The 288,358-nt window shown below is 37.9% G+C and overlaps 3 protein-coding genes and 1 long non-coding RNA gene across 8 annotated transcripts; 3 read left to right on the top strand and 1 right to left on the bottom strand.

Moving 5' to 3' along the window:
• Positions 1–135,039: 135,039 nt before the first annotated feature.
• Positions 135,040–210,965, bottom strand: ANGPTL5 (angiopoietin like 5). 2 transcript variants are annotated; one of them, XM_072968917.1, is made up of 9 exons: positions 210,947–210,965; positions 149,319–149,516; positions 147,499–147,643; positions 145,669–145,772; positions 144,709–144,802; positions 142,657–142,757; positions 140,845–140,965; positions 138,582–138,767; positions 135,040–135,615 (listed from the first exon to the last, which is right to left on the bottom strand). In XM_072968917.1, exons 2-9 carry the CDS (start codon positions 149,412–149,414, stop codon positions 135,296–135,298), a joined length of 1,167 nt encoding a protein of 388 aa, XP_072825018.1. In that variant the 5' UTR covers positions 149,415–149,516; positions 210,947–210,965; the 3' UTR covers positions 135,040–135,295. The 2 variants fall into 2 exon arrangements, with proteins under 2 accessions (XP_072825018.1, XP_072825017.1); XM_072968916.1 differs by lacking the exon at positions 210,947–210,965 and adding an exon at positions 154,544–154,678.
• CEP126 (centrosomal protein 126) lies at positions 154,166–212,937 on the top strand. 4 transcript variants are annotated; one of them, XM_072968915.1, is made up of 9 exons: positions 154,166–154,545; positions 160,896–161,015; positions 172,240–172,385; positions 175,340–175,451; positions 191,907–192,105; positions 195,721–197,875; positions 198,481–198,690; positions 205,993–206,012; positions 212,115–212,937. In XM_072968915.1, coding segments are annotated over exons 1-8 (3,072 nt in total). In that variant the 5' UTR covers positions 154,166–154,417; the 3' UTR covers positions 205,995–206,012; positions 212,115–212,937. The 4 variants fall into 4 exon arrangements, with proteins under 4 accessions (XP_072825016.1, XP_072825014.1, XP_072825015.1 ...); XM_072968913.1 differs by lacking the exon at positions 205,993–206,012 and adding an exon at positions 205,891–205,955 and having other exon boundaries at positions 154,167–154,545; XM_072968914.1 differs by lacking the exon at positions 205,993–206,012 and having other exon boundaries at positions 154,167–154,545.
• A 1,013-nt stretch (positions 212,938–213,950) lies between these two features.
• On the top strand, positions 213,951–241,583 carry LOC140698918 (uncharacterized). The gene is made up of 4 exons (XR_012076926.1): positions 213,951–214,000; positions 216,925–217,030; positions 238,474–238,579; positions 241,460–241,583. It is a non-coding gene; the product is annotated as an uncharacterized lncRNA (long non-coding RNA).
• Positions 241,584–250,662: 9,079 nt separating this feature from the next.
• Positions 250,663–273,937, top strand: CFAP300 (cilia and flagella associated protein 300). The gene is made up of 7 exons (XM_006206703.4): positions 250,663–250,819; positions 251,040–251,121; positions 260,095–260,170; positions 265,877–266,043; positions 269,443–269,615; positions 272,317–272,383; positions 273,269–273,937. The coding sequence occupies exons 1-7, from the start codon at positions 250,710–250,712 to the stop codon at positions 273,395–273,397; spliced, it is 804 nt and encodes a 267-aa protein (XP_006206765.2). The 5' UTR covers positions 250,663–250,709; the 3' UTR covers positions 273,398–273,937.
• Positions 273,938–288,358: the final 14,421 nt, after the last annotated feature.

The following is a 288,358-nucleotide window of genomic DNA, read 5'->3' as shown; positions in this document are numbered from 1 at the left end:
TCTCCCTTGGGGGGCTGTTAAGTAACCAGCATTGCTCTGTATTCCCATTCCTCGGATTACAACCTGTATGTGATTTTGCTTCCCACTTCGTGTTGGCTCTTCTGCCTTTCATGAAACAAGTTCCACTTCAGTTTTTTTTTTTTTAATAATTTTTGGTGTGGTCCAACCTGTCAGTTCTTTTTTCTTTATTCCTTTTTATTATTTTTAGTTTTTTGGTGAAGGGGAGGTAATTAGGTTTGTTTGTCTGTTTATTTTAAGTCGGGGTTGAACCCCGGACCCTCTGCAAAGCACGCACTCTACCACTGAGCTGTACCCTCCTCCCCCTCCCCCCAGTTCTGTTTTGATATTCGGATCATAAGGTGGCCCACAGCAATGAGTGATTATTTTAATGATACCTTCCTGGTCAGGGTCTGCAGACATGCTCTGGCCTCCTAGTTATTCTGTTGCAGATCTTCTGGCTTATGAGTCTGTACTATTGAGTTAATGGAGTCATTAATGTACAGTCATTTCTAATTTATACATAATGAAAAATGAGGTGCAGAATGCGAACGTGTGAAAGCCACAAGCTGGCAAAGCTGGTTTCTAGTCCATTTGTGTGTGGAACAAAGGAGGGGCCCCTTTCCAGTACCTATCACTTCTTCCATCCATGTCCAAGCCCCCCTTGCTCTGGGCATGTGTGTGGTGGCCTTCCTGTGCTGCCTTAGTAGTGGGCCTGTGTCCTTCCAGGGTGAGTGATGATGGGATGTTCATTTCTGGCCACAGCTCCTGTTAATTCAGAGGTAAGAAGCTTCAGGATGAATTCTTGGGAAAATTTCCAAATGCTTGCTGATGAGTGGTAAACATTCTGTTACGTGGCACAGCTAACTTCTGCCATCATGTCCTGTCTCCGCTGAAAACTACTTTGTAAACTGCCTTTCTGTGCTAAGTGACTCTACCACTCAATGGCTGTGTTACCCCGAGAAAGTGATTTAAACCCCCTTTCGTTTCTTCATCTGTGAATACTGGATAATCAAGGTCATTATATCAAGGGCTTAGTGAAATGTAAATGAGATTGAGTAGGGAAAGCTCTTGGCCTGGTTACAAAAGCACCAGTATGGGGTATAGCAGGAGTGACCGAAGTTATGGTAATCTTGGTGGAAAACACCAAAATATTATTATTACAAATACTTTTATACAAATGATCTGACTGTATCTTTATCTCCGTCTCACAACTAAGGAGGCAGAAATTTGTGAAACTTAGAACGACCTGTTCAAGCCCAGGTCAATAAGTGCCAGAGATGTCTGACTTCTCTACAACAGATACGCAGAGCTGACACCTAATAACATATTATCGGCTTAGCACTGCCGTAGCCCTAGCACTGTGCTGGCCACTGTATATCACCTTGACTCTCACAATCCTGCTCTAAAGGAGATATTTACTCATCATCATTTGCATATTAAAAAACTGGGGATTAGAAAGGGTGAATAGTTGGCCTCCAATAATATCTTAAGAAATGGTGATGATCAGTGCTTGAACCCAAAGCCGGTGCTCACTTCAAGGGGCCTCACCATTTCTCATTAACATGGCTTGCCCCCCGTTTCCTTGTCTGTAAATGTTAGGGAATACCTGCATTGTGGTATTGTGTGAGGAGGAGATGAGAGAATATAAAATAAAGTACTTAAAATGAGGCCGGACACTTAATGGACGACAGAATGTTAGTTTTCTTCTTCATCTGAGGAAATAGTGACCCAGAGAGAGAAGACAGGTGCAGAGCTGCTGGCCTCATCTCTGTGTGGCACCTGCAGGCAGCTCAGTGACATTAGAGTTGGACTGTCCTTGTGTCAGAAGGACTGTCACTCTGTGAACTCTGGACATAGATCAGCAGTTACAAAGGGAGGCAGCGACACAGCAGGGACTTCGTAAGAAAGGTTCCGATTAGAATGATGTAACTCTAAACTTCTCAAAACTTTTGTACTAAGTTGTTGCTCCTATTCTGTTACTTTTTGTCTTGGAAATGCTATGAAACTCTTCCACCAGTGAAAGTTAACTTTTAAAGACCAACTATATATATATATATATATATATATATATATATATATATATATATATATATATATATATATATATAACTGAATCCCTATGTAGTACACCAGAAATTAACACACTGTAAATTGACTCTGCTTCAATTAAATAAATAGATAAATAAAGACCAGCTGTTTATCACCTTTTCTAAATAGCAAAATGTTCTATCAAGAGGGAGAACAGTGTTTCTTCTCTTTTGAGGACAGGTCTGAGCATCACTAAGAGAGAAAGAACGCAGAGAATGAAGCTGAGCCCTCGTCAGATCTCAGTTAATTTCTCTATAGTTGTTAGCACAAAGCGTTGGAATCTAAAGCTAATTCCCCTGAAAAAAATCTTTCCTTTGAAGTATACTAACTTTGTCAGTCCAGTGCTAACATTGCTCCTGTTAATATTGAGTTACTTTCCCAGGAATTTCATGTGATGTGTCACTGTCTAAGAAATGATAAATAAGAGGGTTAATGCAGCATCAAGAGTCCTGAATGCTGGTGCAGGTAACTAAAAATTGGTATATCAGTCTAATTTTATTAAATTCTTACACCATGAATGGGTATCTGATTCAGAATTTTATTTTCCAGTTTAGGAAATACTGAGTAGAGTAACATTTGTATGGTCTTAAATGAATGTTAAAAAGAAACGGATTATATCTTTCAAGTGTTTATTAAGCAACTACTTAATAAACTGTAAATCACTATGCAAAGTTATGTGCATACAGACATTAAAAAAATGCAGTCCCAGCCTTTGAGAGCCTGATGATTTAGTTGTGTGTGAGACAGACCAGAAAATAAACTAATCATTGCATGGTAAGATGTGAGAAGCTGTTCAGAGAGCTGGGAAGATGCGTCTGGGAGACACATAACTTAAAAAAAGCTTAGGCATGACTAGGAGGGACACTTCGCTGTACACCGGAAATTGACACATTGTAATTGACTATATTTCAATTTAAAAAGAAGTTAAAATAAAAAATGAATTTAAAATTGTATAGAATGAAAAAATAAAATAAAACCACTCTTTAAAAAAAAAACTTAGGAACAAGGGGACATGGAGGTCTTTCTAGAAAAACTGATGTTGCGCTAACTTTGAAATATGGAACAGCTTTTATCAAGCCAAAAAAAATAAAAAATATATACTAGACAGGGAGGAGGGTGTGCAAGGACATACGGAGGCAGTAGTGTGGGCAGCATCAATCACTGAGTAAAACGATTCCACCTGGGATCAGGACCAGATGAGAAGTGTCTTATAGCTTGGGCGAAGACAGAGAATTTAAGTTATTGGAAGTCTTAATGAGGTCCCAGTCCATTACTGTGTCAGTGAGCTTCATGACTTTCATGAAATAAGAATGGGGTCAGTGGATGAAATGACGTGGCAAGGAATGCAATTGGAACAAAGAGGGTCAAGGAACTTTGATGATGGCCTGTTCTGTGGCCTATCAGGTGGACACTGAGGTCCCCCAGGACACTGGAAGTTCTTAGAGGTGCAGAGAAAGACTGTGGTCCTGGTGTCAAGACTGCTTCTAGGAGCCAGCACTGCACAGCTAAGTCCACTGGAACTAGTGAAAATCCATCATCTTGATCCTCAGCTGGTTCTGCTTAGAAAGCCTCCTGTCTTTTCTAGTTAGAGCTCACTCTCGGCTCCTTTACAACTACTTCCAACTTTCAAAATCCAACCTGTCCCTTACTGTGCAGGCTTCCTCCTCACTGTCAGCGGATTCCCGTACCTTCTGCTTTAGAGGGCCAATGTGAGGTCCGCCAGCAGTAAACACTCCGATTCCCTTCCCCCATCTCAAAACTTGTCCACATCTTCACTCTCCTCTTTGTGCCTCAATTTCCTCAGCTATAAGCATGAAGTCATACCTACGCACATCTGACGACCCTTTTGTGGGGAAGAGTAAATACCAGGTACCACTGACGCCGGTGTGCCGGGCGGCGCTCAGTACTTGCTAGTTACCAGCGTCGCTGTCATTATGGCTGCTGTCCAAGCCTGATCACAACCCCTCCCCTCATAGCCCCATCCCAGGCAGCCTCCGGGGGATCTCGCTTTATCATTTATCTTGTCTCTCTCCTGTGCTTACTGCCTTTTCCTCTCTGGTAATTTTTCCCTCTCAGCAGAGATCAATTCTCTCACATCGGAAAAAACCTTCTTCCCCTGCTTTGATTCCTGTCCCCAAGTCACCCCCTGCATTTTCCCTCTGCTCTAGACCAAGCTCCCCGGAAGCTCTTCAGAACCTGCAGTGTCCACTTCCTTCCTTAATTTGAAACCACTACATTCTGGCCTCTTCCCTGCAGAAACTGCTTTTCCAAAGTCACTTATAATGAGCCAGATACCAAACTTAATGGGTGCTTTTCGGTTCTTACTGTATTTGAACCCTCAGGAACATCAACACTGTCAGAAATTCCTTCCATATTGTAAACTGACTATAATTCCATTAAAAATGGGAGAAAAAATTCCTTCCTTTTAGACATTTTCTCTTTTTCCCTCCCTCCTCATCACTCTCCTCTTTCCTTCCTTCTTGGCTGATTCTCTTCTTTCATAAACCTAAATCCCCCCCCCTGTTTAGCATGATATTGGGTATATGTTTAGTACTCATATATGAGGAATTAATAAAATGGCCTTGATAATGATAACATATTGAGCAAAACTGAATTTCTTTGGGTAGTAAGTGTATTTTAGTGTTTAAGAATGATTATGTCTGAGCTATGGACATACTCAGGGCAGAAAGCTGCCTCTATCAGTGCAGAAATGAGGCTACCCTCCAAACTGTGTTTTCTTAATAGGATAAAAGTCAGTTAGCCAGTGCCCAGCTAACAATATTTAAAATTATCCAGGTTTTATTTGTGCTCTATCTTTAGTAGGAAGAGACACATTTTAACGGAGCAAGTTCATTTAGTGTAAAGAAGTCTGTTTATCATCTGGCTTTATTTTTACTGCAGCATAAAATAAGAGTGTTGATTAAAAAAAATTCCTGGGTGCTTTGCAGTTACAAATATTTGGATCTGGTTAGGTGAAGCTTCAACGTACCCTTTTATAAAGCTGGTGCCTCGAATGGGGAAAAGGGCCACTTCCGGTTTCCCAGCTGGCCGTGGACCGGGATAAGCCGCACCTATTTAGGGCATCTCAAGTCCCTGATTAGCATTCATGGGACTTGCAATTGTAGCACAGTAAATATCTCATTGAAAACGTTCTGTGCTGCTTTTCTCATCACAGTCTTTGTATATACAAGCACAGAATCAGATGCGAGGACAAAGACAGCCAGTCAGCTTCTCTGTGGCTTATTACAACCGTCCTTCAAACAGTAGAATCTGTATTTCTGGTTCCACTCTATTCACGGAACTATAAATGGACTTACCACATCTGCTCCATCTGTCGATGTATTCTTTAACTTATTCACTCATTCATGTTTTCACATATGCTTTGAATGGACGAGGCTGTATCATTTTTACCGTCACACAGAGCTGGTGCTAGTGAATCCTCATTACAGCATCCCCAGGGATGTCACATGACAGCAAATCTGTTCAAAGGGTGAGCCAACTCTTTTAGGCCTGACCTTTCTATTCCAAGTGACACTAATTTATGTCCTCAATGCTTATCACCTAGACTAGTGTAATCATGTCCTGATGAGCGCCACAGCTTGGGCTCCCTGGAAAACAGGCGCTGAGATGGAGTTTAGGATGCAGGATATTTACTAAGAATTGCCTTCCGGATCTATACCTGTGGGAGGGAGGAGAAGGAAGCGGGAGTGGACAGAGAGAGAAGTCAAGCTCCAGTCAGGTCCAAGGACAGCCTAAGCCCAGCCTCGACCCAACGGGAAGCTCAGAAGCCAGGATGACCCTTCCGAGCTGCCCCCAGTCGGGGCAAAGTGTCCAGGCTTTTACTGTCCTGCGTAAAGTAGTCACTTGATGTGAGTTGCTCGTGCAAGGGCCCTGAGCTTGGCCAAGGCGGCCGAGCCACAGCAAACCTGACAGCTGGGACCCTCTATGAACTTTTCCCCCCACAGCATTCCCCTCATTTTGGGGGCCACAGCCCATCGTTCACCACAGCTAGCTGCCTCCCTTCACCCTCTACCCACTGTAATTTGCATATTACCCCCAGATTCCCCAGATTAATCTCCCAACAGGCCAGGCTTAGTCATGACACCCCATTGCTCAAAAACCCTCTCGGGCCTCTATCTAGCTAACAAACACGGTGAAATTAAATTTGTCTAGTTCTCCATTATTTCCCCCCAAAGCTCCTCTCTAAGTTTCATCCACAGCACTCACTTATGCATCCTGCATTTAGCCAAACCACCAGCCGTAAGCCAGCCCAGGCCCCTGCTGTGGCCAGACGACGAGTGTGTAAGGACAGTGGTGGACAATCTGCAAAGCCATTTTCATGAGAGATCATTGTTCCTGCCCCAGCCCCTATTCCTACCTTTGTTTCTAGTGTTTCCTCCCTGGACTCCCTTCTCCCCAGTTTCTAAATGTATAAATCCTACTGCTCTTCAAGGCCCAGCTCATTCCACTACTTCTTCCGTGTAATTCCTCATGTAGGGAATGTCCAAGTGACTTTTCTGAACCATGATGTTCAATATTAAGTTTTATGTGACTTGGTCTGCTGCGGTGTGTCTCTCCTTTGCCCTCACAACTGCTGGCTGCCTCGTGTGGGTGATGCTTCCGAGACATCCCAGAGAGGTGACCACGCCCAGTGTCTCTAACATCTCAGAGACAGAGGACGGAGTGGTTGTTGAAGGGAAGACTGGAATAGGACCCAGTGTTCTTAAAAACGTAAAACTGGAGTGAAATGAACCATGAAAACTTAAATCCTTGACAAACTGCATATGTTTGGCAAGACACACTACTCCCTCAACACAAGGAATATAGGTTGTAGATGTTTAAAATTTAATATTAAACCACAGAGCCCATGAATTCAGAAGCTCTGAGAACTGCATGCACCATTTGGAGTTGAGTTGAATGTATAAAATGGGCGGGGTGGATGAGGTGGTTCTCAAGGGTCCTTCGGGAACTACAATTGGGGGACCTACATCGCACTTTATATGTGCAGGGTCACTGTGCTGATGTTCGTGTTTCTGAGCTCTTTGACAGCACAGGCTTGTCACTGTTTGTCTTTCCATCACTGAAAGAACATACCTTTGCACATAGGGGATATTCCGTTGAGTGTTCAGTAAATGTTTTTGAAAGCAACCTCCCATCACAAGTCAGTTCACCATGAAGAAAACTCAACTAGGAATACTGTTTCAGGTGATGAATTTAATTAGAGAAATAAAGTGTTTCCAATGAGTAAGCTTTAAAGACATCTCGGGACATCTTGGTATGTGCTCTTTTCATTTTCTCAGTCTCTTGGCAGTTGTCAATGGAAAGGGCCAAATGTTACAGCATCGAGTTATATACCCAAATGCAGCGAAGTCCCCGGAGTCTGGAGTGAGCTTTCCTTAGTTTCTTTAGCACGTTGGGAGGAGTCATCATTAAGTGACATAACAAATGCAAATAAGTTACCCCAATGTATGGATAAATTTGATAAATGCCAACTATTTACTATTATCATAATATTTGTGTCCAGAGGTTTGACCTTAAATGTCACATTTCAAACCCAATGACTTGTAAAAGCTCAAGCATATAACAGATTCAAGTGGAGTTGTTTGTGCAAAAGGAGTTATAAGGGATGCTGAAGTCTTATACACTCAGCTCCCCTGTGAGTTCCACAGCCCTGGACCCTACCTCCTTCCAATTAATGTAGCTGAAAATCAATATTTTATTTGATGATCGTTATAGTCCCTTCTGGTTCCAGTTTCAAGGCTCTGCAATTCAAATCCCCAATGAATCTGGAACCCAAAGCTGCGGGCTAGGTAAATTCCATTTTAATCAAAGGCTAGACAGCGTTCCACAAGGCTGCCAGGCTGCCGCAGCACTGAACTCATGCCCTCTAGAAATGCAAGAGACAAATTATTTTAAAACTGAGAACAATCCAGGTTTTCTAAGATGGTCACATAGTGAAGGCTCTTTTTTTTGTGTTTTGTTTTACACTAAACAGATGTTATCGATCAGGGTCTTGGGAGATAGTATACCCAAAAAGGAAGAGATGATTTAAGAGGCTGCAGGCAAGTTACAGAAACTCACAAGCAGTGGTGAAGAATCCTGGGTCTAGAAATCACAGGAAGCTTCTGCCTTTATTTTGCTTGAAGGGGTAAGGAGAGGTAGCTTTGAAGAGATCTCAGCAAAATTTATAGTTGTGGGAGATGTGTCACGTGACAGTAACCATGGCTTTAGATAAAGGAATGTGGCCACTACAATACCCTGAAAATAAACAACCCCCTCTCTCTCTATTCCCACTTACCAATATCTGGCCAATGAAAGTGACCTGCAAAGTCCCACCAGAATCTAGAGAATGAAGGAATACGAGTGTTCCATTTAAAGGAGTCAGTCCTCTAAGGTACATATTCCAGTGACAAAGGTGGAGAGTGGACTTGGAAAAGCAAACAGAACAATCCAGAACAGCAGACAATCCTATATTTATACCATCTCTTAAGGTAGTAGGTACATATTGAGGACAGAGTACTAGGCAAATCCAGGAAGACTGAGTGAAAAGGCACCAGGAGAAAATGCAATAGGAAGTCATTATCTTAAATTGTAAAGAGGATTATGAAAACAATTGAGAAAAATGTTGGAGCAACAATATTATGAGGGCTTAAAAGAAGACACAAGCAATAAAGATGGAGAATAAAATGGGAAAGGAGTTTAAGTATCGCAGGTCATGATATAGACATAGTTGGGTCAGGCAAAGGCCCTCATTGTGCAGATGTCATTACTGAAAGAAGAATCAAGTGATAATTGGGGCCTAGTGTCATCTTGCCTCTTTATTATGCCATCTTCACTCTTCGTGAGAAATGTCCAAGGTCTTAAATTATGGTGTGACTCTAGGAATTAAAAATAGGGGGTGACTATGAGAAATATAATGAGAAGGAAAGTGACAGAATTTCAAAACCATAAAAGGAAGAATGTGAAACATACAAAGCATAGTTCATAAATATATTCCATTTTTCCTGCTATCTGAGATAAGCATTTTCATTTAGGATGTTAAGCTGTTTATCTCATGGAACCAGGAGGGAAGGTCATCTTGCTGTTATTATAGGCTCATAACTGCTGTCCACAGTTACATACAATAGAGTCTCTTTGCAACAGTCTGAAGCTAGGGCAATTTCTGTCGTTCAAGGAGTAGAAATCATGGCTTCCTTCTTTCTTCAGTAAAAAAGAGTTTAAAATTTTGGCTCAAAATTCTGAATATAGGAGCTGGGGGGTATACCTCACTGGTGGAGCATGTGCTCAGTGTGCACAAGGTCCTGGGTTCAATCTCCAGTGCCTCTGTTAAGAGCAAGAAAATTCAAATACAAATGATTTTTTTTAGCATATGTAATTACTATTTTAAAGCAATATGTGGCATTACTAAGTGTTGAAATCATCCAAAATAAATGTGGCTCTAAAGGAAAAATGTATTATGGCCTTTGTTGAACACAGTTTCTTCTGTAGTCAACAATTTCCTTATTCTCTCATTCAATGCATATTTCCTTTTTATTTAGTCTGATTATCAATGAATTATAATTTACATGCAGTAAAATGCACAACTCTTAATTGTATAGTTCAATGAATTTTTCTTATGTGAATATTCATGTGAATACCACTCCAATTTAAAAAAATTACATAGGACATTAAATGCAATTTATCAGACAAGAAGACAGTCTTCACATCCTTGGTCTAATTATTTATCTCATGAAGACAGAGGGAAAACTATAAACTCAAAGAAATTAGAAAGGAGAAAATGATAAAACAAGAATTGAATGAAATAGAAAACAAATGAACATCAATGAAGCCAAAAGTTTTTTCCTTTAAAAAGACTAGTAAAATTTATAAACCCTTTAGCAGGGAAGAAAAGAATGTCTTTATGACCTTGGGGATAGACAAATATTTCTTAGAGGACAGAAAAAGAATTAACTTTAAAGGAAATTTTGATCTATTAAACTCCATTTTAATAGCTTGAGATCATCAAAAAGAAGAAAATATTTTAGAAGTGAAAATACATGTCATGTACATATAGACACACATGTGTACACATATATATGTATGTATATATAGTCAAGAGTGGTCTTGTCTGTGCAAGGAATGACCATCCTTCCTCCAGCCTGACTGAAGACCAACCCAGGAATGCACAGGCTCCCCGTCTTAATCAGAGGCAAGAGAGGACCCAGCCCTAAAGCATTACAGTGCTGTGTTTAAGCCAGAGAGAAGGGGCCAGCCAGTAAGTCCGTGAAAGACTCATTACAGAAGGTGTAGGACATGAAGGCTGGACCTTGTGACTGGTTTCGTCGCTGACTGGTTTCCTCCACTGAATGACCCAACTTGCTTTTGGACACTGACATGCCCAGCATTCCACACATACTTCTAATTCCATACCTTGCTCCATTCATCACCTCAGGCTTAAATGTCCAACCAAGAAACAAACTGAATTTGTGATAATTTTTTGGGCTTGATTTCTGATTGCTGCTGCCTTCTCAACTTCTCCATATTGAATCCAGATTTTATCAATTTACTATAACCTTCCGGCATGTCTCATTGCTTCTGTAATCTTACCCCTTGCTAAAAGTATTCCCACACATTGAATATAAAATTAAGAGGACATGAGTATTTATTTTAGTGGTTTTATTCGGGACCTAAGATGCTGACACTGAGCATCTATTAAGTACCTATGAAGCTGATACTAGCTTAGAAGGTTGATTGCTTTGAAAAAAATTAGGTTAGCATTCCCTTTATTAATACTTACTTTTAAGATAAGGTATTTGAGTTATGTATTATTCAAAATATTCTGCTTTAATTTGTTTATATTCTGAGAAGTATTTTTACAGCTCCTATTTCCAAACATATAGTCAGGCAATTTTTAAAAATAATCTCTGTATACATTGTGAAACCTTTGAAGATCTATTTTGGCATAGGAATTTAGATTGCGCAAGTTAGTTTTTGGCTCAGATTTGATTATGCCCATGGTTTAAATGCGTTTCCAAATTTATAATAACACTTGAACTGTAATGATGCTACAGTGGTGTATATTACAGGGTTTGTTTCAGAGGTGGCACTTGATCAGCATTATTGACATCTTTAACTACAACACAAATTTGTGTCCATTATCCACCTTACCTTCCTCCCCCTCCAGTACTGCCACCTAAAAATTAAGTCCTATTCTCAGGTAAAATGATGAGTATTGTGGGCAACTTCTAACATGGCTTCTAATGATTCACACCCTTGGTTGCTCCCCTCTCCTTGAGTATGGGCAGGACTTTGTGACTTGTTTCCAGTGAATACAGTATAATAAACGTGATGGTGTGTCAGGTCCGGGATTCAGTTATAAAAAGCCTCTGACCCTCATCGTGGGCACTCTTTTATGCAGACTTGCTCTCTCTTGAGTCTCTCACTCTGGAGAAAGCTTGTGAGCACACTCAAGCAGCCTAAGGAGAGGTTCATGTGGCAAGAAACTGGCCAACAGCCTTGGGGAACTGAGGCCCCCTGACAACCACATCAGTGATTTAGAGGTGAGTCCTTCAGCTCCAGTCAAGTCTTGAAATGACTGTAACCCTGATCAACAGCTTCACCATGACTTCGTGAGAGAATGTGAGCCAGAGACATTCAGTTAAGTCACACCAATATTTCTGACCATCAGAAACTATGAGATAAACTTATATATACCTGACACTGAATGTTTTTTAATCAAAGTTTCCAACAACAACAACGAAAAACTGTAGACCTAGATGTCTCAATTGTATTAAACATGTAAGGAAAAATAAAATTAATCTTATACAAACTATTTCAGACAGCAGGATGAGTCCACACTGCTCAACTGGTTATATGGGACCAATATGTCCTGATAACAAAATTCGCCAGATACAAAGCAAAAGAACAGAACAATATTTACCATGAACAATGAATGGAATGTACATATATTCATTGTCACATGTTCACATGTAACTGAAGAATTGTGCTGTATGCTGGAAATTGACACAACATTGTAAACTGACTATAACACAATAAAATTAAAAAATAAAATTAAAATTAAAAAAATAAATGGAGAAAAATCCTTAACAAAACATTAGCAAATGAAACCAAATCATGTTTTAAAAAACTAAATCATTATGACTGAGTAAGGTTATTCCCTATGAATGCAAAGTGAGCTTAACATAAAAGTCTCAATCAGTGTTATTAACCATATTAACAGTATGAAGGAGAATTATAGGATCTTGTCAAGAGACTCAGAAAAAACATTTAACAAAATTGAACACTTCACACTATCCTCTCCTGGGTTTTATGACTCTACTCCAGTTTATTCTCATATCTGCTGGTTATTTTTTCTTTATCTCCTTCATAAACTCCTCCTCTGTTCTCTCTACATGTTCACAGGTCTCCAGTCTAGGCGATCTTTTCCTCTCCACTGCCTCTTTAGGTAATATCATTGTTTCCATTGCTTTCATTTTTCCATCACATTTACAACTCTTACTCAGTCCTCTCCTCTGCATTCCAGACTTATATACACAACTGCCTGGTTGTATATTCTTTGGGAAATCTCACACTTAATAAGTTCAAGCTGACCTCAAGTCATACCTACTCTCACTTCGCCACAAAACGTATGCCTCCTCTGGTCCCTTTCTTCACAGTAAGTGTCACTGTAACCCACCCAAACTGTTTGAACCAATGGTCCTGCTGGATTCCTCCTTCTTACTCTCCGTTCTCCTCCCCCAGTTTATCAACAAGGGCTATAATTTTTTTTTAGGTTTCTACATCATTTAATCATACTAGTGATTTTTTTAACATTTTTAATTGATTTATAATAATTTTACAATGTTGTGTCAAATTCCAGTGTAGAGAACAATTTTTAAGTTATATTTATTTATTTTTAATGGAGGGGTTGAACGCAGGACCTTATGCGTGCTCAATCACACATTCTACCATTGAGCTATACCCTCCCCTCAATTTCTAATTTAATTTTACTTTTGTCAGAGAACACTCCCTGTAAGAGTCAATCTTTTTTAACTAACTGAAAAAATTTTATGATCCAACATATAATCTACCCTGAGATACATTTTATGTGTGCTTGGAAGGATGTGTATGCTTCAGTTGTTCCATAACTGCCAATTGGTCTAAAAAAGTCAGTTGGTCGAGATAGTTGATTATGTTGTTAGATACATTCTATGTTCTTGCTATTTTATTATCCAGTTCTCCTATTAATTAGGCAGAGAGGGATGGTAAAATCCCCCACCGTGATTTTGGATTTGCTATACTTTCTTCTAGTTCTGTCGGCTTTGCTTCATATATTTTGAAGCTCCTGTGCATGTGTGTATGTGTATGTGTATATATATATATGTAGTATATATATGTGTGTAGTGTATATATACGTGTATGTATATACAATTGTGTCCCCTGTTGAAATTTTTTCCTTTATTGTTATGATAGGAGAATCCTATCTTACTGTATAGCACAGGGAACTATATTCAATACCTTGTAATGGCCTATAATGAAAAAAATATGAAAAGGAATATATATATATATGTGTATAAATGAATCACTATGTTGTACACTAGAAATTAATACAACATTGTAAATTGAAAATATACTTCAATAAAATTAAAAAAAAATATATATATATATATATAAGTAGCAGATCTAGGGTACAGCCACTGCTGCTGAGGCTGAGGCTGAGGCATGAATTGACATGGAATGAGTCACTTCCATCTTCAAGACTGAGATTCACACATCATTAGAGTGAGTGTCTCTGGCCCACTCGATGGCAGGGAAGTTCATGGTGTATTTCAAGCCAGGGTCGGCAAGCAGGAAATCATCTGCTGGGATGTCAGCCCCGTGGAGAGACAAGTTGGGAAGCTGCCTGTTGAGGTGTTGCTGAAACTCATTGGAAAGCCACTTTCTCAGTGTCACACGTTCAACTGGCTGCCTCATGCTGCCAGAACCAGGATTTTTCAAAAGTTAAAAGCACGCCATTACCAGGAGGAGAAGCTCCTACCTCCTGCAGTGACCCATGCAGTGCCTTCTACTAACAGAGCTTACCATTGTGCTGGCAAAAGAGAAATGTTTATAGACTCGAGCTCCAACATCATACAGCAGGGCAAAGAAAGGTAGAATTGGGGCTAAGAAAGAAACAGCAAATACATCACTTCCAGTCTGAACATAGCTATAACAGCTGCTTTAAAATTCTTGCCTGCTAGTTTCAACACCTATGTTATCTTAGGGTTTTTTTACCAAGACTTCCAACATGGCCAGACTCAAATTCTAAACTCTGTCTCCTCTGTGAGGGTAGCAATTGAAATTTCGTTCTGCCTTTCCTCTGTGGCTTTCTGTTGGGCGCCTGAACATCTGCCCCCATGTCAGGGGAATTTGAGGGGAATTTATACACAGATTTTAAGGTTCTTCCTTCTGTGATTTCCTTCTTGCCAGGATTTCCCCTATGCTCCCCAATTCCCAGCCCCTTGGGTGGCCCTCAACTCTGTCCTTGGATATTTCAAATTTATAACATAGCAACCTTCTGCTCACTTCCAGCTGCTCTGTTCCTCTCAGACTAGAGCCCCTTAGAGAAAAAGCCTGATTAAAACATATCCCATTCAGTGAAGTTTTCCTCTTTTAAGGGTGATATCCTTTACAATTTCTTTCCTGTTTTTTGTTATTCTCAAATTCCTGAGATAAGCATCTCTGGCACCACTGGAACAAGATGATTTCTAAGGTACATTCTTACTCTAAGGGCTTTGGATCCAACTTCAAGAAGTAAGTAGATTGTAACATACGGAAGTGAATCTCTGTGTTTACTGAAAGAATTGTAAATTGTCATTTTGGTACAATGTGTATTGTATTTCAGTACATACTGACTGCAGTTCCAGGCAGAATATTAATTATCCAGAAGTATAATAAAATGGAGAAATAGAATAAATGTGCCCATACAATAATTTGCCTGATTTCTTCTTTTAGAATCAGCAAGGAATACGATATCTTCATCATAAATAACTCTTTGGTCAATAGCACATCCTTATAACATGTGTCTGTATATAAAAGGAGATCAGCACAATGTAAGAATTTGTTTTGCTCTTGAACTTGCATAATCTTCCTCTTCAGAAACGGACAAATGCTTCTGCCATGGGCGAATCGTTCTTCTACCACAAGCCATTGAACATGGAAGGCCTCCTGGGCAAAGCACTGGGACACACAGCACAGCTGGCAAAAGAGAAGTAATTGGGGGAAAATTCATAGCTCGGTGACAAGCAGACACCTTCAGTGGCCTGTTTCTTTTTTCTCCTAATAGCTTGTCTGAAGTTTCTTTTCCCTGTGACTCTAAGCTGCACATGGCTGCATCTCACTCAGATGGACCTCTGATAAATCCAGTCTAAGGTAGTAATTAATCCAGTTGCCAAAAAAAGTGTTAGTAAGAAGAGAAGCAACTCCCTGCGATGGTGAAATCCTTCAGCCTTCACCTGCAGAAGGGAGATGCTTAGAGACAGCCTGTCTGTGGTCCTTTTTCTATTGCTTTTCTTTTTTTATGGTAAAAGAAAAATCTTACATACTGCAAGAAGAAAGCCGGAAAACACATGAAGAGCAAGTTTTTAAAGATGACCTTTAACCTTACCACCTACAGGTCGTGATTATAAACATTATGCTGTTTAAACTTATACACACACTCACACACACACACACACAGTTTCCTCTTTACCCAAATACACATCATCACTGATTTTAGTGGCAGCATGTTTAATGGATACATTAAACATTATGTTATTAACCTTCCAGGGATAAGTATTTTTTAAGATCCCAGCATATATTTAAAATTTTTTGCTTCATTTTTTATGTTTTTAATCGAGGTATAATTGACAACATTGCAATATATTTAAAGTGTACAACATAACGATTGGCTATACGTTGTGAAATCATCCTATAACAAAGTTAATTACCATATTTAAGACCTCATATAGGTAATCTTTTTTTTTTTGATGAGAATGCTTAAGATTTACTCTCTCAGGCAAATTTTTAATAGGCAATACTACACTGTTATTAACTATGGTCACCATACTAATTATTAGATCCTCAGAACTGATTCATTTTATAAAACCTTTGACCAATATGTCCTTATGTCGATCACTCTCCAAACCCTAGCAACCACCATTCTACTCTCTGTTCCTATGAGTTTGACTTAAAAAAAAATAAATTCCACGTGCAAGTGATACCACACAGGGTTTTTCTTTCTCTGCTTGCTTATTTCACTTGGCATAAAGCCCTCCAGTTTTATCCACCGACTGGCAGGACTTCCTTCCTTTTGAAGCCTTTCATTGTATATGTACCACATTTTCTTTATCCACTCATTTGTCAACACGCAGTTAGGTTGTTTCCATATCTTGGCTATTTTGAATAATTTCCAGCATATATTTTAATTCTTCGGAGGCCCTTCTTAAACTATCTAAACCTAAGTCACTCACTCATTCCCTGCAATGCACTTTCCACTACTTGATGTTTCAGTGTTTGTCCATTCACTTCCCTACTCATTGTCTGTGTCTTTTTCTAGATTACAAATGACGTGAGATTAAGGACATTCTTTTATTCAGCCCTGTCTCCCAATACCATGAACAATGTTTTATACAAAGAAAGGTTTTATAAATATTAGTAGTGTGAATGAAAACTGAGACCGTGATGTCCTAACTGTTTTGAGTGGAGAGGGTGAGATTATTGGCCAGTATATTTACAACTTCATTTAGAAACAAACCTTCATACCGGTCAGCATGGGTCAGACGTTATGGCAGAGCGATGAACTTGGAGAGCGGGATAAGTTAAAACAATCATCTAGCAAAACTTGGAACACTTATAGGATCTCCAGCAACAGTGGGGGAAGAGGAAGAAGAAAGGAGATTTCAGGCGACAGTGGCAAATAAAAAGGTGGCAGCAGAAACCCCAGGCAGCGCAGCAGAATTCTGATTTCCCTTCCCTTTGTCCTGACAATCACAACCTCAGCAACTGTATTCCGGGGGACTCAAGGCCCTGAACAGCCCCCAAGATATTTCACCACCGATTGAGAATCCCGCCCAAGTTACTTTTGACATTGACGAAGTTGGGTCCCAAGACCATTGCCTGAGACCTAAATGGCCTTAGACGTGCACTAAAATGTTCTCTGAGAAGAAAAGAGCATGAACTGAGTATGTGAGGGAAGTTGGCATCAGTAAGGTCAAAGAATATTCTCCTAAAATATAGTACCCATTATACCCAGTTCAAATATTCACCAAGTTCCTATCATGCACCTCGGCTAGTATTGCCAGCTGTTCAACCTCTGGCATGGCCTGGGTGACCGCCGTAGGGGTGGCAGACTGAGGCTGCAAGTGGATAAAATGTGAACTAGACCTAATGAGTTATGGCAGGCACTGGGGTCAGCCCCAGCTACAGGTGACAGAACAGCCTGGGGGCAGAGTACATGACCTGTCCAAACAAGGACATGGCATCAAAGACACGAAAGGGCACATTTCACTGTGTCCTGAAATGAAGCCAGCACACAGTGATGGGGATCCCAGAGCAGGCAATAAGTCACCCAGTGGAAAGGAGACAGGCACTGGGCCAGGGCTTGAAGCTTTGAGATCCAAGAGGTAAGATGAAGGGTGGAATTAGTCAAAACAAGGCACAGCCCAAGTACTGTTGATGGATTCAAGGCACACGTTACCATTGCAGGAACTCTGGCAAGGATGTGAAAATCATATGGAACGTTCCATGGTGAAGACTCCTGGACCAGCACAGAAAGGGATCAATGCATGTTCTCCGTTTAGGGGTGGCTGAATGCAGGCCCAGGTGCATGGCTTCCATACTTGTGGAGTATTGGACAGTGAGGATCAACAGTTTGTCAGGGTAAGCTTATGAGAAGCTCTCAGCTGAAGCACGGCAGAAAGAGCAAGTTACTACCTGATAGCTAGTCTTCCTTCCTTCTTTAGTAAAAGAACCCTGTTTTAACTGGGGCAACAATATCGCCAATTAAAACTACATATTTCAGCTTCCCTCTCAGCTCTGAGTAACCAAGCCATATGTCAGCTATGTGTAAGGTTTATCCAAACTGATGGACTGTCCTGTGGGATATCCAGGAAGGCCAGACGGGCTTCTTCAGCTGGGCTGAACATTTTTCTGTCTGCTCTTCCTCCTTTATGTTGGTGACGGCTGTAAGTATTAAAAACCATATTCAACCACGAGGTGACCTTAAGACTAGAAGCTGTGACTGGAGGCATATTAAGAATTGCACAGGACTGGGCATATATCCAGAAGGAACTTTTCAAAACTATACATGCACTCCAATGTTCACAGAAGCACTATATACAATAGCCAAGACATGGAAGCAACCTAAATGTCCATCCACAGATGACTGGATAAAGAAGTTGTGGTATATTTATACAATGGAATACTACTCAGCCATAGAAAAGAATAAAATAATGCCATTTACAGCAACATGGATGGACGTGGAGATTGTCATAAGCCAGAAAGAAAAATATCATATGATGTCACTTTTATGCGGAATCTAAAAAAAAGACAAATGAACTTATTTACAAAACAGAAACAGACTTACAGACGTAGAAAACAAATGTATGGTTACCAGCAGGGAAAGAGGGTAGGAAGGAGTAATTGGGAGTTCTAGATTTGCAGATACCAACTATGATGTATAAAATAGACAAACAAGTTTATATGATATAGCGCAGGGAACTATATTCAATATCTTGTAGTAACCTATGATGAAAAAGAATATGAAAAGGAATAAATGTATGTATATGTATGACTGAACTATTATGATGTGCACCATAAATTGACACAACATTGTAAACTGACTATACTTCAATTAAAAAAAAAAAAAAGAATTGCACAAGACAAAGAGAGCATATAGCTCCGGATGAGCAGAAGGAACTACCATACCAGTCATGACATGCCTTCCTCTGGATTTAGCTTCTTTTTTTACATGAGAGAGAAATAATGTTCTATTTTGTATTGGTCACTATTAACTCAGCTTTTCCATTATATGCAGCTTTCCCTAATCTCAGTCAATACAGACAGGTTAAGGAGTGGGGTGAGCAAACTCTATAGTGGTCCTTATAATCCTCACCTCCTAGTCTCATGACCCCATACAACTGCCTCCCTTTGAGTGTGGGCAAGCCTGTCACTTGCTTCTATCTTTTTTTTTTAAGTAAAAAAAATTTTTTTTTATTGAAGTCTAGTCAAAATTCACAATGTTCTATCAGTTTCTAGTGTACAGCATAATGTTTCAGTCATACACATACATACATATATTTATTTTCTTATTCTCTTTCATTATAAGTTACTATAAGATATTAAATATAATTCCCTGTGCTATGCAGAGGAAACTTATTTATCTGTTTTATATATAGTAGTTAGTATCTGCAAATCTCTAACTCCCAATTTATCACTTCCCACTCTCTTCCCCTCCAGCAGAAAATGGCAAAGGTGAAGGGGTGTCACTTTTATGTTTATGTCACTTTATTAGACTGTCTTGTTAGTAGATTTATTCTGGAGCCTCTGTTTCACTAGCTAATTTTGAAGAAGGGCCATGTTGGAAGGCTCACCTGGCAAGGAGCTGAGGGTGGTCCCGAGGATCTGAAAGTGATCAACATTTAACAGCCAGCAACAAGCCAGGGTCCTCAGTCCTACAACCAAAAGGAAACGAATTCTGCCAACAACCTGAGTAAGCCTGGAAGCAAATTCTTCCCCAGTTAGCCTCCAGATGTGAACATAGCCCAGCTAACACTTTGGTTGAAGTGTTTTGCAATCCTAAGCAGAGAATCCCATAAAGCTGTCCCCAGACTTCAGACCTACAGACACTGTGAGATAATAAATGTGTGTTGTTGAAGCCCCTGAGTTTGTGGTAATTTGCCATGAGCAGGAAATTGCTAACACAAGGAATCCAGATTTAATTTGTGGTTCTCAAAGTTCTCGGTCACGGTAGTTCACTGTAGCCTACAAATTTCTCATTCCATTATTCTGTAGAGTGTGTGTATTTGAAGTTCACAGCTACTTGGCTGTATCTTAAATGTGAAAAATGAAAGCAGAAGTATGATGTTTACTTCCAAGAAATCTGTGAAATGCATGCTTATTAATGCCTCCATTTGCACCTTCACCAAAGGCAGGCAGGACAGTGGCTAGGGCCCAGTCAGGCTCCTTGAGAACAACAGCTGAGTGAGGGCCTCTTTTTATTTGTACAACGTGCCACGCAAATGCATTACTGGACAAAAAGTGGGTGTTTTGAATGAATGCACTATTTATATTTAAAAGAAAGAAGTAGAAAAGAAAATATCACAGCTTCACATCTCCCCAGAGATATGATGAACATTAAGTAAACATTGAGATTCTCAGACAAAAAGGTGCCACAGAACTTTAAAACATTATTATTAATTAGCATAGCTGTAAAATTTCAGGTTCCAAGGAAAGAGAAGTCTTGGAAGCAATTATGAAAGTCATTGTGTAATATTTAGATTAAATAAACACTTGTCTTAAGAAAAAGAAAACATTAAATATATCTTTTGATTTTCTAAATATGAGTAATCCAATTTGCTAGTCCTCGCCTGTCCCTTAGTGGTATTGAACAAATTGCAGATGACTTCATAAATATAGCAGATAGCTCCTAACAATGTCACACCCATCAAACGCATTATATTATATCAAACATAATTGCTCTCTATGTCATAATGACCCGATAACATAAATGCTATAAAAAGAGTCAGAAGCAAAGGAGGTGCATTCACTTTCTTTCGAGTTAATAAACAATGAATAAATTGTAGACAATAAAGCAGTTTTTCCCATACGTTTTACTTTTGGGGCTTGAAGCATGGACGAAAATGATAAGCATATGTTTTTAATTTTTTTAAGATATACAAGTTCTAAGTATGTCAATTACCCCCATTAATGCCAAATAAAGACAAAATATGTGAAAAAGTTGTCAGTTTAATACTTACAACTAAAATAAACCTTTTGAAATGAAACTTAATTACCTGAGTTTAAAATAGTTTTTTCAACTAGAAATTTTATCTACTATAAACTTGCCTCAAACATGTGATATCCAGCAGCCTTTGCCTCTTGCTCCACTCCCCATCCCACCAAAAGCAGCAAGTAACTAGGAAAATTAATATGTTGATCCTTAACTATTCCGTATGTGATTCTTTGGAAATAACCCATTGGAATGGAAAAAATCCTTTGGCCAGCAACTGTAAATCTTAATACTGTCCTATAAGCCTTGTGGTTATTAGGAAATTCCTACATATTCTTAACCACCCATCTTAGTTATTAGTAATGGTCTGTTAATCTTTTGTATCTTTGAAGGACATCATGTAGTGAGAAGTGGAGGGGAAATAACTTGGCAGACGGAATCAGGTGTTGTTTGCCTCATACCAACATACCAATGGGCTAGAAGAGTAAAATTACAAAAATTAAATTTCCACGTGCTTCTGAATTTCTAACAAATTAGAATCCCACGTATTTTGTGCCAAATTACTCCTTTTTCCTGAGCTTGAGTATTTGCTCACTTTTAAGTCTGATCGTTCATATTAAGTAATTGTCTACATTAATGATAATAGTTAATGGTCAAGTTGTAACTGATAAAGGGTCCTTTTAAAAGATCATGCTGACTCTTTCAGGAGAAGTAGAATGGCTTAGGAGTTCTAAAGTGGAAAAAAACAAACAAAATAAATGAAAACAGGTCAAAAAAGAATTCAGGAATGCAGTTCAAGGAATGTGTCCTTATGAGAGAGAAGGGGAGGTTAGCTAAGTAGAAGCTGGTCATCAAAGAGGTATTCAGGTTACATGCTTATTACACAGATTATCCTGAAAGTTATGCACTCTCCATGAAAACTTTGGCTGAAAATACACATAACTTTATTTGTATATTATTTGGTAATTTATAAGAGGCTTTCACATTCATTAATTTGAATTTAACCTCATTATGAGCCTGTGAAGCTGACATTAATCATTCCCATCAGAAGGAAGGAGTTCATGGTCACAGACACATAAGTGTCTCCAAAGGGATTTAAACCCAAGTGTTCTTTAAAAAAAATGGGTACATTTGAAACAACAAATGCTGGAGAGGATGTGTAGAAAAGGGAACTACACTGTTGGTAGATATGTAATTTGGTATAATTTGGAACCTGTATGGAGATTCTTTAAAAAACTAAAAATAGAGTTACCATATAATCCAGCAATCCATCCTGGGCATATATCCAGAGAAAACTCTAATTCAAAAAGATACATGCACCCCAATGTTTATAGCAGCAGTATTTACAATAACCAAGACAAGGAAGCAACCTAAACGTCCATCAACAGATGACTGGATAAAGAAGTTGTGGTATGTATATACAATGGAATACTACTCAGCCGTAGAAAATAATAAAATAATACCATTTGCAACAAAGTGGATGGATCTACAGATTATCATAGTAAGTGAAGTCAGACAACGACAAATATCATATATCTCTTGTATCTGGAATCTGAAAAAAATGATACAAATGAACTATTTACAAAACAGAAACAGACTCACAGACATAGAAAACAAATTAATGGTTACCAAAGGGGAAAGGGGAGGGGGCAGGAGGGATAAATTAGGAGTTTGAGATTAGCAGATACAAACTACTATACACAAAATAAATAAACAATAAGTTTCTAGTGTATAGCACAGGGAACTACATTCAATATCTTATAATAACCTATAATGAAAAAGAATGTGAAAAGAATATAAAAATATACATGTATAACTGAATCACTATGCTGTACACCAGAAATTAACACAACATTGTAAATCAACTATTCTTCAATTAAAGAAAAAATAATATAAAAAGTGGGTGCATTTTATCATGTGTAAATGATATCTCAATAGAGTTGATTTTAAAATACAAGATCCATGGAGTACTTTTTATTTCATGGAGTATTTGTAATGTCATCTTGTTTATTGTTCCAAGGGTGCCCTCTAACATTGCATTTTTTTATTCACATGTCTGGTAGATCCTTTCTCCACAAAATCTCTTCCCTGAAGAGACTGCGTTACTCATCTTTGTATCTCCCATAACATCTAACACAGAACATGGTCACTGTAGATACGCTGTACCAATGCTTTTAGCAAAGGGCCTAAGGGCCCAGAAAAAAATATGCATCTGTGTTGTGTGGGTATGGGTGTGCACATGAGTGCATACACATAAAGTCAGTGTGATAGCAAAATATAGTCCAAACAAAACTCAACAAAGGCACCCGGCACTACGACCCACCTCTTTAGTAGACTCATGATTGCTTGGAAAATTCAGAGCATCACAGTTTGGAAGAAAACGTCTCATAGACTAAACATGGGAATCGTAAATAACTAGCATATCCTAATCCACTTGTTCTTGAGCAGTCCTTCTCCAAGCTTAACTGAAGTCTTGTTAAGATGCAGGTGTAGGTGTAGGGCAGGTCCTGAGAGCCTGCATTTCTAACAAGCTCCAGGCAGTGCCAACATTGCTGATCCATGTAAATCACAGTTTCACTAGCAAAGTTTTAGACTAGTTACAATGCTCTTTCCATTACACTACACCCTTCTCACTCCCCTTCCATGGCTATGGACATTAGTACCAAATATTTTATGACTTATGCATGTCTATTTTGTGTTTTCTCATATATAAATATAGTACTCTTCAGTAAAGCATCTGGTAAAGTTTTGTTGAATAAATAAACTATATTGTAAGAATCTGAAGGGCATAATCTGTGTCATAAGAGTCTTTGATTTCCCAAAACAGAAACAGACTTACAGACATACTGAATAATCTTACGGTTACTAGTGGTAAAGGGGGTGGAAAGGGATAAATTGGGAGTTCCAGATTTGCAAATATTAACTACTATATATAAAAATAGATAAGAAAGCAAATTTCATCTGTATAGCACAGGGAATTATATTCAGTATCTTGTAGTAACCTATAATGAAAAAGAATATGAAAAAGAATAAGTGTATATGTATCTGTAAGACTGAAACATTTTGCTGTATACCAGAAATTGACAGATTATAACTGACTATACCTTAGGGAAAAAAAGTCTTTGATTTCCCAAACAGCTAGAAACATAGAATATATTGAATCTGAAAACTGAAAGAAAAAATTTTAATATTAAAAAATGAAATACAAATTAAACCAATTGTTTGGCTACCCAGAGAACAGAAGTGGGCTCTATCCTGCACCACAGTGGAAAAGTAAGCTGGAATTCAGGGAAACAGGAAAAGTCCTGGACTGAAAAGAAGCTGGGGTTCGAGGCAGAGTCAAAAAGAACAGAAGGCACCTCTAAGTCAAACTCAAGATTCAAGGGGCACATGAAGCTGAAACACTCTCTCTCTCTCCTTAGCCACCTGCTATAGTTTGTCACCTTTATCATCCCAGACAGCTGTAGTAAAGCAGGGAAACAGTATGTGACCATCATGGTTTCCACCAGGACACCATGCCTGGTACAACAGAAGCTGCATGGCCAAGTGAGGCACCCAAGCATAACACAGTTTCCTGATCCCTGGACTCTTCACGCAGGGTTCCTGACACCACCTCAAGATTCTCAGAATAATTTTTTGCCTGCCTGAGACAAATTTTCCATTCAGGCACAAAGACAAAATTTACCCTGCTGTTTATTCAGCAAATTAAATAGTGAAAGGGACAAGATAGACTCTACATTTTCCACCAGTTTGGGTTGAATTTAAGAGCACTGCCCTGAAAGCACGTTGGGTTAATCACAATGAGAACAAACAAGAGATGAAGGATGGAACTGTGCTGTCATGGTCACAGGTCCAGGAGGAGGCTTCATGTCCTAGCGAAATCAGGTAGCCAGGTCGCACTGCCATCATGTCCCACCATAGGGTGTAGAGAACGGGAAAGAAAGCCCACAGCTCTTGCCTCTTGGTCCACTGAGCTAACACTAACCAGAAGTTTGACTTTTAAAAATGTTTTTAGTAGCTAATAATTTTTAAATTTATGATCCAGTATTTCTACTTAGAGTGGAAAACTTAACAGTTTAAAATGAATGACAAGACAAATTAGCCTTAGAAAGATATGTTGCCTAAAATGGAGAAATGCTGAAAATGTCTATGCTGTATCCTTGTGTAATCTATGAGGTGCATTGTACAGAATGATTTTTTCCTTTCTCTTAGGTCAGAAAAAATCTTGAAAACAAAGCAATGGTAAGTAGTTTTTTGACAAGACAGTATTAAAAAAAATTAACTGAGTTAATGTTTTTGGACAAACTCATCTATTCTTTGCAGTGCTCCCAAGTTCCTACTTGAAATATTTATAAATTTATCAACTTGGATTTAAAATTAAGCTTCTATTCTCATACAAATATATGAAAAATGTAAATGTTCAGACAAAGAAGTATGACTTTCCTAGAGTGGATTGTTTCCCATCCATTTAAGGTATCAGCAAGATAACTAAATAAATTTTAAGAGGACTAAATTTTGTCATTTTAAGAGGCAGTATGACCATTCAAGTCACTAGTTTCTTTGTCACTATGAAATACAGTAATTATTCAACATGTTGTAACTTGTTTTGAAGAGAATATATCATTTTGGAGGAAAAGACCATTTTGCTGAAGTTTCTTAACCTGACACCAATGTTGACCATCTCCAAAACATATTTCAACAAAATATACTGATGGAAATTCAAGAAAACAGAAAATAAGACAAATTTAGACTCAAGTAGATTTAATTTATCAATATCTTTATTAAGAAACAGTAGGGGAAATTAACTAAGGATAGCACCTTTTCTAGTTTCTAATTATTTGAAATAGCAATGTTAGTTTAAAGAGATTTCACTGTATGCAACATTTTATGAATAATATGTGATGTTTGAAGACAACTCTTGTGGAAATAGCTTTATTTGAATTGTCTCCTTATATAAAAAAGAGAACAAAGTATGAGGTTTTATTTGATTTTCTTCTTAAAGGATGTTGTCCTTTTCAATCTATTTTAATTAAAATAGGTACTTCTGAATTCCCTTATGCAATACTCTGCTAAATATTATCAGGAATTCATAAAAACGTATTTGATATGTCGTTGATATCAAGATAACTGCCTAGAAGGGAAGTAAGATGAACACAGTAAACTACCAAATCCATGAAGTTGATTCAATAATTAATATGGAAAACAAGGAGAGATACTAGCGTGGGCTGGCTTACTCAAAAATAGCTTCCTTTTATATTAGTACTCAAATCACTAAATTTTTCTACCTCTGATCTATTCTTTTTATAGATATGAATAATATATTAAACTTCTTAAATTAATTTTATCTTTCAGATCTAAAGCTATTCTACCTTCAAAGATCATCAAACAGCATAGAGTGATTCTTCTGTAAAGTCACTACTTAGTGCCTTTAATCCTCTGATAAATATGCCATACTGCTTTGGAGATCTAAGACTTATGGAACTACAGATGCTTCTCCAGCTGTTACTTTTCTAATTTATTAATTCAACTTCCGTATGACAAAGGAAATTGTGTGCTATCCATCTGTTTTAATTTACTGGTTTCTCTTACTTTTGACTTGCTGCTGGGAAGAGCAATAAAAGAAGAGTCTATGGAAGAAACTTACATCCTCCTGGGTACCACACTTGGCACAGGGCATCTTCAGTCTCCTGACTCACCTCCCACCTGTACCTCAATTGCTATTCTTACATTATATTACCTTCCTCCCTCTCCTTCCTTCTTTCCTTCACTCCTTTCTTTCCCCCTTCTTTTCTCTCCTTCTTTCCTTCACTCTTTTTTCACTCCTCCCTCTCTGCGAGCCTCCTTTTCTTCCTTCTTTCCTTTCTCCCAAATCAATACACAGCTGAGCACTTTCAGAAACTTGCCTTCTGGAAATGGAAAGGCAGCAAAAATGTCTTGGAAAAGCACTGGATTTGAAAATTGCAAGTAGCTGTGATTGAGATGCTATCATTTACCAGCTGTGTCCATCTGACCTGGTCCTTTGTTTCCTCATCTATAAAATAAAAAGAATGAAAGATTTTATAGGCTTGATATAAATATCAAATGATAAAACATACCTGAAAACATTCATGAAATTTCAAAATCTTATGTAAATTAAGAAATTAATATAAATTACATACTCCCCCAAAGCAGATATAAATTGGCTCTGGATGATTATGATTGTTTAGGATGCCACATTTGCCTAACAAAAATGTCTGGAGTTGTCACTCAAAGTTTATTTTTAAATGAGAGCTGGAGAGGAAAATACCTTTTTGAGATTCATAACTAAACTTAATTTTTGTTAGCAATGTTGTCCAGAAAGGGCAACCTATCACATAACATATTAGTAGTGGCTTTTTATCAATTCAGAATAAAAAGCAAGAATTTGAAGGACTAAAATGGAAACAGGTGAGTGTTGATGGAAGAGTGGGAAGGATGGAAAACACAAAAGAAAGAAAATAAACCAAGGAGAGAATCTGAGCACCATGAGGAGACTCAAGATTAAGGAAAGCTGGGAAGGAAAGGGAGGGTCCCAAAGACTCAGGCTTTGATTACATGTTACCCCTCACAACATATGGTCATTTTTTGGTTCATTTATCTGTCTCTCTAATTAAAATGTAAGCAGCTTGCTTACAAGAATTATATTTTCTAACCTTGGGTTACTGTATATAATTGGTAAGGAACAACTGAATAGATCAGTGAAAAGTCTGTTTCAATTTTCATGAGACCAGGTCCAGATCAAGATGAGAGTAGTGTCTCCCACAGACACATCAAAACTGCAACTGCATATAAAACAACTATCTCTGAGAATGACCCATCACTATCTGCAACTGACATGATACTGTTTATAAAAATTCTAAAAACACCATCAAAATCCATTAGAACTCATCAATAAATTCATTGAAGTCATAGGACACAAACTAGGTATACCAGAAATCTGTTGCATTTCTATCTACTAATAACAAACTATCAGAAAGAAAAACTGACAATCCCATTCACAATTGCATTAATAGAATAAAATATCTATGAATGTGTTTAACCAAGGAGGTGAAATATCTCTACATTGAAAACTATATATCATTGCTGAAATAAACTGAAGAAAACACAAGCAAATGGAAAGATATAGCATGCTTATGGATTAGAAGAATTAATATTGTTAAAAGGACCATATGAACCAAGGCAATCTACAGATTCAATGCAAACCATCTCAAAATGCCAATGATACTTTCACATAACTAGAACAAATAATTTTAAAGTTTGTATGGAAAAATGGAAGACCCCAAATAGCCAAAACAATCTTGATTAAGAAGAACAAAGCTGAAGAGAAAGAAAGAGGCTGGAGGAATAACTCTCCCAGACTTCAGACAATAGTATACAGCTACAGTCGTCAAGACAGCATGGTGTTGGTACAAAAACAGATATATAGACCAATGGAACAGAATAGACAGCCCAGAAATGAAGCCACAAACTTTTGGTCAACTCATCTTCGACAAAGGAGGCAAGAATATACAATGGAATAAAGACAGTCTCTTCAGCAAATGGTGTTGGGAAAACTAGACAGCAGCATGTAAAGCAATGAAGCTAGAACACTCCCTTACACCATACACAAAAATCAACTCAGGATGGATCAAAGACTTAAACATAAGACAAGATAAAATAAACCTCCTAGAAGAAAATATAGGCAAAACATTATGACATACATCTTAAAAATGTCCTCCTAGAACAGTCTACTCAAGCAATAGAAATAAAAGCAAGAATAAACAAATGGGACCTAGTGAAACTTAGAAGCTTCTGCACAGCAAAGGAAACCATAAGTAAAACAAAAAGACAACCTACGGAATGGGAGAAGATTTTTGCAAAGGAAACCAACAAAGGCTTGATCTCCAGAATATATAAGCAGCTCATATGACTTAATAAGAAACAGCTAAACAACCCAATCCAAAAATGAGCAGAAGACCTAAACAAGCAATTCTCCAAGGAAGACATACAAATGATCAATAGGCACATGAAAAAACACTCAATATCACTAATTATCAGAGAAATTCAAATAAAAACTACAATGAGGTATCACCTCACAGCTGTCAGAATGGCCGTCATTCAAAAGTCCACAAATGACAAATGCTGGAGAGGCTGTGGAGAAAGGGGAACCCTCCTACACTGCTGGCGGGAATGCAGTTTGGTGCAGCCACTGTGGAAAACAGTATGGAGATTCCTCAACAGACTAGGAATAGACTTATCATATGACCCAGGAATCCCACTCCTGGGCATATATCCAGAAGGAACCCTACTTCAGGATGACATCTACACCCGAATGTTCATAGCAGCACTTTTTACAATAGCCAAGACATGGAAACAGCATAAATGTCCATCAATGGATGACTGGATAAAGAAGAAGTGGTATATTTATACAATTACACAATTTATACAATGGAATATTACTCAGCCATAAAAACCTACAATGTAACGCCATTTGCAGCAACATGGATGTACCTGGAGAATGTCATTCTAAATGAAGTAAGCCAGAAAGAGAGGAATATGAGTATATGTGGAATTAAAAAAAAAAGCATAAATACTAAACAGAAATAGACTCATAGGCATAGAATACAAACTTGTGGTTGCCAAGGGGGCAAAGGGTGGGAAGGGGTAGACGGGATTTCAAAATTGTAGAATAGAAAAACAAGATTATACTGTATAGCACAGGGAAATATACACAAGATCTTATGGCAGCTCACAGAGAAAAAAATGTGACAATGAATATATATATGTTCATGTATGACTGAAAAATTGTGCTCTACACTGGAATTTGACACAACATTGTAAAATGATTATAAATCAATAAAAAAATTTAAAAAAAAAAGAAGAAGAACAAAGCTGGAGGTACCACATTCCCTGGTTTCAAACTATACTACTAAGCTATAGTAATCAAAACTGTACAGTACTGACCCCAAAATTAGACCAACAGATTAGAATAGAGAGCCCAGAAATAAACTCACACTTACATGGTCAATTAATTTACAATAAAAAATCCAAGAATATAGTGGGGAAAAGATGGTCTCTTCAATAAATAGGGCCAGGAAAACTGGACAGCTGCAAACAAAAGAATAAAACTGGACTACATTCTTATGCTGTATACAAAAATAAACTCAAAATAGATTACATATGTAAATGTGAGACCTGAAACCATAAAACTTCTAGTATAGAAGTAGAACATTTTACAATGTTGTGTCAAATTCCAGTGTAGAGCACAACCTTCTAGTATAGACAGTACACTCTTTGACACCAGTCTTAGCTAAATTTTTTTGGTTCTGTCTTCCTCAGGCAAGGGTAACAAAAGCAAAAATAAACAAATGAGACTACATCAAACCAAAAAGCTTTTGCACAGCAAAGGAAGCCACCAAAAAAACCAAAAGGCATCCTAAATGGGAGAAGGTATTAGTAAATGATATATCTGATAAAGAGTTACTATCCAAAATATATAAAGAAATTACACAACTCAGTATCAAAAAACCCAAAAAACTTGATTAAAAGATGGACAGAGAAACTGAATAGATATTTCTCCAAAGAAGACATACAGATGGTCCAACAAACGTATGAAAAGTTGCTCAGTATCACTAATTATCAGGGAAATGTAAATCAAAACCACAATGAGATATCACCTCACACCTGTCAGAATGGCTATCTTCAAAAAGACCACAAATAACAAGTGTTGATAAGGACATGAAGAAAATGGAACCCTCATGCACCATTGGTGGGAATGTAAATTGGTGCAGCCACTATGGAAAACAGTATAGTGATTCTCCCCAAAATTAAAAGTAGAATATCCATGTGATCTAGCAATTCCACTCCTGGATATTTATCTCAAGAAAATGAAAAACACTAATTCAAAAAGATATATGCACGCCTATATTCATTGTAGCATTATTTACAATAACCAAGAAAAGGGGGCAACCTAAGGGTTCATCAATAGATGACTGGAAAAAGAAGATTTGGTATATGTATACAATGGAACACTACTCAGCCATAAAAAAGGTGAAATTTGCAACATCAGTGGACCTAAAGAGTATTATGTTAAGTGAAGTAAGTCAGATGGAAAAAGATAAATGCTGTATAATTCTATGTATATATGAAATCTAAGCAAACAAACAAAAAAGAGCAAACAAAACAAGACTCACAGATACAGAGAACAAATTGGGGGTCGCCTGAGGGGAGCACGGGGGTAGGTTGGGAAAAATACATAAGGAGATCAAGAAGTACAAAGTTTCAGTTATAAAATAAATAAGTCATGCAGATGTAATTTACAGCATAGAGAATATAGTCCATAATATTGTAATAAATTTGTATTGTGACAGAGGGTTACTAGACTAGTCATGGTGATCAATTCATAAAGTATTTAATTGTCAAATCTCTCTGTTGTCAACTTAAACTAATATAATATTGTATGTTAGCTATACTTCAATTTAAAATTAAAAGGGAAAAAATTAATACAAGTGCTTTAAAAAAATTATCCTGAGATCTGTTCCTCCGTCCACGTGTCCATTATTCCACCCTTCTGCCTTGTCACCTTCAAACCTTCAGGCACTTCTTGAGTAAATACTGAGGGGAGGCACTGCAGTGAGTGTTGTCAATTAAGGGGAAAAAGAAGGAAGTCTTATATAAATCTGAAATTTCCAAATATCAGATAATACCATTTTATTTAAGTTTTATTAAATTATTAATATGGGTTACATTGAGGAATTGTCCCTGGGCAAAATTGAAGCCATTACATGAAAGATAATTTGCTCCAATAAGTAGAATGATTGTAGACATTGTATTAAACATATTTTGAGAGACTGACAGTTTTTGTTTTTCAGTTAACTGTTTCAATGGCATCCATCTCAGGGATTTCTGAAAGTTTCTAACCTAAAATGGACAAGGTTAGATTACTTCATGAGGCCTTGGATGCATGTGGCTTCTACTTTTCTTACTTGATAGAAGAGACAGTTGATATGTTTAGTTACTTAACACAAGCTCTTTAGATGGTTGTTTGTTAAGTGTGGTTAGCAGCCCTTCACAGTGAAATTTATTTCCAGTGACTATTATAGATGGGGAAAAAAAAAATGCCTGCAGCTTGGGCAAATGCCAACAGGGTATCTTTCCTGAGGACAGCAATGAATGACTCTGGCCCTGAGTCAGCTTAACTGGTATGCCTGGGAAAATGCTGGAGCAAATCATGATAAAATCAATTTGAAAACGTTTCTGAAAAAGCATGGCTCTGTGAAGAACAAAGCCGGGAAAATTAATCTCATATGCCAGAGTTCAGAGTGACATAGGCTTGGCAGATTGAAAAGATATGTTGGAGTTTATAAGCTTTTGATCCTTCCTGCATGAAACCACCAACCCCCAGGAAAAATCATGGAGGTGAGCCAAGAAAACAGAGGTGTATCTTCCTATTCAGGGATCCATGAAATCATGCTGGGCACTCATCTAAAACCACACGTGGGACATCCAGCAACAGGGAAAATCTGTCCCAGTCGGCCTTGACGCTCCGTTGTTTACGTAGGAAGCACCAGATTAGAAAGCAACCACCTTAAATTTTAAAATTCTCCCTTGACCCCACTTCCTCCTCTAGCTTTATTTTATGATCTCATTTATGTAAAATTCCTTGAAAGAGTTATCCATAACCACTGTCTCCAACATTTTCTTCCATTGCAGGATCAGCTACATAATTTGCTGTTCTCTGTGCAAAGTGAAAATGTGAGATCCCTTGTTCAAAATTAAGAATTTCCAGACAGTGACAGCAGATCATTAATCCAAATGGGGATCTCTTCTAAGAGTGGGGTCTTGTGGGACGGACTGTACAGATCTTATACCCATGAAGCTGGCCCTGCTCCATCTTCTGATCCTACTCCAATCAGGCTGTCTCCCTTCACATTCCCACTGATGCAGTTCTTGTCAATGTCAGCAATGATGTCCATTAGGTTGAATCTAACAGTCAACTCTCATCTTCACCTTCCTGAATCAAGGAGTGGAATTTAACAGAGAAATCACTCCTTTCTTCTTGAAGAACTGCCATCGCCTGGTTCCAGAACACATTTCTGTGCTCTGTCTACTTCACTGGTTGCTGCTTCCTTTAGCCTTATCTTCTCATTCCTCCATATGAGGGGTTAACTATCGGTCCCCAAGGGTATCCACGCCCTAACAGTGGGAAACGGACTATGTTACCTTACACGTTTGAAAGGTATTATTCAATTACGAATCTTGAGCTACAGAAATTATCCTGGATTATCCAAGCAGGTCCGAAGTAATCTTATAAAGGGGAACAGGAGGATCAGAGTCAGTAGTAAGTGATGAGATGATGGAAGCAAAACGCTGGAGTAACGTAAGGAAAGGGCGTGAGCCAAGGAAAGCAGATGGCCTGTAGAAGCTACTAAAGGCAAGGAAACTGACTCTCCCTGAAGCTTCCAAAGGAAGTTCATTCTTAAATCCTGATAAGAGCTTGGTTTTAGACTGCTGACCTCCAGAACTATAAAAGAAGAAATTAGTGTTGTTCTGAGCCACTAATTTTGCAGTAATTTGTCATAGCAGTAACGGTAAACTAATACACTCCTCATCAGTCCAGCCTCTAGATATTGTTCTGCCCCAGGGCCCATCCCTGGAGCTTCTTGACTTTTCTATCTACATCTATTCCTTAACAACTTGTTCATTATTCCATGTGGTAGGCACGATTCTAAGACAGCCCGCAAGATTGCTACCACTGGTGTGCATGCCCTGTGTATTCCTCTACCCTTGACTCTTTTGAGGATCTGTGGGTTTATAGTTTACATATTCCGTTTTATTCAGAACTTATGGATATGATGGAATTTTACTCCCATTGTTATATTACTTTATACGGCAAAGATAAAGGCATTTTTCTGTAAGTAGGGCCCTTAATCAGTTGATTTTTTTCAACCAATCAAAAAGGATATTATCCTTAGTGAGCCATTTATAAAAACGTCCAGTTCTTTCTTGAAGTGGGAGATTAGAAGTAAGAGATTTTACTGCTGTTACTGCTGATCCTGACACCTTAAGTTCCCATAATTTGGAAGGGCTCATGAGGACAACATAGCAAAGACCATCAGGGCAGCCCTCGGCGTTGAGAGCGGTCCCCGGCTAATAACGAGCCAAAAGAAAGGACCTCAGTCATACAACTACAATCAAGTCAATTCTGCTGACAACCTTCCTGAGCTTGGAAACACATCCTCCCTAGTCACACTTCCAGATTAGAATGAAGCCAAGCCAATCCCATGAGTATCAGCCACATGAGACCCTGAGCAAAGGAAGAAGCTAAATATGTTGCTGTTTAACCTGTTGAATTTGTGGTAGTTGTTACACAGCAATAGAAAATTAACACATTACATTTTAGTTTCTTTATTGCCTTATTAGACACTCCTCTTTCTTACAGTGGTTGCTGTCGGGGTAATAGCGTATACCTTTAAATTATCAGCCTACTTTCAAGTGATATTATACTATTTTATCTATAACACAGAAACCTTACAGCAGTTTACCCCCACTTCACCAATTCTGACCTTTGTGCTATTGTCATCTTAATTCTACGTGTTACAAATCTACAATACCATAGCTATTATTTTGCTTTAAACAGTCAAATATCTTTAAACTTATTTTTTAATTAAATGAAAGGTCTCTTTTATTTATTCATATACATACCATTCTGTGTATAGAACCAGATTAGCATCTGGCATCATTTTAATTTGTCTGAAGGACATTCTTGCAGTGCATGGCTGCTGCTGTTAAATTCTTACACTTTTTGTGTGTCTGAAAAAGTCTTTATTTCACTTTCTTTTTTTTTAAAGCTATTTTTGCTATGGATAGAATTCTAAGTTGATGGGTTTTTTTCCAAAACCCTCAGACTTTAAAGATACTGATCCACTGTGTTCTTGCCGGCTTGGTTTCTGACGAGAAGTCAGCTGTCATTCTTACCTTTGTTCCTCCTTTCATAATGTGTCTTTTTTTGCCCAGCTGTTTTTAAGAGGGTCTTTTAATTACCACCTTTGAGCAGTTTATTATGATAAGTTAGTATCTTCGTGTCATTTTCTTTGTGTTTCCAGTGTTTGTGGTTTGTTGAGTTTTGAGGATCTATGTGTTTACAGTTCACATCAATTTTGAAAATTTTCAGCCCTTATTTCTTCCATTGTTTTTCTATTGCCACTTTCCAAATTCTTCTCTCCTGGGGCTCTCTAGTTATAAGTATCTTAAGCATCTTAAAGTTATCCCACAGTTTCCTGGTGCTCTCCTCATCTATTTTTAATTTTTTTTCTTTCTCTTTTCTTACTTAATTTGAGATTATTTCTATCTCTATGCTTTGAAGTTCACTAATCTTTTCTTTTGAATTCTCTGATGTGCTATTAATTCCACCCAGCATATTATTCTTCTCAGATACTGTGTGTATTATCTCTATAAGTTTTATTTTGGTCTTCTGGGGAGGTATATTCTGTCTTTTATTAACATGTTCATGCTTTGCTCTACCTTTTTTGATATAGTGAGTGTTTTTGTAATAGCTCTTTTAATGTCTTTGTCTAAAATTCTATCATTTACAGCATTTCTGGGTCTATTTTTATTGAGTTCATTTCTTATCATTATGGATTATGTTTTCCTGCTTCTCTGAATAACCAATAATTTTTACTGAATGGCAGACCTTGTGAATGTTACATTATTAAGTGTGAAATGTCTTTATTTCTTAAAATATTTTTTGTGTTCTTGTGGTACCTGGTAAAATTATTTGGAAATAAAAATGTCAAGATTTCCATTAAGCTTGTTAGGTGGAACCATAAGAGACTTAAGTCTAAGGACTATTTGGATCTTATTGAGGTAAAATGCTCACTGAGTATTTAACCCAATTCCAGACATATTATGGGGTTTCTCCAGTCTGGCTACTGGGAACATGAATTACTCCAACCTTGTGTGAGCTTCAGGAGTTTTTCACCTGCTTCTTTCTGTGGTTCTTATGTCGGCTTCAGATAGTTGCCTCATATGTAGTGATCAGCACATAGCTGAGGATTGAGAGAAACCTACAGAGCTCCAGGGATCTCTGTCTCTCCAGATCTTTCCTCTCTGGTATCTTGTCCTGAATATTCCAGCCACCTTGGTCTCGCTGAATTCTGAACTGTCTTTACAACTTAGAGAGACAATATGCTCTCTTTGGGCTCCTCCTTCCTACACTGTGGCTTTTGAAACTCCCTCCAGACAGTAAACTGAGTCAATCATAAAATTTATTTCAACTGTTTCCCTTCTCTCAGGGATCACTGTCTCTTGCTATCAATTGTCCAATGTCTAAAAACCATTATTTCATATATTTTAATTGTTTAAAGCAGGAGGACAAAGCCAATCTCTGTTACTCCATCGTGTCCAGAAGCAGAAGTCTGTATTTAGGTCAATTTTGAAAAAGGAGAACAAGATGGGCAACTGGCTTTACCACATACCTAGCTTTCTAATGAAACTGCAGTAATGTTAGAAATGTTAGAAAAGAATTAGGTAAATAATAATATAAAACAAATTAAAACCGTACCCAATGTTTAGTATGCAATTTGGGTATTTATAGTACACATATATTAATGTGCTTTACATATATTAATTTATTTAATCCTCACATACATTTCTTAGGTTTGCTCTAATTCACACAAGTCCTAGTTGAAATCCAGGCATTCTGGCTCCAGAATGCCCTTTACCATTAAGCTACACCATCTTTTCCTACTAAAATCAATAGATGTATGAAACTACACAGAAAGACCAGAAATATACCCAAGCATTATGTAGCATCGTATAAGAGTGGCTTTTAAATTACTGAGTCATACATTTTTCACCTTTTGTCTAATAAAAATATAAGGCCCCTCTCTTCCTCAAAAAAGAAAATTGAAAATAGAAGTACCATACAATCCACCAACCACACTTCTAGGTATTTATTCAGAAGAATTGAAATCAAGATCTTGATGTAATAGTTGCATTCTCATGTTCATTTCAGCATTATTTACGATAGCCAAGATGGGGAAACAATGCAAACATCCACTGATGGATGAATGCCTAAAGAAAATGTGGTATACATATATAACTAAATATTATTCAGCCTTTAAAACAAGTAAATCCTGCAAAATGTCATGAACCTCAAGGACGTTATGCTAGTGGTAAGATAAATCTGTCATAGAAGGACAAATACTGTATGATTCTGCTTATTTGAGGTACCTCGAGCACTCAGACAGAAGACTGTAGCATGCTGGTAACCAGGGGCCTGGGGACAGGGCGATTGGGAGTTACGATTCAATGAGCATAAAGTTTTGTTTTGCAAGATGATGAAGTCACAGAGATCTGCTGTACAGCCCTGTGTCTATAGTTAACGATACAGCAAATTTTGTTAAGAGGGTAAATTTCATGTTAGGCGTTCTTACCATAATTAAAGAAGATAAGCCCCTCTCCTATACAATCTTATCTCTATCAACAGTGTGTTTGCTCCTTTCATCTCAAACTTTTTCAACATGCCTTCTGAGAGCCTGAGTCTAAAACAACTCCTAGATCGTTATTCCTCATACCTGAATGAACATTGCCTTTATGCTATTTTGAAACTTCTGTCTTCTGTATCATTGCCACCTGCTCCAATTCTGGTTACTATGTGCATCCCCCTGTTTTAGAAGATACTATTTTAACTCTCAAAAGCAGGAGCCATGTCTTTGTATCCACAGCGCCACATGTAGATGCTCACAAGTGTGTGTGGAATGATTGGATCAGTGACTCAAAACACTTAATTCTTCTAAAAGTGAGGAATACTACTATATACACTGAAAAGCTGCTAGTAGCTTAGGACAGTGTTATGTTTATCTTCTGAACTGGGTATGGACAACACAAAGAAGTATTTTAGGACACAAACATATGGAAGGCAATCACCTTTAGGTGTCTTGGCCCCAGATCATGAATTGTTGATTCATTGACAAACTACAATATACATTTGAATAAAGTTTTTCGTTCTACACCCTGCATGTCACACAGAGAAAGGATTGCACATGTTGAGAGTTCACAAATAAAATTACAGCTGTTCCAAGTAGCACACATGCATACTCAGAAGGGAGTAGTTTTTTAGTATTCATATTTCTAAGTATACATTTCTATACTCTAAGATGATAGCAGGGAATTGGTGAAAGTGTTTAGGTATTACTTTGTCCTTATTCTGAGAGTTAAGTAATATTACACATGCTAATTTCATATGACTTTTGGAGTTCTGCAGGTGCTCTGGTTGGCTGGGTGGGTCCGTGGATGTGAGTTTTGGTGTGTTTGTGGGACAGGGTGAGCTACAAGCATCCTTCTACTCTGCCATCTTGGCCCTGTCCTCTCATATGACTTTTGAGGATTAAATGAGAAAATATTTCCAAAGCTCTGTAGAGACTACTTTTTTTTTCTTTTGCATTGTCCTAAATATTTTTTCCAGTTTTATTAAGTAGAATTATTATGGTTTGACTGCACATACACATTATATTGCATGTAAATACATATATACAGTATATTGCACATTTTTTTTAGTTTACATATATGTACTAATTATTGTTTCTAAGAACAGATTAGGTCTTTAGCTTTTTAAACTTATATAGTTATCAAAGGAATAAAGCCAACTACAAAATAAGAATCAACAGAATGTGGTAGTCCAATCATAAAGAGCAGTCAAATATGCTTACACATATTCAAGAAATGAAAATAATAATTAAATCAATTTGTTAACATTTTATAGATGAGAAAATCTAGGCTTAGAGAAGAACCACGACCTGTCCAAGATGACATAGATCACACAGAAATAGCACAGTTGGGACTAGAGCCCAGATCTGACACTTGATCTGTGCTGTATTGCCACTTAGCTATGCCCAGTCCCCCCAGCAAGACAAAAAGAATCAGCCCACCCACCAGGAGGCCAGCACAAGCCCCAGGACCCCGAGGGCCGCATTCCAGCCTCCTCAGAATCCAGGTCTGCCCACCAGCAGACCAGCAGCCTTTGCACAGGTCAGGGCCTGACGGACAACTGGGCCAGGGGCCAGTCCCACCTACCCACAGTTGTTGGCTTACACCACAGCACACACATTTATTACAGTATTACACACACCACAAAATTATACGATCATCTCAATAGATGCAGAAAAAGCTTTTAACAAAATTCAAATTTTATTTATGATAAAAACTAGCAACAGAGTAGGTATAGAGGAAACATCCTTCAACATAATGAGGGCCATATATGACAAGCCCGTAGCTAACATCATACTCAATGCTGAAAAGCTGAAAGTATCTTCTCTAAGATCAGGAATAAGACAAGAATGCTTACTATGACCACTTTTATCCAACATAGTATTAGAAGTCCTAGTCACAGCAATCAGACAAGAAAAAGAAATAAAGTAATCCAACCAGAAAGGAAGAAGTAAAACTGTCACTTTGCAGATGACATAATACCATATAGAAAGAATAAAAGCAAAAGAAAACAAATGTTGCCTAATTAAACTTAAAATCTTTTGCACAGCAAAGAAAACCATCAACAAAACAAAAAGACAATCTATGGAGTGGGAGAAAATATGTGCAAATGATGTAACTGACAAAGGGTTAACATCCAAAATATACTAACAGCTCATACAGTTCAATATCAAAATAAACCCAAACAACCCAATCAAAAAATGGGCAGAAGACCTGAAGATATATGTTTCCAAAGAAGACATATAGATGGCTACCAGGCACATGAACAGATGTTCAACATCACTAATTATTAGAGAAATGCAAATCAGGACAGTGAGGTATCACCTCACACTTGTCAGAATGGCTATCATCAAAGTCTACAAATTAGAGTTTTTGTCTTTTCTCGATGTGTGCCTTAAGTATTTTAGACCATTCCCTTAAAGGTAACACAACAGATGCTACCCTAAATACAAGAAGCCAAATACATTAAGTACATCAATATGAAATTGAGTAAAAGTATGAACTGGTAAAAAAAAATATTACACAATGGACAGAGGACCTGAATAGACATTTTTCCAAAGAAGACACACAGATGGTCAAGAGGCACATGAAAAGATGCTCAACATCACTAATCATCAGGGAAATGCAAACAAAAACCAACTATATTGAGATATCATCTCACGCCCGTCAGAATGGTTATTATCAAAAAAAAATAATAATAACAAGTGCTGGTGAGGACGTGGAGAAAAGGAAACCCTAGTGCACTGCTGGTGGGAGTGTAAATTGGTGCAGTCACTGTGGAAAACACTATGAAAATTTCTCAAAAAATTAAAAGTAAAATTTCCATACAGTCCAACAATTTGACTTCTGGGTATTTATCTGAAGAAAAAAAAAACATTAATTTGAGGGGGATTAGGAGGTACAAACTTCCAGTCACAAAATAAATGAGTTGCAAGGATGAAATATACAGAGCACATGGAATGTAGTCAATCATACTGTAATAAACGTGTGTGGTGACAGACAGTGAACCAGACTTCTCAAGGTGATCATTTTGTAATGTATAGAAATAACAAGGCACTATGTTGTACACCTGGAACTCACATAATGTTGTACATCAATTATATTTCAATCAAAAATAGACAATATCGGGGAGGCTATAGCGCTCATGGTAGAGCACATGCTTAGCATGCACGAGGTTCTGAGTTCAATCCCCAGTACCTCCATAATAAGTAAACAAATTAAAGAAATAAATCTAGTTGCTCGCCTAAAAAATCAATTAAAAAGTAAAAAAAAAAAATTAAATTAAAAACAGACAATAGGAATGCTGGAGCTAGGTCGTGGTTTCAGGGCTGTCCTCTGAGGAGCCTGGTGGAGCATGGCGGCAGGCTATCTTTGCACGGCTCTGCACTCCAGTCCAAAGTTAAGGCAGCACCTGAGACCTGAGGTTGAATTAAGAGATGATCATTAAGAGAAACTGAGACAGAGACTCAGGCAGAAGAGCAACCAAGTTGTTGGTGTGAAAGGGCTCAGCGGAGAAAGGAAACAGGGCTAAAGCTGGAGAAATCAGACAAGAGTGGACGTTCCAGTCACAACTCTGGAGGCCAAACCTGAATGACCTCCTGGGCCTTGAGACCATGGCTTCGTGTTACAGGAAGTGAGGAGGTGGCTGCCCAGGACCAGCAACAGCTCAGATCAGCTGCTCCCTCACACAGGAGCCCTTAGGGAAAATCCTTCCTCTTTACAGTCTTGAGATTCTCACACTCCCAGACAGGAAAAGTGAAAAGTCAGATTTCTTTTCTGTGTTTGGCTGTCCTAGAGTGAAAAGGTAAGAATTATAGCCTGAGAAAGGACGGGAAGTAATACTCTTGAGATATATTTACTAGAAAAGTTTAAATGAACAGTGAACTCACCACTCAAGTTATACAGCTATTAAACTTGGAATTCCAGCCCTAAATCTACCCTCATAACTCATCACGTATCCTTCCATCCAAAGAACTTGAACTCAGAAAGGATGAATTCAAATATTTCAAAGAGAACCATCAAATTCATTTTCAATGGTAAGTTGGAATGGGATTTTATCGTATAGCTAACACAATCCCAATTTGGGTATTACTGGCCTAAAATCAACTTTAATTCAAAACTTTGTTTTAAACTAGGTCAGATGGGGTTCCATGATGGTGGCGCTGGTCTCTGTCTGCTTCAGATTTTGTGACGAGTTGCACATATTTTACGTCTAGTGCATCAGACTATCACCCTGTCACATAATTTACAGTTTCCTCTGTCAGAACAACAATGGCACCATCTTTGTGCCAGACAGGTTATGTAATCATTAATATTTTATTTTATAAATAAAAATTTGCTAATACTCTCATGCAATAAACACTCCCATGCTCGGTAGAAAGAAGACAAAATGCCTTGTTGTATGGTAGAATTGAAAAAGCTTTAATGCTGTGTTTCTCAAGCAAAATCTCTGCCAGCCAAGCAATGAATAAAATTTGTAGAATTTAAAGTGAATTTTACCCAGGAAGGGGAGATGATAGGATTAAGGAGGCAGAAGGGTGAAAACTAAATTCAGAACTTAGTAAGGCCAGAATTCTGGGGACATTTTTAGTTTTTCCTGTTGTGGTAGCTGTTCTTACTGAATAATGTCAACAACCCAAAAGATAGTTAGACTTGTATCTACTTTAAAGATGAAAAAAAAAAAACGGAACCTCATCAAAGTTAAGTGATTTAATCAAGGTCGCTTGACTCTCCAAGGTTTATCCAGGACTTGAATCCAGATCTGCCTGACTCCATGGCCAGGCTTGCTCCGTGCATAACAACATGGCAGGCATTCCTGGTTGTCTACCCAGCATCCATTCTCTTTTGCTCCTTCTTAATAAAACCCAGATGTTGTTAAGGTGTCTGCGCACCCCACATCGGCATGTAGTTCAGAAGCAGACTCCACCCCTCACTTAACCGGGCGCTTGATTGAAAGATCATGCCATTGTCCTTGCAATGACTAGTGCAGGGGGAATGCAGCTCAGTTCTGGTCAATAACATATTAGGGAAGATCTGTTGGTGGGAGGGCAAGTGATGGGAAATGCTTTGGGGGGAAACTTTCCTTTCTTTAAAGTGAACCAAACAGGAAAACATTCTCTTCATATCTGGGATATCTTTTTGTCTGGAAATGCTGCCTGGAGCTCCTACCAGCAACTTCATACCAGCCGGAGGAAAAAGCCTCTGCCAAATAGGGCAGAGAAGAGGAACAAAAGAACTTCAGAGCTGATCGACTGAGTAATTCTAGAATCTGCTCTACCCTGGAATTCCACTCAGGAGAGAACACGTGTTTGTATTTAATCCAGTTTAAATTCTGGTTTCTGTTCATTGAAACCTAAAGCATCCAAATGATAGAACTGGATGCCAAGATTACATGCAGCAAGACTTGGCTGACTTACTCCTTGCAGAATTCAAGTATAACAGAAGGTCCCAAAATGAAGTAAAGTCATCCAACTAGGGCAGACAAAGGAGTCAAAGTGGCCAGGACTTGTCACCAGGACTTCTAAGGCAGAAGGTTTAGGAAATCAGGGGCCAGCTGGTACAAAGACAAGCACATTTGTGGGAATGAAACCTGGGACTCACAGCAATGCAACCTGGCTGGTTTAAGAAGCTGAAGTTGGGCCCTGTAACAGACACAGAGAACAGGTGGTCCAGCCGCATCAAGCTGAGGTCATTTACAAGGCAAGCAGAAAGGAACTGCCTGGCAAGAGCCAAGTTAATTAAATCCATCTCCTAAGAATTTCTTCTGGGCAGTTTCTTTTCCATCTAAAAGAAAAATTTGAAAATTAATTACTCCCACAATCACTCTCAATTCATTGGCTTAGGGATTTAAATTTGTTGTTAATGTGCTAAAACATTTTATGTTTAATATTTAAAACAATTAATTAGCATCAGTTTTAATGTATCTAATAACTCAATGAAGAGTCTAAGAATACAAGCTATTTAAGTTCTTAACACAACATTTGTACTTATCAGAGAGGGGTGGGGAGAGAGAGATTGAGAGAAGAGAAAAATGCGGAGAAATAATCTCAGTCAGTTCTTGTCATTAGTCACATTCTTTATTTTCACCTATTATATATAACAAAGAAACTCATTTCAGCATCTTATGATTCACTGCATTTTATTTGTTAGAAATAATGAAAATGCCTCTAAAAGAACCATATATACAAAAGTACTAAAATAGCTTCCCTGAAGGAATTGAAGACAGTCACCAGTAACGTGTAGAATTACACAAACTAATGAACACCGAATTACCAACTATCTTCTTCTATATTCTGGGTTTTATTTCCCGATGGGGTTAACTATGAAAACAAGCTACAGTATCAATAGATCTAAGAATGGGAGGATGTTGCACCATGACTTTAAAAAGTCATCTGACCAAATGTGATTCCCTATATATTTTCCCCTATATTTTTAAAGACATATGAATCAGCATATCTTACGTAAACATTGTATTTATATTTCATCAGTTATTGGAAACTTCAGAAGTAGGGGGTGTTCCATCTGATAACGAAGATAAAGTAAGAAAATTTTTACGTTCGCTTTTCCAATAATCTCTGATGAAATAAAGAATAAAATTTCAAGTTAAAAGCAAAAGAGGGGAAAAGATCAATTTTTTAAATGAATAAAAGGGTGGTGGGGGGAAAGAGCTGCTCTAAGGATATGATTTTTACACAATTATGCTGACCATTGTGCTAGATATTGTTCTTCACCTACGTGTTTCAAAAAATTAGAATTCCTTTTAATAAGACATGTTGACTCAGAAGCAATGGAAGGTGTGGTGACTCTGTAGTGTGTCAAGTTAGCTGAATTGGAACCATGTTTCCCAGAATTCTTTTCTTTGTATCATTCCAGGGCAAGATGGGCTTCAAGAGAAATTTACATGAGATTTGAAAGGCGGAAGTGAAACAGCAGTTATTCGATGCTCTGAAAGTTGCTCTAGGACCAGACAGTTGCAGATCAGACAGCTCATCTGCTGCCTCACTTTGTTGACATAGGCACAGCTCCTCCAGATCCCACCAGATTTTCTTTTCCAGTTTCGAGGATATGTGGTCTCCCAAAGCGATAAGGAATACACTGGTGAGAAGCTCGGGGTGGCTCTTCTCTATAGGCTGGGGGCTAATGAGGATCGGAGCTCACTAACAGCAATGGGGATCTTAGGAACCAAGACAGCAATAGCCAAAGGATGACACTTAATAACCCTAACACTTAATGATAATGGTGAGTGTAATCATCCCAGTGAGCGGCAAAGCTGGAGGTGGCAGGGGTGGCTGAGCTACAGAGAGTCATAGATGTGGATAATAAGAATACAGTATTCCTCTGGGCAAAATAAGCAGCCAGGAAGGGCACTACTCAATCTGTAGAATCAAAATAAATTACCAGAATGCTGAGGGAAGTTGTCACAGTAAGAGGTCACGGGGCATGGCTTCTAGACCTGAGCCATTTTTAAGACCCAGAAGCTACTGACTGAAAGAGAGGCTGCGTCTCCAGGAGGAAGAACCCATTAATACTTTGGCAAGTGTAGAGTCACGTTCATCTCAGATCTTCTCTGGGGTGTCTACAGCCATTTACTTGGGTAACTGCATTTTGAGAAGACTGTTGGAAATAGGGCTCAAGTTGACACTGATACCCACTGTTAGAGTGACAGCATGAGATCAGATAATAAAACAGAGTCTTCTGGGTCCATGGACCCATATGGTGATCATTGTCCTGGTCACCAAATATATGATGAATTATAGTCATACTTGGCAATTGGCACAAACCCCACTATAGGGCAAGAACTACTATACAGGGGAAAAAAAACAACTGGAAGCTTCTAAAACTATTACCTCTCCTGAGCCAAGGTAATAAACCACCTGGAAGTGAAGCAATGACATTCTAGGTGCTATTTTAAAGACTTAAAAGATGCATGGGAGCTGATACCCAGTATATCTCTGCTTAGCATGCCTGCAAGCTTATAAGTGCAAGAGAGTTTACACCTCCAGGACTGAGTGGAAGCTTAGATCATTAATGTCAACATTAGATCATTAATGTTAACTCTCCTTTTCTAATAGACACACTTAAGCTATAAATTTCCTTCCATTGCGGATCAAGTATTCAAACTTAGGACAGTTCCAACAGCAAAGAATGAAACATTTGTCATTAGAAATATTGATAAGTCACTTTTATGCTGAGATGATAATAATTACATGACACTCCATTTTCAGGGTCCATTTCTGTAAATATTTACTGACTGCCCACCATGTACCAGCATTACAGTAGGTACTAGGTCCACAATGATAAACTATATAAACTTGATTAAACTTTCAATCTAGGGGAAAGCAGAGAAAAATAGTAAAGAATACGACCTGAAAGCAGACAGTTATAATCCAGCAGAATGTGCCATGGAGGAGGTCCCAGGGAGCACATGACCCAGGGTTGGATGGAGTAAGGAATGGATGGTGAAGGGATCAGAGGAAAGGTAAGGAGTAGATATTCCAGGAAAGAAGACAAAAAAACAGTTTCAAGCAGAAACAGATCTCTACATGGGTAAAGATCCAGAGGTAGGAAAAAGAGATGTGGTTGCCAGGAACACTTAGAGGCAACTATTTTCCTGTCCTCAAGTTACCAAGAGTAGCTTTCTACTAAAGGAGCATTTGTGATTTGTATGTTTCTCATAAGGGAAGAAGAGAGCTTCATCTGATGAGTGACTGTGGGAGAAGAGGATGAGCACACAAAGCTAGTTTTTAGCTGTTTGTGCTCTTTCTCTTCCTCTCTATTTCTCCTTGCATATCATCCTCCTTTCAGGAAGAGGCGGTCTGCCTGACTCCTGTGGTGAACAGGTTCAATCTCAGGCTAGCTCTTTAGAAGTGGATTCAAAATCTTGCCTCTCTCTAGAAAGTGTACCTGCTGTGCTGGCCCAGCTCCCCCTCGGGCTGGTGGTCCCTAAAGACCACGACTTGTAGGGAGAAGGTTTTACAAAGGCTAACTGGGGTTTTAAAGACACAGTGTCTAATGTAGTTTTTCCAAAATTAAAGCAAGTACTTTAATCTGTCTCATAGCTCTCTGTATTTTCTCAACTGAGCCTTCACAAAGGTAAAAGGGAGTTGGAACTTGGTTATTCATGACTCCTCAAAGGCCCGACAGGTATTAGAATTGGTAGAGTAGGAGAGGTTTGAGGGAGAGGGTTTTGAGAAATGGCATTGCCAAAGCCAGAAGGAAACTTGCCTACACAGTGCTGAGAGCACCACTGTTGTACACCAAGAGAAATCTCTTTAGTCACAGAGTCCTGGCCCTTCATAATGTCATTCCTCAGTTTCACTGACATTTAAGTTTTCAAATCCCCCAAGGCCAACTGATGCTAACGTTTTTTCCATTTTTTTCAAGGTTCCCATCCCCACCCCTTGCACAACTCTCTTTTCAGTATTCTCAAATCCTTCATATTTTGAGCAGTGGATAGTGTGTTTAAACCAATCAATAGCAAAATGTGATCAAAATGGAGACCCAGCCTTATCCTTCCACAAAGATCAACAAGTAGAAAGCTATCAATGAACAAAAGCAGCCTGGGAGAGCTCTGAAGTCCACTGAAGAAATTTCAGTGATGCAGTGAAGCAAAAACCTGAGAACAAACAAAAAAGAAGAGAAGGCAGACAGCTTCATTTTGCCTGCATCTGCCCATCACCCAGGCTGGCATTGCTCAGCACCAAAAGGGAACTCCCCACGTAGAAAGAGTTCTCCTTGCCAGGAAAGAAAGAGTGGGATGAGCTACCAACTTCCCCAGACTTTCAGAGCACCATTACAAAGGCCTTTTTTTAAGTTTCACTGCAGATGAGCAAAGGCGAAACATATAGAGAAAGCTAGGAGCAAGGAAGAAAGTGGGAGCTACCAATAGTAGCCACACAGGAAGAGCAAACATGGTTCACAGTGGCCTGCACTGCAGACAAACCCAGCAGCTTTCACCACTGAAAAGCCCAATGCACAGAACAATCACTGCAGACTCACGGCAGTGGAAGTCCTAACTAGAACAATCAGGTCAGAAACAGAGATAAAAGGCATCCAAATAGAAAAGAAAGAAGACAGACGGTCCCTGTTTGCAGATGACCTGATCTTAAGACATAATGAAAACTTCAAGACTTTGATGAAAGAAATTGAAAAACACCAATAATGGAAAGATATCTCATGTTTGGATATCAGAAGAATTAATATTATTAAAATATCCATACTGCCTGAAACCATGTATAGAGTCAATAATCTCTATCAAAATTCCAGTGGCATTTTTCACAGAAATAGAACAAATAATCCTCAAATTTGTGAACCACAAAAGACTCTGAAGAGCAGAAGTAATTCTATGAAAAATAGAAGAAAGCTTAAGGTATTCACACGTCCTGATTTCAAACCATACTACAAAACTATAGTAATCAAAACAGTATGCTATTGATTAGAAGAACTGACATATAGAACCATGCAATGGAACTGAGTCCAGAAATAAATCCTTGTGTTTACAGTCAACTAATATTTGGCAATGAAGCCAAGCATACTCAATGGGGGAAAGATAGTTTCTTTAATAAATGGTGCTGAGAAAATTGGATAACCAATGCAGAAAAATAAAACTGGACCCCTACCTGACACCACTCACAAAACTTAACTCATAATGAACAAAAGATTTGAACATAAGACCTGAAACCATAAAACTCCTAGAAGAAAACAGGAGGAAAGCTCTTAGATGTTGGCTTTGACAATGATTCTTTGTATATGACACCAAAAGCACAAACAATGAAAGAAAAAATCAACAAGTGGGACTATATCAAACTAAAACACTTCTACATGGCAAAAAAAAAAAAAAAAAACAACCCCAAAACCAAAATGAAAAGGCAAACTACATAATGGAAGAAAATATTTGCAAATCATATATCTGATAAGAGATTAATATTCAAGATATATAAAAAATTCATATGACTCAATTACATAAAAACAAACAGCCTGATTAGATAATGGGCAGAGGAACAGAATAGATTTTTTTTTTAAAGAAGACATCCAAATGGCCAACAGGTAAATGAAAATGTACTGAGCATCACTAATTATCAGGAAAGTACAAATAAAATCCACAGCGAGATAACAACTTACTCCTGCTAGAATGGGTATCACCAAGAGGACAGAAGGGAATAAGTATTGGCAAGGATGTGGAGAAAAGGAAAGCCTTGTGCTTCAGTAGCTCTGACGGAGCATTTCTTCCCCTGGTCTGCTCAACTTGTATGAGTTGTAAGCATTATTTTCCTGTATGTAGTAACAGCATATGTATCAAAAGTTTATTAGGAAATATTTCCTTAATTTATATGAGACACAATGAAGTAATCTCACCTCTTGGGAAATTTAATGGGTAAAAAATTTTAATTTTGTTTCATCAAGACTCCATGGCTCTGAGAAATTTACTAAAAACTGATTTTGTCTGCTGCCAGCTAAATTACTTTTGGAGAGCTATTTTAACTTATTGTGTCTTAGTTTTACTCATGGGTAAGACTGGAATAATATTACTTTCTCTCAGTGTTTTGTGAGGATTAAATAAAATGTCTGCGGAAAGTCTAGCGTGGTACCTGGCAAACCAAGCATTGTACAGCTAACGCCCTAAGACTGGCGTTGAGGAGAACAGAACAGCTGTGAGGGAGTTCCAATAGGACTTACAAATTAAATGGATACAGATTGTGAGTTCAAAAAGATTCCCACAATTGTAGGTTTTGGTTTGAACGGGGTAACTGTACGGATGGTGGGATAATTCACCAGGGTAGAAGAGAGCTAGGTTTTCAAGACATTTAAGCTGAAGATCCTCAGTCATTCAGGTGAATGTTACATAAACAGATCCTGAGCTCAAGAGAGACGTCTGAGCTGGGTATGCGGCTGCAGGCATCCTTGGTGTGTAGGTGTGACCAGTGAAGTCACGCATGTAGATGAGTAAGGGCTGCAGGCTGAGGAGGGAGGCTGGGGGAATGTGACATTTAAAAGGTGAAAGAAAAAAGAGCAGCTTGAAATGCTAGCTCCTCCTTTGGACTCTTGCCCTGGAAAAAAATAATACGTAGAAGGAAGGACTCAGAAGTAAGATTTTTATCCTTACTAAGCTTAGAACTAAAAGATGCTTTGGGATAAAACCACCTATTTGCCTGACTTTCTGTATCCTGGGGTGGGGGGGGGGGTGGCTAGGGCAACAGAACATACCGTATTCGGGAGAGGCAGAAACAAAAAACTAACCAACCAAAAGAGCTAGAAAGCCCGACACACTGACTCACTCCCCTCTGCTGTACACTTGGGCTTTGCTCTACACCTGGGTACTGCGAGCAAGGCAGAGCTGAGTTTACTCTATGCAAAACCTTTCTAAAGGTGAGATTCTGTAAACAGTGAAGGCGGTGAGCCCCTCGTGCCTGGATAGAGAAATCAATTAGAGACTGAAACTCCTTTCTTAGGGAGTGTTGTGAAGGCACTGTGTGATGGTTGTTACATGTCAACTTGACTGAGCTCAGAGACAGAAGGTAAAACCTTGTCCCAGTGTATCTGTGAGAGTGTTTCCAGAAGATATTGGCATTTGAATCAATACTCTTAGCAGAGAAAATCTGCCCTCATCAATATGGGTGGGTATCAACCAATCATTTGAGGGTCCAGATAGAACAAAAAGGTGGTGGAGGAAGGGTAAATTCGCCTTCTCGGCTTGGGCTGGAACGTCAGTGTTCCTCCCACTGGCGTTCCTCGTGCCTTTGGACTTAGACTGGGACTTACGCCATCGGCCCTCTTGGTTTTCAGGTCTCAGGCTTTCAGGCTTGGATGAGGCGTCCATCACCAGGTTCCCTGGTTTGCTTGCAGAAAACAGATCATAGAACTTCACCTCCATAACCATGTGAGCTTATGTATGTTGTATCTGTCGAATTTGTTTATAAGAATAATAACATCCAATCACATACATACACAGTGCCAAAAGTTTCTTTAAAACATATGGATGAGGATTTGCACTGCCAGAAATACATCACTAATATTTTAAGGCAATTACTCAATGTGCCATATTCTATAATTAGCAGAAACTGACAATAAAATTCATGTTTGTATTCACTCTAGTATACAACTTTCCTTAAAAAGTGAAGAAAAGGCTTAGGAATAATTTATACATACAATAATATGCAATCAGGTAAACAATTTTAGTGATTTCATAATATGAAATCCTGTGAAATCACTAAAAATGTATATCTTGAAAAATATTCAATGTGAGAAATACCCATAGTGGAAATTAATGATTTTTAAAAAATGCAAACAAGGGGGGTGGGAGGTATAGCTCAGTGACAGAGCAAGTGATTGGCGAGCATGAGGTCCTGGGTTCCATCCCCAGTGCCTCCGTGAAGGGGGAAAATACATGAATAAATACATAAATAAAAATGCACACACACAAAAATACAAAAAAAAATGCTATGTCCCGTATGAGCCCAAGTCCATGAATAAAAATGCACGTGACCACAAAAAGACTGGAAGGGACTCTATCAAATTTTTAATAATGATATAATCACAGAGTAGCAAATTTATTTCTCTTCCTTAACGTTTTTGAAATCGTGTTATTTTACTACCAGAAAAATTTAAAGAAGCACTTTTAATCATTATTTAGGCACTATAATTACAATATTTAATAAAGGCTCTCCTGATGAACTCTCCATTGCCTCACTCTCTCAGCATCCTCATCCTCGCACATGCCTAGAACTCCCAGTTAGCACGCTGCTCTCCAGGACACTCCAGTATCCATGTTCCCAACTGTTAAGTAATATTTACAAGAATCCATTAGTGCTGTCCAAGCCTGTGCATGCCGGTTACACTGATTACAGTTATTTTGCAATTCAATTAACTAGTATGTAAATAGATGAGATAGGAGCAGAGAAACAGAGAGCTGTTGTTTCTAAGAACCAAGTTGAAGATTCTGTAAAGATTCCATTAAGTCCAGTCAACTGAAGGAAAGAAAGAGCGAAGGGAGGGAGGGAGGAAGGAAAGGAAGGCGGGAAGGAAGGAAAGAAGAAAGGAAAGGAAATCACATAAATGTGTGGGGCTAACAGTTTAAAAGAATGGGGAGGGAGAATGATACAAATCTGGATTCAGCACTCAGATAATTTTGCAAGTGTATTTAAGTCTCCAAAATTAAAGAAATTGACATTGGAAAGAGTAAATGCTGCCCTGGTGACCCGTCTTATGCAAGAATAACTGTGAGCTGTGCAATCAATGGGCCCATATCAAGAGATACGACCTGAGTCCTATATCAAAAGATTGGTGCAAAATGCACAGTTAGGGTTTTAATTTGAAATGAAATATTTAAAATCTAAACTCCACCCAAGTTTTTCACCAATAGTGATAGAGTAATAATAGGACTGCAACCACGTCGTGTTACAGTGAAAGTTTTAAGTTTGACCTGCATTACAAACACAGGATGGGATCTTGTGATCTGGGTTGTAATCCTAATTCAGTCACCAACCTGCTGTGGACTTTTGAACACTGAGCACGTCTCTTAATCTTTTGACTTTAATTTTCTTATTTGTAAATGAGAAAATGGACTCCCAAGTCATTTGCACTTTTCATAACAATGCTATTATTTGTAAATAAACATTTATAAAGTAACCACTAGACTTACAACAGTAGAAAAGCAATGTATTTCAATGAGATATTAAATAAAATATCCAATTAAAACTATTCTTTTCCAGAGAAAATAGGAAAAAGGGAGTATAAATTTAGCTATATATACCACAATTTTTCTACAAAAGAGGGAAGCAGAAGATCACACATTATAAACTTGAAAAAATACCATAAATTCATATATCCAATATTTAATATCATTGCTAAGTTTTTGGGAAATGTACCTCCTTCTCTAAACCTAATCTGATGTGAAGCTATCTTTTGGTTAAAGAATTTAACACAGCTGAACTCCAAATCCAGATCTGTTACTAAATTGCTTGGTATCTTAGAAAAGTCTTTCCAGTCATAACTTGCCAAGAAAACATCTTTCTTTTTTTCATTTACCCACCACACAACCCTGCCCTACGGTGTATGAAAAATTAAAGAGCTTACAGGAATACGTTCCATAAATTAAAAGTGAATCATTACAAACCTGGCAAGGAAGCCATCATTCTGTGTTGAACTCCCTGTTCATAGGCACACTGACCACAAGTGGCCCAGAGGACTGCAATTAAAATTCCTCATTTGTTTGAAAGGTCTCTACATCCTGCTGACTTTCATATTCACAAGAGAGGATGAAAAACATCTACCCTAAATTAGTTCAAATGTCCTGGGAAAAACTGCCCCAAATATCCTGATCACCAAGTCATTTTTATATTAAAAAAAAATCAAAAGGAAGTCAGTCAACCAGTTGATTAGTAACTCTAATAAGAGTTAAATTTAGACTTTAAACTGAAGAGGTGCAGAAAAACACACTGCAAGTAAAATCAATTCCAAATGTTTTTGGAAAGTTCAGCTTCTTAAAGTCCACATTCTTAAAGTAGAAATCAAAGAAAGTACTGCATCCAAGGGGGCACAAAATGATCCATGTGTCAATTTAACACATAATCTTTGACTTCTCATATAGCATGTGTCTCTTTAATAATTGTCTTTCTACTCTGTGTCTTGAGAGATGGCAGCTACATTGGAAAGAACTTGGGGACTCAAAGTGAAGACCTGACTCAAGTTCCTTATTTCTGGGTTGTGTTACTTTGGATAAGTCACTTAACCTATCAGAATTCCAACTGCTTATCAAGAAAATTGGTTTTACAACATCTAGTTTGCCTGCATTATAGCATGGTTAGAGAAATCATATGAAACAATGTATGTAAAAGTGCTTTGCAAACTTTCAATTCTACCCATCGTTTTTTGTACTTAAACATTAATTCAGCTATGTATAATTTGTGTTTACTGCTTATTTCCATTAAAAGATTGTAACTTCCACAACATCTTATACATCTTACTATCTTTCAGAGAAGAAATTAGTTCCTTCTTATTTATGTACTCACTTGCTTGTTTATTTATTTATGTTCATTATTAATATGATGAATACCGTGACTCCACCATCCAATAGGAGAACTGGAACATAAGCAATTACACCATCTTCCTCCTCCCGACCCCATCCCTCTGCCCCTCCCCACTCAAACTCCCCACTTTCCTGAACTGGTGATACTCAATCTTTCTTTTCATTCTTAATATCATTTTATCATGTATGTGTTTCTTAAGACTATATTGTTGAGGTTACTTTTAATTTTTTCAAAGTGTATCCTGCTATATGCAAGCTTCTGGAACTTGCTCAAAAATCTACAGGACTCATTTTGAAGCTACAATAATTAAAACAGAGAAATTGACCCCTAGGATGGAATAGAAAGCTTTCATCAGATCTATGTAAAAATAAAATTTAGTTTCTTCATTTGTAAAATAAGAATTTTTAGCCAGATGATCTCTGTGCGCCCAACAAATAAAATGACTAGCCCAGGGTTACACAAATACTGAGTTCATGAGGTTCTTGCTTTACATTAGCAATTGTTTTTATTCTAAAAATACACCTGTCTTTCAAAGTCTGTTTTGTGGTCGTGGTAGTGGTTGTTTTAACGTCTTTATTGAGGTGCAATTTACATATTATAAAATTCACCCATTGTGAATGTACAGTTCAATAATCTTTTAGTAAATTCTTAGAATTGTGCGATCCACCACAGTGCAACTTTAGAACATTTCACTGCCCCTTCCTACCCCAACCAAAACTCTTTTTTGCCCCTTTGTGGTCAATACCCACTCCCACTCTTAGGTAACTACTGATTTGCTGTCTCTAGTAGACGTGACTTTTCTGGAAATATGAGATAAATGGAATCACATAACATATAATCTTTTGTGTCTGGCTTTTTGGCTTTTTCACTTGGCATAGTATTTTCGAGGGTCTTCCATTGGGCAGCATGTATCTTTTTTATTGCTAAGTATCTACGTCATTTAATGGACATACCACATTCCACTCACCAGTTGATAGACATTTGGGTGTTTCCAGTTTAGGGCTATGGTGGATAATACTGCTATAGATATTGGCATGTGAATCTTTTTGGGGACATATGTTTTCATTCTTTTGCACAGATACCCAGCCGTAGAATTGCCAAACCGTATGGTAAAGTTATTTTAACTTTTAAAAAAACTGCCAAACTGTTTTCAAAAGTAGATGTACCATTGCATTCTCCTAGAATTGTACAAAGTTGTCAGTGTTGTCAGTTTTGATTGCTGTCATTCTAGACAATGTGAAGTTGTACCTCATGGTGGTGATAATTTTCATTTCCCCAATGACTTATAATGTTGGACATCTTATCATGAGCATATTTAGTCATTTATGTATCTTCCTTGTAAAATGCCTGCTCAAATCTTTTGCCAATTTTAAAAATTCTGATTGATTTACTTGGGTTTTTTTCCTTACTATTTAATTGCAATAGTTCTTTATATATTATGGATACAACTCCTTTATTAACTATATGATTTGCAAATATATTCCACCCAGTTTTTAGCTTGTTGTTTCAATTTGTTTTGATGGTATCTCTTAAAGAGCAAAACGTTTTCATTTGATGAGATCCAGCTTGTCAATTGTTTGCTTTCCATGAATGATGCTCTTAGTGTCATACCCAAGAAACCTCTGCTTATCCCAAGGTCACAAAGAGCTTCTCCTATATTTTCTTCTAGAAGTTTTATTGTTTTCACTTTTACATTTGGGTGTATGATTAATTTTGAGTTAATTTTTGTACATGGTATGAAGTAAGGGTCGAAGCTATCTTTCTTTTTACCACATGGATATCTGATGGTTCCAGCAACATTTGTTGAGAAGACTATCCTCTTACAATTGAATTTTCTTGGCAGCTATGCTGAAAATCAATTGTCTATAAGTGTAAATGCTTATTTCTGGACTTTCTGTTTCATCCTATTAATATAAATGTCCATCCTGATGTGAATACCCCAAGTCTGATGACTATAGTTGTACAGTAAGTGTAAATTGTCCAACTTTTTATTTCTCTATATTGTTTTGGTTAATCTAGGGTCTTCAAATTTCCATAGAACTTTTAGGATCATCTTGTCAAAAAAATCCTATTTTTTTGTATCTGCCTTAATTTCTCTCAGCCAAGTTTTATAGCTTTCAGTATACAGAAGTTTCACTGCTTTTGTTCAATTTATTCCCAAATAATTTATTCTTTTTGATGCTATTGTGTTTGAAATTGCTCTCTCAATGTCCTTTTAGATCATTCATTACTAGTACATAGAAATGCAATTTATTTTTGTACCTTAATCTTGTATCTCCAAAGTCTATTTTGATGCATTGCTTGATTCTGTTCAAGTTAGTGAAATTCAATTGTATCTCATTATTTTCCTATTTGTCTCACTGACATTAGTTTTTGCTTCATATTTTTGTCATACACTTACACTTCATTTTATTAGAACCAACTAAATTAATATAATTCCATGCAATTGTATAATACAATATATTATAATTTTAGACAAAGGTGTGATTCTTAGCTTTTTTATTTGAGTGTTCTCCAAGATGTTCATTTATATAAATTTCAATTTATACAAACTGAAATTATGTGGGAAAAGGCACCAGATTTTATTTCTGTTCTTTGATATCATTACAAAATAAATAAGTGCCTATTACATTGTCAAAACACATGTGATTTTCATTTAATAACGTGTGCATTTGTTTTGAGAATCTAATTGTCTGTTTTTCCACTAGTGTTTAAAATAAATTGATGTACAACTTATAAGATTGGTTTAATTTAGAGGTTATATTCAGACTTACCACGGTCAGTCAACATGTATAAATTTGGCACAAGGTACTGAATAATATTTCTAGTTCAGCATTTCCCAAACTGTGTTTGGTAGAATGTTTTTTGTTATGAATAAAGAACTCCTTAAACAAATAAGCTTAGAAAATCACAGGATGGCAAAGTTAAATGGCTTTTGTTTCTGAGGGACTTCTCAAAGCATTTAATTTGCTAATATACCATGATTCTCAAGAGGAAAATATATTTCTTCTTGCCACTTACAACTTCAAAATTCAGTACAACTTTTCAGCAAAAATCAGCCACACTTTAGAGGCCACAATTTTCAATTTTGTGTCTCCAGCCCCATAAAACCACTCAAATAGTGATTAATTTCTCTGCACATAGTATCAGTCCTCTTCCCACATGCAGTCCAGCTTCTTGCCCTGTACCACAAATCAGTGTAAACCCTTAGCATCTCCAGAACATCAGCCAGCTCAGATGGTTCTCTCCACTCGAATCTGTGGTTCATAACATTGAATAGAAAACAAAGTGAGTGATTTGAATTAGATTAACTTTGAATTCTCAATTCTGGTTCATACCCAAAGAAATAAGGTGATCACCTTCTTACATCATTTGGCATTTACTTGTAATGTTGAACAATCACATACACTTTATCCCAGTAATTCTAATTATAGGTATATGTCTGAAGGAACTTCTACTACATGGGGAAGAGACATGTCCAAGAATGTTGATAGCACCACTTTTCTTATCAGCAAAAAGGTAAAAAAAAAAAAAAGCAAGCAAACAAACAAAGCAAAAAAAAGCCCCAAAAGTTCATTGACAGGAGAAGAAATAAATTGTGGTTTATTTGCACAATGGAATATTATACAGTAGTAAAAAATGAACTACAGCTGCATGCAAAAACATAGATGAATCTTAGGAGCATACTGTTAAAGAAAGAAGCACATTTCTGAAGAATTCAAACAGTATGATATCAATCTTGTAGTAACTTATGGTGAAAAGAATATGGAAATGAATTCATGTATGTTCATGTATGACTGAAGCATTATGCTGTGCACCAGAAACTGACACAACATTGTAAACTGACTACACTTCAATAAAATACGTATATACATATAGCATGATATCATGTTTTACAAAGCTCAAAAACAAGTAAAGCAAAACAATATATTCCTCAGACACATATATGAATGTAATAAGAATATATAGAATAACAATGATGGAATGATAAACCAAAATGTCAGAACAGTCATTATCTATGGGGGGGGGTGGGAAACAGGGACTAAATGAGGGGAGGAAGATAAAAGTAGGAAAGAGTTATTGGTAATGATCTAGGAGCTAATTTGGATCGTGGGTTGTGATTAGTCATTGTATCAGTCTTTATTTTGTGTGTATGTTCTAGAATGTATCAAATATTATATTTAAAAGAAGAAAAATAAATGATTTTTAACGGTGGTCAAAACTGATGAAATACTATGAATGATCCAATAAATAGTGTTCCCCTCTAACATTTCAAGCAAAGTAGTAGTCTTCCCTTTCACTTATTCATTTATTTACTCTCCACTTACCAAGGCAATACAAGTCAAGCACTATGCAAGTTACCAGGGTTTCAGAGGTAAATAAGACAGTCAGTATCCTTGAAGAATTTGCAATCTGGTGGAAGAACTTTAACAACATGATGACAATTCTCCAATAGGAAGGATAAGTAAAATGTAAAATAAAAAAGAGCTTCTACCATATGATAAGTGCTTAAAACTGTTAACTCTGATTCTCATCATTACTACCACTATAGTTATTTGAGCTGGGAAAAATGGCTCTGAAGACACTTGATATTCTTCAGAGCTATATTTTCTTCCTTACTAACTCGATGTGTGCACAATAATGGATTTTTCTGTTTCATGTGGCGCCTCTGAGTAAGCAGAATTTGAAAGGTAAGGGAACAAAGCAACCAAATCCTATTTACTCTAAGCTCTGCGACCACACTGCCTGTTCTTTTAATATTTACTCTCTTTATAAATGTTTGCGCTTCACTTTAGTTTAATAATTCTAAGAATGCAATTTCCTCCCACAGTTGTAGTTATCTTTAGAAAATCAAAACTAGGAATAGTTTATGGACCAAAGAGGAGAACTAAAAAGCAACAACACACTGTAAGAGACTTTTTACTCTGCTTAATGAGTCAAATGGCTTTGAAACCCAGCAGCCCACCTCTGAAAGCATTTGGGTGAAGCACAATGCCTTGTCAGATGAAGTGGCTCATACACACATCACCTGATGTTCATCAGTCTGAGATAAAATCAGAAGCAAATACAATCCATTAACTCAAGAGTATTAAAGTGAAAAAGAAAGTCACTTTATCAGATAAAGCTACACATTTTTGTGAATAATCACTATCATTGTATAGACAAACATAAAAGTGACTTATGGAATCTTCATTCATGTCTAAAATGGTTTTATTCAGGTCTCAGTAGACAATACACAGAGTCACGTAAAACCAAGGGCTTAGATGCTAGATGTGCTACATAAGTTTCAAATCGAATCCTCAGCCTTCTGAGTCGCACCACTGGAAATTCCAAAAATATTTCCACCGGATGGGTAATTAGAAAAGGGAAATAAACACACGCCTTGGCTTAGTTTCCCCCCATGCGCAGGGCCCTGTGGGCACTCTCCACGCTGGGCCATCTGTTGTTTCATGACGGGGCGTTAATAGACAGTTGAAACGAGTGACAATTGAAAACAATGAAATTTCATTGCAGGGAGCAACTTGCTATTCAAAGCTCCCTCACAAAGTAAAGTTCTAATCAAACTATGGGTGCTCTATGCTCCTTTTTATTGGAGTCAAGGGGTAAGGAAGGGCTCTTGTTTAATCATTCTCATCTTCGGCTTTACTTGCTACAAGCAGCCAAAACAAAAGTGAAATGATCCCCCTAGTGGTAAAGTAGGTCAATAGCAACGCACGGGTCAAGGCGGACAGGCTAAAGTTGCTTGATTTGGATTTGGAAAAAGAAAACATTCAACATAAATGCAAAACGGCAGCAGACTCATAGACGTGGAATACGGGCTTGTGGTTGCCGGGGAGGAGGTGGGTAGGAAGGGACGGACTAGGAGTTAGAAATTTGTAGATACTGACAAGCATATGTAGAATGGATAAACGTATAAATGTATAGCACAGGGAAATATATACAAGATCTTGTGGTAGTTCACAGCGAAAAAAAATGCAACCATGAATATATGTATGTTCACGTATAACTGAAAAATTGCGCTCTAACTGGAAATTGACACATTGCAAACTGACTATATATAACTCAATTTTAAAAAAAATCACTACACACACACACACACACACACACACACACACACACACAAAAGAAAACATTCAGGAAATGTGAATTGAACCGGTAGGGTATTCATGCTAGTAACTGTAGTTGCCAGATAAAATCTAGCTGTCCAGGTAAATTTGAAATATTGAATTTCTTTTTCAGTATAAGTATGACTCATACAATATTTGGGATATACTTATACTAAAATATCAGTTGTTACTTAACTGATAAATTCACATTTAACTGGGCAGCCTGCATTTTATCCACCAAATCTGGCAACCCTGCTAGTAGCAGATTCCAATAATTACAGTCTCACAGCACTCAAAGTAGAAATCCTGTGATCACCACACAGTAAATGACAACCTACTCACTGGAAAATGGTACAATACACGATATGCAATGAATATGGCCACCCTGACATGGTCAAAACTCATGGGATATTAGAATTAATTCATTTAGAAGATATACTGGAACTTTGAAGGTTTTGAAGCCTATAGCATTAGCTTGCATATTGAAATGTCTCATCATTTCTATTGCAAACACATTCAGATGACTTCTCTTTCTGTTCAAAAATTATATTTTGCAAAAGTAACAGAGAAATACCTATGCATTATTCTTAGCAGCTAGAAAATACAGACAAGCTAGGAAAAAAAAAAAACATGGAGAATGCCCATATTTTCACCAACTTAGAGAAATACTGATTTATATCAGGTAACTTTTCAACATATAGCTATACGCAAATGCCTTTAATTACTTCCTCTTTCATTAACATATTCATTCTTTTATGCTCTATGCCCAGTACTTTTTTAAAGCATCAGGCATAGAGCTGTAAACAAAAGCCCACCTACCTGGAACTTACCTTCCAGCGGAAGGAGACAGAAAGCAAATAAACAGATAAAACTCTAATACATCAGAGAGTAAGTGAATCAGAGAAAAATAAAGCCAAGTGAGGGAAACAGAGTGTGTTGAGAGATGGGGTAAGAAATGGCATTTGCATTGGGGTGATAAGGGAAGACCTCCCTGAGAAGGTGACATTTGAGCAGAGAACTGAAAAATATGAGGAAGCAATCATGTAGGCGAGAAAGTATGAAGTTCCTGAGACTGTGAATTCTGGTTGCAGTCCATGGGCAGCAGGAGGTCAGTGTCCTCAGAGTCACGTGGTTGAAGGGGAAAGTGGTAGGATTGTGGCCAGAGAGTCAGCGTTGGAAGCAGTCCCTAAAATGACTTGGGATTTTACACAAAAAGAAATAGGCAACTGAAAGGCTTTAAAGTCTGCGTAGAACCCCAGCACTCGGGTTCAATGTCGTCAGGCTGGCTTCCACGGAGGAGAGTCTGCAGCCTGCCAGGGAACCAGGCAGAGCTGTCAGGAGGGACTGCCACCGTCCAGACAAAGAGGACAGGCACCGGGATCAAGCGGACACTGGTGGCAGAGAGGGTCACGAGCAGCGGTTGGATATGAACATATTTGGAAGGCAGAGTTAACAAGAAAGAGGAAAGAAAACACTATCCCTGCCCTCAAAGGTCTTTCTTTAGGAATAACTGATACTTCTCTGAAATGTGTGTGCCAAAATGAGCCAAAGTTCTACATGCCCGGTGTCACCAGTCCTCTCTCAACAACCCCGTGAGGAAACCGATGCAAAGAGAAGCTAAGCTGTTTGCTGAGGGTCATATAACGAGTAAAAGAGCAGTCAGATTTGACTGAACACAAACAGTGAACCACCCACACACCACAGATAGATTCAAAGAAATAGATGCTGTAGGCTCCAACCACATGGCGCTTGGGAAAGCTTTCAGATCACCAAATGAGATACAGTTAATCATCATCGTAGGCACTGTGTGATTGGGAGCCAAACCAGCGGTCTGCATTTAAGTGCTTTGTGAGCCCAGAAAAGAAGGTAAAGTGTGTGATTTAGAGTGCTTGGAAAAGAAGTCATGGGGGAGGATAATACAAGCTGAGCCTAGTAGGAAAGGCAGTATTTGGACCAGGTGGAGAAGAGAAGGGGGATATAAAGCAACGACAAAAATAGATCTTATTTAGAAATGAGATGGTAGGACATGATTTCTAGGACAGAGCTGACCGAATTGACCTTGGCTGAAACTGAGGGAATTGGAAGTAGTGCCACGCTATGGAAAACCTGTGCTACCTTCACTGATTTTGTCTGATGAGCTTTTTTTAAGCAGAAGTGAAATATACACCAGTATTGGAAAATAAAGCAAACAAGCTGTTAATTTTCACACAGAGCCAAAAGAAAAAAACACCTTTTGCTAATTTGTATCTGAGTACATATTATTTGACAACCACCTCTCCCCGTGGGAAATTATAGTTTTGCTTATTGACAGGTCATAGGTGATTCTGTGGTCGTGGTGACGATGTGTCAAAACGTACACACAAGAGCTCCGATGTCTAACCAAGGAAGTGTCATAATTTGTCTATAAAAGCATCAAGCTTCCTGCCAAGCCCCATTCTGGCATATGGCTGGGGGTGGGATGGGGGCAGAGCATTCAAATGCCAATTAGAGGTGAATCATTCTTTTCTGGTCCAAAATGGTCTTTTTATTTATTTATTTTCTTTAATTTACAAGTCCCTTTCAGGAAATATTCAGCTAATTCAAAGTTCAAACCTTCTTTCCATCAGGACTGCCATTCCTCTCTCAAAAAGACTGCCTTCCTCCTTGACAAGGCAGTTCCTGGGAACAGAGAAAAGCACGTGAATGCCCAGGGAGCTGGAGTGGTGGGCGCTCCGATCCATCTCTGGTTGAGGTCCAGATGGAGGGGGGGGTGTAGGATACAAGGCAGCAACTTAATCGTGCCAGGTCTGTAGCTTCTGTCCTCACTGCATCTGCTTCGAGAATGTTCAGCTTATGTAACTCATGGTCTATACCTTCAGCATATCAGGCAGTTCTTACCCTTCACCTCCAAGCCTCCCACCTTTGCTTCTGCAGGGGCATCAGATCCTCTGGGTCCCTTCTGCTATCTCTGTCAGCTGGCCACACGGTGGCCTCTGTTAGATGACTAGCGTGGTCCTAGCCACGGCAATGCCATTGGTTCCGCACAAGAATACATATGAAATTCTGCATCTCCCTCCAGGCTGCCCAGCAAAGACAGTGTTTAAGAAGAGAAGGAATCTCCAGCACCCTCTCTGCCCAAACATACACAATTATCATTAGCATTTCCAACATGTGGTTTCTCCATGTTGGCCCTGAGGCTCCCTGTGAAATAGTCTCCTTCCGGAGAGCCTAACCAGAAATGAGGGTTCAAGCTCTCTCTGCTTTTATTTCCCCTTCAATCCATCTGAGATTTCTCCCATTCTTCAGTGACCACCTCTAAGTTCTCTTTCTTTAAACAGCTTTAGTGTGGGATAATTCACCTGCCGTAAAACCTACACATCGTAAGTGTACAGATCAATGCATTTTAGTGCATTTATACAGCTATACAACCATCACCATAATGCAGTTTTAGAACACTTGCATCATCCTCAAATGTTCTCTCATACCAGTAGGTAGTCAATCCTGTTTCCCAAGTGGGTTCCAGCAACCACTGGTCTGCTTTCTGTGCTGAAAGGACTTCCACCTCTAGTGTGATGCATGAGGTAATTAAGACCAACTATTCTACTGAGGACAAGTAAAAATCAACATTATGTGCATAATGTATGACAAAGAGATGAATGGTAATTTATATGAAAATTACTACATCAAAATCTAGGGACATGTGGGAACACAACAAGGCAAGAAAATTTGCAGAACTGCTTTTGCACTAAGGGCATTTGTCCACATGAAGAGATGGAGAGCTGTGAACAGAACAGGGTTTTAGTGGCTTTTTTTAAATGAGGGCAGCTAAAGCAAAAGCCAGTGCCTACTTAAGGAGGAAAGCTGAGACATCACCACCCACAATTTAAGCCGGGGCCCTAAGCGAAACAGCAAGCTGGAAGCAAGCTAACACTTTTCCCGATTTGCAGCCCAAGCATTACAGGAAGCTTAATTGTCGAACCTGGAAAACCAGACATACAAAATCACCAACATACGAGGAGGAAAGACAAAAAACAGGAGAAACAAGAAAACGGAGACAGATTCATAAGCACTTCCTCTACTGGAATTATCATACATACTGCAAAACTATGCTAAGTAAGTTTAAAGAAATATTTTAAATCTTGAAAATATCTGAAAGGAATTGGAAACTAGACAAAAGTGATGAGACGAATTTTGAAAAGAACCAACTAGCTCTTCTTGAGCAGAAAAATGCAGTTTTAACTGAAATTTAAACCCATCCTCTACATTTTCTCCAGTAGTTCTGGCAACCTTTCACAAATCCTTATCCTTTCTTTCTCCCCACTATTCTATCCCTTAATCTTCCCCCAGCCTTACTAACCTATGCAATCTGAAAGCCAAAGGGTCAAAGGATTTGTATCTCATTGATAAATTGTTCTGAAAATAGCTTCTTATTCAGTGGTTTGTTAATGCCCTTCCTAGAAATTTATATCCAAACTCTTTACTGGAAGGAAATAAAATAATCTGTCTCAAAACTGGGCAGGAAGTCTGCATTCATGAGGATGCTTTCTGTTGCATGTCATGAAAATCCATCTTGAGCTCGCTTACACATGTAAGAAAATCATCCTAGCAACGCTGTGTTCTCATCAGGTCCAAGTACAGAACTGTTCCATGACTTCAGAGTAAAACTTGAAAAACGGACTCCAATATTACTTCTTCTCTCAGTCTGCCCTCCCCCTCCCATATTTGTTCCTCTCAGCTTCTTGGCTTCACTTCCAGCCAAGAGAGTAAATGATCTCATATTCACATAGTTCAGATCTATCATCCCTGTTCTCTGTGGTCAGAGGGCAAGATTTTCACTATTCCCAGAAGGAAGGGAATTGTTGAGACCGTGCTGATTAAATCCATACAAGCTTCATCTGTAGGTTGTGTGTGTCTGACAAATTGTATAGATAAAACTTGTTATGAAGTTTTCTATCTGTGTCTGTGTTATAGTTCACAATAAAAAGTTTGAAAATATCAAAAGAACAAATCAATTCCACAATATATAAAGACATTTTATAAGAAAACTTTAAAGATAAAAGTAAGCAAGGAATCATAATAGGAACATCACACTAAAAAGAAAAAATAGCCAATAGACAGACAAAATATGCTCACTTTTACTAGTAATCAAAATACACAGTTTTGAAAGAGGGTGTTTTTCCATCATCCAACTAGTAAAAATCACGGAGATTGATTATAACCAGGGTTGATAAAGATAAGAAGAAGCTGACATTCAAATAATGGTTGGTAGAGTATAAACTAATATAGCCATATTGGTGAACGATTTGGCAGCACTGATTAAAAGTGATTATTAAAATTTTTTCAAGTATATGCCCTTTGATCCAGCAATTCAAATTCATGTATCCATTTCCACAGTGTCATATTTTTAATTTATGAACGAAAACGTATGACTAAGGATTTTCACTATTATTATTTATGATAAAAAAAAAGAAACCTGCTATTAATCTGGCCGTAGCGAAATAAATTCTGTGATACCATACTGTGATGCTATGCTTCACTAATTCAAAACAATTGCTATACATTTATATGCATCAGCATGAAAAGATCAAGAAATCATACTGTTAGGTGTAAAACATCAATTGCCAGAGAATGGCTTTCTATTTTTATTGAAAACCAAAACTACATTAAGATAAGACAAGCAGAAAGAAGGGACCCTTGAAACAAGAGTTACAATCGTTTGACAGCAAGGTAAATGACGGGGTGCTGGGGCAGGTATAAGAATTAGAAATAGCTCTGTGGGCCAGGGGCAGTAAAAAGTCCAAAGTCTGGAGGAAGTCAATGGTTTACCACCATCAAGAATATGTTGAAGGCCTACGAGCCCAGGTAATGCGATTAAGTGCCTGGAATTCAGAAAGTCCCGTGTATCTGAAACTGCATTGGAGGCAGGAACACAGAAATGGAAAGGCAAATCTTGTACAGAAATTTGCAAAAGTTATTCTAAGTAGGGGAATTAAGAATGCATTTGTGCTCTGATTCTTAGGAAGGAGAGGGCTCGTTCATGAGCTGCTCATATTAAAAAAAAAGAACCTTTAATCTAAGTATATTCATAACAAAACAGTGCAACTCAGCTACATGGAATAAATGCATACTGTGTTTGCTATCTCTGTGACCTCTCAAGTGAGACTAAACTCTGAATTTTTGGCTTCCTCCTTGCTGACCACAGTTGTGCCTGGAAACAAAAAGTTCTACAAAGCAAATGCCTCACATTCTAAACTTTGAGAAATGTGCTGACTCAAAACACACTGATTTCAAAGGATACATCCTCAGCAACCAGATGAAACAGTCATGGAAATGCCAACAAAAACTGAGGCAATAAATCGTACTTGAAATTGAGGAAGAAGGAGTGGAGTTCCCACACCCCCAAAATTCTTCCATTTAATCACCATGGCTTTGTCCTATGCTAGCTGACTTAATTGTCAGTTCCAACTCATCCACGTCAATAATTTATCAACCTACGGAACTGAATCTGAGATATACGAATGTAAAATATATCAAGATAAAAAAGATTAAAAGGCCACAATAAAATAGTAATTGTATTTTGTCTCCATTGCATTTTGGTGCAAATGTACAGCAAAAATAAAATGCTCCTGCATTTTAATTAAAGTAATAAATTATTTCTGCTCATGTATAGATAAGGCAATAAACCATCACGGATGCTCATAATACATTTAAGTGGATCTTTAAATCCATATAATTAGCTATCTTTCTTCTATTTTCTTTTTCACTCACATCTCCTGCCATTGAAACATTGAGGCAAGGCACTTTTTGAAGCTATAGAGTGAAGAAAAAGTTTCTTTGGCATCCTCCCTCCTCCCACTTCTCTTTAATGAAAATTAAAAATCTGCCTGATGCAATTGAGAAGCATTCCTTATAAAAATTATTATATTGGTAGATATTATACAAACATGTAAGTGCAGAAGTGAATGTGATGTGTAGCATGACAAATGTTATGTTACAGAAAAAATACAGACAAAAACAAGCTCACTCAGTATCTGAAAGGGTCACTATTTATTTTGGTTTTTGTTTTAAACCACTTTATTATGTTTTGATTGACATATAGAGAGCTTTGCATAGTTAATGTACACAACTTGATGAGTTTGGGAGTAAGTATATACCCATGAAATCATCACCACCATCAACACCAGAAGCATGTACATCACCTCCCAAAATTTCTTCCCTTCCCCATGGTGATGGTGATGGTGGTGATGATGATGATAATGATAGCGATGATGATGATGATAATGATGGTGATGACGGTGATAATGATGATAATGATGATGGTGATGATGGTGATGATGATAATGATGGTGATGATGATGGTGATGATGGTGATAATGATGATGGTGATGATGATGGTGATAATGATGATAATGACAGTGATGATAATGATGATGTGATGATGATGATAATGATGGTGATGATGTTGGTGATAATGATGATGGTGATGATGGTGATGTTGACGTTGATGATGATGATGGAAATGTGAAGAACACAACATGAGATCTACCCTCTTTAGCAAATTTTAAGTATAATACAGTGTTGTTAGCTAGAGGTACTATGCTGTATAGTAAATTTCCAGATCTTATTTATTTTGCACAATTGGAACTTTGTACTCTTTACCATTTCCTCCCCATTTTCCCCTCCACCCAAACTTGGCACCCACCTTTCTATTCTCTGCTTCTTTGAGTCTGACTGTATTTGATTCCACATGTCACTCTTCATATTCTGTGCTGTTTCCTTCATCTTGTCTATAGTTTACACAGATAAAACAGAAGTTTTCTATATATTTTGATATATTTATATATTTGTATAATTTTTTATTCTTGAAAAATATGCCACAAGCATTGTATTCTTTTAATTAAATAGGTGGCACAATATTCCATCATACAGATATATCATATAATTTGATGATTACTTTCCTGTTGGATTCAATTACATCAATGATATTACAAATAATGCTGAAATGAAAGCATTTTGACTAAATCTTGTGTATATTTCTGATTATTTCTTGAACACAACCTCCTAAAAGTGAAATAACTGGATTAAAGGTATGAATATTTTTAAGGTTTCTGACACTTACCATGATCTTATACTACAGAAAACATGTACTAATGTAAGCTACCCAAGCAGTTCATAGAATGCAAACTTAGTTCACCCTCCTGGCACTGGGCATTATAATTTTTTAAACTTTATGGCAATTCAATAATCAAAATATGATTATTTTATAATAATCAAATAAAATATTTTATAATAATCAAAATAGATTATTTTAAATATTATGACTTCAATTATTAGTAAATTAGAATTATATTTTTGAACACTTTTATAAAAAGGTATTCAAAGACATTTTTCTTTATCTTTAAGTATACATTACATATTTGCCTTAGCTTTCTTTTTGCTGAGGTATAGTCAATTTACAATGATGTGTCAATTTCTGGTGTACAGCATAATATTTCAGTCATACATATACGTACATATATTCCTTTTCATATTCTTTTTATTAGAGTTTACTACAAGACATTGAATACAGTTCTCTGTGCTATATAGAAGAAACTTGTTGTTTATCTATTTTATAGTCATTAGTGTCTGTAAACCTCAAACTCCCAATTTATCCCTTCCCACCCTCTTTCCCCAAGAAACCATAAGTTTGTTTTCTATGTCTATGAGTCTGTTTCTGTTTTGTAAATAAGTTCATTTGTGCCTTTTTTTAGATTCCACGTATAAGTGATATCATATGGTATTTTTCTTTCTCTTCCTCATTCTGGCTTATTTCACTTAGAATGATGATCTCCAGGTCCATCCATGTTGCTGCAAATGGCATTATTTTATTCTTTTTTGTGGCTGAGTAGTATTCCATTGTATAAATATACCATAACTTCTTTATCCAGTCATCTGTTGATGGACATTTAGGTTGCTTCCATGTCTTGGCTAATGTATGTAGTGCTGCTATGAACACTGGGGTGCGTGTGTCTTTTCACATTAGAGTTCCGTCTGGATACATGCTCAGGAGTGGGATTGGTGGGTCATACGGCAAGTCTATTTTCAGTTTTTTGAGGAATCCCCATACTGTTTTCCACAGTGGCTGCACCAAACTACATTCCCACCAACAGTGTTGCAGGGTTCCCTTTTCTCCACATCCTCTCCAGCATTTGTCATTTTTGGACTTTCAAATGATGGCCATTCTGACAGGTGTGATTCATAGTTTTGATGTGAATTTCTCTGATAATTAGCTATATTGATCTTTTTTCTTTTGCATGTCTTCATTGGAGAATTGCTTGTTTAGGTCTTCTGCCCATTTTTCTTATTTCCCTTAGTAATTTGTTCTTTTCTAATTGGTGGCTCATATTTTGATGGAACATAGTGCTTTTTATGAACAGAAATATTTAATTTTTTATAGTTAGTACACTCTTTTTTATGTTTTCTATTATCTAAAAGAGGTCCTCTCATACCACATCAAATTAATATGCATTACTATGCTATTTGGGTTATTTTAAACATACATTAATACAAATGAAAATCTGAAACCTGTAAGGAATTTATTGGGGTCAAAGACTATGGCCAACAACTATTACTTAGGCAAAACCTAGATATTTTAAATGTAACATTTTATTTTCTTTTTAAACAAAAATGGTCACTTATTTTGAACATCACATTGTCTAAAATCCCCAAAACACTCTTTAGAAGACACAATCATATTCTATTTCAGAAATTACAGCAAAGTTATCTAAGAGCTCTTGAAAATTTCAGTTATCTCGAATTCAGCCACATTGAACTCACTGTGTTTTGTCCTTACCAATTACGATTGCCATTTTGTAAGAAGAAACAACTACAGTCAAGTTAATACGAGGGATGTTTTATTTTCTGATGCTACCTGGATATTGACAATGTGAAATGAGGTATCAATAGGAAAATGTATTGCACTGATACTAGCAAAGGAGCCCTGAAAAGAAACATGCTAGAGAAGCAAAAGGCTGAAGCAAAATACAGAAAGTTATTTTCATTTAGCAGAAGTTGAGGTCCATATATGTGCTCTAATTAGACATCTGCTCTCTCCTCATTCTTTATTTTCCTAAGAAATTATCAACACTTTGATATGAGGGACAAAATACTGATGGCCTCCTCTGCTACAATACAATTTTCTGTCCTGGATAAATTATGACAGTTATGCTTTTAAATATAATGTATTGAAATCATAAGAAAGTAAGTGAAATCTCTAAAGGTCAGAGAGAAAAACAAAACAAAAAGGCAAGTCTGCATTTCCCTGGGCCAGTGACAACATTAGAATCAGCTCTGTGGCCTAAACACTTCAACCTCCAAACCTGAGCCTTCCAAATACGGCCAGGACCCCACAGGGGGAAAGTCTCTCTCTAGTCAGTGGTAACCCTGGCTACTGGTTGTAGCAAACGACTTGCATGGACATTTCGCTGTGCTGTGTGGGCTTCACCTCTCACTGCCTCTGGCTTAGCCTTCAGCCCTTAAAAATTTTTTCTAATGAAACTGAGACTATTCATCCTGGATCAGAAGGTTCTGTTTGTGTCTCTCAAATTCAATCTCATCTTAATGTCTTCCTTATCTTTCAAAATACAGTCTATTTTACCACCAAAGCCTTGTGAACTTCTTTTGCTGAGACAGCTGGCTTTGGGATATACTTTTGAATCAACTGAGCTCCTTGGATACTTTTCTTCTTTTTTCATCAAACATTTTTTTTTCACTTACTTCGTATGCTGTCAACTTCATTACAGTACACCACACAGGACTCTGGTTCACCATGTAAGCTAGTTGCTTTAAGAATAAAAAGCCAAGGTTACACAGCTTATCAAAGATCAGAAACCTGTGATAATTCTTTATACTTCAGAGAGTTCATTTTTATAAATTGAGTATTTATTGAGCCCCTAAAATGAAGTGGCATATTCAAAACTGTAGAATCATTCAGATGAAAACTGAACTAGTCAATCATTAAAAATATGTCTTCAAGAATAGATAAACAAGATTACACTGTATAGCACAGGGAAATATACACAAAATGTTATGATAACTCACAGAGAAAAAAATGTGACAATGAGTGTGTATATGTCCATGAATGACTGAAAAATTGTGCTGAACACTGGAATTTGACACAACATTGTAAAATGATTATAAATCAATAAAAATGTTAAAAAATATATGTCTTCATAAACTAAAACATCTGGATGGCTGATGCTAATTAACAATTTTGTTCTGAGTGTTGAGTATCACGTAAAAGTAGCTAGACTTCATATTTACATTCACTTTATCTTTTTTGCAAGAGAAAGCCGTGTAGTGGTCTATAATTCAGTTTGTATAAGCTCTTTTAATCAGCTTCTACTTAACTGGTGCACTGGACTAGTCAGACTTTGCTTCCCTGCTTTAGAACTTACCGACGCCAGATGCAGTAGCAGGCAACCCCGTCGTGTGTCAGCTCTTCTGTCTCACTCAGGTTGGATGCCAAACAAGAATAAGTCGTGTAGCTTCCCAAAACTGGCTCCACTATTTGTATGTATTATGTAATTAATATATTCTTTGATTAAATAGTATGTAAATGGAAGAAATGTTAACGTGAAAAAATTGTTTCTCTGAACAACTCATTGACTGCTTTGGAAAAACTCAATAAAATCAAGTATAAAATTGCTATTGATTTAGTTGTGGGAAAGACAACTTAGAAGAAAGGTAGGGAACCAAATCATAAAGATCTAGGAAAACGTTGCCTTCAAAGTACATTGCAGAGTCATTAAATGCTTACTGTACTTATAAAAAACCAGAAATAGGAGATAGTGAATGTTGCATTCTGGGTAGAATTTATGGAAGAAATTGAATAGTGAGCGCCAGTCGCCAAATCCATTGGACCTGGAAGAGGCTGGCAATCTTCTCATCACCTTCTTTCATACCAGTAAACTGAAATTAATTTACCATCCTGGGGCCATGTCGCTTATTAGGGGACAATGTTAGGCAATCCTGCCGCTATAATTCTGTTTGAAGAATACTGACACACGTAGGGAGAAAAGGAGAAATAAGAGGCCAAAGCTAGCTTTTCTTTTTCCTTCTTTTTTTGTTTTTGAGAACCCAGTGAAGTGTCATACATGGTTAATTTTTTTGTATCTCTAACCCCATGTAACACTCACAAGAATGCTAACATAGAAGTATTATTCGCATTTAACTAGTGATTGTTTTTAAGGCCAAGAGAAGATACATACATAGCCAAGGACCCTTGGCTGAGAAGTGGCAGGGTCTGGATTCACCTCATGTCCTTCTGACTCCAGAGCCTGGCTCTCTCTGCCCCCTGATTTCGTTAGCAATCAAATACTAACTCTTACTATATATGACCAATTTAGAGGAAATTTTATTTCTTTCAAACTCAATCCTTGAGTGTGATATAATGAATTTTAGGTAAGTCCATTGTTTCAAAAAGTTTATAAGAAAGTGCTTATAAATAAATTCTATACATATATAAATAATACATTTACTTTAAAAGATTTAAAGTAAAAATATTTTAATGTCAACAAAACAGTGACTTTTATAGCTAAAAACTTTCCCAATATCCCATTCTAATAAAAAGTTTTGCTTAATTCTCTATGCTGTAATATTGAATGTATAAGTTTACTATATTTTCTCAGACTTTACCCTCAAAAAAAGTATACATCTTCAAAATATCCCCTCTTCCTCTACCTGACCAAAGAAGCACCTGCTCTAGAACTCACGCTTTGTCTCTAGTTAAATCTGTCAACATTGACCTTAAATTTCCCCATGAACTTCAGTCCTTGCTTTGACATTTTTCCCACTATACTAACATGGATTGGTTGATTTCATTCACACACTCATTATCCCATTAAAGCATTCATTCAACAAATATTAACTGAGTTCTTATTATGTGTCTATCACTGTTCTAGACATTCATGATGCTGTGATTAAATAAGTCACAGTCTCTGCTTCCTTGGACAGTGTACTAGTCTGTATTGTCCAGCCCCTTTGCAACAAGACAGAGGGTGGGACGAAAATACCAATGAAATAGGGACAGAATAAATGTAAGCTATATTCAAGCCTGGCATCATAAACCTCTCAGTGGTCCTCCACATGCCCCTTCTTCTTCATCCCCTGGCTGGAAACAGGGATGCAATGAAAGACTCTGAAATCCTAGGGGATGATGTAGAAACCAGGTAGAAAGAACCTGAATTCCTAAAACACATGGAAGACCACTCATCCAACAACTGTGACATAAGTGACAAATGAACATATATTCTGATGGTGCAGCCACTGTGGAAAACAGTACGGAGGTACCTTTGAAAAATTAAAAATAGAACTACTATATGATATAACAATTCTACTTCAGGGTATGTATCCCAAAGGGTAATAAGACTGAAATACATTTTCCAATTCAATCTGGTTCCTCCTGGGTCCCTGAACAAAGCTGATTTCTAGAGATGGAAAAACCTAAGCATAGACTTTCTAAATTGTCAACTTGGACTTTGACATGTTTCATTTTATTATTTCTCAACCAAAAGTTGGCATACTTTCTTTAGAATAATGATCCCCATTCCTTTGATCTGTTTATTAATGAAATACAACCGCATTCCTCTGGATGAAGTTACAGTCTGAGTCTCTGAAATTTAAGCAGTGATTAAAGATAATGTGAATAACTACAGTTGGTTCCAACTGGAAACCAAAGAGTAGAGAATGACCCTGGAATCAAGAGAGAGAAATCCCAGAGGTTAGTGAGCCCCCTGGATCCAGCCTATGGCCTTGAATGCAGATGATGAAGTCTCAGCAAGCTAGGATAGCACTGTGTAGGTCTAGAACAATCGATTTAAGTAAAAGTGTGCTAATCTCTGCACATGTACATTATATACATCTACTCCAAGTTATATTTATTGATATGGAGCTTTCATGTCAAAGGACATATACTTTGTTCAAAATGTTGTCAAAATGCCTTTAAGAACAGTTAATCCAATTTAAACTCCAACAAATAGCATACAAAGGAGTAGTTTCATAGAAACTACTAAGTATCTTGAATTTATCCCCACCTTTGACATGATACTGAGTGCGATACTATCTCATTTTAACTTTTTTCTAATGATTTTGATTAGTTTTATAGCCCAATTATTCATTTGCGTTCTGTGCGTGTGAATTTGAGAGGCCTCTGTGTAATAAGCTATCAATACATAAATATTTTCTAAAATTTGTCTTTTAAATTTCTTTATATTATGGTCTATAAAATATATACAGTAAGATTTACCTCTATTCATTTTAAAACAATTTTTCAAATATCATGTGTTTGAAACTGGGTTTTCTTTTTAATGACTAAGTTTAAAAGTCCTTCTCATCTCTATATCAGAAAGATATACTTCAGTTTTCTTCTAAATTTTAATAGTATTTTTTCACATTTGACATCTTAATATATATTTATTTTAATATAGAGATATTATATATTTTTGAAATATTATTTAATTGTTTTCAAAATGTTGGTTGGCTCCTTTTTTCTCCCAGTTGCTCACAATGTATTATTTAATAAAGTCAAACATATGCACATGAGGAATCTTCTTAAATTACTCCACTGTCCGATTCATCTCTAAATCCTTATGTTAATATCACATTGTTTAGTTGAATAGCTGATGTATAAAGTACTTTCACATTTAAATCCATTTACAAAATTCTATTAGCTGTCCCTATTTACTTTTCCTTCAGATGAACGTCAAAATTCTATTAGCTATTTTTATGTATTTATTCTTCAAGAGAAATTTAAAATTACTACCAAGTTCCAAAAGTATTCTTATGAGATTATAATAAGCATTGTATCATAAGTTAATTTCAATATTGATTTTTATAATATCTACCCTTTCCATTCAGGAATGTGGTATGCAGCATAACTCAGTCACTTTTATTTTTTATGACCCACAGTATATTTTTTCAAATACATCTCTCTAATATTAAGGAATATAATATAGAAAGCAAATAGGTGTGTATAAATAAATGTATACACATTACACCACATGCACACACCTACATAATGATAAATTTTTGCCCTGGCACATGAGACATCTTTCCATACTACTTGCTAGTCATTACTGTTATGTTGGAAATCTATTATCTTGTGGATATTTATTTACTACCAGTTATCTTGTGTATATCTATTTACTACCAGATCCCAATAGAAGGGATCATGGCCAAAAAACATGGCCTACTCAAGCAGATAATTGTAGGAACTTCAGAAAGTCTATGGACAGTGGTCTGAGCAGGGTTAGAAATCCACTAAGAGGAAGCACCACAGACCAGCAGCAATGGGAGCCGTTACCTTGACTGGCCTGCAGGGGCGAGGGAAGGGCACCATACTGTTTCCAGAGCCCAGTGGGCATTGCAGCTGTGGAAGAGGACCTCCTGAACAAATCCATGGCCTGACAGGGAATCAATAGTAAATCAACACCATGCTTTCATTCTACTCCTATACATTGCTCTACACCTGCTGCCACCCAGTTGCTGAACCCACCCAAAAGACAAGAGCAGAGGATCTCAGGTGATGTAGTTTGAAGAACCCAACCTCCCTACTGAGAAGAAAAGGACAGAGAAGGGCTCTCAAGAGCCACAAAGGTAAGAGGAATAGACAAGCTTGACTTCTTAACAGAACTGAAACCTATGCATCTGTAAAAAGAATGAAAGATTTACAAATGTTGACAAGGATAATTACTAAAATTACTGAGTGAGTCAAAAGGAGGTTAAAAAATACAAGTTCAATATGATTCAAGTCATTATGAAACACAAAAAGCAACAATATATATTCTATGTACATAAACCTACTTATTAAAAATAATACCAAAAAGTAAAAACATGGAAAGAAAAAATATATATTAATTTGAATTACCGCTGGGAAGGGAGAAAATAAATCCTATGAGAATGAAAAGACTTTCACTTTTATTTTATTAAATTAAAAAAGAGATTTGATACTTTCTAAAATCTGGGTAGGTACATGAATATCTTCTTTTTGCTTTTCTGTATGTTCGAAGTATTTCATAATTTACAATAAAATTAAAAATTGGTGTGAGAAAGAGAGAGGGAAAGGGTAGGCCAGTCTGTTAGACAAGGCAGCTGCGTGTTTCTCACTGGTACAAATCAAGGTCTCTAAGTCAGGATGCACAGACAAATGGGAGGGGATTTTTCCAGCAGCCTCTGCTCGATGCGCCAAGCCCGTGTGTATCCTTCTCAGTCCAGTGCCATCTCCTTCAGAATCAGTAAGACTTGCAACCAGATTCTGGCATTAGATTTTCCCTAAGCCTTAGTTTAAAGTGGTCTTACCAATTTTTCTCCTTTCCTATGATATGATTTCAAGAAAAAAGTCTGAGATAACCTACATTGGCTGCTTGCTGTTAATGCTGGTAGGTATCACTGGAGCTCATGAGAATGAATCTGTGTGAATGAATCCGTTAGTGTGAAGGTTCTTAAGACATTGTATTGTAATTTATCGGTTTTCTTTTCTCTTCCTTAATAGCCTACAAGTTCCTCTAGGGATGAAACCATTTTTTCTCTGTGTTATTTATCTTTGTGTCTTCAGCACCTGTCAAAGTGCCTGACATCAAGTAAACAAACACCTGTGTTCAAGATGGAGTGAAAATTTAAAAGTGGAGAACATATTGTGCAAAATCAAAATAAGACTATCTATATGGGGAAAGAATTTTGAGAAAAGCTTATCTTTTAATGAAACACGCATTACAAGTTAGGACAATTTTGACAATACATTTATTTCCGTAAATGGTTTGATTATAAGATGTAAGTATTATTCCATAATGCATGCGTGTATGGAGTTTATAATCTGTGATATGTTTAAGATAAACCATACTATGTCCACTGACCTACTCTTTCCCACAGAAGGCCTTCTAGCTCTTGTCTCCTTGCTCTTGTTTTAGTTTCTTTACTTTCCTGAATTTCCAAAGTGATCCCTCTCTCAACACACAGGCAGTTTGGCTTCCCTTCAACAGTTCTTCCCACTGCAGTCAGTCATCATTCCAACGTACAGGTTTATTCCTGTCACACCCAGGGCAAAAGCAGGTACGCGTGCAAACACGCATGCCCTTCGTGACACACTTAACACCATTTAATGGCTGCCCTTTGGTTGTGAGATAAACACCAAACTTACTAGCATGATCAGAAAGACCTCACATGGCCTGCCCTTTCCCTACTCCCTAGTCACATTTGACCCCGTCACCCCAGCCCTAAACCAGTATGACTGATGTCTTTATAAGAAGAGGAAACTTAGACACAGACATGTACAGAAGGAAGACTATGTGAAGACAATGGAGAAGGTGGCCACATACAAGCCAAGGAGAGAGGCCAGGAACAGACCCTTCCCTCACAGCCTCAGAAGGAGCCCTGCCAACAGCCTGATCTCAGATTTATAGCCTCCAGAACTGTGAGAAAGTCAGTTTCTAATGTTTAAACCCCGCCGGTCTGTGTAATTTGTTACGGCGGTCCTAGCAGACTGGCAGCCTGCCTTCCTGCCCTTTCAGTTCACCAGCATTTAGCACAGAGAATTTTGTACCAATGACACTCCATCAGTGTTTCTTACAGTGAAATGAGTTAATCACCATGTTATGGTGCATGCCTTCCCAATTAGAATGTAAATAACTTTGGCTTTGGAATCAGAACCGAGTTCAAATTCTATCAGCTTACTAGCTAAGTGACTTTGGGAAAGAAAACAAATCTTGGGTTAGGGGTGGAGGCAATAATAATCCATCTCATGGGAGGAGTCTGATAATTAAATGAGATACTGAATGCAAAGTATTCAACATAGTACCTGAAAAATAGTAAGCACTCAATCACTATTAACCATTATTGCTCCTATAATTACTATATTATTTGTGTAACAAAAATCCGATGAGGCGGAATGGCAAAATATGTAGAAGTATGTTTCAGTGATCCAGTGTAGGGTAGATAACTTTAAATACATTGTACGTTTTCCTCAGTATCTTGATTATCGGTGGACTGAAGAACATAGTAAGTTCCCCTAAAGAAGAGTATCTCTCTTCGCTGTGTACTGAATACTTTATGAGACTATTTCTGGGTTTTGGCTCTCACAACCCAGATTCGTTACAGAGACATGTCCCCAGGGTGATACAAGCCCCAGGGCCCAGGCAGTCCCCTACATTGACAGGCGATTAAGTTTCAGCTTCAGAGGGAGGGCTGTCCAGGGACAGGCCCTGAAAAGACCAGGGCTGTCTCGGACAGCAGGCAGCGTGGGACAGGGCTGAGCTGGGGAAAAGCAGACTGAAGCGGCTGAACAATACTGTTATTTCTTTCTAGAAAAAGACATTTCTCACCCCTGCTAGTGTTTGGATGTAAAACTTTATGTTAAATGAAAGCAGTGAAATGTGTCCATTAGGGTGAGAATATCCCATGTAAAGACACTGTAGGCTGTATGTTTTACACACACACACACACACACACACACAGGATGAATCAGTGCCCCTCATCTCTTAGACTATAACAGGGGAGATGCAGACTACTTCAAGTAACAGGTGAAATTTGTACACCTTACTTAAGCACAGAGTAACGGAGGGGAAGTGAGGGACAAGGGAGGGCCAACTGTAAACTGAGGCAAGAGTGAGACCCACATCCTCATCTGTCTCCTGAGACAAACTGAGACTGAAATGTCCAGTTTAAGAAGCACTAACTGTTTTCTTAGCAAATTTCAAGGGTACAATATAGTATTGTCAACTGTGATCACCAGGCTGTCCCTTAGATCTCCAGACCTCACTCATCTTGTGTAACTGAAACTTGGTACCCTTTTACCTCTGATCAACATCCCCTTGTCCCCTCCCCACCCCACTACTGGCAGCCCCCATCCTACTCTCTGCTCCTATGAGTCTGACTATTTTACACTCCACATACATGTGAAGTCATCTCAATAAAAGTGTTAAGAAAAGGAAAAAAAAAAGGAAGCACAATCTGATTATGCATCTCAGGGAAAGCAGACATTGGTAACTGATTAACTCTTTTCCTTTACTTTTTAAGGAGAGACTAGGATGCTTCTGTGTTCCTAGGTGTCCACCTGGTCCTAACAGGCCAAATTTGCTTATCAAGAAAACACTCTACCTAAATGTCCATCAACAGATGACTGGATAAAGAAGATGTGGTATATTTATACAATGGAATACTATTCAGCCATAAAAATGACAACATAATGCCATTTGCAGCAACATGGATGTCCCTGGAGAATGTCATTCTAAGTGAAGTAAGCCAGAAAGAGAAAGAAAAATACCATGTGAGATCACTCATGTGTGGAATCTTAAAAAAAAAAAGAACATAAATACAAAACAGAAACAGACTCATAGACATAGAGTGCTTGTGGTTGCCAAGGAGGAGGTGGGTGGGAAGGGATAGACTGGGATTTCAAAATTCGTAGACACTGACAGGCACATGTAGAATAGATAAACAAGATTATACTGTACAGCACAGGGAAATATATACAAGATCTTGTGGTAGCTCAAAGTGAAAAAAATGTGACAATGAATATATGTAAGTTCATATATAACTGAAAAATTGTGTTCTACACTGGAATTCGAAAAAACATTGCAAAATGACTATAACTCAATTTAAAAAATGTTAAAAAAAAAAGAGAGAGAGAGAAAACACTCCAAATTCCATTTGGATAATATCAATGGTCATGCTGCTCTCACAACATCCCTAGAGGGGTGTGATCCACTTGAAATACTACAAATCAAAGTTATTCTCACTCTTCGAAATAAAACATCTCCCTATCTCGAGCTAGTCATCCAGGCTGTACAGTCTACAGGAAATCTGCAGAGGCTCCCAAGACAAATATCTGAATGCCTGACGCCCTTTCCCACCCATCAGGATAAAACACCCGCTCCAGTGAGCATGGCATAGCCCAGGTTACTTTACTCTCTCAGGATTGCTAGATCCTTTTCTATCCCCAAATTACCTCCATGATTTTTATCCCCAACTAAGACACCTCCCCATCCATCTCGATAAGCCATGAGGCATTTACCCCAAGATAAAGCACCATCACCTTTTCCAAGATAAAGCACCATCACCTTTTCCTCCATATTTTAAGCCATGCTCCTTCTCCAAAACTTGGACGATTACACAGATGGAGAAGAGACATCTTCAGGGAATTTTCTACTGTTAAGTGTATTACTTTCTACTAGTTATATTCAGAGAACAGTCCTCTGTGATTAAAAATAAATGAAATACGGCTAATGTTTTAAAGACAGACACAGATTTACATCTGCATAGGTGTGCTGTTTGATAAAGATGTGTGTTCATTTTCTTTTAATAACTGCATGTTCTATGACAGATTTCTGAGAAAATACTGGATTACAAACTCCAGGTGGATCACAGGCCCACTAATGATATCAGAGTGTAAACCAGTCATAACTCTTCCTTTAAACTTTGAGCAATCACAGTAACCGTCACATCAGATGCTGAAAGAAAAACATTTTTCTACAGAAGCGAAGACCATGTATGGGAATGTTTGATACTGCTGTTTAGTAAACACAGACACTAGAGAAGAGTCAGCCATAAACTGAGAACCTTCAGTATGAGGGAGTGGGTGGAAACAACAGCAAACGGTGGAAGGTTTTCACGACCTAAGCGTAGAGAGCTTGTACGTGTTGTGTCTATTACCACAGATATTTCTACAAGCCATTGAGGCAATGCTCTGCTTCCTTTTCTGAAAATGAACACTGACTTGTGGATTATTATTTAACCACTCAGTTCATAGGCGCTATATTTGTGCATTTCAGTTAAGGTACTTCCTTTAATCATATTTTTAAAATTGCTTACTAAATTAAAAATTATATTCGTCAAGTGTAACGCATACTGTTGCTATTCTGCATTTCAGCCCCACAACCCACCTCGGATTCCAGCTGCTGTTGGGATGAAGGTTGTCCACGCAATCTGCCAACATCCCACCTTAAGCATGTGCATTTCATCTCCACTTTTCTAAATCAAGGCTTTTCCAAGCCATGGAGTTTGCTCAGCCTTGTTAAAGCACAGCCCAGGAGTACGGGGGAGGTAAAGCCCAGAGGCACACTCAATCGGTGGGACAGGGGAGCGGGCAGAGAAGTGCCCCAACCTCCCTTGCTTTAGATGGACAGTCGCAGGAGGTATTCTGTCTTTCTCAGAGGTTCTTGCAAACTTGTGCCTGCCTCAGCGTCAATGACTCATCACAATATTGGCTCCTCCTCTTTCCTGAGCTCCTTCACTACTGCTTCCTGGGCTCCCCGCCCCCATTAAAGTATCTGCTCCCACTTTGTAATCTCAGGCTCTGCTCGAGGGAGAACCCAAGCAAAAGACATCAAATATCTTAAAATCCAGTGAAATCTAGACAGTAGAAATTTGGGTATTGAAACAAAGTCAGTGAGAGCAACATGGAAAAGTATTATCCAATCATTAAACAAATATCTATTTAGCACTTACTAGTGCCAAGCACTGTTCCAGGCACTGGGGACACTGCTCCAGAAACTGGCTATTAAAAACAGCCATGTACTGAGTCAATATTTACGAAGCACTTAGGACTGGGCCTAACACACATGAAGTGGTAGGTGTCTATCAAACAAATCAAAAATAAATGTATGAAACCCTAAGGGTCAGCTGATTATATCTCAAAGTTTAAATCGTCTCTCAGCTTTTCAACAAACTCTGATGGCTTTTTATTAAATTTTTTATTTTGAGATAATTATATATTTAATGCAGTCGTAACTAACAGAAAGATCCCAAGTACCTTTTAACCGAGTAGCTTAATTTTAAATCTAGGGCAAAATAATTCAAATCAAGTGCATGCTCTCTCTCTCTTTTTTTTTTTTTTTCATTTTTCCTGGAATGCAGAGTCTGTGCTTTTATTTTTATAACAATTTTCATAACAAAGTTAACCATTTTAAAGTGTTCAGTGCCATTTAGTGCATTCAGAATATTGTACAACTACTGTCCTCATACCAAGTTCCAAAACATCTCATTAACCTGAAAGAAAAAAGATCATAGCCAGTAAGCAGGCATTCTCATTTCTTCCTCCTCTCAGCCCCTGGCAACCACCAGTCTGCTTTCCAATTCTATGAATTTACCTACACTTTACATTTTATATAAATGGAACCATGCTTTAGATTTGTGTCTGGCCCCTTTCGCTTAGCATAATGTTTTTGAGAGTCATCCACATTACAGCAATGTATACGTACTTCATTCTTTTTTATGGCTAAATAATAACCCCTTGTATGTATACACCACATTTGGTTATCCATTAATCTGTTAATGGACATTTTGGCTGTTTCCACTTTGGGGATGTTGAGAATGCTACTGCTGTGAAAACTCTTATATAAGAATTTATTTGAGTGCCTCTCTTCAGTCTTCCTTTGGTGGGGGAGGATATACTTAAGAGTGCAATTGCTAGCTCAGATGGTAATTCTATGTTTAACCTTTTGAGGGGCCACCAAACTATTTTCCACAGTTGCTGCATCATTTTATATTCCTACTAGCAGTCTGCAAAGATTCCAATTTATCCACATCCTTGTCAACGCCTGTTAATTTTTTACTTTGTGTAGTATCACTTTGACCATCCTGTGAGTGTGAAGTGGTATCTCACTATGGACTCGATTTGCATCTCCCTAATGACCAACGCAGTTACGCATCTTTTCATGTTTGTTGGCCGTTCACATTGCTTCTTTATAGACACATCTATTCATCTCCTTTGCCCATTTTTAATCAGATTGTTTATCTTTTTGCTGTTGTTGTAAGAGCTCTTTATATAACTCTAGATAATAGATCCCTATCAGATGAGACTTACAAATATTTTCTCACACTCTGTTATGTTGTCTTTTCACTTTCTCGATAATGTTCCTTGATGCACAAAGGTTTTTAATTTTGCTGATGTCCAATTTATCTTTTTTATTTTATTGTTTATGCTTTTGGAACATCAAGCAATCTGTTGCCAAATCCACAATCATGAAGACTCACCTCTATAAATTCTTCAAGGGTTTTATGGTATTAGCTGTTACATTTAGGCCGTTGATCAATTTTGAGCGAATTCTGTATTTAGTGTGAGGTAGGGGTGCAGCTTCATTCTTTACCATGTGGCTACCTAGTTGCCCTGGTATCACTTGTTGGGAAGACTGACCATTCCCTTTATAAAGGTTATGTCACCTTTGTTGAAAGTCAATTAACCATTTATGTGAATATTTATTTCTGGACTCTGTAACCTGTTTCATTGATCTTTGTGTCGGTATCACACTGTTTTTTTTTTAAGTACAATCAGTCACAATGTGTCAATTCTTGATGGACAACACAAAATCCCAGTCATGCATATACATACATATATTTGTTTTCATACTATTTTTCATTAGAGATTATCATAAGATATTGAATATAGTTCCCTGTGCTATAGAGAAAAAATTTGTTGGGTTTTCATCTATTTATATATATAGTGGCTAACATGTGCAAATATATGCCATAAAAAGAATGAAATATTGCCATTTGTGACGGCATGGCTGGACCTAGAGAGTATTATGCTAAATGAAATAAATCAGACAGAGAAATACAAATACTGTATGATTTCACTCATATGTTGACTCTAAAACACAAATAAACATGAACAAACATAACTGAACAGAAACAGAATCATAGATACAGAGAACAAACATGTGGATGCCAGAGAGGAGGGAGGTCTGGGGGAGTGGGGACGAGAGAAATAGGTGAGGGAGATTAACAGGAGCAAACTTTCAGTTTCAAAATAAGAGTCACGGATATGAAATGTACACTGTGGGGAATATAGTCAATAATTATGCAATATTTTTGTTTATCTTTTCAAAAAACCTAAATTTCTTATGGTAATTGTTTTGTAATGTATAGAAATATCGAATCACTATGGTGTGTACCTGAAACTAACATCATGTTCTAGGTCAATTAGACTTCAGAAACCAACTCACAGAAAAAGAGATCAGACTTATGACTATAAAGAGCAGGGTGTGGGGAGAATGAATTGGATAAAGGTTATGAGATAAATAAGTGCAAGGCATGTAATGTATAACATTATAAAGATAATTAACACTGTTGTACATTATATATAAAAGTTGTTAAGAGAGTAAATCATAAGAGTTCTCATCACGAGAAAAAAATTTTTTTTCTTTATTTGATGTTGTAACTACATGACATGACGGATGCTCACTAAACCTATAGTGGAAATCTCTTCATGATGTAAGTCAAATCATTATGTTGTACACCTCAAATTTACACAGTGCTGTATGTCAAGTGTATCTCAGTTTATTAAAACACACACACACAATCGGGGTTCACAGTGATGGTTGGAAGACACTTTTCCCACTTTAATTTGATAGGACATCTACCGGCTGCGCATCTTTGACAGCCATGAGTGAAAGCAGCAGCTTCTGTGTTCTATGTGCCCACCTCCCCTCTCACCAGCTGAATTCTTCTACTTACCCTTCTGGAATCTGACCCAAGTCAAGGTCAGCCATCTTGATGAAGCTTGTGAAACACACCCATGTACACTCATCTCTCAACTTCTAGAGGAATTATTTCTAAAATTTATTTTTGTTTTTAGTAAAATAACAAATACCTAAAACACTTAAATGATAGTATGACAGTACTTTTTAAAGATCGAAAGTCATCTCTTGGGGTGTAGGTTCTCTTTTGGGGACAAAAATGATCCGCAATTGTGGCTCTGCTTGTGCAACTCTGTGAATATACTCAAAACGTTGAATTGTACACTTAACATGTGTCCATCATGTGGCATGTGAATTATATCTCAATAAAGCAGTTTATAAAAATAAAAATGAAGTTATTTTTCTAAAATAAGTGAATAAATAGTATTTAAATGATTGAACATCATTGATGGCAAAAAAAAAAATACCTATTTAAACTTTTGTACCTATGTCATGCTAGACATGTGGGATGCATTCAAAGACACAGTAACAACATCTTCCCTGTCAGACAGGCCCACAGAGCACTATTTTAGTCATGAGTCTACATATCCTTAAAAGTTTTCCAACTTCCACTATTTTCTAAAAATAAAATGAATCTCAAAATGATGATGACTGAATCAAAGCAAAACAGCAGCAACTTCATTACAACGCAAGTTCATGTTACATATGTATTTTTTCCTCCATGCCAGCCAATTAAAATTCCAGGCATCTATGACTCACATACCTGCATCTGAGAAAACAACTCATTTCCAGTCTTTTTTTCAAATGGGTGAAATATTTCCAAAATATGTAACAAAACATACAAAAACCTATATACCAAAAATATGATATTTAGAGAAACATCTTTGGGTTTTTGTTCTGTTCTTGAGTCATCTACAATGAATAACGTGTCAAATTGTCCTTTTTCACCTGAGCAAGCTGTTGGGGGTAACAGTGATACAGGGGTTGGTAGCAATGTTCCCTAATATGCAGGAGGTACTGGCCAGGGGAATAAATGTACACAATGCACATAATAATAAAATATGGGATGTGATTTAAATGGGTAAAAATTTTCACTTTAAAAAAGCACTTCGTGTCTTTTTTTTTTTTTAAACAAAACAAGGAAAAGAAGCAATTAGGACACCTTCAAAGCAAGAGTCACAGAGGTAATGAAATGCCACATGGCAGGTTCTTAGCTTGTTATCAAGGGTTTTCCAAACTAAAGAGATGAGAACATGTTAGCTAAATTAAGAAATTAAAGTTATTCACACTTTGAAGAATGGAATCAAAAGCCCCATCAATCTATGCTTTGGAACAAAATTTCTGAGTGCTCATATACCTTTAAATTTCACATTTTTTTAATCTGACAGTTTGAATTCACATGAAAAACACTAATCATGTTTTAGAGATACTGACAAATTAGTCTAATTTTTCCACTTATGCCATTGTATATTTATAGTATTTTTTCCTCCTTTTTAAGAGAATTCTGTTGTAGTAAAGACAGTTTGAATTGAAAAACATTTTAACAAAACTTCTTAATAAATTAATACTTTAACAGGAAAATAACATATACATAGTAATATATTTAATTGGTGTTTTGAATGAAGATATGTCTGGTTTTCTGGCAAGCTGAAAGTCTAGAATTCTTGACATTGTAGTTTGCATTTACATGGTGCCTCCTGTGATTTTTTTTTTTAATGCGTGGAAGTCCCTTACCCCTACAGTTATCTGGCAACAACTACTGATGACTTCTGGAAACCAAGAGTTAGGAAGGGACCGCATGGTAAAGGATCGAGCATTGGCTGTTTCTGGCAATAACAAAGGGAGTAAAAACATCTAGCAACAAAAGGCTTGTGGCTGAACCTACAAGAAAAAAAATCTTTTTTCCACAAAATTTCCTACTCACCAATTATTATTTTTGTTATAAAGAGCAAGGAAGGAAAACAGTTAATGAGCCCTGACTGTCATAGAAAGGTCATCTCCAATCCAGGTCACGGTGAGTGACCTCTGTATTGAGATGGCAGCGGGAAAGGGGGAAGCTGGCAGGACAGTCTCACTGGAGGGCATGTGGCCTTTAAAATGACTAACCCAGTGGGGCCTGAATCAGTTGACCCTCAAAACAAAGCACAAAACTGAACATTTCAGGTCAAGAAATTGCCAGAAGCTTGAGAACCAGATGCCTTTTAACTCTTCACACTTGCTTCTCTGAATAAAACGTTCACAGAAGGGCCAAGTAGAAAACAAAAATGAATTGACATCTGGGGGTATAAAGATTATAGGAGGGATCATAATAAAGTTAATGGTTCTTGTCACATTTCAGATTGGATGACAGCGCTACATCCTTGGCCTTGGAGCCAATGCTTAAACATCTACTTGCATTCATTGTAGCAAATCAGGGACGCCGAGTATGATGAATTGCCAATTTGCAAATTTACTGAATTGCGCCAACATTCAAAAATATGCAAATAGGTGAGAGTTCCCAGAGCTAAGAGGACAGATTCTTTGAAAAATAATAAGGGAAAAGTGAAAAATAAGATTGAAATGACCATGGTAGACAGTTGGAAATTGCAGATGGAAAAATGAGAGGGAAAAATTTACAAGTGTATGATAAGAATTACAGTATCACTGAGACAAGGCGTGGTGTCTAAACATTTCAGTAGCCCCTATCACACAACCAGCCTATTTATGACTTGATATTAATTAAATTTAAAACATTCAAATTCTCATTTAGTTCCTTTTTCCGTATCCAGATTTTTGCTGTCTTTATCCATCCCAATATGATTATATTTGATATATATCAGTCTGCTTTTAAATAACTGGTAAACTCCTAAAATAGCACACATCACTTGCCATGTAGTTGATCACATCTGATTCTTAGCGACAAGAAATACATTTAATATGGCACAAGTCAGTCAATCAGCAACCTATTATTCTTGAGGTCCTGTTCACCATTTTACAGAAAATTATAACTATTATCTATTCAGGAGGTCTGGATGCATCTGAGTACTTATAAGTGCTTTTACTAGATATAAAAACAAAATATGTTTCCACTCTTCCTTTATTCTGAGTTTGCGGTTTTTAATCACAAACATTTTTATGAGAATCACACAGGTGTTCAGTGACACTGGTTCTACCTCTTTTCCCAAATTGTCAATTTCTCCCTTTTTTGTTGGTTATTTTCTCTAAACACAGAATGCTCAAGAATCTAACATTTTAAAACACCTACATGCACCCACACGCACACGCACACGCACACGCACGTGCGTGCATACACACCTCTCTTTACCTTATCCCCAAATCTATCTACCCCTATGGCTGCTCAGCTTCCCGGAAGAATGCTTGGTACATTTGTCTAAATCCATTGACTTCTGTCACTCACCTTCCATTCACCCCTCCAGTCAATCTAAGCTGACTTTTACCCCCACTTCTACTAGTTACTTCCTAGTTTTCAAATCCTAAAAACACTTTATGATACTTTCTTTGAATTCTTGTCTTAGCAATCTTTTAACAAATCATCAGAATCAGAATAAGAAGGAGGAAGAAGGTAAGCAAGACCAGCCTCCACCTGATCCCACAGGAAGCTCTGAAACATACACTGTCCTGCAGAATCTGTTCTACCCTGAAGCCAAGGATCGGAGATTCTGCACATCACCTCAAAAGGCATGTGAGTAACTACCAAGACCTGCAGGTAAGTCCCTTCCAACTGTCCAAGGGCAAAAATCCAAAGTGAAAGCAAATCCAGGAAATCTGCTGAGGGTACCAAGACCATCTGCTACTACTTTCTTCCCACTGACACGTTAACTATCTCTTCTTTCTTGAATCCTGCTCCTTGGCTTCTTTGACTCTCTTGGTTTATTTCCTACTTCTCAGCATCTAGGTCTTTCTTCCTATTACTGTTCTTTAACCGTCATTATGTGTTCAGATGTGTCCACGCTGCATTCTTCTTAGATGATCTCATTAGCACGCATGGCTCCAAATACCACCATGATGCTGGTGGCGCCTGTCTTAGGTCAGGTTCCCTAGCAACAGCCTGAAACCAGGAGCCTTGTTAAAATTATGTGTTGAAGGTGTGTCCTCGGGAGAAGGGAGGTAAGAGAAGCAAGAGAAGGTGGAGAAAATAACCAAGCAAGAATGTGGTCTTGTCTAAGAACCAGCTTCAGCTTGATCCCATGGAGAAGCTCTGAAGTACAAGCAGCACCATAGACTTGACCTCACCTTAAGGAAAGATGTGCCCCTTCGAATCTTCACGTCTGTCAATCACTGGTTTCCATCTGCCTGGGGCAGTGCAGTGCAGGGATGGGGGACACAGGGTTGGGGAAACTTCCCTGTAACTAAACCCTTCCGGTGTCTGAGCTCAACACACAGGCATTGGGGAGGCCAAGGAGAGAGGCCAGTAGCTACCTCCTGAGTCATTTCATCCACTTGATGGTTTAATTCTTCCGAATTGTAATTTTTCTGGTGGTCATTAACTTACAATACAAATATCCTCACACTTTATGTTCACTCCTGTACGCTCATTACTATATCTCTTCCCAAGTATTCTCTGTCCTTCATTTTCCAGGTTTGTTCCTTTCAGGCCCCTGGCAAGCCTGTGAAGCTATTCGGCACTGCCCGTGAATCCATGCGTACCCTCGCCTTGTGCCAATTTCCTCTCCACACACAACTCTGCCAGCTGGGGGGATTTCTCCACACTACTGTTTTCCGGGGCCTACCTTGAGTGGGGCTGTAGTGAATCGGTTGTCCATTCTCAGCCAACCTCTCTGTGATCAGGTGTACCCTTTCCTTCCTTCATCATCTGGCCATAGGTACCCTCCCCATACCCTCCATGCATAAATTTAGGCTAAACAGAAGAGTCAGTAATAGTGGTATGTGATGCGTATTTGGACCAATTGCTCATGTAGTTCACTTGTGCCTTCTGCGCAAGCTCTGTGAGGTACCACTCCCATGGTACCATGGATAGCTTCTCATTTACCTTACTTTATGACTTAGTGTATCTGGCAGCAGCCAAATCAAGATGGGCAGTTCTGGACTCATGGTCACTTAGGCGCCACGTGAGACGCTCAGGCTCTCTTGGAGCCCAGTAACATGCCAAGAACTGTCTGACTGGTGTGCAGCAGCTGTAAAGTGTATAGGGCTTGTTCTTACTCCAGAACTGGATGGGTCTGTACTGTGCTGCTTCTGTTTGGTCTTGCCAGAAACTCCCAACATCATCTTTCATCACCAATCCAGAACATGGGATGTACTGACTTGTATGGTGTCCTTTCTTGATCTGGATCTGAGTCCCTCTCAAAAATGAGACATCTTCAATTTCACCACATAAATGGAGCTTTAAAGCAACCCTTAGAGTATGTGGACTACAAAACCCAAGCTTTATGCTTCTTACTTAGAAGTAGAAAGTACAAGGTGCAATAATTATCTCATATTCTGGACAGGATTCAAAGGTGCAGCCCAGACCACCAGATCCCTGAAGACTTCACTGATGTGGCATGCCCCCAAATTTCTGTAGTTTTTTTTCCTATCTTCTGGAGCACAAGCGCTTTACCAAAGCATCCAGAACACTTGCCAGTTCTTGCTTGTCAGATTCCATTAAAATAATATCATCCACGTAGGGGAACAGTGGCCCTCTGCAGAATTTCCAGGTAATCCAGGTCCCTTTAAACTAAATTATGACACACAGTGGAAGAATTAATGGAGTCTTGAAGTACGACTTTGAATGTATGCTGTTGATCTTCTCTAAGAATACAATCTGTTTCTGATCTTCCTTCATAATCGGTAAGTAAAAGAATGTATTTACCAAATCAATAGTCACACACCATGTAGATGAAGCAGTGTTAATCAGCTCTAGCAACGATACCGCATCCAGCATAGCAACTGGGTTAGGTGTCCTGCTTGATTGGGTTTATGGTAGCCCATCACCAAAGGAGTGGCAAATAAAACCTAAACCAATCCGACAGGTTGTTCATTGTCCCAGATTGAGGCAAAAGGGCCAGGCCGTTAGATTCCCCTCATCAGCTAATCATTGGCAGGATCTTATCTCCTGGGCAAGGTAGTATAACCCTGATCGAGATAGTTCCCTGAGGCCAAGGGACACAGCTCTGTGTCAATAGGAACCAAATATCCCCGGCATTTAGGGGAAATTATGCCTGAAGGGCATCCAGGTGAAGCATGATAGTGTCTATTTCACATTCTTGCCTTGCCTTTGATGGTAAAATGTTGCCACCTGGCCTCAGCGATCCCAGGATCCAATAATCTACAGCACTACTACGGATCCAAGTCCCGAAGAGCATCTCCAAGCTCTCAGTGGTGCTGGTGCCCCCTTACCAGTGTATTCCTTCTTGCCTGCTAAATGAAGTATGCCAAGGAATGGCTTTTGGCTTCTTGTACAGACCACCCATTCCAGCATTCCCACATTTCTTATTTGTTTAAGATTGAAGTTCTAGCATCTCTGCTTTATTCAATGAGGGGTATTTTTCTCTAAGCTTTCAAATAGAATTGAAATGCCAGCAGCATATAAGCACCATCTCCTATGACTACATAGTGTCATAGGAAAATGCCTTCATGTTGACAGTTTTTTCCCAGGCCAGCTTTATATTCCACCCTCTTGGTCTAGCACCCTCAAGATTTCCTCCCTGTCACAAGCTCATATTTCTTGGCAGTATGTGTAAGGCAGGTCCTGCACCTCCCTTGACATACACTATTTATCTTCGCTTAGCAGGCCAATACTTTCCCAGTTGGACTATGCAAATATTTTGACCTCAAATATGAAATAGTGTCCCAGAAAGAAGATGGAGGCAGATCCTAAAAAGAGAAAGCAGTGTCTAAGAGAGAACTGGCTCCCTTGAGTGTTTTGCATCGTCTTCAAGCAAGGGGCAGGGGATCTTATGGTGCTTAGTAACAGTCACCCATTTCCACAGAGTTTATATTACTATCTCTCACGTACCTCTCAATATTGAGACACTGCACTATTAGCGCTTCCTCTTCCACATGTAACCCACCCCAGAATACCATGGATAGAGCTCTTAGTAACTGTACTGCTGGCACATACCAAGAAATGCCAAGAGTCTATTTCCCACCAGCGACAGTGCCCTCTTTGCCATGTAGCTGGTAAGGAGTCTAATTCCAGACTCCACGCCTACAGTCTACTTCCTAGCTCAACACAAAATCTTTGTTCAAATTATTTATTGGGGTACATGTTGGAAAATTGACAAGAGTAACAGGTTTAGTGTTTTACATTTAAACTGTCTAAGACATAACTCTTAGGGCTCCCCACCTTGGTCACAGTCTGCGTGTGCTTCCTGATTTTGCTTTCCAAAAATCTCAAAATCTTTCTAAAACATTGATTTTTTAGAACTTTATGAAATGAAACTGACAAGAATGCATATAAAGAATAGATTGAAGAATTGAAAGGCAATGCAGTATAGAAAGGTAACAAGGCAGTTATTTTCAAGCCAATTTTATCTCAACATCATCCATATTCCACAGTCAAAAATATTCTGTCATCTGTAATTCAGCATAGTTTTGTAAAATTCAGGAAATAATGTGCTAAATATTTTCTCAGAATTATTTATATATGAGTCACTGAGGACTGCAAAGTAATATATCTTGTGGCATTCTCAGTATGAAGCTGTTTAATACAAAATAATTAAACTCCTGGTTGTCAAAATGAAGTTTTGAAAAATAACAATATATATTAATGTATTATCACATTAATGAAATATAATGCAAAAATATTAATGTATTTAATAATCTTGATTAAATCATGATTCAATCCTCCATTTATTCTTGGACAATCTGAACTACCATATCAAATAGCATTACAAAAAATAGCATTACAAATAGGTTTAAATGTATGTACATATATGTTACATTCTTATTATATAAATTTACAAGCTGCATTACTTGTTATTTAATCTCTCTATGCCTCAGTTTTCTCACCTCTGAAATGGGAATAATTATATTACTCTATTCACTGGGTTTGGGTTAGAACTAACTGAGCCCCTTAGGGCAGTGAACCCCTTAGGGAAGTGGCTACCATATTGGAGGCACTCAGAAATTAGCTATTATTATTTTATTCTATCAGAAAATAAAGACATATTCAAAGATCCTTGAAGAAAGAGTTATGGCAATACATCTTCAACACTAATATAGCATGTCTCATGGAGAAGCTATAATTTGCCAATAACTAATGTAACTATTATAATTGACTCCTTATGATAAACCAGTGGCTGGTGTTTTTATTTTGTTTTAATGGGAGATGTCTGGTAAAAGTAATTTCCCAATCATATTTGTAATATGCTTTGATAAACTTTCAAATAGATTATCAGATCTGCTACAGTCTTGCTACTATTTTAAGCAACTTCTTTTTTCTATTCTTACAGATATTGATTTATGTACATCATCTCATGAAATCACAAATATCACAATATTTCAGAGTTGAAAAGGGCATTTATGGACATCTAATTCAAGTTCCCATTCTGGGAAGAATTTACTCTACATTGTAGGGTCTACAAGGACTATGATAAGTTCAGCCTCAACTTAAATACCTTCCATAGATAGACATTTGTTGTTTTGCCTACAGATCATATATTCTCCCTTCTTCTACCAAGAATAGCCAAACATTTTTTTCCCGTGCTCCTCCTCTACCTCATTTCATCCTGTTTGGCTCTGGGGAAGGACCCTGGTCTCAGAGGTAACATAAATAAGCCAGGACTAGCTCATCAGCATATCAAATCCCCCAACTGCAGTAGCTACCTTCCAGATAGATATGTGACCCACATTGGTCCAAGGATACTGGGTAGAGTCCTCCTTCTCTACTAGTTTATACATGGGAGGAGATGGGTCTGCGCTCCTGATGGCTATTTTGTAGCTGTTTTTATGGTCTATCAGACCATAAAGCTGGTAAGTTGGAAAGCAGAAATGAGAGATGGAGAGAAACAGGTATTCAATAATATAATGTGAGCCCTTGGATTATGTGGCACCTGCAATTTTCAGTTGAGTGAGCCAATAAATTTCCTTTTTGTTAATGTGGTTTTGTTTTTATTTTGCTTTAGCCAGTGAGTATTGGATTTTCTGTCACTTGCAAATAGAAGCATGATAACTGACACATCAAATAGAGATGTTCATAAGTTGTTCTTACTTTTAGGATGCCATTGAATTGAAGGAAGAACTTTCTGTCTCTCTGCATAGTAGACCCATCAATTCATTCTGAACTTGGAGCCAACTTTAACCTCCACTGCTAAATTAACAACATCTCTCTGCTGTGTACATAAATGTTTGGCACACAGGGAACACTCAGTGAAAGATGACTGACAAAAGTTTGTCATTTCCAAAGCTATATGAGAGTTAAGATGAATAGTTAAATTGGATCACTAAATATCATTGATAAAAATGTCTCTTGCAAAGTTAACTGCATTTTTGTCTTTTTCTTTCAAATCTGTAAAAATATTTCACGGGCAGTAGGTCTCCATTTGAATCCGAAGCTCTTTATTTTTTTTTAACATTTTTTATTGATTCATAATCATTTTACAGTGTTGTGTCAAATTCCAGTGTTCAGCACAATTTTTCAGTCATTCATGGACATATACACACTCATTGTCACATTTTTTTCTCTGTGATTTATCATAACATTTTGTGTATATTTCCCTGTGCTATACAGTGTAATCATGTTTATCTATTCTACAATTTTGAAACCCCAGTCTATCCCTTCCCACCCTCTACCCCGCCCCCCACCCCAGTAACCACAAGTCTGTATTCTCTGTCCATGAGTCTATTTCTGTCCTGTATTTATGCTTTGTTTTTGTTTGTTTGTTTGTTTGTTTTTGTTTTTTAGATTCCACATATGAGCGATCTCATATGGTATTTTTTTTTCTCTTTCTGGCTTACTTCACTTAGAATGACATTCTCTAGGAGCATCCATGTTGCTGCAAATGGCATTATGTTGTCGGTTTTTATGGCTGAGTAGTATTCCATTGTATAAATATACCACTTCTTCTTTATCCAGTCACCTGTTGATGGACATTTAGGTTGTTTCCATGTTTTGGCTATTGGAAATAGTGCTGCTATGAACATTGGGGTGCAGGTGTTGTCCTGAAGTAGATTTCCTTCTGGGTACAAGCCCAGGAGTGGGATTCCTGGGTCATATGGTAAGTCTATTCCTAGTCTTTTGAGGAATCTCCACACTGTTTTCCATAGTGGCTGCACCAAACTGCATTCCCACCAGCAGTGTAGGAGGGTTCCCCTTTCTCCACAGCCTCTCCAGCATTTGTCATTTGTGGATTTTTGAATGACGGCCATTCTGACTGGTGTGAGGTGATACCTCATTGTAGTTTTGATTTGCATTTCTCTGATAATTAGTGATATTGAACATTTTTTCATGTGTTTTTTGATCATTTGTATGTCTTCCTTGGAGAATTGCTTGTTTAGGTCTTCTGCCCATTTTTGGATTGGGTTGTTTATTTTTTTCTTATTGAGTCGTATGAGCTGCTTATATATTTTGGAGATCAAGCCTTTGTCGGTTTCACTTGCAAAAATTTTCTCCCATTCCGTAGGTTTTCTTCTTGTTCTGGTTTCCTTTGCTCTGCAGAAGCTTGTAAGTTTCATTAGGTCCCATTTGTTTATTCTTGCTTTTATTTCTTCTAGGAGAAAATTTTTGAAATGTATGTCAGATAATGTTTTGCCTATGTTTTCCTCTAGGAGGTTTATTGTATCTTGTCTTATGTTTAAGTCTTTAATCCATTTTGAGTTGATTTTTGTATATGGTGTAAGGGTGTGTTCTAGCTTCATTGTTTTACATGCTGCTGTCCAGTTTTCCCAACACCATTTGCTGAAGAGACTGTTTTTATTCCATTGTATATTCTTGCCTCCTTTGTCGAAGATGAGTTGACCAAAAGTTTGTGGGTTCATTTCTGGGCTCTCTATTCTGTTCCATTGGTCTATATGTCTGTTTTGGTACCAATACCATGCTGTCTTGATGACTGTAGCTCTATAGTATTGTCTGAAGTCTGGGAGAGTTATTCCTCCAGCCTCTTTCTTTCTCTTCAGTAATGCTTTAGCAATTCTAGGTCTTTGATGGTTCCATATAAATTTTATTATGATTTGTTCTAGTTCTGTGAAATATGTCCTGGGTAATTGGATAGGGATTGCATTAAATCTGTAGATTGCCTTGGGCAGTGTGACCATTTTAACAATATTGATTCTTCCAATCCAAGAGCATGGAATATCTTTCCATTTTTTAAAGTCTTCTTTAATTTCCTTCATCAATGGTTTATAGTTTTCTGTGTATAATTCTTTTGCCTCCTTGGTTAGATTTATTCCCAGATATTTTATTACTTTGGGTGCTATCTTAAAGGGGATTGTTTCTTTACTTTCTTTTTCTGTTGATTTATCGTTAGTGTAAAGAAAGGCAACTGATTTTTGAACATTAATTTTGTAACCTGCTACCTTGCTGAATTCTTCGATCAGCTCTAGTAGCTTTTTTGTGGACCTTTTAGTGTTTTCTATATATAGTAACATGTCGTCAGCATATAATGACACTTTTACCTCTTCTTTTCCAATTTGGATCCCTTTTATTTCTTTCTCTTGCCTGATTGCTGTGGCTAGGACTTCCAGGACTATATTGAATAGGAGTGGTGATAGTGGGCATCCTTGTCTTGTCCCAGATTTTAGTGGGAAGCTTTTGAGTTTTTCACCGTTGAGAACTATGCTGGCTGTAGGTTTGTCATATATAGCTTTTATTATGTTGAGATATGTTCCCTCTATACCCACTTTGGCGAGAGTTTTTATCATAAATGGGTGTTGAATTTTATCAAATGCTTTTTCTGCATCGATTGAGATGATCATGTGGTTTTTGTCCTTTCTCTTGTTGATGTGATGTATTACATTGGTTGATTTGCGTATGTTGAACCAGCCTTGTGTCCCTGGGATGAACCCCACTTGGTCATGATGTATAATCTTTTTTATGTGTTGTTGGATTCTATTTGCTAAAATTTTGGTGAGGATTTTGGCGTCTATGTTCATCAGTGATATTGGCCTATAATTCTCTTTTTTTGTAGTGTCTTTGCCTGGTTTTGGTATCAGGGTGATGGTGGCTTCATAGAATGAGTTTGGGAGTATTCCCTCCTTTTCAATCGTCTGGAAGAGTTTGAGAAGGACTGGTATGAGTTCTTCTTTGTATGTTTGGTAGAATTCCCCAGTGAAGCCGTCCAGTCCTGGACTTTTATTTGTAGGGAGGTTTTTAATTGCTATTTCTATTTCCTTTCTAGTGATCGGATTGTTCAAGTGTTCAGATTCTTCTTGATTCAGTTTTGGTGGACAGTATGTTTCCAGAAACTTGTCCATCTCCTCTAGGTTATCCAGTTTGGTTCCATATAGTTTTTCATAATATTCTCGTATGATATTCTGTATTTCTATTTTGTTTGTTGTAATTTCTCCATTTTCGTTTCTTATTTTGCTAATTTGTGCTCTCTCTTTTTTCTTCTTTGTGAGTTTGGCCAGAGGTTTGTCAATTTTATTTACTTTTTCAAAAAAACAGCTTTTGGTTTGGTTGATTTTTTCTATGGTCTTGTTAATCTCTATTGTATTTAATTCCTCTCTGATCTTTATTATTTCCTTCCTTCTGCTGCTTTTTGGGGCTTTTTGTTCTTCTTTTTCTAATTGATTTAGGTGGTGGGTTAACTTGTTTATTTGAGATTGTTCTTCTTTTTTGAGGAAGGCCTGTATCGCTATAAACTTCCCTCTTAGCACTGCCTTTGCTGTGTCCCATAGGTTTTGAGTGGTTGTGCTTTCATTATCATTTGTCTCAAGGTATTTTTTAATTTCAGCTTTGATTTCCTCATTGATCCATTGTTTTTTCAATAACATATTGTTTAATCTCCATGCTTTTCTTTTTTTCTCCTTTGTTTCTCTGTTGTTGATTTCCAGTTTCATGGCATTGTGGTCAGTAAAGATGCTTGAGATAATTTCTATCTTCTTAAAATTGTTGAGGTTTCTTTTGTGTCCAAGTACATGATCGATCCTGGAAAATGTTCCATGTGCACTTGAAAAGAATGTATATTCTATTTTTGGGGGGTGTAAAGCTCTGAAAATATCCACCAAATCTAGTTTTTCTATTGTAGTATTTAATTTCTCTGTTGCCTTGTTTATTTTCTGTCTGGAAGATCTGTCTAGTGATGTTAATGCAGTGTTAAAATCTCCAACTATGATTGTATTCCCATCAATATCCCCCTTTATCTCTGTTAGTAATTTTTGTATGTATTTAGGTGCTCCTATATTGGGTGCATATATATTAACGAGTGTAATATCTTCATCTTGTATCACTCCTTTAATCATTATAAAATGTCCTTCTTTATCTTTCTTTATGGCCTTTGTTTTAAAGTCTATTTTGTCTGAAATCAGTACTGCAACACCTGCTTTTTTGGCTTTTCCATTTGCATGGAATATCCTTTTCCATCCTTTCACTCTCAATCTATATGTGTCCTTCTCCCTAAAGTGGGTCTCTTGTATGCAGCATATTGAAGGTTCTTGCTTTATTATCCAGTCTGCCACTCTATGTCTTTTGACTGGAGCATTTAGTCCATTAACATTTACAGTAATTAATGATAGATGTGTGTTTATTGCCATTTTGAACTTATCTTTGCAGTTGAATTGGTATATCCTCTTTGTTCCTTTCTTCTTCCTTTTGTGGTTTGGTAATTTTCCTTTGTATTATCATGGATTTTATTTAATTTTTGTGACTCCCTTGTAAATTTTTGACTTGTGGTTACCCTTTTTTGTAAATCTATTAACCTATACCCGTTTTTAATAAACTGATAATAACATGATCTCAAACCCATCCTACTGTTAAAAAAATTTAAAAAAAGAAAGAAAAAAAAATTCTATATTTCCCTGCCTCCCTCTCCCACTCTCAGTGATTTGTATGTCTTCTTTTGTAATTTCGTGTTTTCTTTATTTGTAATTCATGAGTTATCACCTTTCCAGTTGTACGTTTCTCATTTCTGTAGCATCCTGCTGCTTTTCTATTTAGAATAGCCCTTTCAATATTTCTTTTAGCATGGGTTTAGTGTTGCTAAACTCCTGCAGCTTTTTTTTGTCTGTGAAACTCTTTATTTCTCCTTCTATCCTAAAGGATAGCCTTGCTGGATAAAGTATCCTAGGCTGCATCTTTTTTTCATTCAGGGCTTTGAATATATCTTGCCACTCCCTTCTGGCCTGTAGTGTTTGTGTAGAGAAATCAGCTGAGAGCGTTATGGGGGTTCCCTTGTAGTTCACTCTTTGCTTTTCTCTTGCTGCCTTTAGAATCATTTCTTTATCCTTGACTCTGGCCATCTTGATTATGATATGTCTTGGTGTGGGTCTATTTGGGTTCTTCCTGTTTGGCACCCTCTGAGCTTCCTGTACTTGTATATCTGATTCCTTCTTTAAGTTTGGGAAGTTTTCAGTCATGATTTCTTCAAAAACCGAAGCTCTTTAAATAAGCTATTAAAAGATTTTAAAGTGTTGTGCATCAGAAATGGACACGTTATAATTGACTGTACCTCAATTTAAAAAATAATGAAATTTTAAAAAGATGTTAAAGAGTTTAAAATGTTTAGATTTTAAAACACCACTGTTCATAATCATTAAAATGGTACATGATCCAAGGTACAGTATGATAATGAAACCAGTATCTGGCAGGGAATTAACCAAAATATGCTTAGATGTAAATGACTAGAAGTAACAAAACTCCATCACTGAACAGCTATGTATGCTGTTACCACACTTCTGTGCTACGTTCTTTACATGCATTATTTTGTTGGATTCTCCTAACAAGCTATAAAGTAGGTACCAAAGATGATCTTTCTGAATGTCAGTTTCATTGTCTGTAGAACAAGGATAGTCCCAAGACCACATAACTAATAAATGTAGAAATCCAAGCAGGCTGACCTCAAAGTCAGAGCTCTTACTCTAAAACTATAACCAATAAATCTATAAAATGTAGGCAAACATTCTGAATGGCAAATTTTTAAAGGAAAATCTTTCATTTCTTATTTAACCTTAATTCTCTTGTTTTGTCCAAACCCAGTCAACCTCTTGGAGTAATACACAAGAATCTATAGAATGCATTTCCATCCCATAAGTGTTTTCCTGTTCTCTTCAATTTTGGGGCATCATTTCATGATACATAATGAATACTAAGTAATGATGTCTCAAAGCAAAAGGGAGTTCATCATAGGTCAAAATAATATGTCAAGAGGCCATGGGAAGAGAATGTTACTGAGTCACTCAACTTTTTAAAAACTATTTTAGACTTCTAATGCAGCATGAGGAGCTTTATACACAGATTTTCCAGAAATGATGACAATTTTGCTTAATTTTAGTCTATCTTCCCTTTAGGAAAGTTAACTATAATATAAGCTAGAAAGTGATAAGTAATGTAAGAGAGGAGGACTGCACACAGATGTGAGAAATTAATCAGTGTACGCTGACATGGGAATTGAGCCCTAACATTTCTTTTAGGAAAGTAAAAGTTTATTTTTAAAAATCATTGATCTCCATGCATGTCAGGATGTTCCACACTGCGATGGCAGGGAAACCTCTGGTTTCTCCCCATGGGTGCTTTTGTCAATGTGCGCCCCTAGGGCGTTGTCCCACCGATCCCAGGGGCACAGCGGCTGCCAGGAGTGAGTTATCCATCAGCCCCAGCTTCTGGTGGCAGTACCTTCCAATAGTTATTCCCAAGGAGTTTTATCCAGGATGGCAGAAGTTTTCATCCTTCTTGCCTTCACCTGAATCCTTACGTCTAAACAGTGGTTGGCCCGGAGTAGGCATTCAATAAATAGTTTTTGAATAAATTAAATAAAGACTTAGATCTTAGCAATTGCTATGACTCCATTTGGCAGTAACCACTAATGAAAACTGCCTTCAGCATCTGCTTGCCTTAACCACTCTGAAGCTTAGGTATTTCTTGCCTGTAAGATGGCTGGATGGCTCAAAGGTAATTTCTAAGCATATTTCTGTTGAACAGTTCAAGAAATAACCCCTGCTGGGGACACAGCTCTATCAAACATAGCTCTTTGGAATGGATCCAAAGCTCTGTGGAACTGTAATCTGAGCACAAATCCAAAGACCATCACAAAGCCACCTGGCTACCTGTCAGTTTCTCATTCCTGTGTGCCAGCTCACAGCATGGGTCCCTCGACTCTCTAAGGAAACTCTTTTGGTAGCTGAAGTCATCGATCATTCAGTTCACCAAATATGTACTGAGGGCCTTCTAGAGGGAAACATTCTTCCAGATATTTAATGTATGGCTCATAAATTTCTCCTAAAGACTTCAAACTCAGCTAAATGTGGGAATTAGCCAAAGCTCCAGATTCCCCTTCATGTATGGTTTGATTTCTTAAATTTATGTAGCATTTTGGAGTTCACAGAACACCCTTACCTGTATTTCATAACTGAGAGCTTTTCATCAGCTCTGTGAGGTTGCATAAAATATTTCCATTTTACAGATGGGAAAAACTCAGAATAAGCTTGTTGCCTAAGGTCACACCAATGCCTAGACCCCTTAGTACCCAGAAAACAGCAGAACTTGGTTTTTACTCAAGTCAAGGGACACTTTTCACTAGCTCTCTCTATCTACTCTCAGGGACTATAAATTTTTATTGCTTTATTCAAGGAAGTATTTTTTTATTTATTTGTGTATTCTACTTTTTAAGCAACTTACCAATTCAAGATACTGGAAACACAATGTGTATAAAGCATCTTTTCTCAAGGCTATTTTCCATTCTAATGGGAAAAATAAAACACATATAAGTAAAACAGGAAGTGAAACATGCCATAAAAGAGATCCAAAAATAAAAGTATATGAGAGAGATCACTTCCAGCTGGGGAAAGAGCAAATAAGATTTTTCTTCAAGTGAGATTTAGAAATATGTGACTAAAACCAAAAAAAAATCCGTTTAACGATCTTTGCAAAACATCCCACTATTTTGGTAAGTCACAAACCAGGGAAAAGACGGAAGAAAACTATGACCCATTTAAAGTTCATGACATTATTCTTGCATCAAAAAAAAATGAACATGAAATACATATGCATAAATTCCCACACTGGCAAGTTGTGAGTGCTAAGTTAATAGAGGATCTCCGCCCACCCACCTCCAATGCACTTTCCATTGGAGAAAATTTAGTCTAAACGGATGGAAAATTATAAGCTTCCCAATTTAGCTGACTGAAAAGTCTATCAGAGATAAGTCTTAGTCAGTGCTGGCAGAATCATCTTTCTCCTGGGTGAACTGCATATGGTAAGTGTGTTTCATATTCTGTTCATCCAGCTGATTATACATAACACCAAAAAAGTGGCATAGTCATGTACAATACAAATTTGAATCAACTGCGAGCACATCCTTAGTGCCAGTGTAATTGCGGTTGGCTTAGATACCAGGTGGAAACTCATCAACCAATATTGTCCTCTTAGAGATAATGTGTTCACCAAAAGTGTGCTCGCATCCATTAGGCTGACTTATTTTTCAGGTCAATTTCTCTTCCAATTTTAAAGTCTTATACTGGAACCAAGAAGAGACATGATTTTGTTTTCAAGAGGCAATGCTTGTAGCTAATAGCTTTGGCTTCTGTTGTTCTGGGTTTTAGGGGGATTTTTTGGGTTTTTTTAGTTCCATGTCTCTAAGGACAGTGAGTATTTATTTTCATTCTTCTTTTAATGTGCCAATCAAGACAGAAAGGAAAATCACTTACTGGAAAAGTTTTGAAACCTTGAAATTGAAAAATCCGGAACCACTGGAGCGGAGAACTAGGGGAAATCAGAGGTTTAAAAGCAGGAGCCCAGATTGAGTGAGGACAGGAAGCTACAGCAGCACAGGTAAACGAGCCACAAAGCATATAAATTTATCTTGTGACAATAACCAATATGTAGATCATCGCGATACTAAAGGATATTGTAAATAAAGCAGTTATGGCTGCATCTCATAGTTGCAGTGCTTTGTAGTTTGGCACTTTCACAATTCATAATTTTGGACATTTTCTATATGTGCTTTATATTTGAAGCAGATATTTTCATTTTTCATTTGGAGAAACTAAAGCCCAGAAGGGTTGGTGTTGACCCAAGTCATATGATGAGTTGGTGGAGGAGCAAGGATGTGAATCTTGGGCGTCAGGTTCCCAGCCCCAGTGCCTTTTCACCACCCTACACTCCTGTTGAGTGTTTCCAAAAATTCCAAAAATGAGAGTAGATCTGGCTTCTTTACAAAGCAGTACAACGGAGGTGTGTCTTTTACTCAGCAGAAGGGATCCTGAGCAAGTGAATTAGAACCTGCTGGAGCAAATGTGTTCACGTTGTTTAAAATCCTTTTTAAAAGGTCAATTAAAGCTACTCAAAACAGTTAAAAAAATTTTTTAAATTGTTTTAAAAATTGGAAAGGCTTGGAGTCACTGAATAACAAATGGAAAGTTAAAGCTGGATTAAGGACATTTTATGACCAAATTGAGTTAATAAAATAAGATTTTTATTAATAGTTACTAATAATTGAGGACTTATTGTTTACCAGGCACCATACTGAGTTCTTTAAGCACACCACATCCCTGAATCCTCACAATGTGAAGCAGGTACTTATGGGATCGCCATCTTACAGATGAGAAAATAAACAGATGAGCTGAGGAATTTTCCCAAAGCCACAAGCTGAAAAGTGGCAGAGACAAGACTTGAACACAGGAAATCTTGAGTCCACAGTCTAAAGTCCTAACCACCACACTGCCTCTAGCAGATCCTAGTTAGTAAATCCAAACTATGTCAACAACATACAGTTGTGTTATTACAATCCTCATTATTCCTAAGAATCTTAAAATAGACGTAATACCCACATGCTTTATAAGTGAGAAAAACAGATTTCAGAAACTAAGTGGGAAAAGAATTTAAAAATCTGAGAAGGAACTTCCATCAAAGTCAAAAAAAAAGGAACAGGAGGGAGTGAGCTCCCAGGGGCCCGGAAGAGGAGTCTCTCATGAGAGAGGAAGGAAACTCTGGCATGAAAACGAACCACATACCAAGTAAAGTGAGATATTTAAGTGCTTGTGTCATGTAACAGTTGGTCAGTGACTTGGCAGGAGTTGTCTCACCCAAGTCATTTTGGGGAGGGGACAGAAATCAAATTTCAGTGGGCTGGTGAACGAAGTGAGGTGAGGAAGTGTCAAACACTGCGGAAAGGAAAGACAAGAGGGCTGTCACCTGAGAGGCTAAGCGGTCACTCCTGACATAAAGGTCGCTGAGCATGTTTACATGGGGACGGCAAAGGCTCTCCATGAAGGGAGAGATTTAAGATACAAGAAGGGGTTCGAGGTATTCAAAGGAACTAAATTCTGAGGTAGGGGAGGAAAGATGGACTTCACAGCACTTGGGTGGGGGGGATTTGCCTCAGACAGGGAGCGGGCCAGCCATTTCAAGATGTCTACAATGTCAAGAGGGGGATTGAAAAAGTGGGAAAAACATGAAAAATGCTAAACCATTCGTTTATTTTGAGAGGTGAAGAGGAGGAGAGATGAGTGATGGAGGGCCATCTGAGCATGCAAAGTCATGGGAAGACTTGGAGTTCAAAGGATGAGAAATCGTCTATCAACAAAAAGCAGATCAAAGCCTAATTTCAAAGCTCTGGGCCTGTGGAACAGGGCCGGTGACAGTTCATCATTTGGGGAAGCATAGCATGTGAACATTTCCCACTCCCACAGAACACTCATGCATTTTGGAAAATAAATTTATGAATTTTCACCATGTTATTTCAGGACAGGCAAAATTATTGTGAATCCTTATATGGAACTGCACCTACCATGAAACTTTAATCGTTTTTTCCAAATTAATTTTCCTTCTCACGTGCCCTCCTAGCTTCTGTGTCCATTCCTTCTTCTCGTCAAGCCCTGCCTCCCAGGCAGTCCAGGAAGGCCTCCTGGTCCCCTCCGCGGCCGCTCCCAGTGGGCCCGCCCTGGACCATCCGTGTCAGGACTGACTGCTCTCCTCAGTTCTCGGGCCGTGAGCCCTCACTGCAGACCAGCAGCCTAACCTCCCCCGAGACACTGAGTCAGGATCTGCATTCTGCCAAGATCCCCAGGCCAGTTGCACGCACATCAGAGTCCAGGAAGCACTGGTTTAGACTTCTCTTCACAGTCTGTCTTAACTTTCATGAAGTCTCCTTGTTTCTATCACTTCCAATTTCCAGTGTAAAATTCCAAAAGCAAAGGGGCCATTTCTCATTCATATTCCCTGCAGCATATTTGCCACTGGAATACCGTTCCAAGCTTTCTTAGCTCGGTGTAGGCAATTCTTCAATTCATTTGTAGGTTCATCTTCTGCCATAACAACCCTCTCAACCCAAACTTCTTAACCAAGAAGTCCTTGAGAAGGCCTACGAGTGCAAGTCACGGTCATGCACCTCCTCCCAAAGCGAGCCATGTGCTGTCATGCCATGACCTTGTCATGCTGCTCTTTTGATCCCTCCCAATTCCTTCTATCTCGAGCTACTAAGCATCATAAAGGTCTATTGTCGCCTGTCTTAGAAAGCCTTGTCCAACCACCTGATGTGCAGGTCTGCTCTCCCCTCCACCATGATTTCTCTTTGTTAGAGTTCCGTTAGGTCCGATGTTACCACTGTGGTATATATTTCTTTATCTACTTCACCAAATAAGACATTGACTTCATGAGGGCAGAAACTGTATTTTCATTCATCTTACATCCTTAGCACGTAGTCAATGCAGAGTTAGAGTGGATGTGTAGACAAAGGTATGGATATGGATATTGACATAGACATCAATATACTTACTTTGTTTTTTTCTTTTGTTTTATGAGGGGGAGGTAATTGGGTTTATTTATTTATATTTGGAGGAGGTGCTGGGGATGGAACCCAGGACCTCTTGCATGCTAAGCACGTGCTCTACCACTTGAGCTATACCTTCCCCTGGATATACTTATATTACTTTTATATTGCATTTTCAGTTTATTTGAGTGTATTAGAGTTTATAGATACAATAGTAGTTTAGGCTCATTTTACATGTTTAGTATTTGTATTTACTTTGCATACATCTATTTTAGATATGTACACATCTAATGTATCCATATGATTCACAAATATATTTGGCTTGTATTTGTGTGTTTGTATATGTGTGTCTTCAGGATATGTGGATTAGCTGAATTTCTCAGCAGGAAATAGGAAAAAAATATATTGAAGATGGGGGTGTTGGGGAAAACGTTTCATTCCCACAGCCCCCAAAGTGACCAATATAACTGCAGAAACCCCATGAGCTTATGAGATGTGTTTTTGGCCAAAACCTCAGATGCTAAATAGTTACCCATAGATCTAACTCATCTAAGTAAGTTGTCAAAACTAGACTTGCAATCATTTTCCTTCAGGCTCCGTGTGACTTTAGGCTCTTCCAATTCCTATTTGAACCACTTATAATGCAAAATTCTTCCTTTAGTAGTTTCAACAAGCAATCAATCAATCAATTTTCATAGAAAGTCCAAAATGTACAAGAGCAGAGTCATAGAAGGAGGGGTCTTTGTCCCCAGGGATGTTAGAAGGAGAGAATTTATGCCCCTCCTGTATTCCGGGCATTATTCTAGACATTTCACATGCATTTTCACTGTTATCCTCATGACAACTTTAAAAGGTAACTGTAATGTTATTATCCTCCAAGGATGAGTTTGAGTTATGTATTCATAAAGTATTATTTAATAGAAAGGGTTGCATCTTGAAATCACTGGGAATAAAAATGCTCATTTCATCACTCATCTTTCAAAAGGAAAAACAATGCCCATCTTACTTTAAACAGTCTAACAATTTTAATGCATTCTCTGAGGCAACTTCCCACACCACCACCACCACTGACACAATGTTGCTTTAAGAGTTAAATGTGGTGAAATACTTACTGGGAAGCTTTTTTTTTTTTTTTAAGTTAAGTATTGGTTTCCTTTCCCTTTCCTCCAAGTCAGCAAAATACCAATAGATAACTACCCAAATCAGTCCTAGAGTTTTATATAACTATTACAGATTGTTATTCAGAAAGAATAACTTAAAAGCATCCAGCTCTATCTGCATATTTTCACACTAAATGTATAAAAGCGGGCAGTTTTGCAGCAAATAGAGACTCTTTAGTAAACTGGAAATTTCCAATTTGACACCACCCAGTCAGTCCCAGGTTCAGTGTATCAAAATCTATTTTGAATGTGGTCATTAATGTGCTCTCGAATTATGATTTTCTCTTAACATTGTTTTCAAATATGGTTTTCTGTTCTCTTAAAGGTAATGCTTAATAGATCCTTTTCATCACATGATAAATTCTGTGAGATTGTCCTGATCATTTTCCACAATGCAGATTATTCTTAAAATACAATTCAGTGGTGGCCACAAGTGAAGTACTACTATATAGACCTGCAGCTCCTCCTGAACAAACCTACCCCAGGCCCTTTACTGTTACTACTTTATTACAGTGTGATTGGCTTGTATCATTTAGTTTCAGTCCTTTCCTGACTGGTGACATTGACTCCAAGTTTGGGATTCATAATTTAAGGAAACAGTAAATATTTCTTTTTTCAGTAAAAAATATAAATATTATAAAGGATCCTTATTTTTTGTTGTTGTTGTTTTTGGATTTATATTTTTTATTGAGATATAGTCAATTTACAACGTTGTGTCAATTTCTGGTGTGCAGCACAATGCTTCAGTCATACGTGAACATACATGTATTCATTTTCATATTCTGTTTCACCATAAGTTACTACACGATTGGATCCTTAGTATCAATTCACTACTTTCTCTCCACATGTCCACACTTGTTATATTTTCATTGAATGTATGACTTGGCACTATAATCTAATTATTAAAATCAGCCCTAATAATGGAATCCCTGCTTGACTGTGATGAATTAAATCGAGACATAGTCCAAACCTTTTTTATATTTTAAGTTCTTTTCCGAAAGGTTATTTTGTATGAGTGCCTTTTTTAATAGAATGGATACAGATTCCTTCTCTAGTTATTTGTCTTCAGCTACAATCAAGCATGCAGTGGGTCTTGTGCACAACACCACTCATTCTGTGCTTCCTTTTTGTCCACGCTTCTTACAAATGTGTTTGCCTTATTTAAACCTAACATCCTCTCAGTAAGTGAGAGATCTTGGTAATTTTTATACGGTTTCATTCATTCTTTATCAGCTTTAGACCAATTCTTAAGCTCAGATGTTTGTGCCTAGATCACAGATAAATTTAGCTTGAGAACATGATGCACATTTCTGAAGAGATAACATACTCATGAAAAAAGTGAAATGATAATGTGGTAAATTGAACAGAATCATTTTTTGTTTTATTCTTTTTATTTTATTCTTATTTATTTGTTTGTTTCATTTAATCTCTTTTTTATTTTATTCACCTAGAGTTAGTAATCTTATTTATAAATAACAGGGAAACAAAACCCATCATGGGGTGGGAGGTGTTGAGCAGTAAAACACAGTTTCTGCATCTCTCAAGTTTTCCTTCCTTTTCCCCATTCCCCTTTCTTCTAGCAACCGCGGCTCGTCCTGCGCTGAGTTCACAAGGGTAGGCAGGGAAGCTCTGACCACATCCAGGAAAGTAACAGTCTCACGGTCCAGGGAATTTCAAGCAACAAGCCTTCTCTTCTCCCTGCCTCACTTGACTGGCCTTCATGCACCTGCTGCCCCGAGTCGGCCCCTTTCCACCTCCTCCTCTGTGGTCATTCTTAGAGAAGCGCTGGTTAGGGAACCTGACTGGGCAAGGAGGCCCGTGTTCTCCCTGGATAGTTCGTTTTCCCTGGGGCCTTTCACCTGGATCAAAAGTCAGACGCAGCAACCACACACATTTTATGTCTCACATACCTTTTTTTTTTTTTAAATCCATACAGTCCATAAGCTACATAACACCCTATAAAATGTTAGCAGCAGCTTCATGTTTCTTAAGCCAAGCAAAGATTCTCTCACAAATCAAAAAATCATTCCACTGTCTTAATTGGATAATACTTAGGAGGAAATGCTAATGAGGTTAGTTTCTCTCAGGGGATTGCATGTTTTTGCAAGTGAAAACGAATGAATGATGACGTCAAAGCTTCTACTCAGAGCAACCAGAAATCTGATGGGGAGGGTACATTCTAACCCCTGGGGAAAATAAGAACTAATGAGAAACACTATTTTGGCTGCACTGGGCTCCATGAGGGGTGTAATATCAAAATGTTCCTGAGAAATGCAACTTTGCAGCCTCAGCAATTTTAGAGGTAACAATTGTCCTATTATTTTCTAGAGAGAAGGGGTGTATCCTACACGTATCTTAAAGTTACCTTTGAGGCTCTGTTTGCTATAACCAATTCAAATACACCAAGAGACGAGGGAGGAGGCCTTCTTACTGTTAAATTATGTTCTTCCAAAATCATCCTGGCTTAACAGACTCCCGAAAACTTCTCAATATTGTCATAAATCAGTGGGTCTTGGACTTCAGCATGCATTTGAATCACCTGGAGGGCTTTTTAAAACAGAGCCGTGGGCCCTACCCCCAGAGTTTCTGATTCACTAGGACGGGATGAGGCCTGAGAATTTACAGTCCTAACAAGTGCCCAGCTAACACTGATGCTGCTCTTCCAGGGGTCACAATTTGAGAATTAAAAGAGGCAATAAATAATAGGCTACTGTATTTAAGATAACACTGTCTAAAACTGATCATTTTGTGATAAGAGGCTAACAGTTAGTGAAGAGAAATAGCCCCTATGACGCCCTGAAACAGTAATAAAAATTTGTATTAGTTTAAAAAAAAATCAGTTCTTTAAAAATACAAGCTGATGTCAGGATTCCTATAACTGACCAGCTGATGGGATGGTGGTGAAATGCATGTTACTATCGCTAAGTACCAAGCCAGCTTTCATCATCCCTGACCTATGACCTAAGCTAGGTCATGAGCTTCACATTGGAAGGATCCTCAGAGGGTAACTAGCCAAATGTCAGTGGTGCCATTTATGGAGGAAAGAATATCTAAACAGGAAAAACTGGGAGTACAAACTGAAGGGGTCAGGGGAGAAGGGCTATGAGAGAATGAGGCTTTGAAAAGGCAAATCAAAGTCTCACCCATGGTCTGTTGTCATGAAAATTTATTACCGTAGGCAAGTTCATGTGCCTGCCGCACCATGAGGCCAAACAAACTGAAACATGAGTTTGGAGCAGAGAAAGGTTTATTGCAGGGCCAAGCAAAGGTTGGGGTGGCTCATGCCTAAGAAGACCCCAAACTCCACTAAGGGTTTCAGCAAAGCATGTTTAAAGGCCAGGTGAGGGAGAAGGGGTCAGCGGGGTATGTGATCAGCAGGTGCACGATCCTCTGATTGGTTGCTGTGGAGGTAACCGGGCGGTCAACACTATCAACCCCGAGGGGCCAGAAGGTCTGGGGGCTTCGTGCTCTCCATCATCAAGTAGTTAATTTCTTCCCTTTGGTGGTGGCTTTAAGCATCTGAAAAACTCAGGAACTATATATGAGATACTGTTATCTGGGTCCTTCAGAGAGGAGCTGCAGCAGAGGATGTGGGGAGGGATCTGACTCTGGAAGGCCCCACAGGGTCCTGCTCGGTTACAAATTTGCCTTGTCTGCTAAGACAGTCTATTCCAAACTGTAAGAGCAGGTCTTGGCCTGATACAGAAAGTAGCCTTTCCAGTCTTCGCTCTGTGACCATTGCCTTTTCCCTTCCCTTCTACTTTCTAACAGTGGATTCTTTCTGTTGGTGTTTTTAATTAAACAAGACCACCATCGGGGCCACATAAAAGTGATTTATTTCATATGGTTTCATTTAAGGACAATTCATGTTATAACATTTCTGGAGGGCAATTTGGCTGCGTGAATCAAAAATTTTCTAAAAAGTATATTCTTTCAGACCCAGTAAATCCATTTCTTGAAATTTATGCTGAGGGAAATCAACACAAATGTATCTTCAAATGTTTAGCAACGTGGAAATCCATTCATCAGAGCAGTGTTTATTTTTAAAACACTGAAAAAAACCCTAAATGTCTAATAATATAATCTTTTTAAATTTGTGGAAATTTAATATAAGCCATTTGAATATTGTAAAAGAATTTCTAATTGGCATTGAAAGATATTCAAGATATAGTATTATATTTTAAAAAACAAGTCCGAACAGTATGTTCTAAATTATTATTTTGGAAAAATGTGTATGTGAATATGTGAAAGATCATGAGTAAACAGCAAAATATGAACCTATAATCTCACTCTCTAGAAACTAATTATTTCTTTTTCACTTGTCCAGATTTTTTTTACAATAATTTGTGTTTTGTGATAAGAAAAATAACACTTTAATAATTTTAATATTTCAAAATAGTTACGAAGATAATGAAGACATTTGAGAACTTCATAAAAGTTATTTACATATAAATAAATTGTTCGGGCCAGTTAAAGGATGGTAAAATCTCGCTCAGTCCACAAACCACAAGAAGAAAATCATCTGAGTGAATCAGTGGAAATAGTCAGCAAAAAAAATTAATTCCTTTTCACAAACAAAAACTTACTTTTCCATTAAGTGTTCTAGGGGAAATAGAAACTGATCGGTCTTTAAAGAGAGTCGCATCACTTACTGAAAGAAGCTCTTCAGCTATTAGGGGGCTACTAGATATAACACATTTTTACTAAAAATACATGAGCAAGAGGTGTGTGGGATTTTGTTTGTTTTTATTTGGTGTCAAGTAGGTAATGTTTCCATTCATGAAAAGGTAAATATTCCAGTGCACTCATTAAAGGAAACAAATTTAATTTCCTTTAGTTAACTGTGTCTTAAAATGTTCTGCATCAAGGTCTGGCTAGCACAATTGTTCACAGCATGGAAGCTACAACCTGCTCAGGAATACAGAGGTATTTCTGAACAGCGGCTTCTTTTCCTTCGTGCTAAAGCATCGGGGCTAGCCTGCTGCACCAGCCAGTACACGTGCCAACATCTGAAAGAGCTTCAAATGCCAGTGGTGGATGCTTCTTGATTAAAGACTGCCTCAGGGCTGGATCCCACCACCTGAGTCCTAGTTTCAAATTTTCCACTAACTGCTGTGTGGCTGTGGTTTAATTACTCAAACAATCCTCGATTCTCAAATACCTCAGCTATAATTGTTTATAAAAGATGATTCAAAAATCTATCCAAAAAAAGATAATGTCTAAAGTGTAAGTTTATTCCTGGTCCTAGCATTTTTATTCTAGGCACTCCTTGCTCATTCAATCTTCTCTTTGCACAAGTCTCAAAGACTTGAAACAATTATACAAACAATTCACAGTATTCTAGTGGAACCTTTTAAAAAATATAAACTGGAAACAATTATAAAGCTATTTATAAAGACTCACTATTAGAAATGGAATTTTCTCTTTGTTCTGAAGTAAGTAATGAAAGACAACTTCCTACTGAGAAATCAAAACTAAGTGAACTGCTACAGAATTGCCTTCAAACATAATTGACAACTTTTCATCTATTTTTGAAGTTCATTAATGACTTGTTTTAAATATTTGATTATAGATTGTATTTAATTTTGGTTTGCATGTGATTACATTTAATTTTCACTTTTGAGTGCTCAAGTGAATTTATATCCTTGACTTGATTTAAAAAAATAAAATAAAAAAGATACAACTTCTCAAAGTTTCTGGGTCCTTGCTTAGCTATTACCTTGAGTGGTTGATATCAGTACTAAGCAAGTACTTGTGAAGCTCTTTCAAGTTTTCACTATCCATTCACATAATTTATTATTGTAAGCATCAAATCAGATAACATTACACAGACAAAACACAATTATTCTTGTTTTTCAAGTAGAGAAATGGAAAAAAAAACTAACATAGTTTAGACCTCAGTCACTGAGATTTAAATTTTTAAATAAAAGTTCTTATTTAAACATCACAATGACTAGAATCTATAATTATTTTCTAGATGAGGAAACAAAAGCTCAAGATTTTTAAAAGTTGTTCAGGACCAAATAATAAATAATAGTGGGTTTGGGGAAATAATCAGTTAAATATGCAAAAACATCTACACTTCATGACTCTTCATTTATTGAGGGATTTCTAAATTACAAGGTAAAAAGTATTATAACTCCCCTTTCTACATGTTTGGAAGTTTTCCACTTAATATCCTGAAAATAAACATTCTTATCTTCAAGGTAATTCGACTATACTTTTGTACCTTACAAACTAAGGAGTCTTAAATCACTATTGAAATACTCACTTAGCCAACATGAAAAATTACAATATGCAAAGCACCATATATTTGCCTACATATGAATGAAACGAGTCTCCAAAACTCAGTTTTGCTAAGCAGATTAATGTTTCCCTCTCACCCTTTATAGCTTTATTCATTTACCCATCTTTGCATCCATCCATCCATTCCTTCCTCCCTTCCTCCCTCTCCATTCAGGCATTGGGACTCCCTGCCTCCTAGAGGCTCACCCTAGTGGCAGAGACTCAGAAAAAAGTAACATAATTTGAAAAACTGATATTATGAAGTGGGAACAAAGAGCTTAGGGCCTAAAAGAGAAAGCAGAGACTACAAACATATATTTATATTTCTAACATAACTTTGCCACTTTTGAATTTGACGTTTGAAGTCTAAAATTCTTCACAAAATCACCAATATTTCCATGGTGAAGTTCAGTTAGACAAAGCAACAACTTTTTGTGTTTTCCACAAGTGGACTTAACGTAATATAAAAATGTTATATATAGAGACAGAAAAATAAATAGAATTGATATTTTAAAATAACACACTCAAACAAAATGTACTCAAATAGGAAACTTCTAGTGATGCAATTTTCCACAGCCAGTAATAGGACCAGGATCCAAGAATATAATGTTTGCCACAAAAAGGAAAAAAAAAAATGCACTGTCATTATTGTTTTTGGATAAGAAACATCATAAAGAAGAAAAAAGACGTTGTGGCCATTACTATTTCCAATTTTATATTCTTATAGTGCGTTAGAGCTGGAAAGAACTTGGGTGACACCATCCTCCTGCACTAACTCGTTCTCTAACAAAAGGTAGGGACCTGGGAGCAGCAAAGGAGCACAGAGTTCCATCTGGGATGGATTAAGTTGCAATGCTGGGTTGGGGAGATATCAGTGCATCGTTGGGAGGGAATTTTAGAGAGAGCTCAGATCTGGGTAATGTTTGATGGCTGGAGTTAGTGTGACTCCTATGAGAGAAAAACTGAACGCCAAGAAGACTCTGTATCCATTATTATACTGCCTACACTAATGTAAGCTCCTTGGGGAATCTGCCCAGGCTCTTCCAGTCACCGAGAAGCCTGCATTCCCCGTTACCTCCTCCCCTTAAGGGACAGCTCAAGTATCGGCACCAGCAAAGAGCTTCTCCAGCCATCTCTGCTCACGCTGACTTTTGTCTTTAGTAGTCAAGGTGGTGTTATGGTGAAGACACAGCTGCCTGTGTTCACATCTGGATCCGCCACTGAGTTGCATGAGCTCAGGCAAGTAAAGACTCCATCTGCCTTTATAGGGGAATCCATGTACGCACAGTTCAACTAATCAGTCCTCTCCACATTGCTTCATACGTTAGTTTTGTCCCATTACCTAAATGAGATTTTTTTGCATCTGACAAAATTCTGGAGTAGATGATGAATCTTATTGAATGCTCTTGAAAAATCCACATGTCAATTAAGATTTGAGGTTTGGAAGGTGTTCCTATATAATGAGTCATCTCTAGTTTTAGGCACTTGAATATGATTTCCAAGATTTCTTCTAGCTTCACAAGCCTTTCAGTTCACTGACAAGAAATCAAGGCCCAGAAATCAAGGGTAAAGTGGTAAAATCAAGGACAAACAGCTGGTTATTTACAGGATCAGCTGAGTCTGACTTTCATTTTTGTATTCTTTCTCTTCTATCATATTCGTAAGGAAAGGTAAGAGTTGTTTGAATGGTTTAAGTATAGGCGTGCGTATGTTAATGAATTGCTTCTTAAAAACCTTTCAAGTACTATTTTCCAAAATCAGAACTGCATCAGATATTCTTAGAAGTCAAAGGGGGAGATCTATGAATAAAGTTCATCTATCAATAAGGTGGTTGGGACCACTGTATCCCAGGTATGATGGAGGTGGTGATAAGCAAGTCTCACAGTGGCCATATCCATGCAGCTTATTAACGAGCTGCAGTCACCATCAAGGGCTAACTCTTTCCTGAACAGAGTATTTAGTCACCACGTTTCTTTACCCCATTTTAGGAGGCATAAACATTCATGTTTTCCAGTACCAAGTAGGAGATACTGTATCGTGATACTGCCAAAGATGAGAACGGGGATCAAATCTTATTGAGGGAGTTCTCAGAGGAAAAGAAGCCAAAATTGAACGTAAATTCAGCCTCTGGTTTTAGTTCTAAGACTAATAAGAGGGAAATGGTGATACAGGAGCCAGTGGAGGTATCACAGCTGGAGGAGAGTTCAACTCCTCTAGAGGTGACTATCAGACAGACCTCCTAGACCAACCGTCAGCAGGGCAAGGCCTTAAAGGTGGATAGAATTTCTACAACTAGAGGAGGTGGAAGGACATTCCAACCAGTGGGAAGAGTATCAAACCAGGCCAGTCACTTTGCCAGCCAAGTTCAAAGTCACCGTCAGAGAAGCGGATGGTTCAAGTGGAAATCTTTAGGATTACTCAGCTACAGAAATTCTGGTTGTCTTAAAACAGTTGCTCTGACTCTGGTGTGAGTCAGCATCGCCTAGGCTCTCTCAAGTGCACTAAGGTCTGAGCCTGTTTTTAACTTTTCCTATTTAATTCTGATACAAGCAAAATACTGAGAACTACCGCCTCTCAAGAGAGAAGCCAATTTTTTTCCAAAGCGTAGTTCATGACCTGCAGCGCCACCACATGGAAGCTGGTGATAAGTGCAGGGGAATGAGACCCACCGCCCCCAACCTGGGATCTACTGAAGGAAAATCTGTGCTTTAACGAGATTCTCATATGATTCATATGATCATCTAAGAAAAACTAATCCAAACCAGTGACTCAACCCAGTTTCACGTTAGACTCACACCAGGAACTTTAAAAATTACTGATACCAGGATCTCACCCTCAGATTCTTAATTTGTGAGGCTGTGGCCTGGGTGTGAAGGTGTTAGAGGCTTCCTAGGAGATTCTGACCGGCAGTAAAATTGGCGAATCACTGCTCTAAGCAATTTCCAGGTGTTCCTGATTCTTTGCAAGTGTACTAATGTAATACAGGGTCCTTGATAGGTTTTATTTTTTTTTTTTAGTCCCATAAAGTAAAAAGACATAACTGAAAAAATTTCAATTAACTTATAAAATATTAGAATAAATTAATCTTTTCCCTAACTTACTTCATTTTACATACATGTACACATGCTTAGTTTATATATTACAGAAGGAAGCAATAGAAATTAACCATGTATCATATATGTAAGCTCTTCAAGTTACAGATGTGTCTAGGTCCAAAATTTAGCATTTGGTTGCAGAAGTTTCTTTTGCTTAATCAGTTTGGGGAAACACCTGATTTTAGAAGGACTCCCCTAATCAATAAGGTCCTGATATTTAAAAGAGAGTATTTTGAACCTTAGGGATCAACTATACATTAGACTACATAGACCACATCTAAACTATCATAAAATTGGAACTAGCATATATAATTTAATTTGATTTTACAACTAAAGACTCATCTAATGACACTATATATTTAAAAAATCATAAAATTAATAACTTTTCGTAGCTTTTAAATAGACATAAAAAGAAAAGACCAAAAAAGCTTTGATGCAAGAAAATTGTATGGGTGAAATTAAATTTAATCTATGGGTGTAATATTCTATTTCCATCTTCTGTAAATTAATCACCTATGACAAGTAATATTTAAGATTATATTGCCATCTGCTGGTGGATAATTTAGGATTCTCCTATAATGATGTAATACTTATATTGGTTTAAGTAAACGACTTTTTGCTATTGTTTTCAGCAAATGTATGTTCCATATTAAAATTTAAAACTCCGTAAGAGAAAATCTTTCAACCATCATATAAACCTGGAACATAGTTAAGGCAGATTACAAAATATTCTTTGGGGAAATACACAACCTGAGACTCTGTAAGGAGTAATGATGTACATGCAGGGTTTGGTCGAAGACCGCAGGATAGAGTGCGCCTGCGCGGGCGGCGCCCGGGCCACTCTGAGCCGGGGTGACGCTGTGACGCTGAGCACGTTTATGCGCCGCAGGTACCCAGCTGGCCAGAGACTGGATTCCCACAGCAGGCCCGTGAGGCGCCCTGGGCACCCTGGGGCTGGTGTGGGCCACCGCTGGCGGCTGATTCTGGACTGGGTGTCCTACATCAGCGGCAAGTTTAAGAAGAAGGATTAATTAAATCAGCCCCCCTGAAATCTGGTAGCAGGTGTAGCTGCCTTCTTCCATCTGCATCTGGAAGAGCCCAGGCTCTCTGGATGGACCTTGAGGAAACCTACAGCACGACTTGGATTTTCAGTGGTTTTGAAAATAGCTTTGGTGTGTGAATGTGCACAGCATTAAACCTCGCTCTGAAATTGGGAGAAAAAAAAAGACTGCAGGATTTTAACTATGCCACTGAAGCCAAGGTTAGGTTATCAACAACCAGGAATAGAGATGTATTCGTTGGCAAAAGCACTGAAGCAGAGAAAGCAGACAAGTTCAGGATTCTTGGGAATCATGAAAGTGCAATGTTCACATAATTACAACGGCAAAACAGAAAGAAAGACAGAGAGAAAAGGTACGGGATTACACATGTGATACTCCTATACTAGGAGGAAAGTCAGGACTCGTATTAAAAAATATAGGTTATTCTACCCCTCTGGTTATGGCTGGACTTCTGTTTCGAAAGAGATAACTACATGGAACCCCTTCCAGTCCATTGTGGCTCTGGTGAAGAGCGATCTCATGCTTAAAACCAGAAAGGTTTGGGAATGTGCTGTGACTTTCCTCTCTGCAGAGACCTCAGGGTTCCTCCAGCTACCTCCCTTACACGCAGGAGAAGGAGAACCTTAGCCAAGGCTTCAGGCTCAGCGCAGGGATGCTGGGGCTCTGGCTGGTGATGGCCCTTCCACTCCAGAAGGTGGCTCCCTGCATATGGGATGCTGGGCCTTCTCTCTCCCTGCACTGCATCACAAGAACACTGTACCTTCTATGCCTCTTCCTTTCTGACCATAAAAAGGGATGTGGAACCCAAAGAAGGGGCTAACGTGTGCCTCAACTTCCAAAAAGGGCTTTGCTTTTTGCAAAAAATAAATATAAAATTTATTGAAACATCCACAGTATTTTTAGATACCAGGAGTAATACAGTTCCCAAACCCAGTTGTTTGTGTAAATTATAATAAAATACAAATCAAAAAAGGATATATACTTGCAATTTCTAGGTACCCTAAATTAAATTTGGTGAAACACTGGGGGAGAAGGAAGGGGAAGGAGGGTAGTTCAGTAGGCAAACTGATAAAGTGGGAGAAAAATTATTAACAAGCAAGTAAAAAGTATACAAAATAAAATTATCAGCATAAATTTACTGTACTAAGAACATCTATAGTTCAGTAATACACATCCTATTGCCTTGGGATGTTTTGCCTTAGACCTTCACTTATCTCTTACACAAGGCACTTCCAGCATTGCTAGTGGCACAGAGACATCTACATGGACAATATCACATACTGAATGCCTCCACTATAACTTTATGAATAACTTATCATCCTTAGAAATGAAACACGGGCAGCTGCTAGTGTTTATGGCCAGTTTTTACTCCAGTATTTTTCAGTGTAGTCTGATGCAAGTCACTTAATTTCTGTTTTCTCATGTATAAAATTGAAGTGTTAACCATACCAAGAAGGGCAGCTGGGTTTCAGCGTGATGGTTAATTTTATGTGTCAATTTGACTCGGCCCTAGTACCCAGAATATCTGGTCAAATGTTATTCTAGGTATTTGTGTGAAGGTATTTTTTTAGATGATATTAGCATTTAAATTATTAAAACATTTTGGGGAAAGCAGATTACCCTTCAGAATGTGGGTGGGCCTAATCCAATCAGTTGACGGTCTCAATAAAAACAGAGAGAGAGATCTACCAATGGCTCTTTTTCTCTGGGGAACCCTGACTAACACACATGGTAATGAATTTATGTCAGCTAAAGTTATAAAGAATGTTCATTTATAGGCCAAAATAAGACATCCCTTACACTTTTTCCCCATCTAGGTAACTGACAAAGCCAAATTGGTCATCAGAAAGGAAGACTGATGGTTTTGAAGAATAAAATATTCTTGGCACTTGATGTTATGCTGAGATTATTTTGCTATATAGTACTCATTTGCCTTTTTTTCTTCTTCTTTTAGCTGATCAGCATCTGGGAGGTTATGGCCAACACACCCTAAAAGTCACCTTAAAAGTCATGCCCTGGTAGCCCTGCTATAGTCTCCTCCCCCTGAGTGTGGGTGGGACCTGTGACTCACTTTTTCACCAATAGAATATGGCAACGGTGATGGGACGTCACTCTCTTGGTTAGCTTACCTTATGTAAGACTCAGTCTTGGCAAACTGGAGAGATTCTCCAGCCGGTCTTAAAGAAGCAAATGGCCATTTGAGCTCTGCCTATAGTGAAGGCTACAGGAGGGCCTGAGGGCCTCAGTCCTACAGTCACAAGGACATGAATTCTGCCAACAACCATGAAGGGTTTGGAAGTGGATTCTTCCCTCAGCAAGCCTCCAGATGAGGACGCAGGCTGGCTGGCAGCTTGACTGAAACCCATGAGATCCTGAGCAGAAAACCCAGCTGAGCCATGCCTATACTCCTACCCACAGAAACCTTGAGAAAATAAACGTGTCTTGTTGTAAGCTACTAAGCTTTAGTAACTTGTTGAACAGCAATAAGAAACAAACACAGAGGCAGTTCTCATTGTTCTAATCTTGCTAGGAGGTAGCGCCCTGCCTCTCCCTACTGAAGCTGAAGGGAGCCAGACATTTCTTCTATGTTCCCCCAACATCGAATTCAGGATTATGATGTTAGGTCTGTTCAACTAGGTGCACTCAGTCCTTGATAAAAGACGTGAATATTCACAGGAATCAGTAACAATGATATTAAGAATTACTGGGGGGAAAGGGGATGGGAAGGGATAAATTGGGAGTCTGAGATTGGCAAATATTAGCTACTGTATATAAAATAGATAAACAACAGATTTCTTCTGTAGAGCACAGACAACTATATTCAATATCTTGTAGTAACCTATAATGGAAAATGAATATATGTATGTATATGTAAGACTGAAACATTGTACTGTACACCAGAAATTAACACACTGTAACTGACTACTCTTCAATTTCAAAACAAGTTTTTTAATTTAAAAAATTATTTTTAAAAATTAGGCAGAATTCTTTTTTTCTGTTACCTATCGCTTTTGCTATATTCCATTTGTTAGAAGTGAGTCGTTAAGTCCAACCACACTAGCGGCGAGGGGATGGCACAAGGGCATGAAAACCAGGGAGCAGGATACCAGGATACATCAGGCGCCATCACGGAGGCCCCTGCTGCACATGGAGCCACAGCAGGCACTCAGCATTGGTCTCTGCTGCCGGCTGGCTGGACGTTCAGAGGCAGCAGTAGGTCGATCAGCCTTAGGAATTGAAAGCCCACATGACTGCCTCGTCCACAGCTCCATATAATGACCCCATAGCCACTTCATTTATGTGCCCATCACGTCGACACCGGGATGGTCAGTGCACAGGCTGGCTCATGTCAGTTGACTGAGTCATTCTGTAATTTTGGTTGTTCAGTTTCTCTTTCATGGTATACGCTTCCTGCTGAACATTATCATATGATACAAAAATCTTCGCATTTTGTGTCCACTTCAACATATTCATCCGATTAAAAACAGACAAACAACAAGGACCTACTTACTCTATAGCACAGGGAACTATATTCAGTATCTTGCAATAACCTATAATACAAAAGAATCTGAAAAAGAATATATATGTAATACAATACTGAATCACTTTTCTGTACACCTGAAACATTGTGAATTAACTATATTTGAATAAAAAAAGAAAAGAGAAAATCATGTTTATCCAAATGACTACCCTAGAATTTCATTTCTAACTTTCCCATCTTTTTCCTTCCAGACGCATGACCAACTGACCAGACTTCGTGGAATTGCCCATAACTTTCCATCGAACATAATCATCATTGGTGTATTCCTGCTGCATATAGTGTCAATTATATTGTGCCTACTTCCCTGAACCTTTCAATCCCTCCCTTTAATGTCTACATAATAATTATAGCATTTAGACTTCACTCAGCTTGAGCCACTAACGGATATGCTTCTACCCATTCTAATAATAAAGTTTGCCTTATTACCTGGTGTCCTTGCCAGTCTTAAGTCTTTTACTGCAGGAGAGTACTACCAAGTCAGTAAAATATTTCATATTCAGTTGTGGAATTCAGCCCCATAATCAAGGACCCTCACACTCCATTCTCAGGCTCACTCTTCCAACTCCTACTGGATACTTCTGCCAACTCCTTTGGGATATATTCCTGTTTCTCCCTTATCCAGTCCAGCACCTCTCGAGCTGTATTATTCTGTAATGTAATCATAATAAACCTACCGGCCAGGATAAGGGGTGAGAAGCAGGTCTGAGGAGGGCATGTTGCTTTGCAGCAGGGATGCCAATGAGTTGTCTTTCAACAGAAGAAACCACTAGCTCTTAGTAGGAAGACATGGGCCATTTTTGCAGATTCAGAAAATTCTGGGAAGCCAAAGTATAAGGGGTGTGTATCCAAATAGCCCCATCTCAGGTGTTAGGGGTCCAGATTCTCTCAACCAGGACCCTAAACTTGACACAACAGATCTGCCTTGATGTGTCTTTTAACCATCTTTCACTCAGACAGTTGGATCCTAGGTTTGGTCATCATTTTCTGCCTCCCTGATGCAGGAAATAGATATTTCTATATAGACAATTAAATAAGTCTTCTGGCTTTTATACCTAATTTCAATTGTCTGTTCATTGTCTTTTCTGAAGCATAAAGATGTTTAGCAGTAGCCATTCAATTCATCCATTCTTTTAGCTTCCATTTCCTCCGTGGCTCACCTGACACATTGCTCGCCCTAGTGCTCTTCGTTCACGTGGTGGAGCATCACAATCACACAGCGAAAGTCTGCACGTGCTCCTCCCACCAACAGTGATGGAGTCCTCATTACCAGCGGGGCAGTGAGAGACCCAGCCCCAAAACCCCATCTTATCACCTATTTTTTTCAGTCCATACCACTTCTGGTAACAATTGTTGCTGGTTGGGTTTTCCAGAGGCTAAGTCTGCGACCGAATTTAGGATGCGAGCCCAACAAATCTTCTAACCAAACAGAAGGGAAGCTCCAGAGTGAGTACTGCTCATCAGACTTGCCCTGCTTCCGGCTGCAAGGTCCAGCCTTCTCACCCTGCTCTATTCAGTCACTGGATGTGAGTTTCCCCACCAATGGAGTGACCTTGGGCAAGGAAGGTGACCACAGAGGCAGACCCTGAAGGAGCTGGCAGCTAGAAGCTGTCTGTGTCCTGTACTCCCCACAGTGGGGCTGCAAACCCTTACAAGTGATCTGGGCGGCACATCTCTGTGTCTACCACACTGTGGCAGTAGAGGAAGAGCTGAGCTGAGAGTGTAACAGGAAATTTCATCTGCCCAAACAATTGCAGAATATTGCTACCTGAAGTTGGCAGATATATGGGGAATGTGTCTGAGGCTGGACTGGGAAATGTAAAGCTGCTAGAGCAAGAGAGTTCTAAATTTTACCTTGGACTTTATTTAGCGATATGGATCTAATTACCAGATTATGGATTCAACTAGAAAAGCTGAAGTAGCCAGGAGTTGCTTTCTTGCTTCTCAACTAATTGAGAAAATTTGAACTCAGAGGTGACACTAGCTAGGTTCTGGCTTCTATATTGTAAACACAGAATTTCTTTCAATTAAGGACTTCACAAATAGAAATCCTGGATGAATTTATGACACATGAATAAGAAGGACACTACCTATTAATTACATCCTATTAAAGGATTTAGAAGGCATTCCCTCTCCATCGAGACTTAGGAAAGGAACATGTCAGTATCTTTGAAGTCCTCAACTGATGGTTTTCTGTAGATCAGACATGCTGGTGGAAGATGCTGAAAATTAAATAACCTCCCTAATTTCAACGGTAAGAAAGTCATTCTGGCAAAATCAAATAACACTTCACCAGAGAACCCTAGAGTCCAAACCATTCTGAATCAGAAAACTCAGCTCCCTTGGATAGAAATTATGCTGTTTTTGGCTCTACTAATTGTTATTTAAACAGGAGATCACCAGGATCAAAATATATAGGCCGCCCAGTAATGTTTAACTTTATTTGTGTAACAAAAAATTCTTGAGAACAGGGGTCTAATTTAAGCCTTTAATGCAGGGAACGGTTGGTCTTCACCAAATTCCTGAAATGTCAGCTCACAAACCAAGAACTCTTCGAATACAGAGGAGACCAGCAGGACCACCACAATTTGTACAGGCAGACAAATTGTGCGTTGCACAACTTTAGAGGACACTATTCACTATTCCAATGATTTTGCGGTATAAGGCAGTAAGGTATCTTGAAGACCAGGTTCTGGTTTTCAATCTATCCAAATTCAGTACTGAAAGAGAGGTAAGCCTGATGGCCAATCCTATTTCAACATCATAAGCAGATATGGTAATGCATCTTCCTAGCTCTCTCCAGTGGAAACTGCTGAAATTTTCAAGGTTAAATTACACTGGAGAAAGAAAATACCCAAACCTGTCAGGAGTTACTGGACACTGGCCCTGATCATTAATTGCTGGGAAATCAAAATGCTATTGTGGCCTTCTCATTATAATGGAGACTTACAGGGATCAAAATATAAGTGGGTATTTGACCCAAGACTGCTCTTTTATAAGCTCACTGGGACCCCAAAACACCACATGTTCCTCAATGTTTTATTGAATAGATATCCTTAGCACCTCGCAAAACCTGCACAATAATTTAGTAGAAAAAGCCAAATCGAAGCCCATTTAGCTCTCTGACTCTATCAAGAATAAATCAAGAGTAAGACCTCATCCGTGTTAGCATCTGTAAAGTCTTGAAGAAATTCAGGGTAAGAATTCACGCCACATTCCTCCTTGGCTTCCCAGTTTGGCCACTGCTGAATGTAGATAATTCTTAGCAAGTGAGAGGGAAGTATTTTAAGCTTAATCAGGTCGAGGCTTCCTTTACCATTCTTGTGCATGGAAACCTGATAGCATCTGACTGCAAACATCTGCTACGCTTTGTCGAAGGGCTTTCTTGACTAAGTCAAGTGCCAGGGAGTAGCCACCAGCAGTGCTTTGTGGGAGCCCTTGGCTGGGATGCCTCTGGGAGGATTCCGTCCCTGCCTCCCAGAATTTCCCAGAGGGATTAAGACCCAGCTGACCACAGCAGAAGTCTGCTTAACAACACATCGCATACTGGCTTCCTTTCCGTTCTTGTTTCATTCACATTTCTGCCCTTTTGTTGGTGCTTCCTGAGATTATCTCCCAAAATAACCACTTATATTCAAATTCTCATCTCAGGATTTTCTTTTGAGGGAACCCAGTGTAAGAGGAATCTATGTCAGAAACAATGGATTGTAAGTCAGTTCCTTTACAATGAAAGGAAACTGTTTGGAGGGAGAACACTCTGGAAAATCCCAAGAGTTAATTTATAAAATCAGTCTATTACAGAAATTCAGTAATACTGACATCAAGGGGAAAAGCATAGCGGGTGAGCCCTCATTCCTGATTTGAGGTCTCAGGGCTGTTTTCAGCTTCCAGTCTTCCAGAGCTTGTCACTGCTACCATGGTCCCTGGGCTCCGCAGCGTCTCAATCTTGTTCCCAGCTGATCTCAGGTTCTTAGAGGACTGTTGTTTCTGTCACCTTCCCACTTCGGACAGAAACGCACCCACCCCGAAGGTTGACTTCTACCAAAATGCTATGTGACCCCTTCTCTCTCTTCCCCTTAGTCACATCTGCTCCTCCTCTGCTCAGACCCACACATCTTATGACGCTAGCCCCTCCGTAATGGGCTTAAATTTCATTAGCCTCCACGACCAGCTTTGGGAAGCTAGATTTTGAAGGTAATCTGAATGTCTAGGATGCCCATCTATCCACTTCCTTATGGGGCAGGAAGATGGACATAAGGTATGGACCTTGAGTAACTGATAGAGGGAGCAAATTTAAGCTGCAACATGGGATGTTAAGAAAAAGGCTCCTGCCACAAGCACACGAAATCTGTGAGGTGCAGCAAAAGCAGTCCTAGGAGGGAAGTTCATAGCAATACAGGCCTTCCTCAAAAAACAAGAACAATCTCAAATAAACAACCTAACATACCACCTCAAAGAATCAGAAAAAAAAGAGCGAACAAAACCCAAAGTCAGCAGAAGGAAAGAAATAATAAAGATCAGGAGGAAATAAACAAAACCAAAATTTAAAAAAATTTAGAAAAATCAATCAAATCAAGAGCTGGTTTGTTGAAGGAGTAAACAAAATTAACAAACCTCTGGCCAGGCTCACCAAGAAGAAAAGAGAGAGGGCACAAATAAACAAAATAAGAAAGGAAAATGGAGAAATTACAACACTATAGAAATATATAAGAAAAGGCTACTGCACTTCATTAGCATTTATTAGCCGAGAAAATTAAATGCTTGCTCTCTGCTCCTCCAGGACTCAGGAGCTTGCTACACTGATATTGAGGGGATATTAAATAACCGTGTCCAACTACGGTGACAGGCTTAGAGGACACCAACATTCAGGGTAAGACTTGAATTCTTGTTTAAAGCAATAAAGACTCAAGCTCATCTAAGCTAAATGGGCCTTTTATTTTAACAAATGTCTGTGAGCTCTGAAGGGGAGACCAAGAATCTTGTGATAACTGGAATTTCTGCTGCCTGTCTTCAAGCGAAAAACTGAAATCCTAACGTCATCGCAAACGCACGTTCCTAAAGGTCAGACGCCAGCGGTGCGGTTCTCTCAAACAGAATGGACTCATCACAAGGAGATCCCCCTGATCTGTCCCTGCCGCTTAATGACGTACTAGGATGGACTCTGCATCACAAATTGATGCTTTAACGTTTTTAATTCTGTTAACCCCACCCCAGCTGGTAAAACCACCCTCTCACAAGAAGTGAAGACATATTAAGTCTAGGCAAGTATTGGAAAGGGGGAGCTTCTCATTAACCTCAACCTTTCTCTCCAAACTCAGGTTCCATTTCTGTTACCTGAACAAGTTCCTAGGGAGAACATGGGGATGAGGAAGGACACGAGGCTAGGCTGCAAGAGAAAAGGAAAACAAGTGTTCTCCAGCCTGTGATGCAATCCCAGGTCAAACCACCTGCGGACAGGAACCATTGGACAGGCTGTCAGATCCACTGTGGCTCCACTAGAGGGAGCAGGTGTCAAAGTGTGGCTGAGCTCCAGAAAAGATGTTTGTGCTAAATACGTTCTGATGTTCCGAGATTATGGTGGAGGAGGAGCGGGAGCTTGGGTAGAACTGGAGTATTAATAGATTTGTTGACAGCACGGTGGGTGGGAGTTACAGTACAAGAACAAAGAGGGCAGTTCACACAAGGGGGCTGTTCCCTGGGAAGCCAGGAGAATTGCAGCAGAATTCCACTGACACTTCCCATTAGCTTTAGCCACCGAGGAGAAAAATTCATGCAGAATTTGGAACCAGATGTTTCAGGCTTCGCAAAGACTTAGGGCAACTCATCCTTACTTTCTCAGTTAGCAGAGAATCAGTGTTGAATATAAGGGACAACAGTTCCCAGAATGGAATGAATGCAAGGCTTCTGTGAATTGGCTGACATTTATGACGTTTATGCCCAAGCAAGAGCCTGCCTTAACTGTGGCTGATGGTCCAATTCTTCCCAAGTTGTCCTTGTCCTTGCTGGTAACTTGATGTGACTTTTGAGTATATGCCGTGGACCCTGACATACCACATTTCTAAATTCTCCTAACCATAAATTCTGAAGGTGTGCTCACTAGGATGGAAACCCTCACCAGATAGTTCTAAGCAAGGTTTGGAGAATTAAGTGCCTCCCTTCCCCAGGTTGGCAGTTCCTACAGCCATAATTCGTTGTCAGGAACCCTGTTGACGATCCTCAGAATAAGGTGATTTTCTGCCTATGCCCTGTTCACTCAGCCTGGTTCAACAGTGGCTTAATGGAAAGCTTCACCCTGACTTCTAGAAAGAAGTCATCTGGAAGTCCAAGGTCTCTCTGCTCCAAACCAAGCCAAATGATTTACACTCCCAAAGTAGTAAACCTTCGATATTCAAAGAAGAATCTTCCATCAATGCATCAAACAAATGAAGGATGTATTAAAGTCTACAGAAAGCCCCTTCTCCCACATTTGAGGCCCTTCCCTAGCAAGAAATAAGCATAGTTCCTTCCATTTCAAACAGAGACATTTTTGCTATTGACATAAAATAATCATTTCTAAAGTCAGACAGATAAAATCCTTGTTTGGAAAAAAACACCTAACTCCAAGCTCTCCTTGGACAGGGGCCTACAATGTTAATTAGGCCCTGAGGACCCACTTAGACACCGTCCACCCAAACCGAAAGGCATAGCCATCGTAAGACCCTGCCCCATTTCCTCCATACCACTCCCTGTCCTGATGACGTAAAGGAAGCTCGGCCTTTTCTGGTCCTGTGACCCAGACAGGGAAAGATTAAGACCACAGAGGCCCAGTTTGGATAAGTCCCACTCAGGGTAGGTCTCTGCTCCCTAACGGCCTGTGCAACACTGCCACAGCTGGGAACTCGCTTGCTTGAGCAGAAGTCTCAAGTCTAGCATAGTACCTGCCACAAAGGATGAGTAAGCCCATCCGAAAAAGGATTCTCCAGATGCTGTGTTGGAGTGGAGGATATACAAAGGCCCGTATCCCTGTCCATAGCTGGGGAAGCTGCCTCTCTGCAGAGCCTCAAGCCTGGAGAAAGGCAGAGTGGCCGAGCGTCTGGCAGCTCAGGAAAGCCAGAACTGGCCACCACCCAGGATAATCCATTCCCTTAGAGCAAGAGTCAGATGTGACACAGGGCCCAGCCTGAAGGGAGTGGAGGCCAAGGTATCATGGGCATTCAGGAAAAGAGTGCTTGTACAGAATCATTGCAATGGAAACCCAGGAAAAAAAATAAAGAACAGAAAGGAACAGGAACCTGAGGAGGCCCAGCAATGACGGGGGGGGGGGGGGAGCCCTCCCCCACCCCACCCCCCACCGCAGTAGCAGGATATGCTTCAGTACAGTGAGGGGTGGGTTTTAGAGCTCATTAGCTGTTTAGTCCTTTGTTTTTTAAGTAGATTTGATTGATGGCATGAGACAATGCCATTCATCAGGGGGATTGGGGATTCTGTCTGGCTGGTCACACAATCTTGTGAATATACTAAAATTCACCAAGCTTATACTTTTAAACAATGACTATTATGGTTTGCAAATTCCATCCTAATTCCTAAATAAGCAGTCCCCTTTCCCCCCAAAAGTTTCAGTGGTGGAAGGAGGTAAAATTATTGTTAAGTTTACAGATGACTGTGCTGGAAATTTGTTAAACTAAAGTGTCAAAAACAATACCGTTTAAAACCATATTCATTGAGAAAGTTGTTTTGGAAAATGCCCTTTTTCATTTTCTGTTCTATAAATACCTCAAGTTTCAGGGAAAAGAATAATATGCAATATATAATTCAAAAGGCGTGACCAGGCATCAGAGTGTAGATTATATAAGATGGTTATGTTGCAGCTGGACCAGGACAGCTCTGTGTTATCTCTGGGAATGCCTGGGATTCTGGCACTGACTCCTAGCCAAGATTAAGGGCAGTGAGCTAATGATTTATGACGTGCTGTTTAAAGTTTGAACTCTTCTGGTGTCAGCCAGGACCAATTTTTAAAATTGATAGCTTATACCTGTGTAACCAGTTAGACAGCCTGGCTTGGCTACGTGACCAAGAAAGACATAAAAGATCAAGATGGAAATTTAAATTCCTCTCCCAGAACAAAGATCTATCATCATACAGTTCTTGGCAATTCAGTCTGGAGACAAGATACATCCTTGCGCAAATAAGGACACTGAGGAGCTACGTTGGGAAGTTTCTTGTACTCCAGATGCTTGATTGTTCTCTTTTTCTCCTGCTGTGCTGTATCCTTTGCCTTTATTGATCATGGTCTGTGGGGTCTTGTAAGTCTTTCAATTGTCCAGTCTAATGTACTCTTTGTACTAGCAATGCATTCCATACCGCAAGTCTTTTATAAAAAGTAAGGGAATATCACTTATATGTGGAATCTAAAAAAAAAAAAAAGACAAATGAATTTATTTACAAAAAGAAAACAAACAGACATAGAAAACAAACTTATAGTTACCGGGGGGAAGGGGGTGAGAAGGGATAAATTGGGAGTTGGAGATTTGCAGATACTAGCTACTGTATATAAAATAGATAAACAATAATTTTCTACTGTATAGTACAGAGAAATATATTCAGTATCTTGTAGTAACCTGTAATGAAAAAGAATATGAAAACGAGTATATGTATGTGTACGTATGACTGAAACATTATGCTGTAGACCAGAAATTGACACAACATTGTAAGCTGACTAGGCTTCAATCAAAAATAAAACAGAAAAGAAAAAGTAAAGGTAGACAAGCCTTAGAAATTCTATTCCAGTGAGGCTGTCCAAACCCTGTGAACAAATATAAGCAGAGGGCAGTCCCATCCCTGGGGCAGTGCCACCGTATCCAGCAGCTGGGCATGAAAAGAGATTGCCCTTCCCCAGCCTGGAAACTCAAACCTGGTTGCTCAGTTCAAACCACCAAAACCGGTACGTTCCACAGACAAGGGTACAAGAGTTGTATTAGTGAGAGAGAAGCTTATGCTGCTGAAGTACTTTCTCAGTGAGTCCAAGAGGTAAGGGTCAGGCAGCAACCCCTGAATCTAAGACTCTACCAGCCCACCTCACGTCATTTAACACCTAGAACACGGGTCGAAGTCAGAGACTCTCATAACCTCCCAAGCCATCTCAGCAAATTTGTCCCAAACATCCTCTGATCACATCCGGGTTGAAAAAGACATATGGTTAAAATTTACCTGAGCAATCCTGGACCCCAAACATCCAGTTCAGGAGGACAAGATCCCCCAAACCCCCCATACAGGTCACAGTCAGGTTCTCTAGACCCACCAGAGCGTTCCTCACATATGAGCCTATCTCTCTGGCACAGGTGTTCACATTTCTCCAAATACCCACTGATAAAGTATCAGGGGCACACGGTTCTCTATCCCCATGGCTTTGCAGTAAGCTTTAGACGCTTCCCTCTGCTGTTCCTGAGTTCACAGTGTCAAGAAAGTACGCAGGGAAAGGCCTGCCTCACTGAATCTGATTACCAGACCCATCCTTTCTGACTGTCATTTAACCGCTTTCATTCATTCTGTCACGATGACCCGACTGCCATCCTCTTCACCCACAGTGTAACCAACGGGCAGCCGGCTTGCTGCCGCCTTAGAAGGTTTCACCAACAGCCTGGGTCTCAGGATGCTGGCTTGTATGTGTCATTCACTCCCACGGCGGTGTCCTAGACCTCCGCATCTGGGACCACACGGCTCTGAGGGCCATGCATTCAGCAGCTGGTTCTTCCCACTTGTCTAGGGGACAGAGGAGACTCCCATGGCCTGCAAGAGCCCCAGTGGAGGGACACTTTCCAAGGAATAATCAGGGCCAGTGCAAACCCCTCTGAGCCGTGGATTCACTTTTCCTCTTTGAAATACCTTTGGATATTGCTTTGAAAGCTGACAGCACAAGAGAGGAAACAGGTTGTTTTTGTTTGTTTATTTTTGGGTGGGAAGGAATCCAGTTAACCTTTTCTTCAGGACCACCTATTTCCTAGGGGACAGAGTAAACACTGAGAATCAGTTCTCCAAAGACTCTGTCCCAGGAAAAGACTCTGGCCTTAGTCTTTAGTCCCAGGAGGATGATTCTCCCTACCCAGGCAAATGGAAAAACAGTGAAGGAATTTAAATTAAAAAACAAACAAAAAAAAACACGCACCACATACAATAAATACAGCAGACTTGATTCTGCCTCACACTTTGGTTTAGGGAAGACATAAATCACTCTTCCGCCTAAACTGCTTCCACTTGAAGCTCAGTTTTGGCTCGGTCAGGCCGGTGCATCTCCAGCAGAGCACCAAAGAGGAACAATGTGCAGCCTAAGCCATGAGGTGTCATCCGGCTGTTCTTGTAGACTGGCTCTTTCCTCAGTACCCAGAACACTGGTAAACACCCATGGGACACAGACACCTAGCAGGGCACTGAACCGGGAACATTTGACCTGAGACAAGACCATGGTTCACATACACAACATCAGGTTGCGTTATTGGAAAATGTGTATCTGTTTTTACGCATTCTCATTTAATTCAAGCACTATTGTCCAGCTGATAGACTTAATTGTCAGATTATCAGCTGTTTTGACATTTTTGATTTATGATACTAAGTCTGTTTACTTCTCGCATATCTGACAGGTTTTAGGTATCTTATTTGAGGTATTTTAAAATTTTATTTTACTGAAGTACAGTCAGTTACAATGTGTCAGTTTCTGGTGTACAGCACAATGTCCCAGTCATCCATATACATACATATATTTGTTTTCATATTCTTTTCATTAAAGGTTATCACAAGGTATTGAACATAGTTCCCTGTGCTATACAGAAGAAAAAAATTTTCATCTATTTTTACATATAGTGGCTAACATTTGTAAATCTCAAACTCCCAAATTTATCCTCTCCCATCCCCTTTCTCTGGTAACCATAAGATTGTTTACTATGTCTGCAAGTCTGTTTCTGTTTTGTAGATTATTTGAGATATTTATGGAGTTTCATCCCCCCTCAAAATGTATTTTTGTAACAAAACACTCCAAGTGTGAAATTGCAGTATTGTTTAAAATGTAAATTAAATGTGTTTTCAAATGTGTTTCTGAGAAATCTGTATAACTTACAAGAAATCAAAGTCCCTCTTATCCTCTTATCTTATTGTTTCGGTTCCAGAAGACTAGCCTTGCTGAAATACAAAATGTTTCGGGCATTAGTGGAAAATGAAATACCTCTTCTTATTCCCAGCTGTTCAATGCATTAAACTCTCAAATGCCACGTAACAAGTATTTGACTTCTTAAACTCTGCTTTTATGACAAACAAAAAAGCATGAATATATTAAGTTTATAATACTAGAAACCATGAAATGAAAATAGCCTTTAAATAGCCTTTTATATGCTTCAATATTACCAATTTTTCTTATTTCCTTTTCTCAACATTTCTAGTTATGCTTGTTTATTTGAATTGAAAGCTCGGGTCCTGTGAAACTCTTACAACACTTCTTGGATTGTAAGCAACCACTATAAGCCTTATGGCAAGCCTGGTTTGGAGCAATTTTAATAGTGTGAACAAAAAATACTGCAAACCATCTCAGTAAACAAAGAATGCTGAAGCCATCAAGTCACCAGTGGCTGCCGCCACCCCCCAGTGAAGACAAGCCTGCAGCCCGGCCTCTGCAGCCACTCACAGTGGTGCCCTCTGAGGGAACTCAGAATAAGAAAGGACAGGAGACTGGCCCTAGATAGCTGGGTGCTCGTCAAAGGAATGAATTCAATGAGCCCAAATGTTTGCTACCTCCCACACATATAAAAGCGCTAAATTCTTTAACTTGAGACGCCTGGTTTTCTTTAGCTAACAAGTAATCTTTTAAGTTTCAACTACCTGGTCTTCGTTGTAAAGCTTCTATATATCCTGGCTCCTCCCCTGCCTCTTCGGAGCAGTCCCTCAGAGCGATCTGAGAGGCTGTCACCCCGGCTCAAGTCCTCCTGCCAAATAAAACATAACTTTTAACTTTTAGGCTGTGCATTTATTTCAGTTGACAATAGAAAATAGACTTGTTTTTTTTTTCTTCCTACCTGCCTTCATATCTCCTATTATATCAACACATGGATTTCCAAGTCTGTCTTTATAACGTCACTGAAACCTACTTCACACTAGCATAAGAACTGACTTGTCCTTACTTATAGGAACATTCACTGCACAATAGTCCAATGGGGACAGGAAACACTTTGGGGGCAGGGCCAGGTGTATGTAAGCCCCCATGTGACACCACACCCAGCTGTTTCATCACGGTGGTGTTGTGGAAACTGTGTTACAGCTCAGTGTTATAGCTCAGTTGTGACAGCAAACTGGATCCGGGCGAGAGACCAAGCAGCACTCTGAGAGTTGGAGAACTCAGGTTTATTACGCCAGCAGGCCCAGAGGAGTTAACACTCCAAGCTCTGGACCCCATCTGTAGGTTTACACAGGCCTTTATGGGCTGCCCGTTTACACTTTGCAACATCATATGCAAGTAAAGTATAACAAAAGTTGACCAACTAGGAACAAGCTTTGTAGAAATAGACCAATCAGGAGGGAGAGGAATAACCAATCAGGAGTGAGGGAAATGGATCAACCAGGAGTGAGGGAAATAACCAATCAGGAGTGAGCTCAGGCAACCAATAGAATTTTAGGGGTAAGTAAGCCGTTTCAGAGGCAAAAAGTGAGATAGAGCCTCTGGGCCAGGGAACCAGATGATGCTGGCAGAAGAGAGGTGGCCCTGCCTAGGGGTCCTTCTGGTCTTTTTATGGGGCTTCCCACCTCAGTGGGAGGGGTTCAGAAGATTTATGTTCAGGAAGGAGTGACCAAGATGGTGGAGTAGAAAGCTTTTGAGCTTACCTCCTCCCACAGACACATCAAAATTACAACTATTGAAGACCAAATTAGAGACCTGATGACTAGCAGATGACCTGATAGAGAGATCATGCTGATGATTGATGAGAAAGACTGCAAGACTAGCAGAAAAGATCTTCTACACATAAAGATATAAAGAAGGAGCCACAATAAGATGGGTAAGAGGGGTAAAGGGGCAGAATAGTCAAGACATATTCTGCCAGGAGGGCACAACCCACAAACCAGAAGAAATGACACTTTCAGTGGTTCTCCTTCAAGAAGTAAGGGGTCTGAGCCACACACTGGGCTCCCTGGACTAGGGCTCCTGCACTGGAAGACAAGTCCTCAGAACATCTGAATTTGAAGGCCAGCAGGCCATACCTTAGGGAGAGCCAGTGGGCATGGGGAACAGAGACCACCTCCCTCCTTAAAGGGCACATACAAAATCTTGCATGGTTTGGAATTCAGAACAGAAACAGTGATTTGAAAGGAGCCTGGGTCAAACCCTTTCACTGATCATAGACAGTCTCTGGGAGAGGAAGGAAAACACTGGCGCTCACTCTGGGGACATAAACCCTGGGGGCAGCCATTCTGGGGACTTGTTCTACCATAAGGACACTGGTGCTGACAAGTGCCATTCAGGAGTCCTCCTCTAGCTTATTAGCTCCGGGATGCGGCCCAACCAACGAGCCTGTCAGCAGGAGTACCAGGACACCTCAGGCCAAGCCCCTAGCCCCATGAGAGCCCCATCCATGAGCAGGTCACCTGCCCTAAGATCCCTTGAGCCCAGAGCAGTCACAGGACTTAACCCTGTTCACCAAGTAGGTCCAGGATCTGGCCCTACACACCAGTGCACTGACACTAGCCCCAGTACCCCCAGGGCCCTGCAGCCAGGGACTCCAGGACACACGTTAGGTGTAGCTAGCTGAGTAGCAAAATTATTTCCTTAATTTGTATGTAAATTTATTTCTGGTGCTTATATCACTGCAAGTGTGAAAGGCAGTGAACCCACAGTTCTGTGCTCCTCCAGGGTAATAGCCATCATTAACCACTGCTGAGGCACGGAACCTCAGCTGTGCCTCTGTGAGACGCACAGGAGGCCACGGGAAACCAGGTTCATCCACCTGCAGTCTTAGCCTGTGTATATTCTGTACATGATTTAGCCGCTGCTTGGAGAGGAGATCGAAGTGAAAGCAGTCTTGAATTGTCACCATGTCATTTTTGCTTACCCCTGAGCTCAGATCAGGTTCTGTGTTCTGATCAAGCTCAGCCCTGCTCTGGGCTCAGATAACTCACTCTGATCTCTGTATCCTCACATGTATTTTTAATTCAGTCCTTCTCTCACCTCATTTTTCAGCTACTTCTACCCTCCTTTGTACATTGTATTACCCGAACTCTGGACAAAGTAATTTTCTGTTCAACCCTAACTCTTAACTAAATGAAACTCGGTCCAGCACATTCCTTGCTATGTTTTCCCTTGGAATCCTTACCACTCCAACTCCTTCCAACCTAGTAGAAAAAGTAGAATGGATGAGCTTGTCCCTAGAGTCACCTCTAGACCACTGGTTGATTGCTCTTTCTTCTTCATTTAAAGTTTATACCATTCCTATTGGCTTAACAAGAGTTAAGATAGAAATGTGTTTTAGAATGCAACTGATCAGGTTAGAAATGCATAGTAAATTTATTACAAAAAAGAATAAATGTATTAACTATAATAAAATATGAAGGCAATAAGGTTATTTTTGCAGCAAACTCTTATTACCTATAAAATATTCTGGAATCACCTGGAAAGAGTACAGTGAAGTTTACAAATTAATCTGCACAAAGCTATTTCTTTTTTTTACATGAGAACTTGTATTTTAATTATTATTAATTTTTTTGGCTGGGGGAGGTAATTAGGTTTATTTTTATTTTCAGAGGAGGTACTGGGGATTGAACCCAGGACCTCATGCATGATTAAGCATGTACTCTACTGCTTGAGCTATATCTTCCCCCTGAATAAAACTATTTCTTGTAATTGTCTTCAACTGAAATTATCTGTGGATTATATAGTTAGCCATTTCAAATAAATATAGAAATAAATATAATGTTCTCTTTAATTTTCTCAAACATATACTATGGTTTAAAACTATGCTCTAAAGAAAAGGGAAAATCCTTTAAATGGACAACAGACTCCAGGTACAGACAAGTTGCAATTCATCAAAACAAATTTTATTACATGTTGTTAACATAGTTAGTAGTAAAAGCATACATTGAACCATGTTTTCGTTTGTAAAACTCTACAAAACTAAAGATTTCTAATTAAACCCATAATACCTAGATGTCACCTATAGTTGAATTTTGGCTAACCTGTTTGCAACACTCAGTAAAAAGAGAAACCATTGTGAAATCTTTCATTTATTTTCAAAAATAACTGTGGAACACTCATTACAATTTAAAATGAGGTTACTTAAAATATGGATTGTAAGTTCTTCTAATTTTCATTGAAACAGATTTAATCTTGATAGGTGAGTTGTTTTTGGTCCACGTGTCCCATCGGATTCCAGTTGCAAGCAATTTTCCGGGGAAGTGATGAATGCCGTTCAGATTAGCGAGACCACACTGGTTGAACCACCAGCCTGTGTGGTTACTAAGGTGACTGCAGCTCCTCATAGACTGACCACTGACGAAGCATGCAGGGCGACACCCATCATTATCGACGTCTGATGTGCTGAAAGGCATCGCATTTTGATTATCTTCTTTTCTGAAGCCTCGGAATGCATCACCTGGGTAAAACAGATTTTTTTTTAATGACTAAATTTTTGCAATTTGAACTGACTGTTACCAGCCTATTATTCAAAAGCACTGCATTTAGAACTAACGTTTAAATGATTTTTCACTAGGTATCATATTAAAATCTCTCCTCCAGATTGCAACATTTCAAAATCTGGTAATGAATCCCTCAACATTTTTAAGTGGACATTTGATATAAAATCACAATCCAGAATGGAAGCTGTGTAGACAGACCCAAATAATTTAGGTCAAAAAAAAAATGGTGTATAAATGTCACAGTTTGAGGAAGAGTAATATGGTAATTGGTAATTTAGGGAAAGAAAATAATTTACACATAATACATTTTTTATACCAGGACCATTTTACATCACTTTAGATAGAGAGATATGGATGAAGGCGAAACTTCTACCTTTAAGAAACAAATTTATAGCTGGAAGTTGTTTGGTTTTATTTAGAGGCCACCAAATTTAAATAAAATGCCCAATGCCTTCAAGAAAAAAATCAGCGACACTGCTGAAACATGCCTTTTCTTCATCACTCTCCACATGATAAATGTACCAACTGGACACTAGTTAAAACAATACTATAGTTTAAAGGCTTACATTGGACATTCTATGTATGGTATCCTTGATGGTCACAATAATTTTCAAAGATTAAGTATCTTGGCCAAGGCAGTTCGGTTAACTAAGCGGCAGGGGTAGAAGTCATGTTCGTTTTTATGTTTTAAACCATATAAATAAAAGACTCTAATTAGTCCCATTGTACTTAGATTTCACTTATATGTAAAATTTGCTAACGTATGTTCAAAACACTAAGTAAAAGTGAAGCTATGTAAAATCTTTGAAGAATTCAAAGCCCATCTTTGTTTCACTCTATCCCAAATGTTTGGCATCTCTTGAGATATGTCTTTGAGGAGCCCAGAGAACTTCATTAACAATCTGTAACCCTGTTTTGCAGCCCTGCTGAGTATTAAAATCTCAGACTCTGCACTTCATGGGAAACAAAATGCCTACACTGCAGATATTTGCAGGGAGAATATAATTTTCAACACCCACACAGTGCAGTACCTTTCCGAAGTTCAGATGAGAGAGACAACACTTACGGAGCACTACCTACAATAATTATCATATAAAGCGTCCCTCCACAGACGTGCTCTCTGGTTTAAGTCCAGCAGAAGCATCACACATTTTATGGACTCCTCACTGGATTACATTTAATAGATTATTTTGAAAATATCATGCATAAGTCAATTTTGGAAGAAATAGCCCATTAAAACTCATTGTCATGTTTTCTGGGAGACTATAGTTAAAAACACGACACTTTGTTTTCTCTAAGAACCCAGAGAAATTTCCCTCAAGTTTCAGAATCAGGGACTATCTGTCCTCCTGGCACAACTGTGTTGCTCAAATGTTCAAATTTCAAATGTCCATTTTTGCTCTGAGCTCAAAGTCAAATTTGTGGCTCACATCTACCAAACACCTGATCACATTTAACCCCCTGGTTTTACTATGTTTCTATCTCTGCATTCTATTGACACCTTTTTCTTTAGTTTGGTCATATTATGTGATCACCATTTGAAAATTACTTGACAACAGTGTTGGGAAAAGGCATGACAAAATCTGAGGGTTCTGAAATGAAAACATTCTTGTCATTGTAAACTGAATCTTCTCATTAGATCCTAGTCATCTTTTACAGAAACCCACATAAACTTTCCCTAACATTGTGTGTTCCATATTTAGATAGTTCTTTACACTTTTAGAGATGAAGCCTCAAAAATTATATAACTCTTTAAAATGTCCCTATATGTCAAGATTTGAATTTCAGACTTTTAACTAATATCCTAAGACTAAAACCCCTGAGATGCCAGAGATTCCAACAGTAGCAGACAACTCTTCGTGCCCAGTAATTTTCCTCCTGGGTGCCTTGACTAAGGCTGCTTTCTTTGCCAACATTCATTTGCCAAAAGCCTATCCACTCCTCCAAATACAGACCAGTGATTCTCAGCCAAAAGGATGCCAACATATCCATCTAGTGAACACGAATACCTGGGTGCAAACTTACTGAATCAGATTTCATGTGAATATGTACTTTCAAAGAGCATCCCAGGTGGATAACATTAACTCTTTGTTGAAAATAACCCTTTCATGAAGATTTTCTGGATGCAATCAACTGGAATCATTTCTCGACCTCTCTTTAACCCCCAAACCTCTACCAGTACTCTGTGTTTTCAGTTTTATTTATCTCTCCCTCTCTATTGTGATCAGTTAAAGAACTGTGACCATATCTCATTCATTTTTGGATTTCCAACACTAAATGTACCTAATGAGCAAGTACCAAGAAGTGCAACAATAGGGGAGTTGAATTTAGTATTAACTCAAATTTAAAATTTCAGCATCAAAATGTAAATTTAACATCAAGTATTTTGAAGTTCTAACAAATTTAATTTCTTTGGAAATGAGTAGATGCACTGAGGCACAGCGGGAAAGAAACCACTAAACTAGTAGTTCTCTCAACCTGGTCCCTTGCCCTGGCTCAGATATGATGAGCTGGGAATCTTGGGCAAGTCACTTAATCTTTCAGGTTTCTTCACCTGTAAAGTGAGAAGAGTGGAGATCAGCTCTGACATTCGATGACTTCTAAATGCCAGCCTCTCAGAAACGTGAAAATATTTAAGAAATACCTTCCCAGCCTTTCCCACAGACTCTCTAGCTAAAGAATCAATTGCGATTACATATGGTAAGTTGTTTTAAAGAATATAAAGCACTTTCAGATCATAAGGTGGTGCAACCATCATGGCAGAGTTTCAAAACTCAAGACTTAGACAGTTTTCTCATTCTTAATCTAGTCTGTTATCATTTATGTGTCATACTCCAAAAGAAATGCATGAATTTTATCTTCACCTAATATTGAGTCAGTTATGTTTAAATCTTCTGGATAATTTTAGGAATAAAAAACTTACCAGCATTTCCTGAATACCGTCCTAAATGCATTTTAAAAAATCTTGTTTCATCCTCTAGCCAAAAATTATCATATGATGCATAAGCGAATGTGTCATCTTCAGATTCCAGTGCCACATACAGCATAAAACTGGTATTCTTCTGATTCACTATATAAAAAATCTTTTTCAGCCCTAGCCAAAATTCGCCTGTTAAGAAAAATGCCTTTTTTTAATATATTTTAATACAAATTAATAACCCTTTATTATTTAGTGTTTGATGTTGTTTAGTGTTTCAGTAACTGTGAGACGGCACACGTAAATATTTTGAGGGACTGGATGACCCTAGCTCAAATGATCAGTGTTTGCCTAATTTACCAAAAAATATATGTATATCTCCCCACTTCTACTTTACTAGACTGAGGATAACTAGATTCTGTTTCAGTTTTTGTCTCCCCAAGTTAAATTCAAAAATTCATCTGAAGGCTAAGTAAAAAGTCAAGCTTTACCTTAAGGCATGTCAACAAAAGACCAGTTGAAATATTATGGCAGGTAACAAAATGATGTACACCAGTAAATGTAAGAGGTTTACCCTCCAAATTAGCCTCTCTTAAAGACATATGTCCTGAAAATGCTCAGTTGAAATTATTTTTTTCTGTCTTTGTGAATAATGTTTTGTGAACAAATATTTCTTTGTTATAATACAGCTCATCGGTTACCTATGACGTAACGTAGCAACACTGGAGACGTAACCTGGAGTAGCCTCAGGTTTAGGGTCAATAGTTCCAAGATGATTGTGGATCCAAGGTGAATTATTAAACTCCCTAATTCAGACTGCATGCTTCTTGCATGTTCTAGCCAATGGCTTTCTACCTCCCTCTGCCTATGGCGTAGCCTCAATGTGAACACCCTTGCTCTGAAGTATATCTCTCCACCTGAATCATGAAATTACTGAAGGAAGTAGGGGTCTAGACAAAACAAACTCCAAAGAGTTGGGGGACAATGTGACTGCATTCACACTCTTAAAACTACAGCTAAGATACTAAGTCAGTCTCCAGGGCTTACAGGGGCGTTTTAGCTACAACCCACCTAGAAATGAAAAGTATTCTGAAGAAGTACAGGAAGAAAATGGATATAGGAAGCAAGAAGGAAGTACTAGAAGTAAGATGGGTCTGCTCTGTGCCTCACCGTCTAGGACACTCCAATTTAAGAGTCCTTGCCATCTTTCCCTTTATCCTGACCCTAAATTTGACTTAACAATATATTTTCCCTAATCCCAGTTTATTTTTAAAATATACCAAATACAAAGCAGCCTGTTTACATGAAGGATACCTGTCTGAAGGCCTGAAACTCAAATAATTTCCCCATAGAAATAAGCATTTAAGGATGATAATTTAGAGTCTGCAGACCTATGACTACTCAATTCAGAAGACAGGGCTCACTGGGAAATTGGAGGTAATGCGGAGAAAACACAAGTATATCGACTGCACGCCATAGCACGGCAGCAATCTGGCCTGATTCATAACATTTTATTACATTTCATGTCCCTTCTAACATCACTGGCACGTGGTAGGGTGTTTAGCAGCTACGCTAGCACCACCACTCACTAAATCCTTGGGTGACATTACTATAGGGTTTAAATTTTTTCTAATTATAACAACAGTAATTTAAAATAATGGCATTGAAATGATCAAAGTCACTTGCGAAAGTTCCAATTAATGTAAAATTCTATGTTCAGAAATACTGGTGGTTCTATTTGCCAGCAAAAGTGATGCTGCCACGTGGTAATAATGTGAACAGATTTTACAATTCACCTGGGGTTTACATTTTCCAAATTTTAAGCATAGTGATTTTTATTGACATTTTTATAAAACACTGCTCCCAGTTCACATATTTAAAGTCATACAGCCATGTACCCCAATTCTCTATTTCATTTGCCTATGTAGACACAGCACAAATCTCAAGAATTTCAAGGTCACTGACCATTCAGTTTTCCAGTCTGCAAATAGTCATTGAGCATCTACTAGAACTCTGCCGGGTGCCTAGTCTTAATAAATGCCCAATTTAGAAATCACATTTCAACATGTATCTGAAGATTTCCAGATCCCAACTGAAGATCTACTTATTTTAAATAATTTGGCATATGACCAGACAGTAACTTAAGCCATATTTTTATATTCACAAGGATTTGCCATTTTTTACTAACAATTTGACCAATAGAGACACGGTCTATAGGCATAATACCAAAAAAAGAAGAAGAAAATAGGAAAAAGAAATAAAATTTGACCTAAAAGGTCACCAAATCCATCCAGATAATCACACCACAACCTTTGGAAATCAATTATCCCATCAATTCTTTTCTGTATCACAGTCCATCCACCTCCTCTGTAATCCATGTCACACATTACCTAAAATAAACCCAGAAAAGATAAAAATAACATACTATTATTTTCATTCTTTAATATAAAACTTGTATCTCACCCTTAAGCCTAGAGAAAGAGGTGATACTTCCACTGGAAGTTTCAGTGCAACTGTATGCCATTAACATATTCAGATTTTTTTACTCTCTAGAAATAATATTGTTTATTATGATACAACCCTAACAGATAAACAAGAAGTTTCTACTGCATAGCTCAGGGAACTATATTCAATACCTTGTAGTAACCTATAACGTAAAAGAATATGAAAAGGAAAAAGATAAAAAAATTAAACGAACCTAACTGCAGCCCCTGTATCAGTCATTTTTGTCTGTATGTAAGTGTTTGTAGCATTTGAAGTCTATCCTCTTATTCCTCAACTCCATAAATATTTCCAGCTGAGTAACAGCAGAAGCAGTCTGATGTGGCAGAGTGATGTATTTTTTTATAAATTAACTTTTCCTTTTAATTAAAACACTGCTTTGTTTTTAACAGTGTTAAATGTGCCTGTATGCCTGTCTTTAATTGTTCTTTTCTCCAGAAGCTGGAAGGCCTGTGTTCAGACTGGGATTTTCAGACAGAAAGGCATGATTATGGCCCATCTTAGCAGGGCCTCAGAGGTACATCTGGTGCTCAGAGGACAACTGTAGGGGACCCACAGAAGTGACAAAGAGAGAAAATCAGAGCAAATCTCCATCAGAAACTTCCCACACACAGACAGAAAAAGGCAGTGTGGAGGAAGTCAGGGAACCAACACTTTCCCACAAAAGAGGTGATTATGCATCCTACTCTTCTCAAAATTAGAAGCCTTCCCTTTCCACATCTGTTCAAGCCCATTTTTGAGTCTGTATGCAAAGTAATTTAGGTAATTTAAAATTATTTCCCACTTAATTCCCAGTTTTTGACATCTTGCTGATAGAAGTCAAAAAATAATGTTAGCAACTCAAAGACAAGAAATTGGTAGTATCTACTTGGAAAAAAATTATTTTATTGTGTAATAAAGACTATCAGTAAGTTATGATATTGGTATTATAAACTTCCGTATGCACAAAAAAGTAACCAGAAAATTATATATATATAAAACATATGTGTATACACATAAAACAATATACATAATTTCAATAATATACAGTTTCTAGTAGAAATTTCTTCCAGAAGTCATATTATAGAACTACTAAGGATAGACATGAGTAATTTAATCAATTTAAGAATGGATCAGCTTAATCTGTCTCACATTTTAGTTATTAATTTCTTATACAATCACATAAAATCATCTATCATTCAAAGAAAGTTATAACCATGTATAGGAAGAGAAATTAAAGTATTTCTAGCAAGCTCCAAGACAAAGCACACCATCACTTTTTAATATCTATAAGCTAATTAAAGGAAATTAGTATTTATATTGCATAGTTCTGCCTACTGTAAGGATAAGATCTTGTATTAAATGGATTTACTTTAAAGGGTGTAACCATGAAAACTCAAATAGAAAAGTGAAAGACTCTTTAGTTCTTTTACTGGTTTGTGGTTTGGGCCAGAATTCCAGAAAGCAAAAAATTTGAAACTGGAACTTACACTAATTTATTTTAAAATTTTCAAGAGAAAATAAAATATCAAAATACTTAAAATTTTAATATTAATTAAATACATAAGATGCCTATCCATATAATAAGGGAAAACTTTACCTCAAATGGGTAACTAGCTCCTTCTGGGTAGATTATATACAAACCACTCGGTGTTTTAGTCACAGAGCCAATGGTATCTTTAATATCAGTACAATCTAAACCTAGAAAAGTAAAATTCATTATTTAGGATATTTCCAGGTATAAACTTCAGACTTAATCATTTTGCTGCAGAGAATTGACAGTGCTAGCTGAAATCATTATTATAATTCCCATTAATGTTATGATGATTTTAACTTCTTGGAAATGAAAAATTGTCTCAACTTTAGAAATAAGAAGACACTAGACAGATAGATGGAAAAAATTGGATTAAACAATTTATGCTGCAGTAAACCTTCACTAGTAACTCACTGTTATTGATTAGTGTTCCATTTGGTATCAACGTTTATTTAATATATTTTATAATTATGCTTCTTTTGTCCAAAACATAAAAATGCCCTTTCAGAAATCTAGGCTTATCTTGGGGGCATAACGTGTAACATAAATCTGTTTGAATGGCGAGGAGAAAATCCAAAGGAATATGTCCATTAACTACTACTGACACATCCTTTCTACCCTAAGATACTTCACTCTGTATTATCTTTGTATGATAAATGTAATAAAATAATTCAACCCTTACAGCATCGATTACCCAGAGAAGAAACAGGTGAAAGCCTGAGACTGGAGAGCCAGAAGCCTTGGTTAGAGTCTTCGTTCCCCTCTTTACGAGCCGGGAACCATTAGCTAAGTTACGGCACCACTTTTCTTCATGTGTAATATTGTTATAATAACGCTACTATCTACTTGCTATTCTGACAATTTACATAGTAAGGCATTATGTGAAGGACTTAGCACGGTGCCTAGCACACAGGAAATGTGCAGAAAATGCCATCTGCAAAAAGTTAGGTATAAAAAAATCACTTGCTTTGCCCTTCCTTCCCAGAAGACATAGATTTGTTGCCTTCCTTCTGAATTGCTAGGAGACATTTTTATAAAAACTTTACGCCTAGAGATATGATAGAAGTTTACAATGAAGGACTAATCTGAGTTGCAATATCTGCTTTGCCATCACCATCCAAATAAATAAACAGGTTATTTAGACTTTTCTGGGCTCCATATTCCTCATCTGATGATGATCATCATAGCAAACCCTTATACTGTCTTATGACACAGCAGGCAATATTTTAAGAGATTTTGGTGTATTTACTTATTCTCCACAACAACCATGTGAAGTAGGGACTATCAGTTTACTGGTGAGGAAACCAACATCAAGGAAACAGTGGATCAGGGACTTGAAGACAGATGGTCTGACATCAAAGTCCTTGCTCATTACCACCGTATTACACTGCCTACACTACTCATTTATGGGAAATAAATGAGATAAAATAATTTAAAAATCACAAAATAACATGTGAAAGTGCCTGTCTATGTACCTGACACATAGGAGATTCTCAGTAACAGATTACTCCCTTCTCTTTGGAAGGAAAAAAGAAAGATCATACACCAGGCCCTCAATAAATATCTACTGGCTTGGAACTTTTTGGTATCAATTCACATCTGTAGAGGGTATTTTTCTTAGAAACCCATGCCTTTAGGAACTACTATACTGTATTTTAGTATAAAAAGTGCTAAATTCCAGTCTGTTTCTATCTTAGGTTTCTTTTTCTTTTCAAATTTAATGTCTCAATTTGAAATCTTTCAAACATGTCAAAAATACTTTTTACAGGTGGGAGGAATTCTGAGACCTTCTTTTCTTCTAACTGAAGACGGATTGTTAATAAAATGTAAAGGGGAGCCTGAATTCAGTTACATAAACCTGTGCTATTTTCAACAGATTCAGGATATCTATACACAGCCATGGCTTTAAAACGGTCAGAAAAACTTCCCGATTCAGGAAAAGTACACGTTGTCTGGGTTGAAATTTGCTTAATGGCAGGTATTACTTCTCCGGTCAGTTAGATAATAATGAGCTGTATTTTTTTTTTAAACAAAACTTTTTAAATGCACCGACCTGTCCAGGAAAATTTTAAGCAATAGAAGACAAGTATGAAAGGGCTGAAATACCAAAGTTCTCACCATGTGACTGAACTGGTCTGTGAGGAAAAGGATCCAGCTGTTTTCTAAAAACTTCTGTGGTCAAAAGGAGAACTCGATTCATGAGCTCATTAACCTAGACACACATGCACACATTTAAGCGAATTTGTATTTGAACAAAACTCCTTTAGCTGAGTTCTATGACTGATATTTCTAAGCCTCTTATAAATCCAGCTTTGAAATATATATGATGCCTTTTTTTCTACACTGAATCCCTTGCTGCTCTAAGAAAGCAGAAAAGGCATAGCTAAATAGCACTCATTAAATTCACATTGCTTTCATCTGCATTTGACTGCTCTTGCCTGTCTGTTCTTTGTATTTTGCCTGCTCCTTGGCTGTAGTTTCTTATCTGATCTCCCTGTCTCCTTTCTCTGCTCTTCCTCAAGTCTTCCTCCACACCAGCTGCCAATCTAAACATTTCATTCCCCTGCTCAGACACTTCGGTGGCTCCTTGGTGTGGCATGACTCAGTTCCTATTTCTTTAAGTCAGTTTTCCTCATACACCCTCAAACTCACCAGCCACTCCACCCTTGCACCAACTCCGGGCGGTTTCCTGGCTTGGAGTGCCCTACCCTTCCTCTCCAACCTTTGTGACCTTTGAAGCATTTATCCATCTTTCATGACCCAGCTCACAATCTCTATCTTCTGGCAACATTTCTCACAGTTCAGATCATGAATTTCTCTTGTGCATCATTCTAACAGCATTCACAACATTTTCACTACCTTTTTCTGCTCTGCTAGACTGTATGTACCTTAAGTGAAGAGTCTCTTTTGTTCTTATTGCTCTGTTTGCCCGAGGCTTACTTACTATGGTGCCTCTAACATAATAGGCATTAAACAGGTATCTGGACATGAGTGCATTAAAAAATTAAATGACTATACCTCTGGCTAACTGTATCAATGTACACATGCAATAACAATACAGTACAAAAAAATCCATACCTGATTAGATAAATAATCCAAGGAAGCTTGCTGTTCATCCATCATATTTCTTAGTAGTTTTTTCGTATTCCGTGTGTAAGAAACAATAGAATTTTGCAAATTTCCTTAAATCATAATAAAATAAGTGATTTGCTAAATATTACATTGTTAGTTAAATATTATATTGTTATAGAAAACAATTCCAGTGGAAAATAGTGAACTTCACATGATTTTGGATAAATATGTAAACACAATAATATCTCAATTTACCTAAGTACTCAGAATTGCATATTCTAGTTAGTATTTTTTTGTTGTTGTTTAACTCAGGATTGACCAAGAAAACAATTGTTTCAACACTTCTCTACGACAGTATGCTTCCTAATCATTTAGATTACCCTCAGTAATTTAATCTGTTATAACCAAAAGACAACATTCTGAATCCAAGTTCTCACTTCATAAGATGAAAGGTATAGGAGGTCCAAGACTCATTAATTTTTCCTACATAAGAAAGTAAAAGGCAATCATTCCATATTATGCAAGTTAATTTTTAAAATAAGTCTTTTAAAAAATTTTTTCTGTTAATGCTATATTTTTATATAAAGAAATTGCAAACACACATACATATACACACATAATAAATCTGAATCAAAAGTTTTGGCTGGTTGGTTTCTGGTTAAACTTTTACTATATATTTTCCTTTTTAGAAATGTTCTTATTTTAAAACAATCTGACTTATAGATTAGTTGCAAGACAGTCTGACGAACTTTTTCCTATTTCTTTTGAGAGCATGCCACCATGGTCCCCCAGGAGATTTCATTGTGTTTTTCTTATGCCAAAGACATTCTTTACAACACAACCATCAAAATGAGGAAATAAACATTGACTAGCATATATTTGTCAGACTTTATTCAAGTTTATTCATTTATACTGATGTCCTTTATAACCAAAGGAGCCACACATACATTATTGCAAACATTATTCTTTTAAAAATTATTTCTATGTTCCTAACTTTCACTCTAGCAGTATAAGCACATTAACAATTCTTGACATTTTAAAGCCTACTTCACTCAGCTTCATCTCTCATTTTTACTTTCAGTCTCTCACTTTCTATTAGACATTCCTTATATTTAGACTTTTGTCTTAATGGATTTAAAGGAGGCTACACACATGGGTTTGAGAAGCCTGAGATACTTGTGCTACACACAGAATTAAATACAACAAAGTGAGCGTTTTATACGGTCTGACCTAGGAGTCACAGTTCTATGAGAACTGGGTCAGATCATCACCGCCCACCTTTCAGACCCCACTACTCACCACACCCACTATATACATAACAGACCATGAAAATTACTGCAGTTACTAAATAGTTTTAAACAAAAATGGAGATTTTAAAAGGTTTTTTTTTAATGCTTTGCTACGTAAGTTGGCTGTGGATTTGTATTATACAAGTTACTGTATTGTCACAGTTATTCAATACTAAGGAAGTCCTCCTTCAAAACCAGGCTGGACTTTCTTATTGGTTCAGATGGAAGCAAGAAAATAGCCTCCAGGGAGTTGATACGAACAGTGCCTCCTGGCTTGCCTTTTCCGTCTGCAGCTAACTGATGCCCTGGGGCTGTATAGAAGAAGGGTTTGTTTACTTACCAAATAGTTATGAAGCACCTACCATGTGCCAAACACATACAATCTCTGGCCTAGGATGGTCAAGATACATATAAAATGTATATATATATACTATATATATATACATATATATAAATATACTCAAACGCTTGAGTATATTTTTTCCATCTCTCCCTTAGAAATAATAAACCATATACCTTTATAATTGCGGTTACTTTTAATACTTACTACATATGAAATGTTTTTCTTCTCGTGTAACTTTAGTTTTAACATCACATGATTCCTCGCAGTCTTCTTTATAAACAGTATCATTACTTTTACTTTCACCTTTTGCATTAGATTCATCTTCTACAATATTGACTGCTGGAGAATCCTTTACATTAAAAATAGAAATAAGAAAAAAGATATGAATTACCTCATATATAGTAAGTAAGAAGACTCTAGAAAAAAAGATGAGATTTCAGGACATACACAAGGATGATCATTAGAAAAAAAAATGTAATTGACTGTTTAGTTCAAACTCCCACAAATAAATCTTATGGGTGAATTCTGGGTATGAACAATAAGTGTATGTTAATTCAATATTTTTGCGCTTCTTTTTCTTCTCAAAATCCAAAAGGATTTATTTAGGGTCTATTTTCCATTATGCTGGCTCAATGGCCTTGACCTTTAACTTCTACACATTTCATGTGTGATATTGTGCTGAGTCATCCCTCTTCCAGGACTCCTTGAAGAGGGACTAAGAAGGTTCTCTGAGATACTGACACCATTTCTATGCCAAAAGGACTTTCTGCCACCAATTATTAGGAATTATGGGTGTAGCTGAGGGAGAAATGTGTAGAATTGTCACTTTTGTATAAATTAAAGCATTTACAGATTTAAAAGCTATCAGTATAACAGCGGAAAAAAGCATAGAATTTTGCTTTGCGAAATCAACAAAAGATGTCACTTTAAAAAGCCAACAAAAAAGTACAAACTAGTGGTTACCAGTGGGGAGTGGGAATAAAAGAGGGTCAAGGTAGGGGTAGGAGATTAAGAGGTTTCAAACTACTATGTTAAAATCAAAAAGAAAAAAAAGCCAATTACAGCTGTCATTCCAATGGTTATCTATTCTTGTTGGCACACTTGTGGTTTCTTTAATGTTAAAGCATTCTTTGGTAGAAATTATATAATTTAAATAACTCTGTTATTAAAGTCCAAAAATAAAGCCAACCTTTGTCTTCTTTGTCCCAGATATTCAGAGAAGGGTAAAGAGCTAATCATATTACAAAAGATATTTGCCCCAAAAAGATACTTACATTTTCTTACATAGATCAAAATTAACTTCTTGCTTTTTCCCCCTATAGTTCTATAATAATTGATGTACTAGGTTGTAACCTAGGTTACAACGATATTTTTGAAACCAAAATAATATTCTTAAATTTTTAGTATACACCATTAAGTTTTTAATATTTCTGTGGCTTTCCTAGAATTTATTCTTGCTTCAACCTTGGTATTGACATAGTGGTAAATACATTTTCTAACATTTAAAAATCATAAGCCAGCATTTAATTGTATAGAGAGTCAAATCACCATCTGCTTATAGTATCGCATACACTTCCTTAGCTATCACTCTGACATTGTTTTGAATAAAATTTTGTAATTTTTAATTTTAGAATTGTCTAGGTAACCACTCACAAGATTATATCTGAAATACTGAAGTTTATAGAATAGTTTTTTTTTTAAACAAAGTGAATTTTGTTCTTAGCTACCAAATATTTCATCATCAAAGTTAACCAGAAAACTTGCTGGCTTCTTAACCTAGGCCTGTGATTTCTTTAAAAATTTTTCACAAGAAACTTCTTAAGAGTCACTCCTCAGTTTATAGTTTCCTCAAGTTTAAAAATAATACCATTAAAGCATAAGTCTCAGCAATTCTAAATAAACACTTTAATTTTTCCACAACTTATACTGACTAGTGTAATTAATCTTTTCTAATGACTAATGCATATCTTGAAAACTATACAATCATGCTTTCTTAGCTGAAATAATATTGCTGAAATTCTTACCGTAGAATGATGCACACAGTTACTTCGTATAACTTCTCCACAAGTAAAAATACATAGATTTAAGAACAAGAGTGAGGCTTGGAAAAGAAACATCATATTTTTCTTGGTTGGAGAAACGAAAAATATCTTCAAAGATCAGTCAGCTCTCTGTGGAAAGAACTCCAGTACATAGCGTCTTCAGTCGAAAAGTTCTGGAAGCTGTACAACAAAAACAGAGGCCAGTACTTAATCGTTTCCATGCCCTTCTTTGAAACAACACCCTTCAGATGAGAAACAAGGTAGCCTCTAGAGATGCTATCATTTTAAGTGATAAAAACCTTTTTTTTTTAATCACTGTATGCCTGCATTATAAATCCATGCTTTTGCAATAGGCAATAGCTAGTTAACTAGGTAGCTAAATCAAGCAAGCCAACATGAATTTATAAAATCATCTCGCTTCTGAGTTAGATTTTTTTTTTTGCCCTTGGGAAAAAATGTCTTTGATAAGTTGTACCTCTATAATTGTGAACCAGTTTGCATAAAAATCATAAGGAAGTAGAAATAAGTGATGGAGTGGGAAGAAGAGTACATTGGGACTATTTCTAAAGAGTACTAAGTAGAAATTTTATCAGTGTGGATATCCAAAGAGGACAATTCGGACTTAAAATGTTTCTAACTGAATTTAGCTGTCAATAATGGTCATATTAACCATACATATGTGAGATTTCTAGGACTCTAATTGATTTGTATGGTTTACATAAATAATGTTAAAACTTCAACAATTCTGAACATAAGGGTACTATTGTTATTGAAAATTACCACTCTCTGAAAGTTGATAGATCAATGTCTATGATGAATTTTCAAATTCTCCGTGATAGTGGCTCCTTCTCTTCATCACACAAACATGCCTAAGTCTTCACTATTCCTAAAATTAGGAGGCAAAGCAAAACTTTCCTGAGTCTTGCTTCCTATTCAGGATATTTTTTCTGTTTCCTTTTCTAACCAAAAATCACAGGGTAGAAACCATAATTTTTATGGTACTAGTCTAGTGACTGATACGGTATAGGCACTAAAATACTAATTAATGAAGTAATAGCTTAAGCTAATTACCTAGTCTCTGACTTTACGTCCTCACCACCTATGGTTTAAATGTATTCTTATCGCTTATTCTACTGAAACATTGTCAGAGTTTCTCCAGTGAGGCAACTTGGGGAGGCTGGGAGTCCTGGCTCCAGGACCAGAAAGTTTGAATATTGATTCCACCACACATTTGCTCTGGAAACTTGAGTGAAGTTACCTTATATCACTATAGCTTCGTTACTTCCTTTGTAGAATGGGGATTGTTGTGTGGATTCGATGATTTAATATATGTAAGCACTTAGCACAGTGCAAGAGAAACAAGCTCTCAAATATTAAGCAGTATCACTATCATTCTTTTATTATTATCATCATTATTATTATTTGACCTGTTCTAACATTGCTGACAATTTGATGACTTTCAACATCGATATTAGGACTGGATGAGTATATATCTTTAATCTTAAATTTCTAGTTGAAGTCTAATGAAATTGAAATGAGGATGGCAGAACTTTAGCAATTTTAAATCAGCCAGATGTTAAAACGCTTTGGTCTTTCACAGCTTGCCCAGAGACAAATTCAGGAAATTCTTACTTGAGGAGAAAAAAAAAACTTCAGCAGGGAAAGTAATAGCCTTAGTAAGAAAATACTTCGGCAGAGGAAAAAATTGTCTCAGCCAAGATGAAACTGAAAACTCAAGAAATTGTCCACCACACGCTGCCTCACATAATTCAAAGGTTATAAGAGTATTCAAATTAGATAAATTGTGTGAACATGTTCTATAACCATAAAGTGGCTATTACATTTCCTTTTGTAAGTAGAATACCATTAATGGTTTATGAGACCGTGTTAATGAAGTTGGGTGTCTACTAGGCATCTCACGTTTAACAGATTTGAAGCCCAAATCTTATTTCTTCTCCCACCCTCAACCTATCCTTCCCCATCTTAGTAAATGGTAATATGCTTTATCCAGTTGGTTCCAGTCCCAAATCCGAGAGTCATATTTGACTCTTTTTTTGTTTTCTATTTCACTCATGTGTCACAAACATGCATCAACACATCTTATTTATTGGCTCAAAGTTAAAATTTTGAAAACTTCTTGACACCTCATTGCTACCATCCTAGCTCAAGTTCCCATAATCTCTCATCCAACCTACAATAATAGCATTCAATCTGATCTCATTGTTTCTAGTCTTACCAACTGCAGTCTAGGTTCCCCCATGGCCATTAGAGCGATCCTTTGGAAAAGTTAAGCTAGATATTACTCTCCTACTCAAAATTCTCCAATGACTTTCCCTCCATTGGAGGTTGGATTTTTTATAAATTCCTTGTGTAATACTTAAGTCCCCACTGAATCTGAAGGACATTCCCCACACACTGCTCCAATCTCATGTCCCAGCTCACTTCCCCTACCCAACTCTGTTCCAGGTACAGCGGTCTTCTTGCTCTTCCTTGAACATATCAAATATAATTCTGTCCTCAAAGCCTTTTGTACTTAAAGCATCCTCTGTTTCTGGGTAATATACTTCATTCAGATATTTGAACAGCAACCTCCTTTCTTCATTCAGACCTCTGCCCTTGACTTCCCTTCCTTGGACGCTTTCCCTGAGCATCCTACCTAAAATAAAATTGATCTCCATCTCTATCTCCCTACACTACTCTATTTTTCCTCATAGCACTTTTCAGTACCTAATATATTCTAATGAGGAAGAAAAATAAATACCAGTTTAATCAGCATAGGGACTTTGGAATTTTGCTCACTACTGTATCCCAGCACCTAGAAAGTGCTTAACACATAGTAGGTGCTCAATATTTATTTCCATAATGAAAGAATGAATTATTTTATGGTTTTGAAGTGTGAAAGAATTAAGCATTATATTTAATTCCAATGTCTCTTTTGACAAAATATAGAGATTTTAGTGTAATATTCTTTTTTATTGCTTGAGTCATACTTATCTTTCCTGCCAAGAGATGAAGTTTATAATTGCCTCAAATTTATATTTCTATTAACCAAATATCTAATCTTAAGCCCTTTTTTCAGAATCTATACAACTTACAATTATTCAACTTAATAAAGAACTGTACAACTTAAAAAAGTGAAGAACTGCTTAATATTTTGAAGAAAGAAAGAATTTAAAGGTCAAAAAATAGATCTTGTAATGTTTTTAAAAAGCTTGTAACGTTGTGTTTAAAATTTCTTTTCTTCCTGGTTATCATTTTAAAGCAACATTTGAATAAGAAATGATTATATGAGCAAGCATTTGTAAGCAAATGAGAAACTAAGTTATGCTTCTTAATGCTGATATACCATGCAACAAAGCAATGAGGAGCCTATGAGTGACGACATACCAAACTAATAATATAGCAAAAACTAGACATTCAGGAAGGCTAACCATGCCCAAGTACACCAAACAGCAAACACAACCTTTTCACTTTTATTTGCACTTTACACTGCCCTACTTTGCTTACCTCTCTGAAGTTGGATCTAGAGAAACAGACTTGTGATGATAGCAGGGGGAAGAGGATCAACACCAATGTGGGTGGCTAGGCCAGTTAAAAATTTGCAAAGGTAGCTAATCGTCCCACTGTACACATTTAGCCTTTCTTTGCCAAGATTATGTATTCTTTCCTCTTGGAATGGTCCTGAAAGGGGCTTATGTGTTTTGTGTTTTAAGTCAAAATCAAATTTGTTGTTGCACTTTAAAATCTCAGTCACCAGAGCACATTCCAATCTGAGTCATTGCATCCAACTTTGCAAAAACTCTTTTAAATAGTTTCAGCTGGAAAAGTTGATTATTTGAACTCTAAAAGTGAACAAATTGATTCACAAAGGCAGAGGCATTTGCATGGTGGGTGAGTGATTTTTATTCGGTTAGTACATTCTGCTTCTAGTCTGGGAGTTTTTACACACACACACACACACACACACACACACACAAAAGCTGACTGAAATACACTCAGAATTATATGCACTTTTACAATGAGCTCCAACAAAAAGTTTCGGCCTTTTTTCAAATTTTTACTTGCAAAGCCTTTAAACTGATGGCTCAAAAATCCATTCACTTTTCCATACCCCCTGAAACAATTTCAGTATCATGATCTCTTTTGGCATCTCTTCCCAGGAGATTACTAAATTAAATCTGCACTTCTTTTCAGGCCGCCGATGCTGTGATGATCTATTTCCAGAATCTGGCAGCAAGGCTGGCACCATTAAAAGCCTTTGAAATGCAGACCTCATACGTAGGGAAATGGCAAGGGAGACGGCTGCAGACGGAGTGGCAGAAGCATCATGGAGTGGGTGAGGAAAGGCAGAGAAGGGAAATTTCCATTCCACAGAGCGTTTTAAAAGAGATAGTATTTGGGGATAGTGATGCCCAGAAACACTTAAAACTCAAACCCCACAACAGGACTCGAACAGCAAATCAACCCTGAATTATCCCCGAAGCAATCATTTGACTCCCCCCACGGTGGTGTCTGCCTGAACCTGGGGATTTTGCTCTCAGTAACCCCACGAAGACATCCTCATAGGAGGGAAGGTAGAACTGAGTCAGGCTCTGAGGCGCAGTTCAGCGCCACCACTCCAGCAAGGACTCGGGTCCCTGGGGATGCCGGGGATGCCGGGGCTGCTGCCCGCTCTCCCCTCCCCCACCCAGCGCGCAGCTCGCGGCCGGCGGGGGCAGCGGCGCCTCCTATTGGCTGCCTCGGATGCCCCGCCCCGCCCCCCACCCTGGTTTCGGTCGCGAAGGACGCGGCGTCGGTTGGTTGTCAACATGGCGGCGGCGGCGGGGTCGCTGCCGCCACCTCTGCCACTGCCAGACAAGGTCGCCGCCGCCGCGGCTGCCGTCGCCACCCCAGCCACGAGCGCCGCTGTGCGGGAACCAGAGCTGCCGCGGCCATCCCTCCCGCGCCAGTGACGCGGGGCCTGAGAGACGGAGTGCGGGAGGGGCGGCGGCGGCGGCCGCGGCGGCGGCGGAGGAGGAGAAGCCCGAGCTGCCATGAGGAAGGCGCCGGGCGCGAGCCGGGAGGCGGCGCGGAGGTGAAGGATGCTGGCCGGGAGGCCCGGAGCCCGGAGCGCGGTGGCGGAGCTGGGCGCCGAATCCTCGGACTCCCGCGTCCGAGCCCCGCTCAGCCCTCGGCTGAGCGGCGCGCGTCACCGACCTGGCGCTTACCTGTATCCTTCCCAGCCGTGGCTGCCGGGGTCGCGGTGTTGGAAGCGGGGCCCATCTCTTTTCCCGTTCGAGTCCCATTCCCACTGATGCGAGGGTGGGAGAAACGAGCCCGTCATCTTAGTGCGGGTATTTTCTTTAGCAATCGTTGTTGGGCCCCTTAAACCCGAAGCATTATTTTATCCGATTCTAGGACCGCATTCCCCGCTACCTGGTTATCTCACCCCCATTCAACTTTGCTGTAAATTTTTTGTGAATTTTAAAACACATCCACCTTGTGTTCTGTTGTTTTATGGCTTTCTAGAGTTGTGCCCTTATGTTCTTCCTATTATCCACCTCCTGATTAATCATGCTACTTGGAGAACGGAATTCCGCAAATACGTAAAATGTTTTGCCCTCCTGAAACAGTCCACGTTTTAACAGTTAACCTACCACATCCCTAATTGATTTACCAGAGCTGCTAAAGCCTCACACAGCTGGGATTTGTTTTGTTTTGCATCCTCTGCCCAGTCGGTTGTCAGAGAGACAGCAGACAGAAACTGAGAAGCGGAAGATCTGGAGGCTTCAGGCTAGACTATCTCTGACCTTTCCCTAAGGATTGGCCGAGCCCACCTTTGAAATTGCTGGGGGTGCACTGTAGAAGATTGAAAGGGCGAAAGTTTTGTTTTCAAAATATGTAAACCATGTTTGTTGCGTCAGAGAATGTCATGATAATTAGGATTTAACCTTTGTACTCTCAAAGGACTTGGTAGTGATGGTGCCATATAATCATTCTTGTCAGGGAATGGAGTGTCTTCTCTTTCCAAGTGAACCCCATTTTCCTATCCTTACTGTCTCCCACTTCTGGGATGTTGCAGTTTTAAAAGCAAGTCAACAACCAGTTTTAACTCAGTGCCTGCTCATTGGCTAGGTGCTGGGGATGCAACTCCAGTGAGGAAGACAGATACGTACCAAGCTTAACAAATGGTAAAATATCCTCCTCTAATCATGGTTTCCTCAAGCCTCTATGCCTTTTGTTTTCCATTAGTCAACTTCTCAAAATGGTAACCTGCAAAAACAGCTTCTTTTCAGGTAGTCATTATTAACTCTGTTCACTTTGGCTTTTGCCCTTGCTGCTCCTCAAAACTGTCTTCTCTCAATGTGTATTCTGAAATTATCTGTATTGTTTTCTGCATGGATTTGATTCTGTCTCCTTGACATGGTATTTTCGTGGACACTGAACTCCTATTACACTGACCCTGATTTATCTCTATATCAGAAAATAGGGAAGCATTGTAAGTGGCTCATTGACAGTTATCTTTACTGTCTATTTTCATTAATAAAACGGTCATAGACAGTTTTTTTTAAACTTATATGGTATGAAAGTTGATACAAGAAAGAAAATACTTGTAAATAGAATTAAGCAGTACCGCAAATGAACAAAACCAAATAGACATAATTCTAGAATTCCAGATGGTTTCCTGTAAAGAAATGCATTCTAATAATGTATCTGAATACTAAATATATAGTTAAAATTAAGAAAGTTGTAAATGATCACTTCAATAGATGCCCAGAGGCTTTGATAAAATCCAACAACTTTTGCTAGTATGTGTATATATATGCATCTATATGTATATATGATATATATTTTTGCTAGTTTATATATATTTCCTATTATGTATTAAAATATGTGGTCTGTACATGTATACATATTCACATTGGGAAAGAGGAGTTCCTTTTGAACGTAATAAAGACACTAAATCAAGAATATCATGTTACTAGTTAGAGAAACAAGCACCTTTTTGTATTATTTTGAATGTTGTTAGTGTCTGTAGTATTTCTCATTGGATACCTGGTACAGAGTAGGTGTGCAAATGTATTGAATGAATGAGGAAATGAAAAAATGAACTGTAGTCTTAAAATAAGTGAAGTGGCTTGGTAAAAGTTCTACATAACTTCCGAATATGAACTCAGTACTCAGAAGCCATCCAGCTTTCTGTTGAAGATGTTTTCCCACTTGAGTCAGAATTTCCAGATTCTAAAGGCTATAAAAGAACAAAACCTTATAAAGTTCCCCTAATGAAAACTAACTAAAGTTCTAGCATTTCAGTTTTTTATAAGAATTCAAATAGAAATAGAATAAAGTTTGTTTTTTAAAAAAGTGAAGATTTTCATGTCCCCTTCACACTGTGCCTCTTTTTTTCCCATAAATACCCCAGTCTCTTCCCCTTCCATTTTACCCTAGCACCCACCTTGCCTGTCTATTCCCTACCCAGTTTATGCCCTGTTCTTCATTATCTACACATCTTGTCTCACCACCATCCTCAGTTCTTTGCACTCTTCTTCTTCCTCAACCACCCAGTCACTACTCTAATCCTATCTCTCCACTCCTTCACTCGAATAATAAAAATGCTATGAGAGAAAAATCGCAAAACAGTAGACTAGCACTTGCTACCGCTTGATGGGGTCCTGCTTCACTATGACAAGATCAGGGTTCTCTCTTGTTCCTCTTAATTAATGCCTGTGCCACATCTTGATCAGCTCCCCTCACTCTCTCAGTAGACTGTCTTACCACGTCATCAGAGAAGGGATATCCCATCTCTCTCTTACAATTTACTTCCAACTTTTCTCTAATGACCTTTCCCTCCAATCTATAAACACTCAGTTCTTGGCTATCCTTAAGATTAATAATCAAACCTTTTTAACTCTGCTCTGTTATCACCTGTCTATTCAAACTTCTAAAAAGAATGGTCCAAATTCACTGTCTCTACCTTGAGTCACACTTTGTACTGCATTCCAAAATAAACTTGAGCTGATAAAAAGGATAAATATAAAAATAACTACAAAATTGTAAAGGAAAACTTACAGAAAGTAGATTTCACATTTTTCATGGTTTGAAGGTATACAATTTTACCTTTTAAAAAGAAAGAAGAAATTTCAGATGAAAACTATTTCAAAGGTAACTCATTAATTTGAAATTTTAGTATAAGGGGAAATTGTATAATTAAAATGAACTATCTGAGGAAAATACTTGTAACTATAATAGAGAGTTAATATTTACACTATTCTATTTCTATTGAATTTATTGAAATTATTTTTTAATGAAGTTCTCAATAGATAAATGGCCACTAACTCTGAACTAACAGTTCACCAAAGAGGAAGATAAAAATCAGCAGTCATATATGGAAAGTATTCTATTCTGTTAATATATACACATAATAAAACATGACTTCCCATCTGGTCTTCCTAAAAAAGAAGAAATACTGCCCTATGCTCATGAGGTTGAAACTGAATTCATATATTGCTAATGACATGTAAATTTTTAGAACTCTTTTAATTTTTTAAAATTGAGGTATAGTCGATTTGCAGTGTTATATTAATTTCTGTTACAGCATAGTGATTCATATATATATATATATTCCCTTTCATATTCTTTTTCATTATAGGCCATTACAAAGTATTGAATATAGTTTCCTGTGCTATAGGTGGGACCTTGTTGTTTATCTGTTTCATATATAGTAGTTAATATCTACAAATCCTGAACTCCCAATTTATCCCTCCCCACCCTTTTAGAAACCAGTTTGTCTATAAGGCACTAAAAGTTGTAAAAATGTGTATGCCTTTTGTTCTAGTATATCTGAGAATTTTCTCCAAGGAAATCATTCAGCATGCTTTTATTAAGCCATTACCATATTCTAAGCACCAAGCCAGGCACTGGAGTTATAGAATGTAGAGGAGACACATATGGTGTACCCATGAGGGTGTCAGTTCATCCAGTGGGTGTTAGGAAAAGCTCTGTAGGAGAGGAACTGCTTGAAATGTCCCTACAAGAATGAGCAGAGTTAGCCAAGCATGCACCAAGAGATAATGGCATGCTACATCATGGTTTGGTCTGTTAATAAGCATCTTAATATGGCTGGACATAGGATTCATGCAGGGAAATGTTGAAAAATGAGATTGAAAAAATAGACTGGTTTATAGAATGCCTTATATTCCAGGAAATTTGGAATGTGTCATGAAGGTGATAGGCAGCTTCTGGAGAACAGCAAAACATGAGAAGCCCACTGAGGTTTATATTTAGCTGGCTTTGCTGGGGTTCAGATGGAGGATGGCAAAGTTTAGGAGTAAGAAGAAGAGTTAAAAGACTACTGAGGTAGTCCAGGCAAGGGATTTAGAGCATCTGAGCCATAGCTGTGAAAAGAGGTACAGAGAAGAGAAAGAACCAGGATAGCTCTAATAAATCTGACAAAAATGTGGGTTATATGATTCATAGTTATTAGTGATGGTAACATATTTAAAACAACCTAAATGGGCTCCACTTAGAGGGAGACTAGATTGGGAGAGGAAGAGATGAGGATGAGGCAGGATAGAGTAGGCTATGCTTTTAAATTATAGTCATTATGTGTTACCCCATCTAACAACCCATAGTATCCTTGGGTTTGTTTGTTGATTGGTTTTGTATTGTTAAGTATATAAAAACTACTTTCCTTTAAAAAAATTTGCTTTCCTTTGAACAAATATTTTAACAGTGATTCTTACGGAAATGTATTACCTTTACAATACAGCTTATATGAAAAGTAAAAAAAATTAACCAGCCATCTAATATTTTAAAAATTTGAATATCATACTTTGAAAAGGTGCAAAGGCAGCAGAATTTATACAACTCAGCAGGCAAAATTATATATATATAGAGAGAGATACACATATATATATAAATAGAGAAATTTAATAAAATCTAACAATATATAGTTGTCAGAACATTATTACAAACATTGTATTTGTGATTTTCTTTGTGTTCTTGTGGTGAGATCTTAAGCATGTTAAACAGAATTGTCTCCACATGCATCATAGTCCTGCTCACCTGAGCCAAAGTAACTTTTCCCCCCACAATCACGTGTAACCTGAAAAGAAGCTGTACTTTCCTCCACTGCCAAGTTGTGACTTAGTAGTTAGCCATCTTATTGAAGTCTGACTCCTTCTAATAAAGTACTCAATTAAAAAACAAGATAAATCTTTAGCTGTTTCTATACTAACAAAGAACCAGATTTCCTTCCCTTTTTGTCTCAACTTCAAAAGAAACTTTAAGTAAAAATATCATGTGTGTGAGTGTATGTGGTTATTTGTTTATGCTGAGGTGGTGCAAAATTTTATAATAAAGGTAAATGAATTATGGCCAATAGTATAAAAATGGTTTAAGTAACATAATTGAAAGCTTCTGTCAGCAAAGTTTCAACTGACCAAGAAGTTCAAATTGTTTAGAAATATAAAATAGTTTTTAATATATGGATGCTGAAGCATTGTAGGATCCTAAAATTAACACATTTTAAACTAACAAATTATGTACAATATAATTTATTAATGAATGTATTTCTTATATTGTTTTACCATTAATATTTATAGTATATAAAAAGTCTTAATTAAATAGAACTCTTAAAGAGGATTTGGAGCCTTTAATTTAAATACACTGTTTATCCTGAAAAGACAAATAGGCATGCCCTGCAATATATAACTTGAGTACAATCTCATATGCATCTACATCTAATAGTAAGGTACTGAAAAAATGGTAATTGAATGACCACTTTTTAAAACTGCAAAATCACTAAAACAGAAAAATACTGTGATAAATTTGATAAAGGTATTCAATAATGACAGTGGAAATGCAACTAAGTAAACTGGAACATCAATTAACCATATCAGTATAACTTATTTAAAGAAAGTTTAATTTTATATATAATAAATTGCAAATGAATAATGAATCAGGATAACTAAAATACTCCTTTTCTTATCTGGCAAACTTCTGAATAAACATTACTATGAATGGTTTTCCTAGCGGGTTTTTTTTCCAACTTAATGAGTTTTAAACTTATGAGTTTATTACTAAGTAAATAAATAATATGCCCAAACTTTCTAGTTATATTGCTGATGGATTTTTTAATATTTGAATATGACTTTCATACAGTAGATTAAAGGATCTACTGAAATGTTTAATTCATCTAATATCTATTAGTGAAATATAACCTTTCATTTTTCTGTATATATATGTCTAAGATAGTAACTGTTAATAAGTACTCAAATATCTGTATAATGAATGGAAAAATATGCAGTCTCCTTGTCTGGGCTCATGATGTCTAAAAGAAATTAATTTTTTTCCCTGAAGAAAGTGAGATGTATCTTCAGCTTTAATACCAAATCAGAGTATTTTTTGCAAAAAAAATCTGCCGGTTATAAACTAACACTAATGTGTACACATAATAATTGTTCCATGAAAAATCATAACATCATTAGTATGAGGCCGTAATTATATTTACCACGTATATCATTTATCCTCATCCACTAAACATGCAAACCATTATCCTTAACTTTATGCTATCATTAGAGATATGAAAATCCATTTAGAGAAAAATTTAGAAGAAGAGCGCCAAATATTATTGCAGCAACAAAAAATATGTCGAAATCGAGCACGTAAATATTTTGTGGAGTCAAACCGGAGAAAAAAGTAAGTTATTGTATTTTATTCAGAAGCATAGAAAAATCAAAGTCATTATAAATTAATCATTTCTCTACTTTGTAGCATTTTAGGAACCCAAGTCATGACAGTGCTTTATCTGTAAAACTGATCAAGATTTGTGTGGCTTTCTAAATTTTATTGTTTTTCTGCCTACAGCACAAAGATAGTGATACATCGTCTAGTTTACTGATGTGACCATAGCAGTCTTTTGTCATAGAACTTCTTATTACAGTGTCATATTCACTTCTTAAAATGACTGTAAAATTTTTTTTGTATCATTTTCTGATAAAAGATTGCCAGTTAGCATTTAGTCTCTAATAGAATATATTTGATTTTAATTTCATTATTATATATAATTTTTCTATATGTTCTACCCCCATTCATCCAATCAGAAAAATTAGAGAAATATGAATAATGGTGAAAATGTGATCAAAAAAATTTTATAAATGATTGCCATTTAAAAAAAAGAGTTTTCTCGTACAAATTGGAAACTAAATAAAATAAAAATGCAAACCATTCTATCACTGCTGAACAATTCTTCAGGATTTGTTTGAATTATTAGGTATTTTTTAGACAGTGGTTATGCCATTTTTTATTGTTGTTTTTGCTACCTTGTTCATATTTCTACAATACATGAATAGCAGAAAATCTCTAGCGTTTATTAACTACATCATTGGGCATATGTTGCAAATCCCATCTGGGGAATATAAAATTGTTTATCTGTAATTTTTTTCTGGCATTATTGTTCTCTTTAGATTAACTCTGTATTGCCTGGTGTAGTTGAAATTATTTAATGAAGCTTGTTTTCATTTTTGTTTTTATTTGTGTATTTCTGGTTTTCTCCTACTTTTCAGTTCCTGAAGCCTACAAAAGGCACATGCTAGGTGTTCAATAAAGATGAATAATCATATGTCAAAAGGGTCATCATGGACTTTGGAGTCAGAGATCCTAGGTTTAAACCCTAGCTCCATGAGTTAGAACAAATGATTTCATCTCTTTTCTTCAGTTTCTCATTTATGATTAGAATTAATACTGTCTGTTTCAAGGGATTGTTATGTAGAGCAAAACACTTAATATTAGAGAGCAGTAGTTGAGAATGTATTTATAAATATTTATCTGTCACATAGTACTTCTTCCTTAAGCTTGCTTTATTGATTAATAAATTAATATTTGTCAATTGTATGTTTTCTAATAATTGTCTTGCTGAATTAATAGCAGGCTTTATATAAGGAATTTGATTCAAAAGTTCCTACCTGTCTTCTCTCATCAAACACCCATAAGAATTCTGATGTAGAAAATATAGAAGATAATTTAATGTGATTTCATGAGGAAAAGAAATTGAAATAAATTTTAAGAAGTAAATAATGCAAAAGGGAGCCTTCAGATAGTTTAAAAACAATATAATGTAAGGATGTGGACTTAAAAGTTCAGATGACAGACAGAATTCCTATGTAACAAATAACTAACTGGCAGAATAAGAAAGAATGTGGAAAACTGCCCAAATAAAGGGAAGAGGAAACTCTACCAAGTGATGAGAGACAAGCACTTTGGAAGAGTCACTAGAATCTTAATGAAAAAGATTCCTTAAATAACTTATTGGCAGAAGAAAATTACCTAGAGAATCATGGAATGAATTACTTGGTGAACATGAAATATGGGGTAGTTGCATTGTCTATTTGTGAAAATGATGGAGTTTGGAGTTGTGTTTGGACAGAGTAGTAGGATTACTATCTAAAAGTTTTCTGTCTTGTTGGATTGGCCTTTTCCTCCTGTTGACATTTCCAGGTTGCCTGTTTCTCCCACTCCAAGTGTGGAATATGTGAAGCCAAAAGTAAACCCGGGGAACTCACCACCGTGTTGTTCCTCAGGTCCTGAGGTCCCTAGCTGGTCTGCTTCCCCTCCACCTTTCAAAAAGAAAATTCATTTCTTTGTGATGTTGGTATTTTTTCCTTCTAGAAGCTCCCTCACCTTTCTTCTTTTATATTTCTAATACATTATTACCTAAGTAAACAGAGGATTTTGTTGGAACTGAATCTAAGGCAAGTATATATGTGAATAAGGAACTAAGAGACTCATGCTTAAAATGTATGAGCTTTAGTTAATTGATATTGGCATGTTTATTTGGGCTGACACCTCAGCCTTCAGAGAAATGAAGTATATTTTACTTTCCCTTTGTAGTATGTACATCACTAAATCTATGTGTTAAATCAGAATATGGATCTTTTTTGTTTAGGTATTTTCTCCTCCAGTAGTGTGTAAGGGTGATTTTTAGTTTTTCATTTGTTTTTTTTTTTCCACTCAAATAACAGACAATAAGTTGGAAATATGATATTCAATATATACTTCTGGGATTTCAAATAATTTTAAGTCTCAGCAAGTCTAAGATTAATAACCTCTGGGACATACATGCTTCTTTGCCAAGTAGTGAAAACTGACAGTATATTCTTTAGTTTTATTTCTTATAGGATGTTGCCATTATTGTTTGTTAAAAATGTTATACTTTAAGAAATGTTTTTCTCCAATTTTTAATTTAAAAAAGTACTATTTTATCCTATTTTTTAACATTTTTTATTGATTTATAATCATTTTACAATGTGGCAAATTTCAGTGTAAAGCACAATTTTTCAGTTATACATGAACATATATATATTCATTGTCACATTATTTTCTCTGTAAGCTACCATAGATCTTGTATATATTTCCCTGTGCTATACAGTATAATCTTGTTTATCTAGTCTACAATTTTGAAATCCCAGTCTATCTATTCCCACCCCCCACCCCTTGGTAACCACAAGTTTGTATTCTATGTCTGTGAGTCTATTTCTGTTTTGTATTTATGCTTTCTTTGGTTTTTTGTTTGTTTGTTTGTTTGTTTTTAGATTCCACATATAAGCAATCTCATATGGTATTTTTCTTTCTCCTTCTGGCTTACTTCACTTAGAATGACATTCTCCAGGAGCATCCATGTTGCTGCAAATGGCGTTATGTTGTCGGTTTTTATGGCTGAGTAGTATTCCATTGTATAAATATACCACTTCTTCTTTATCCAGTCATCCATTGATGGACATTTAGGCTGTCACCATGTCTTGGCTGTTGTAAATAGTGCTGCTATGAACATTGGGGTGCAGGTGTCATCCTGAAGTAGGGTTCCTTCTGGTTATATGCCCAGGAGCAGGATTCCTGGGTCACACGGTAAGTCTATTCCTAGTCTTTTGAGGAATCTCCATACTGTTTTCCACACTGGCTGCACCAAACTGCATTCCCACCAGCAGTGTAGGAGGGTTCTCCTTTCTCTACAGCCTCTCCAGCATTTGTCATTTGTGGATTTTTGAATGATGGCCATTCTGACTGGTGTGAGGTGATACCTCATTGTAGTTTTGATTTGCGTTTCTCTGATGATTATTTTATCCTATTTTAAAATGTTCTTAATTTCTATCTATCTAAAAATATAATTGAGTTTTAAACTTAAATATGATCATATCTCTAGAAAGTTGTAGCTGTCTAATTCTACGTTATGATTCCAAACAGAAAAAAGAAATACATCACAAAAAGACAGATCTCCAGTTCTGCCTGTGTCCCTGTGACCTCAGTTAGTGTTAATTGCTACTGCTTGGTTTCTACTGTTTAAAGAAAGTTATTGCCATGTGGTTATTTGTTCCCTTCTTAAGAGTATTTCCAACAGAAGGAAATTGTATTCTGTAGTTTTATGTTCCTGGGAAACCAGAAGAAACAGTTTGACATATGGGCATCTCGCTTTGAACCAAGGTGATCTACATGTTTCATGAGGCAGAACTGTACATATTAAATTGACCCTTCAAAAGTTGCTAAGGCACATTATTCACAGTACCCAGTCTGAATGTCTGTCAACAGATGAGTGGGTAAAGAAAATGTGCTATGTGTATTTATATCTATATCTATATGTGTCTGTCTGTCTGTCTATCTGTCTGTCTGTCTATCTGTCTATCATGGAACATTAACCTTAAAAAGAAGGAAATCCAGTCATTTACAACAACATGAATGAACCCGGAGGACATTGTACAAAGTAAGACCAGACACAGAAAGACAAATATCGCGTTATCTTTCCCTTATCTATAGAATCCAAAGTTCTGAATTCATAGTAACAGTGGAATAGTGACTATAGTTAATACTAATGTATTGCTAAGAGAGTAGAGCCCGTGTTCTCACCACACACACACAAAAAAGAGTAAATATGGGAGATGATGGCTGTATTAATTAGTTTGATTGTTGTAATCATTTCACAATGTATATGTATGTATTGCAAAATATCATGTTGTGAACCTTTAATACATACAATTTTTATTTACCAACAAAAAACTGTTTTATGTTGCCAAGGTAAACCATGCTGATTCTGTGAAAAAGGCTAAATTAATGGGATGCAGCAACATACATACTCTACCAACTCTAACACCTACAGTGGTGGAGACGCTATATTTCTTGTTTTTATCACCAGCTCCTTCCATTTCACAGCACTTACCATGATGCCTGGTGCATAATAACATAAAAGAAAATCAGTAACTACTCATTAAGTGAATAAGGAAGGAGCTATACTAATCATCAGTGCAATTGCTTATTAAACCTTTTTTATTACTGGACCCTTATTGAGTTTAGGAGTGGAAACTTCTGCATTTTGCTCACATTCCATCCCTGGTTTAACTTCTTTCAGTCTATCACAGGCTTTATTTCCTATAGTCCAAAAAATGCTGTGTGAAATTTTTTGCTATCTGTATACATTTTATCCTAGAGAACAGGGCCACTGTGGAACAATATTAAATAATAGTGATGGTGATTTGCTATCAAAATGATTTTCTGATTATAGCAAGGAAAATTCATCATTCATCATTTGTCATTGACAAACTTTGTTGAATGGGTGGTATTTTCTCAATTTCTCGAAAATGGTAATTTTTTTTTCTAAACACAGACCTTTGCATGCTGTCTTCTGCCTATAGATCATTTCCACCCCCCCCCATTCTTTTCATAACTGGCCTCCTTATTCTAAAAATTTTAGCTTAAATGTCATGTCTCCAGAGAAATGTTCCCTGTTTACCTTATTTGAAGTGAGTTTCCTTGGTTCCCTGTCATGGACTAGAGTTTTACTTCATAGCACTCACAACAATTATTAACTCTGTGTTTACTTGGTTTTGTTAGCTTGCCTCAGTAGATTATAAATAACTACATAGACCATATGTTTTTTACTTACTGTTATATCCTCAGCAGATAAATTATTAAGTTAAAATAATAGATGACTGCTTTTAAAAGTGTTCTGATCTATTTTTAGTCCTTTGGGGAATCTCCATACTGTTTTCCATAATGACTGCACCAAACTACATTCCCACCAGAAGTGTAGGAGTGTTCCCTTTTCTCCACACCCTCTCCAGCATTTACTGTTCATGGACTTTTGGATGATGGCCAGTCTGACTGTTGTGAAGTGATACCTCATTGTAGTTTTGATTTGCATTTCTCTGATAATCAGTGATATTGAGCATTTTTTCATGTGCCTATTAGCAATATGTATGTCTTCATTGGAGAATTGCTTGTTTAGGTCTTCTGCCCATTTTTGGATTGGATTGTTTGGTTTTTTTCCCATTAAGTTGTATGAGCTGTTTATATATTCTGGAAATTAAGCCCTTGTCAGTTTCATCTTTTTGCAAATATTTTCTCCTATTCTGTAGGTTGTCTTTTTGTTTTGCTTATGGTTTCCTTTGCTATGCAAAAGCTTGTAAGTTTGATTAGGTCCCATTTGTTTATTTTTACTTTTATTTCTATTGCCTGGGTAGACTGCCCTGGGAGAACATTGCTGAGATTTATGTCAGAGAATGTTTTGCCTGTGTTTTATTCTAAGAGGTTTGTAGTGTCTTGTTTTATGTTTAAGTCTTTAAGTCATTTTGAGTTTATTTTTGTGTATGTTATGAGGAAGTATTCTAACTTATTGATTTACATGCAGCTGTCCAGTTATCTCAACACCATTTGCTGAAGAGACTGTCTTTACTCCATTGTATATTCTTACCTCCTTTGTCAAAGCTTAATTGACCAAAATTCTGTGGGTTTATTTCTAGGCTCTGTTCTGTTCCATTGCTCCATATATCTGTTTTTGTACCAATGTCATGCTGTTTTGATTATCATAGTTCTGTAGTATTGTCTGAAGTCTGGGAAGGTTATGCCTCCAGCTTCATTCTTTTTATTCAATATTGCTTTGGCATTCTGGGTCTTTTGTGATTCTATATAAATTTTAGGATTATTTGTTCTAGTTCTGTGAAAAATATCCTGAATGATTTGATAGGGATTGCATTAAATCTGTAGATTGCTCTGGATAGTGTGACCATTTAAACAATATTAATTCTTCCAATCCAAGAACATGGGATATCTTTCCATTTCCTTAAGTCATCTTTAATATCCTTGGTCCATGTTTTGTAGTTCTCCCCATATAAGTCTTTCACTTCCTTGGTCATATTTATTCCCAGGTATTTTTTATTTTGGATGCAATTTTAAAAGAGATTGCTTCTTTGCATTCCTTTTCTGATATTTCATTGTTAGTGTAAAGAAATGCCACTGATTTCTGTATGTTAATCTTGGATCCTGCTACCTTGCCAGATTCTTTTATCAGTTCTAATAGTTTTTGAGTGGAGCCTTTAGAGTTTTCTATATATAGTGTCATGTTATCCTCATATAATGACAGTTTTACATCTTCTCTTCCAATTTGGATCCCTGTTATTTCTTTTACATGTCTAATTGTTATGGCGAGGACTTCCAATACCATATTGAATGGAAGTGGTGAGAGTGGGCATCTGTGTCTTGTTCCAGATTTTAGCAGAAAGGCTTTCAGCTTATCACCATTGAGCCTTATGCCGGCTGTAGGTTTGTCATAAATAGCTTTTATTATGTTAAGAGATGTTCCCTCTATACCCACATTGGTTAGAGTTTTTATCATAAATGGATGTTGAATTTTATCAAATGCTCTTCCTGCATCTATTGAGAGGATCATGTGATTTTTGTCCTTTCTCTTGTTAATGTGGTGTATCACATTGATTTATTTGCATATATTGAACCATCCTTGTGTCCCTGGGATGAATCCAACTTGATCATGGTATATGATCTTTTTTATGTGTTACCGGATTCTGTTTGCTAATATTTTGTTGAGGATTTTTGCATCTGTGTTCATCAACGATATTGGCCTATGGCTTTCTTTTTTGGTAGTGTCTTTGTCTGGCTTTGATATCAGGGTGATGGTGGCTTCATAGAATGAGTTTGGGAGTGTTCCCTCCTCTTCAGTCTTTTGGTGGAGTTTGAGTAGGATTGGTACGAGCTCTTCTTCGTATGTTTGATAGAATTCCCCGGTGAAGCCATCTGGTCCTAGACTTTTGTTTGCAGGGAGTTTTTTTTATTGTTGATTCTATTTCACTTCTAGTGATGGGTCTGTTCAAATTATCTATTTCTTCTTAATTCAGTTTTGGTGGACTATATGTTTCTAGAAACTTGTGCATTTCTTCTAAGTTGTCCAATTTATTGCCATATAGTTGCTCATAGTATTCTCTTATGATTTTTTGTATTTCTGTGGTGTTGGTTGTAATTTCTCCATTTTCATTTCTTATTTTGTTCATCCATGTCCTCTTTCTTTTCTTCTTGGTGAACCTGGCCAGAGGTTTGTCAATTTTGTTTACTCTTCCTAAAAACCAGCTCTTGGTTTCATTGATTCTTTTTCTATTTTTTTAATCTCTATTTTTATTTATTTCCTCCCTCATCTTTATTATTTCTTTCCTTTTGCTGACTTTAGGCTTTGTTCTTCTTATTCGAATCCTTTTACGTGATAGGTTAGGTTGTTTACTTGAGATTTTTTTCTTCTTTTTTGAGGAAGGCCTGTATCACTATGAACTTCCCTCTTCAGACACTTTTGCTGCATCTCATAGATTTTGTGTGGTTGGGTTTTCATTGTCATTTGTCTCAAAGTATTTTTAAATTTCTTCTTTGATTCATCAGTAGCCCATTGGTTTTGTTAGTAGCATGTTGTTTATTCTCCATGCTGTCATTTTTTTCTCATTTGTTTTTCTGTGATTGATGTCTAGTTTGATGCCATTGTGATCAGAGAAGATGCTTGAAATAATTTCTATCCACTTAAATTTGTTGAAGCTTCTTTTTGCCCATGTATGTAGTCTATCCTAGAGAATGTTCCATGAGCGCTTGAAGGGAAGGTATATGCTGTTTTGGGAGGACGTAATGTCCTAAAAAATATCAACCAAATCCAACTGTTCTATTGTGTCATTTAGTATTTCCATTGCCTTATTGATTTTCTGTCTGGAAGATCTATCTAATGATGTTAGTGGGGTATTAAGCTGTCCTACTATTATTGTATCTATAAGTATCAGTGAAGCATCACAAAATCAGTAATACATGATTTCCTCCTTATCTGACTAGATAAATTATAAATCATTCTCATTACCAGTGAAAGAGACAGTGTTTTAGAAGAAAAATACAAAAATATAAAAAAATCTAGAAAATCCCTAGAACAGACATCTCTGTTTTTAAAAAAAGTTGCAAGTCGTTTTGTGCAATTACATGCTATACTGTCAGCCATGAGACATAAAAATGACATTTGCCTAAGTTGACTGTTACAATCTACTGATACTTTAAAACTGCATAATTCATGGCATAGTGCTGTTTACTGAGAATATTTTATTATCAAAATACTAATTTCTAATATACTCCTTAAATTTTCCTAGTTGCAAAAGCAAATACAATAGATAGATTAATAAATTCTTCATAATTAGCATAAATACAGAATTAAACAATTTTTTATTGATAAAGATTTATCCTCATCCCCACTAAATAAATGTTAACTGGTTTTTAAATATATTGGATTAAAATTATTCTGATCATTTCCTGATATTATAACAAACCACCTATAACTTACTGGCTTAAAATGATTTATTTCAGTTCTGTTTGTTGACTGGTTCAGGTGGTTGATTCTCACTTGGGAATCTCATGCTGTTGCACTCAGATTTTGGCTGTGGGTGGAGTTCTACTGACCTGGACATCCAAGATGGCTTCTTGTCACATATTTTGTGTTTGAGCTGGAATAGCTAGAACAGCTGGAGGCTAGCCAGGAGTGTCTGTCCATACTCTTTCTCCCCCTTTAGCTGGTTTGTACTTCTCCACATGGTGATCTCAAGATCACTCGACTTCTTACATGGAGTCTGGCTTTTCCTAGAGCAAGCATTCCAAAAGAACAAGTTGGAAGCTGCAAAGTTTCTAATATCACCTGGGATGTCACACAGCATGACTTCTATAACATTCTGTTGGTTATAAGAGAGACACTACATAGTCATGGTTCATTGGAAACTATCTTTCTGAATTGACTATCAGCTTTTGTCAAGCAAGTCTCCTGACAAAAAGTAGAATATTCTATTAATGCATCCATTTAGTTACCTATGTTTTCTTTATCTCTCTTCAAAGGCTGCATTAAAAAATGTTAGCTGGTCTGCTATATGGTTTATTTTTCTTTTCTTAATTTCCAGTTCTTTCTTTATAGTTATGTCCAGTTTAGGTGTCTTAAGTTTCATGTGCAGCTTGAACCTCTGCCTTCCTCTTTCCTCAAAGGTTACCTGCCTTTCACCTAGTGGAAATCAAGGATGAAAGTATCAAAGTAGGCTACACACAGACACAGACACAGACACAGACACACACACACACACACACAGAAAATTACAACTGTTGACAAGATCATCAATGTTTCATAGTTTCCATGTGCAACTTTTTCACCTCCTTAGTTAAGTTTATTCCTAAGTATTTTGGTTTTTTTGGTAATATTGTAAATGGAATTACTTTAATTTCCTTTCCAAATTGTTCATTGTTGGTGTATAGAAACACAAATGATTTTTGTGTGTTGATTTTGTATCCTAAAACTTGGCTGAATTTGTTAGTTAACAGTGTTTTGTGGAATCTTATGGGTTTTCTACACATAATATCACGTCATCTGTGAATAGAGAAAATTTTACTTTTTCCTTTCTAATTTAGGTACCTTTTTTTTTTTAACTTTACTTAGTTGCTCTGGCTAGTGCTGTGTTGAATCAAGTTGTGAATGCAGCCTTCTTTGTCTTGACGTGGAGGGATTCTTGAAGGAGATTGTTTGGGGAGGTAGAAATCTCTCCCACCTATGGTACCACACCACTACCTCCTATCTACTATGGGGACTGGGCCACTTGAGGATCCTAATCCCTACAGCCCAGAATAAGAGTTCCCTAAATCTGCTTTATTTAAGCTGAAATAATGCTCCAGCCAGTGGAGGTCTTTGGAAGGGTGGTTAATAGTAACCTATGGCACTAAAATTTTAAAGCATTCTTACCAGTCACCCCTCAATCCCATGTATTCCCAAGAGGTCACTTGGAGCTTTTTCTCCAGTGCATTTTAGGCTTACTTCTTCATTTTCTCATTATCCAGAAGACAGCTGTTGAATCACTCAAACATATACATTTTTATGAACAAAATTAATTCCTTGAAATTAATTATTTGACTATAAAGTCAAATGCCTGAGGGCAATCATAAATAAATGAAAAACAGGAAAGCTAGGGAAAATAAAGAATGGTAAAAATTATGGACAGGTATTTATAACCATGTGTGAATGAGTTCAGGGTTGCCAAATCTTTCATATTTTCAAGAGAAGTTGAGAATCAAGAGTTTTATGTAAATTGTCTGAATTTTTAGCACAGTTCAGACTTAACATAACTGCCAATTTGAAACTTTAGGTCTAAAAGAAAAAGAGAAATATACAGTATTATCTTGGCTACTCCATAATTTGCAAGGCTGCTTCTTTACTGATGAATTAGAACTAATAACCAATGTGAATTAGTTCTTCACATTACAGAAAATACTGTAGCTTTTTAGAAAAGATTTTTTCCAAATCAGGGCTTGGAAAGTGGAAGTAGGAAGTATGTGCAGGCCTGCCCAAAATTAGAAAACATCTTATTACAGCACCTTCTCTTAGTTGCAAAAAACCTGGAGAAGGTCCTGAAATTACCACTTGCAAAGATAATTAAATTCTTAGCAAAGGGCCTTTTTTAAATTTCAAATTTGTTATTTCTAAGTAATTAAACTTTTGAAATGTGAAAATACTATTATATAATAAGTGTGTTATTTTGAAACTAACTTCTGTATTGAAATTTTTAAAACTAATTCTGTTATCTACATCATGTTTTAAATATAGAGCTTTTGAAGAGAAACGAAAAGAACAAGAAGAAAAAGAACACCAAATCAGAGAACAAATACTTCAACAAAGGAAGCAGAAGTTTGAAGAAGTCACTGAAAAATTCCAGCGTGCCCATATTCCTCTTTCACAGAGGAGGAGAGCAGGTGCCTTAGTTTCTAGAATAACTGAAAACAAAAATGAAAGTTATAATCACATTGAACTTGAGTAGACAATAAAATGATAAATTAAGAAACAAAGTGGAAATTCAGACTCAAAAGACCACTGTGCCATTTGAGTAATAGGACTTTAACCAATGAAAAATTGCTGTCTGATTTAGGTTTAATTCAGAGAATGAATTTTTGTTGGCTCTATTGGTAAATTTGGAAAGCTCGCAAGTTTGATTCTACTTCATACTGGCTTACAATGTTTTGTCTTTTTAGAACTGACTTAAAAAATAGTTTAATATTAAAAGAAAATTTAGCATTTAGGTTTAGGAAATTAGTGTCACATTCATTTTGGCGTTTTGTGCAGATTTTTTTTCAAATTCATATTTGAACAACTGGCAAAATAAAAGGAAAGTCTGCATAGTGACATAATCCAACAATCTAAGCCTGGAACAAATTAAAAATTTTGAAATGATTACATTTGATTCTTTGGTATCACATCTACATTTTTTAAGCCTTAAATAGTAACATAGAACTAGCAACAAAATGTCAAAGCTTCAAAAAGGAAAAGGACAAGTGAATCTTTATGTATTCAGCAAACATCCTGTGCTATGTTGTACTTAGCCCTGGGCTAAGCTGAAATGCTGAGATACAAAAAAATCTAATGGTACTCTACCATTAAAGATCTCACAGCTTTTTTTGGAGATGATAGTAATATAAATAATTAATATCAATAAATATAATTGCTATTGTAGCAGAATGTGTAAAGTAATATGACAGCATAGATAAAAGAACACTAAACATATACAGAGACAGCAAGAATATCATCCTTGGGAATGTGGCTTAATTTGAATCTTGAAGAATGTGCATTTTGCCAAGCAAACAGAAAATTCAAAAACATCCAAGAAGTAAGGGAACAGATTTTGCAAATGAATTAGGTATTGCAATGTACCTAAATCATAGAATGGGAAAAAAAGAGAAGAAAAACGAGTTGGAACAATTCTCAAAGAGCTTTGTATGCCATGCTAAGAATTTCAACTTTATCCAAAATGCAATCCGCTTAAAGTTTTTTAACTGGAAGGCAAACCATTACTATGTCAGTAAGAGATCTTACAGAAAGTAAAGGCAGCTAGTAACACTGCTGAAAATACTAATAGCTTGAACATCATAGGGGTTTGTTTTTTTCTCATATAAAGTGAAATCCTCAGGTAAGCAGTCAAGAGCTGATTTGATGATTATACAGTGTCACTGGGAACCCAGACTGCTTCGGTCTGTCAGCTCAGCCACCCTCAGTATGTGATTTATAGCTTCACCCTTATGGTCACATGGTAGCAGCTGGAGCTCCAAGCATCATGGCAGTGTTGTAGGCAGGAAGAAGAAAGAAATGTAAAGGACAGATGGGTGTACCTCTAAGCTCCCTTTAAATTGTTTTCCTAGAATCCCCTATCTGTCTACTTATATCTAATTAGCAACTCCATCTGCAAAGGAGACTGGAAAATACAGTTTTTTTTAATGTGGCTATATTGCTACCCCTAGCAATATAGAGTATGTTACCAAGGAATAAAGGGAAAATGAATATTAGGTAGGAAACTGTGCTAAAATTAGATTTGTTTGTTAGAAAGATAATTATAGTTACAACATGGAAGATGAACCGAAGTAGAAACATACTAAATTAAATAGACTAGTAGGAGGCTGTTTTAGTATTTGTGGCAAGAGGTATTAGGCTACTAAAATAAAGCACTGCACTGGATGTAGAGGTAGGAGGTAATGTCTTCAGGAGATATAATAAATAGATTCAGTTACTAATTTATCAAGAGTGCTGGAAGAAAGACTAGGAGAACAGTGCCCCTAGGACTTAGCAGAGAGCCTCACAAATTTTTAGCTCTCAGTAAGTACTTTTTTAGTAAATTAATTATTTTGGTGGAAGATGATAATATTAATCAAGGTTACAAATAAAGGAGGAGAATCAGGTTAGAGTTATAAAAGATTTATTAAGTTTTAAAAGCATTGATGGCTCATACAAATGGGGAAATCAAATCAGCAACCAGAAATATGGATCTCAAACTTAAGAAAAAGATATATAGAAATTCTATTTGAAGTCACCAATGAATAGATATATATCTGATAAAGGAAGCCATGGGGAAAGATAAGGTAAATATTGGGTATAGACTGCTGACAAATGACATACACATTCACTCAATGGAATATTGGCAGTGTCACTGGAGAGCTAGAAAGTCACCTACTCTACCTCCTTGAGTTGTTTGTAGTATGCTGCATTAGAAGCAATAGACTTTAAAAAGCAACTATGTTTCAATCTGAACAAGAAGCTGTGTACCAAAGTATACAATGGAAGTTTTGGGAAAGTGGACATATGGAAGGGAGGGTTCGATTAGAGGTAGTGCAGAGTGATATGTTCATGAGTGTCCGTATAATTTATGACCTTCAACAAGCTACTTAGCTTCTCTATGCCTCAGTTGCAAAAGGAGATTCAAATAACTTCTGCCTCACAGGCCTTAGTGAGAATTAAATTACTTAATACTGTAAGTATTGTAATACTATGTACGTGTTTTTAAATAATGTCTTTTGAGTAAGTGTTCAATAAATGTTAACAGGTATTTTTATATCTTCCCCTTTTCTTCATGAGAATGTTAATAAACTTTGTCAAAAATTTATGAAATGGTGCAATCAGATACAATGGAGTTTGCATGCCAGACTGAAAAGCCTGGACATTTCTCAGTTTTGTTTTGCCAGATAAATATTCTTAAAATTGGTGATGAGAATTTTGAGGTAACTGTTTCTCACTAGGGAATTGGTTGTCTAAATTTAAAATCTTTACACTATCCTAAAAAGTATTTTTTAAAGTGTTATTTTATCATTGACCAATTAAATTATATGTAAAGAGATTGTTGAAGACGAAGTGATTCTGAACTACTTGATCTTTATTGTTCTCTTAGTTTTTCAAAAACCAGTTCCTCCGTTAGAAGAGGCCCTCAAACAAATTCAGGAATCCAACTTAAAACCAGAAGTAAACCTTCCCTCTTCCCACAGACCAATAATAAACTGGAGGTAAGTAACTTATGATTATCATTGTATAGTTACTAATATTTAGTAATTAAATAGCTCTCTAGTTACTGAGCTTTTAGGCCTTTTCATGATTTACTTTTCACCTCTGTTTAAAAATTTACCATTTTATTTTCACACTGAATTGAAGTAGAGTGGAATATAAATTGCTTCAAGAGTAAGTAAAAATGTTAATTTATTGTCTTTGGTATTACAACGCTGCCTATGCTGACTAATTTTCTATGGAAACTATCATCAAAACCACTTAAAAATGTTGATACTGGTTATTCGTCTTTACTGAGAGGAAACAACAGTATTGACTTGTAGTGAGACAAATTTAGATAAAAGGAGCAACTTTATGGTAGAAATTGGTTTTTTCTCACTGAAAATCTTTCCTGGATATCTTTAAAAAGCTACAGTAACTCCTGGTTCCTCTCTAGGTTAGTTTAAATGAATCATCTTAAAGCAATAGGATGAACCAGTCAACCACAGAGTATCTTCTAACATTCTATATTTTTAATTTATTTATTATAAATGTTTCTTGAACCTACTGTGTGTGTAATATTAGATCAGGCATTGTAAAAGATTATGGAGAAGTATAATATTCTGAAATATGATCCCTAGAGTATAACTAGAAGAGAGGTGAAATAATGCTTCAAAAAGTATGGAACAGTACCAAATGAGTAATGATAATAATACTTAATTTTTTTATATAAAGGTATCTACAATTCATACATAAATTATGCTAATATTTTACCTGTGAGGAATGTTATTTTCTAAAGTACTTCCATTTTTAGCATACCTACGGCAGATAGTTCCCTTGATCAGAGTTAAGAACAATTAAATTCATTCTCTCAGTCTTTATTATAGTTCAAGAAAGACTTCATGGTATAGAAGACTCTTCAGAAAAGCTTTGAAAAAAATAAATAGGAGTTAATCATGAAACAAGTGGGTAGATGATATTCCAGACAGAGAGATGAGCATGTTGAAAGGCCAAGAGTAACAGAAAGAGTGATGTATTCTAGAAGTAAGAGTATAACTGAATAATAAAATGCAAACTACCAATAGCTTCACTAGATGTGAGATTGGAGAGGAAAATGCACCTGCATGCTAAAGAATATAAAGTTTATCCTGAGAGCTGGAGAGGGGTCAATGAAAGATTTTAAGCAGATGGGTGATAAGATAAACTTTTCTTTTTTAACGTATCATACCAACATATTGTGAACAAGTGTGGATAATAGATTGAAAGCAGACAGAACAAGAGGTTATTTCAATGTATGTAATTGAAATTACATGAATTTAGAGCTCAAGAGAAAGACCTAGGATTAAGATATTTGAAACCAAAACAATGGATGAGCTCAGTCATGGAGATTGTGTACTGTGACAGCAGGGCTAGGATAGAACACTAAAGAGCAGCAACATTTAAGGAAGTGAGAAATGGAGAAACCTACAGAATGGTTGATATAAGACTATATACAGAGAGAAGGTAGGACTAAGGAATACAGAGTTTTGTGGGGACAAAAAGCAGCGTAATAGAGATCAAATGTCTTCTGGTGAATCAGCAACATAAAAAGTTGTATCATTCAGGACACTGGCAGAAAACATGTGACATTTAAAAGGAACGACTAAAAAGTGGTTAGTAAAGTAGCCAAAAAGGGATGGCGAAGCACCCCTAGAACTGAGAAGAAAGTCAGTATTACCGCCACAGATCTGAACTGAAAAGAGCTGTAGCTATACAGGAGGGCTGCTAGACAGGACCTGCGGTCATAGGTGGAGGAACACTGCCATTGCTAAACCAAGCCCAGCAGAGAGGAAGCCAGAGGAATAATTAGCAAAACCCTCTCTCTTCTGGTACTCTCTCATCTCTTGCTAGTGCCTTTCATTGCTCAAACTCAGCCATAAATTAAAAGGCTAGGGATCGTTCAGTCTCTGCTGAGCAGAGACAAGTGGAAAAGTGTGGAAAGTGAATCTGGATGGGCAAAGAGAGAATATCCAGCTTAGAGGCAATGTGTCTACTATATTTCACAACAAAAAAGGTCACAATGGCAACTTTTGTCAGAGCAATTTCAGTGGAGGGATAGGGACAGAGAAGAGATTGCAATGAGTTGGAGAGAAATGGAGAGCAAGAAAATTAAGATTATCAAGTATAGCTTGGCTGTGAAAGGAAAAGAGTGATAGAACAGTAACCATAGGAGATGTCTGGCCAAGATATGATTTTTTCCCGTTAAGACAGAAGATGCCTTATCATGTTCAAATATGGATGTCAAAATGTCTAGAATTGCTGTCTAGAAAAGTAGAGGAGAATCAAAATGTGAAATGTCTTAAGTACCTATCGTGTGCTGGACGCTGATTAGCAAAGGTTATACATATGAATGAGATATAATCCTCAGCCCAAAATAGGTTTGCAGGTACATTATAATACTGTGTACTGGTAGTTACATCTTAAGACCCAAGTAATGCCATGTAACTAGGGGTGGTTACAGAAATTCCAGCAAAGTGATAAAGAGTACAAAATTTAAAGTTGAAGAGAAAACATAAAAGATGAGTATGAATTATCTACTAAGGAAGCATAGGTTGATTTTAGGCATGTGTAAAGTATAGACGCCTAAGGAAATGAACTTGTTCAAAGCAGCAGGACTATAGCTGTGTTGCTGGTAGGACAGGGTATTATCTAGAAATGTAACTTGAGGTCAGATGTGACCTCAAGTTTTAGCTTTATCCTGTAATTAGTAGAGAACCAATGGAGGTTTTTGAGCAGGAAGTGATATAATCCTCTTTATTATTATTGAAAGATAATTGGTATCAATGTTGGAAAATAAAAAGGGTGGAGAGAAATTGTAAGCAAGGAGACCAGAGAAAATTAATGGGATAATCCAAGGGATGGATCACTACTATCTAAACTAGAATAGTACTATTTTGTATAGTGAGAAAAGGATAGATCTGATAAAGAATAAAAAATATTTTGAGTAGTTAGGAGGAAAGAATGAGAGAGAAGAAAGAATGAAAATGCCTTTCCACAGCAGAGAAGTGACAAATAAGAGTTTAAGAATGTTAATCAAATAGCAGTATAAAAATAGGAATATGGAAGGAGGGAAATCAAGATGGCAGAGTAAGAGGACATGACCTCACCTCTCCCACCAATCAATTCAAAAATACATCCACATGTGGAAAACTTGTCATGGAAAACTAACTAGAAACTGGCAGAAGGATTCCTATACAACCAAGGCTGTAAGAAAGATACACACATAATTGGGTAGGATGGGAAGAAAAGCGTAGGGTAGGGAACTGTGCCCTTGGGAGGAGACTAAGGGGAAAAGGGAGATCACGTGGGCAGACACCCTGTGGAGTGAGCTAGTCAAGTCACAGACTAGGCATCCCAATCATGGGGTCCTACCCATGGGAGACAAGCATCTGTGGCTGCTTGGGGAACTGCCGGGACAGGTAGAAAGGCTGGAGAAGCCAAGGCTCCACCTGTGAGGAGTGTGAGGGTGCTAGCTAGCCACCAGACAGGGCAGAGAGAAGTCTGCCCTAGCAGCTGCTGCCTTACCGTGCTTCACAATCTGAACCAAGTGAATGTCTGGCCCCACTCACTGCAAGCCACAACTTGGCACTGGATCTAGGGTAGCCAGGACCAGGAAGAAGACCCAATCTGGGGACACAAAGTCAATCCAGAGGCCCGGGGTTTGGTCCAGGTAGAGTGTTGTCCATTGTTGGTACTTACTCAAACAGAACCCCAGAAGCAGCCCAGACTTCTGATGGCAGTGCAGCTGCTTGAACTCCCATAACCAACATGCCACACTCCCTAGTCCCAGGTGACTGAATGTTCCAGCCCCACCCACTCCACGCCACAGCCTAGCACTAGATCTGGGGCAACCACAACAGGGGAAAAGACATGACCTTGGGCTGCATCTGAGCAGAGCCACAGATGCCTCTATAGGCAGCACATTAGACCTCTGCAAGCACATAAGCCTCACTTGCTTCAGCACTCCCTTACATTGGGGCAAAAGCCTCAGTGTGGGGAGAAGGAAAAATACATACTTAAAGGGGGCAGAACCAGCTCAAGCCCAACCCTCAGGGCTTCTGCTCCAGCAACTTAGGAGCAGACCTTATCCCTGAGAGGGTAGTGAGCAGAAGGGAAGTGTTGCCTCACATCCTGTGCAGTTCCTCCATCACCAGCCGTACCTCCTACCAAGGTGATAGCAGTCAGCATACTCTGAGAAAAGACATAATTGGCATCCACATCAAATCCAGCCCTTCAACAAAAGACATTGGGTACATGCAGTCTACAGAGGGACACTCCCACATAAGAACAGCCCTTCAAGACCACAGTAAGTAACTGCTTCACCTTAATTCATAGAGAGAGAAAATTAAGTAAAATGAAAATGCAGGGGAACTACTCTCAACTGAAAGAGCAAGAGAAAACTACTGAAAAAGTAAATAATTAAACAGACATAATCAGTCTACCAGACAATGGATTCAAAACATTGGTCAAAAAATGCTAACTGAATTAGGAAAGAAAATTTATCTAAGCACAGATCATTTTAACAAGGAACTAGAAAATATAATCAAAATAGATAATTTGATATCTGAGACACAAAGCACTCTAGAAGCAATAAATAACAGACTAAATGACACAGAACACATAAGTGATCTGGAAAATAGAATAATGGAAATCACTCAATCAGAACAGCAGACACAAAGAAAAATGTGAAAAATAAAATTAAAGCAAAAGTACAAGATCTACAGGATGACATAAAATGTGCCATCATTCGCATTATAGGGGTTCCCAAAGCAGGAGAGAGAAGGGAATTGAAAAGAACGAGAAGGAGATTGAAAATGTATTTGAAGAAATTATGGGTGAGAACTTCCCAAACCTAAAGAAGGAAACAGATACCCAGGTACAGGAATCAGAGAAGGTCCCAAATACAATGAGCCCAAACAGACCCACAACAGGATATATCATAATTTAAATGGCAAAATTAAAGGTAATAAATTCTGAAGGCAGCAAGAGGAAAACAAAGCATCACATACAAGGGAATCCCCATAAAGCCATCAGCTGATTTCTCTGCAGAAACTTTGCAGGCCAGAAGGGTGCGGCATGATGTATTCAAAGTGCTGGAAATGAAAAACCTGCAACCTAAGATACCCTACCCAGCAAGGTTATCATTTAAAATAGAAGGTGAGATAAAGAACTTCTCAGACAAGCAAAAACTAAAAGAATTCAGCAATGCAGAGGAACTACTCTCAACTTAAAGAGCAAGAGAAAACTACTGAAAAAGTAAATAATTAAACAGAGATAATCAGTCTACCAGACAATGGATTCAAAACGTTGGTCAAAAAATGCTAACTGAATTAGGAAAGAAAATTTATCTACCCTAAAAGAAATGTTGAAGGGTCTTCTCAAAATGGAAAACAAGTAAGAATCTACAGGAAAAGGGAAATCCCAATAAAACAGACAAATACACAGTAGTGATTGAAGATCACTTATGTAAGCCAATACGTAAAAAGTTGTAAAAGCAACTATATCTACAGTAAACAGTTAAGGGAGATACATAAAGATGTAAAAATTACATAAAAAATACAAAATGTAGGGGAAGAGAGCAAAAAATGTAGATCTTTTAGAGTGTGTCTGAACTTAAATGACTATGAGTTTAAAGCAAGTAGATATAATTGTGGGTTAACATATATGAGCCCCATGATAACCACAAATCAAAAACCTACAACAGATACACAACAACAAAAAAAGAAAGGAACACAAGCATACTACAAAAGAAAGTCATCAAACTACAACAGGAGAAACAAAAAGAATAAATGAACAGAGAAAAACTATAAAAACAACTGGAAAACAAGTAATAAAATGTCAGTAAGTACATACCTATCAGTAATTATTTTAAGTATCAATGGACTAAATTCTTTGATCAAAAGACATAGGGTAGCTGATTTGATTTTTAAAAAAAACAGACACTTCAATATGCTGCTGCAAGAGACTCACTTCAAGGCAAAAGACACACAGACTGAAAATGAAGGAATAGAAAGAGATATTTCATGCAAAAGGAAATGACAAGCAGGGGTAGCAATACTCATAAAGACAGAATAGACTTTAAAACAAAGGGCATAGTGAGAGACAAAGAAAAGCATTATATAATGATAAAAGGATCAATACAAGAAGAGGATATACACTCTTTAACATATACACACCCAGTACAGGAGCATCTAAACATATAAAACAAGTGCTACCAGACATAAATGGAGAAATTGACAATAATATAGTAATTGTAGGAGATATTAACACCCCACTGATATCAGTAGACAGATCATCCAGAAAGCAAATCAATAGGGCAACAGTGGTCCTAAAAGACACAATAAGACTAGTTGTACTTAATTGATGTCTGCAGAACATTCCATCCAAAAATAGCAGAATATGCATTCTTTTCAAGAGCACATGGAATGCTCTAAAAGATAGATCACATACTAGGCCACAAAACAAGTCTCAACAAATTTAAGAGAAGAGAAGTTATAGCAAGCATTTTTTTCCAACTTCAGTGGTAAGAAACAAGAAATCAACTACAGAATGAAAAACAGAAGAGAACAGACACATGGAAACTAAACAACATGCCACTAAAAAATACCAATGGGCCAAATGATGAAATCAAGGAGGAAATCAAAATACTTTGAAACAAATGAAAATGGAAACACAACTTTCCAAAATCTATGGGATACAGCAAAAGCAGTTCTAAGAAGGAAGTTCATAGCAATACAAACCTTCCTCAAGAAATAAGAAACATCTCAAACAACCTAACCTATCACCTAATAGAATTAGAAAAAGAAGAACAAAGCAAGCCCAAAGTAAGCAGAAGAAGAAAATAGTGATATCACATGTGGAATCTGAAAAATAATGCAAATAAATCTATGTACAAAACAGAAACTGATCCACAAACATAGAAAACAAACTTACGATTATCAAAGGGGAAAGGGAGTGGGGGGATAAATTAGGAGTATGGAATTAACAATACAAACTACTATACATAAAATAGATAATGAATAAGAATTTACTGTATAGCACAGGGAACTATATTCAGTATCTTGTAATAATCTACAAGAGAAATAATCTGATATCCCTCTCTCTTTATATATATATATATATATTTTATATATATATATATATTATATATATCTGAATCACTTTATACCTGAAACTAACAGAATATTATAAATCAAACTATACTTTAATTTTTTAAAAAAGAAAGCATTTCCTAGGAGAGAAAAAAAAGGAAAACCAATAAATGAAGCCAAGAGCTGTGTTTTTGAAAAGATAAACAAAATTGATAAACTTTCAGCCAGGCTTCCCAGGAAGAAAAGAAAGAGGACCCAAATAAAAAAAAGAAGAATGAGGAGAAATAACAATTAATATCAGAGATCAAAAAATCATAAAAGAATACTGTAAATAGTTATATGCCAACAAATTGGACAACCTAGAAGAAATGGATGAATTTCTAGAAACATACAGCCTGCCAAGACTGAGTCAAGAAGAAACGGACAATTTCAACAGACCAATCACTAGAACTAAAATTGAATTTACAATAAAAGAAACTCCCAGCAAACAAAAGTCCAGGACCCAACAGCTTCACAGGGGAATTATACCAAACGTATAAAGAAAAACTAATACCTGTCCTAATCAAACTGTTCCAAAAGTTTGAAGAGAACAGAACACTCCCCGATTCGTTCTATGAGGCCACACTTATCTGATACCAAAACCAGACAAAGATGCTACAAAAAGATAAAATTACAGGCCAACATTTTTGATGAATATAGATGCAAAAATCTTCAACAAAATAGTAACAAACTAAATGCAAAAATATATGAAAAGGACATACACCATGATGAAGTTAGATTTATTCCAAGGCCACAAGGTCTTTGAACATACACAGATAAATCAGTGGATACACCACGTGAACAAAAGGAAGGAGAAAAGTCACATGACCATCTCAATAGAAGCAGAAAAAACATTTAACAAAATTCAGCATCTGTTCATGATAAAAACTCTCATCAAAGTGTGGATAGAAAGAATATATCTCAATATAATAAAGGCCATTTACAACAGACCCACAGCCAACATTATACTCAATTGTGAAAAGCTGAAAGTTATCTTTTAAAGTCAGGAACAGGATATGAATCCTCACTTTCACTGCAAGTGAACAAAGTATTGGAAATCCTAGCCATAGCAACCAGACAAAAAGTAATAAAAGGTATCTAAATTTGATGGGAGGAGGTAAAACTGTCACTATTGGCAGATGACATGATACTATATGGAGAGAACTTAAAGCCTCCACCCCAAAACTGTTAGAACTAATAAATGAATTCAGCAGTGTTTTAAGATACAAGATTAATCCACAAAAATCTGTTGTCTTTCTGTACACTAATAATAAAATACCAGAAAGAGAAAGTAAACAATCTAATTTAAAATCACATCAAAAAAAAAAAAACCTAAGAATAAATTTAACCAAGGAGGTGAAAGACATACACTCTGAAAACTATAAAACACTGATGAAGGAAATTGAAGATGATTCAAAGAAATGGCAAGATATGCCATGCTCTTAGATTGGAGGGATTAATATTATTAAAATGGCCATACTACCTAAAGCAATCTACAGACTTAATGCAACCCCTATCAAAATATCCAAGACATTTTTCACAGAATTAGAACAAATAATCTTAAAATTTGTATGGAACCACAAAAGATCCAAATAGCCAAAGCAATCCTGAGGAAAAAGAACAAAGCTGGAGGTATAACCCTCCCAGACTTCAGACTATACTACAAAACTACAGTAATCAAAACAGCATGATATTGGCACAAAAACGGACACATAGATCCGTGGAACAGAACAGAGAGCCCAGAAATAAACCCACACACTTATGGTCAGTTAACCTATGACAGAAGAGACAAGAATATACTATGGAGAAAGTCTCTTCAGTAAGTGGTGCTGGGAAAACTGGACAGCTAAATGTAAAGGAATGAAACTAGAACATTCTCTAATACTATATACAAAAATAAACTCAAAATGGATTAAAGACCTAAATGTAAGACTGGAAACTGTAAAACTTCTAGAAGAGAACACAGGTAGAACACTCTTTGACATAAATGACAGCAATTTTTTTTGGATCTGTCTCCTAAAGCAAAGGAAATAAAAGCAAAATAAAACAATGGGATCTAATTAAACTTAAAACCTTTTGCACAGCAAAAGAAACCATAAACAAAACCAGAAGACAATCTATTGAATGGGAGAAAATATTTGCAAGTGATATGACCAATAAGGGATTAATATCCAAAGTATATAAACAGCTTATACAACTCAACAGAAAAAAAAAATCAAAAAACAGGCATAAGACCTGAATAGACATTTTTCCAAAGAAGGCATACAAATAAATGGCCAACAGGCATACAAAAAGATACTCAACATCACTAATTATCAGAGAACTGCAAATCAGAACTACAATGAGGTATCACCTCTCACTGATCAGAATGGCCATCATTAAAAAGTCCACAAATGATAAATGCTAGAGAGGGTATGGAGAAAAGGGAGCCCTCATATGCTGTTGGTGGAAATGTAGTTTGGTGCAGCCATTATGGAAAACAGTATGGAGATTCCTTATAAAATTAAAAATAGAACTACCATACAATCTAGCAATTCCACTTCTGTGTATATATCTGAAAGAAATGAAAACACTATTTCAAGAAGACATTTACAGTCGCCAAGACATAGAAGCAATACCAGTTCCTATTAACAGATAATTGGATTAAGATGGTCTGTTATATATACATACATGTTGGAATATTACTCAGCCATAAAAAAGGCTGAAATTTGGTCATTTGCAGCAACGTAAATGAATCTGGAGTATATAATTCTTAGTGAAATAAGTCAGACAGAGAAAGACAAATACTGTATGATATCACTTATAGTAGAATCTAAAAAATAATACATAGGAATGCACAAGCAAAACAGAAAGACACACAAATATCAGAAATAAACTTGTGGTTACCAAAGATGAGAGGGAAGGGGAGAAGGACAAATTAGGGATGTGGGATTAACAGATAGGAACTACGATGTATAAAGTACATAAGCAACAAAGACATACTGTATAGCAGAGGAAACTATACCCATTATCTTGTAATAACCTATAGTGGAGTAAAATCTGCAAAGTTCAGGTCCTGTACAACTGAATTTAACACAATATTGTAAATCAAGTGTACTTCCATTTTAAATTTATTTTAAAAATTAAAGTATTGTGATAGGTTACATAGCAAATAAAATGTCCCTTGAGTATTAAAAAATAAAAAACAAAAGAATTGGAGTATGGAGGTAATAGGGTAGGAAAATCAAAAGGTATCCAGCCATGAGTTTGAGAGGACTTATGTTAAGAGGGTGGTAGTGAAGTAGAAAAGAAAGATAGAAGGAAAAGATATTTCATGGAAAGAATAGGTTATGAGTTTGGTGTATGGTGGAATAAAGAAAATGAAAACAAAAAAAATCAAAAGGAGCTGAAATTTTGAGTCATGATAATTGAGGGAATTTGGTGACTTTGAAAATAAAAAAGAGCATAATGAAAGGGTACGAGTTTGGCAAGATATTATTAAATTTCATTTGAGCCTTCTGAGTTTAGGGAGTAAATATTCGAGTAGAAGTGTATAAAAAGCAATTTGACCTAAGAGGAAATGAAAAGTCAAGACTATAGAAATAAATTTTAAAGTCATGATTCTATATGTTGTTGCTCAGTGTTTATATGTACTTATGTTTCCCAACCAGAATATAATATTGTAGAGAGCTAGGGCTGAATCCTACACAGGCAGTATTCCCTATAGTGCTTAGCTCAGTGGTATGTATGTTGGAGGTATTCAATAAGTACTTTGAACGGAGAAACATTTCTGGCATAAATGAAAACTTTTCAGAGGGTATAAACTTGACCTGAAACTTAATCGATGAGAAATTTATTTATTAGAAACAAGCATTGAGAGGGAGCTCTAGAAAGAGGGAATAAGTAGTATATGAAAAGGAATGAAGGTAAAGGACATGTATTAAGGGAGCTGAAAGTAGGCAGTTCATTTTGACTAGTGTGTACAGTGAGAGGGTGTGAGCATATAGGTTTCTTGGAAAGAAAGCCATGGGTTAAAGCATGAAAAGCCTTGTTAAGGAGTTTGTCCTAAAAACAATTGCTGAAAGATTTGCAGCGAGCATAAAACATTTATATTTTGGGAATATTGCCAAAATGAGAAAGAGTAGGGTAAGACTGGACATAGGAAAATCAGATAAAATAGTACTTTAGTTATGGAAACAATGACTTTTTAAGACCTATTTAGGAAGTAGAATCAACATGATTTGGTAACTGTTTAGGAAATCAAAGATGACTGGAGACTGAGTTTGGTCAGTTAACGGATAGTTGAAACCATTTATCAAAATAAAGACTATGAGGACAAAGAGGTTTAAGAGAGGAAGTAACTGGAAGGATGATGATAAGTTGTGAATTTGAGACACTTAAGGGATATTCTGGAGCCCGTTTCTCATTAGTAAGATATCTGAGCCATGAGTATAGATATGATAGTTGCCAGTGAATCGATGAAGTTAAAGCCATGGTTCAGTACCCACCAGTGGTGGTCTTGGGTTCAGCTAAACAATCAGACTCCCATGACTACAAGAGACCATGTTTGGCTTCAAAGACGTAAAACATTGCATGTCAACAGGCAACATTCTTCAATAGGAGGAATCCTCATGGCATGCCACGAAACAGTCAAAGGACTCATCCTCTTCCCACAAGTGATGACATTATAATGGGTGCGCATTCAGCCACCCTGGGTTGGAAATCCCATTTTCCAAGCAGGAACCAATATTTCCTGTAATGGCTCCACATGAATAGCTTCCATGCAAGAGGCATGTCCGTTACAAGACCACACACAAAGCTATAGCTTCCTATCACAGTTCTATGATTTATTCACAGACCTCTCAGTACAGATATGGTTTGCCAATGAAGGGTCATTTTTTACATAATAAATGTGCCTGAAACACAGTTCAAATCCAACTAATAATCCAGGGGAACAGAATTAGAAAGTTGACCCAAAGTTGAATTGATCCACAGAGAAGAATGATTTTATTAACCCTTCACTCACATACAAGTTCAAATAAGATCACACAGACAGTATAAGATCACGAGAGAGTATGGATAAACAGGCAAAAAAGAGGATCACATAACACTCAAAAATTCTAGCATTTCCAAGCAAAGAAGGAGGAGCTCAAGGAAGACCCTAAGAAGGAACAACCAGAGAAGCTGGAAAGTAACCAGGAACATTTGATGATAAGGAAACCAAGGGAATTAAAGTTGAGAAAGACAGTGGTCAAGAAAGTGTCAATTTTTGCAATTAAGTCAATTAGTTAATCGCTAGCAAAAGCAGTACATTGGAGTGATAGAGATAGAAGCCAGATAGCAGTAGGTTAAGGAACTAATAGATGTTGAGGCAGTGAATGCAGGATAATTTTAGAGTACTCTAAGGAACAGTTTATCCCAAAAGTGAAGATGACAATTAGAGGCGGGATAAGGGTTCTGGGAGAATTTAAAGTGATAAAAAAATTCCAAATCATTTAGTATAGAAGTAATGTGCATTTTTACGTACAGGTTTTCTTTACTGTCAGTTTTCTTTTTCTGTGTGTTAGTTATTATCCTTTGTGTTATCAGGTATTTTCAATTAACAAAGCTCTTTTGCACTGTGAATGTACAGTTCCTTAAAGTCTTAGAAGAGATTAAGTGTCAGACATCTTTGCTCTCCCTGTAGCAAACAAACTAATGGTTCGCATTATACCAAAACTGTGCTAGGACCATTATATAAAGTTTGTTCTATGAGAAATGGCCTCCATGCTAAATTAGAATACATAGTTTTCATTTATTATTATAATATACTATTATGACTATGACTTCAGGATATCTCTATATGTACACACACATAAACTTTGTGATTTGGAAAACAACAAATGTGTATAGTTTATTGAGAGAACACTATTGTTTTCTTATTAAAAAGTTGAACTCCTCTCCACAGATAACTAACAGTATTAAATAATGTATGTGAAAATGCTTTGTAAACTACAAAATGCTATACTAGAAATATGCAAGCTTGAAATATTAAAGATCAGATATTAGGTTAATCGAAATATTTATATGTACTGTTTATTGAAAATATAATTAAGCTACAAATACTGTTAAGCTATTGTCACATTAAAAATACATCTGCTCTACAATATAAACCTAAAATGTGTTAAGGAATAAAGTAATGTCTAGAAACAGGGAACTTCCAAAGAAGGGAAGATATATCGGTACTTACAGACAATTGTTCTAATGTGGAAAATATTAGTGGTAGATAAAAATAATTTAAAATGTTGGTAATGTGATAGTCTAAATTAGAAAAAAATTGTATGAACAAATGGAGGGCATTCAATACTTAAGCCTCAAGAAAGATCAGAGACTATGTACATATGAAAATAGAAGATACTTCAGGAAATAATGAGATATAAGAATATTAATAAAAGACTAATAAAAATATAAGTAGTCAGCTTTCCATCTCAACTAAATCCTTATCACAAAGATAGTATACTTGACCCTTCTGGTAGATGTAGGGTAAAAGAAGCTATTTTTTCTCATATCAAGTTTTTGTACTTTAAAATGATATTGTTAGATATCTATCTCCAATATCCATGTATCTGTGGTAAGTCAGCTGATCCTGAACCACAGGCTACCCTGAGAAATCTGACCAGAGCTGAACAGCAATCTGTTTAATCCCTATTTGCCCTTTGTAACAGTACTTTAAACCAGATTTTTCTAGCCGATACTCATTATCTGTATGACTGTCAGACTTCTGAGAGGCGAAAATACTCTTAAGAGCAAGGAATGAGAAAAGGGAAACCTCAGTAAGCTATGTACATTTCTCAGCTCATGTGAAAGGACACTGGTTGATCAAAAGAACATCATGCATGGATCCTCAGAACAAAAAATAATACGAATTGAAAGCTTAGAGGCAGCCCAATAAACCAGAAAAACCATCTTAATAAGGCTGTCTCTCTACTTCCTGTCCAAATGCTTTCCCACCTGTGCAGATCCATTCCTGCTTGTCCAGCTGTCTCCACACCTGATCCCCACTTACCTGATCAGCAGTCTCCTTTACGAGCCCCCCTGCTATCCCAGCATTCCCAAATTCTTCCTAGCTATCCCACTGTTCCTCCCACCCGCCAGCCTCAGACCCTGCCTATCTATCCATCTGCCCCCTCTACTCTCCCCAGAACCTTCCTACCAGCCCCATTACTGTCCTCCCCAGTCAAATATCTTCCTCGTCCTCCAGCCCCAGTCACTCCCAGCTTTTCTAGCAGTTTCCCATGTCTGCTAGCCCCAATTCCTTCTGGCCCTCCTGACCGTTTACCCCACCCACCTCAAGATCTGCCAGTCATTCCTGATTCTGACTCACACAGCAAGTTATTTTACAAAACTTTCAGACCCAAACATTTCCTTCCAGCACAGCATTCTACCGCAACCACTCTAATGCCTGCGCTTGTTCGTCGTTCCCTTCCAGCTCGACTGGTTGTTTCCCCAACCCCTTTGGAAGGTCTCCCTGTTTTGAAGCCTTCCTGTTTATCCAATCATCCCCCTCATCAACCAACTCCCACTCTTTCTTATGTCACTCCATTGCCTGAACATCCTGCTAGCTTAGATCCTTTTCAGTCAGTCCAGCAATCTGTTCCACAAACCAAAACATTGTCAAATCTGCTCCAAGCCGTTGTAGACCATCCGCCTACATCATTTCTCTCCCATCCACCTCCCTGTCGTTCTCCATCCTCTTCTTTGTCTTCATCTCCTACTTCCATATCCCCTCGTTCGTCTTCTGTACGGTTTTCTTCCTCTTCATCCATTCTTTCCTCTTCTTCACCCTCCCCTTCTGCCTCTCCATTCTTACCTCCTTCGACTATTCCTCTTTTTTCCTCTCCTTTGGATTCATCACCCTCTCCATATTTGCCTCCCACAAATTTAGATTTTGCTTCTCCAGTTCCACCTGTTTCTTCTTCCTTTATGGTTTCTTCTTCCTTTCCCCCCATGCTTCACTCTTCCTCTTTTTCTACCTCCCCATCTCCTTTTATTCCTATCCATTCCTTCAGTCCTCCTCACTGGGGGAAGAAAGTAGAGAAGAGAAGAGAAGCAAGTGGAGTAGAGAAGAAAGAAATAGAGAAGAAAAAGTTGAGAGACGACAACTTTAAAGGTAAATAAATTTAGTTTATTAGATATTTTGTAGATTTAGCAATATTTCACTTGGGAAGGGTGACTGAAGGGGGAGGAATATGTAAAAGTATGAAGCCTAAAAGAAGAGGGAGAAACACACTCCTAGCATTCAGGACCCTTGTTAAACACCTTTCTACTCTCCTTGACCTCCCTTTGGTCACAGAAGGATAGTCAGGGAACTAGTCATCATTGACTTTGACTGTTACAGTCTGTCCAAATAAAGATATATATGGGTATTGGAGATAGATATATGTCACCTGTGGCCATGTGTCACCTTCCAAAACATCTTAATCCTCATTAAATTGGGAATAATTCGAATGAATTAGGGATAAATACCCTTGGGATTCACAATACTGGCCTTAATGCAACAATAGTCAGTTATTTGATATATTTCATCCCAATCCTACCCCTCAAAAAAAATCTTCTTTTGTTCTTTGCTTTTCACTTTGTACATATACTGAAATGTATAACATGCTGTAAGTTTCCAGAAGAGGCAAAGTTCTAAAAGAAGATGATGTCATCCCCTGATAACTTGGGGGCAGCACTTTGACACACTAAAAATAGACTCTTCATTAAAGGTACCCCTTCTGTGGCATGAAAACCATGGTTATATTTGTGATACAAGTGAAAACAAATGAGTACACTTTCCCCAACGGAAAAAGATCCAGGCTCCCAAATCTAGTAAAGTAAGATGGAAATGCCGGCCTACTCTGACAAGCAGTTTTTATATTTTCTATCTGCTTTGCTCTTCAATCAACTCTATTAGAGTTACAGGAATACCTACTAGTCATGAGGTCAACTCAGAACTAAGGGTAAGGCAGCATACTGTTGTCCAGATGGGAATGCTCTTGAAGGACTGAGGACTGACTCTGCACATCTACAGAAATTCCTTCTACGTCCATCCCGAACAACAGAGGAGCAGGATTTCATAGTCAAGGCCATGAATAATTGGGCATCCCTGCATGAAGGTGGAGTGCTTTATTGGACTGTGATCCCACATCCAGTGACTCCCTTAAATTCCCATTCTATTATGTCTATATATTTCTCCAATATCCTTATATGTGATTATCTGGACACACACTATCACATATTACATAAATATGTCATATGTATGTTTACTTTATTTAAATGTACTAAACATTTTTTATGTATGGTTCACAGAACTATAGATAATACCTTACCTTCGTCATTGTCAAAAAATGATCACAAGCATCAGAAACATCTCATATGCAAAATCAATTGTGATAAAGAAATGAAGGAAAACAGCAAGGCAAACTTGACTGCTAACAAAGATGCATTTCAGCTTAAACTGGAGGAAACTCAGAAACTCCTAGAAGATCATCATCTAAGCAGTTTGCAAGTATGAAACTTTAAATATGTTATTAATATTTTAATATCTAGAAATGATCCTGTCCCATTTTTGCAGTGTTCTCCACTAAAGAAATGTATACCACTAGCCAAGTGTGTATTGTTGCATGAATCAGCACAAACTCATCACAGATATCAGTGACATAAGCTTTTGGTATTTTTTAGCCTTTTGCTCCATTTTTCTCTCTGCTTCCTTTACTCTTCTTTCCCATCTCTTATATTTGGAAAAACATGCTTTATGAATGTTATTTTCTGAAAAACGTGAAAGCTATCTGAAAGTAAGATGTAACGTAAGTATCATTGTTAGAGATTGGGTTATAAAAGCAACCTTAATATTATAATACATACGGACATTAGGTTCTTCATGAAAATATGGCACAATTAGAAAAGGTGTTTCTATTCTATCTCTACTAGGGCATTTACTTTATTTCCCACAAATGAGTATGGATTTCCTACTAAATTTCCTGAAATGTTCATGCACTTTCTTTTTTTATGAGTAACTACACACATTTATGAGATTCTAAGTAGCTGGTATCAAGATTAAATTCATAACCGTGGCCTAATTTATCTAATATCTAATCAATCGTGGCAAGGCTGGAGAAATGAAGCAGGATACTTCTGGCTATGAGGAAGCCCTTTCCTGTCAGAAACAAGTATGATTCTGAATAAAATCCATGAAACAGGTGTTTTTAGATGTTACAGAACAGGCGGTGTAAGATACGATCTTGAGAAAAAGGAAAACAAGCGAAGCAAGCCCTGTGATCACATAGGCCTTTACCTGGGCGTAGTCTCTGGACAAGCCTGAGAGAATCCACAGGTAACCCAACTAGCTATCCAAACAGCGCGTGACGCTCCCTTAAGGAAGACTGCAGTCTGAGCATGTGACGTGGTGCCCACAATGTCCAACGTTCAGTTAATCAGACTTACTAGACATGTGGGGAAAAAAGCCGTATGGCCCATAGCTAGGAGAAAACTTAGTCAGCATAATCAGGCACATGAATGACAGATATGATGGAATTAATTATCAGAAAAGAATGCAAAATAACTTACAAATCTTTTCAAAGAATTAAAGAAAAATGAGCATAATGATAAATGACATTTTTATGAGAACAAAATAGAACTTCTCAATGAAAAATACATTATCTGAGATCAAAATTACACCGGATGGACCTTACAGACAAAAAGAACAGTGGACAGAAATCGTCTAAACTGAAGCATTGGGAGAAAGAAGACGGAAAAAATACATATAGCAGAGTGTTAGTGACCTGTGAGACAGTATCTAAATCTAGCATACAATTAATTAAAATCTCACAAAGAGAGGGAGAATATTTAAAGAAGCAGTAGCTGAAGGTATTTCAAATGTGATGGAACTACAAGTCCACAAACCCAGGAAGCTCAACTCCAAGAAGGATAAGTGTGCACCCATGTGCCTGTGCACACACACCTTACAAAAGCACATCAAAATTAAATTAAGCTAGAGGAAAAATATGTATATACATACACACACATATATATAATGCAGGTGGAACAAAGATAAGGTGCACCACACTGACTTCAAGCCAGAAGACAAGAAATAATACTTTTAAAGCTCTGAGAAAGGAAAAAACTACCAACCTAGAATTCTATACTCAGTGAAAATATCATTCTAAAGTGAAGGCAAAATAGGCATTTTCAAACAACAACTGAACACCACGGTACTACACCAGTATTTGCACTGTAAGAAATGCTCCCGGAAGTTTTTCAGGCAGAGTAAAAATGATAACGGATGAAAATTCAGATCTATAGTGACAGAAAACAGATTAGTGGTTGTTAGTCGTAGGTAGGTATTGACTACAAAGAGGCATGAGGGCACTTTCAACAGATGGAGAGGTTCTTATATGTTTACTATGATGGTTATGGGTGAATAAATTTGTCAAAACCTATTGAACTACACATTTAAAGTGAGTGTGTTTTATTGTAGATAAGTATTATCAATAAAGGGGATTAAAAAAGCTAAAACACAAAGCATAAGTCTAGGACAGTTTCTATCAGTAACTTACAAGCAAATCTTAAAGCTGATCATAATGTTTCATTTTTTAATGGTAAGAAAAATTCTGAGGGAAAAAAGTATAGTTTAGTGAAATCAAAAGTTGCTGAACTTCCTTTGATGTGCTTTGGGAAATGAGGCCATCACAGGCTTCTGCAAAGGGAAATCTTAGAGCCATGGATACCGCAGTTATATCCAGAAGGACCTTCTAACCCAGATTTCTATATCTCATTAAGTGCAATCTCAAACAAAGCCCGCCAGGCCTAGTTTCCTTATCATTACCAATTAAAATAACTCAGTTCCAACAACAGGCATTGAAGGAGCCTAATTAGGTTGAGCGACCATCTCTTTAAAAAGACACCACAGTGCTGAAGGATATGACAAGCAGGGCTAAATGCTAGCAGTATCAAACTCTGAATCATTTTCTAAACTTATTTCACAATAATAGTATATCAATAAGTAATATACAAACTAAAATAATTTTATTATGTAACTGATTTCCTTGGTTTCTGTTTATTTTCTGGGCTAGAAAAATAAAATGTTGTTTAATACTAGAATATTTAAATTTTCTAAAATTTCTCTAAAATTTTAAGGGACACTAATTTTCCTTCTTTGAGTCTGTAACTTTTTGACTAGATTTGCAATTCAAAGTATTTGAATTTGTTTCTACATATGTGATACTGATTAATGCATTCTCATTTGTTATATGTGTGAGAAATTAGAAATACTTTTAAACATTGACTATACTTTGACTATACTTTGACTATACTTTGAAGTAATCATGAAATCTTATTTAAGATTGATAATTTCCATGAAATTTCATTGAAATAGTGATGAGAATGTGTATGGAATTCATGGAAATCATCACTGTGCTAACTGTCCAGAAATGAGTCATTAAAATCAGTAGTTCTCCATCCTACATCCACATTAGAATTACCTGGGGAATTTAAAAATAATAATAATACCACTAGTGCATGGATTCCATCTAAATATTCAATCAGCAGGAACCAGGTATAGATATTTTTACAAAGCTCCTTATTTGATTCTAACATGCAGCCAGAGTTGAGAACTCTATTGTGTAGACCACAAGATTAACTTTTATAAAAAGATATAGCCTTACCAATAGGAAATGCATATTACAATCATAGAGCTTTTAGGAGCTTCATTCAAAGTCCAGTGAAAATTTCAGGAAAAAAATACATATATAAATAACTATTTTTCAAAAGTTTACATGCTGTTATGAAAGTTTCAGAAAAACTCCATCCTTTGAATGGAATAGCAATAGCAAAATTGTTTTCTAAGCTATAACTGTGGCTAGAATAATTGGATAGTTACTTTAAGGTGAAGAAATTAAGGCAAACAAACTTTATTGCTGAGTCTCTGTTGGCTCCCTATTTTTCACTCTGAGGATTGCTCCAAGGATAGAGATTATTTACATACCTAGACTGTTTATAGTCATATTATTCTATTTTATATGCCAAGTAGAGTTGGGCTCAGCAACACTTAAGTGTAGAATCATTGATTTTGGCACTTAAAAATTTCTCAGCTATTGAACAATGTTCTTTTTGTTTTTTCTTTCAGAAATTTTGTGATGAAGTTAATCAGATAACAAATTCTGAAACCCTCTCAAGTATAGACAGTCTTGAGGCTGGGGAATATGAAGAAATATATTTAACTCTTAATAAGGAGACTTCCACATCAATCCAGCAGCAGAATTCTATTTCTCTCAAATTAGCAAATCTGCAATCAACTAATCTAAGCTGCTTTGATGAAGATAAACTGTCATTCTCTAAAACTCAACATATAAATAATTGGCTTATAAATGTAGATGATCCACATACTCAGACTGTCACGCCTTTCTCAGATATTTTAAGTGAACCTAATGCTCTGCCTTCATGTGAATGTTTAAATAGTAAAGGACAAAATCCATCTCTTCTGAGTAGAACTGTGGAAAGAACCACAAATACTGCTAATAATTCAGTAGCCTTTGTACATAGTCCACCCATATATGCACAAGATAAAAAAAGCAAAAAGACCCCTGAAACTAGTACTGTGAGGATAACTGACTCCTCTTCTGGAGCATTCAAAAGGGAGAGACCACTGGTTACTGAGAGCCCAGCATTTAAATTCAGCAAATCCTGGACCACTCCAGATTCTCTAACCCAGGAAATGGCTACGTCAGACGAAGAGAAATATTCTGAATTAACTCAAGAAACTAGAACTACTTCAGCTCCTACTTCATTTGTGCCTGTGGCAACACCTTTAGTTTTGCCATCTAGCACACAGTCAGCCAGGCCTTTACCAAAGAACAGTACACATATAAAAGAAATTGACCCGGTGCAGTGTTCTGATAAGTTAGGAGAATTGAAAGACATTAAAGATGAAAAAGTAAAATATGTTCATTGTAATAAGGAAGAGTTGCCTTTATTTTCAGATGACTTTCAAGCCACCTGCATACCTCACAACTCTGATTCGAAAGATAAGAACCAGAAAATAGCTGAAACATCAACATCACCGTCTCATGTAATTTCTGATTGTGACTCAGTCGAACAGCACAAGAAAATGAAATACAATATTCATGAGAGAAATGGCGTGAGGTTTCTCAAAAGTATTTTAAAGAAAGAATCTAAATACGAACATGATTATTTTAAGGCACTAGTTACAAACCAAGGCTTCAAGTTAGGAAATCAAAAAGCAGCAGGTATCAGAGATAGTATTGAATTAACAAAAGAAAGAGGGAAAAGTGTAGAAATACCAAAGACTATGAAAAAACTGAGGTGGTTTGATGAAACTGGAGATATGGGGAAAAATGCTGAAGATAATCATTCTTTGCAGAATAGAGTAGGAATATTGCAACAGTGGTCTCAACCATTCCACACTCAAACTAAAAGCGGTGCTGCTAGCAACATGACAAGAATTCCTGCTTGCGCTGTAAATTCTGCTGATAGAGAAATGCCCAAGGATGATGTTCTCTCTGAAAATGTCGCTGCTTTAGGAAGATCTCGAATAGACCATGTGCCTTTGAACTGTTTTATACCTTCAGATTATAAAATTGCTAAGCAAGCCTGGCCAGCCTCAGAGAAAGAGGAGAGTAAATCCCCTGTACATAGTGGTGATGCTAAAAGCCAGAAAGCGAATCCACAAAGAGGCGGAGCCAAAGTAATTAGAAGAACAAGATCTGCTAAAGTCCAATCAGGCTTTACATATACGAACAGAAAAGGCACTGTTGTTCGACCACAGTCTGCAAGGAAAGCCAACACATTTTTACAAGCTCAGGGTAAATTAATTGTGCCTCATCCTCCTCCTAAATCTCCATTAAATGTTAAGAGTTGTAAAAATACACAAGTATCTCAGTATCAATCAGTAAGGCCTGAAAATTCTCAAACCATTAGTACATACAACTGTTTTAATTCAAAACATGTGCTTTCAACAGAACGCAAGTTGAATCAGTGGAATCAAGAAAGTAGTCTTCCACTGTCACACGTCTGTTCTGACTTAGTCACTGTGATGCCATCTCTACCACATTGTTCTTCTGAATGCCAAACTTCAGCAAAGACAAATCATTCAAATGGCACTCAAACGGTTGCCCAGCAAGATGCGACGTTATATTGCTCCCAAAGATGTCCGACATATGAAGAAAGCCATCCCTCTGTGACTCTTAGAACTACTAAAGAAGAATCTGTTCCCTTGTGGAAAAGACATCATAATATTCTGGGTCAAAATGCAAAGGTTGCTGGTAAGAATAAATTTACATATTTTTATAGGTAAAACATACAACTTTTTAAATTTATGTGAAGTTTTTCTTATTGAGGTGTAGCAGTGTGTACCTTGTAGGTATTAGTATTAAATAATAACAGCTTTATAGAAATAATTTCTCTCCCTTAATATTGTACCTTTGTCTGTCTAGTAGCTGATGCTTTTAAGGGGCTGACCCAACCTTTGCTCAACTAAAATTTCCATAGATTCCTTTTCTCTTACTCTTTTATTTATAGCTCATCTTAGTGGCTATTATAAGGACAGTCTTCTCTTTGTACTATCAATGAATAACAAAAACAACACATAAAGTAATCTGAACAATGTATTTTTTTCTTCAGTTCAAGTAACACTCTAGGAATTTTTATTATATGACTGTCATCATTTTGAATATTTTTTTAAATTAGAGATGGAAAAATGCTAAGTTGATAAATAAAAGATATTGATAAATAAAATTTACAGTGACAGAAGATTACTGGGTTTCTGTTTGTGAAATGAATACATAAACATATGTCAATTAAGTTTGTGTAAGGGCTGATCCCGAAGACAAAAAGGGATCAGAGAATAGTTAATGTAAGATTTCTGTAGTTTCAGGCAGTACTTCTGAATTTTTGATGGCTGAAAACCTAGTGAAAGCTTCAGTGCCTGAGGATGAAATTCTAACTGTCCTGAACAGCAGGCAACTACAGAAACCAAACCCGGCTTTCAGTCAGATCCAGCGATTTGACATCTGTGCACTATCCGCTGAAGAACAGAAGATCCTGCAGTCCCTTAATCGTCTCAATGAAAGGTTATACTGTGAGTATGGAAGAACACCCTTTAGAGAAACGTTACATTTTGTACTTAGACAATTTGAATTTAAAATTTAATTTTAAAATTGAAAATAAAAATCCAAAGTGTATCCAAATTCTCACCTACTTGAATCAAGTTTATAACAATTAAACATTTATTTTAATATACATGCTATTGCAAGTATACTGTACTCATGTCGTTTATGATGATGCCATTTTCGTTGGCAGGCTTAACTGTCTTTGGGGAACGTATGAATACACTTCCATTTCAGCATTGTAACAGCCTAGGTATCTGTACTAATCATCCATCAAAAATAACCATAAATCCTGGATTAAGTACTTTTAAAATCTTAAATACAGCAATGGGCTGGTAAGAATATAAAGAACTTAAGACCAGGAACTAAATATACGTAAGAGCCTAGAATGATAAGCAGAGTGTTGCTGCTAGCTTTTGTCTTGAGGACATTTAAACCACAGAGTGAAACTGAGCTTTGCTTTTTGTGGCTTCACAGAAAAGTGGGAACGGAAGACAAAATTCAGGGCCTGCTTAAGATGAGTGATCTCGGAGAAGGTCCTCCCACCCTAAAGCCACGTCCTACACAGACAGAGAGAAACGCAGAGAGACAGAGAGAGAGGTGGAAAAAAGCTTGCATATCTTAAACTTCAGTATTAAGCAGATGAGGAGATAAGACATGCAAGGTTTTTTCACCTCTCTGTCTCTGTGTATATGTCTGTGTAGGATGTAACTCTTTAATAAGAGATTTTGTCAACAGCAGTCTCTTACTAAAGGGAATTCTAAAGAATGCACTTCAATAAACCAAAAGTAATTTGGACAGTCTGATAGGGTAATTTTGAGCATACATTGTATAAAACAATAAATGTAATTTTTAAAAAGTAGTATATGTTTCAAAGTGAAAAAAGTTATAATTTAAATACCTTCCCAAATAATACATAAATTGGGAGAACATAAATGAGGATAAAGTGTACTAGGATTCCTCTATTGTTAAGAAATTGGATAAAGTTATACATTAACTTTAGATATTGATAAATGAAGGATGTCTGTAGTAATTATAATTACTAGGGTCACAACTAAAGGGTTAAAAATAGAGTATTCAAATTCCAAATTCCCAGAGAAAGAAAGTGACATGCAAAAGGAAAAATCAAATTAATACAAAATAACACACCAAAAACACAAATAGAAACATAGAAGTGATAGGACAAAAGGACAAATAGAAATACTATGAGATGGTACATACAAATGTATTTACAATAAAAGTAAATAGATTAAATTCTACATTTAAAAAACAGAAGTTGTTAGATGAAAGTTTATAATAAACCTATATTCTGTTTATAAACAATATATTTCAAACATAAGGATGTAGAAAAGCCAAAAGTGAAAAAAGATGGAAGATATGTACCAAGCAAATCCTAACCAGAGGAAAACTGGTTTAGACCTATTAGCAGACAATTGACTACCAGGCAGAAAACATTACTAGAGATTAAAAAGATCCCTTCATGATGATCAAAGCTTTAATTCAGGAGAAATATGTAAAACATTTTCATTTTATATGCATTTTAAAACATAGCCTCAAAGTATATAAGTCTTTTTTAGGCGTAGTAAGAGATTTTTTTACATTGTCAGTAATTGATAGAACAAATGGACCAAAAAAAAAAAAAAAAACCCGAATAGATGTATAAGAATCAAACACAATTAACAAACTTGATCAAGGGAACATATTCTTTGTAGGCACACACAGAACAGTTATTAAACCATATAAACCAATGTATGGACCATATATTATACCACAGAACAATCCTTAACACATTTCAAAGGGTTGTAGTCATGCTTGTCCTCTGACCACAATGCAATATAACTAACATGAGTAACAAAAAGATAACTATTAAGAAACACATTTCTAGATGAACCAATTTTTTGGAAAATTAACCATAATGGAAATTACAAAATATTCAGACATGAACAATAATAAAAGTACTTTATGTATATATGTGTTTATCAAGGTCTCTCAATCTTGACACCACAGACATTTTGGGCCACGTAATTCTTTGTTGTTGGGGGGCTGTCCTGTGCCTCATAAGATGTTTAGTAGCATCTCTGAGCTCTACCCACTAGATGCCATAGTACCTCCCAGTAATTAGAAGTGTCTCCAGACATTGCCAGATGTCCCCCGGGTGGCAAAAAATCACCTGTGGTTGAGAACCACTGAAAAAAAAAAAAAAAAATATATATATATATATATGTATATATAATATGTCATATAATATATGTCATATAGTGTATTCATATATAATGCATATATAAAAATAGATGTATATTTACTGTGTGTATATTCTACATCTGCCTAAAATGTATCAATCCCACCCTAAGAATAAGAAAAAGCAGCTAAACAACAAAAGTATAGATTTTCCTGAACCCATTTGAGAGCTGAAGTCACGGCACAGCCAAGTAGCCTGACATCCAAAGGAAAGACAGGAACTTCCAAAGAGAGACATGACTTGACCATTGGCTCACCTGTGGCAGGATATGGGAGAAAGAAATGCCAGGTTCCATTCAGGCTGATATTAGGAATTATGCTTAGATTTTTAGCAGATTGCTAAGGGGTAAAGAGTTCATGCCACTCACGGATGCTTCTTTATGAACCTACCCTGTGTGTTCGTGAAAAAAAAGAAGGGGCAGAACTAGAGGCCAAAGAGTCCTTCCTCTGGGTGCAGGCCTGGGAGAGGGCAGCAGCCATGGCTGTAGGAAAGGTATGAAGCCCCATGCAGAACCTTCTCTCCTACAGAATAAAGGCCTTTCGGTTCTGGGACAGAGGCAGCAAACTTTGCTGATTGTGTTGCACAAAACTTGCCAAAGATACAAGACAAAGCTGACAGTCATGGGAAGAAGGAGCAGGATGACTAAGAAGGCATAGAGGACATGCCTAAGACAGAGCCTGGACCAGGACAACAGAAAAGCGCCCCTACTTCCCCACCTTGAGGCAGCAAGTACCAAGTAACAAGCAATAGAAATCAGTTGGAGAAAGGCAAGGGCATAGAGAGAATCTCGTTGTATCGTGCAGGCACACAGGAAGGCCAAAAGCTGAAAGAGCAGGAAAATTGAGGGAAAAAATCTCCATGACCCCTGCAGAAGCACAAAATAACACTAGAGGATTTTGAAACCACTGATGTACTGAAGGTAACCATGGCAACAGTAAAGCCCAGCTCAATTCCTGGCTAAACTAACTGCACACACACACACACAAAATGATAAAATTTTTAAAAATGAAAAATAAGGAGAAACTCACTGTCAAGGGACAAAGCAATCAACAGATTGAGACACAGAGATGACCCACATGTTGGAAATACTAGACAGATTATTTTTTTGAAGTTTTTTAAATTTTATTTTTTTTATTGAAGCATAGTTGGTTTACAATACTGTGTTAGTTTCAGGTATATACCAAAGTGATTCAGTTTTATATATATGTGTGTGTATATATATATTCCTTTTCAGATTCTTTTCCTTACAGGTTATTGCAAGATATTGAATATAGTTCCCTGTTGTTTATCTATTTTATGTATGATAATGTGTATCTGTTAATCCCAAACTTCTAATTTATCCCTCCCCTGCCCTTTCCCCTTTGGTAACCATAAGTTTGTTTCCTATGTCTGTGAATTTTTTTTCTGTTTTTTAAATAAGTTTATTTATATCATTTTTTTCAGATTCCACATATAAGTGATATCCCATGATGTTTGTCTTTCTCTGTCTAACTTACTTCACTTAGTATGATAATCTCTAGGTCTATCCATGTTGCTGCAGATAACATTATTTTATCCTTTTTTATAGCTGAGTAATATTCTATTATATACACACACACCACAACTCCTTTACCCAGTTTTCTGTCGATGGACACTTAGGTTGCTTTCATGTCTTGGCTATTGTAAATAGTGCTGATATGAACGTTGGGGTGCATGTATCTTTTTGAATTCGAGTTTTTTTTCTTTTCTGGATATATATATGCCCAGGAATGGGATTGCTGGACCACATGGTAAGTCTATTTTTAGTTTTTTAAAGAACCTCTATACTGTTCTCCGTAGTGGCTGCACCAGTTTACACTCCCACCAGCAGTGTAGGAGGGTTCCCTTTTCTCCACACCTCCTCAGCATTTATTGTTTGTAGGCTTTTTGATGATGGCCATTCTTATCAGTGTGAGGTGATAACTCACTGTAGTTTTGATTCGCATTTCTCTAATAATTTGCCATGTTGAGCATCTTTTCACGTGCCTGTTGGCTACCTGTATGCCTTCGTTGGAGAAATAGCTATTAAAATAAGCCCATTTTTTGATTGGGTTATTTGTTTTTTTGATATTGAGCTGTATGAGCTATATGTATATTTTGGAAATTAAGCCCTTTGTCGGTTGCGTTGTTTGCAAACATTTTCTCGCATTCTGTAGATTGTCTTTGTTTTGTTTATGGTTTCCTTTGCTGTGCAAAAGCTTTTAAGTTTAATTAGATCCCATTTGTTTATTTTTGCTTTTATTTCCATTACTCTAGGAGACAGAGCCAAAAAGATATTGCTGCAATTTATGTCAGAGTGCTCTGCCTGTGTTTTCCTCAGGGGTTTTACAGTATCTGATCTTACATTAGGTCTTTAATCCATTTTGAGTTTGTTTTTGCATGTGGTGTTAGAGAATGTTCTAATTTCATTCTTTTTACATGTAGCTGTCCAGTTTTCCTGGCACCACTCATTGAAGAGACTTAGGTAGTTTTAAATAACTGCGACTATGTTAAATATGTTAAAGGTTATAGTGGAAAAGGTGGACAACATGGGAAAGAGAGTATTTGCATCAACAGATAAAAGAATTTCAGCAAAGAGATGGAAACCATAAGAAAGAGTCAAATAGAAACGTGAGAAGTAAAAACACTGTAACAGAAATGAAAAATGTTTTCAATGAGCTTGTCAGTAGACTCAGCGGAGCTGAGGAAATCGAGGAATTTGAAGATAAGTAGGAGAAAACTTCCAAGCTGAAGCAGCAAGAGAGAAAACAATAAGACTGGGGGAAATACCAGCACAGAGGATCTAAGAGCTGTGGGACAATATAAACCAGTCTAACAAGCATGCGACTGGAATCCCAGTGTGAGAAGCTGCAGCCTTTTTTGCTGGGAGAAGGAGCTACTAACTAGATTTAGGTTCAGCCCCTCTCACATCAGGGAGAACCTGTTCTTGGGCCCCAGCTGGCACTGACGAACTTCTGGGGTCAATTTGAGATGGCTGCTTCTCACTTCATCGTGGAATAATTGGATACCAAATAGAAAGAAATTAAACTGAACTCCTACCAAACACATACATAAAAAAATCACTTCCAAGGTGATTAAAAAGTAAATGTGAAAAAAATGTGAAGCTGTGAAGATTTTAGGAGATAATATAAGAAAATATTTTCTAACCTCAGGGTAAAGAAGGATTTCTTAATAAGCAGAGCACAAGGAACATAATCCATGGAAGAGAAAATTAATAAATTTGACGACATTAAAATTACAAACTCCTCTTCACATAAAAACATCACTGAGGATGAAAAGACCACAAAATGAGAGAAAGTATTTCTAATACATAGAATAGATGATTCTTGTTCAAAATATATAAAGAACTCCTATAAATCAATAAGAAAAAAGGCAACTTAGTAGAAAAACAGGGCAGGGGAGACGTGTACAGGAACTTCACAACAAAGGAAATGCAAATAACAATAAACCGATAGATACTCAGCATGATTAGTAACACGAAATGAAACAATGAAATACAGTCACACACTCATCACAAACACGTAAGTTTAAGATCCTGGCAATGCTAAGTGTTGGCAAAGACGCGCAGCAATTAAAGCTGCCAAGTAATGCGAGTGGGAGTGTAAACTGTGGCAACCTTGTAGGAAATGTTTTGCCACCACCTAATAAATAAAGTGAACATGGACATACATGATAACCCAGCAGTTTTTCCTCTAGCTGCATACCCTGGAGAAAACCCTGCACATGTGTATCAGGGAACACATATAAATCTATAGAGACCATCTTTGTTATAAAAGCCAAAACTTGAAAACATCTAAATGTGGTATATCCATGTGCTGGAATACAATTCAGCAAGGAAAATGAGCAAACTACAGCTACACACATCATCACGGGTGAATCCAAATAGTATATAATCTTGAGCAAAATAAGGCAAATCACCAGAGAATAAAAACAGTACAGTGCCATTTATGTAAACTACATAGCTAATGTGTGTGTAACCACTTAGAATGCACAGGGCAGCGTCGAGGTAGGGAGCTCCAGGGTACCTCGAAAGTGGTGGTAATGTTCACATTTCTTAATCTCGGTGGTTACATGGCATTAGCTGTGTAGCTGTGTGGTTACACAGACATTAGCTTCATTTTTACTAATTAAAATGTGCATAAATGTTTTGTATACTCTGGGTTAATTCAAAAATTAAGATTTTAAAATAATATATTAATAAAAGGCAGGGTGCTATAACCACAAAAGCAATACAGAACCAAAGTTATAAGTCTTAAGATGTAAAATCATGCAGATAAAGAGTAAAAACTTCAAGTCAGTTTTTTTGAAGGGTTCGTTTTTCCATTAGATGCTACCACATATCCTAAATGCTTCATGTAAAAAAAGAAAGTTATTTTTCATCAGTTTTTTGGAGGGTTCTCCTTTTCCATTTGATAATTCCTTCATGTAAAAATTATGTGTAAATTTTTTTCTTTTGCCCAGATCCTTGCTAGGATATGAACAGAAGCCAAAATATTGAAAAGACAAGAGTTGACCAGATCACTAAATTTTTTTGTGTCTCACTGGTTACATAAAATTTCCTCCTCTTCCCTGAGATGCTTGAGAATGAAATTCATTTTTTGGTTTAAAAAAAAAGAAAGAAAAATTCAAAAGAAAAGATAACCCAGCATTTAAATAAAGAGATTGTTACAGAATAGTCAAAGTACCAGGAATGCCTTTTAGCAGTATAAGTTTTATGTAATTTTTTAACCAAATTAACTCTGTTTCCTCACCTAATGTAAGTATAAAGACTGTTTCTGGGGATGATAAGAAAAAAGTCCCTTACTCAATTTTGAACATTTTGACACAGCAGAATTTAATACTTGATTCTTCAGTCACTCTTCTCCTTCAGTATACATGACTAAGTTATTTTTGTATCATGGTATAATTATTTCAGATGTACAAGAAACCATTTGCAAAAATCCATCCATCAAAAGTACTTTACAAATAATACCACTCTTGGTAAGTATATTCAGAACCTTTTTTTTCTTTGTTTTAGGAAACTTCATGATTTTATAGGTAAGAATCCTGAATTGATACTAATTTTTCTTGAGATTGGCTTTTAGGAAGTTTTTCTCCCCAATAAACTTTCAATTATAAGATGTTTTGTTAGACTCATGCAAATATCCTCTCATTTAAAAAAAAAATCACAATATAAAGATTTTTACATCCAGAGTATTTCATCAGTCATGGGGCTAGAAGCAGGCATCACTGCACTGCTTTTCAAGTTTAGATACGTGGCCTAATTGAAGGATGGTTGAGAAGTTTACACTGATAATGATCCCATCCTTGCTCATATCCCTTCCATATCTTCAGAATTCAAAATTAGACGTTACTGGTTTGAATTTTTTTTTTTAATGTTTTGTCTTGACGCTGGATTCTGGTAAAGACACTCATATAAATGAAAAACAGTCATTGTATTCAGGAATGTCCAGTCCATCAAGGAGAAACACATAAATGGACAGTGTAAACAAATCAATGCAATATAAGATGAGATAAGACTACATGGGACACAGTCTTAGGAAATCACAGAAAGAAAAAGTCCTATCTGGCCTGAGGTGATCAGGAGACATTCAGGTCTATGGAAAGGGCACCCACGGTAGAGTGTGTGCTTAGCACACTGGGTTCAAGCCCCAGTACCTCCATTTAAATAGATAGATAGATAGATAGATAGATAGATAGATAGATAGATAGATAGATAAACGCAATTACCCAGTACCTCCATTTAAATAAATAAATAAACCCAATTACCTCCCCCAAAACAAAACAAAACAAAAATTTTAAGATGCTACCTGTGCTCTCACAATCCTCAGCCTGAGTGTTCAACAAAGAAATGTTATTGTATAGAATGAACTGGATGCTTGCTCAGTTGTTTTTGGTCATGCGCCCTCAGTTCTGAACTCACGACAAAAGAAAGTAAGATTATGCAAGTACACTTCATTTTTTATTATTTGCTTTACATAAATAAAGTTATACACGTCTTACCCATGTTTCAGAGTTTCGCTAGGCTCTGGGTGCAGTACTGAATACTAATGAGTAAGAAAGAGGCTGACTTTGCCCTTATGAAGTTTATCGTTTATCTCTGGGCACATGGTTCTTAGAAGTGACCTTTTTGGTGTGGCATCTTTAATGCTATGATGTTTAGACAGAACTCTTGGCAGTAGTCACTGATACCTGAGATACTTTTTCATGGTTACTTTTTACACGCTAGTTTGGTTTTTTGCTCCATTTTCCATCTCCACCAATTCAGCAATTTAAGTAATTTTTGCGGACTTAATTTTTCTGGGTCTGAACTTTGTGATGGATTTTTGTCATTTATGACGTTTATGATTCTTACTTCAGGCAAGTGAGATGCTACCTAGATAACAGATCACTCCTCTATACACCAACTCAGCTTGAAAACCGTTCACTAACCACAGATGACAAACTGAGCATGAATGGAAAATGCTGCTCAGCAGGGAGGGGAAGTTACCTACTCAGCACATCTGCTGTGCACCCTGGTGCACTGTGTTACGTTGCTACCATGTCTAACCAGTAGCCTGAAGAGTTAATGGTGTGGACTAGGGACTGTAGGCTTGCAACCATTTTTATCATATATCTTTTTCATTCTTTTTGACCGTTGGCAACAATTAGCTTTCTTTAGTCTCTTTCTCTTCAGACATGTTACTCTTCCTTATTTTAACATCACTAACACAGGTCAGAAATCTTCCATTTATTTTCTGAGGAAGTGGTTTAAATTCACAAAATTATTAACTGCCTGTTTGAACAGCTGGCATCAAAATTACTCTGTCCCCCTCCTCCATCAAAACTGCTGAATTTGCCATATTCCACATGGGGATTTGAACATTTTCTTCTTGTTCGCCCTTTTTTCTGCTGTTTTTATTTTCTGTTATTTTACTCTTCACTTGAATTCACCAGTTGTTGACATTTTGCCATGCTTGGTTTATCTGATGGATGGATGGATGATGAGTATATAGAAGAACAGAATAGAATACATAGACTAGGACAGGACAGGACAGGAGATACACACTCACACGCACACAAACATACGCTTTAACCAACTGTTTAAAGTAAGTTACAGACATGATGAAACTTCCCCTCTAAACACCTCAGCAGACATCTTGTCCTAAGAACATTTTCCTACATAACTACAATGCCATCGTCATACCCAAGAAATTTAATATTGACACGATGTTATCTGATACGCACTCCATACTCAGGGTTCTCCAGGTGTCTGAAAAAAGTGTCTCCCGTGGCTATTCTATTTTTCTGATCCAGGATCCAACCCAGGATTATATATTGCGTTTGGTTGTTATGTCTTTAACCTAGAAAAGTCTGCTCTTTTTCAGTCTTTCATACACATTGACACTTTTGGAGAGTCCAGACCAGTCATCCTGCTGAATATCCCATAATCTGCAATTATCTGATTATTTTCCCCTGATTAGATTCAGGGTAACATTTATGGTGGCTGCGGAGTTTCAAAGTTTTTATTTTTGCAGCCTGTTTGTTTCCCTGGGCTTACTTCTACTTGTGTCTTATCTTCAGGTCTTCTATTTAATTGCTTGCCATTTATTTTGAGTCCAGAAAACACATGTCCAGGCTTTTAGAGTTATGTTAAAGCAAAAGTAATTAGGTGCTTAGCGCCACGCCTGGGGATGAAGTGCGTGGGCTTTAGATATATTTCGGTCTTCTAAAAGCTTTCAAAGTCGGTTCCTGGATCTTTGTTGCATTTCAAATAAGGAAACATATTTAAAGACAGATTCTAGAAAAGTAACATATAACCATATTCATACACTTTCTGTATGTATGACACAAGAGACCATTAAAACTCTATTGTATTTACCAGGACAGTTGTGGTATAGTCCAGTTCTAGTCAATAGAGATTTTTCTAAAAATGATTTCATCTCTCCAGACAATGGAAGAAATACCTATTCAGGAGTATTGGTTGTTTGGGAAATGTCGTAGGTAAACTTTTTATCAATGTTTTTATTTTACGTTTCAGTCCCAATGTTTTCATACCCATATAAATTTAAAAGAATTTCATTTTAAATTATGTTATACAATTTACAATTATAATGTAGTTAATTCAGAAACTGAATTTCTTAGCTTAGCAATATTAATTATACAGTATCTACCAGGCACCCGAATTCTGAAACCTCAAATGCCATTAGTTTAAGATTTGAGAATTCATATTTAATTCCCAGAAATTACATACCTCTCTGGAAAATTCACAGCCTGAGTGAAGTTTATTTATATATTGATCCACCACCTCCCAGCCCCGCACATATGTGGTTTTGTTGTTGTTTGAGTATTTACCCAGTTCTATTGCTTTGGGGTTTTTTTTTTACCCCCCTCCCCCAGTGCTTGAAGGTGTTAATTTGAGTTTCTCATCTCAGTCAGACAAGTAAACTGACATATTCGTTCTTGCTAAGGTGTTTAGCATGAATTTTAAGACATTTTATCATTTTTAAAAATCAGTTTAAAAGATCTAAAACCATTCGAATCACTTGAAACCAGTATCTGGAAAGAATAATAATGAATTTCTAATAGTGGGATTTCAGACACTTTGACACTTGAGTGAGAGGAATAATTGTGAGCAGGAGCGCCTTCTCAGTACCACAGCACAGGCAGTCAGCCGCTGTCACTTAGAGCGAGTGCAGATCTGAGATGTCAGAAGAGAAGTACTCAACCCACTCCCTTCATTAAACACTCAAAATCATTTTAATAATAATATTACCTACCCCCGTAGAGCACCTGTGAGGATTCTGTGAGATAATTACCCAACTAAAGTACTTGGAACAAAGCCTGTAACATAGTATATGCTAAATACATGTTAAGTTACATTATTATTATTATTGCCCCCATTATGATCTTCTAATTAAATTGTCTCAAAAAATGTAACATTCCAGAAATTACTTAAATGAAATTTACATGCAAAGTATGACTTCCCTTCTAAAACACAGGAATTATTCTAAACAACAATTGGTAGTCCCACCTGCCTTTCCACTTGCACTATCCATCTTCCATTCCAGCCAAACATGTTTAATGTATTAGGCTGGAATCAAGTTTGCAATACTCTGTTCTGCCTCCGGGCGTTCACATGCTTTGCTTATGTCCATGCCCGGTTCCAAACGGCACTATGTTTTTGGTCTACTCTTAAAATCCAACCCATCTAACTCGGTATTAGTTCATGCATGAAGCCACCCACGACCAGTCCAACTTGAGATGCTCTGACCCTCCTCTGAATCGATCGCTGTAGTGCCTCTGGCTTTACACATGTACTCCATGTGCACTTCTGTTAGTTCTACAGGAATAGTCTTCTTGGAACTATATTCTGAGAGGCTGTTTTTCACTTGTCTGACTACTTCATGGAAGCTAGCACATACTAAATTCTTGAAAGTATTTGTTGAGTTTTTGTGATTTTTTTATACATGATCTTTGAATATATAAATTATCTGCCTTTTTCAGACTGCAATAAAATGCAATGTTTTATTTGAATCTGAAACTTTTTAAAAAATATCCTGAAGATTTTATATGCTATAAAAATATCACTATTTCTAGAGTTCTTCCAAAGCCCTTTACTAAGTGTTACTATTTAATCAATTAGTACTCTGTGGCAACCAAATGTTGTTGGTGTATAATTTGAGGGAAGCCCACACTTACTGGATTCCTACCATTGACAAGTACCGTGCCAAATGGTCTCACAACATACTCTCTTGTTTAATCTTCTAAGTCGGGGAAATCAGGTAATTTTCTTAAGTCTCAGAACTGTTCAGTGGTGAGCCAGGGTTTACACTCTCCTGTCTTCACCCCAAAATCTGTTCTACCTTTTATAGTTCTTATTTCAATTAATGACACAGAGAGAAATATGTATCTCATCCAGGCTTCTCTTTCTCCCATACCCCGTGTCAATAAATCCTGCCATCAATAAAGTGCATCTCAAGTCCACTCACTCCTCTCCATGCCGACTGACAGAGTCAGGTTGAAGACTGCGCCGTGTCTCATCTGGACCTTTTCCGCAGCCTCCCTGTTTGCTCTCTCCACAGCATCGTTCCCACCGTCACCACCAGAGTCATCTTTCTAAAACACAAAGATGAACAAATCACTCTCTTAAAACCCAACCTTAGTAGCTACCCATCAGCTAAAAGATAAAATTAAAACTCCAGAGAATTCAAGACCTTTTCACCCTTATCTCCAGTTGCTTCCCAGCTCATAACGCACACACTGCTGAGTGACACGCGGGCCTCTCTGGAACAGCTTGCGTGCTTCCCGGGCCCACGCTGCTCCCACTGCCTCACAGCCGTGCTCTCTCAACGCCTCTCCTACTGTCCTTAAGACTTGACTTCAGTGTCATCCCCTCTAGAAAGACTTCTCCAGCCCAAGCTTTGTTCTATCCAAAATTTAGAACTCCTTCCTTTGGGCAACCACAGCAGCATGATTTTCCTTTTCGTAAAAGTTACCGTATTTGTCTCTTTTTATACATTGACTAGATACTGCCTGAGTTCTTACCATGTGCCAGGCACTCTGCTAGGGCTGGAACTAGAGAGGGGAAAACACTTTCCTCAGGTTGCTTGCATTTTAATGGAGACAAAATGCAAAAAAGACAGGATGCTGGGGTTACTGCAGGGCATTCTCAACACACCTGCCGTGATTTTTCAGTGTAAAAACTAGGCAATCTTACAAGCGGAATTTTCAGTTTGGGATATTTTGTTTCCTCTTTAAAGCAAAACAAATTTAATGAATTTTTAACAGGTACCTTTCCAAGCAACGTCTTTAGCCCAACATGTTAAACCACTCCTGGGATAGCACGTGGGCTCCAAATGCTTCCTGTGAAAAGTAAAATTTTTAAATCTTGACCTTTTACATAGCAGATTTTGATTTTAAAAAGGCAACACATCTTGCCAATAGCAAAGAGCAACGATTATGAATTATAATTGGTATCATGCCTTATATAAAGCGGTATTCATTATGTTGAGATTGATGTATATGTAGAATTTGAGAAAATGAATTATGAGTTTAGTCTTATTAAAATCTGCAATTGCTAAGGAGATCCATCTTACAGATTTCATGTTAAAGTCTATGAACACTACAGTAAAAGAATATTCTGAAATTCTATTACAGAACAGCCAGCCAAGGACCAGTCTATCTCCTGATGTCGGATCCAGATCACAGCGAAAATACTAAGGACGTGTAACAGTAACTGTTAAATGGAATCATTATTTTTGAGAATCTCCTGTAAATACATTATATATTTCTGCATTTGTTAATTATTAAAACACTATAACCATAAAATAGAAATAAATCATAACATGGGCAATGGAGATAAATTGACCAGTTGACATTTATGCTACCAATTATACTTTATTATATATTTTATTGATAAGTACATTTTTAACAAATGGAAATACTTCACTGTTTTTCATGAGAATGCTACTGGAAATAAATTCATTATATTTAAAAATAAAACAGAAGATATTTTGTTATTCATATTATGTATTAGCTAGTTGCGAAGCTTGCTTTTCTGAAGTTCCTAATAAATTCTACTAAATTTTTGTACAGTGGTGTAGAAACTTTATGACTGATAATATCCCTCATAAATAGTAATGCTTCTTGTTTAAGACTCCAAAGGATCCCTGTACTTTGGGGATGTTACCAAGGGGTCTTGTTCTCAATTCTGCATGTTCAGAGGTTAGCGTTATCACTTTATCTGGGGGTGGCTGGCCTCAAAGAACTGACTTTATTACCAGCGCTCACAAGGTAAATGGTAAATACAAAAAATAAACTGCAATCCCAGCTGGTTTTCTTGAACTGCCTGATTAGTTATGTTCCTTTCCCAATAAGAATGTCTGCTGGGAAAAAAAGATCGATATTTGAAGGTTGTTTTTTCAAATAGAGAAACAAAACCAAAAGTTGAATGATCATTAAAAAACAACTTGTCACAGAATTCTGGTAGTTTTATATATCCTTTCATTTTCCATCAATTATTTCTTTTTATGCTCTAGATCACCACCCCTCATTTGGACTATTTCAGGATGGATTTCTTACCTCTGGTACCAATAAGACTGCTAGAATAGTAGCATTTCTAAAGAGTGAGTGAAATGGCCAGAGTGAAAGTCGTATCAATCCCATCTTGAAAGTTTTTAGAGCTTCCCTTCCAGCTACTAAAGAAAATTTACACCCCTTAGCATGAAGCACGAGGCTCTTCATATTCTGAGGCCCCCTGCTTACCCACATCATCTCTGCCACCTCTCTCACCACACTGTGTAGCCCCCTGTATCCACCCTGCTATTTCATGCCCCTCTGCCTGCTCATACACTATCCCCTTAGCTTGGAACGCCTTCTCTTTCACCCCACTAACTTCTGCTTAATAAACTTTAATTCACTCTTTTAAACTCTGCTTAGATTGAATTTTCTCCCATTTCTCCTAATAATCCTCTCTAATACTTCCTCTATATAAATTATGTCCTGCATACTCTAAACCATAATTATTTGTGTGTATATACGTCTCTTCTTCTAGATCAGGAGCTCCTAAAAGGTAGAGATTGTCATTCGTTTCTGTGTCCTTAGGAATTAAAACAGGAGACATGATGGCAGATCAAAATAGCAAAGCAAGAAAACAATATTCAGTTGTTCAATGTATCAAGCCCCCACTTTGCGCTAGGTACTGCTCTGTGTGTTAGGCACACAGTCGAAGACATTATGGAACTTAAATTTCAGTGAGGATTACAGATTTTTAAAACATAAGAATATAATATCAGATAGTTATAAGATGTGCTGAGTGAAAACCAAGCGTGGTGAAGGGACAGAGAGTGACAGGGGGACTATTACAGTTAGAGAGGTGGAGTGGGTCTCTAAGAAGGTGACATCTGAGCACGTCTGAGTGACGTAAGAGAACGAACCTCGGTGGCAGTGGGAGAAGAGAATTCTACACAGAGGAAACGAGTGCAGAGGACCTTGGGCGGGAGCCTTCTTACCATGGTTACGGAGTAGAAACGCTAGCACGACTGGTGAGCAGTGAGCAAGGCAAGGCTTCGGGGAAGGGGGGTAACAGGCGCCACGAGCAGGATCGCGTATGAGGGACTCTGGATGCCAGTCTAGAGTTATGTGAGTTACTCCTTTGTGGGGATCAGAGTAAGGAGGGACGTGATCCTTTTAAAAGATCACCCTGGTGTCTGGAGAATATATTTAGGGGAGGGAAGGAGGCGGCAGGTATTTAAGGAGGGGGACCGATTAAAGAAAAAATTAGTATTTCAAAGTATGTTCTTTATCTGACCAGTTAATACTGCCACCATTGTTAACCTCATCCAAGCCATAAACTTCTCTCACTTAGCTTATTGCAAAAGTTCTTTATTTTTTAAAAACTTATGATGGATTGGTTGTGAAGTATGGGAAAACAGGACGAATCAAGAATGATCTTAATGTTTTTTGGCCTGAGTAGCTCTGAATGACAGAACCATTTACTGAGGTGGAGAATACAGGGGGAGAAGCAGGTTTGGTTTGAAAATCAGTCTTTAGGCTTAAAATGCCTGTTATCTCTCCAAATGGTTTATACTGAATGAGCAGTTAAATACACAAGTTAAAAACAGGATTTGGGGATTGTCAGTATCTAGGTGATATTTACAGCCATGAAATTGGATGAAATCACCTGGAGGGAGAATGTAGGTAGAGAAGAGGACTGAGGAGCCGAGCCAAGGAATTGTCTCAAGATAAAGGATGGATCAACTATGTCAACGCTGACAAAAAGTTTACGTTAGATTAAGACTGAAAAACTCCCACTGGATCTGGCTACCTGGAGGTGGCTTTGACAAAAGTGGTTCAGCAGAGTATTGGGACAAAAACCTAACTGGAATGAGTTAAATCAAGAGGAAATTTAAAAAGATAATAATTGGATACTATTAGCAGTTTTATGATAATAAAGTTAAAAGTTAGATACAACAGAAGTGGTAAGCAGAATCATTGACCCCAAGATGTCCACATCTTCCTCCTCCGGACTTGGAAGACATTACCTTACGGGGCAAAAGGAACTTTGCAGATACGACTAAGTTAAAGATCTTGAGATGGAATGTTATCTGGAATTATCTTGATGGATTCAATGCAGTCATAAGGGTCCATATAAGTAAAAGAGGAAGGCAGGGGAGTCACTGTCAAAGTCCAAGGGAGATTTGAATATTATGCTAAACTGCTAGTTTTGAAGGTGGAGGAGAGGACCATCAGCCAAGGATCACAGGTGGGAAAAAGTGGGAAAAGGCAAGGAAAGAAATTCTCCCCTGGAGCTTATTGAAGTAACACCGTCCTATCAACACCTTGATCTTCACTCACAGAAACCCATTTCAGATTTCTGATCTTTATAACTATAAGGTAATAAATTTGTATTATTTTAAACCACTAAGTTTGTGGTAATTTGTTATAGCAGCAAGAGGAAACTAATACACCATTTTTGTATAACATAGACATGAATTATGAGGATATGGAAGTGAACATCTTTGGTGAACCATTATTCTGTTACCATAATCCAGAGAGTTAAACCCACCCAAGGTCACATTAAATACTTACTAATAACTAATTAGAAAATTAGTGGGGAAAAAATGAATGACTGAAAGAGGAAGCATTTTGTACTTATTTGGTGTGTAGAAAGTAGGATTTAGGAAGGCAACAAAATTTAGAGCTCATATTTAAAAAAACAGAAAGTTGCATGCCGCTACCAGTAAATATTTTGGACATTTTTTTATGCCATCAAGACACAAGTTTGTGCATTAGGATATCATTTATAAAATGACATTGTGCCCAGTCTAGTCTCAAGCACTGGGACACAGGGCTCCAAGGAGCAGGACAGAACCAAGGTTCCTCAGGATCCTCCCAGGGTGCTCACACCATCTCCTTTGACCTCAGGTCTGTGGAGCGGCCGTAGGAGCCAGGGCTGTCCCAGCTCTTACCCTCCCACTTCATGTTGCAAACCATAAAGTTCGTTTGTACTGCAAAATAAAATAAAATGAAGTGAAAATTCAGCATTAGAAAATTGTTACAAGCAAGATCCACCGGTGAATGCTAAAATCAGCTGCCAAGTTTCAGGAGAAACAGGATATTTACATAGTCTCCAAGCACCTCACGCAAAGTACTTAATTACAAAGGGGAAAATGTGATCTTTACTGTAGTAAAAAGACCTGGCCGGTATCACCTGAACCAACCGTTCAAGGTTAAAATTACCAGTGAGGGAACATACTGATGCCGTGTTGTACCCATTAATATAGTGCACTGGGAAGGGCCCATCACTTCTGTGGTATCCTTCCCAAAAATCTAGGCACACAATCAGGAGAGAAATATCACACAAACCTGGACAACTCAGAACAGTCCGCAAAATGCCTTACAACGGTACTTTCTAGAAGAAGTGTCAAGATCATGAAAGGAAAAGAAAAGAAAAACAGATGAACTGACACAGATCAGGAGAGACTAAAGCACAGAGCAAAATAGAACATGATATCTCGGGTTGGACCCTGAAACAGAATAAGAACATTAGTGGAAAGAAAACTGGTGAAATCCTAATAAAATCTGCCGTCAATAGTGTTGTACAAATGTTTGTTTCTAAGTGTTGATAACTCTGCCATGGTTACACAGGATGTTAACGTTAGGGAAAGCTGAGTCATGGGTATGTATATGGGAACTCTCTGTAAGTCTAAAATTATTTCAAAATAAAAAGTTAACATTTTTTAAACTCTTAAATAAATGTTTAAAATATTTTGTTGTATCATACATCCCAATTTTTGGTTCAGAACCAATGTCACTATGATTGTATAAAACATTAAACATATATTCAATAGTTTGCTTTAAAATGTCTTAAGCATATATGTACATATGCCATTTTTATATAGATTATATAGAGTAACGTTCCTACATTATTAAAAGGAATTACTAATGCAGACTATCTGTTCGAAAGCCATATTCCAAGGCCAACATCAGTGATGCTAAAGAAGAGAAATCTCACTCTTGCCTCAAGGAGCTTCATAATAAGGCCAGATTCCTCACTGCACCTGCAAGCAAAGGTGAGAACGCTGGACGGGAAACACTGTGAGAGACTCTTTGAGGCCCTCGGATGCCCGTCCCCCCACCCCCAGCCACCCCGGGCTGTAGCATCCCACAGCGGGGGCTTCACCCTCCCCAAGGTTCTCATGGTCACGAGCCTTCATTTGCTTATGGCATATGTCTTAGCAAATTGACAAAAATAATCCTTCTTACTGCCGTAGTGGGGGAGAAAATCCATTAAGCACTGGTTATTTGAAAGAAAAAGTCTGCATGTCAAGAAAAAATGATTTGATCTTGCAGTAAAGATCTTTATCTTATGATAATAGCTAACATTTTTAAGGTGGGGAGGGTAGAGTCAGGTGGTGGAGCGCATGCTTAGCATGCACAAGGTCCTGGGTTCGATCGCCCGTACCTCCTATAAAAATAAATAAATTAATTAATCCTCCCTCCAAAAAAACACAAACGACATTTTTAAAAACACATTTTTTGAAAGCTTACACTATGTTAAATCTTATGCAAAGCTCTTTATATGCAGCACCTCCTCAAATCCTCCCAAAAACCCAGCAAGGTAAGTATTGTTGTGTCCTTACTTCAGATGAGAGAACTGAGGTGAAGTGAGGTTGAGTAACGTGCCCCAGCTCACCAAGCTAGAAAAAGACAAATCCAGGAATCAAACCGAAGTCGATTTGATTTTAGAGATCACTTAACCCTTCAAATGAACAGCCAGGTCTCTTTTCAGAGCAGCGTTTTCTAAATGTTTGAGAGTTTGGGCAGATCTATAAGATTTAAAGCATGCTGCAAGTATTGTTTTTTAATCTTTTTGCAAACATAACTAAGGTGAACATATAACAAAAACTTTTATGAACAAATCCATACACTTGGCTGGAGAATTGTTTAATTTGCCATGTGAGTACCTGGGGCAAGTTGAAACTTGACTCTGATTCTTTAGCTTTTGTAGACCTCGATGGGATGAACCAGGAACCCTGTCTTCTTAATGCCAAAGGTGTCAGGGTTGTCAACTGCTAGCCAAATGGCAAACAAAACCACTTTGCCTACTTGGCTAACGTAAGAAAAGGACGGAAGAACAAAGATTGTTTAGTCTCAGAATACCATCCCCTGAGGCATCATGGGGAAAATATTAGGGAAACCTAAATCATCCTCCAAAATTCTTTTCCCTTTCCTTTTCTTGTTTGTCAGAGCCTAACTCCCCCTCAGCACAAGCAAGTCAAAACCACCTGTCTTTGGTTTGCTATGGAGATTGGTTAGTGCTTTTTAGCGGCATGTACAGAAGGAGAGGGTAGAAACATTAACGGAGATTGTGTAGGAAGTTATCTCATTACAGCATCTGTCCATAGCACTTTTATCTGCCCACTTATTAAATATGCATTTTAAGCGCTGTCTACGTGAAAGGCACTACCGCAGCTTAAGAAACAAAAATGAACAAGACATCCTTTGCCATTCCGGTAGCTCCGTTTCCCAGGGAAAAGAGACACCGGAAATCAACTGTAAGGGGACTAAACTTGCTTCCAAAGGAGTGGACTGGAGAAAGCACACGCATTTAACTTTGTCTGACAAAGTCACGATATTGGTGCTTGAGATGTAGGTGAGAGTTCACCAGGCAGAGAAGCACAACCAATATTCCAGGAAGAGCAAGGCAATTACAAGCAGCGCAGCACGACTGCAGCTCAGCTTGCAAGGCGGGGAGTGGCGGGGTTTGGGGCTGGAAAGGCAGGCGCAAGCCACACAGACGTGGGTGACTGGGTGCCTTGCGTTATCAGCGCCGTCTTCTTACTAGATTATGGGACAAGTTTATTCATCGGTGTATCCCTAACTCAGTGTATACTACGCGGTAGTCCTTCACATGGAGTTAAATTAACAGTCCAACAGTGTTTTTACGTGTAATTTTGTGTCTGTAAAACCAGGTCAATTTGTTTTAAGCAGAATTGTCTGAGTTTTTTTTTTTTCAAATACTAATGTCTTATACTGCCCTCTAGTGGTGATAAAACAAGGGACGTTCCATTACAGGGAATGCCAGGAGCTTTCATTCTTTACAAAACGGATGGATGCTGGTTGTTTGCACGTCTTGGCTATTGTAAATAATGCTCCAGTGAACATGGAGGTGCAGGATCTGTTTGAGACAGTGATTTCATTTCCTTCCAATAAAGACTCAGAAGGAGAATTGCTGGATTATGTGGTAGTTTTACTTTTTATTCTTTGAGGAATTTGAAAGTTGCTTGCAGGTTAACTAAACTTAGTGTGGTAATCATTTTGCAATATATACATTACTTTGTACACCTAAAACTAATACAATGTTGTATTTCAATTATATCTCAATTAAAAAAACAAAACAATGCTGGTTACAACCAATAAGGTATCTTCACCCACTAATATCTTGCCGACCAGTTTGAAAATCAGTGGTCTCTAACAATATTTGTTTTATTTTAATATATTGTTTTATATATTTACATATATATATACATATATATTACATAGACTATGGTTCATGATATAATTCATTCTGAAAGTAGATATGATTTAACTTCTCAAAGAGTAAGTTGGTTAAGTTTAATAATACAAATAATGTAAATAAAATTTCCCATATACTAATAGTTAAACCCGTAAATATATTTCATTTTTTAATTTGTATACATTTTACATGCATTATCTCAAACAAGTCCCTACTACAACCCTCTTTACTTTTACTCTTCAGAGTTAAAGACTGAATTTCAAGAATGAGAAGACATAAAGTTTATTGTTACAGAAAATGTAATAAAGCGCTCTACATGACAATAGGAAACTTATTATGTACACCTATATGATGGCAATTACACAACTATTAAAATCACATTTGCAAAGAATATTTAATGAAATAGAGAAATAGCAATGATTCATTGCTAAGTAGGAAAAGAGGGCTCTGGAGATACACTTATAGCATCTTAACTATGGGAGGAAGTAAACACTGGGAAAGAAAAACCAGGAATCCATGCAACAGAGCATTAGCAGTGGTGGTTCCTCAGGAGTAATTTTTCACACTATCTACTTTGTGTATTTATTACTTTTTGGATCAGATAAGTCAAAAAAGTAAGAGCAAACATGAATGTCCCTTTGATGGACGTTACATATGAGAGGTTAAGGAATGCCCCTTAACGGCTGCCTTTGCAGATGTGCTATGAAGCTGAATTACAGATCTGATAACAGTTTTCCCGACCTGGAGATTGAGTTTGCTTGTCACAAAAGCATCTTCCAGGGCTTTCTTTGAACAAATACTCGTGTAAGGGGCTCCTGTACCTTCAGCATCAGATGAGTAACTGACCATAAACTTGCTTTATTTCCTCTTAAATCTGAATATCAATGATAACAGACTCTCCAAGAACTTCCTTGGGAAGGTTACATCAGAATGCCTTTTGTTCTGTGTTTGGCACTTCTGAAAACAAAGTCTAGTAAAGCACTATTAGTGTTGCACTGCAGGATGGTAAACCAGATCAGCAAAAGGGCACGATTAAAGGGTTCTTCTAATAATTGTTATTGGTTATATTTCCTAAAATTTGGGTTATGAACACTTAAAATATTTTTAAATCTATTTTCCATTCTTAATATTTTATCCTTATATTTTATTGCTTACATGGTTGTTGTCAGAATTCTTCTCCTATAGATTTCTATAATGCCTAGATTCTAAAAATAGAAGTTTAAGGAGTAAACTTTCAAAGAATTTTAAAGTGAGAGAGAACTTTACACATCGTCTACTCCTAACTCATATTAGTGATAAAATCCAAGTACCTTTAAAATGTCCTTGATAAAGGTAATAAATATTTGAAACTCAAAAAAAAAAAAAAAAAAAACAGGGTCCTACTGTACAGCACAGGGAACTATATTCAATATCCTGCAATAAATCATAATGGAAAAGAATATATATGTATAACTGAATCACTTTGCTGTACACCAGAGAGTAATACAACATTGTAAATCAACTATATTTCAATAAAATTTTTTTTTAAATGTCATTGGTTAAGGCATTAATATCTATGATTCTAATGACCATGGAAATAAAACTAGTCTTGCCTTTTTGGTTTCTACAGTCCAGCAAAGAAAGGAAAGAAAGGATCTTTAGCTACAGAAAAGTGAGAGCTTTATAAGTTACTGCATTTATAGGAAATCAACTCAAAGCTATGTGATTTATTTACATATGTATTCATTCACTCAGGACAACTCTGCTGACTACTTCTTAAATCATCTCTATGCTTGGGACTGGGGACTCCAACAGAGATCAAATACAGTCCCGCTGTCGGTAAATGTGCAGCCAATGAAATCCTAAAGGCTGATAAGCAAGCATTTAGGGCAAAGTGTGACACTTGTTACAATGAGTGTAACAAGCTTATAGTGCCATCACATAAGAGGAGAATCTAACCCAGACTTGGGCTGTGAAAGCAGGTGTCCTGGAGAATGTGACCTGCAGGGTGGGTTAGACAAGCAAAGACGGAGAAGGAAGAAGGGATAATTTCAGGTATCCGAAACAGCCTGTGTCACACTCCACCTGCTTTACCCTTGTTTCGTAAATCTCCAAATCAGGCTCCTGAGAGAGCTTCCAGGCAAGAAGAGCAACTGAACACATACTTTTACCCATGCTCTTCCTGAACTCAACTCAAATGACAGGTAAAGGATGAAAAGGAGAGAGATATGGGGAGGAGACAGCATCAGACCTTTGAAGGTCAGAAAGCGGGTGGGTAAGGGGTGCCTGCCTTGGATGAGCACAGAGAGCTAAAACCCACGCTGCAGTGGGTGAAGCAGGAGAGCAAGCCAGCCGGTCCTGCACAGAGAAGCTCGGGTTAACTGGGCGGAAAGTGAGGCTGACACGGGATCAGTTGAAAGCCTGTTGAAGAAGCAGTTAGACCTCAAATCCAGTTCCCCGGGTCACACAGCGAGGCAACGCCTCTCCTTCTACCAAAGCAGGAACAGTTTTAAAAACTAAGAATAAAAGAGAACTTCTTCAAGCTGTTAAGGGGCTTTTAGGAGTTCTGTGAGGCTTCCCCTCCAGGCCTCCGTCGTCTTTGCCCAGCTGGTGGGAATGTCTGCGGCCCCGCAGCTCTCAGCTGAGTCACTCCCCAGGCATTGGCCTCGGGCCAAGAGAGCCCTCACACAGGGTCACACCGAGGCCCTGAGGGCAGTCCTGGCAGACGCGGGATATAAAAGCCAGAGCCCTTTGCCTCAAGGTAGGGCAATTCTGAAAGGCATGACTGTACACCTAGCAAAAAACAGGAAATACAACTTTTTTAAATAAAGATACCATTTACATTAATGACAAAAATTTATAGTATCAGTGATGAATCTTTAAAAAGATACACGAGCCTTTTCTAGAAAAAAATATGTGTAATATTGAAAGACGTTTTTAAAGATTTAAATAAATGGATGAAAATAGTATGTTGTTGGATTTGAAGACTCACTATCATACAGGTGTCAGTTCTTTCGATTGATCTGAAATGTTCAGTGCAGTTCTAGTCGAAACACAAAGGGCTGCTTGTGGAACTTGACAAGCCAGTCTGAAAACTGATGTGAATGAGAAAAGGAACAAGACTAGCCCAGATACACCTGCGTTAGGGCAACTTGGAGATACTTGCTTTGTCAAGTGACAGGACTTAATGGGAAGCGTTGATCATTAAGACAACATGGTACTGGCATAGGGATCCTTATAAAAATCAATGGAACAGAAGAGAGAACCCCAAAATAAACCCATGCCAACAAAGAAACCTGATTTATGACAAAGCAGGCATTACCGCTCAGGGGGAAAGGACAGAAGGGACAGTCCTGGGTGTGCACGGCTCAGAGTCCCCTTTGTAGATGAAAATAGCAGAGTGCAGCTCGGCATCCCGTCATACAAAGGGTCCGGTTGAAACCCAGGGACCTTGCTCCCTGCGGGGGATTCAGGGTGGGAACAACAAGATGAAACAGTCTGTGCTTTGGGTATGCGGGCCCCTAGACACTTAAGATGCAGATCTAAGAGAGAATTTCAGTGACCCCAGATTCTTGCGTCTTCCTAAAGTAGAAAAGCACTAAAAATCAACTAAAATTAACTTGCAATTTCTATTATTTGTGATTAGCAGTCATGTTTCACCAAGATATATGCTTGCCTACATGTATTTCCCAGCCAAAAATAAATTCATATGTACACTAGCTCCTCCCCTACCTCTTCAGCGCATCCCCTCAGAGCTACTGAGAGGCTGTTTCTCAGGCGATAGTCCTCAGTGAGGTCCCTGAATAAAACTTACACACAACTTTTATGTTGTTTTTCTTTACGTTGACACCTGCAGCTAAGAGATAACCTCCACCAAGGAGGATAGTGGCTGACGGCTTCTACCCATTGTACCTTCAGCATCCACCACAGTGCGCTCTCCCCCAGACTAAACAGGGAGTGGACCAGAAGACGACCAGTCTTTGCTCGCTGATGCCTGGGCAAGACTTTCTCTTTCTCAAGACTGCTTCTTCCTTTCCTCTCCCCTTCTTCAGGTGCCAGACCCACATCATAACATCGTAACTTTTCTAGCTAACCCCTGCTCCGGCTCCACTTTATCTTTCACGGGCGTTTCCTCCCAATAAATCTCATACATCTCTCTTTCCATCATGGTATCTGCTTCTCGAGGAACTGAACTGAATAGTGGGTGCCGGGAATGGTCCATGAAGGCAGCCCGAAGGGTGGAGATTGGTGGAGACCACCCACTGGCTGGCAAGGAAAGCCCCAGCCTGAGTGGAATGTTGGCCGCAGATTGTCCCTGGCACAAGATAGTGGGCCGACTGCTGACTATTTCAAGATAACGGCCTGGAAAACAGCCAGTGGAGGGGAAAAGGCTACTAACGCAGTGATTCGGGCCTTTAGAAGACACAGGAGGGACACTGCCTGCAATGACAGTGGCTAGTTATTATTAAGTGAACGGAAGCCCTTCAGAGGGATAATGAGAAACTGAGGGTAGTTAACCAACAGTTAAAGGCCAAGTGTGAGAGCCAGCGTATGCTCGTGGTGGTGGCACTGCTCACAGAGAGAGAGTGGGAGAGGAAATACAGCTGAGGAGCAACCACAGGACCTCGTGTCTAGAATGGGGACCTGCGGAAGCGATTAAGTGCTGTGTTACACTGAGGTCAGGGCCGAAGCATGGGATGGGGACTTCTGGGTGGATGTCCCCGGTACTGGGCTCTGTGCCCACTTTCGTAGCATCAGCCCCAGGCTACAGAGGCACACCCCATCCCTGAAGTTCTCAGTGATGTGCCTCTCTCACCACACACTCTTCTTGCTGATCCATCGGGCCCGCACTTCCCCAGCTATACTGTGCTGGGGGTTTAATGGTCGTTACCTGCCTGCCAGCCAGGAGAGGAAGTGGGGACAACTCTTAGGGTACAAATTGCTGTGTGGTCGAGAAGCCTCAGTAGGGTCCTACAAAGGGTGCGTGCTAGCTCATACAGAGAGAGGTGCTGTCATAGGAAGTTCAGATTCAGTCTTCTCTGCAGTCCAGGCCTGAAGGTAGGAGAGGAGGTCACAGGGCTGGGCTCATTAATGGTGATGGACATCATGAGCCCCAAAGTAAGAGAGACCAGGTAGCGGCCCAGAACTGCCAGAAGTCAGGGAGCCATGGTTTCCAGAACAGCCAGCAAGCTTAAAGAGGCAGCTGAGAGAACTTAACTGGCAGTGAGAGAATTAAAAGAAATTTGGGGTTCCTAGGGATTAAATAGCCAGGCACCCTTCAAGGGTACTACTTAGCACCTGCAATCAGAAGATAAGAATGAAGGCGCAGGGGGCTGAAGATAGTGGTCCCGATAAAAAGTCACAATGCCTTGCTTAGTTCCCAGACTTAAGCCAATTTCCAGATCTGGAACCATCGAAGGAAGAGATGGCTAGGTCCCCAGGAAGAAGGGCCCTGCGGTACATACAACAAATACCTACTGTGAATATGCTCTCAGTCCTTGCCTAAAGGGACCATCCCAGTGAATGTACACTAAGAAAAGGGGAATAAACCAAACATTAAGGAAAATTGCACAGCATGTTAGTGCAGCATGGTCTTAAGCTGCTAGAGGATGTGATCTGCCAAAACAAAGGCGTATAAACTAAGAAGAAGGGAAAAAAAGACATGAACTCTAAGAAACAAGGTGGCTATCGTGGCCATGAGAATTCACCTGGCAGCCCGCCAGCTACAGGAGGATATTGACCAAGAGCCAGTTGCTGTGCTCGGAAATCCAGCTCAGCCCACACTTTCCGTGCACTGGATCCAGCGAATGACTCCATTACTCAGGCAGGTTTATTTCTGGGAGACACAGAAGTCTTCTGATGAACCACCTGAAGGCTTGTTTAACCTTCCTTCCAGCTAACCATCCTTCCCTGAGGGTCAGACTTGTCTCATGATCTGATGGATTCCTTCAGCCCCTCCCAGTTCCCTCTCCATTTTTGTTCACAGGCATTTCCTTAATAAATTCTTTGCTCATTTAACCCGATGTTGGCATCCAGTTCTTTGAAGACCCAGTGCCAATGCAGGAAAAGGCTAAAAAATATCCCCAGGATGATGGTAAAGGAAGATTCCAGCTGTGCACCAAGCCTAAAGTGTAACCAGTTAAGACAAATGCAGAAGGGATGGCTACAAGAAAATAAAAAGGACAGAAAATCTACCATGTTTGATGTTATTTATTACTCTGAACTCTGGCAGAGTAAGAATTAGCAATAAGTTACACAGAAAATCGTGATTTTTCATAATACACAAAACAAAAGTTTGACAAGAAATAAGTATGTTCATACTATACCACATGACAATGGCAAAAAATTATATTTACATAGTCATAATAATGCAATTATTAAATATCAATATAACAAATTGTAAGTATTTTATAGACTAAAAGAAAGAGAGGTATGGTGTAGAGAATACTGTAATTCAGAGTTAATATATCACATATAAAACTGAAATATCAAGAATGACAGAATAAGCATGTTGTTTAGAAATATGGAGGTAAACAGTAGAAGAAAAGCTAAAAGAACTAAAACTGATTATCACTAGGGAGAAGGAATGAAGATAGATGCTGGTAATTATTTCATAATAACACAAGTATAAATTTTTAAGCTATGTGCAACTTTGGTAAAGCTTAAATTAAAAAAATATTAAAATCAACAATTTGACAATCATATATGGAATATATAAAGAGTTATTAGAAATCAACAAAAGGCAAATACCACAGTGTGAATAAACAGGTGATTTATGAAAGGATTGAAAATATGAATGAGAATATAAAAACATGTTATTTCAAAATTAATTAAATGAAAGTTTAAAAAAAAGGCAATGAGACGACTTCTAGATTTATACCCAAGAGAACTGAAAACAGATGTCCATATAAAAACTTGCACACAAATATTTATATAAGCATTATTCATAATAGCTTAAAAATTTGATGGAGACAAATATTCATCAATTGATGAATGGATAAATAAAATATGACATATCCATAAATGGAGTATTATTCAGCAATAAAAAAGGAATGAAGTACTGACACATGCTACAACATGGATGAATCTTGAAAACAATATACTAAGTGAAAGAAGCCAGTCAAAAAAGGTCACATATTGTATGATCCATTTATATGAAATGTCCAGAATAGGCAAATCCACAGAAGCAGAAAATAGTTCAATGGTTGCCAAAGACTGGTGGAGGGGGAAATAGGGAGTGTCTGGTAATGGGTATGGAGTTCCTTTAAAGGGTTGTGAAAATATTCTAAAATTAGATCGTGGGGATGATTGCACAACTCTATGAATGTCTTAAAAACCACTGAATTGTATACTTTATAAGGGCAAACATTATAAGAATTACATCTCAATAAAGCTATTTTAAAATTAAAACCACAAAAAACACCAAAAATATTTTTTAAAAGAAAGAAATGAGGAAAAAAAAAAAAAAAGCAATGAGAAGTATCCAGCAGAAAAGAGTCAAACTAAAAGAGAAAGAAACAGAAGAAAAGCCGGAAACCACAATTCAAGCAAATGCGTTTCGTGGTTAAATAAGTGAGTGATAAATCAGGGAGATCCTGACTCATGGGTCATACATTGAAATTAACATCTCAAATTTGGACACAATAAGTAATACTCCTTCTGATGTGTCATTTCTGTATACAAAATGTTTTATTTTATGTACTGATTACCACAAACAAATGTTCAAATGGCTCAAGACATTAAAAAAAAAACATTTTTAAGGGCTAGGGATTAGAATAAAAAAAACCTATGACAGAATCTATTTCATCAAGATAGAGAAGTTAGGCTGTTTTCTCCTTGGCTTGAGAAGAAAAACAAAGAACAAATGGGATTAGAAGTTAAAAGCTATTGAAGTCACAGGCTTTGCAAGCAGACACCACATTTCTAGAGGAATCTAGCTGAACTACCCCAATGCAACATATTCCCTTGTATTTATTTAGGTTGCTTTCCAAGTGTGCATATTGTCTGAAGTCAGTCAGGTTTTCAAACGGCTTTTTGCCAAATGAATTGAGAAGGCAAAAATATCATCAAAGACCCAGAGATGCTATCAGAACATTACAAGAAAAGACCTGGAAGGCGCGCACGGCCAGGAAGCCAAGAGGACCTTTAATCCAAATGCCTCAAGAGCCAAAAAGTATCATTTTAAACAGGAGACAAAGAAAGCAGCTTCTTCCCTAAAACCGTCACCTCACTTCCCAGTTTATTAACACGACAAGCAAGGTTTTTAATTATTTGAGTCATATTTATAAGTTAGTTATAAACAAAAGGGTATCTCCTCCCAGAAACATCTGTTAGTGTATTTCTCACCCACGGAGATTTCATTGACACATTCTTAAATAATTCTTAAATAATTCATCTGACTTTATCTTTCAGTGTGGGTACCTAGACAAACATCAAACAAAACACAAACACTTTGAAAGTTTTTTTTTTAAAGAAAATTAAAAGCAAGCCAAAAAAAGAAAGAAAGAAAGAAAGAATCATTTTAAGGAGGAGGGTATTTAAGCACAGCATGTCAGGTCTTTGGAAGGCAGGAGTATATGTTAACTAAGCCTTGCTAATGTATCTGTCGAGATTCTGACTCTACTTTTTGTTATGAGTTAGAAGTGCAATAGCAATATTAAAATTTACATGTTATGTCCACTCTCCTGTTAAAACGCCCTTAAAATAATTGTAAATATTTATATTCAGGCATGCTATTTTGAGACTTCCTCATTTTCAAAAAGAGTGATCATTCACATGTTCCACTATTTCCAGAATGCATTAATTTTAAGGTAAAATTCAACCTTGCTATTATTGAAATGTTTTGCTATGCCTTCCTTCAAGATTAAAGGAGTCAAATGAAAATAATTCAAGTGACAGTTGATTTAACATATTTGACCCGACAATAGATTCATATGCCGCATAAACGGAAAGGCAAGAAAGTTCAAACTAAATTTTCAGTCTGCTTTTATTGAGGACTCACTTCATGTCAAGCCTTCCTAAAAAGGTATTCTAGAGAATTTTTCAGAAGTAAACCATGGTGTGCAGTCATGGGCAGCTTGTGGATGAGTTACAGTCATGAGAATTCATTGACATTTATAATTGATGTCAATCGATATTGACAATGATACTTTAATGACAATTTATTGAGCACTTACAATGTGCGAGGCATTTTGACAGGCACAGAACATGATAATTTCATTTCATACTCTCAAAACCTTATAATGTAGCTCGAACAGTCTTACCCCTTTCAATGGCTGGGAACGGTGAAGCACAGAGAGGTTAAGAAACTTGCCCAAAGCCACACGCAAAGTGTGACAAGCTGGAATTCTAAACCAGGTGATCTGAATCCAGAACCTACGCTCTTAACTACTATGCTATCTCTTGAAATTCAGAATGAATTTTCCTTTGGAACCACACTGTAACTGTAATTAGTGCCACAAACTAGTCTATAAAAGCCTAAAAACATATCTAGGCAACAGATTACACACACAGAACTGTTCTGACCAATGAGCCAATTCAGACACAAAAGGAACTGGTAACAAAAGAGGTGTCTTAGCTTTATTTTCAGCAATAGTCATTATCTGGGGGGAAAAAAAGAATTTCAAACATTTTAAAGCCAAAGAATTCTCTTTGCAAATGAAATCTTACCCAGGAGTACAATTGCTAAAACACATAAGAGTAAGACAGTTCTAACTGAAGTGGGGAAGGAAAAGTCACTCTCCTCACCCCCATTCTCTACGATAAACCCCGAGCACTTCCCCCAAACTTCAGAGCTCCAAGCAACGCAGCCTGAAAACCCCTGAAATAGACATACAACACCACAGACCCAGCAGATTTCATTTTCCAGAAACCACTGGACAAAGTACCTAGTGATGTTCTCCCAGACTAAATAGATAAATACGAATTTTAAAATAGTTATATTCATGTTACCATTAGATCTGCCCAGGTAATGGAAGATCTTTAGTGTTATGCCAGAGGACTTTGGTCCTGTTCCCATTCATTTTTTAAATTAATTTATTTTTTAATCTTTTGCTGTTGTTGTTGTTAATGGAGGTACTGGGGATTGAACCCGGGACCTCATGCGTGCTAAGCCCACACTCTACCACTGAGCTATAACTCCCAGCCCCTTGTTCATTATTTTTCATCGACGACTTGGATGAAGTCATAAAAGGTATGCCTATGAAACAAAATAGAAAACAGCTGAAAAGTATCCCCAAACATAATAAAAGAGCTGCAGGCAATTCAGGAATACACATTTTTAAAAATTTTTATTTTTCTTGAGCAATTTCACCTTCTTTTTTTTTTTTAACAATTTCACATTTTTATTTTTATTTATTTTGGGGAGGGGGTAATTAGGTATGTATGTACGTATGAATTTATAATGGAGGTACTGGGGATTGAACCCAGGACCCTGTGCATGCCAGGCATGTGCTCTACCACTGAGCTATACTCTCCCCCAGGAAGACACATTTTAAAACACTAAATATTTTCCACAGAAATCTTTTTGGGTAAGATCTAGTGTACAGGAGCAGATTCTTGAGGGAGTCCAAGCATACAAGACTTCATCTTAAACTTCAACCCCAAAGTAAACTCAGCTCCCTTCTTGCACAAAGTAACTTTTCAATTGTATGCACTCCTGCTCTCCTCTCCAGCTGCAGGAATGGGTTGCTCATAAGACCAGAGGGAGCGCCAAAACCAGAGAACAGAAAACTAAACTTCAAGAAGACAGAGTGATGTACAAATTAAATGATCTAGAAACAGATACTAAAACCAGCAGAAGGAGCCAAGAAGAATGCAAAAACCAGGGAGAGGATGGTAACCAATCCACAGATCACAAGGAAAGGTCTCGGTCAAATTCTCATATAAACTGGCCAGGGTGTGGCGCAGGGGCTGACAGCCAAGTTTAAAGGTCCAGAGTCAAAATGGACACAATTCTTTCCAAGGTAGGGTGGAAGCAGTATTGTCCTGGTTAACCCAACAGGAAGTTACAACAAGTTCCAGGCTGTTCTTGAGATGAATGCATATTCACATGACTTCTTTCAAACTCCAAGAACTCTTACAAATACACTAAGTACTTGAACTGAATTGGTGTCAAAAGTAATGCAGTGCCTTTCCACCCTGTGTTCAGCTCCCTGTCTCAGATAACAGAGCGTCGGGTAGAGGGCAGGGCTTCCGCTGGCCAGGTGAAGCAAGGAAGCAGCGGAAGGTGGGGTGGAGAACTATGGAACAGCACAATGATTGTGGGCATGCCATAGCATGATTCCTACAAAGGTGGAAACCCAGTCTCCGGCCATCGCCGTCTTTGTTGCTGCTTTATGGGAAGGCAGTGCGTGTCTGTCGGAAGGACAAACGAAGTGTCTTTCTTATTGCCCAGTAAAAAGAGATCTATGCTTTGTATTATTAGAAATACCCACATAACAGTGTTTTTGAGAGAATTAAGGGAAAACCCATGGAAAATATTTAGAACAATGCCTGATAAAACAGTACACACTTTAAAATGTTAGCTATTATGTTGCTATTATCCTGTCATCACTATGATCATCATCCTGGCATTATCGTCCTGGCACCTATCAGTCGTCTTCAGGTGCCCATAAACCCCCCAGATACTGCCCAGCTGCAGGGGTGGTGGTATAGAGAGACCATGGCACCATGAAATGGTAGTGTTAAAGCCGAGATCTGGGATAAGGGCAAAGCTAGTTCCAGAAACTATATGAACGCCATCTTAAAACTTGCTTCCCACTGTGTATCATCTGTTAATTGCCTTCTCTGGGCTGCATGAGTGGTGATGCTTCTTGTAGGCCAGGCTGCAGGGAGTTTGCCTAGGTTGGAAGTCAGAATAAGGAAGAGCAGTAATGAACCAGAAGGCTCATTAAACTAGTGCTCAATGATAGTGGCACGAACGAGCATGAGGGAGACGGAGTGATGAAACCTCTGCAAGCTGTCAACGTCATCAGTGTGGGAAAAGTTTGTTCTGGACTTGGGTAAGGAAGATTCAGCTCAGACCCTGACCATCAACTCTGTTTTGAAATGACACCAATGCAGGGGCTCTCTTTCACTCCCTGGCAGAGTCTGAAACTACCCTCTGGCAGGTAATCTTTGTTCAGAATTCAAGAACTGCTGTGGGACAGAAAGCTCGGGATGGAGGCGGCGTAGTGTGGAAGTCATAGACAACGGCAGAGCAGAATTCAGCCGTAAAGGAAGTGTAGAGGGTGGGTTTCCCGGCAAAAAAGACTGCGAGCTAGAGAGAGACTCACATAGCACGTGAGGAAAACCATCCGTCCTCAGAATCCACCCTCAGGTCTAACTCATGGGGCAGTTTTACAGATCACCACGGCCCCTAGCAGAAAGTGGCCACCACACAGTGTACCTGTTCCAGGGCAGATGCGGGTCCGATGAGCCGTTGGACAAAGACTTGCGGTATATTCTGATCTTTTTTTGTTAATGTATGTGTATGTTTTGTAAATAATGGGATCATCACTACCTAACTTTTCTTAGCTGCTCTTTTTTGCCTAGAAAGATATCAAGAAGCTCTTTTCATATCATTCAATAATGTTTTATCAACTCCTTCATTCATTCAGCCAACGTTTACTGAGCACATACTACCTGTCAGGTGCTCCTAGGCACCCAGGATACAGTGGTGGACGATGACCGAGTAGGTTCCCAGTCTCAGAAGAGTCCAGATCGGTGGAGGAGAAAATAACTAAATAATAAACAGAGACTGAAGATGTCAGGGCTTGAGAGGTGTTGTGCAAAGAATCAGGGTGATGTGGTGGAGTGTCTGAGGCTGCCTTCAGCTGGATGCTTACAGAAGGCCTCCCTGAAGGGGTCTTAAATCGAAACCGAATGACTAGAGCCAGCCGTGCAGAGATGAGGGTGAGGAATCACAGACAAATGGAAAGCTAGTGCAAAGGCCTGAGACAGAAAGAAACTCAGCCCGTGAAAGAAACAATAAGGCCAGGTGACTGAGAATGAGGTCCCAGAGGTGAGGAAGGCCTCCTCCATCTCCCCACGGAAGTGAGAGGAGTTAGGAGTTCTATTCCAAATGTGAAGGGAAGCCATTGGCGGTTCTTTTACATAAAATTTGTGTGTCTGTGTGGGTATGTCAGCTCTACGGAGGTTTAACTTGTATACAGTAGAATTTCCCAATTTTAACTCTACGATTTGATCGACTTTAATAAATGTATGTATACAGTTGCGTAATCCACACCACCATCTAGGATATGAAACATTTTCATCACCCCAAATAGTGTCTTTCTGCTTCTTTGCAGTCAATCCCATTTCTCCTAACAACCACTGATCTGCAGTCACTAGAATTTTAACTTCTCTGGAATATCATATCATCATCTCAGGTCATAACAAAGGAATCATGCAGCGAAGACAATTACATAATTTGCAGGGCCCAGAATGAAAGTAAAATGTGGGGCCCTTTGTTTAAGAAAAATTATTAAGAATTTCACAGCAGCAAAAACAGAGCATTAAACCAAGCATGGGGCGCAGTGGTAGAGCCTAGCGTTAGCAGGCACAATGTCTTGGGTTAAATCCCCAGTACCTCCATTAAAAAAATAAATAAAATTTAAAATAAATAAATAAAGCTAATTATCTCCCCCCTTAAAAAACCAAAGCAAAACAAAAACCAAACACAGGGCCCTTCTGAGCAAGGGTCACACGCCCCTGAAGCCAGCCAATTTTATCTTTCAGTCCATGTATATTTTTCCATTTATTTGTGTCTTCTTATGTTTCTTTCATTAATATCTTATACTTTTAAATATACAGGTCTTTCACTTCCTTGGTCAAATTTATTCCTAGGTATTTTATTCTTTTTGATGCTACTGTAAATGAGATTGCTTTCTTAATTCATCTTTCTGATAGTTCATTATTAGCATACAGAAATGCAACAGATTTTTCTGTATTGATTTTTTATTCTGCAGCTTTAATGAATTTCTTTATTAGTTCTAATCATTTCTCGATGGAGTCTTTAGGATTGTCTATATGTAATATCATGTCATCTGCCAATAGTGACAGCTTTACTTCTTCCTTTCCAATTTGGATGCTTTTTATTTCTTTTTCTTGCCTAATTGCTTTGGCTAGGACTTCCAATACTACGTTGAGTAAAAGTGGCAAGAGTAGACATCCTTGATTATTTTTGATCTTAGAGAAAAAGCTTTAAGCTTTTCACCACTGAGTTTTTTTGTATGTGGATATTCAACTGTCCCCACTCTATTTAAAAGGCCACTCTTCCTCCATTAAATTGCCTATGTGCTTACATTTAGACCTGTGATGCATTAAAGGGCTTTAACTAGAAGAATGACAAACTCTTTTGACAGGATCATGCAGCTGCTATGAGGAGAATGAATTACAGGCACACCTCGGGGATATTGTCAGTTCAGTTTCAGACCACTGCAATCAAGTGAATTCCACAATAAAGTGATTCATATGATTTTTTTTTGGTTTCCCAATGCATATAAAAGTTATGTTTACACTAAAATATAGTCTATTAAGTGTGCAATAGCATTATGTCTTTAAAAAATGTATATATCTTTATTTTAAAATATTTTATTGCTAAAAAATGCTAACCATCATTTGAGCCTTTAGTGACTTGTAATCTTGCTCATGGAGCATCTTGCCTCAATGTCGATGGCTGCTGACTGATCAGGGTGGTGCTTGCTGAAGGCTAGGCAATTTATTAAAATAAGACAAAAATGAAGTTTGCCACATTGATTGACTCTTCCTTTTGTGAACAATTTCTCTATAGCATGCAATGCTGTTTGATAGTGTTTTTCACACAGTAGAACTGTTTTCAAAATTAAAGTCAATCCTCTCAAACCCTGCTGCTCTTTTATTGACTAAGTTTATGTACTTCTAAATCCTTTGTTGTCTTTTCAACCATCTTCACAGCATCTTCACGAAGAATAGATTCTATCTCAAGAAACCACTTTCTTTTCTCATCCCTAAGAATTAACTCCTCATCCATTAAAGTTTTATCGTGAGATTGTAGCAAGTCAAATCTTCAGTCTCCACCTCTAATTCTCGTTCTCTTGCTATTTCCACCACATCTGCAGTGACTTGTTCTATGAAAGTCCTAAACCTCTCAAAGTCATCCATGAGGGTTAGAATCAACTTCTTCCAAACTCCTTTTAGTGTTGATAGCCTGACCTCATCCCATGACTCATAAATGTTCTTAATGGCATTTAGAGTGGTGAACACTTTCCAGAAGGTTGTCGACTCATTTTGCCAGATCCATCAGGGAAATCACTGTCTGTGGCAGCTATAGTTTTATGAAATGTATTTCTTAAATAATAAGACTTGAAATTCAAAATTACTTCTTGATCCGTGGGCTGCAGAATGGATGATGTGTTATCAAGCATGAAAATAATATTAATCTCATTGTACATCTGCATCAGAGTTCTGGGTGACCAGGTGCAATTGTCAATGAGCAGTAGTATTTTGACAGAATGTTTTTTTTTTCTGAGCAGTGGGCTTAAAATATTCATTAAATCACATAAACAGATGAGCTGCCATCCAGGCTTTGTTGTTTCATTTCTAGAAAATAGGCAGAGTAGATTTAGTGTAGTTCTTAAGAGGCCTAGGATTTGGGGAATGGTAAATGAGCATTAGCTTCAACTGAAAGTGAGCAGCTGCATTAGCCCCTAACAAGAGAGTCAGCCTGCTCTTTGAAGCCTGGCATTGACTTCTCCTCTCCAGCTCTGAACGTCCTAGAGGGCATCGCCTTCCAATATAAGGCTGTTGCATCTACATTGAAAATCTGTTTAGTGGAGCCACCTTCATTAATGATCTGAGCTAGAGACTCTGGGTAACATGCTGCAGCTTCTCCATCAGCATTTGCTGCTTCACCTTGTACCTTTACATTATGGAGGTGACTTATTTCCCTAAACCTCGTGAACCAACCTCTGCTAAGCTTCAGACTTTTCTTTCGCAGCTTCCTCCCCTCTCCCAGCCTTCACAGAAGTGAAGAGGGTTAGGGCCTGGCTCCTGATTAGGTTTTGGCTTAAGGGAATGTTGTGGCTGGTTTGATCTTCTATCCAGACCACTCAAACTTTTTCCGTATCAGCAATAAAGCTGTTTGGCTTTCTTATCGTTCATGTGTTCACTGGAGGAGCACTTTTAATTTCCTGCAAGAACTTTTCCTTTGTATTCACAGCTTGGCTCAGTGTTCTGTGCAAAGGCTGGGCTTCGGGCCTGTCTTGGCTTTCGACATGCCTTTGTCACTAAGCTTAATCATTGCTAGCTTTTGATGTAAAGTGAGAGAGGTGAAACTCTTCCTATCACTTGAACATTTGGAGGCCATTGTAGGGTTATTCACTGGCCTGATTTCAATACCGTTGTGCCTCAGTATTTATCAGCTAAGTTCGAAGTCTTACTTGGGCGTGCTCTGTGTGCTCCAAAACAATTACAGCAGTAACATCAAACATCCCTGATCACCAATCACCATGACAAATAGAATAATCATTGAAAAGTCTGAAACATTGTGAGAACGACCAAGATGTGATACAGAGACATAAAGTAAGCAAACCCTGTTGGAAAAATTGCCCTACAGAGGATTGCCACAAACCTTCAATCCCTAAAACGCACAATGTCTGTGAAGCACAACAAAGCCAAGCACGGTGGAATGAGGAATGTCTGTATAAATGGACACAAAAGTGGAAGCAGATTTGGAAGAATATTTATAGGACGAGTGAGAAGTGATGGAAGCTTGGACTGGTTCTGAGCAGCAGAATGACAAGATCTCAGTGTGGTTCTGTCATCTTCCTAATGACTAATGATGCTGAGCACTTTCATGTGCTTATTTGCCATTTATTTTTCATCCTCTTTGAAGAGTCCGTTTAAACCACTTGCCCTTCGAACCCTCCTACACTGCTGGTGGGAATGCAGTTTGGTGCAGCCACTGTGGAAAACAGTATGGAGATTCCTCAAAAGACTAGGAATAGACTTGCCATATGACCCAGTAATCCCGCTCCTGGGCTTATATCCAGAAGGAACCCTACTTCAAAATGACACCTGCACCCCAATGTTCACAGCAGCACTATTTACAGTAGCCAAGACATGGAAACAGCCTAAATGTCCATCAGCAGATGACTGGATAAAGAAGAGGTGGTATATTTATACAATGGAATAATATTCAGCCATAAAAATGACAATGTAACACCATTTGCAGCAACATGGATGTTCCTGGAGAATGTCATTCTAAGTGAAGTTACCCAGAAAGAGAAAGAAAAATACCATATGAGATCACTCATATGTGAAATCTAAAAAATAAATAAATACATACATACATACATACAAAACAGAAACAGACTCATAGACGTAGAATACAAACTTGTGGTTGCCAAGGGGGGGAAGGTGGGAAGGAACAGACTGGGATTTCCAATTTGTAGATACTGACAGGCATATTCAGAATAGATTAACAGGATTATACTGTATAGCACAGGGAAATATATACAAGATCTTGTGGTAGCTCACAGTGAAAAAAAATGTGACAATTATATATGTATGTTCATGTATAACTGAAAAATTGTGCTCTACACTGGAATTTGACACAACATTGTAAAGTGACTATAACTCAATAAAAAAAATGTTAAAAAAAAAAAAAACCTTTCGCCCTTTTGTGCTTGTGGTCGTAGTTGTTGTCACATTGTTGCTGTTGCTATTTTACATTTGGGTCCAATACTCACTGCAGGGTTTTAAGCAGAGGGGTGATAAGATCTCACTGAAATTTTAATTGGCATTTCCCTAATACTGCATGATGTTAAGCATTTTTCATGTGCTGCTTTGCCATCCATTTAACATCTTTGGTGAAGTGTCTCTTCAAATCATTTGTCTATTTTGCTTTTTGTTGGTTTTTCTTTTTTGACGCCTTATTATTATTTTTTAATAGAGGTGCTGGGGATTGAACCCAGGACCTTGTGCACGCTAAGCACGCGCTCTATCCCTGAGCTATACCTTCCACCTGTCTTTGCATTTAGTTCTATGCTCCATTGGAAGATTTTAAGCAGAGGAGTGACAAGATCTTTTAACAAGCTCATGTTGCTGCTATGAGAATGGATGATAATGAAGCAAAACTAGAATCAGAGAGATCAATTAGGATCAATTTTTCCAAGAGGGAAAAAAATAGAGGCTTGAGCTGGTGTAGGAATAGGAGACGGGAAGAGAAATGGACAGGTTTGTAATGCTTTAGAAGTAGAATTGAGAGGAACTGCTGGCAGATTGGCTGTGGAAAATAGGGGAAAGATGAGAATTCTTATAGTTGGGGCTGAAACTACAAAGAAGATGGAGGGGCTGTTGACTAGGCTGGAAAAAACTAGAAAGTGTTGGAAGAAGCAGGAGAGAGAGGTGACCTGCTTTGACCATGTTAAATGTACATGCTTATTAGACATCCATGCGTCTACGTTGAGGAGGCATTCGGAGATACAAGTCAGAGAGAGGGCAAAGTCACGGATTTTTTTTAATCGGCATGTAGATGGCATTTAAAACTAAAACAACTGTTATGTACAAAATTGTGTGTCCCACCCTCCGAAATTCATTGGTTGAAGCCCTAACCTCCAATGTGATTGTAATCAGAGATGAAGCCTTTAAGGAGGCAGTTAAGATTAAACGGGGTCATAAGGATGGAACGCTAATCCACGGGACCGGTGTCCTTATAAGGAAAGGAGGAGACACCAGGAGTACACAGCTGCTAATAGGGCAAATAAAAGAGTAAAGAGGAAACAGTAAGATTGAGAAACACTGGGGGTCACTAATGACCTTGGCAAGACAGTCTTAGCGGATCAGTGTAGACAGTAGTTTAACTGGAGCAGATGGAGGAGAAAATGCGAAGTGAAACAGTGACTAAGACAAGTTTTCAAGATGTTTTGCTGTGAAAAGGGAGCTAAGAAACGGGGGTGGTGAGGGGATACGGAGTCCAAAGAAGTTTTTAAGGGTTTGTGTTTGGATACGGAGTCCAAAGAAGTTTTTAAGGGTTTGTGTTTGTTTTGTTTTTAGGATGGGCAGTAACAGTGCACGTGTGTGTGAACGATCAAGTAGAAAAAAAAAAAAAGAATCAAGGAAAGAAGAGCTAATGCAGGGGAGAGAGAAACAAATGCGGCAGGTGAGTCCTTGAGGAAGGAGAAGGGATGGGGCCCAAGGGAAAGGTTTGATGTTTGACGGGGGGCAAGGCAACGGTGCTTCACATAGGCTGACAGAGTTGATGGTGTGAAAATGAAGAGATTCTCTCTGATTGCTTCTATTTTTCTCATTCAAACACGAGGCAAGGTCACCAGCTAAGGGAGGAACGTGAATGTAGAATTTAGAGGCTATCAGAGAAGGTGTGGTGTAATTGTTTTAGAACTTGGGAAAGTGAGCTTACTAGAGAAATCACATAGGGTTGCTCAGCAATATTGGAAGTCCAGGTTGGAAAGTCTTTCCTGGAAGTCTTCTGGCTGACTTACCTTTCAATTTCAACAACCTAAAGGGACCTCAGATTTACTCCAGAACCAGGGACTGGAACCGCCTTCACTGAGAACATTAAACCTCTCCCCAGTTTGAAAGCAGAGTCTGTTAGCAAGGAAGAAGGCTGGGTGGTGGCTTTTGGGTAAGCAACCAACAGTGTCTTTGCCAGGTTGATTAACGGGAAAAAAAAGAGAACATCATTGTTTTAATTTATACTTATTTCTTTGATCATTAGAAATGTTGGGGTTTTTTCATTTTGGTTGGTCATTTGGCATTTTTTATTTTGCAAATTAGTTGTTCATATACTTACCTAGTTTTTCTATTTTTATGTTGATCTTTATGAGTCTTTTATGTATTCAGGATAGTTATCCTTAATCAATTTTCTTTATGTCAAAATCTATTCTCCAGTTATCATCTGGCTTTCTTTTTTAGTTATGGTGTTTTACGTGCGCAGATGTGTCTAATTTTTCATCTAAACCTGTCAGTCTTTTTGTTTCTTTCTTGAATATCAGGCTTAACATGAATGCCCCCAGGTAACTTGTGTGATATCATGTTTTCAAGGAAAACCCCAAGATTTTAGAAATATATGTGTATTTTTAAAGGAATTTTGTGGTTTCATGACATGCGTGTCTTTAAGCCATCTGGACGTTGTTATATAACGTGAGGTAAAGATTTCAGTTCCTCCCCCTTATGTTTAGCCATTTGCCTCAATGCAGTTCTGATCATGTTAATCCCTTAATTAAGTACCGTCAATAATCTGCCCACCCTCCGACCCTCACCTCCAGAATAATGTTCACGTTTCCGTCCCCACATTCAAAGCACTCAATGGCCTGGTCCAGTTTTCTTTCCCACACTATGTTATGGACTCTGTGGATTTTCCTACTGGCTTTCAAACTGTACTCAGATGAGACCTAGTGGGTGTGTGACGCCTTCTGAGATCCATCTTAGCACAGAATACAGGGGAGCGGAAATAGACAAAGACCTACGTGGGGTTCACTCCCACTTCAAGGACAGAAACTCCCCTTTCACCTGACTGACACGATGTTGCTTCCAGACAAGGATTTTACTGAAGAGATTCAACAGCTTGGAAAGGAAAACAAACAAACTTGCTTCTTAATCCTCCTGTGCAAGTCTCAGAATAGCTGCTTATTGTAGATCGAGCTGCACAGGAAACAGGCATGGAGGCAGAGATCTGCGCACAAGAGGTTTATTGGGGTGTGCCCTCCTGTGAAGGATGTTAGAACTATGAAGCAGTTACAGGAAAGACTCCAGTCAAAACTAAAAGGAACTCTGAAGCTTAAATGAGACGTCCCAGACTGAGGTGACAGGCAGTGGCTTGTGGCTGCCCTGCCGGAGTAAACTTGGGTGAAGGAGCCGTCTTTGGTTGTGGGCCGTTCCTGGAGAGAGACCCAGCTGTAAGCCACTCACGGACCTCCACTCCATCAGTCGGGGAATGAGTGCCTCAGTTCCCCCAGGGCTTCTGGGTGGTACGCAGAGCACCTACATTACTTCCACGCCCTGACTCAGGAGATTTTGTCAAGGGTGACATTTCTCACCACCTCCAAATCCTATTCACCACAAACCCTAGCTCTGGTACTATACCCTCCACTGAACATCCCCTGACTCGCATCCTTGTAAATAATGTTTTTCTCCTCTAAATTTCAAGCACTTTATCTCTGTTCATCTTATGGCATTTATCTTCGTCTGCCTTCCCTTAGAGCTACTTTTCACTCCAATTAACTGAGAATTTTCAAGGATTCAGGCAATAAATTAGGACCTGGGGACATAGAATGAGCAAAACAGATAAAGATTCTCTCCATACTTTAAACAAATAATTGGAAGTTTAAAAGTTCATGGTAGTAAAAGAGCATGTAGAAAAGAATTTAATTCAAATGATGGTATCAGGGGATGACTCTCTAAAGAAGTGATATTAAACACAGACCTAGAAAAACTGTGCTGTACACCAGAAATTGACTAAAACTCAATTAAAAAAAAAAAAAACAAACACAGACCTAAAGGGTAAGCAGAAAGTAGTTCAGTGAAAGAAGGTGGTGAGGGTAAGGAGTGGGCTGAAGTCAAGTAAGAGAGCCGTGAATGCTAACATTGACTTTTATTCAACAAACAGATACATAGATCCCTCCTGTGTGCCAGACATCACCTTAGGTGCTGGCGTTTCATCACTAAACAAAACAGCAGAAAATGCCTTGCCCTCATGGCGCTTGCATTCTAGGAAATGGGAAAATCCAATGTAGCTAGAGTTTAAAGAACAAAGGAGACAGGGGTACAAGAGGTGGCTGAATTGGTAGGTAGAGGCAGGCTACTCGTGGCCTGGAAAGAATTTGAAGATTCTTATACCACAGGACACGATCAGACTTTAAAAAAGCCAATAACTCTGGCTGCTTGGGCACGACCTCTCTCCCCTAATATACTATAAGCTTTTAGAAGATGTTCTCTGAGAAGCACATGAAGTTCCTTTGTAAATAATGGGCACCTATAAAGTAATAACAATAGCTAACACTTAAATGCTTTCTACATGCAGGAGACTGGTCTAAGCACATCCCACGTGTTAAATCAGTAATCCCCGCCATCCACCATCTCTGTTGCCTGGCTGAGTGAGACGAGGGGTGCCTATTCATCTGCAGCATTGGAACCTGGAAACACCTGAAAAGGTGCAGATTTCACTCTGTGTGCAAGGGTAGGGGAGAGGGAAGTTGTGGGGAGAAAAGAAAAGTCAGAATGCCACATGCATGGTTCCATAAGCCTTTGCATCTTACTCAAAGCAAATCATTTTAAAACATTCACAGTGAATTTCAAAGATAAATACGTGGACACGAGAACAGCGTGATCCTATAGCCACGAAAGGCTGGTGTCCATATTGTCACATGTCTAGGACTCCCATCACATAATATGTATTAATAACCGGTTAAATGTATGTGTGAAGTGGTGGGGAAGAGCTCAGTGGTAGAGCATGCGCTTAGCATGAACCAGGTCCTAGGTTCAAACCCCAGGGCAAAAATTAAAAAAAATTAAGAAAAGAAAGTATTAAATAAATAAATGCATGTCTAAAGAACATGATAAGTTGGCTTAACAAAATCATTGTGCATTCTGAGGAGACATTTATTACAATTTATAACAATCTCTTAAAGCACCAATCCCTTTTGTAAAAAAAAGTATTTACTTTTAAAAAAAAAATCTCAAGAGTTTGTCTCCTGGGGTCTGCAAAGAGAACCACCCTGATTGGGAGACCCCCATCTCCCACCCGATCCCTGCGGCTCTCTGACATCACAACCCACAAGTGAAAGAGTCTCCTGTGGCCTAGAAAGAGGGACCCTGCCTGCCCGAGAGGCTGGATAAATGTAACACCTATGAACAGGCACCAAGGAGCAGCTATGGACGCCCCCCCACCCCAAGTACGTTCCTATTTCCAAACAGGAAACAACACAATGAGCCCAGGACGGCTCAGAAGATGAGGAAAGGCAATTAAGGTGGGAGGATATGGCTGTGTAGGGAAGGGTGGTCACGGTTAATAGGTTAACATGAAGGATCTTGGACCAGGATTCCATTTGAATACTAAACAAGTGTGAAACAGCTCAGCGGTCCTTCCCTTCAAGCAATCCCAAACAGCCAGTTCTTGGATTAAGTATAGGTTTGCCTATAGGTTTACCCATAAAGACCCCTGCTTCGCTTAGCGCCTCCGTCCACCGCAGGCAAGAGTTACAGTCCCTCGCTGGGCCCTATTCCTTCCCGAAGAGCTGGGGGCGTGGCGGACTGATTAGAGAAGGAAACCGGGGTACGTCCCTTTATAACATTTCATAAATTTTGTTTCAACAAGTGTAAACCAAAACCAGGATTTTACAAGAAAAAGTGTTTATAGAAACCAAACAAGACTAACAGGAGTTGTACCCAGCCATTAGAAAGACGAAGAAATTGCTTCTCTGGGCAGCACTGAAAAGCTTTAAATTAACGTCAAAGACAGGAGCCCTGTCACAGAACAGAGACAAGTTCCAGCCCCTACTTGTTTATATCTTCCTGCGGCCATAACTCCTCCCCATCCCATCCCCCTCCACACCACTCCCACCCCAGACGTCTTCCAGAAACTGAGGGCATCAGGTTTAACCCTTTCCTCTACCACAGGGCCTTTGAACTGTCCGCAGATATGACATGATGAACGACAGGCTGCTGCTGCTGTGCTAAACGTGGCCAAAGTTAATACGTAAGCAAATGAGGATAACGTTCATTTAGTCAGCATATACCAGGCACTGTGATAAGCGTGTATATACATTTCCTCAATAAATTCTTGCAACAACCCAGACGAGGAAGTTGAGGCTTACGAAAGGCAACTTGCCAAGAGCAAATTGCTTGACCGAAAAATCTATACTTTACTGACAATACTACACTACCTATGAATTAAATTAATAAAATGTTATCTTTAAATCAGCTTTTTAATCCTTAAGGCTTAAGTTATTTTTTTTAATTAAATATATCCAGGCAGCAGGTCTGCCTGTGGCTAAAGTTAATGCTTACAACAAAAACACAATTTAGTCAAATTATTTATCTTTCTCATATATAACAAAGAATGTGATATAGGTCAGTAAAATCAGAATCATTGGTTCATTTACTCAATAAATGTTTTTGGAATGTCCTTCTGTGTGCCAGTGACCAAGAACACATGTTGAACAGTCTCTGACCTCTTGAATTTTACTGGCTAGTAAGGGAGAGAAACGTTAGCTATGGAAGCACACAAATATTTAAATAATTGCACATGGTTATAAGCATTGTGAGGGACAGCATGTGTTATCAGAGAATAACCAGGAAAACCAGTATTCATTGGGCCATCAGAAGGGTCGCTCCAGGGAAACAGTTTCTAATTTGAAACGTGAGGAATGCACAGGAAGTAGTCAGGCTGAAAGTAAAAGGAAGGAAGCTGTTCCAGGCAAAGGACATGCTTTTACCAACGCCCAGAGCAAGAAAAGAGCTTGGCTTTTCCAGACCAGTGATCCCTGAGTAGGGAGCCCAGGAAGGAGACAAGAAATGAGGCTGAAAATGAAGAACATAGACCACCAGGAGTTGAATTTTACCCTAAGTGCAACAGAAACCCATTAAAGGAGTGTCAACAGTGTAGTTTTAGAATCTGACCTGTTATTTTTAAAAGCTGAATATGGCTGCTACGTACATGTTACTGGCTCCAAACTCCTTCTGCTCGCCGCTTGACAGGCCAATAAATCGGGAGACGAGGTGTTGGGGCAAGGAATAATGACTTTATTTGGAAAGCTGGCAGACCAAGAAGATGGGAGACTAAAATCTTGGAGAATCATCTTACCCAAGTCAGAATTTAGGCTCTTTTTATACTAAGAAGGGGAGGGGGTGTGGTTGGTTGTTGCAAACTTCTTGGTGTCAGAATCCTTTGTTCTTGCAGCTGTCCCCGTGGGTCAGGTCACGGTGTCCCTGTAAACCTCCAACAAGACAAGTGTTATTTCCCATTCTGCACCTTTTAATCTTCAGATGAATGGGAAAGTGTATCCTTAAAGATCAGAACTTTGAGAATAGGCTCTCCTGTATATTGCAGGCTATCGGCAACATTCTTTTCAAAAGATGCAGAACCAGCAAGACTAAGCACAGGAAACAGAGCGCAGGGTTAGAGCCAAAGGAACAGGTCTAATATGGAGTCAGACTTGTTCTTCCCTACTGCATACAGAATGGATGTCAGGAGGGCAAAAGTGGAAGAGGGAGATGAGTTAGGAAGTCTTGCTTACAATCATCCAAGCACAAAGATGGTGGTGGCTTGGACTAAAGTGTCAACAGTGGAACCTGGGGAGAAGTAGACAGATTGTAGTATATACATTTAGAAGATTAGAGGATTTAATGATGAATTTGATATGGGAGAGGGGAGGGGAGGGTGAGACAGGTGGGATCAAAGTAAGCCCCAGATTTCTAAATTGAGCAACTTGGTGGCTGTGTAATAGCAAAGAATAAATCTGACTCCATTAGATCTATTCCTTTGGCTCTAGCCCTGTGTTGTTTCCCGTGCTTAGCCATGCTGGTTCTGAACCTTTTGAAAAGGATGTTGCCGATAGCCTGAAATATACAGGAGAGCCTGTTCTCAAAGTTATGATCTTTAAGGATACACTTTCCCATTCATCTGAAGATTAAAAGGTGCAGAATAGAAAATAACACTTGTCTTGCTGGAAGTTTACAGGGACACCGTGACCTGACCCACGGGGACAGCTGCAAGAACAAAGGATTCTGACACCAAGAAGTTTGCAACAACCAGTCACAGCCCCTCCCCCTTCTTAGTATAAAAAGAGCCTAAATTCTGACTTGGGAAAGATGGTTCTCCAGGCCATTAGTCTCCCATCTTCTCGGTCTGCCGGCTTTCATTGTTCCTTGCCCCAACACCTCATTTCCTGATTTACTGGCCTGTCGTGCAGCAAGCAGAGTTTGAACTCGGTAACAGTTAGAGGTGTAGAATAGCTTGAAAATAAGAGTAAAAGAGGGGGAGGCTGGTACGTACAGTGGACAGGTATCGTCTAGACCAGTGCTTCTCATTTAATGTGTGTATGAATCACCCGAGGAATCTGATGCAGTAGGTCTGGGATGGCATTAGAAATACTGCATTGCTTTAAGCTCACAAACGATGTCAATGCTCTTGGTCCGCTGACCACACTTTTTTGTTTTTGTTTGTGTTTTTGGTTTTTTTTTTAACATTTTTTCATTGACTTATAGTCATTTTACAATGTTGTGTCAAATTCCAATTGACCACACTTCGAATAGTAATGCTCTACTCTATAACCCAATAGATGGAGAGTTGTAAAATTTATATTTAATGATCACGATTTCCTAAAGAAAGGAGATTTTAATTACAAAAAATGAGCATAATTTACAAATAAAGATGATCCTTTAATAGGAAGCAATTTAATTTTATGAAAAAGTATATCACCCTTAGTTTGTTCACTTAGCCACAGATGAAGTGGAATTTTTATTATGAACTGACTTTGAATAGGCACTCATCTAAACAAAATAACTTATTGATGACAACATTTTTCAAATGTCATCTACTTATGATCCCAGCTACTACTTTGTTCCTCCATAAAAGTTAAAAAAAAAAAAACTACCACTATTTACCAGGAACACACAACCACTAGAATCAACCTAATATCATTCTTGGCTTCTAACTGTGTTCAGTAAATCTTTTTCAAATCAATCCAGTCATAGAAAATTTATACCACATAGAACCATGGAAAGAAAATAAGTACCATTTTGGCACATAGATATAAGTTGGTATTAAAATTAGCTCCCTCCTCACAGGCTCACTTTAGGTTAAATATATGTGTATCATAAACCACCAGATATAAGCTGACAACGTGGCAACTTTAAACAGTGACCAGAGGCAAGTAAGTAAATGGTCAATGAGAAGTATTAAATCTTAGAAGAATGAGAGGAAGCAAGCAGAGTTTAAATACATGAAACAGCAAGATGACGAGAACTGTCCAATAATTTCCGACTAATTTGTAAGGGCCTTGCAGGCAGGGTCAGTATCTTATATATTTTGGAATTCCCATAGTGCCTAGCAACATGCAGGATACGTGCTAACCAGCCAGATGAAAGGAATGTAAAACCCGAAAGAATAATAACAGCTAATGACCAAATATTTGAACAATGGTAATAATTCTTTCATTTGGTAAACTTTTACAGTTAAACGAAGTGAATGGGAGCCAGCAGTAATAATTAAAACATTCATCTGGTAGCAACAATCTACAGTTCAGTGAGGCAATCGGTACTAGTGTCCATGTTTTAAGAATGCAAAATTGAGATTCAAAATAGTGATGAAAAACCAGAAACAGCTGAAGGAGAGAATACAATCATTTCTAACCCAATTAGTCTCTAGGGGATAGCCATATATTGAAATATGTCAAGTCAAAACTTATTTCCTGTATACACAAACTATATATATTGAAATTCTGTTCTTAGAGGCCATATGAAAATAGCCATTAATTTTAATAACTACCATGCATTGGAATTTTAAGTGTCAGTCATTGTGATAAGCTCTTCTTACAGATTAACTAATTTAATCCTTGATAACCCCATGAGGTAAAAAAATTTATATTCAATTTACAGATAAGGAAACGTAGACACTAATTACTGATCTGACTTCATTGTCCACGCTATTAAACATAGCTATACTGTGAACATACCAAAACATATCATAAAAATCATAAAGATAAAACAAACTACAAACATGTCTAAAATTAAACACAACATGAGAACTGTTTTCTAAATATGGAAGGTCTTTCTTCCACACATACTTGTCTGGCCAACGCTCCTTAAAGAGTGAGTCAATGAAATTTAGACTGAAAACATCTTTTTTTCTGGTAAATCTCCCTATGGAAAATGTTCTTCATTGCTCCAAGAATTTGAAAAATTATAATTTATGGGATTAGATGGATTTTTATTCTTTTTGTTTGCTTGTTTTTCTTCTTGTATTAAACCTATATTACTTTTGTGATTTTTTTTTTAAAAAAGAAAAGATGATTAGGAGATTAAAAAAAACATCGTCAAGACAATGAACAAAGAATGTGCAGAACACATACAAACCATGCATATTTAAGTGACAACCAACAACTAGAAAACTATCAATTTCCAAGTAAATATTGAACTTAAGACTATATACTCAAAGTATAATCACTGATTATAGGGCTGAAAAAATAGATAATAAGTTACACCAATAACACAATAAAAATGATTTACTTTGGGGCGAGGGGGGTGGGAAGGGACAGACTGGGAGTTCAAAATTTGTAGATACTGACAGCTATACATAGAATAGATAAACAAGTTTATACTGTACAGCACAGGGAAATATATACAAGATCTTGTGGTAGCTCACAGTGAAAAAAGAATGTGAAAATGAATATATGTATATTCATATATGACTAAAAACTGTGCTCTACACTGGAAATTGACACAACACTGTAAACTGACTATAACTCAATAAAATAAAATAAAAAAGATTTACTTTTGAGTAATGCAAAAAATAAGCGAATAATTTCCTAACTTAAATTAGCAACTTAAATCCAAAATAAATATAATTATATCTTTATTTTTAATTGGGGACTTAAAAAAAAACATACAGACCACATATATCAAACCTCATCACACTGTACACTTTAAATATACATAGTTTATTGCATGTTGGTTACCCCTCAATAAAGCTGGAAAAACCTAGCAAATAGTATTTGTTTAGTTAATTTTTTAAAACTGCTCTGTGATCTATTGACAGTCAGCCCTCAACACAAGGGTTTAGGAAAAAAAAAACAAACTGCTTTTCACCCTATCTACTTTAGAGCAAATAGTAAATAATTTCTGGTGGGACATAATATCTTCTGAATCTTTTACACTTTTTAAATACACAATGTTGTACTTAAAACAAAAAGTTGTTAAACATGTGAAGGCAGAGACACATGATTTATAATCAAGAAATAAAATAGGCAAAAGAAGCAGACCCAAAAATAACTTTCCTGTTGAGGCACTCAAAGATTTTAAAATAACCTTGATTAATCTGATAAATAAAGAAAAATGGATACTAAATGAATGAAATGAATGAAAAATGGAAATTTAAATAGAATAGAATATATTAAGCAAGATTAAGATGGACATTCAAGAACATTTTTAAGTAAAATATCTGAAATTGAGAATTAAGCAGGAAAGATTAGTGAATTCAAAGGCAGGTAAATAGAAAATGGGAAAGCTGAAGTGCAAGAAGAAACAAAGGATTGAAAAAGATATAACAGAGGAATATGGGACATACTTAAAAGTTCTAATACACATGTAACTGGAGTCCAAGAAAAAGAGTAGAGTGAGAACATGGTAGAAGAAATATTTGAAGAGATAATGCCTAGGAGTTTCGAAAACTGATTAAAAGGCATCAACCAAAGAAATCAGCAAGTTGAGCAAATCCCAAGCAGGATGAATACACAAGGTACACACAAAAACACACATACACACAAAAACACAACACACACTCACACAAGACACAGAGAGAGAGAATAGCCAAACTACTGAAATCAAAGGCAATGTAAAAAATTTTAAGCCAGAAAGAGGAAAAAAAAAAACAAAAACGTAACTTTGAAAGGAGCAGCACTAAAACTAAGGGTTGACTTTTTAATAAAACTTGGAATCCAGAAGAAAACAGAACACATTTTTTAAAGGGCTAAAAAATAAAAAACTTTCAACTTAGAATTCTGTACAGTCTAAGATATAAGATATTATTCGAAAATAAAGATAAGGGCATTTTCCAGCAACAAACTCTAAGAAACGTACTCATCAGAGGACCTGAATTACAAGAAATACTAAGAAAGTTGTTCAAGCTCAGTGAAAATAATCCCATATTATAAATTCAGAACAGCTGTAAGGAGTAAGAAAAATGTAAAGGCTAAATATACTGGTAAATATGGAATAATATTGCCTATTTAAAATAATAATAACAAAAAAATGAATTTGGGACATATGTAGAAGCGAAATATTGACCAAAAGATCCAAAAGGTAAAAGATGAATACACAGATTTTACCAGTTGTAGGGTTCTTGTTTGGAATGCGGTGAAAGTGATGGTTTAAGGTGGTATGTAATAAATCAAGAAGCCATATGGTATCTCTGGAGTAACCATTAAAAATTATACTAAAATGCATAACTAAAAGGCTAAAAGGGAGGAAAATGGAATAATCAAGCTACTTTATTATTCCTTCTTTCTTGCCAGCTTTTGGATTAAAGGGAAACAACAGAATTAGAAAACAACAAACAGGATGGTAAACTTCAATCCAACCATGTCAGTAACAAAAGGACTAATGCACTTAAAAGACAAATTAGTGTTATGGAACACTAGTTCCAGTGCAATGGAACACTAATCAACAATGAAAAAGAATATTGTGTTGTGTGTGTGTGTGTTTCTCTCCCTCTCTCTTGCTGCTGCTGCTGAGTAAGGAATAATCAAGAGCAGTTTTTTGAGGATTAGGGGAAAAGAAAAGGGAGTTAGCAAAGAAGTGGAAAAGAACTATATCCCTCCCTCCCCCTTCTGAAGCCAGATACAGACTATTAGACAAAACAAAACTGTAGATACAAAAGGTAATTTTCAATACGAAACAAGAAATAAGAAGTACGTGTTTCCATTAGACATCATGCTGTACTGTTGCATGAATGGAAAAAAATTTTTAGCCTTCAGATTTAACTTTTAAAGAAAAAAAGAGTAAGATGGTAAAAGAGAATAGTTTCCCAAGTAGTCATACAGACATCTGTCTTCCAAAATAGATAAACCTAATTAATTCAGAATAATTTTTTCTTCAGAAATGTTTGAGTCACTAAATTTAGACAGCTATAAATCTAAGATTACAGCATCTGAGACTAAGAAATTAACCCACGCTGAGAAATTATTACTAAGCGTTAATTTCAGCAAGCACGTACTGGCAAATTTCCTCCCAGATCCGGACCCCTAGTTTCCAGATCCGCCAGGCCGGGGTCGGGGAGCGGGAGGGCTGGGACCTGGGAGGAGCTGTGGCACCGGATCCCCGACAGCGCAGGGTGGTTTTCGTCACCCGCTGCCCACGCCCGGCCGGGAGACCGCACTCCTCGGTCCGGGTCACTGCCCTCCTCAGTCCGGGTCAACGCTTGGCCCCGCCCCGCCCCGCCCCGACGCCGACCACGCTCCGCCCCGACGCCGACCCCGCCCCCTTGGCTTAGGGCTACCAGACAGCCGCCGCGTCGCTATGGAAACGGCCTCCGCTTCCGCGCGGCGGGGACCGCGATGGCGGCCGGGGAGCCGGGGGATCTGGGCGGCTACTACTTCAGATACCTGCCTCAGAAAACCTTCCAGTCTCTGAGCACCCCGGAGACCACCAGCCGGCTCCGCCAGTGGTGAGAGGCCGAGCGGCAGGGAGAGAAGAGCCCCTTGGCCTTCGCGGCTGCGGAGGCGCGGGCCGGGCGTGGAGGCGGCGGGGCCGGGTCGGCCTCCTCCTGAGTGAAACCCGGGGGCCCCAGGAACCGGGCGAGGGGCGGACCCCGTGGGTGGAACCGCTGAATGTGCTCTCGAGAGGGTGCCGTCCCGGGCTGACTCCTTCTCCCTCTTCTGCCCCAGGTCCATGCTGGGCAGGATCAAGGCGCAGGCCTTCGGCTTTGACCAGACGTTTCAGGCCTATCGGAAGGATGATTTCGTCATGGTTGGTATGGGGGTGGGGAGACCCTTGGATCTCTGCTGACTTTACATTTTTTCCCACTTGAGCATAGATTCCTACGAACACGCCATTACTTACTGACGTCGTTTTCTTTGAGAATAATAAAAAAGGTTCGAATGATCAATCTTTTAAGAGGAACTTTTGCGTTTCCCATCGCCCTAAGTTAGCTCATCTTCGGTATCCTGTCACAGAGAACTTTTCAATTTTGAAAATTCAGTCTCTCTTTAGAAAACCAACCTCTTTTTTAGTAGGCACACATCATTTTTAAATATCCAGCTTTATCACTGGCTTGATTTACTAGGATTAGTTTCAAATGACTTTTGGTTGTTTCTCGAAATCAAATCTACCCTATGAGTACAGGCTCTGTTAGCAGTTTTAAATGAAGAGATCCAAAAAAAGTTTTAAGCCATAGCAGAGTTAGTAGAATAACTCTTTAGGTGATAAGTGGCTGCTATGAAAAGGGAAAAACTCACTTGAAAGTACAAGTTCTGGTGTGTTCATTAAAATTCATTCACGTTTTTTAAAGTCCTGGGGTTTTATTTTTTTTAATCTCAATCAAATGAAAAATACCCTTATGGTTTGCGATATTATCTTTTCCTTTCATGTCCTTCGGGCATCGCTGTGGAATATAGTTGGCTTAGTTTATTCACTCATCCACAAACACTTCCCCAGGGCCTGTGATGTGCTAAGAAACCTGTCAGGGGCGACGGGGTGGGGGTGGTAATGCAAGAAGGAACAAGACAGACAGGAGCAAAACTGCCAGTAAACAAGAAAATCCGATCATCTCATACAGAGCGATAGTGCAGTGAAGAAAATATCAGCCTGATTAATTAACCAAAATATTTACTGTGAGGGTATTTAGTTTCCCAGGGCTACTGTAGCGAAGAACCACAAACTGGGTGGCTTAAAACATCAGAAATGTATTGTCTCACAGTTTTGGAGGCTTGAAGTCCAAAATTAGGGTGACAGCAGGGTTATACTTCCTCTGAAATCTGTAGGGAACAATCCTTCCTTACCTCTTCCTGGCTTCTAGTGGTTGCCAGCAATCCTTGGCACTCCTTGGCTTGCCCCTTGAGAACTTTAATCTCTTCTCCTATCAAAGACCCTTAGTTCTCTCTTCTCATGTATCCATGGCTGTGCCTCCTATTAGAAGAACACTAGTCATATTGAATTAAGCCACCCCCACTATTGTATAACCTCATATTAACGAATTATATCTGAAACAACCTTGTTTCCAACTAAGGTCACTTTCTAAGGTTCCGGGAAGGACCTGAATTTTGGAAACAGGATTGGTGACAACTCCTCAACCCTAAACAGAGGATAAATTGGTTAAATGTCTATTTCCCTTCACTTAAAATAGTGTTTTAATGTTAATATAATATGCTACTGATGATGACATTTCTCAAATATTCTTGATTAGATTTTTTTTTTAGTTTTTTATATATTTTTCATTTATACCAATATTTGTTGGATACTGCGTCCCTGCTAGGAGGTGTTAAAAGTATGAAGAGATCTAATCCCAGATTGTAAGGCATGTGGACAGTTTTGGAAGCTAGAAGTGTGAAAAATTCTCTATAAGGCAATAAAATAATTGCTATTAGGGAGGATTTTATAAGGCAAAGGGAAAAAGAAAGATCACTCAATGGAGGGGCATTGGTGTCAGAAAAATTTCATGGAGAAGAATGTAGAATTAATTTGGGTTATTCAGTAGACACACAGTTCTTCAACAGAATCAAGATTCATCTGTAAAGCACAATAAATTTCCAAAATAGGCAATTTTTTCCTAATTTTCAATATCTTCATGTTTATTTATCCTCATTTTTTTCTAATGCAGTAGACAGTATTATTCCCATATTTCAATTTAAAGAAATATACTGATACAATCACTGTTTTAACTCTGAGATACTCCAGCAGTATGTTCACATGGTCATATATTTTCAAAAGTAGATGTTTTGTATTCTTAGAGCCCCTAAAATTGTGTAAGTTTATGATGCTACAAAACCTGAATCCTCCCCTGATTTGGCCTCTAATTAGCTGTCTATGTTCAGCCTCCAATTCTGCCACTTACCAGCTATATGACATTGGGCAAAATACTTAACCTTCTTCAGCCTGTTTCCTTTTCTGCAAAACGGTCACAGTGCTTGACACATATAATATGTATTTTTGAAAATGAAAATAATGTTGAATAGCTGATGGGTTTGTTATGAAGATTAAATGAAATATCTAAGATGTTTAGCAAAATGCTTGGCTCCTAACAAGTGCTATTATTGTTATTAGCATTTGTCTGCTCCTTTACAAAGTGTTTTCCCAAAGCAGTAGTGCCTCCTGTGTGCTGGTTTTAGCTTTTGGCACATTTATCCATTTATCACTAACCTTTGCAACAATCTGGTAAGTTTAGTGTTTTTACCCCCATTTTGCAGTTGAAGAAACTGGAGCTCAGAATGGTTGAATAATTTGTGCAAGTTTGCCGAGTGAGTGGCAAAACCCAGGCTTTTTGACTCAAACTTCCATGTCATTTCTACTACAAACACTATAATTGACTGAAAGGTATTGCTTAAACTAGAATTCCAGATTTGGAATTTCCCCCTTCAATTTAAAAACAAGTTGTGTTCCAGAAGTTTGTATTGTAGTAAACGAATAGAAGAAAAGAAGGAAATATTCATCCAGCAAACGTTTTTTAGTTTTTAGGTCTATATTCAAGAGAGCGAAACAGACCAAAAATTACATGGCAGAATGAGAAGTGATACAAAACATACCATAGTCACAAGGTACCGCGGTGGCATAAAAGAGAAAGTGATCGTTTTTGACTGAGGTGGTTAGAGGAGGGTTTACAAAAGCCACTTGAGCTAGGATGTGAAAGATGAGTAGGAGTTTGTCAGGTAGACAAAGTGGGATAATGTTAGACAGAAGGGTGGGATGATATTCTGTAAGACTTTCTGTGCCATGGAAAGGAGTTTGGGCTTTAGCTGAGGAGTCGCTGAAAGGTTTTCAGCAAGACGGTAAAATTGAAAATACTGAGATAAGCTGGCAGAAGTATGGAACGTGGATTGTTAGGACTGAGCCTGGAAGCAGTGAGACCTAATAGGAAACAATTATCCTCCAGAGAGTATATGGTGATGTCCTGAGTTAAGCCAGTAGCACCGGAATGTCGTGGAGAGATGTTCATGAGAAAGGCAGTACTCTGGGACTGAAGAGAGATTGATGGTAAGGTAGGGCGCGGCATGTAGGATGACCAAGTTTCTGACTTGGCTGTCTAGAGTGGCAGATTTAGATGCATACAAAATGCAGAAGAATAAACAAGGAAAACGCATTCAGCTTTAAGCACGCTAAATTTGGTGTGCATCCAAGTGGCAATATCCTAGGTGGCTGAATGTAAGATCTCAACCTGGGTCTGAAGGGAGAGCTCTGGGTTCAGCATACAGTGTTGGCATCCTCACCAGGGGACTAGGGATCGAAAGCGGATTCTTTCACAGAAACTATAAGGGAGCGCCTTAACTTACAGCGCTTTCTGAAGGTCCGCACAACACTGCTGCTTCTGTCTCATGACCAGACTTTGCTTACGTCTCATGACCACATACCACAAGAGACTCCTAGGAAGTACAGACATTCAGCTGGGCACATCGCTGTTCCAGATAGAACTGGGATTCCTTAAGGAGGAAGGAGGGAATTGATAGTAGTCAGAAGCCAGCAGTCTGCCAGATGCATGATGTAATCAAACATCTACTTATATTTTATATGTGTGACATAAACATACACTTAAAATTATATAATATTATATCAAATATTAATTAGAAATACTTTTCCATCTCACACATTATGAAACAAGTTAATTCAAGTCTTCACATGCATTTTGACACCAGCATCTTTGTTATCACTGGAACTAGTTTATGAATCATGTATTTTTCCAAAGCTTATCAGCTTTCCTAAAGTTATTTGAGATACAAAGAATTCCTTCTAATGCCTCACTGGAGATTCTGTAACAAACCCAAAATACCGTTTGCACGCATTAGGGCAGGGTTTTTTGGTTTTTAAAAAAAGTTAAGAGTATAATTGTAATTTCGGTATAATTGTAATTTCGGTAATTAAAAAAGTTAATTCTTAACAGTATAATTGAAATTGTAATAACTATTGCTTTATTTGAGTGACCTTTATGAAGACTTATTTCCATTGGCTCCAGGCCAATTCGCTGCAGTCTGCTTTACCTCCTTCCATTTATAATGACATCTAAACTGTAATTGTAAGTGAATACCCCCACCAAGATTACTAAATTACCAAATCTGAAATTTCCCCTTTTACTGATTCTTTCAGAAGCCCTCTGAAAAGCATTCAAAACTAGTATTAATTAAGGTCAATTCCAGCATATGTGTCCTTTCAAAATGTGTATTATTTAAATTAAAATAGTTGCACAAGCACTCTTTAGTTTGGCTTTTTAAAGTTATAAGGCAGCTTTCCTTTCAGGAATAATTTTGGGGAAAACAGTTTTTGTAATTGGGCATACAAGATACCTGTAGAGTATTTCCCTTTGTCTCCCACCATGTGAATGTAAACACCATGGGAACAGGGACTTTGGCTGGCCTGGCGAAATGCAGACATTCACAGACACTTGTTGAACGTACTAATCTTCACCCCACATTCCTCTTCATTGTTGCCTCTCATTAAATGGCATTGATTCTGCCTGGATTTTCATGCAAAAATTCCAGGATTCCTCTTTGATTCCTCCTCCTCCCTTTGTCCTTTTCTTCTGAATATTCATTAAATCCATCAACTTCTCTACCTCCCCACTTGCTACCGTTTTGACTGCTGTGAACGGCAGGCCTTTCTGGATTAAAGCAGTACCGTGCCTCCTAACTGGTCTCTCTACAGCCCTTCAGTTCATTCTCCACACTGCAGCAGGAATGAGCTTTTAAGAATATGACCCTAATCTCGTCTTTCCTCAGCTTAAATCCCTTCAGTGTCTTCCTATTGCCCTCAGATTAAAATACTGATCAATCTAGATTAATCTTAGGTTAAGATAAAAATTTTTTGACTTGACCTGCAAGGTCCAGTTTAACTCCCCAACTTCATCAGACCATTGGCCCATCAACTCTGGTCACACTGAACCTCATTACTTGTCTTCAATGGGATGCCCCCTCCTTTCTCATCTTACAGACTTTAGACTTATTTTCTCCACCTTAAAACATAGTCTTTCCAGCGTCATGCAGGAACCAGCTCAGGACAGCCTAACTGGTACACTATCAGGATTCTTGGCTGGTTAAACTATTGACAACTTGCAGTCCACCCTGGAAATCAGCAAATGCTACAAATCAGGGCTTTTTTGGGAAGAAGGGGTATCAATTATTAAGCATTTACCAGTATACCTTGTGCCCAGCTGACTCCTCATCTTTCAAATCTAAACCTAAATGTTCTTTCTGCACTTACCTTTCTTTCCCAAACCATTAGATTAGGTCTACCTATTATGTACTTCAATAGAGCCCTGCTCTTCTTCATAGTGATGATGATGTGTGTTGCTTAATATCTCCCCTTTCAGTCTGTAAACTCCACGAGGGCAGGGACTGTGTCCATTTGACTTTAGGAATTAGGATGTCAAGTGTACTTTCAGCTCAGTGATGGGAGCAGTAGACAGCTAAGAAGAATAACTGGTAGGCAGAGAAGTGAAGCAAGATAGAGTCCTCTTTCAACGAATTATTTAGGAAAAGAGTGATAGCTTAAAGGGAATGTCAAAATAAATATTTATTACAACAATCTAAACAACAAAGAGCAATTCACAGAGTCAGCAGTCTTTCTATATCCCAGTCTAATTCTACCCTCTCAATCCCCTTCTTCCCACAGGCCTACAACCACCACTTCTGCAGTAACTGTTGTCAGCGGTTTGATAAATATTCTTCTATACTTTTCTTTATGTGCATATACATAGAGGCTTTATTTTGTGTTGTTTTTTTCATGCATATTACTCTTAAATTACTCTTTTTACACAAAATACATATGGCTTTCCTTCAAAGTCAATACAGTAAATGTTTACTGAGTAACTGCTCTATGCCAGGCTCTGTTCTGGGCCCTCGGGAAACAGCAGTGACTAAGAAAAACAAGCTTATGAAGCTTACATTCTACTCCAATACTTTCTTTCCAATAATTGCATACCATCTAGTGTAGATGTACTGTGTTCACCCATTTTTATTTTATTTTTATTCAGCCATTTTATTTAACCATTCTTCCACTGATGGGCATTGAAGTTCCAAGTCAAAACACTACGAACAATACAATAAAAAAAAATTCCTTACACATAAATCTTATCTACTAGTGGTTTCGTTTTTGTCTGACACATACCCCAAAGTGGAATTTGTTAGATCATAAAATATACATGCTTTTAGTGTTCAAGATAATATTCAGCACTTCCCCAAAAGGTTGTAAAAGTTCACACTTCCACCAGCAGTGTCTAAGAGCACATATTTTCTGGTACTCTCACCAAAAGTTACCAGATTTTAAAATCTTGACAGTGTGATGGGTAAAAATGATATCTTCTGATTTTTATTTTCATTTCTGTCAATGCTCTTGAAATCTTATTTCATAAGTTTGTCAGCTACTTGTATTTTTTACATGATTTTTTTGTATCCTTTGGCTATGTTTAAATCAGGTTGTCAGTTTTTCTTATCATAGACATAGGGCAATTTTTTAGCCATTGGGGATGTCAGCCTCCCTCCAATTTTTAAATCATATTTATTGCAAATATTTCCTCCCAATCTATTGTTTTTCCTTTTTTTTTATTGCTCATCATGGACATCATTATGTTTTCTGACTGCCCAACACCTTTTGATATACATCTGATTTGTGGTGATTTCCACTCTTAATTTTTCAGAAGTGGAACCCAAAACACTTGCCTTTTTTTAGGTATAGTTGACATATAATATTAGTTTCAGGTGTACAACGTAACAATTAGATACTTGCATATGTTGCAAAATGATCACCACAATAAGTCTAGTTACCATTTGTCACCATACAGAATTACTAAATATTTTTTTATGATGAGAACTTTCAAGATTTACTCTCTATGCAACTTTCAAATATGCCATAAGGTATAATTAACTGTAGTCACTGTGCTATACATCTCATCCCCATGACGTATTTATAACTGGAAGTTTGTACCTCTTGACCCCCTTCACCCAACCCTTCTCCCCTCTGGCAACAACCAAAGTGTTCTGTGTATCTGTTTTGTTCGTTTGATTTTTCTTTTCTTTTCTTTTTTTTTTTTTTTTGGATTACACATATAAGTGAAGCTATACAGTATTTGTCTTTCTCTGTTGACTTACTTCATTTAGTATAATACCTCCGGGTCCATCCATGTTGTTGCAAATGGAAGGTTTCATTTTTTTTTATGACTGAGTAGTAGTCCATTGTGTATTCCATTCTTTATCCATTCATCCACATGTGGACATTTGGGTTGTTTCTGTATCTTGGCTATTATAAATAATACTGCAGTTAACATAGGGGTGCATATAACTTTTCAAATTAGTATTCCCATTTTCTTCAGATAAGTACTCAGAAGTGGAATTGCTGGATCATCTGGTAAGTCTATTTTTAATTTTTTGAGGAACCTCCATACTGTTTTCCATAGTGGCTGCACGAATTCACACTCCCACCAGCAGTGCATGAGGGTTCCCTTTGCTCCACATCCTCGCCAACACTTGTTATTTCTTGTCTTTTTGATGGTAGATATTCCTACAAGTCTTACGTGATACCTCACTGTGCTTTTGATTTACATTTCCCTGATAATTAGCAATGAGCATCTTTTCATGTGCTTATTGGCCATCTGTCTTCTGTGAAAGAATGTCTGTTCAGATTCTCTGCCCGTTTTAAAATCACATTGTTTGGAGCTTTGTTATTGAGCTGTGTGAGTTCCTTATGTAATTTGGATAGGAACCCCTTATCAGATACAGATTTGCAAATATCTTCTCCCTTTCAATAGGTTACCTTTTCATTTTGTTGATGGTTTCCTTTGCTGCGTAAGGCTTGCCTCTAATGCACTAGATCACAAACCTGGGATCTAGGGTTACCGATCAGACTTATCAGGGCAAAACTAATTTTTCAAAGTGAGCAACTTAAGGAAATTGGGTCACATAGCATCTGGAATCTCAAAGACAGAAGTGGTGGCAGAGGCATCCAGTGTTGGGACAGGGCAGTCCTGGCGCACAGTGGCCTTGGTCGGGTCAGGCGGCCATGTCTTTTAGTGCTTGGCTGGGGCTGCAGTAAGGACAGCTGTTTCCTCATCAGGTCAGCTTCTGCACATGACTTTGGATCAGCGCTTAGCCTGATCCTCTGCATCTCCTAAAGATTATATGGACTGCCTGGATGCTTTAGTAAGTTTCTCTTGAGGTCTTTTCAGCCAGAATCAGCTGCTGGTCCCTGGAAATAAAACTCTTGCCTGGTTTGTTTTCTTTTGCTATACAGAGAATTTTCATTTTTAAGAAGCCAAGTCAGTCACTTTTCTGTGAGCCCCTTGGACAGAATAAATTGGCAGTTACATTCAGATTTAGTTTAAAGTGGGAGCAGTGATTACTAAGTCAATGAATTGGGAAAACAAGGGTGAAGGAAAATAAACTTTTCAGATGATGTATCCTCCTACTTTTCCCTATAAATCATTACTTTCTATTTATTAAATTAAGTCCCAAAGGTATCTGTTTGGAAATAGCATTACTGTTCATACTGTTCCAGCTTAAAAGTAACAAAACTTCACTTCTTTATGAAACATTTACTTCTTACTTTGACATTTTACCAATTTAAAATTATCCTTCCCCAATTTGAATTAAATGACATTTTACTATAGTTATTTTAAAAGCTCTTATTATGTTTATAATAACATATCTAAGTTGTTCCCTTCAAATTTATATATAGTTATTTTAGAAGTTAATTCTTATTATGTTTATAATAATATGTCTAAGTTTTACCCTCCAATTTATATTCTAGGCTTTCTTCAAAGACCCAAATGTTATTCCCAATTTGAAGGTACTTTCAGAGTCTTCCAGACAGTGGATTACATTAGGTAAACCAAATTTATTTTAATCTTTTGAGACTACTATTTTACTATTATAACAAAATTTTACTTCAGGGATTTTCATTATTAAAATACAGATTGTGTTGTAGTAACTTATAATGAAAAAGAATATGAAAAATAATGTATGTATGTTCCTATATGACTGAGGTATTCTGCTGTGCACCAGAAACTGACACAACATTGTAAACTGACTATACTTCAATAATAAATAAATAAATATCAAGTTGTAAACTTAAAAAAGTATACAAATTGTGAATAAGGACTCGTTTGATAACATCAAGGTCAAGTGTGATCGGCTGTGCCAGGCCTGCTCTGCATCTTTCTCCCAGGAGCCCACTGCTGCTATCCTGGCTTAGTGCACAAGAGCAATTTTTCTCTCTTTTTACTCGTTAGGAGTGTATCTATTGTGCACCTTCCGTGGACTCTGACAGATGCAGGGAACATTAAGGTGAATAAGAGAAAACCTGTACTTAAGGAACTCAGTGATATATTTTAAAATATACGCAGTGATGTATCACAGGCACTGACATAGCAGTGGGAGCAGAGAGAGGGGCGTGGCCAGCTCTTTCCAGGGGGCAAGGGTCAGGGAAGGTCCCACTGATGTGAGGATGCTTGGGCAAAATCTCAACTGGGGCAGGGAAATGATTTCTGACAGAGGAAGCAGCCACCATGGAACATTCTTTAAAAATAATATTAGATTAAATTATGGAGGAAAGTGTCTAAAATTCTCAACAGGAGAACTTTAGATAGTGTTTTCATAGTACACCGAAACATAGCTAGAAATCTTTAAAGAAAATTACCCAACACTTAAACACTTAATGACACTCAGATCTCTCAAATAACTCAGATCAAAGAATAAATTAGTTAATAGAAGACTTTTGGAAACAGAAACATGAACACTATATTTTAAAATTTAGGTTGAGACCTCTTAACAATAGAATAAATCACCATTCTATTTGGAAGGAGAATCTGGTTGGTAATGTGGATTTGAGCTAAAAAAAAAAATGCAAACTGATTTTAAATTGGATGAGGTTGTTTTGTTAAATTCTTATATTGCACTTTTATGGAACTCTAGTAGCCTTACACAAAAATAAATTTTCTTAAAGTATTAGTCAAGAATAAATTTACAAACAGTTCATGATGTTAGACTTAGTAAGTCAAATTTTATTCCTTTTGGCTAAAGATCACTGCCAAATTTATAGAACAAAAAGCTAGTACAGTGTGATCTTCAGACTGCTTAACATAATTAAACTGAGTCTCTGAGCAGATATATTTACCAGCTCAAAATCTTCAAAAGGAAATAGAGTCAGGTATCACAGCGTTTACAAAGCATGTTTGCGGTAACTTCAGTAAACTGGTTTACAAAAAAGTAAGGCTCACTGAAAGAAGTGTTCCAGTGAGTGTTCCACCTTCCCCCATTTTGGTACCTACTTCCCAAAACAGCGCTGACTTTTTTCTAATTTTTGAAAAAGGCAGTGCAAAAACAGAGGTTCTGAAATTCCCCATGTGCCTGACAGAATCAATTAGAAGTGCTCTGAAAAGGAGTGCCGGAGAGGCAGCGCTCCGTCCCAGAAGCAGAAGTTTCTGGCGGGTTGCTTGTACCCTCCCAGCAGCTCGTTTCTGTCTCCTCCTACTTGCTTGTCTTCTTTTTCTCATCGATCGGCCATCTTCTCTCTAACTTTCCTCTGGGGGCCTTAATAAGCAAAAGAAACAGCTTTTTTAAATGAGGGAAAAGACATCCATCTAGCAAGTGAACCGGTTTTGAAGAGAGTAATGATGGAATCTCCTTTGCTTCTGGCTGTGTTGCCTACATTGCAGGTTGTCGGTACCGCTTCATCCTCTCAGCCAGCTGCCACAGCTCCCTTTGTCTGGACATACTTTGCCCCTTTTTTGGCTGATGAAATGGGTGCTTCCTACGTGCTCAGCTAAGCACATTGTGCACAGTTACGCACATTGTGCACAGTTACCTTCTGTAATTCTCCAAACAACTCTGAGACAGGTATTATTATGTATCCTTGTTTCACAAATGAGGAGTCAGAGGCTAAGTAAACTGTGCACTTTTACGCAGCTGGCTGGGGGGAGTTGAGATTCAAACCCAGACTCTAGAATTCAAGACTTCAACCACTAGACCACCCTGCCTCTGTCTTTTCCACAGTGGAGTCGCCAGGAAAGCACCAACTTGGGCACTAAATAAAAAGGAGATTCCTGCGGAGAGGGTATAGATCATGGTAGAGCACATGCTTTGCATGCATGAGGTCCTGGGTTCAACCCCCAGTACCTCCTCTTAAGAATAAATACTAAATAAACTCCCCTCACCAAAAACTTAATTAATTAATTAAACTTTAAAAAATAAAAAATATATATATAAAAAGGAGATACCTGCCCAGTGTATTAGACTACTAGTATCAAGGGGGAAAAAAAAATACATTCTTAACTTTCTGTGTGACCTTAGCAATACACTGTATAGCTTATAAATGCTGGAGACATGACTTAACCAAACTCCTATGTAGCCGATAGGGTGTACTGTGCACCGGATCGTGCCCCCTCCCAAATTCTTATGTTGAAGCTTTAACCCCAGATGTGACAGCATTTGGAGATGAGGCCTTTGGGAGATAATTAGGTTTAGATAAGGTCTTGAGGGGCCCTCATGATGGGATTAGTGTTCTTATAAGAAGAATCTGTCGTGTGTGGACACAGCTGGAAGGCAGCTGTCTGCAACCGAGGAAGAGAGTCCTCACCAGGAACTGAATCAGCAGACATCTCGATTTTAGACTTCCCACCCTCCAGAGCTGTGGGGAAATAAATGTCTGTTCACCCAGTTTAAACAACCCAGCTCATAATATTTTGTGATAGCAGCTCAAGCAGGCTAATGCAGATTTTGGTACCCAGTGGAGTACTTCTGTAACAAATATCTGAAAATGTGGAAGTGGCATTGAAATTGTGTAATGGGCATAGTCTGTAAGAGCTTGAGGTGCGTGCTAGAATGTGGATATTAAGGTTGATTCTGGTGAGGTCTCAGTTGGAAACAAGGAACATGCTATTAGAAACTAGGGGAAACTCAGTCCCTGTTATAAAATGGCAGAGAACTTGGCCTATTATAGTGTTTTGTGTAAGACAGAACTTGTAGGTAATAAAGTTGATATTTGCTGAGGAGACTTCTAAACAAAGTGTTGAAGGAATGGCTTGATTCTCCCTGAATGGCTGTAATAAAATATGGAAGGAGAGAAATGAATTGAAGAAGGAAAATTGAAGAAACAAAAAGTCACCAGAACCTGAAGATTTGGAAAATTCTCAGCATATCCATATTGCAGAAAATGAGAAAACGTATTCTGAAGAGAACACATAAGTGTGTCTCGGAGCAACCATTTGATAAAGAGATCGTTGGTGCAACTCATGGACTTAATCAGCCATTTCAGCAGAAGCCAGGAATAGAGATGGGATTTGTACCAGCAAAGACACCCCCAGTTTGAACTAAAGGGGACAGAAAAAAATGAGACAAAATGAAGGCTGTCAGATTTTTCAGATCCGACAAGACCAGACCATAGGACCATTCAGCTTCAAGCATGTGCTGTGTTTCAAGAAGAGAGAAGAAAGGCTGAGAAGACAATTCACGGATCATCAGGGTCACCCCTTCAGTTTCAACAACACACTCCCCTTGGAGGGAGAACTGTGGACGTGGGGCCGCCGCCTCAGTAGGTCTGGAAGGCAGAGCGTTGAACCGAAGAGGATTATTCTTGAGGCTTAAAATCTAATGGAATTTGTCTTGCCAAGTTGAAAGCTTACAGGGGACGATCACGCTTCCTTCTTTCCTCTTTGTGCCTTTTGGAATGTCGATGTCTATCCTGTGCCTGTCTCACCGTTGTAGTTTGGAAGCATGTAACGTGTCTGGTTTCACAGGGTCATAGCTGGGGAGGAATTTTGCCTTGGGATGAATTGTACCTCAGGTCTCACTCATATCTGATGTACATGATTTTTCCATGAGACTTTGGACTTTAGACTTAAGCATTCATGCTGGAATGAGTTAAGACTTTGGGGGCTGTTGGGATAGAATAAATTTATTTTGCACGTGAGAAGGACATGAATTGGGGAGGGCCAGGAGCAGAATGCTACGGACTAAGTTGTGTCCCTTTAAAATTCATATGTTGAGGTCCTCCTAATCCCACCCATGACCTCAACTAACCCTAATTACCTCCCATCTCAGAATCCAATCACACTGAGGATTAGGGCTTTGACATGCTGCATTTTGGAGGGAAACAACTCAGTCCATAGCAAATGTTATTTCTATGCCTCAGATTAAGTGGTTTGAATTTAATTACCTCCTCTGACCATCCACACCCTCTTGCCACTCCCCAAATCAGAGCTAGAGTCGATTTATTAAAATGGCACGTTGCCCAGTGTCAGTCCCTCATCCTGTGGCCACCAGCCTATCTTTGAAGATTGTCTGGCTTTGCCCTCTCTTGTTCTTTGGTCTTCCAGTATTGCTCAGACCTTTTCTGTCATTTTCTGTGGTTTTGTTTTCACTTTAATCCCCCAGAGGATTTTTGCCTCTGAAACAAAAGGAGCTTTTCTGAGCAGTGTAGCTTTTGAAATAACCAAAGCATACACAGTTCTTGGCTCTAGGCATTCTTCTTTCCTCTACGCTAGCCCAGCTCAGGATCAAAACGAGAGCAACAGGTCCTAGCAGGACTCGGGTGGACAGCCCGGAGCAGGAAGTGCAAATAATCACCCATATTACTCTTCTCAAGCTCAGGCTGCTTCTCAGGTCAGAGATCCAGCCAATGTATTGCCGCCGCATCTTAGGTGTGCAATCTCTCCAGAGCTTTGGAAAAGAAGAGCTCCACCCATTTACATCTGAGTGAGTGCGTGTGTGTATATGTAGGTGCAAAAAAGAGAGAAGTTGATTGAGTGATTCATTGAGGCAACAATAAAAAAAAACTCACTTTGATGTTTGTGTCTTTTTGTAATTTAGTAGACCTTCTCTCTAGTAACAGAAAATCCATTCGTAAAAGACACATTCAGGAAGTAAATGTGGGGTGGGCGGAGGTATGGGAGTGGGGAGGACTGGAGCTGCAAGAGAAAAACAGACAGAACACCATGATTTCAAATTTCTCTAATTCCAGGCTTGTTATGACTTGATTAAGGCCTGGCTTGAAATTTACCTTGACTTGGAAAACCTTTTTTTTTTTTTTTTTGTAATAAACCCTGTAAGTGAGATCACAGGGGAGAAAATTTTAAAAGGAGAGAAACATTTTCAAAATACCCTCAGTAACTTTAGAAACACCCTGACTTACATTAATTAAAATTTTTATAATATGAATTACGAAGTATTAAGCATGGTACAAATCCAAAATCATATGAAGCAGTTTCTGTGTTTTTATAGGTAATTTTGATATATGCATTAAAACTGATCTAAGAATTCCCTACTACGCAGTAAATGTATTTCATTTTCAAACATTTTCTCATTTATATATCCTTCATCTAGGCCTGAAATGGTGAGATTTTGTTATAAACCTTCAATGATTAATGAAAAATAAACAACCTGCAAAATAAGAATTTGATAAAATCCCTAAACTAATGTGTCTCCTAAATTTATCAAAACATGTCATATTTGGTTACTTCTTAAAATGTCTGCATAGTGGTATTTGTTTTGGAAATAATTGAGAATACTAAATTAATTTTTATATCTCTGTTCAGGAACTGAAGTGAAAAAAATTGAAGCTATAAATGTTCCTTGCACACAGCTTTCAATGTCATTTTTTGATCGGTTATATGATGAAGATATTGTACGAGACAATGGACATATTGTTAAATGTTTAGATTCTTTTTGTGATCCCTTCCTTATTTCTGATGAGTTACGAAAAGTAAGTACAGAATTTTAAATTTTCACAGTAGAATTTCATTTCAGGAAATGCTTAATGTCAAAACCTTTTGCCTGCCTAAAACCCATAAAATGCCTCTTATCAATAAATAATGATCAGTGACAATCATTACACTGGTAGGTTTCTTCTTGGTTGGGACTCTTCCTGTCAACTTAATTATTTATGTATTTCATTAGTTCTCAGCAGAGTTCCATTGGCATCTCCTGGTTAGAGGTCAGGGATGCTGCTAAACTTTGTACAAAGCACAGGACAGTCCCCCACAACAAAGCTATCTGGTCCCAATACCAACAGTGCTAAGGAAGAGAAACCCTGGTCTGTTGAATTGATGACTATTTTTCTTTAATATTTTCTCCTAACACACCAAATGAATAAAAACGTCCCTGAGTAAAAGAATCTTTTTATCTCAAGGCTGAGATCAAAGAGCTGTTTGATTAACTAAGTTAACTTTTATTTTAATGAGAGGTGTACTGAATTTGGAATCAGAAGACATGGATTATTTACCTAATTCCTGATTTATTATTTACAAGATAAACAATCACCTTTGGCAAATCATTCAGTATCTTGAGCCTCAAGATCTTTTCTGTACCAGATGGAAATTAAAATGCCCATTCTAGCTTCTTCCTGAAATTGTTGAGAAAATGAGTTGAGAAAGCATTTTATGAAATGCTGTTAAAATGAAGTAGTATTATTATCATTATTTTAATTATTGAGAAACAGGATTGACAAAGTGGTCAAAAGTTAGGGCTATCAAATCGACGTAGGTTCAGATCCAGGCTCTGCACTTGATAACTGTCATACTTAACCTCTTTCAGCCTCAGTTTCTTCATCTATAAGTCAGGAGTAATGTAAGAATTGTGTGAGGTAACGCATTCAAAGTGCTTTACATAATGCCCAGCACTTAGTAAGCTTCCGATAATATTAACAACTGCTACTAAGTATTATTTTTATTATTCAACATTAAGAGAGAAGGGAGATGCGCTAATGCCTAATGTATTGCAAATCCAGGTAGAAATGAACTGGGGAAGCTACTGATGCAACATTCTGGGCGCAGGAATCGTGTCTCTAGGCGACCAGGGGGCATGCAGCCAGTCTATACATTGATCTGCATTAGGACCGTGCCTAAAGGAACTCTCAGTTTAAGAAGAAAATAAAATTAACTGATTGAGAATAACCAGACTCCCATAGTTAAATGACTGTATGTGTAGTTTGTTCCTTAGTTAAGTGAAGTATATTTGCATATAACACAAGATAATATAAGTACCATTATAGTGTCAATCTGATCGTAATTTCTATTTGCCCTTACGAAGGATTGGAAATTAACATCCAGAAAATATCTGGTCTAGTTTGAGTTTTCCTCCTTCTTTCCTTCTACTTACCAATCTCAGCTCTTCTCTCTGTCGCTTATCTGGGCTGGCATACCTACCTCTTTGTCTCAAGGCCATTCCCCTGATTTCAAAGAGTCCACCATCACCTCTACAGAGAGAGCCTCAGCGATGGGCTTTTGAAAAGGAGGATTTGCTTTTCAACAGAATACTCCGCAAAACTGCCTGCTGCTCCCTGTCTTATTTGTTGCCGTGAATAGCACCTCTGTTCAGGAAATGCTGGGACTCTTTTTTGCCAGTTGCCTGTATGTTTTGCCCTGTGTTCCCTGCCACTCTGTGGCAACAGGGAGGGCTCTAACTTGGTTGCTTTCTGACTGAAAAAATATATATAAATAACTTCCAGCTTCAGCCTGAACTAAAAAGGGCCCTCCCGTTGTGCAGCACACAGATCCTGTTGGCACACTGTGTAACGTGAGTGCCGCTAATAACCTCCTCCCTGCCTGCGGCTCGGAAGCTGAACTCATTAACTGTTGCCTACCTGCTCTCCGAGGACTGCACAAGCAAACGGATCTGTTTGTGAACAGAGAGGGAGATCACATACAGAATGTTACTGTTTTAACATTCACTCCAAAAAAAATGTTTAAATTATTGTAATTTTTTCATTGCACAGCCCAATCAATTCAAGACCTGAGTCCTCGTGTAAGGAATATGTGACCTCTTCATCCCTAAGAGCTTTAGTCACCCTTTTAGTAAGTCAGAACCTTAGGTAGCTGCAAACTTGAACTTGAATATCACATCATTTCCTTACCGGGGGGTTGGGGGATGAGGGAGGGAAATGTACAAGTGTTACATGTGACACACACAGAGAGCAACAAACTATGGACCACTTCCCCGTACCTATCTTTAACCATATATATCTTTGGCTTTCACTGAGTCATTGTAAGTAAATTATTTGTAGACAACACTATAGAATTTATTATTTTTAAATGCCTCTTTTACCATGACCTTGTGATGAATTTTCGTTTGAGATGGGGGTAAATAAAATGTTAAGTTTAATCAATTTTCCTAATAAATAGTGTGCTTCTTGCTGCTAGACAGTGATTGTTATGTAACTCATTCCCTCTCCTTTCCCTGTACAGTAGTGCTAAGTGTTATGCCCAATTTTTATGGCTTTTCTCCAGCTAGAGTTACTTTTGAGTGTTTATTTTTCTCTTCTCACTTTATATCTTGGTTACAGTCCTCTGTCTTTGATTATTTTTATCTTCCTGTAGGTTTTATTGTTATTTCACATTTCTTTTTTCAAGTAGCTGGGGTATAAGCAATTCAATTAAAGGGATCTATTTTATAGTGTACATTTATCACCTTGTTCCTGTCCACCACAGTCAACAAGTCAAGCAAACGTCTGTAAGGCCCGGTCGTGTCAGAAAATCCCCACATCCGACCTAGTCAAATTCTTTTCTCAAAGAGGCAGCAAGGTCTCGAGAGCAAGAGTCCATGTAGATTGGTGATGTGTGAGGTAATATAATTAGAGGAGAACAGGAAATGGCGAGGTGATTATGAGCTTCCAGTTAACCTGAGCAGTTCAAAATGGAGTAACTGTGGGCATAAGGAAAGCAGTGATCTGAACACTGTAAGATGAGAAGGCTTAGAAAATGACCATTTGTGTTTAGCTTCTCAGTAGAAGCAAAGACTATGGACCTCATGGGAGGGAGAAGTTTCTCCATTTATTTCTGCTCCCATTGTTTCCAAATGCTATTCCAGGGGACTCAACACTAAAATTGCAGTAGCACTAAAACTATTGCTAAAGACATGAACTAGAACAAAGACATAAAGAAGAGGAAGAGAAGGTTTAGAGTTACTCCTTTCACCGAGTGTCGGCACCTAACGATGAGACGGAGCGAAAGCAAGTGCCGATCTCACAGATCACTTTCTCTGCTGCCTCACGATTGGTTCTTAAAATAGGTCTCAAATTATTTTCAATTGTATAAATCAAAACTTTTGAAAACCTTAAATTAGAACCTTAAATTATGTTACATTAAGATGAATTTTGTCTCAGTAGGTTTTGCTAGCAGAAGACTCAGAAAAATATGAAGTATTCAGCCAGCCAGATAGAGAAGAGTTCTTGTTCCGTCTTTTCAAACATCTTTGCCTCGGTGGAGCCCTTTGTCAATACGAAGATGTGCTTGATCCATATCTGGAAACAACAAAGCTTATCTATAAGGATCTAGTGAGGTAATGTTGCTAGATGACAGTATGTAAATGGTCTGTTTAACCCTGGTGACATTACCCAGCGTCTTGCTTGTTGGTCTATTTAGGACCAAAGTGTATAAAAGTAGCACCACCATGACCCCCTCGTCAGAGCTTCCATCTTCTCTTCCAGGCTGGAAAGTGTCTAGATTTCCCTGACTCTTTCAGTCCTCAGTCCTCTCATCTGCCTCTTGTCCTTGTTTCCTCATTCAGACCTGTCGCCCCTCCCTCCCTTACTGACAGCTGTCATCTTCCAGGTCCTTCTCTTCTCCTGAGGCCTCCTTTTAAATATCAAAGGAACATGAGATCCCTATGGCTGAGTAATAGTCCATTGTATTCCACATCTTTTTTATCCAGTCATCTTGTCAATGGACACTTAGGTTGTTTCCATGGCTTGGCTGTTGTAAATACAGCTGCTGTGAACACTGGTGTTCACATATCTTTTTGAACTAGAGTTTTCATCTTTTCCAAATATTTGCCCAGGAGTGGGATTGCTGGATCATCTGGTAACTCTGTTTTTAGTTTTTTAAGGAAGTTCCATACTGTTTTCCATAGTGGCTGCACCAATTCACATTCTACTGAGTTTATTTCTGGTATGGTTTTAAAAACAGAAAAATATTTCTATAATCTGTCTCTGATTTTAATGACTAAGTTATTGTGTCAATATGTAAGGATTGTTGGAAGAGATGCAACAGAGAATTTCAGGAAGACCACACGCATATCGACATCAGACACATTCTGTCCTTATCATTTGCAGCTCATGAAAACTTACAAGACTGCTTCTAGCACTCCTACAAGATACTCTTCAGTGTCCTGTAGGCGCATGCACACACACACACACACACACACGAACACCACTGCCACCACAGTGTGTTGCACCTCATCAGCCACATGAGGCTGTGTAATTTCTCACTACCATGTGCTGAGGAGGAGGGGATTCTGTTGGAGATATTTGAAATAGAAATTACGTTAGGACCTAAACATTGAAGACATTGCTGTTTTCCCCAACATCCCCTTCCTTGGATTCTCACTTGTGATTCTGTCCTACACTTTTTGGGAGCTAAGAAAAAGTATGACTCAAAGAGTAATGGCCACTCATAAAATGAGTAGTCAGAATTTGTGACATCTTACAGCAACTCATCATAGTGTACATACAGCTCAGTGAATTTTTATATATGTTTACACCCATATAACCACCTCCAGATTGGGATTTAAAATTAGATATAACCATAGATATGCTCTGTGTTTTGATGTGGGTAGTTATATAAGTGTATGCAAAATGTTTTATATGTAATGGTTATAGTCATCCTTCAGATGAGCATGCAACTTTAAATGTAGTCTCCAACATTCAAGCAGTGTTTCTCAGCATTAGGGAAAAAAATGACCACAACTCATGTCATAAAAATATAAGGAAGTCAATTTAATCACATGATTCCTGGGTTTAAATCTGAATGAAATGTTTTAGAGATGAAAACTGCCTCAGAATTTTGAACCTGAACCCTGGAGTGGTTTGGGTCTGGCCATCTCCAACAGGTGCGTGAGCTCAAACATGTATGCACGGGCGCGTGCACATGCACACACACCCTGCCACGAAGTCCTCCTGTTTCTTCCCCCTCCTGTCTCTTTTCTCTGCCATGACTTTTACATATGTGAAGGGAAAGTAATACGTCAGCTAACATGGAGAGGAGGATATCTTCGTCTGAATTTAATCTGTACATGGAACACATGAGCAGTACCTTTGGTGCGTGTGAATTTACAGAGTAGGTATAGGACAAACAGGTGATGTGTAGGGACGGAGAACTGGACTGTATCACCTGAATTTTAGTCCAAGAATTACCACTTTTAGTTGGAATGTCTTAAATACATCATATAACTTTTCTAGTTCTATTGTCTATAAAATTGGCAAAATAATGCCTGCATTGCTGAGTTGTGTGATCTTTCTGTGAGGTAGAGTATGTAAAGGTATTTTTCATATTGTAAAGCATTTTAAATATAATGTGTATATATTTACATGGAAGTCAATATATAAATTTCCTCAATCTTCCGTCTGTTTCATCACAGGTTATCCTGTGTGTGGAGAGTAGCTGAAAGAGAGCTACTGAGGGAAAATGACTTTAGTATGATATAATTTAGTAATACATAATTTAACAAATCATTTTCATATACATTATTCGACTTAATTCTCATGTAATCCTAAAGGGAACCATGTAATGCTCGCAGTTTACATACGAGAAAATTGAGGTTCGGAAAGTTTAATCTTGCCCCAAACAAAATAACAAATTAGTGGCAGAACAGGCATTTGTGTTTAGGCTGTTTAATTCTTTAGTTTAGTGTGCCTTTATCTACCTACTCCTTACAGCTGTTTACACTTCAGTCTGACTTTAACCAATTCTTGTTTTTCCAATCATCGGCCTGCAAGTCTTTTCATTATCTGTGTCTCAAACTGGCCTCAAACCATCTGACTGTAAAATTCAGTTTTCTGCTTACCACATCCTCAGTTGACCTTACCCCATCTTCTGATGGAACTGCAGATTTCATCCTTTTGAAACAACTTGAATAGAACATTGTATATTTCCGTGTTAAGTATTAATAAGAACACCTGACTACTAAAAGGGATCCGTGTCTTAAATGTATTATGGCCAGTGCTTATTATATTTAAAAATGTTCCCTTTGCCCCCTCTTTTAGTGTTCGGAAGGATCCTCAAACCAAGAAAATACAAATTATCTCTTCCGTCTTTAAAGTTACAGCATATGTAAGTGTTGAGGGGAAATTTGCAACCAGTCAATTTTATTGCTTATTATTAAGACAAGTGTTACAACTGGAGTTAGCAACTGGGACAATGTTATGCCTTGGAGAAGCATAGTTAACAGAACACACACGTGTATATACAGAAGATCGTTAACATAAGCTAGTTTTCCGTTAAAATTTAAAGTTGATAAGGTATGCTTTTATTTGAAGAACAGTATGAACTTTTTCCCCCGGATTCCTTTCTGTTGTCTGTGTCTAATTATAGCTCTTACTCATTTTAGAGCTTAATCTGTGGCTCAGATGAGGTAGAACACAGTCCTCTAGACTGTCAAAACATAATTTATAAGGCAAATAAGTAAGAATGACATACATTTATGTCACAGAATCTGATACTTGAATTTTATTATCATACAAAAGATTATTAACACATATTAAGCAGTTTCTAAGTATATGTGTTCAATCGCTTAACAAATATTTATTGAATATCTAGTGTGTATCAGCTACTGTGCTCGGCTGGGGCTCCGTGATAAAAGAAACAGTCCCAGCCCACCTAGTATGAATGGGTCGTGTGCTTAAAAAAAATAAAAGCAAAGACAGAAGAAAAATGCAAAACAAATTTTTGCGATATGAGCACTTTTTTTAAGGATAGGATTTCCTTTTGGACTATAAATTCCTTACGGTCAAGACTTCTGCATATTTTGTGTAGTACATATGTATTGTTAGCATAGTAGATGGTGGTGTCAATAAATATTTTTAAATGTTAGTAGTTAACTGCCAGCGGATTGTCAAAGATTTGGTATATGTTTTATGACATTTTAACAGAAAATATATACTAGCTAAATGTGTTGATGTTATTTAAATGTAGCTTACTCAGGTTTGTCTTTTTCAGGATTCTGCTGGTGTGTGCTACCCGTCAACTAAGAGTCATGAACAGACATTCTCTTACTTTATCGTGGACCGTGTCAAGCGTCATGTTCACGTTTTCTACCACTGTTACGGTGTGGGGGAAATGTCTTAATGTTTTTTCAGAGTACTATATTTACTATTTTTTATTTACCAGGGTTTTTATTTTAATACAGATTTCTAGATAAACATTTACTCTGCAAGTTACTTCAAGTAAAATGTAAAGAACCTGCTTAGAACAAAAGAAAACAGATACCAAGATGCCTCTCTGTAAATTTGGGCTGCTAACGTAGGAACCAAATTTCATCCCTAACAAAATCTGTACCAATACAGTTGTGGAATTTTTACAGAAAGTTACAAGAAGTGAAAATCTAGTTCATCTTTGTTGCCTTTAGAGTCAGGTGAGTCCTCAATTTTCCAGGTATTTTATTTTCGAAGCGAATTAATTCTAGGTTGAAACGGCAGAAAACTAAACTTCTCTAACCACTGGTCGTCAATATGAGTTGTTAGTTTTTAAAAGTCGTGTTTCATTTAATTACATTTCTTCATTACATTAAGATTTACATCTCTGGGGCTGTGGAAAGCATGGCAGTTCCTCTGCTTCCTTTGTCTCACTTAAAACACTCAAAAAAAAAAAATAATGTTCTGAACATAATTGTAAACTCTTGTATCACATAATGAATTAAAACTGGAGCTGCCCCCACAGCTAATATAAGAGCTACCTATAAACAAAGAGAGTTGCCCTGATGATGCTAAGTTGAAAAGAGTAAAGTGCAGGGTGTCTTAGTACTGTCCCCTCATTACCTTCATGGAATGAATATATAGCTTAGATTTTTTTGGTGGAAGAACTGATTGACATGTATTCCCAGAGGTGATACCTGCAAGAAATGTTGAGACCTGGAGAAGGGGCAAGTTTGGAATATGTTTCTGAGTTGCAGGGATTGGGATGATAGTCTTGGATTTGAACTTGTAGCTTCCCTGGAAGGCAGCTGGCGATCTGAGCATATAGCTCAGAAGAGAGAGTTTGTTATATTTCTAATACTTAGTACAATGCCTTCGCACATTAAATATTTACTGCGTCAGTATTTTCCAGATACGTTCATAATATCCATTCTTTTTTCTTTTAAATCAGATAAAAAACATTAAGTCAAGAACTACAATGTCCATTTGTTACCAGTTTTGCTGCCTACCACATAGACCCCTACAACCAGGGGACCCTCTCTCAATCAATCAGCTGGTCAACCAGTAGTTCTTTTTGAGTCCCAGTTCTGTGCCAGCCACTGTGCTGTTTACTTTGGGGAAACACACACTCCCTATAAATCTAGTAAAGATCATCTGTAAGAGTGTGTCTATAGAAAGTGACTGTTACATGGATTCAGAGATGGAAGTGGTCACTGTGAGCTAAGCCTGGGACGGGTGTGCTCTGGCTTCTGCAGAACTGGTGGGGTTTCAACAACTGACAAGGAGAACAGTCCAGCAGAGGAGGGAAGTGTGATGTGGCTCTGAGCCTGGCCCGGGATGAAAGTTTAGAGGCAAAATATGGGAGAGCACCTTTGAGTAAAGATTATGCAAAGTCTCTGTATTGAGTGGTATAGTAGCGTAGTAATAAAGAAGTTGGGCTGGTAGTCAGATTGCCTGAATTCCTTTTTTTTTTTTTAATTTTTTTAAGGGGGGGTAATTAGGTTTGTTTGTTTGTTTGTTCGTTTGTTTATGATGGCAGTACTGGGGATTAAACCAGGACCTGGTGCATGCTAGGCACCCTCCCACCTGGATTCTTAATTCTACCATTATTTGCCACGTGTGATTTTGAGCTAGTTATAACCTTTCCATGCCTTAGTTGTCTCACCTGTGAAATGGGGAAAATAGTAAGACTCTCTCACAGGTTATTGAAAATTATATAAATTATACACACACACACACACACATACACACATTTGGCTTAGAATGGTGCCAGGCACATAGTTTAAGTGTTCATGCATTTTGACTCTTTTTATTCTCTATAGAAGAAATGTTTAAAAATTAGGAGCTAAACTGCGTAATAATGTAAAATACTGTCTTCCTGAAGGTCAGAATTGCTTTTCTACAGATTATACCATTATGGATTTGATTAGAGATCTGTAAGAGATGGGAATTCTGGGTTTCCCCCCTCTCTCTGAGCCACAGAGAATGCAGAGGACCTCAAATTGTACTCCAGGTATTTCTTTGGCAGCATCTTGCATACTTAGAATTATTTTCTCAACTATTTGTAGTAATTTATTCAACGTCTGTCTTGAAAACAACAACTGTGTCAATTTGGTTCATCTCCAGTGCCTAACACAGTGTCTGGCAATTAACTGACACCCAGTATCTGTTCCCTGACTGACTAAGTCCACTGGATGCAAAGAGGCTGGCCCTTGAAGTGGGACTGCAGGTGTGGAGAGAGAGGCAGTGGGGAAGTGTGGGCCATGAGGTGCCAGAGCATCAGTAGTGCACTGCTTCCTCTAGTTACCCCTAAGCCTTTTGTAAAATTTTGCAAACTCCTATAATCTGGATTTAGCTGTACTGTGTGGGATTAGGTATGCATCCTGGGAACATGCCTGGGACAAAACTGTCCCCGGAGAACAGCAGCAGCCTGTGGAAACCAACTTTGGAAGAGCAAGTGATGATCAACTGAGGGTGGAGGATTTTTCTGGGGTGAAAAACCAACCATGATGACAAATGACAACAGAGCGGTTTTCTGGGGCTTGAGAGCATTCTTGTGAAAGTCTGAAAGTTACTTAAGGAGAGAAGGCTCACAGAATTATAATTTGGACATTCACAGAAGGGACTTCAGGCTGAAGACCAGAGAACTTGGGAATTTTAGGACCAAAGAGCAGAAAATAAATACAGAGGCATAAAAACACAAGATGGTGTGAGGAGGACATAAGTACATCTGACTGGTTGGAAATGAGGAGTTCTGCCCAGAAGTTTTGGGTATTAACACAGGGAAGACAGATTAATGGGGTCCTGGTCACTGAGGGCCATGCGCTCACAGCTAAAAAACTTAAATCTTCTAAGTAGATGATGTCTAGGAGTCATTAGAGACCTTCGAGCAGGGTAGTAGCGTCATGAAAGTGATATTCTGGCAAGATCAGTCTGACAGTGATAGATTGGGGTGAAGAAAGTCCAAGGTCCAAAGATTAAATAGAAGATTACGGTAATTGTCAGAGCGCAAACCTGACTGCACTGAGTTAACAGCAACGGAAACCTTCCTGGGCATCGTGGCATATGTGACAGTGGAGTGCTCATTAGGGAAAAATCAGATACGGCCCCCACAGAGGGTAAATTATGAGTTGTTGGCTATTTGAAGTACTGAGAACTGGGAAGTGGGAACTGTGGGAGGAAGTTGTGGTCAGAGAGGGGAAATCCTCGTCCTGCCCGCCATCCCTGACCCAGCCCATGTTTCGCCAACTTCGGTCCTTACAACTTTGAAAACCTAGGTCTGAAGTTTCTGAAAACTGACTGAAGCCTTCTCAGTCATCCGCTTAATCAGCAAGTGTTTGTTAAGAACTAATGTTGTTCATTCTTCCACAGATATTTATTGATTACCTGCTATGTGCTGGGTGGGCGCTTTCTAGGTACTGCAGATGCAGTAATGAACACAAAAAGACAAAAATGTCTCTATTGGAGAGTTTACATTTGAGAGTTCTAACTTTTTTATGAGGTAGAGCATTATTTTGTCTATTTCTTTGAACATGTATGCTGATTCTGGTGGCGCTCTCCAGGCTTGGGAGCCACTGCTCTGCTCTCTACTTCTCTATTTGAAAGAGAAAGAGAAAGAAGGAATGCATGAAAACAAAAGAACAAAGGAAAGACTAAAAGACAGGGAAGTAAGCTGTCTTTCACAGTGAAAGCTGCATTAATTAGCACTAAAAAGCTGCATTTAGCGCCGCATTTAGTACTGTGCAACTGGCAAACCCTAGCTGCTGGTAAACCTGATATCTGCTAATGTAAGTCTTCAGTCTCCTGACTTGGCACGCGTGTTAAATTTCACTGGGATAGGCAGGCTAACCTGGGCTTCAATACGGTTCAAACTTACCAGTCCTGTTTATCCTATCTTTCTTTCTTTCTTTTTTTTGGAGGGGTGGAGGGAATGTAAAAAAAAAAAAAAAAAAAAAAAAAAAAAAAAAAAGTCACTGGGCTTGCAAACACTAAGAATCTATGAATTACTTTTCTTATCTTTTTTGTTACTAATAGTAAAATAGAAACGACCCATGACCATGTAAATTAACTTTTATTCAACCAAATTTTTGGTCAGGTGTCACCCTTTATCCCTTTAACATGTTGTAGAATAAAACGCTTATTTTGCTTAAGACTACTTTCTTCCCACATGTAAAAGAACTACTTACTTCATGCATATAAAAGATAAAACTTGCCACTGAAGTTCTGAGGGAACCTGGAGAGATCAGGGTCAAGGACAGACTATCACGAAAGGCTGCCCTGAGAAAGGAACTGACGTACATTTTAAAAGGAAGCACAGTCATGGATTGGCTGGACAGGGAGGAGGTTGCAGGCAGAGAGAATGTTTCAGGCTATGGTGCAGAGGTAAGTACGTGTACAAGTACAAGGGATTACAAACTTCCGTGACTAGAGCAGCCGGATACGCGAAGAAAAGTGGATCATTCCTCTAATGTCCACTGTATGCCAGGCACAATGCTAAGCCTGGGGACACAGTGGTAAACAAAACACAAAATCACTGCTTCCAAAACAGTCACCATCTAGTGACACAAAACATGAAGTAATTATAAATGATTTTTTTTCTAGGAAATAAATCAATAGTGGTTAGTCTGAGAATGTTCTCAGAAAAAATACGGCATATGTGAAGGCGCTGGGATGGGGATGAGTTCAGTGTGTTCTAGGAATTGACAGAAGTTACTGTGAACAGAGCACAGCAGGGAGGAGAGAGTGGCAGGAGTTGCACTTGGGAAAACAGGAAGACAGAGCCTGCGTATCTTACAGCCAGTGAAATCAGTGCAGTACGTTTGGGATTTAGTGGTAATGCAGTGGGTAACTGCTGTAAGATTTTATAGCAAGGAAGTGATGTACATTTTCAAAAGATCGAAAGATCACCACGGCTATTGAATGGTAAATGGATCTGAGAAGATGTGGGGAAACTGTCACCATGGTCTAATGAGAAATGAAGGCAGTTTGGGCAAGGATGGTTTCGTGAAGTCAGAATATCTGGGGCTGAATGGTGTCCTCTTCAAAGTTCACATGTTGACATCTGATCCCTCAGTATCTCAGAATATGATTGTATTTGGAGACAAGACCTTTAAAGAGGTAGTTAAGGTAAAATGATCATATTTACGGGCCCCAGTCCAATGTCGCTAGTATCCTTATGAGAAGAGGAGATTAGGGCACAGACAGCACATATGTGAAGACACCAGAAGACAGCCATCTCCAAGCAAGGAGAGAAACCTCAGTAGAAACCAACCCTGCTGACACCTTGATGTTGGATTTCTAGCCCCCAGAAGTGTGGGGAAATGTATTTCTGCTGTCTAAGCCACACCGTCTGGGATACTTTGCTATGGCAGCCCTGGCAAACTAGTATTTGGAGGGTAGGGGCTGTATTTCAGATGTATTCTTGGACCCAGAACCAACATTACTTGTGGATGGATTGCATAGCCATGGGGATGGGGAATGGGAACTGGAGAAGTCAAGGATAACTCTCAAATTCCTGTTTTTAGAACTTACAGAAAAAAAAATCTACTTAAAATATTTAACAAGAAACAATCTTATGAAATAAAAAGGCAACAGTTGATTGAAGGCCTTGAAATCTGGAATGAAAGATGGGAATAAAAATGATGGGAAAGTAACAATGTAAATGTCTAAGTCGTTGACTGTATCAGTTGTTGGTGTGCGATACACAATAGGAATGAGAGAGCAAGGGTGAAAATGGCACTTGAGGGAAATGGGCTTCGATTCATAGACAATTGTTGGGAGCAGAAAAGGCCAAATGGAGCCTAGGAGAGCAGCCAGGAATTGGCTGCAGGAATTCAGGTGTGAGCCGAGAAGTGTCTGATGTCCCTGGGTTGAAGGAACTGAAGACATTTCAGTAAATATTCAGTGCTTTCAGTAAATGCACATTTGCATTCACGTACAGTGTATCCTTGAACACCGTGGGTTTGAACAGCAGTACTCAACACACAGATTTCCTTCATTACATACACACTATGGTACCACATGAGACTGGTTGAATCCTAGGGTGTGAGACAAAGGGCCAAGTGTAAAGCTATATGCAGATTTTTGGACTGCAGGGAGGGCTGGCACCCTGACCCCCATGTTGTTCAAGAGTCAACTGTGTACATTAAATAGATAGAGACCAGACAGGAGATGTAACTAAACACCTGCCTTTTTCTATATAGGCAGTAATCCCACCTAAGTAGTTTTCTTAAAATCTTCTTGGGTCAGGATCCATAACGAGCACAATCCTTTGCAGGAAACTTAATTCAAATGTTGTAGATGGGATAAGAAATCTATTATATTTTGCCTTTTAAAAAAGGTAATAGTGTAGTGGGATGCTTCTGAACCAGGAACTGGGAGCCCTGGCTCTGTCTTGCAAGAGCTGTATGGCTTTGGGCAAGTCATTACAGAGTGCTATCCCGTAGGACTTTCTGTGATGAGAACAATGTTCTATATCTGTGCTGTCTAATACTGGAGCTGCTAGCCACATGTGTAGCTACTGAGCACCTGAGATGTGGCTAGTGTGACTAAGGAGCTGAATTTCCTATTTCATATGCAGCTAGTGGCTACCATATTGGACAGTGCAGAGTAACTTCTGCAGATCAGAAGTTCTTGTGTAAAAGGAGGGAGCTGGGCTAAGTGATCTCCTTTGCCTTTTAGCTCTAAAATTGCTGTCATTCTAATTCAGCATAAAAAAATTCATGTGAACGTTATGAGTTCAAATTTCAACTTCCTAAAACAAAATTTCCAAAGACTACATTAAACACTTTTGCACATAGAAAATATGTGAATAATGATCTTCACAAATTTTAACCAGTTGTACATTAATGATATTTTAGACACTGTATAGCATATATTGTGTCATTAACAGCTGGAGAAGAACACGAGGTACTTTGGAGAGGAAGGAGTCAGCAGACTGCAAGATGAGGATTAAATAGTTGAGTAACATGAATTTAACATTAAGCTTAAATTAACATTAAATTACCATGAACCAGAATCTCCTACAGGGGATGGTTAAAACCCGGATTGCTATGTCTACCCCTGGAATTCCTGATAAAGTAGGTCTGGGTTATGGCCTGAGCACTTACATTTCTAACAAGTTCTCAGTGATGCTGATACAGCTGGTTTGGGACCCACACCTTGAGAATGACTGGTAAAGAATATAGCATATTTAGTATTTTCAGAAGACACCTTTCTATTTTCAGTATAATTTAGAAAAGTATAGTAAATTATGAGAGTAGTAGCCTTTACTTTCAAGCCTGGATGTGGAACGCACAACCTGAATTTAACAACCCGTGTCGCGTACAGCACTGGAGGGGCTCTTTGAGGTCTCCATTACATGCTCCGCTTGGTTCTGTCCCAAGCCTAAAGGGCTTCATACTCCAAAATTCTTGACATCCAGCTCTCAGAACAAACTTAAATTCTCCCATGTGGATAAAGCTAGCCAAAATTTAGGGGGGAAAAAGAAGTCTGATTTAAAATGATTTTTTACTGCAGTATGAATGACTTTACATTTAAAAAAAGAAGCCTATTAACCAAAATGCACCCATAATGGAGAAATATGAAAATATATATCTGAAGGGAGTGGTCTTTCTGTGATAGGCCTGCCATGGCTTCCAACACAAAAGAATAGGATTGAGCACTTCACCTACGCCCCCGACTCTTTCTGGAAGGCCATCTTACCTCGATGTATTCTTTATTGGCTTAAGCAACCAGCTCACCCAGATAGTAACTTGAATACACTTGCTCAAAAATATTTTTTCTACTATCAAGGAAAAGTGTCCACCCTACAGCCAATGTCAGAGAAGCCCATTGAAATAGATGAAAAGTTGGCACGATAAATTTTCACAAAGAAATAGTGTCACATGCTGTCATCTCTTTTCTAACCCCAGCTCCCTTCCACACCTGATACTGTGTAACTAAAGAGGGGTGAGCATGATTTGGGTTTTTAAATAATCATTTGCTTATAGATGGCTATGTTTAAAGTGCTTTAAAATTGCCCGTTTTCTAAAACTGGTAAACAAATGACACTTTGAGACCTTGTTTGTCTTATTTGCTTAGGCTTATTGTAGCTAAAACCTTGGGGTGGTGAAAACCCCAGCCTAACACCACTTTTTGTCACATACCTCACAGTGATGGCCTCTGAATTAATGAAGTCTCCCAGGACATACCCTTTAGCCGAGGATCTAGCTTTGCTGTGACCTGTCTTCAAACACTTATCTGTGTGCTAAATCCTTTTTACAATCTGTTTATATCTCCTTAGTACTAAGATCAGTAACTTGTACTAGTTTTTGAATTTTTTTAAAGAAGTGGGTAGCTTACAGGTATAAAGTTACAACTAGACTGAAACAGTGTTCAAAACCAACAAGGCTCCTGGTCATTATTGTATCCAGTGAGTGTTCACAGTTGTTTCTGCCCATTGCAGAGGAATCTCCTTCAAGCCAGAGACGATCTCATATTAGCGATCAGTCTAATGTGGAACATGCATAATAAGCAACAAAGGCCGTAGTGATAAGCATTTTATATCTGAGTATTTAGAACATGAATAAAATAACCATATGACCCATTAATCCTGCTCCTGGGCATATATCCAGAAGGAACCCTACTTCAGGAATGACACCTGCACCCCAATGTTCATAGCAGCACTATTTACAATAGCCAAGACATGGAAACAGCCTAACTGTCCATCGACAGATGACTGGATAAAGAAGATGTGATATATTTATACAACGGAATACTATTCAACCATAAAAACTGACAATATAATGCCATTTGCAGCAACATGGATGGTCCTGGAGAATGTCATTCTAAGTGAAGTAAGCCAGAAAGAGAAAGAAAAATACCATATGAGATCGTTCATATGTGGAATCTAAAAAATAAATAAATAAAATAAATACATAGATACATATATACATACATACATACATACAAAACAGAAACAGACTCATAGACATAGAATACAAACTTGTGGTTGCCAAGGGGGCAGGGGGTGGGAAGGGACAGATCGGGATTTCAAAATGTAGAATAGATAAACAAGATTATACTGTACAGCACAGGGAAATATATACAAGATCTTACGGTAGCTCCCAGCAAAAAAAAAATGTGACAGTGAATATATGTATGCTCACGTATAACTGAAAAATTGTGCTCTACACTGGAATTTGACACAACATTGTAAAATGACTGTAACTCAATAAAAAAAGTTAAAAAAAGAATAGAATAAAAGAATAATTTCAGGATTATGTTAATTCACGTATACACACAAGATATCTTCTAAGTGTTAAAGTGGAGAACTCTTGTCTCTGAATTGAATAATGAAGTCCTATCAGGTCAAGCAGAACTTTCTTTAGCAAGCCGTTCCTGAATTTCTCTTTATGCCCTTATACCAATTCAACTAAAGCTTGGGCCTTCTTAATCCTCATGATGCAATAACAAAAACTCATTCATACTTTTAATTGTTACTATCCTGTGAAATAGGCATTACTGTACCAATTACTACCAGTGCCTGGCACGTAATCAAGTCCTTATACAAATGTATTGCCTTAATTTCATCCACTTAAATAGGGAGCAGACAGTAGGAAACGCAAAAACAAAAGAAATAAGCAGAAGCTTTGAGACCACTGAAGCCATGAGTGAACAGAAATCACAAGGAAGAGGTGAAAGGGAAGAGTTCTCCAGTTTAAGCCGGAAGGGAAGCCAAGTCCCAGTAGTGGGTCCCTATGCCAGGGGAACTGCAAATAAACAGTGATTGATTCTGCAGGACAGGAGATCCCCTTCCCCCCAACCCCACTGCCATATAGTTGGAGCTGCAGTGAATCCTGAGCGAGACACAACTCTCCATGATGCCCAGCCCCAGGTGCTGGGACTCCTGCTCTCTCCCTTTCTCTCTGTGAATTCTTAAGTTAGACCCTCACTAACTGGGGTAACCTCTGTCCCTTGCAGGATGAAAATTCCTAGAAAAGTATATTGTTCAGTAAAATTTTTCTAAACAACTGCTTCTTTGGGACAAAAGACTTTGTCTCTTCACACTTTCAATCGGGCTTCCCCAAAATCAACCCAGCTTTGTCCTTAACATTAAATATTAAGACTATATAACACTTTGTCATTAAAAAAAAAAAAAAGACTACACAACCCTAAGCCAGCACTGATTAGTCAATAGAAATAAATGAAAATATTCCTTAAATGACAGGGTTTCTATACCCCTGATCTTTTTGTATGGATAAATTTGTCAATATCCCTTTCGAACTATCTGAAATTAAATGTAATACACCTGATGGGGACTTTAAGCTCTGGAATCAAAACTGTAGATTCAAGTTCAGCTCTGCCACCTATTAGTAACACAACTTGGGGCAAGTTATTTAACTTCTAGGTGCCTCAATTTCCATAAGAGGTTGTTCTTAATTTTGCTTTTTAATTTTAAAGAGTTGTTATAAGGATTAAATGAGATATTCCATTTAAAGGACAGTATCTGGCATAATGTTAACTGTTACTTTCATTCCATCAAGAATATTTGAAAATTCAAGGAAATTCATTAGCATTTATTAAACGCTATAAATCTTAGAGGTATAGAATATAGAAATATCTTGTCTATGGAGACTGAATTTTCAAAATTAGAATCATGGCAGCAAACCCATACCTTTACTTTTGAGATCCAAACCCATTCCTTTGGTTTTGAGCTCTGGGATCCCTTCTTACCTCTCTCCTCTCCTCCTTTTCTACATTTATTGCACAACTACTGTTAGGGATTGCTGGCATAGGAGTAAAGAGATGGGAGATACTGTTGCAAAAGCACCCAGAGTGGTGTTGGGGACACAGAGACATTAAAAAAAAAATACAGCTAACTCTGACGAATGATGGAAGCAGTGGATGGATTCCATGAGAACCCAGAGGAGAAGCCTCTCACCTACTGTGGCATGGAGACCAATGGGAAGGGGAGAGCAAAGGAGGATGTTCCCTTAGAGAAATCTTGCAAGTTGAGTAACAAGGGAAACCAGGTGAAAAGGGGAGTAAAGGAGTTCCAAACAGCAAGAGTAGCATCTTCAGAGGCCAAAAGGTGAGAGAGAAATGGCTTATTTAAGGAACCACAAGTGGTCCAGTATGCCTGGAAAACAGAGCATACGTAGGTGAGTCCCAAGAGATCAGTTGAGGAGAGAAGCAAAGACTAGAATGGTTAAGGGCCTTGAATACCTTACTAAGGGGTTTGAATTCATCTTAAATGACATCACACCATGATCAGACTTGCATGTTGGAAAAAAAAATCACTGACATCAGAATAGACATCTGATGGAACCACATAAAACTAGAAGCAGGGAGCGGGGAGGGTATAACTCAGTGGCAGAATGCCTGCTTAGCATGCACAAGGTCCTGGGTTCAATCCCCAGTACCTCCATTAAAATAATAAATAAATAAAAACCTAACTACCCCCCCCCCCCCAATTTAAAAAGAGAGAAAGAGAAAACTAGAAGCAGGGACACTATTTGGGAAGTGAAGCTGAAGTGGAAATAGAACTTGAGTTGGACTGCAGACGTTCAAAGATGTGAAAGAAAATTAACACACATTATTAATGGTTGGATGTAAGCAGTAGTGAGAGGGAGGTGACTGAGAGGACACTCAAGTTTCTGGGTTGAACAAGTGGGTGGATCCTGATGCCATTAACCCAGACGCTGAATCAGAAGGAGGATGTGGCTTGGGAGGGTGTACGTGTGGTAGCAGGTTGGGGGGGGTGGGTAAAGATTTCAGTGTTAGAAGTGTTGAGTCAAAGGGTAAATGAACAAAAGGTGAGGAAGTGAAGAACAGGCATGTGGACTGCTCTTTCCAAAAATGTACCTGTGGAGGGAAAGACTTGTGAAGATATACATGTTTCTGTAGAGCCACGGGAAGACGGCTAGGGCTTTTGTGCATGGTGACCTCCATTTCTCTGAGCAGTTGGAAGTGACGTGAATTTCTGCAGGGCAAGGGGAATGATGAATAAACACGATGAGGAGAGCAGTCAAGTTTAGAAAAACCGTATCTTATGAGTGAGAAGCTAATTGTGGACACAAGGAACATGGTTAGAGACTATAAATATGGAGGGGCACCGATCTACTAGCCTGTGAAATTTCCTCTGGTGGTCCTCTGGCTGTCAGCTAGGCTTTCTGGAGGCTCAGAGTTGGAGAGGGCTGGACACTTCCTCTTTTCGAGCCCCCAGTATATTCAAGGATGCTGGAATGCCTAGAGAGAGTAACAAAATCAGGGTATGTTTCAAATGCTTACACTCAGCAAATTAATAACTTAAACACACAATCATTGCAATGCAGTATAACAGACAATCATTACAGTGCAATATAATTGTGCTAGTCACTAGGTAATTAGAGAATTTACTCAAAATATCAATTTATAATGCATTACAGACTGTCATTTGGTAACAGGACAGTTTAAAGTTCTACAGTGAATGCTTTCTTTTAATGGTGTAGGTTTATGTGTGGAATGATAGTACAACTTCATTCGGACAAAATGTCAGAAGTTTTGATTGAGGCTTTTAATGACTGTGGGGCACAGGCCCCCATAAGCCTCAGGTGTTGGAATGGAAAAGACAGATGACTGATTTAATCCAGTTTAATAGCTCATTGAAATACATGGGGCAATAGAATTGAGGGCATAGATGACTGTAGGAGGTTGAAGCAATAAATTATGACTTCTAAACTGAATTTGGAAAAAGCGAAAACAGGAGTGATAGGTTGGTAGGAAAGAAAGAGGTTAATAATAAACGAGATGTGAGTAATTAAGAGAATTATAATTAAGAGATTAATATAACAGTTTTGAGTATTTTTGGATGATGGCAGGATGTGGACATAGGCACAGACAGCTAAAGTGGAGTGGAGATGTGGGTCCCAGTCGCTGAGACAGCAAGTCATCGTAAGACTAATGTTCTCAGACAGTGATCTACATGGATACTGAAAATGATCCAGGAAAACATGCTTGGGCCGTGGGTCTTTGAATGAAGAGGGCAACTCCTTACCTCAATGTGTCTTAAACTGATAATTGCTCTAAATTTGGGGCTGGAGAGGAAGAGGGGAAAAAGGACTGAATACATGTTATCTTTGTTCCTTACTAACCTGTGACTGAAATTTTATAGACGAGGCCATAGTAAATTACAAAATCTTGGTTGATGCTACAGAGGTGCTTACTGAACGTAAAATCACTTCAGCCTTTAAATCCACTTATCAAAGTAATTTTGTTCTCAATTGAACAGCAGGTGAAACAATATTGAACAAAGCCACCTCTGCTGTACCCTAAGCCCTTTAATTACAGTGTTCATAGTAATAAATGCTCTAGTTAAAGGACAGCTTCCATTGCAATTTTCAATCACTTTGGTTCTTAAAAAGCACACCCCCCCCCCCAGTGGAAATTTTTAATGCATAGTTTCTGCCCAAAGGCTTTGTTTGTGTGCTTTGATTATTGGATGTGACAGGAAGGGACTGCCAACAGGGTCCCTGAGGGGGTTTGCTGCAAAGGCGAGGTAATCTGTGAACACAGACAACAATGATAACTGACATTTATGCAGATCTCACCACATGGCTAAGTCCTTACTTTAGGTCCACTGACTCATTTGTTTCAACTTGTGAAGTAGGTGTCATTACCCCTGACCCCAATATTAAAGAAATGAACGAATAGTAAATAAATAATTTGCCCAATGTCGCAGAGCCAGTAAATGGTGGAACCTGGATCTGAACTCCAATCTCTGTAACTGCAGGACCTGTACCTTTGTGATTAAATGCACTTGACATTTGGAGGTGGGGAAGCAGTCATGCAAGCAGATCCCTTTCTTCAGTTGAAATTGGGGTCCCGTGTATTTGATTAGAATCTTGCCTTAAAATCTTGAGGGTCTGAAGCCTCTTCCCCTGGCCCCGCCCCACCACACCAAGTGACACAGATCCCTCCTCAGAATTCTCCGGGGCATGTCCTGGCTGGAGGAAGAGATTATCTTTTCTATCAGGGGAACTTTTCTTGCCTAATCCTATTTATACATCTGTTTCACCAGCACTGCAGACAAAATCATTAAAACAGGAAGCTAAGTTTTCTTTAGAATGGACTAGTGGATTTAAAACCAGAGTGATGTTGCACAACTCTTTGAATATACTTAAAAACACACTTAATTGTTTAAATGGACGCATTGTATCGTATGTAAATTATCTCAGTAAAGCTGCTTTAAAAAAATCAGAATGTTTGAAATAATTTTGACTGCTTTTGAGTGATTTCAAATGGACTCCTTGCATATATGACACTTCCACAAAGAGAACCATCTCTGGGGTGAGCTCCGCACCCGTTCGTTATTCCAACTTTCACGGGGTTAACAGAGGTAGGCGCCCAGTTCCTCCAGGATGAAAGGCCGGATGCTTGTAACCGAAGTTAAGCATTGATTTTTTTTTTTTTTTTTGCGTTGAGGTATTTGTGACTATGTTGCAAGTCTGAGCACTAAAAAATGTTGTCACTTTTACAAAGGCAATTTTTTGTTACTTAGTAAATTACATTGAGTTACAGATCTAGTCTTAAGGCTTCAAATTGCAAAAATCGATTATCCATTTCAAGTGGGTTTTGCATATTAAAAAATGAAAACAATCAGGTTAATATTTCAAAAAAAATTGTTTACATTAAAATCAGTGCCTGTTACGGGAACCATTTTAGCTCTGACTTAGCCTTGAGGCTTTGCGTTGACAACTCGAGTCGGTCAAGTCGAGCCAACGCGGGGAGGGTTTAAGTGGAAGTACACGTGCCCTCCCGACTTCTTTCGGCCCTCACTTCGCCTCTGAGGACGAGCTGGAAGCCCCTGAGCCTCTCCCCAGGGCTGGCGGGGAAGGGGCCGGGCTGGGCCGGGCCGGGCGGGAGGGCTTCCTGC

The sequence above is a fragment of the Vicugna pacos genome, chromosome 10, assembly GCF_048564905.1.
Source record: "Vicugna pacos chromosome 10, VicPac4, whole genome shotgun sequence".
In the NCBI taxonomy this organism is placed as follows: Eukaryota; Metazoa; Chordata; class Mammalia; order Artiodactyla; family Camelidae; genus Vicugna; species Vicugna pacos.
Note: the sequence above shows the minus strand (reverse complement) of the source record. Positions and strands in the feature narration are given on the sequence as shown.

What these genes read in the sequence shown, in the direction of transcription:
- ANGPTL5 (XM_072968917.1), bottom strand. Translation starts at nt 149,414, where the DNA reads ATGATGTTTCTTTTCCAAGCCTCACTCTTGTTCTTAAATCTATGTATT. An exon ending in AGAAAAACATTTCATATGTA is followed by an intron (nt 145,773 to 147,498) that starts GTAAGTATTAAA and finishes TTATGATTTAAG; the next exon opens with GAAATTTGCAAAATTCTATT. An exon ending in TGGATTTGGTGACCTTTTAG is followed by an intron (nt 138,768 to 140,844) that starts GTCAAATTTTAT and finishes TTTTCTTAACAG; the next exon opens with GCGAATTTTGGCTAGGGCTG.
- CEP126 (XM_072968913.1), top strand. Translation starts at nt 154,418, where the DNA reads ATGCTGGCCGGGAGGCCCGGAGCCCGGAGCGCGGTGGCGGAGCTGGGC. An exon ending in AGACCAATAATAAACTGGAG is followed by an intron (nt 175,452 to 191,906) that starts GTAAGTAACTTA and finishes TATGGTTCACAG; the next exon opens with AACTATAGATAATACCTTAC. An exon ending in TCTCAATGAAAGGTTATACT is followed by an intron (nt 198,691 to 205,890) that starts GTGAGTATGGAA and finishes TAATTATTTCAG; the next exon opens with ATGTACAAGAAACCATTTGC.
- CFAP300 (XM_006206703.4), top strand. Translation starts at nt 250,710, where the DNA reads ATGGCGGCCGGGGAGCCGGGGGATCTGGGCGGCTACTACTTCAGATAC. An exon ending in ACCAGCCGGCTCCGCCAGTG is followed by an intron (nt 250,820 to 251,039) that starts GTGAGAGGCCGA and finishes CTTCTGCCCCAG; the next exon opens with GTCCATGCTGGGCAGGATCA. An exon ending in TTTCTGATGAGTTACGAAAA is followed by an intron (nt 266,044 to 269,442) that starts GTAAGTACAGAA and finishes TTGTCTCAGTAG; the next exon opens with GTTTTGCTAGCAGAAGACTC.